The sequence below is a fragment of the Mesoplodon mirus genome, assembly GCF_964341445.2.
Source record: "Mesoplodon mirus genome assembly, chromosome: 2".
NCBI classification, from domain to species: domain Eukaryota; kingdom Metazoa; phylum Chordata; class Mammalia; order Artiodactyla; family Ziphiidae; genus Mesoplodon; species Mesoplodon mirus.
In genome coordinates, this window is record NC_138977.1 from 157807319 (window position 1) to 158095676 (window position 288358).

The window sequence follows — 288358 nt, forward strand, 5'->3', positions numbered from 1 at the left end:
CATTCCCATTAATCCTTACCACGTCCCTGTGAGGAATGTACTATTTTACGGACTTTTACAGATGAAGCTTAACTAGTAAAACTACTGCATCCAAAGCCAGGTGCTTTCTGCTGCACTTCTGCCGGTACTTCATCATGTTTCTTAAAGCTCAGTCAAGAGCTACCCATGAGAGAGGGGTTAGGGAACCAGGGGCATTTCAAGTTTCAAGCTACACCACCCAGATTTCTATTACTGTGACTATGCTGTGCAAGGAATATAAAGCAAGTGCTTGGTGAATATGCCTAGAAGTCCTTCATTCTGTGAATTTAAATGACCTGAATTCCTTCTTGTGGGGGTAGGGAAGAAGTGGAGTATCTCTCTGTAACTACTATTTTACTCATCACCTAAGGAGAAATCTCATTTCAGTTTGAATTAAGAATTGATTAGAGAGGAAAATGTCAATGTGAGTCGAGAAATTCCTTTTGAAAAAGCATAAAAGGAAGCCCCCAAAGAAAGCATACTCGTGCAGCGTGTGTGCAAGGAAAAGAGAGGCTCCTTTCAAGAGGGAATGAATGTTGTACCAGAGAAGCAAAGACATTTGTGAGAAATTGCCTGGTAAGAGAGAGGGAAATGCAGGCACGTGGCCTCAAAAATGTGGGAATAAAAGTATTTTTGTTCTTCGAAAACTTAGGAGTGCTGGTAAAACTGAAATAATCTATAATTACGGTTAATTCTCTTCTAGGCTTTTTTGCGAACGTTTTCTCACCACTTTAACAACTAGAGAGTGTTTCTCAGCGGAGAGAGGGAAGAAGGCAGGGAGGAAGTAACCTCGCCCCTTACCGCAAAGCCCAGTGACTGAAGTTAGTTAGCAAGTGTTTCATGTGGCTCGCACTCTCCCCCTGCATTGATTTGAAAGAAAAGATGCTCCCCAAACTTTCCTTTTTTTTTTTTTTTTTTTTTTTGCTGGACATTCACCTCCAGGTGGCCTTTAAACCAACAAAACCAAATAAAAATTCTCTGAAGCTTGAGGAGAAGCTTCCTTGATGAATAAGGTCTTTTCTCACTGAATCTGGTTCTTACATAGCTGATTTGGTACAGAGCAGAATCAGGCAGGAGTCGAAGAGAAGTTCGAATTACCCAAAGCGGGAGGGAGGGTTTTTAGGATAGATCAACTGAAGAGACCAAGGAAAGGAGCAAGTGGTACTGTGTGACAGGGCAGCTGTGTGCACGCCTGCTTGCATGAAAAGGTTCATTCTCGGCAATTATTTCCAGAGGAGGCAAGGGGTCAATAAAGCTTTGTGATGCTGGCTCATTTGTTATTGCCAGCTGTCTCCCCTCTCCACCTGCGGGCTTAGAAGCAGCAGGGCTGCCTGCACCTTCATTTACAGGGCACTGGCATCACCAGCCTCCACTAGTGGGATCTGGATGGGCCCTGGCAGGAAAAGTTTTTGTGTTCACAGAACCTTAAATTCCCCTTGCCCTGCACAGTGGAGACTAGCAAATGTGAAGAGTGGGAGGTTCCCAAGGTCCAACCAGAGGATGGATCATGAAATGAGTGTTGACAACACCCCCAGAGGGTTGAAATTAAAAAAAAAAAATTGGTGAACCACTGTTTTTTAATGATGATGTTGCTTCTCCTCTTAACATCCTGGCTTTGAGTAGAGTGCTGGAGAAATCACCCAGGCTATGAGTTCAAAGATTTCCTGGGCTCAGGCATGACTATTTGACCCAGGCTGAACAGAGAGAAAAGTATGGGAAAGGGAATTCCCTTACTTCAGGCATGATGTAAATGACTTCCCTAGCAATTTCGGAAGGGGTCAGCGTGAGGGTTGGAAGACTCAGTCTAAGTAGAACTAGTAACTGTGTTTGATATCTTGTGTTTCTAGAAAGTGTTTCGGCAGGAGTGCACTGGGGTTGTGTGAGGGGTGATTGACATGACAGGGGAAGGAGTAGAGAGGACAATCTAGCCTCCGGCTCCCTGAAGCCATGTGGGGTGGGTGAGGACATGCACATTTGTCTGGTGCCTCCCAGGCTACCTCTTCCCACTCCCATTGCCTAATATTGCCTGCCTTTCCGATAGACAGGAAGAGGAATTTTCCTTGAAGGGTGGACTTGAAGAGGGCAATGAGAATCTGAGAGCAGGGCTGGCCTTAGACCTATGAACTCAACCCTGGCGTCCCTGCTGTCACCGATAGCCCTCAGACTCTACACCAGGAGGGATGGTCAGCCTGTGGTCAGCAGAAGTGCTGTTACACCACTCCTGACTTACACTGGCTACACATGCAAAGTGAAGGGGCTAACAAGTAAGCTTGAAAACAAAGTTGAATAACTACAGAAATATTTTGGCCTTAATTATTTCGATGTCACCTTATAGTTCACTATTAAGAATCACCATCTACAAAGTATCTTTAAAAAGCAATTTCTTTTCATTCCCTTTTGCCTCACTGAGGTGGCAGTAATTCAGGCAGTAAATAGAAACTTCAACAATACTTAGAGTGCATTAAATAAATATAAATTTTATTAAAAACACTCACATAGCGTTATCAGGAATGATATAATAATAAACGCTTTCAAATAACCTGCATTCATAACATTACAATACTTACAGTATTTATAACCATCCTCAGATTTTTATAGACAACCAAACATCTCATGAAAATGAAACTGTTTTTTAAAAAAGCGTAGAAAAATGCACACAGAATTCATTATATTAGTGTCAAACTGCAAAAGTTTCCTACACAAGTTAACCACTAGCTTTAGAAGTGAACTGTACACCACTGTGCGTCAATCAAGATGAAAAATTCATTCAAGTAAAGTTGACACCACTCAGAAGCATTTTCAAGTATGGCTATATAGTCAACCTGATATTCCTATATAAGCAAATGGGAGATCTGCTTTCCATTCATTCTGAGGCAGGTTTGATATTTACAATTATAGATCTGATATTTACAATATGCCACTCAATTTCCTCTCTTCCTCCCTACCTAACCTCTCCTCAAACCCCCGAACTATACTTCCTGCTCTTGTTGGCCAGCAGTTTGACAAATGACAGTGGATGATACAGAAACCAAATATTCCCTCGTATTGGGATGGCTGACTCAAAACCAACAAATGTGCATGAAGTAATCAAATATTTGGGGTTAGATATATGGTATATGCAAAATATTAAAATCATGCAGTTTGACAAATACAAATGTTCTTGAAATGCCTGTAAATTGATTACAGCCAAAAACTGGAGAAATTTTTTAAAAGACAAAAGCCATGTTATAAAGATTTGACCAATAAAACTCAAAGGCCTCTGTTGATTAAGAATTTATTTGAAATGTTAGTAAGCAAAAATGTACACAGACTAAGACATAATTGTACAGTTGATTGCACACCATCCCCCTAAGTGTTTTGTTTGTGTAGAGAAGTCCTCATGGATCTGTGCCTGTATTGGTTACAGGATCAAAACATCTTTATTTAGAGAGTTAAGGACTCTAGCCAACAGTCACTTGCCAAACTCCTGCCTTACAATTTTCCCTTTATCAGCTCAGTGCATTCTATTTTCATGTAATTTTTTTCTGCTTGAAACAGTCAGAAGATTCTCCAAACTCTTAAAATGCTTTTCTTTACAATAAAAAGAGCCAACAGATTTACAAAATTAGTTTTAGTTACATCAGGACATATACAAGTAAAATAGGAGGGATTCAAAATAAAAGGGTTAAATCCCTGAAAAAGAATATATTTATTAACCTACAACAATTTTACATAAACACAGGTGACATGTTGGCATAAGGAGAACATGAGCTGAAATATCCCTGAATTTTTAGAACAAAAGGTTGAAGTTCAAGTTATACTTGCTAAGAAATCAAGTATTGAAAAAAGGTATGCTTTTTTTTTTTTTTATAAAAAAAAGACTTGGAAAAAAATGATGGTACACAATGCTATAAGCTTTCACTCTCAGTTCAATATCCTATTGCCAAACTAGTGTTGAGGTATATGACAAATAGGAACATCACTCAAACCTTTAATGAATTCTTAGCTCACATTATGATATATTTATAGCAGGCTGAGTAGCACCATCATGATGTGAATTCTGCTTCAAATCCATATATATATATATATATATATATATATATTTAATTTCTTTTTACAGTACTAAAATACTAAAGCATTGCGTTAAAAAAGTTTTGTTTACAATTTAATTTACTTACTATACATCTCTTTCACTTCTTTATACAAATTAATGATTTAAAACCACCACAGCAAACCAGCTGCCTGTTTTTTTTTTTCTTTTAATTAATAGATTCACATGGAACTAACCCTGTTTATTAATCTTATGCAGGCATCAGTCTGCTCAATCTTCCTGGTAAAGAGGACACTTAAGCTAAGAAATGACAACATCACAATGTACAATTATCAACACAAAGGCAGCACTGAAGAGCATACAGATCCATAAAATAGCATTGCTTAAGTGAACTAGCTTTGTTGAGTCTGTAGCATGCGGTTAATCACTACCTGCAGTTAACAGAAAATTCATAAAACTCTACATATTTGAGCAATGAACTTGTCATACAATTTTGTACAAAACTGTTTTACAGTATAGCATGTGAGATGAGCACCAGAAAACATGTATTTTGTGGACTAATGTATTCCCTTGAATCCAATAAGTCCCGTTTTGGATTTAACTGGCTATAATAAAAATGGACACATTGCTCATCAGCAGATGCATGGCTAAAAGCAAAAATATTTTAAAAGCTTTCTTTGTTTCCTTAAAAAAATCAACTTTGCATTCTAAAATGAAAGTAAACTTTTTTTTTTTTTTAACGTCTCAGTACCTTAGCATTGTTCAAGTTGTCAAAGCTTAGGTAGACAAAGTGCTTCTAAAACACCATTTAAAATATTTATAGATATACATGTTTGTGCACATATACATATTTGTGTGTATATATATATGTACATATATATGTTTATTGTCCTACAAGGACTTCACTGGATGAGCAAAATCCAGAGGCCTTTAAAATGTCCACACTTTAAAAACTAAGCTTGTGTAAGAATAGGTAATTACGATTAAAAACTTGAATGAAAAGGTACCCCCATGATTCAAGGGCACTGCAGTACACTGATAGCATCTTGATGATATAAAGGCATTAATTTTCAACTGTTAAAGACACCATTTTCTTAGCACCATTTCTTAGAACATCCAAACAAATTCAGTGTTTTGCTGTCTATTCATTTATGCTTCCTGTAGCTATTTTGATAAATAAAAGTTAATATTAAGATTACAGTAAAAACCGCATGTTAAAAAGCCATAATTCCAGTATTTCAGTACATTGTATATTCAGCACCAGATGGTATTTTAAGATTCCTGCCCCTGTAATACTACAGTACTTGTTTGATTTGTGTTCCACGACTATGCAAACTTGGTATTATTAAAAGTGGTCACAGATGTGTAGAGTTGTAAGGGGGAAAAATATCACATTTAAATATCATCTCATCCAATAATAGAACCAGTGTTTAAAAATGTAAATTGTGGAACACTTTCTTCTCCACCTTCTTTTTGCATAGAATGCTTTGGTCTTTTGCCTAGATTCCATCTGTGACCACTTAGGAGTCAGTGGAAATTAAGTGCTATGGTAAGATGACCTCTTTCTTTGCTGGTGAGCTGAGGTTCATCTCACCACATTTGTCAGGAATACTGTGTCCTTTCCCCACTGCCCACATCATGAGAACTACACTATGGACAGATTGGTTGTGGTCTTTTCAAATGAGGTAACCAACACAAGGGGCGACATCATATGTATCTGTTGTAAGGCCCCGTGACCCTAGTGAAGGCGTATGGAGATGTAGTTACTGTGGAGTCTGTGGTCACGGACATGGTCCTTTCGGCAAGGGACTTGATGAAGCGCAGGTAAGTGGGCTCGGCAGGTTCATGCGGCTCAGTGGGCTCCCGTTTCACTTTTTTGCCGTGGGTTTTCTGAGGCACATAGTCTGGGCCATACTTTTCACACTCCTCCTCTTTCTCGCGGGCTTTCTCGGCCATTTTGGCTTCCCAGAGCGCCAAGCCATGTTTTGGCTCATTCATGCTCTTGTGCTGGTAAAAGACGAGTGAGATCCTGGTGGGGTGATTCCTGTTGGGATTCTTTAAAGGGGTTGTGGCATGCAGCTCGCGCTTTGCACACTCGATGAGAATGGACCCGTGAGTCGGAGCCACAGCCACTCCCCCAATGTCAGGGTCCAGGAAGCTCTGCTCGCTATCAGACCAGACCTCGTCATTGTCCTCAGCAGCACAAGGCTGCTTTTCCTGACTGACAGCATCGTGTACTTTGTGGAAGCCTTCTTGGACAGAAGCAGTTTCATCATGGTTAAGACCTGGAAGCGTCTTAGATAACCCATTTGCTGTGTGGGAGAGCATGTCATTCTCCTTGTTTGGGAGATGCAGGGCATGAAGAGAGCTGTTGAACATGCTCGGAGCTGCACTGTAGTTATGGATTAAATGAGAAGATGGGTGATGCTCACCATTTTTATAGTCTGTGTTTGGATTGCTCAGATTGGGTGGTAATCGAGAGGCAGCCCCCATGAAGTGGCCATCCATCTCATGAGCGGAATAAGGAGGAAATGTACCTACATGGTGTACATTTGGTCTAAGAGTACAACTGCTGAAGGCATCTCCTTGCATATTTTGGTTTCCGTAACCTAAGTACTTAGAAGTAAAACTCTGGCTATTTCCGAACCTCGGCTGGTAAAGCGTATGGATGGGTGGTAGATTTAGCTTAGACAGAGGATCTTGGTTTGGATACCTGTATAGATCCATGGGCTGAGACTGGGGAGAATAGGAACCCAGATATTGGGAGCACTTGTCCATTGATATGTTTCCATTGCATTGATATGATGATGGATATTGGTTATTCTGATTCAAAAGCCCAGGGTAGGGGCTCATGGGATTAGAAGAATTCAAATATGAACCTGCAGCTTGGGATGAGGTGGAATAGAGGTTCATAGGGTTGGCGCCTCCATAAATATCTGAAGTGTGTGAAGAGCTTGGATAAGGACTAACTGGATTGGGCCTTCTCGTGTATAGACTGGTGGATCCAGAAGAAGTGTAAGAGCTGACAGACTCTGACTGAGGGTTATCAGTGAAGGGGTGATGTGGCTGCTGCAGCTGTGGTGGCTGCTTCTGTGGCTGTGGAAGCTGCTTCTGCAATTGGGGCTGGGGCTGCTGCATGACTGGTCCTGAAAGTCGCAGAAGTTCTGTGGACAGGATAAGAGAGAGCAAGGACAAACATGCTCGATCAGCACTTTATGAGAACTAGTGAGGATGTCTACATGTATGTGAGAACCATCACTAGAATTATGCAACACCCATCACACGAGGACAAGAGCAATGTCACAGCTCTCTAATCACTGTCTGGCACAATTTTTTGTGTCTAGAGCATTAGAAATAAAATGGCAGAGCACACAGCAGTACATTTTGGTAAATGGTGAAAAATGTAATAAAACATCCAAAAGCCATTCCATTGAGAGCATCGTGTTCTCTGGAGCTTCTGCGCATTTGATCAAGCCACACTCTCTACTTGAAGTGCCCTGCCCCCTCCTCCCCATCTCCCTGCCCTTCCTTGACATAGTTATCACTTCCTCAAGGAAGCCGTCTATAAACCCAACTTCTAGTGCTTTTGTAATACTTTGTCATAGCCACTGCAAACATCAGTCAGATAAAGCAACAGTCATAATGTACTGGAATTATCCATTTTTAGTCCCCTCCTCACCTCACTGCAAAGTAGTCCCTTGAGGGAAAGGACCATGTCTTATTTTACTTTATTTCTCCATTGCCTGGCATGCAATCAAATATGTTAAATAGGTAATGTAGCAAAAAATTTGTTATGGAAGATTCAGCAATGTTATGAGTAAAAGAATGACATTCATTTAAATACCCAAAGCACCTTATACAATTGGCAAACCCTATTTCATTAGCGTGCTTTCCAGGAAGGAAATTTACACAGTTGTAGATACAACTTTAAAGGAACTTACAGCTTTGTAAATGAAACTTTTAAAAGTCATACTTCTGTTTCATGACCACACTTAAAAGAAAGAGTAATATGAGATGAGAACAGATAAATGGAGCCGCAGTGGCAGTCCTGAGAACTGAAACAATCACTGCAGAGGCCAGTTAGAAGGAACTAGACACAAAGTTCTAACTGATTGTACTTTATAGCTAACTTAAAAGAGATATCAGGGAGTGGATAGGATTTACTTCTCTTAGTGTAAGTCAACCAATCAACAAATATCTATTAAACATCTTTGACATATTATTCTAAATTACTTAGTTTTATCCCTGAGCTTCAAAATCAATCAGTAGGGAGATTTGACCTTGTGAAGCAAAGACGGTTGGTTCTAAGCAGAGCATTACACTAATGCAAAAGATATGCATTTTTCTTTTGTTAATGGCTAGGCCAATACCATCTCTGAAATTTGGATATGGACATCACATTGTATGATTTCTCTTTTTAGAGTATTAACTGTAGATAAAGCAAGAAACAGAATATCCACTATCATTGATAAATAATGCTCTATTGCTACTACTACAGATGTGATCTATTTTGATGGGTAAAAGCTTTTTAAGAGCTATATGTGGATTCCCCTCGTAAACCTCAGACTCAACATGGCTAAAGAAAGGTATCTTATTCTCCTGCCCTTCCCTCATAAATCTTATTTTCAAACTTACCTCAATAAATAGTACTGTTTTAATTATCTAGGCTTATAACTTGGGAGTCATCCTTAAATATTTTTTCTCCTTCATTCTAATGGTTTGTCACTAACGTATTGATAATCATTTTGGAAGAATTTGCTTCTGTCATCTTATGCTATATCTTCATTGCTACCACCAAAACTCAAGCTCTTATTACTTCACTCTTGGTTTACTGCATCAATCTCCAAACTATTAGTTCCTCTACCTCTAATTTGGCTTGTCTGTCGTTGATGGATTAACACCAATTTCACCATATCACTTACCATAAAACTTTGCCATTTATTATAGAATAAAATCCAAACTTCTCCCTCACACTGGGGCTGATGCCACACCTCACTACCATCTCCAAGAACAAAGCCTGGGCCTTGCTACTTTAGAGAAAATTCCAGTACAGAACTAAGACCATGATTGAACATAATCTTCCAAAGTTAACAATGTTCATTTTTAAAATAAGTGTCACGTAACACATATATCTACAATGCTTCACATTAAATTTACCTGCCAACTGTTTCACCTGGCTTCCATTTTCGATCTGTTTTGTACGAGAGGAGGCTGACTTTTCCTTTTCGTTCTTATTTGTGCTGTTCTCCAAAGAGGAAAGCTTTTCAGCTGCAGCTTTCTTGGCTTCTAGTTTCCTCTGTCGGCATGTCTTGACTGGCTCTGCTAACATCCTGACTTTCCGTCGAAAAGAACTCAGTACCTGAATGGCACCATTTCGTTTTTTCTCCTCCTGAGCTTCTACACTCCCAAACTCATCCACATCAGAGACTTTGTAGAGAGGCAGAACATGGAGCTGCTCATCCTCAGGTTTTCCTCCAATTTCTCGATTGTCTTCTCTAGTGAGGGTGCATACCTGGTAGGGAAATAAGACAGCACAGACTCAGTTTCAGTCCAGATGACAGCTGGTATATGTGTGCATGTGTTTTCCCTTCACAGTATTTAGATTTGTGGTGCTGGCCTACTGGACCAGATTGGTTTGTTACCATAAAGCCATGATTGTCTGTTATTAATGAAAATTGCATCAAGATGTACATCAAGATAAACAAGTTCATGTTGACTTTTTTTTTTTTGGAATCTATCAGGAACTGTTACCTGCAGTGACCCTGTTCTTCACATACATTTCTGACTAAGGGAAGAAGCTTCAAAAAGAAGCTACAAGTTTCCTCTACCAAATGACTTCTTCTGCTTTTGTTAACATCACATTCGCCTCATCTCATACTTTGTACACAAAGAGATTTCACATCTTTCCTCACAGCTAACTCTCCTTAACTGTGTTTAAGAAATTTCCACAGGATACCAAAGTGAAATCTAAATAATGTAAAATTGAAGATTTGATTGATACAGGTAATATGTAAGTTAACACTGCTTCTACCTTTCTTTTCCCTCCTCTGTACTTTATGAAATCTAATTTATTGTTTCTCTTCTCAGTCATTTCTCTTCTGAAAAGAAAAAAAAAAGCTACTTCTGCTGCTTTGATAATTTGATAGTACTTTTTTTCTTTTGTTGGCCACAATCACATTGGCTTTGATGAAAGAGTGTTGGTTTTAAAATACTAGCTTTTAGTATTTAGTGTTTTTAATTAATGGAGAAAATGCGACCACAGTTATTTAAAACCCAAGGTAATACAAAATCATTGAAAGATACTCTTGAAAGGAATGTGATGATTATATTAGATTTACCTTTATAAATAAGTTTAACATGCAATGGTATTAAAATGAGCGTTTCACTTTGTACACATAAGTCTTCCCAAATCCTTGCCTCTGAGCACTTGTCATCTTTTCCCACAATTTATCCCTACTCGCTTCTACCTCTCTAGTGCTGCTTTCCATTTCACCTCACAGAACCTGTGACCTATCAGAGACAAATTCCCCTTCATTCAAAAACTTTCTCATCCTCTGCCCACTCTCCATCACCTTGCTGGAGAAAAACCTGGTTATCTTCAAGACCTACTATAGCTCCAGCTATCATTTATTTCTTCTACTTCCCAGAATCTAGCAGAGGCTCCAAATAATGAGCAGGTGTTCGATACCTGATGAGTGACGGTGTTAGATATTGTGGATGATAAGTCTCATGTTTGGTCTCCTGAATCAGAAATCAGCAAACTAGGGCCTGTGGCCAAACTGCCTTGCAGCCTGTTTCTGTATGGCCAGTGAACTAAGAATGTATTTTCTGCATTTTTTTTTTATTTATTTATTTTTTTCTTTTTGCGGTAAGCGGGCCTCTCACTGTTGTGGCCTCTCCCGCTGCGGAGCACAGGCTCCGGACGCGCAGGCCCAGCGGCCGTGGCTCACGGGCCCAGCCGCTCCGCGGCACATGGGATCCTCCCAGACCGGGGCACGAACCCGCATCCCCTGCATCGGCAGGCGGACTCTCAACCACTGCGCCACCAGGGAGGCCCCTATTTTTTGCATTTTTTAAAGAACTTTTTATTGAAAAAATCCCAAACAAAGAATATGACAGAGATCCTACGTGGCCTGCAAAGCTTTTAACAGAAAACTTTTCCAGCCCCTGCTCTAGACCATTAATCCAATACCTTCGTTTCTCAACAAAAATTTCACACCAGACTCCTCGAATTAATTCCACTACTGCCTACTATCTCTCTGAATTCTTTTCTACACTATAATTTAACTATAGTGCCTGCCTTCTATTTTCCATGTTAGGTCTCATTGGTCATCTTCCTCAATTACACCTGTATCCACGTTGATAACTCATTAGGTTGATTAATTTATAGTTTCTGTACTTGAGCTTTTTCATTCTTTTTTTTTTGTTTGTTTCTCATCAGACTTTATTATTTTTTTTTTACAAATTTAATCAGTTATACATATACATATGTTTCCATATCCCCTCCCTTTTGCGTCTCCCTCCCACCCTCCCTATCCCACCCCTCCAGGCAGTCACAAAGCACCAAGCTGATCTCCCTGTGCTATGCGGCTGCTTCCCACTAGCTATCTACCTTACGTTTGGTAGTGTATATATGTCCATGCCGCTCTTTCACTTTGTCACAGCTTACCCTTCCCCCTCCCCATATCCTCAAGTCCATTCTCTAGTACGTCTGTGTCTTTATTCCTGTCTTACCCCTATGTTCTTCATGACATTTTTTTTTCTTAAATTCCATATATATGTGTTAGCATACAGTATTTGTCTTTCTCTTTCTGACCTACTTCACTCTGTATGACAGACTCTAGGTCTATCCACCTCATTACAAATAGCTCAATTTCATTTCTTTTTATGGCTGAGTAATATTCCATTGTATATATGTGCCACATCTTCTTTATCCATTCATCCGATGATGGACACTTAGGTTGTTTCCATCTCCGGGCTATTGTAAATAGGGCTGCTATGAACATTTTGGTACATGTCTCTTTTTGAATTATGGTTTTCTCAGGGTATATGCCCAGTAGTGGGATTGCTGGGTCATATGGTAGTTCTATTTGTAGTTTTTTAAGGAACCTCCATACCGTTCTCCATAGTGGCTGTACCAATTCACATTCCCACCAGCAGTGCAAGAGTGTTCCCTTTTTTCCACACCCTCTCCAGCATTTATTGTTTCTAGATTTTTTGATGATGGCCATTCTGACTGGTGTGAGATGATATCTCATTGTAGTTTTGATTTGCATTTCTCTAATGAGTAAAGATGTTGAGCATCCTTTCATGTGTTTGTTGGCAGTCTGTATATCTTCTGTGGAGAAATGTCTATTTAGGTCTTCTGCCCATTTTTGGATTGGGTTGTTTGTTTTTTTGTTATTGAGCTGCATGAGCTGCTTATAAATTTTGGAGATTAATCCTTTGTCAGTTGCTTCATTTGCAAATATTTTCTCCCATTCTGAGGGTTGTCTTTTGGTCTTGTTTATGGTTTCCTTTGCTGTGCAAAAGCTTTGAAGTTTCATTAGGTCCCATGTGTTTATTTTTGTCTTTATTTCCATTTCTCTAGGAGGTGGGTCAAAAAGGATCTTGCTGTGATTCATGTCATAGAGTGTTCTGCCTATGTTTTCCTCTAAGAGTTTGATAGTGTCTGGCCTTACATTTAGGTCTTTAATCCATTTTTGTGTATGGTGTTAGGGAGTGATCTAATCTCATACTTTTACATGTCCCTGTCCAGTTTTCCCAGCACCACTTATTGAAGAGACTGTCCTTTCTCCACTGTACATTCCTGCCTCCTTTATCAAAGATAAGGTGACCATATGTCCGTGGGTTTAACTCTGGGCTTTCTATCCTGTTCCATTGATCTATCTTTCTGTTTTTGTGCCAGTACCATACTGTCTTGATTACTGTAGCTTTGTAGTATAGTCTGAAGTCAGGGAGCCTGATTCCTCCAGCTCCATTTTTCGTTCTCAAGATTGCTTTGGCTATTCGGGGTCTTTTGTGTTTCCATACAAATTGTGAATTTTTTTGTTCTAGTTCTGTGAAAAATGCCAGTGGTAGTTTGATAGGGATTGCATTGAATCTGTAGATTGCTTTGGGTAGTAGAGTCATTTTCACAATGTTGATTCTTCCAATCCAAGAACATGGTACATCTCTCCATCTATTTGTATCATCTTTAATTTCTTTCATCAGTGTCTTATAATTGTCTGCATACAGGTGTTTTGTCTCCTTAGGTAGGTTTATTCCTAGATATTTTATTCTTTTTGTTGCAATGGTAAATGGAAGTGTTTCCTTGATTTCACTTTCAGATTTTTCATCATTAGTATATAGAAATGCCAGAGATTTCTGTGCATTAATTTTGTATCCTGCAACTTGACCAAATTCATTGATTAACTTTAGTAGTTTTCTGGTAGCATCTTTAGGATTCTCTATGTATAGTATCATGTCATCTGCAAACAGTGACAGCTTTACTTCTTCTTTTCCGATTTGGATTCCTTTTATTTCCCTTTCTTCTCTGATTGCTGTGGCTAAAACTTCCAAAACTAGGTTGAATAAGAGTGGTGAGAGTGGGCAACCTTGTCTTGTTCCTGATCTTAGTGGAAATGGTTTCAGTTTTTCACCATTGAGGACGATGCTGGCTGTGGGTTTGTCCTATATGGCCTTTATTATGTTGAGGAAAGTTCCCTCTATGCCTACTTTCTGCAGGGTTTTTATCATAAATGGGTGTTGAATTTTGTCGAAAGCTTTCTCTGCATCTATTGAGATGATCATATGGTTTTTCTCCTTCAGTTTGTTAATATGGTGTATCACGTTGATTGATTTGCGTATATTGAAGAATCCTTGCATTCCTGGAATAAACCCCACTTGATCATGGTGTATGATCCTTTTAATGTGCTGTTGGATTCTGTTTGCTAGTATTTTGTTGAGGATTTTTGCATCTATGTTCATCAGTGATATTGGCCTGTAGTTTTCTTTCTTTGTGACATCCTTGCCTGGTTTTGGTATCAAGGTGATGGTGGCCTCGTAGAATGAGTTTGGGAGTGTTCCTCCCTCTGCTATATTTTGGAAGAGTTTCAGAAGGATAGGTGTTAGCTCTTCTCTAAATGCTTGATAGAATTCGCCTGTGAAGCCATCTGGTCCTGGGCTTTTGTTTGTTGGAAGATTTTTTATCACAGTTTCAATTTCAGTGCTTGTGATTGGTCTGTTCATATTTTCTATTTCTTCCTGATTCAGTCTTGGCAGGTTGTGCATTTCTAAGAATTTGTCCATTTCTTCCAGGTTGTCCATTTTATTGGCATAGAGTTGCTTATAGTAATCTCTCATGATCTTTTGTATTTCTGCAGTGTCAGTTGTTACTTCTCCTTTTTCATTTCTAATTGTATTGATTTGAGTCTTCTCCCTTCTTTTCTTGATGAGTCTGGCTAATGGTTTGTCAATTTTGTTTATCTTCTCAAAGAACCAGCTTTTAGTTTGGTTGCTCTTTGCTATCGTTTCCTTCATTTTTTTTTCATTTATTTCTGATCTGATCTTTATGATTTCTTTCCTTCTGCTAACTTTGGGGGTCTTTTGTTCTTCTTTCTCTAATTGCTTTAGGTGCAGGGTCAGGTTGTTTACTCGAGATGTTTCCTGTTTCTTAAGGTGGGATTGTATTGCTATAAACTTCCCCCTTAGAACTGCTTTTGCTGCATCCCATAGGTTTTGGGTCATCGTGTCTCCATTGTCATTTGTTTCTAGGTATTTTTTAATTTCCTCTTTGATTTCTTCAGTGATCACTTCGTTATTGAGTAGTGTATTGTTTAGCCTCCATGTGTTTGTATTTTTTACAGATCTTTTCCTGTAATTGATGTCTAGTCTCATAGCATTGTGGTCGGAAAAGATACTTGATACAATTTCAATTTTCTTAAATTTACCAAGGCTTGATTTGTGACCCAAGATATGATCTATCCTGGAGAATGTTCCATGAGCACTTGAGAAAAATGTGTATTCTGTTGTTTTTGGATGGAATGTCCTATAAATATCAACTAAGTCCATCTTGTTTAATGTATCATTTAAAGCTTGGGTTTCCTTATTTATTTTCATTTTGGATGATCTGTCCATTGGTGAAAGTGGGGTGTTAAAGTCCCCTACTATGATTGTGTTACTGTGGATTTCCCCTTTTATGGCTGTTAGTATTTGCCTTATGTATTGAGGTGCTCCTATGTTGGGTGCATAAATATTTACAATTGTTATATCTTCTTCTTGGATCGATCCCTTTATCATTATGTAGTGTCCTTCTTTGTCTCTTCTAATAGTCTTTATTTTAAAGTCTATTTTGTCTGATATAAGAATTGCTACTCCAGCTTTCTTTTGATTTCCATTTGCATGGAATATCTTTTTCCATCCCCTTATTACTTTCAATCTGTATGTGTCTCTAGGTCTGAAGTGGGTCTCTTGTAGACAGCATATATATGGGTCTTGTTTTTGTATCCATTCAGCCACTCTGTGTCTTTTGGTGGGAGCATTTAGTCCATTTACATTTAAGGTAATTATTGATATGTATGTTCCTATTCCCATTTCCTTAATTGCTTTGGGTTCGTTATTGTAGGTATATTCCTTCTGTTGTGTTTCTTGCCTAGAGAAGTTCCTTTAGCATTTGTTGTAAAGCTGGTTTGGTGGTGCTGAACTCTCTCAGCTTTTGCTTGTCTGTAAACGTTTTAATTTCTCCATCAAATCTGAATGAGATCCTTGCTGGGTAGAGTAATCTTGGTTGCAGGTTTTTCTCCTTCATCACTTTAATTATGTCCTGCCACTCCCTTCTGGCTTGTAGAGTTTCTGCTGAGAGATCAGCTGTTAACCTGATGGGGATTCCCTTGTGTGTTATTTGTTGTTTTTCCCTTGCTGCTTTTAATATGATTTCTTTGTGTTTAATTTTTGACAGTTTGATTAATATGTGTCTTGGCGTATTTCTCCTTGGATTTATTCTGTATGGGACTCTCTGTGCCTCCTGGACTTGATTAACTATTTCCTTTCCCATATTAGGGAAGTTTTCAACTATAATCTCTTCAAATATTTTCTCAGTCCCTTTCTTTTTCTCTTCTTCTTCTGGAACCCCTATAATTCGAATGTTGGTGCGTTTAATGTTGTCCCAGAGGTCTCTGAGACTGTCCTCTGTTCTTTTCATTCTTTTTTCTTTATTTTGCTCTGCAGCAGTTATTTCCACTATTTTATCTTCCACCTCACTTATCCGTTCTTCTGCCTCAGTTATTCTGCTATTGATCCCATCTAGAGTATTTTTTATTTCATGTATTGTGTTTTTAATCGATGCTTGATTCATCTTTAGTTCTTCTAGGTCCTTGTTAACTGTTTCTTGCATTTTGTCTATTCTATTTCCAAGATTTTGGATCTGGGAAATAGAATCTTGGATCATCTTTACCATCATTATTCTGAATTCTTTTTCAGGTAGACTGCCTATTACCTCTTCATTTGTTAGATCTGGTGGGTTTTTATCTTGCTCCTTCTCCTGCTGTGTGTTTTTCTGTCTTCTCATTTTGCTTATGTTACTGTGTTTGGGGTCTCCTTTTTGCAGGCTGCAGGTTCGTAGTTCCCGTTGTTTTTGGTGTCTGTCCCCAGTGGCTAAGGTTGGTTTAGTGGGTTGTGTAGGCTTCCTGGTGGAGGGAACCAGTGCCTGTGTTCTGGTGGATGAGGCTGGATCTTGTCTTTCTGGTGGGCAGGTCCATGTCTGGTGGTGTGTTTTGGGGTGTCTGCAGACTTTTTATGAGTTTAGGCCACCTCTCTGCTAATGGGTGGCGTTGTGTTCCTGTCTTGCTAGTTGTTTGGCTTAGGGTGTCCAGCACTGTAGCTTGCTGGTCGTTGAGTGAAGCTGGGTGCTGGTGTTGAGATGGAGATCTCTGGAAGATTTTTGCCGTTTGATATTATGTGGAGCTGGCAGGTCTCTTGTGGACCAGTGTCCTGAAGTTGGCTCTCCCACCTCAGAGGCACAGCACTGACTCCGGGCTCCTCAATTTGGGATGATGTGTTGTCTATTCATGTATTCCACAGATGCAGGGTACATCAAGTTGATTGTGGAGCTTTAATCCGCTGCTTCTGAGGCTGCTGGGAGAGGTTTCCCTTTCTCTTCTTTGTTCTCACAGCTCCTGGGTCTCAGCTTTGGATTTGGCCCCGCCTCTGCGTGTAGGTCGCCGGAGGGCGTCTGTTCTTCGCTCAGACAGGACAGGGTTAAAGGAGCAGCCTCTTCGGGGACTCTGGCTCACTCAGGCCGGGCGGGAGGGAGGGGCACGGAGTGCGGGGCGAGCCTGCAGCGGCAGAGGTCGGCGTGATGTTGCACCAGCCCGAGGCGCGCCGTGCGTTCTCCCAGGGAAGCCGCCCCTGGATCCCGGGACCCCGGCAGTGGCGGGCTGCACAGGCTCCCGGAAGGGCGGTGTGGGCAGTGACCTGCGCTCGCACACAGGCTTCTTGGCGGCGGCAGCAGCAGCCCCAGCGTCCCACGCCCGTCTCTGGGCTCCGCGCTTTCAGTCGCGACTCGCGCCCGTCTGTGGAGCCCCTTTAAACAGCGCTCTTAATCCCCTCTCCTCGCGCACCAGGAAACCAAGAGGGAAGAAAAAGTCTCTTGCCTCTTCGGCAGCTCCAGAGTTTTCCCGGACTCCCTGCCGGCTAGCTGTGGCACATTAGCCCCCTTCAGGCTGAGTTCTCGCCGCCAGCCCCAGTCCTCTCCCTGCGCTCCGACCGAAGCCCGAGCCTCAGCTTCCAGCGCTGCACGCCCGGCGGGCGAGCAGACAAGCCTCTCGGGCTGGTGAGTGCCGCTCGGCACCGATCCTCTGTGTGGGGATCTCTCCGCTTTGCTCTACCCAGGTATGTGGGGGGTTTCTTGCCTTTTGGGAGGTCTGGGGTCTTCTGCCAGCGTTCAGTAGGTGTTCTGTAGGAGTTGTTCCACGTGTAGCTGTATTTCTGGTGTATCCGTGGGGAGGAAGGTGATCTCTGCGTCTTACTCTTCCGCCATCTTACCCGGAAGTCTCTGAGCTTTTTCATTCTTTATCTCCACTCTGAGTCATCTCTTTAGGTGCAAGGCCACACCCTGGGTTTTGATGGTATGCAACATTGCTCCCCCCAAGACGGATCCATTTTCTCCCCTTACCTAAGCCTTCAAATACAAGGACCAATCCATTTTACCCACTGTAGTATGTAGTTACAATGGGTTCTTTTGCACTTTGAACCTTCTGTAGTAGTTGGTGTGACATCGATGATGCATTTTTCATTTATACTTTTCTCTGCAAGCTGGACTGGTACCTTAGCTCATATGTGGCTTTTTGCTTAACTGATTATAACCTACTAGATATCTGACAGTGAATTTTGAAAGAAGTTTTTTGGGCACCTGATTGTAGCTGGCGAGGCTTAGTCACTGGTTTAGATTAGCACCAAGAATTTCCATGATTTTCACATGCTTGTCAATACAGTTTTCCACTAATGTGACATGCCAACCTGTTATGAGAGTACTAGTTATGCAAAACAATGTCACCTTGCAATAGCAATCATTCATGAAAACACTGTTCTCTGCAGGGACACCGGCAGAAAACATATTACTCTAAATGCTGCTAACTTCCAGTCCTCTACTCTTCAACAGGACATGCTGCTAAGCTCTCCTCAGCACCACTTACCAATGTGCTGCCATTCTGCATGTTGTGCAAGTCTCTATGGGCATGAGCACAGAAGTCCAAACATGCAGTGACCCCTGAGAATGGACGGCCTTCCTTCAGACCCAGACGGCACTCTGGTGCTCTGTGTTCATATTCAATCTGAAAAATAGAAGCGAGTGTGTGACTGGGGAAGTACTTAGGCATTTCAAATTTTTAGGCACACATTTGACAAAAAAGTACAAGACCTGTGTACTGAGCAGGTCAAAAAGGTTCCTTAGTATTATATTTTATATCCCCAAATACAATGGAATGACACAAAATAGAGCAAATGCCTTTACACAGTAAAGTTATTTAATAGTGTTACTGAGACATAATTGACTTACACTTTAAATATATGCTGTTTATTGTACTATATGATTATATATATATATATACACACACATACATATACATACATGAAACCACTACCACAATCAAAATAATGTACATATCTATCATTCCCAAAAGTTTCCTCACGCCTCTTTATAATTCATGCTTCCCACTTTGTTCCCAGGCAACTACTGATCTGCTTTCTGTCACTAGAGATTATTGTAGTTTGCATTTTCTAGAATTTTACATAAATAAATCCATTTTGAGTTGATTTTAACATAGGGTGTGAGATTAAGAGTCAAAGAATTTTTTTCCATATGGATATCCAACTGTTTAAACACTGCTGGGTAAAAAGTTTACACTTATCTCATTGAACTGCCTTTGTTGAAAATCAATTGACCATACATGTTGAACCTATTTCCAGACTCTCTATTCTGATCTTTTGTTATGTAATGGTGTGCTGGTGTGTGTGTGTATGTATGTGTGTATATGCTAATAATCAACTGTCTTGATTACTAGTAAATGTGGATTTGTAGTAAATCTTGAAATCAGGGAGTATAGGTATTCAAATTGTTCTTTAAAAAAAAAGTTTGATTATTATAGGTTCTCTACATTTCAATTTATTTTAGAATCACCTTGTCAATTCCTTCAGAACACCTGGTGACATTTTGATAGGTCATGTACTGAATCCATTGATTAACTTGGGGAAAACTGAAATCTTAATAATACTTAGTCTTGTGATCCATGAACATGGTATATCATTCCAGTTATTTAGGTCTTTTATAATTTCTCTCAGAAATGTTTTGTAGCTTTCAGTGCACAGGTCTTGTACATTTTTGTCAGATATATATTAAGAATTTCATATTTTTGATGCTATTTTAATTGTTATTGGTTTTCATTTCAATTTTTAATGGTTTATTGCTAGTATACAGAAATACAATCGATTTTTGTATTTTGCAACTGTGCTAAACCATTTATTAGTTCTAGGAGGTTTTTTGGTAGACTCTTTGGGACTTTCCACACACATGTTGTCTGCAAATAAGGATAGTTTTATTTCTTCATATTCAATCTGTATCCTTTTTATTTTCTTTTTCTTGCCTATTGCATGGTCTAAAATTTCCAGTTAGATGTTAAATAGAATAAGATACAAGGATATATTATACAGCACAAGGAATATAGCCAACATTTTATAATAATTATAAATGGAGTATAATCTTTAACAATTGAGAATCATTATGTTGTACATGCAAAACATATAATATTGTAAATAAACTATACCTCAATTAAAAAAATTAGGTTGCCACAAAAAGCTTGCTGGCAAGATGAGAACTATTCTTGAAAACATCCCTTGAATTTTCTTAAGAAAACATTCATTTGATAAAGAGTAAAAAGTATTTATTTTTATTATTGTATGACAATTGTATATTAAATTTATGTTTATAAATATGGCACAGAGAATATCTTCAACAAATAGTAAAACCTACTTGAGAAGTTAAAAAAAAATGTTAACTAGAAGTGGTGAGAATGGACATGCTTTTCTTGTTCCCAATGTATAATGTGTTTTAAAAAATTTTTTAGCTTTCCATTTACTGAGTTTTCACAGATGGCAAAGCCTACCTTAGGTAATAGGCATGATCCCATCACAATAAAATAGCATTAAAAAGTTTCATGTCACAAAACGGAGCAAGGAAATTACAGTTCCACCTAGCTGAGCAAGTTAAGGAATGAAATGCTTCTTTAACTTGCTGCTTTACCATAAAAACACTAAACAGTTTAGTACTTTCACCATTATGTGTGATGTTAGTTTTAGGTTTTTCATCTATGCCCTTTATCAGGCTGAGAAAGTTTCCTTCTATAGATGTTAAATTTTGTCAAATGCTTTTTCTCTATCTATTGAGATAGTTTTCCCCATTATGTTGGTTAATACGGTGAATCACATTGATTGATCTTTGAGTGTTAAATGAACCAGCTGCTCCTGAAATAAACTCCATTTGATCATAATATATTATCCCTTTTACACATCGTTGGATGTATTTAGATGAAATTTTGTTAAGAATTTTCACATCAGTATTCATGAACATCATTGGACTTTATTTTTTCTTTAATGCCCTTGTCTGATTTTAGTACCAGGATATTTCCAGCCTCACAGAATGAGTTGGGAAGTATTTACTCCTTTGCTACTGTCTAGAAGAGTTTCCATTGAACTATTCTTCCTTTCTTAAATAATGAGTGAAATTTGGAAGGGAAATCATCTGGGCCTGGAGTTTTCTTTTTGGGAAAGTTTTTAATTACAAATTCAAATTTTTAATAGATATAGAACTATTCATGGTATTTTTTCTTTAGTAAGCTTCGGTAATTTGTGTCTTTCAAGGACTTTGCCCATTTCATCTAAGTCATTTAATTTATTTTCATAAAGTTTTAATAATGTTTTCATTATTATTCTTTTACTGTCTGTAGGATATGTAATGGTGTCTCATCTTTAATTCTTGATATTGACAATTTGTACCTTCTCATTTTTTCTTGAACAAATTGACTAAAAGTATTAGCTTTTGATTTCACTGATATATTCTGTTTTCTGTATTCTATTTCATTGATTTCTGTTCTTACCTTTAGTTTTTCCTTCCTTCTGCCTTTTATATGGCTAAAATCGCTCTTTTTCCAAGCTTCATAGGATATAAACATAGATCATTGATTTGAGACTTTATATAACATTTCTGATATAAATGTTCAATGCTATAAATCTTTCTCTAAGTAAGCTTCATAGCTGCATCCCATAAATTTCAATGTCACCTCTTCATTTCATTCAGTTTGAAATACTTTCTCCCTTGTGATTTATTCTTTGGCCCATAGGTCATTTAGAAATAAGTTGCTAAGTTTCCAGATATTTAGGGATTTTGTAGGTATCCTTCTGGTACAGATTTTCAATTTAATTTCATTGTGATCAGAGAACATATTTTGTGGCTTTTAAATTTATCAATACTTGTTTCATGACCCAGAATATAAACTATCTTGGTAAATCATCCTTGTATATTTGAAAATAATGTTAATTTTGTCATTGCATGGGGAGTTCTATACATAACATCAATTTCGTTAAAAGTGTTGTTCAAGTCTTCTGTCCCCTTACTAATTTTCTGTCTACTTGTTCTAATGGTTTGAGAGAGATATATTGAAAACTGACTGTATCTGTAGCTTTGTTTTTTTTAGTTGTATCAGTTTTTGTTTAATAAAATTTAAAACTATTATTAGATGCATAGTTAGGATTATCATATTCTCTTGCTAAACTGACCTTTTTATCATTATAAAATGATCCTCTTTATAATATTCTTTGCTATGAAATCTACTTTGCTATTAACATCACTCCAGCTTTCTCTTGGTTGACATTAGCATGGTATTTCTTGGTTCTTGCTTTTTTAAATATCACAATTGTTCTTTACCAATGTGATTATTCAATATAACAAGCTCTGCCTTTTAACTGGAAGTGTTAAAAAAATTTACATTTAATGTGGATTTTGATATGGCTGGGATTAAATATACCATTTGCTATTTGTTTTGTATTTGTTTTAGCTTTCTTTTAGTTCCATATTTTAAAATATGTTTTGGGATAAATTCCATTCTCATCTCTTTACTGGGGGATTAGTTATACATTTCTTGTTAGTGGCTGCCTGCTTTAAGGTTTACAGTGTAGTGTACAACCTATATTCAAGTAATATACCATTCCATCCATATATAACATAAGAATCTTACAACAGTATACTTCCAATCCCCAAGCCTCTGTGCTACTTTTACATGTTATAAACCTTAAATTACATTTTTAATGTATTTTAAAATAACTATCTTGTAAAGAAATTTTTTAAAGAAGGGGAAAAAGTCCTTTTACTTGCATATCTACTATTTATGATGTTTTCATTCCTTTTTGCCAATCCAGATTTCTATCATATCATTTTTCTTTCTATCAGAGGGCTTCCTTTAACATTTTTGAAGTTTTAGTCTGCCGGTGGTAGTAAATTATTTATTTCAGCTTTTGTATGCCTGAAAAAAAAAACCTTTATTTATTTATTTATTTTTTGGTACGTGGGCCTCTCACTGTTGTGGCCTCTCCCGTTGCGGAGCACAGGCTCCGGACGTGCAGGCTCAGCGGCCATGGCTCATGGGCCCAACCACTCCGCGGCATGTGGGATCTTCCCGGACCGGGACATGAACCTGTGTCCCCTGCATCGGCAGGCGGACTCTCAACCACTGCGCCACCAGGGAAGCCCCAAAAATCTTTATTTTTGCCTTCACTTTTGAGAGTTGTTTTTACTGGTTATGGATTTCTAGATTGATAGTCTTTTTTTTTTCTTTCTGTACTTTAAGGATGTTTTTCCTCTTTTTTCTTGCATCTTTCTCAGACTTTAAGTCTTATGTGTCTATTATCCATTTTTTCCCTATAAGTAATGTCTTTTTTCCCCCATCTACTTTTCACATTTTCTCTTAATCACTTTAAGCAAATTGATTTTAATGTGATTTTATATAGTTTCTTCATATCTCCCCCCCACCCCCCACCATTTGGGGCTTGCTGAGCTTCTGGGATCAATGGGTTTATAGTTTTGAACAAATTTGAAAAATAATTGGCCATTATATTTAAAAATATTTTTCTGTCCTCCTTTTGGGACTCTAATTACACATATATTAGTGTAATAATATTGTGCGATGCTGTGATCTAGTTAGCTTTATTCTGTTCCTTGAATAAAAATGTATACAAAATCTAGCTGGTCCTTAGACTCATGCCATCTCATAAGAAATACCATGCAGGGATTACTGGAAATTTATCTCTATGTCTGGAAGACAGTTCTAAGTGCATGGCTTTCTGATGGTGTAAATCTGTGCTGTTCAATACGGCAGCTACTAGCCACATGTAGCAATTTAAATTTAAATTAATTAAAATGAAAAGTTCATTAACTCAATTGCACTAACCACATATCAAGTGTTCAGTAACCACATGTGGCCAGTAACTACCGTTCTGAACAGTGTAGACAGAAAATATTTCCATTGTCAAAGAAAGTTTTCTTGGTTTAAAATGTCATCTCTACACATGATGAAAGCACATGATTTTGAGATTTGAGCCTGCTAATTCAGTCCTAAAGTTTAATGGTAAGATAACCATAGAAAAGATAGAGAAATATAACTCTACTGATAGACATAAAGGCTATTTAAGTTAAGAAAACCTATATTCTAATTCCATGGAGCTGACAGAAGAAATGCTGTGAAGACCCAATGAAGCTTAACTTCAGCAATAGGACTTTATGAAATCAAGGAACAAAGCAAAGAAGAACATTCATATATGAGAAATAAAGGTACTATATTCAGTTGGGGGAAGGAGGCAAATACTAAATAGTAGACTTCCACAGCACCTATAACCTTGATGTGTTATGTATACTGTAGGAAAAGATCACATGGCTGTTTTCTGGGGTCTCTAAACCATGTTAAAACATATGGATAAACTTTCCAGTAGTACCTACCATGCAATATAAAAAACACCTTATTCATTCTTCGCCATTAGTTGATTTAGTTTATATAGACATTACATTTATTTTTTAATGTATGAATGTATGTATTTAAATTTTATTTTATTGTGGTAAGAACACTTAACATGAGAGCTACACTTTTAACAAATTTTTAAATGTACGTTATCATTGAGTATAGGTACGATTGTACAGCAGATCTGTAGACCTTATTCATCTTGCTTAACTGAAACTTCATGCCAATTGTTTAGTATATCTATCTACACATTTACTCATATACAAATATTAAAACACATCTAAGGAATTATACCTAATCATCTTGTTATAACTTAAAAACTTGGGGGTACCTTCATATTTTAGATATTCCAGGTTCAGGAAATGCATAAAATACTCCAAACAAAAAGTAATAGTGTAGAATATAAATGCTTAGATAATCAAGTTTGTATGACAGTCTATAATAGGAATCAAAGGAGTAAGAACATCAATGCTTGTTCTTCTGTCCCTTTCCCCAGTTAAAGCCATTTGATTAATATCCCCTATAAAAAATTCACTCAACAGAAAATCGCCAAACTTGAAATCTAGCAACACAGACTCAATTTATTTTCTTTTTATAGCTTGATTTATTATTTTGCTCACCAGAATTATTTTACAACGGTAGCAAACCATTCCTTATACTTTTCTGTGACACTGATTAAAATAGGTAAGGTTGTAAAAATAACAGTATTAATCCCACTGTTATTAATAGCATTTAAAATAATTTTCATAGACATTAACATATATCTAAATATCTAGGTTGTGACATAGAACAACTTATAAAGAGACAGTCATTATTGAAGTTGCCTCCTTTGCTCCCACTTAAAAAGAAAAAAAAGAAGAATTGAGGTTTGGGGAAAACATTAAAGTCTACAATGGAAACAAGAATAGCTAAATTGTTGACTAGAATTGGTGCCCTGTCTCTGCTATGTAGACTAATCTAGTCCCCTTAGAGTCTTTAACATTATTAAGTAAATGACAATGTTTGCAAAATGTGTCACACTTCACGCTTTCCCGTATCCATGCTGCTGTGTACTCTGCTCTGAATACCTTCTCATCGCCTCAAGCTTTCCTCCATCTATCAAGCTTCCTCTTAAATCTTTAACCTCTCCTATTCCATTGCTCCTACCCCCAGTCCTTCCTTCACTGGTTTCCCTTCCCCCACTCACCCCTAAAATGTTAAATATTAAAATCATTAGCCCCTTCTCCTCTTTGTAATCTTCACTCTGAAAAATTGTATTTACTACTAACTACTTCCTGCATTTTGATAACTCCCAAATCACAGTGCTAACCTGGATTTTTCTCCCGATTTTTCTTTTAATTATCCTAGAAGTATGTCAAACCTAGCATGTCCAAAATGAAATTTGTCATCTTCTCCTTATCTCCTCCAAACTTACTTTTCCCCACTGATTCCTAATACTAATAGAACCACCTGTCCAAGCCAGAAATTTGGTGGACCCTCAAATTCTCTCTTTTGCTCATTCTCAAATCTGATTGGTCACTAAGTTTATAAGTTCCACCAAATATTTCACATACTTATTTCATTTTCTCTATCACTACTGCTATTTCATTAAATCAGGACCTTAACGTCTCTTGCCCAGTGATTGCAATAGCTTACTTCTCTAATTTAATCTTCTATAATCTAAGCTGTACTTCATTTATTTGGCTTGAGTGACCTTTTCAAGTTAAATCACTTCACCCTCACCGTCCCCAATATACACTTAGAACATCCCAGTGGTAGGCCTCTTACCTATATGATAAAGTTCAAAGATCTTTGTATGGCCTCCAAGGCCATTTGTGACCTTACATCTCTACTTTCAGGGAGAACCTTTTTGTTCCTTCAGAAATGTGCATACTTCCAGCACAGCTGTTATCATGTTTTTCTATAGCTGGCATTTTACGTATCTCTGTCTCCTCTAAGGAAGGAGTTCTGTAAAGACAGAGAATCTGCACTGCTCATCTTAATGTCCACAGTGACTAAACACAGCATCTGGTTCATAACAGGCTTTCACTTAGTGTTTTTGCTGTTGATGTTATTGAAACAGTGTAGACTTTACGGTCTTTTGCCTCCTTCACGAGCATTTCTGAACAAATCACCTGGCCTTCCATATAGGTATAACCGAGCACACACTTAGAAAATAGGAAAGGAAAAAGAAAAGGGAAAAATCTAGCAAAATCTGACATATCTCGACACATGTATATACACTTATAAAGTAGCTTTACATTTACATAGCTTTACATGTATAGGCTTGCTGTGGAAACACTTAACAGGTGGTTAGAACCTATAGTATGAGCCATATAATTGCAATTAATCACTAAAGTCTGCTTACAGAGATAAAATTATCCATATGAGGACAAGATTATTAGGTAAAACAGCTTGTGAGCCTTAAAAGCTCATTATCTTTACAGATTAAAAGACCAAAAATACACTTTTGGATGGTGTAATTTTCATATATCAAACATTCATATATCAAAAACAGAACACTGCAGTGGTTTCAACAATTAGGAAGAGAAAAAGTTAGAAAAATAAAGGAAAATCGTTGCTTCAAAAATATTTTTGGAAAGATAGGCCATCAATAATGAGTAAGTAAAGTGTTCTAATCATTGTCAATAACTGTTTAAACTTACCTGGTTATTATATGCATCAGGTGCAAGTTTCTTGTATGTTGGTGCCATAAGAGTGGACAGGTTTTGTAAATGAGACTCCAGTTTCTCTTCCTGTATAAAATGAATAATTCTACACATTAAATTCTAAATCCATTCTATTCATATATGAGAGAGGCTATCAATTAGATTTTTTCCCCTACATCTTAGATCCAAATCACAAATATATACCGTCTCATTAAATATCGGCTTGGCCAAAAAGTTTGTTTGGGGTTTTCCCATAACATTGGCCAACCCAATAACTAAATATCATCTTAACGTGACTATTTCTAAGTGAAAAGCATAGACCATATATGACCTATTTTTGTATGTGCTGTTAAATGTCTAGCTCTTTGGTATTTACATGAGAGTAATCAATTTTCTACTTTGCATGCAGATATTTGGCATTTTATTAATATAAGTCTATGCTGGTAGTAGGATTTGGAGAATGAAGCCATACAGTCTTTAAAGGGTCACATTCTCTATTCTTCTCCAATTAGTGGCCGAGGAAGATGAGCTATTGAAAGGATTTGTTTGGTTTAATCTATTTCTAATCTTTATATTTTAAATGTTTATAAAAAATAGCATTACAAAATTTGAAATGATCACTCCATAGAACTAAAAATTACTATGTGATTCAAATATGAATAAAACTCTAAGAACTATAATGTGGTATATATGAAAAACTTTGTAAAGTTTACTTGAGAGGAAAAATGTTCAGGTATATTCACACCCACCCCCAAGCAAAGAATGTGCTTTTTCAAATGGTAGGGGACAATACTCAGTTGCTCTATTCATACTTAGAAGTTCTCATTTCACATTGATATTTCTCTAAAAACCTTTGGAGATGTAAGCAGCTGGCAGAGGTATACTTGCTTGCATTTTAGAAGGTGAGGAGGTTTCTGACTGGAGCCCTCCTACCTAACAGAGGGAGGATGTCACTAGCCATCCCCTGCATTTGTTTACATGAAACACAGAGTGATAAACATTTATGAAGTAGTGGAGAAAATGCTCTTCAGTGTGAAAATTGAAAGTGTAAGACAGCAGGCAAAATTGCTATTCATTAGGTTTATTAAATATTTGTGTTTTCTTATGCAAAGAGGCTATCTAGCACATTAATACAGCTTATTAAAATGTTATGATTCTATGAAAAATTTATATCATGACTTGAAGAGCTTTTGCACTTATTAAACTTCCACTTACTATGATAGTCACAAATAATAAAGTCTAACAAATTTTTCAAAGGGACATATAAAAATTATTACATCAATAGTATAATTGCATATTTCAATTGCATTTAAAATTTGAAAGAAAATTATAACATGTATAGATTTACTAAAAATTTGATCATATATGAATGCTAAATATACTGAGGTTTTCTGATTATTCAATTAGCATACTCTAGAATACATGCTACACAAAAGTTGTTAAACGTGATACCAATCTATAAGTTATATTTTGAGAAATATATTTTCTAGAGAAGGACAAAAACCAGTGATGTCAATGAGAAATCAATGTTCATTTATTTCAACTACACCTTTATATTAAAATCTAAATATGTTTTAGTTACTTGAATGCATTTATTATAGTAACATTAAGCCATCAAATCTCATGGGTAGAAAATGTGACTAGAAATGGACTTTTATGAATGTGGCAGTCACAAACATCATTTCTATAATTCAGGTTCAAAAGATGAAAGTTCTAACACTGAAGTGGTAATATTTAGTTTTAATATGCAAATGACAACTGTGTGAAACTCTGGAGTTTACATAAAAGACAAAGAATAAGTGTAAAAGGCCATAAGTATAGTTTATGTTGATCAAACTTTATTACTTTAGTATCACATGGTTATTACGCTAATTTTATAAAATATTATTATGTGTGTCTACAGTTTAGCCAAAATTTTACTGATCTATCTCTGAGATGAAATTCTCTGTTAATGAGAGTTTGAATATATTATATTGTTCACTTCATCTGTGCTCATCAATTCTCCATGAAAAATAAACAGATTATACATCAGGAAGTAAACAAACCTCTTTTGGGTCATCCCCAAGCAGCTTAAATTTTCTTGGGATCTTGCTTCTGGCAAACTTACATCCATTGTAGTACATGCTCCATGAACAACCAAAAGAAAAGGAGGCACCACAGGTCTCTGGGTCCAGCCCCTGACAGGCACACGTTCTCCTGAGAAATCAAAGAACCAAGTTCATGACTATGGATAGCACTGTCCAGGCTATCAATCTCATATTCTGGGTGTCTACATTCCAAAATGAATGCAAATTAGTTTTGAAAGAAGTCTAACTCTACATTAAGCTGTGCCACAATCACATTAGAAAATAACTATTTCGATTGACTTTAAAAGACAACTTGAACAAACATTTTATTGTAGTATAATACACACAGAGAAAGTACACATAATTTTATAGCTTCTAATCACTCACAAATGAAACATACACAAGTGAGTGCCACTTAAACTAAGAAACAAAACATATACTTGCACCCCTAAATCCTATCTTATATTTCCTTCCAGGCATTGTCCTCCTAACAGTAACTTCTATCAGAAGAGATTAGCTCTGCCTACTTTTATCCTATATAAAATATACTATATTCCTACTGAATATAGTGTGTATGTATGTATGTGTGTGTATATATATGCCTATTTTTATACTATATATACCATAAACCTACTGAATTTCGTGTGTATGTGTGTATATAAATGTGTGTGTATATATATAGTTTTGCCCATTTTTATACAATGTATAGTATAGTACACACACATATATGTATAGTTTTGACTATTTTTATACTACATATAGTATGCTATATATTTCTATACTGTAGTATAAAAATAGGCAAAACTGTATGTGTGTGTGTATATATATGTACACATATACATACACACATACATAATATACACATGTATATGCAATTATCTAGTATAAGCTTATTTGTGTCTTGCTTCTTTTCTTCAACATTGTTTGGAATACCCATCCACAATGTTGCATGTAGTTATACTTTATATTGATGTATTTATTCACTTAGTACAGTTTCTATTATATGGATATGCCACAAATTAATCGTTCCATCATTGATGGGCATTTGAGTGCTTTCTAGTTTTTGGCTAAAATACAGTATTGTGACTTCACATCCTAAGTCAGTTATATCCTCAGGGCAATAAACAGACAAACAAGCAAAGAAACCAAAAATTAAAAACAGGATAAAACAACCCACTAGTTAAACTATATTCAGTAGGTATTTTTCCACAGCTGTATTGAGGTATAATTGACAAATAAAACTAAGATATTTAAAGTATACAACGTGATGATTTGATATAAGCATATATTATGAAAGGATTTTCCCATCAAGTTAATTAACACATCTATCACCTCACATATTTTTTTTTCTTGCAATGAACATTTAAGTTCAACTCTTTTAGCAAATTTCAGTTATGTAGTAAGGTGTTATCAACTATAGTCATTAGATCCTCAGACCTTACTCATTTTATAACTGAAAGATTATATATACCCTTTTACCAACCTCTCCCTATTTCCCTCATCCCCAAGCCTCTCACAACTTTTCTACTCTGTTTCTGTGAGTTTGACTTTTGTTTTTTGTTTTTGATTCCACATAAAAGTAATATCAGGTATCTGTCTTTCTCTGTCTGGCTTATTTCACTTAGTATAATCCCCTCCAGATTCATCCATGTTGTCGAAAATGGCAGGATTTCCTTTTTTAAAAGCTGAATAATATTCCTCTGTGTGTGTTCACAAACCACATCTTTATCCATTTATCCACTGATGGACACTTAGGTTGTCTCCACACCTTGGTTACTGTGAATAATGCTGCAACTGGAATGCAGATATCCCTTTGAGATAATGATTTCATTTCCTTTGGATACATGTTAAGAAGTGGATTGTTTGTTTATGTATGGCTCTCCTGACCTCATTGGACAGCAGTAGTCTTATTTGTAGTAATGATATTATTTTGAAATTACTTATGTATGTTGTGACATGAAGAAATCATTGTTAATGTCAAAAAATAAGAATTTCAGTGTAAGATGAAATAAGTCTAAAGATAAGTAAATACCCTGTAAAATCCTATGAACAGGAAATAGTATGAACTCACGATATGAATTAAAAAGCTCAAATTTTCTTTTTCAAAAAAAAATTACTTCCTATATCAGCCCACTGAAAATGCCTAAAGTAACAATATCTTTGTAGCAATGGGCACATCTGGACACATACTGTGACCTCTAAATATCATTTCTCATAGAAATGAATGTAGGTTAAAATCCATGAGGTTTTTTTTTTTTCAAATGAGTTAATAATGATACCAAAAAGAAAGAACAAACTAAGTGATCATTTTTGGATGGTTACAAAGGCACCAAATCACTATTTTGAAATTTCACAACTAAAAATACTTACCATGCATTATTCTGTCATTTGTTTACAAACTATATTTAATGGTAACCAAACAGTTGATAATGAAAAGTTCTTTAAAGAATTCCGTCTAATAAATGCAGAAGGAATGTTATAATTAGAAGTTATAATTTTACAGATGTCAGCAAAACGGCAGAATAAGGATCTCTGAAAATACCCTTCTCCACAAAAGCAAAAAGAAACCTGGTAAATATTGTCAGAATCAACTCTTCAGAAATATGGAAATTAACAAAAGACTTGCAACAGTCCAGGAAGCATTTCTTCAAGAAAGGCAATGAAATTTTGGTAAGAAGCTAAGCTTTACAGTGTTTTAACTTGCCTTATTTCCACTGTCCCCAGAACTCCACGACACCCTTGAAAACCAACAGCCCACATTTATGGTGAAAATCAGCAGGCTGGCAACCACTGGAGAGGGCAGAATTAGGCTGGATATCCTCCAAAGCCCCATTCCTAGAGAAATGTCATTATTTTACCTATTTGGTAGTTCTCTAGAAGACACCACTGGCAAGGCTTTCTTCATTTGATCTGACTTGGAGTTCACCTATTGTATATAGCCTTTTCCCCACTGGAGATATTTGTTGAAAATAGTCAGAGGCAATTGTTGAACATTGCAGCTGCCTGAGGTCTTGGTAGACAAAACTAGCTAGACTGACCAAGAAAAAGAGAGAAGACCCAAATTACTAAAAAATTAGAAATGAAACAGAGGATACTACCAATGACCTTATAAAAAGCATTATAAGGGAATACTATAAAAATGATCTATCAACAGGTTAGATAACTTGATGAAATGGACAAATTCCCAGAAAGCACAAACTACTGAAACTGACTCAAGAAGAAATAGAAAATCTGAATAGACCTATAACAAAAAGACTGAATTAGTAATCAAAAAACTTCCCACAAGGATAAGCCCAGGAGTACATGATTTTGCTGGTGAATTCCACTGAACATTTAAAAAATTAGCCCCAATCCTTTACAAATTCTTCCAAATAAATAAGAGGGAACCCTTTTCAATGTATTCTATGAATCCAGTATTACCCTGAAACCAAAAACAAAGACATCACAAGAAAACTATAGACCAATATCCTTTATCAATATAGATGAAAAAATCCTCAATAAGATACTAGCAAATGGAATCCAGCAACATATACAAAAAGTATACATTATGGTCAAGTAATATCTATCCCAGAAATGCAATGTTGGTCCAATGTATAAAAATCAATCAATATGAAATACCACATTAACAAAGTGAAATGCAGAAAAAGCATTTGAGAAAAGTACAACACCCTTTAATGATAAAAATACTCAACCTAAGAATAGAAAAAAAATCTTCCTCAATCTGACAAAGAACATTTATAAAAACCCTACATTTAGCATCATACCTAATGGTGAAAAGCTGAAAGAAATCAGAGACAAGCAATAGCTGCTTGCTGTTGCTAATTCTGTTCAATATCTACTGTAGGTTCTAGCCAGGGAAATTATGCAAAAGGATCAAAAAAAAAAAAAAGAAAAAAGTAGACAACTAGATTGGAAATGAAGAAATTAAGCTATCTCTATTTGTAGATGACATGATTTTGTATGTATAAATCCTAAGGAACCCACCAAAAAAATGTGGCACTAATAAACTAGTTAAATAAGCTTGTAGGATATAAGATTAATATATAAAACCCAATTGTGCAAGTGTATCCTGGCAATGAACAATCCCCCCCAAAATCAAAACAATTCTACTTAAAACAGCATCAAAAAGAATAAAATATTTAGAAATTTGACAAAAGATGTGTAGGACTTGTACACTGAAAACCATAAAACATCACTGAAAGAAATTAAAAACTTAAATAAATGTAAAGACATCCTGTGCTAATAAATAGGAAGACTTAATATTGTTAAGATGTCAACACTTCCCAATTAATTTCCTGATTCAACAGAACCTCTGTCAAAATCCCAGATGGGGAAATTATTAAGTTAATCCTAAAATTCATAGGGACATGAAAAGGACCCAGAGTATCCTGTAGGATACTGTAAGGATTCTGTAAAAGAAAAACAGTTGGAAGATTTATACATATCAATTTCAAAAGTTACTACAGCAACTACAGCAATCAACAACATGTAGTACTGGCATAAGGATAGATATGTAAATTAATGGAATAGAAGAATCCTGAAATGACACATACATCTTTGTCAATTAATTTTCAACTAGAATGAGAAGACCATTCAATATGGAAAAAAACAGTCTCTTCAACAAATGGTGTTGAGACAACTGGATAGTCACATGCAAAAAAATGAAGTTGAACTCTTATCTCACATCATAACAGTGATCAAAGACCTAAATGGAAGAGCTAAAACTATAATACTCTGGGAAGAAAACATTGGGGTAAATCTTTAATACCCTGGATTAGGCAATGATTTCTTAGATATGACACTGAAAGTACAAGCAGTTAATTTAAAAAAACTGACTTCATCGAAATTAAAAACTTTTGTGCTTCAAGGATATCATCAAATGAAGAGACAACCTACAGAATGAGAAAATATCTGCAAACCATATATCTGATGAGTTCTAGTATCCAGAATATATAAAGAACTCTTATAACTCAAAAACAATTAATTTAAAAAGGAGCAAAGATTTAAGAAAGGATTTCTTCAAAGAAGATATATGAATAGCCAATAGCAAATGAAATAATGACTAACATCATTACTCATTAGGGAAATGCAAATCAAAACCATGAGATACACATTATACCCACTGGAAGGGGTATAATAAAATAAATAAATAAATAAATAAATAAATAAAGGCAGCCAATAAGTAGTTTTGGTGAAAATGTGGAAACATCAGAACCTCCATATATTGTTGGTAGGCATGAAGAGTGGTGCAGCTGTTTTGGAAAACAGTTTGGCAGTTCCTCAAAAAGTTAAACGTAGTTACCATACGACCAAAATTGTCACTCCTAGGTATACACCCAAGAGAACTGAAGAAAATATGTCTATACAGAAACCTGTACAGAGATATTCATAGCAGCATTATTCATAATAGCCAATAAGTGGAAATAACTAAAATGTCCATGAACTGATGAACAAAGAAAATGTGGTACACATATATGCAATGGACTATTATTCAGCCATAAAAAGGAATAAAGTACTGGTTAATGTTATGACATGGACTAAACTTTAAAACATTATAAAGACCTAGGAATAAAATATGTAGGAATAAATTTACCTAAGGAGGCAAAAGACCTATACTCAGAAAACTATAAGATGCTGATGAAAGAAATCGAAGATGATACAAACAGATGGAGAGATATACCATGTTCTTGGATTGGAAGAATCAATATTGCGAAAATGACTATACTACCCAAGGCAATCAACAGATTCAATGCAATCCCTATCAAATTACCAATGGCATTTTCCACAGAACTAGAACAAAAAATTTTAAAATCTGTATGGAAACACAGAAGACCCTGAATAGCCAAAGCAACCCTGAGAAAGAAAAATGAAGCTAGAGGAATCAGACTCCCTGACTTCAGACTATATTACAAAGCTACAGTCATCAAAACAGTTTGGTACTGGCACAGAAACAGAAATATAGATCAATGGAATAGAAATAAACCCATGCACCTATGGCCAATTAATCTATGACAAAGGAGGCAAGAATATACAAAGGAGAAAAGACAGTCTCTTCAATAAGTGGTGCTGGGAAAACTGGAAAGCTACTTGTAAAAGAAGGAAATTAGAACATTCTCTAACACCATACACAGAAATAAACTCAAAATGGATCAAAGACCTAAATGTAAGGCTGGACACTATAAAACTGTTAGAGGAGAACATAGGCAGAACACTCTTTGACATAAATTGCAGCAACATCTTTTTTGATTCACCTCCTAGAGTAATGAAAATAAAAACAAAAATAAACAAATGGGACCTAATTAACTTAAAATCTTCTGCACAGTAAAGGAAGCCATAAACGAAACAAAAAGACAACCCACAGAATGGGAGAAAATACTGATATTTGCAAACAAAGCAAAGACAAGGAATTAACTTTCAAAATATACAAACAACTCATGAAGCTCTATGTCGAAAAAAAATTCAATCAAAAAATGGGCAGAAGATCTAAATAGACATTTCTCCACAGAAGACATACAGATGGCCAAAAAGCACATGAAAAGATGTTCAACATCACTAATTATCAGAGAAATGCAAATCAAAACTACAATGAGGTATCACCTCACACAGGTCAGAATGGCCATCATCAAAAAATCTACAAACAATAAATGCTGGAGAGGGTGGGGAGAAAAGGGAACCCTCATACACTGTTGGTGGGAATGTAAATTGGTATAGCCACTATGGAGAACAGTATGGAAGTTCCTTAAAAAACTAAAAATAGAACTACCATATGAGCCAGCGATCACACTCCTTGCATGTATCCAGAGGAAACCATAATTTGAAAAGATACATGCACCCCAGTGTTCACTGCAGCACAATTTACAATAGCCAAGACACAGAAGCAACCTAAATGTCCATCGACAGAGGAATGGATAAAGATGTGGTACATATATACAATGGAATATTACTCAGCCATAAAACAGAACAAAATAATGCCATTTGCAGCAACATGGGTGGACCTAGAGATTATCATGCTAAGTGAAGTAAGTCAGATAAATATCTATGATATCACTCATATGTGGAATATTTAAAAAATGATTTACAAAACAAACAAACTCACAGATTTTGAAAACAAACTTTTGGAGACCAAAGGGGAAACGTGGCAGGGGGGAGGGATCAATTAGGAGCTTGGGTTGAACATATACACACTACTATATACAAAATGGATAACCAACAAGCATCTACTGTATAGCACAGGAAACTCTATTCAATATGGGAAAAGAATCTGAAAAAGAATGAATAACCTATATGGGAAAAGAACCTGAGAAAGTATGAGTATATGTGTATGTATAACTGAATCACTATGCTGTACACCTGAAACTAACACAACATTGGAAATCAACTATACTCCAATAAAATTTAAAAAAATAAAAATAAAAAAATATTATGATAAGTGAAAGAGGCCAGACAGATTAAATATTTTATGATTCTATTAATATGAAAAGCCCAGAAAAGGCAAATCTATAGAGACAGAATGTTGATTAGTAGTTGCTATTTAGCGGGGGAGGAGAATGGGAAGTGATTGCCTAATGGCTTTGAGGTTTCCTTTTGGAAGCGATGAAAATGTTGTACAACTTTGTGAATATACTAATGCAGTGTATTGTATACTTTAAAAGGGTGAATTTTATGGTATGTGAATTATATAGAAATTGAAAAAACTCACACATAACAAAATGACTTCAAGGTGATTTCCTATATGAAGTGGCTTCTGAAAAGGCACCTTTATTTTTATAGGGGCCTTTCAAATATTGTTAGAATTTTTACATTGCAGCCTAATTTTAACATGGCTCAGAATTTGGCTAACGGTTAAATAACAAATCAGAGAAATTGTAATCAAAATATTTACCTATACAACAGATTTTTAAAAACACTCTCAACCTCTTTGGACTTCTAACTGTTAAAAAAAAAAAAAGGGACTTCCCTGGTGGCACAGTGGTTAAGAATCTGCCTGCCAATGCAGGAGACACAGGTTTGATCCCTGGTCCGGGAAGATCCCACATGCTGCGGAGCAACTAAGCCTGTGCGCCACAACTACTGAGCCTGAGTGCCACAACTACTGAAGCTGTGTGCCTAGAGCCCGTGCTCCGCAACAAGAGAAGCCACTGCAATAAGAAGCCCACGTACTGCAATGAAGAGTAGCCCCTGCTCACCTCAACTAGAGAAAGCCTGCACACAGCAATGAAGACCCAATGCAGCCAAAAATAATAAATAAGTAAATATTTAAAAAAATAAAATTTAAACTAAAAATTATATCAGCCATTTAAACTTATGCAAGAATAGAAAAACTAGCAAAATAAATTAAATGTACATAACAAATTTATACTTTAAAAAATAAGAAAATTATCAATTTGCAAACTAATGGAAACAGGTAATAATCATCGATGGATGTGCTAAACCATTAGGTACGTTTTCTAGTAAACTTTATGATGGGTGGATCAAGCTAACAACTCCTCAACTGAACGCTCATAACATCACTATAAATGGAACAAAGCAGATATTATGTCCCTCTTGATGGGTGTGGAGAACTAAGATTATTTCATCACCACTTATGAAGCATTTTGCTAATATATACATTCACGTATACACACATATTTAAGTCTCTAACTACCAGAGTACAGAAGATATTGGTGACAGAGTAACAAGTTAAGCAAGTGTGCACAGCCAAATCCAGAATGTGAGAAATGTTACAAAGCAAATCACACAGTCTCTTTAACAAATAAATTCATCAAAAAGAGAGGGGAAACTATAATAAAGTAAAAGAGACTTGTGAATCATATACTTTATCTTACAAACTGGGACACTGTTGAGAGTAAAAGGAAGTTCTATCAATAACTATACTAGACAATAGGCATGAACTGGGACCTACTCAAAACCCTCAATCAAATATAAGATATGGACTTTCTTTTTGTCAATATTTTTTTACTTTATATATATGTATATCTAATATGTATATGTGTATATATGTGTACATTGGAAACAGTATCCAATTAGGGAATTTGAACATGGTCTGAACATTAAATGATATTAAAGAATCACTCAATTTTGAGATGAATGATAACGACACTGTGACTAGGTTTTGTTTATAAAAATAAAAAAAATCCTTGGGCATATACCCTGAGAAAATCAGGATTCAAAAAGACACATGCACCCCAATGTTCACTGCAGCACTATTTACAATAGCCAGGTCATGGAAGCAACCTAAACGCCCATCAACAGAGAAATGGATGGAGAAGATGTGGTACATATATACAATGGAATATTAGCCATAAGAAGGAACAAAATTGTGCCATTTGCAGCAACATGGATGGACCTAGAGACTGTCATACAGAGTGAAGTAAGTCAGAAAGAGAAAAACAAATATCGTGTATTAATGTGTATAATGTATTAATCGTGCATATATGTGGAATATAGAAAAATGGTACAGATGAACCTCTTTGCAAGGCAGAAATAGAGACACTGACATAGAGAAAAAAAATATGGACACCAAGGTGGGGAAAGAAAGGGTGGGATGAATTGGGAGATTGGGATTGACTTAAATACACTAATATGTATAAAACAGATAACTAATGAGAACCTACTGTATAGCACAGGCAACTCTACTAAGTGCTCTGTGGTGACCCAAACGGGAAGTAAATCCAAAAAAGAGGGGCTATATGTATACATATAGCTGATTGACTTTGCTGTACAGTAGAAACTAACACAACACTGTAAAACAACAAAGTCCTTATCTGTTAGTGATACACACTGAAGTGAACATAGCTTAGATGATATGGCCTCTGTTTTGCTTTAAAACACTGGTGGGGATGGGGTTAGGAAGTGGGGGGGGCACAGAATATACGGAATAGTATTGGCAAAATGTTGATAAATATACTGCACTCCTCCATTTACGTATATTGGAAAATTTTTATAATATAAAGTTTCTTTAAAAGTTTAATATCACCCAGCATGGCAGAGACATTTCTGGCTTTGACTTCCTTATAATGACAGATACACTCCCATAACCCTTGCCAAAAAATTATTGGCTAGGCTTAGTCATAAAATAAAAATCTCAAAGGGAAATCTTTAAAGGAGAAACAGCTGGCCGGGCTCAAAGGAAATGTAAAAATCCGTTTTGATTTTCCCACTGGAAGATGCTCTCGGAGTTCTTTTCTGGACTCACAGTGGGTGGTTATGGTGCATGTGGGCACTGGGATTTATAAGAACTCAGTGATGAGGGTCCCACAGCTTTGAATATTAAAAATGAGTCAGCAGCCCCAATTTGAGATTACCCTCCATTCTTCACAAAAAAATCATAATTTTAACTTTTGCCAGCAATAAAACTTATTTTATAGGGTAGAAGAAACTTCAAAAGCTATATCTGAGTGAAGTCTCTATTGCCATTGGTTAAGTGTCTATTTGAATCATGTACCTCAAGTATATTTTTTGTTTTTGGAAACTTGCTCTAAGTATAGGTAGCTCAAAGCTAGAATGTCATCTAAATAACTACTCACTTTACCTTGAAATTATAGACGAAGTTAAGCAAAAGTATACAGATTGGCCTTTAAAATGTCAATATTTGAAGCACATCTTTTTTTTTTTTACGGTTCGTGGGCCTCTCACTGCTGTGGCCTCTCCCGTTGTGGAGCACAGGCTCCGGATGCGCAGGCTCAGCGGCCATGGCTCACGGGCCCAGCCGCTCTGTGGCATGTGGGATCTTCCCGGACCGGGGCACGAACCCGTGTCCCCTGCATCGGCAGGTGGACTCTCAACCACTGCACCACCAGGGAAGCCCTCCCAAGCACATCTTTTAATAGTTTTGTTCTTGTCCCTATTTAGACCAGTTAAACAAATGAATTTTTCTTAATTTTTCTTGGCCCAATCATCATTCATGGTTTTCAAATGCAAAATAACATAATTTAGGAAAGTTCTTAACATAGAATCTGATGTAAAGAAAGAAATTCTATTTCAGACAATGGCATTTATAGGAATCAAAGAAAAGCCTTTGGGGAAAAATAACAGAGATGTATAATATTAATAAAAATTAAATCAATTACAAAGAATGTGAAATATAGTTTGCAAGAAACTTCAAGAAATTTAAATAAAACAAATGTCATTTTCACAAGAAGTTCTTTGGTGGTTTATAAATTCCAGCTACGAAGTCTAAGAGGAAGTCTGCTTTACAAAAACAAGGCAGTGTCGCTGAATTCCTGAGAAAAATGCTATCACCAACATCAGCTCAAGATGCCTTAACTTTCATTTTCTTTCTGATTAAAGACACCTAAATACATTTTTTAAAGGAGAAACAAGGGATGTTAGGGTAAATGGAATATTACTCTATACCTAAAGCAGTCAATCACAAGTTTGAGTCATGTCTTATGAATCAGCAACTTCTACCTTCCAACCTATCATTTGTAAAAGTGGGTTGATGGCCTTGAGGTACACACCATGACATTTTGGGATCATAACTATCATAGAAAGCCAAGCCACACTTTCATATAGGAAAAGTAACTTTCCTAAATAGATTATTTATAGTTGATTTGCAACCCTCCCTACCCACCCACAATGACCCAGGGGGAGAACCTACGTTAATATACAGTAAAACCATACCAGTTAGAGTAATAGTCAGCAAAAGGACAAATTTGGTTAGCAATGGATTGTTGCAGTGAGCAGCACAATATTTCCATAAGCTCAGTAAACTCTTTTGTAGTTTGGTGGATGCAAAAGAAAGGTGACTAAAGGAAGAAGTGCAGGGACTTCCCTGGTGATCCAGTGGTAAAGAATCCGCCTTCCAATGTAGGGGACGCGGGTTCGATCCCTGGTCAGGGAACTAAGATCCCACGTGCCGCGGGGTGACTGAGCCCATGCGCTGCAACTAGAGAAGCCCGCGTGCTGTGACTACTGAGCTCGCGTGCCTCAGTGGGAGACCCTGCATGCCGCGAACTACAGAGCTCACGTGGCCTGGAGCCCGCGCACCACAACTAGAGAAGAGAAAACCTGCGCACCACAACTAGAGAAGAGAAAACCTGCACGCCACAACTAGAGGGAAGCCTGCACCACAACGAAAGATCCCGCATGCCTCAACTAAGACCCGATGCAGCCAAAAAAATTTAAAAAACTAAGAAAAAAGTGCAATATTAAAATTATTTTAGTACTGACTGTGAGTAAAATAGCTACATAGGATTTCAGTGCAGCACTGTGAATTTTCCTGTATTCTTTTAATGATATACAAGAATAGCATAGCAGAAGGAAAATAAAAAAAATTAAGTTTTCTACAAGTGAAGATGTAAACTTCCTGCAGGTAGATAAGGTTAAAAAACAAAAAACACAAACAAAACCATACCAGCACTTGGAGGCATTAAATATATTTAACTGCATACCTTGCTCTCCTATTCCAAATTTTTATATTCCTCGAAAATAATGCCCATCCATAGCCACTAACTTCTTGATTATTTAGTAGCAGTAAAAGTGGAAGTGATTTTGATTATTATTATGGAAATAATGGACTAGATTGCAATGAAGTCAAAATCAGTTTGTTTCTACAGAACTTCTATAAATAAGCCTTGTATTTTTATGTTTGTTACATATAAAGTCCTTGACCTGGGAATCCTAAAGTTTCTCACCAAACTGTCTCAGATACTGCTACACAGAAGTGGTGTCAATACTTACTAATGTGGTGGCTAGGCACACAAAACAGCTGTCACTTGCAGTAAGCAGACACATAAATATTTTCAGGTTTATGGTATGGTTGAGTTTGTGGGTACAGACACTCAGATTTCCAGCAAGCTGCTTCTAACTCACAGCTACACTGTCCGAAGGTACAGAATATTAGTAAATGAAATTGCTTCGAAGTATCCATGTTAGCATTAGCAAATACAAGTTCCTACTGCATGGCTGTGAAGCAGGCATTTTGATCCCTGTTTTGTAAATGTGAAAACGCAGTTTCAACTCTCTGCCCTCAAACCAACAATTAAGCTTTCCTAGCAGTGGAAAGAGAGGAGAGGCCTGGGATGCACTTACTCTTCATTCAGGGCACACCGACGATTGGTGAGCGTGCCATATTTCCTCAGTGTCTCGGTGAGCTCGGAGTACAGTTTGTCAGCCAGAGAGAGTGGGATTCCTTCCCACACCAGGATGAGAATCACAATCACCGCAGCCTCACAGGTGTGGCCAGCTCGCTCCCGCACCAAGCACAGTAGCTTCTCCTCGCTGCAGCTTCTGCGAACCACCTGTTCGGGTCACCATTCCACCCCAACACCCACCACCCCAACCAAAACAAAACAAGGGTCACTTGCAGCAGATGAGAGCATTGATTGATGTCCGTATATTTTCTCAAGTCTGGGTCACAATTAGGGCGACATTTACCAGCACCTGCAACTTGCCTCTTGGTGCCCATCTATAACGTGGGGGCTTACCCTGGGGTCAGAACTGGGAGAGATGCCAAAGCACTCAGGGTGTAGCAGACTCGACCCAGTACAGTGGGGACAATGCTCCCTGCACTAAAGCCAGAGCTAGATGGAAGACAAGCAAGACTTTAAAGTTCAAGGTCTTCAAAAATGACAAGATAAAGATTAACTGCAGGGCTTCTCTGGTGGCGCAGTGGTTGAGAGTCCACCTGCCGATGCAGGGGACACGGGTTCGTGCCCCGGTCCGGGAAGATCCCACATGCCACAGAGCGGCTGGGCCCGTGAGCCATGGCCGCTGAGCCTGCGCGTCTGGAGCCTGTGCTCCACAATGGAGAGGCCACAACAGTGAGAGGCCCGCGTAACGCAAAAAAAAAAAAAAAAAAAAAAAGATTAACTGCAGGTACTTAAAGGATGAAGGACGTCTTCCTCACATGCCGGGAAGAATTACACTTCTAGCAGGCACTTGAACAGACCTCCTCCTCACTATTAAATTTTTTCAATTAAATACAGTTTGTACATGATTTTATACTAATCTGCCTTTTTCTTAAGAGATGACACGTGATAAATATAAGCAATATTCCTTTCAACTGGCATAAATGATTCTCTGATCTGATAACCCAATTCCCAGGGTTAGATGAATAAATCAAAATGCCCAAGACTGAAGACCAAAGGCCTTGTCAAGTCACACTTACCCATTTGGCAATAGGACATCCCTGAGAACTTTTGCCTTCTTTACCAGTATAGATGACTCTTTCAATCCTAATAGCTTTACCCTTCTGTCCAAACCTTAAAGAAATCCACAGAAACACACACACATATAAAATTAGCAAATGAATCTAAGAGGCAACCAAAATATTGAACATTTGAGCATAATTTTACTCTATGGCCACATCCTGAGAAATGAATAGTTTATTTTTAAAAAACAGAACTAAGCCAAGCAAACTGGATAGTAGACTTTAAGCCTTGTATTTCTTCAGTATCAAAATATACTGAAAATTGTAATGAACTATTTTGAAATTATATGATGGGTAAAAATAATGGGAAAGCTTATTTTTATACATAATTTCACAAAGCACAAAACTTTTTAAAGTTTGTTAAATTCAGTCTTCTAAGATACGTACTATTTGTCCTTTACTAAATTTAGTTATTTTAAAACTTGGGGAATCGTAAGATTTTAGTTAGGAATGTTTCTCTAAGAATCTCTCATTTTTTAAAAGGCTGGCAAATAACCAGTATCCAGCAATTTTGAAAATATAGGATAATTCTAGAAATAGATTATATTTTCCCTTATGACCAAAGCACTACTTACTCCTTGCTAATAAAAGAGGGCACTTAGGGAAATTCACTATTTTTGCCAGGCTACTAGACGATTATTTAGTGAATTTCTATGTGCTAATTTAGAAATGAATAATTTGAATTTGAGGCAACAATGATATGGAATATGTCCTTGCTGCCCAGAATGTCTCCTAATGTATTTTAATGATAAAAATGCCTACCTCTTAAAGAAAAGGCACCCTAGCATAATAACAGCTCAGAGCTGTGGATACCTATATGAAAGTCTCTCTCTGCATTGATTATCTTGCTCATAACAGTCTTCAAGTCTGCAAGATGACATGCAGGAGTAACTGTGTAGATTCAGGTAAGTACTTGCATACCTATGACTGACAAGTTAAAAAAAATGCAGCTATAAATAGAATCTGTCTCTATTTCTATTCAGTATATCACTCTTGCCCTCTGCTCATACTAATGGACAACTTCCTTGGAGATAACTACTCATTTATAACTCTAGGTGAATTTAACTCAATGGTTCCTTTCTTATACCACCTTTCCCCCCTTTTCCTTTTTTATCATCAAGTGGGAAAACCAGAGTGGGCGCTCTCTTTGCAGCCTGTGCCAGCACCCTTGTGCCTGGCAGGCTAGCTGGCTGGTTCTTGTTCATGCCTGGGTTTTCTGGCATCCATCTCAAAGTGGGCAGCCTATGCCAGCTTGCAGACTATTAGTCCTGTCAAATATTGTGACTCTCTGGTGAATAGCAGTGTGTAGTGTTGGCAACCCTGGAATAGCTAAGCCTACTAATAATTACTCAATTTACAATTGTTTACTGCTTTGTATGTGAAAGCTGGAAAAATTCTGACATATACAAAAGGATAAACGTTAATCTGCCCTGTGCCTTTGCGTTAATTACCTTTCTTCCATGATTTCTCTAATAGCTGCCACATTAGGACCTGCTCCTAGATGGGTATAAAAAGGACCTTCATCTTTTTCAATAATTTGCTCTGTTGAGATAATAGAAGATTATTATTTTAGACCTCAATTATACTAAATATAAAGGCTACATCCACAAAGCTTATCCCCCACCTGTACATTAAGGGTCCTAAATGTGACTTTAAACATTTTTTTTCTTTAAAATGAGTAAACTGATGGACTAATCTGTTAGAAAATGTGCCAAATAATTAAGTATATGTCCATTCTGCCTGTTGGATAAAAATATATTAAATTGCATTTCAGATATGGGATAAGGAATTATTTTAAATCAAGTAAGTGGAACTAAATAGACAGTGAGGGAATTAGAATATATTATATGTAATATCAACTACAGTTCAATTTTTTAAACTGAAGAAAAAAAATTACAGCTTACTAGATGCCTGCCTGTTATTTGGATGTTAAAAGATTAAAAATAAAATTTCCTGTCCTATCTCACCCCCAGGATTTTGTTCAGTTTATTGTCAAGATACCTTTTTCTCCTCTCGTTTCCCCACAATATTCGATTACTCTGTTTTGAAAATAAGAACATTCAATCCAGACCCATATTGTATGTATTACTTTAGAACTTATGATGAGAGAACATATTGAAGAGAGGGTCAGATAAAAGGAAGAGGCTCTTGTAAACTATCAAAGATGAAAAGTGGGGAAAAAAGGTTTGTGTGATAGGAGAAGGGTGTGAAGATGAGTATAACTTACCCAATGTTGTCTATGACATGTGTGGCACATTAGGCCAGTGAGGCAATAATATTACCCACACACAAAGGGGCAGTATGGATCTTCCCTCCATCCTTCTATAAAATGTGGAGTGTCCCATTTTAAGAGGAATAACATAAAGTGGGTGGACCATTAGCCACATTAGTCGAATGCTGGTTTTTACAAATGTCTTCTACTGTATCCAAGCTGAGTAGCTATAATTAAGATCTTCATATATATATATATATATATATATATATAACTGCATCAATCAGCAAAAAGTTTCCCTATTCCAACAGACCTATCATGCATCTTGAATTTTAACAAAAAGATGCTTGTTTAAAAAAAGAAAGGGAAATACCATATTTTCTATCAAAAAGATGAAACTTTTAAAGAGAAAATATCAAATATAAATCACACAATGTTTCAAATGTATACACGGAGAAAGGGCAACTTTATGAATATTCAGAACTTTGGCATTAAAATTTCCCCTAAGTCACCAAGACAGAAGATGATAATGTCCCCTTATCTATTATAAAAGTTAATCTTGTAAAACTACTAATACATTCAATCTTGAATTAAAAAATATTAAAAGCTCCTACATTAGTTTGCATATGGCAGTTATTTTCTCATTTTAACAAGGTGTTTTTACTGCCTGGCTATCTCTCCAGGAGATGATATACAAAGAGTTAACTAGATTGATTAGGCTAAAACAGATACCTTTATATTTTAAATGGTTTGAAGGGAGGGACAAATGAGCATGCACAATTTTTTAATTTTTTTGAAAAATTGAATGTAAGTGAAGTTCTCTCTTGCACAGCACAAGCATCTGTAATTTAAAGACAAGAAATGTAAGCTTCAGGTTTTTATGAGCCTTCACAAATTGCTGCCAGACTCCAAATTTTTAAAAAGAAAGAAAAATCCCATATCTGAAGATAAATTTGCTAATTCTGGATAAACACCATGTGTCTCAGTACATTTCTGGCACTTACCTACACATCTGCATGATGGGAAATCATACTGAGTCTTGACAGGTGTATCCAATAAATTTTTTATAGGAGTATCTAGTAATTTGGAAGGTGACTCTAAAAAATTATTGAGAACAGAACCAGCTGTTCTTTTGGTTGGTGTCTTTTCTGAGGAAGGCATTGCTTGCTGCTCTAAAGCTGGGGTGTGGCTATCAAGTTCTGCAGCAGTGGTTTGTCTAGTTAAAACTGTGACTGGCCCTGACATTTCAACTTTTACTTGCTTCTGTGATTTTAGAGTAAGAGCCTTATGGTCAAATAATGATTTGACCTGAAATTGCTTCAGATGCTGCTCCATGGTCTCAAGGATGCTCCGCTGCTGCATGTTATCACAGCTCGGAGGTGGAATCTCTTGCTTGGGTATCTTTTTCCACATTTTGTTTTCTGGCTGTGCTGACATGAGGCGCATACAGGCGTGGGGCTTGGATCCAGGTTCGACCTTAATTGGCCTTTGCATCTGACCATGGCAAGACTCGGCTTGGAGTTGTTGTGTTTGCTGCTGTTCTTGCTTCTGCAAAAGGTGCCACCTTAGAGCAGCATGCTTTTGGATGTCCTTCTGGGGCAGGGTCTGAATGTGACTTCCTGCCTGATTGGGCAAAGGGAACGCATTTGCTTGGTTTTGCATCAGGTACCTTTGCTGAGCGAGCTGTGCAGCTTGTTGACTAGACATATCTTGGTTTCTATTTTTATATCCCTGTAGAACTGAAGCTTGTTGAGGCTTCTGTTCTAGTTCTTGAAAGCACCTGTGAAGAACATCTTGCTTTGGGGTCACATTATTTGGAAAATATTGCATGTGATGCAAGTTTGGGATCTTGTTTCCTGCAAAAAGTTCAGAATTTACAGTCTGTTCTTTATTTTCTGGAACTACGTGTATATTGTTTGAACAAGAAATCTGCACTTTGTTTGCATTTGACTTCAAGATCTGACCATAGGGGGAATTTATACTATTCATATTTTGTACTTGCTCCCGTCCCACTTGGGGATTATGAGTCTGGAACTCACTTGATTTTGAATGTTGATCTTCACCATGAAAGCATTCTTCTGTTTTAATCTGGCTAAAGAATGATCCTTCTCTTTGCTGATCACTGTTGCCTTGGGGATGAGAAAAGGTCTGGGGCATTTGTTCCTTATTCTTCATCTGTAGTTTTTGCTGCTGTTGCTGGTTTTGAGAGAGATATGAAGTCTGGGATGGTTGTGTTTGTGCTGCCTGCTTATGAGGCTTATGTTGTGAAAGGTGTGAATTTGAGAATGGGTCAGTCTCGGAAGCCTGTTGATTCAAGTGCCGTTTTAATGTTGGTGGCATGAGTTTCTCAGTTTGGGGATCTGGTCTTTGTTGGAAATGACACCTCAGGGCACAGACTGACTGTCTGTGAGCTTCGGGTGAAGGGTCTGTTTTGGAGAAGTGCACCTGGAGTGAGGGTTTTTGGAACTGGAGATGCTGGTCCACTGTACCTTGAGACTGCCCTTGGTTCATCTCAGCTTGGTACCTTGGTGGTCTCTGCTCCGGTTGCATTATTTTCTGGGTGTAAGCTTGCCCTGGGAGCCCCCCAGGCACTTTGGAATTTCCAGTGTATTGTTTGGAGGTCATTTGATGGGAGGGGTTGGACTGATACTGAAGAATTGACCGCAGGGTTGCCTCATTACATTTTAGATGGGATTCTGCTTGATGATAGTGAGGGGCCTTCAATTCAATCCATCCTGGTTTCAGATAGGGCTGTGTTGGGAGCACAGGGTCTCGTGTTTGTTCCTTGTCTTGACTCTTGAAGACCTCTTGCTCTTTGTGTCCCATCAACTGCTGGCAGTGGTCCTGTGCATCTCCACTGCTACCAAGAATTGGTGGGTTATGTTTGAGATGTTCTGATAGTTGTCTTGTTTCCTCAGAACACAATGGAACCGTCATTGTCCCTGGAGTCCGTATGTCATTCTTGTTAACACAATAATTCTGAGGCCTTTCTGGAAGCATCGGAGAGGGGTTGGATACTTGTGTAGAGGGAGTTGGACTCTGGGATGGTGGTGCCTCATGTTGACCCTCCATTTTCACTTCCCTTAAAAGAGTTGTGTTACTTTGGTTGGGGTAGTGATGGTGTTCTTCCAAAACTCCATCATTCAGAGTGCTTTTTCCTTCAGAAGGAAGCTGAGGAACCTGCGGAGGACGAGGAGGGGGAGGAAGAAGCAATTGTGATGGTGGTGGTGTGGTAGTGGCAGAAAAGGAATCCTTAGTGAACACTGAGCTTTGCTTGAAGTAAGCACCATTCATTTCATTTTGCTTTAAATACCGTTCAGAGCTGCCACCAGGAGCCTGCAAATTGCTGCTGGAACCTGAACAGAATTCTTCACCAGATACTAGTTTTGTGGTTCCTTGGATGTTACTGTTTTCTGCCGGAGATGGGCATATCTCAAAAACTGACTTTCGTTGTTCTGGTTTCTGAAAGGGACAGGTCCCTAGCGTTGCAGCTGGTTTACTGGCACTATCAGCATCACAGGCCTCAGTCACCACTGCAGCTGGCTCTGGAGGCAGCTCAGAGTTCGAGGTCTGTGGGAAATTGATCTGCCCTGAGGTATGCGATGGGTGAGTGATCTCACAGGACAACTCATTAGTAGCCTGACTGTTAATGGCATGTATGTGAGATGTGGTTTTCTGCACCGCAATGGAAACACAATCTGGATAATATTGAGACAGTGTTTTTTCCAGGAGTTCACCATGTGTGTTTTCCATGGAAGAGGCAGAAACTGTAGCACCATTAGGCATTAGCACTGCCTTATTTTTAAGAAGTAATACAATGTTCTTGTCATGGTAGTTAGCATTTTTCCCCTCCTGTTGGTTCAGAATCTGAAGCTCTGGATTTTCAGATCCACTGCAGTTATGTGATGAAAAACCAGTGAAATCTTTAACTTCATTTTCTTGGGCTGCAGAGCTAACAGATTCTCTCTTATCACTCATATCGGAGACATTTGGTTGACTGCTGCCTTTGCCTGGATTTCTTTCTTGGCTTTCCCCGAAGTTCTTTCTTTCTCCATTGGCCTTTTGGTCTTGTTTCAGTTTCTTGTTCTGATGGAGCCCAGAGAGAGAAGGTTCACTAACTGTGCGTTTTATCCCTCCATTTTGCAAACATCTGGAATACCCTCTACTTTCTTGTATAAAGTCCGGACTCACGCGACTATTCTGGCTTCCTTTCATGTGGGGTATTCCATAATAACTCTTGAAAGACTGCCACTTGGTGTCTCCATTTACTTCTGGATAAGGTCTCTTGGTTAATGGGCTTCCATTCTGGAGCTTTATAGCCAGAGGTTCTGTCTGGCAAATGGGAGAAGAAGATGGTATCAGGAATGGACTCAGTCTGTTGCCCTCAACATGGTTCGTTCTATCCTGTTCCATCAGGCTTGCTTCGGGGCCATCCACAAGGCTGCCCTCTGAATGAATTCTAAAGCGTATGGAAACAAAAATTAAAGTACATTAATATATATCTAACACAGTACACCTTAGAGAAGAATCATGGCATTAATAATACTGGAATTCCTAGACATAGCAAACTGTGATACTCATTTTCATGTCTCGGAGTGACAGCCAAGAGCTACTCAGGAAATGATTATTCTTGTCTTACCAGCAACTCTGAAATATTTATGGTCACAGTAAACAAAGATCAAAATCACCAGCTAATGTGGGAAGTTCATACTGTATTAGTAAATAGTATCAACTTCCTTCCCAAATAATTATTTTTGTCAAAATGCTAAAAACAATAGAGAAAGATGACCTCCTTTCTTTTTTCTCTAGCACCTTACATATCCAATCATTTGCTTAGTTCTATCAATTCCATTTCCTATGTATTCCTTGAATTATCTTCACTGCCACTTGGTAGCCAGATCTACATTATCTTGCTTCATTATCTACTGTAATAGCTTTTAAAAGATTTCTCCTGAGCCCAGCCTGTCCTCTCCCCAGTCCTTCAAGGATCCTTCAAACTGTTATCAAAGGGAATGTTCTAAAAGGCAAATCTGATGTCATACCCTTCTTAACACACTTTATTGACTCCATAGTGCCTGCATTAGTAGTTCTCAAACTCTTTACCCAAATACACCTGGAAGATAAGGCACAGTCTCTGCAGTGCTGACATTCCAGGGGAGGGGGTGGGGGTGAAAGTGTAGTTTATAAAATGCTTTTTCTAAGTGATTCTATATTTTCCTCTATAAGATCTGCTGCCTACTTCTTTTGAGAATTCCTGCCTAATATAAATGGTTTTTCATATGCAGGTTTCTATTTTTCTGTCCACCTACTTCTTCCCACAGATTATACTCCAACTATAACAACAGCTTATAAATACCCAAACATTGTAAGCTGTTTCAGACCTCCATGCTGTTGTTTTATCTGCCTAGAATGCTTTCTTAGTCCTCTTATTGTGCCCTGTGACTCCTGTGTCTGGTTACAACTGTCTCAGATCACCTCCCCTAGAATTTTTTCCTTGATTTTCCAAAAGAATTACTCACTCCCAGTTTTATCCTGCCTTTTGATCTTGTATATGGTCTACTGCTGAACATATCACATTCAACTGTATTTTGTTTACTCTCTCTTACTGGACTGTGAACTCCTTAAAAATATCCTACTCTGTTTATTTTTATGCTTAGAGTGAGCATCCAATCAGTTTCACTAGATTGATATAAATTTGCTCATCTTGTGATCATTTCTTTATTCAGTCATTCATTCAAACATTTCTGAGATCAATACTGATGGGGATTTCAAAGTCCAAATGATAGGGAAAGCAGGAAGAAATGGGCACTAAAAAAGAAAAAAATAATCCATTATATAAAGTGAATGCTGCCCCATTCATTATAGAGTCATGCTTTATTTTCCCACAGTTTTTCTCATTAAATTTATTTTAAGGCTATAAGTAGAAAAAAGAATCAAGACTATTTTCCCTTTGGGCTATAAAAAAGCTCTATTAAAATAGCCATTGCTTACTAACCAATACAAATGAAACAGAGGAAGAAACAAACACTGGGAAGCAACACTAAAGTTATCATTTGCAGAGAATAAGATTGTATACTGGCCAACTAAGATAATCAACCGGAAAACTGTTACAGATGACAGTAAAATAGCTAGAAAAAAAACCAACAGCCTTGGTACCTAAAAGCAACAACCAGTCAGAAGCTATGGTGGAATAAAAAACTGTAATAGAAAAAATATTTTTAAAATACTAAGAACAAACTTAAAAAGAAATGTGAAAGACCTAGCTGAATAAAACATTAAAACAATACTGAGGGATACACAAACACAAAAACAAAACAAGTAGAAAGATATAATATGTTCTTGTATAGTTGTCAAATTACTCTATTCATTTAATGTATTTTCATAAAAATACTAAAAGAATGGGTTGAGTTATTAAGAAGCTGACTCTAAAGTTCACGTGGAAAAATAAACAAACTGGATAACCAGGAATAATCTGAAAGAGAATCTAATGGGGCTTGGGCAGGGCAGGAGCCAAATGGAAAGATATTAAAAAGCAACAAAAGCTCTACTGTACTTAAAACAGCTTGTACTTGCACATAAATAGATAATAGAGTGTTTATAAGACCAATGGAATAGAATAGAATGTCCAGAAATAGATTCAAACACACATAGAAATATAGTATGAGGTAATGATGGCATTTCAAATAAATATATTAGAACAATGGAATAGTTTTCTGAAAAAATGATACAGTTGGACCGGTCCCTTACATCTTATACCAGAATGTATTCTAGATGGATTTAAATTCTGAATATGGAAAACAAAACCCTAAAAAATTAAAAACAGCCTGAGAAAACTTAAAAAAAATAATCTAATGACTGGACAAGTTCTTTGTGACACAAAATCTAGAAGCCATAAAAGATGAGGAAGTTCAATAAAATTTGTGCATGTAAAAATAAACCCATAGCAAAGTTAAAAGTTACATAATACTTAATATATAGGACTCATACAAACTGACAGGGAAAAGACCACCCATTGAACAGGAAAAATGAGCAAAGGACATGGACAGTTCACAGAAAATGAAATGCAAGTGGCTGTTAAATATTTTTAAAATGTCCATCAGAACTTATAAAAAGAAATGCAAATTAAGACTGCAACAAGATACAGTTTTTTTTTTTCAAATTGGCAACAAACAAAAACTTTAATAATACACTACGTTGGCAAGCATATGGGGAAACAGACATGCTGTCGCATAGTTCTCAGGAGCCAAAACTAATACAAATACCATACAGGAGGATTTAGCAATATCTACAGAATTTCGTAGAAACTTCCCTTGATCCTTCAGTTTTAAACTCTCATCTAACAAATATGCACATATTTGTTAAACTATGTATGCACAGTGTTTTGCACTAGCAAAGTTTGGAAACAACCTATATTTTCAGATGAAGTATTTCCAAGCAATTAAATGAAATAAAGAAAGCTGCAGAACAGTATGTATAAGAATGCCACAACCTGTACCTTTACAAAAATAAAAATAAAATCAGTTCTGGGAGAATATACAACAAACTGGTTATAATACTTTGCCTCCAGGAAAAGGAATGGAGAGGCTGGAGAATAGCACTGAGAGGGAGATTGTTTTTAACTGTGTCATTTTGGAACTTTTAGGCATGTATATTAATAAACAAAACTTAAATCAAAAGGTCATAATTCCTAATGACAAATAAAAATAACAGAACAAAGTGATATCTTTATTTCTGCTAGACCTACTTCCTTTCAAATGTTAAGAGATGGGTTAGATGTGCATAGTCACTAGTCACAAATGGCCACTGAGCCTTTGAAAAGTGGTTAGTCCAAATTGAGATGTTCTGTAAGTATATATACACACTGGATTTCAAAGACCTTAGTGTGGACCAAAAAACATAAAATAACTCAATTTTTAAAAATATTTATTACATGCTGAAACAGTGCTATATTGGATATAATAAGTAAAAAATATATCATTAAATTTCATGTGTTTCTTTTTACTTGTTTTAATGTGAATACTGGAAAATTTTAAATGTGGTATGTGGCTTATGTTGTATTTCTATTGGGTAGCTCTGAGCTAAACTAATACTCTTAATTATCAATAACCTTTCATAAAAAAAAACCTTTAGTTTCCAGAATCATGAAAATTGATTTGTAGTCTTTGATGTAAGGAGCTTCTCCAAAATCAGGGGCATTACCACTTTTGAAAAATTAAGAAGCATAGGAGAGCGGCCAAGATGGTGAAATAGAAGGACCCTAACATCACCTCCTCTTAAGAGCACATCAAAATCACAACAATCTACAGAAAAACCATCCTTGAAAAAAGACTGAAACCTACCAGAAAAGATCCTCTACAGCTAAAGACATAAAGACGGAGCCACAAAGAGACTGGTAGGAGAGGCGAACTCCCAATGTAATCAAATCCCATACCACCCCCCACCAAGGTGAATGACCCCAAACTGGAGAATAATTATATTGCAGAGGTGCTCACACAGGAGTGAGAGTTCTGAGCCCCCCACCCTGGGGGTCCAACACAGGGAAGAGGAGCCCCAAAGAGCATTTGGTTTTGAAGGCCAGCAGGGCTTGATTGCAGGAGCTCCCCAGGATTGGGGGAAATGGAGGCTTCACTCTTAAAGGGTGCACACAAAATCTCATGTGCACCGGGACCCAGGGCAAAAGCAGCAATTTGATAGGAGCCTGGGACAGACCTATCTGCTGGTCTTGGAGGGACTCCTGGGGACTGGTGGTGGATAGAGAGGGGGGAATTCATCTGCATGAGCTCTCCCAGAGACTGACATTTTGGCACCAAGACCCAGCCCCACTCAGTAGCCTGCAGGCTCCAGTGCTGGTACGCCTCAGACGAAACAACTAACTGGGTGGGAACACAGCCCCACCCATCAGCAGACAGGCTACCTAAACACTTCCTCCGCCACAGCCTAGAAAATGGGGGACAATATTTGCAAAGGATGCAACAAGGGTTTAATTTCCAAAATGTACGAACAGCTCATATAGCTTAAAAAAAAAAAAAAATCCCAAGCAACCCAATAAAAAAATGGGCAGAAGACCTAAACAGGCATTTCTCCAAAGAGGATATACAAATGGTCAATAGGTACATGAAAAAATGCTCAACATTGCTAATTATTAGAGAAATGCAAATCAAAACTACAATGAAGTTTCACCTCACACAGGTCAGAATGGCCATCATCAAAAAGTCTACAAATAATAAACGCTAGAGGGGGTGTGGAGAAAAGGGAACCCTCCTGCACTGTTGGTGGGAATGTAAATTGGTATAGCCACTATGGAGAACAGTATGGAGGGTCCTTAAAACACTAAAAATAGAACTACCACATGATACAGCAGTCTCACTCTTGGGCATATATCCAGAGAAAACTCTAATTCGAAAAGATACGTGCACCCCAATGTTAATAGCAGCACTATTTACAATAGCCAAGACATGGAAGCAATCTAAATGTCTGTCGACAGATGAATGGATAAAGAAGATGTGGTACATTTATACAATGGAATACTACTCAGGCATTAAAAAAGAATGAAATAATGTCAGCAACATGGATGGGACCTAGAGATTATCATACTAAGTGAAGTAAGTCAGACAGAGAAAGACAAATATCATATGGTGTTACTTATATGTGGAATCTTAAAAAATGATACAAATGAACTTATTTACAAAATAGAAATAGGCTCACAAACTTATGGCTACCAAAGGGAATAGCAGGGGGTGGGGGTGGAGGGGTGGAGTAGGGGAGATTGGGATGTACACACTACTATATATAAAATAGGTAACAAGGACCTAACATATAGTACGAGGAACTAGACTCACTATCCTAGAATAACCTATAGTGGAAAAGCATCTGAAAAAGAATATATATATGTGTGGTGTGTGTATAACTTAATCACTTTGCTGTACACCTGACACTAACACAACACTGTAAAATAACTATACTTCAATTAAAAAAATTAAGAAGCATAGACATAAGCTTAGATAATTCTTCATAGACTAGGTTAATTAGCTTTCTAAACACTACAGCAAAAAATGCTTCCCTTTGGCAACTGTAAAATTGATTTACACATATACCAAACAAAATGTATTTACATGTACATTATGTTGTTATATATTATATAAAAACTTGTAGTCTCTGTATACAATATATATTGTCCTTTATTTTTTAGATAAAAATATTTATATATAAAGTATTTAACACATTACTCTCTATTACAATCCATACCACATAATTTGGACATTCTTCAAAGTGTCAAGGGCAGAATTACAATGGATGGAGTTTGCAAATCTTTTATGAGCATAATAACAGCTTCTAAGAAGAATGAAGGTGACTTAAATTAAATTTTCTTCAATATGGAGTTTTAAACACAATAGCCATTTTTAAACACTAATTCTATTATTAGAACTATTCTGTCAATGAGAGCAATTCCTTTTCTGAATACAACCATCAGATGTAAAAAGTTAAATGGTTAACTTTTTCAGGGAGGACAGGAAAATTGTATATTATCTTTCCATTTTTGGATGAGGATAACTTGTTATTTGAGGATTATTTGTTATTGGTCTATGAATCTAATTCAGAATATTTAAACCAATAAAGTGCCATTTTAGAGGGAGAAAAAGGAAATATTTTCTTTGACTTCTGACTTCTTTCTGTGGCCAAACCACACTTTTTGTGTATACACCCCAGAATATTACACAATCCAGTAATCTTCTTGCAACAGCACTCTTATAATCACCTAGTGCTTTTATACTGATATTGGAAGCATTATTTATTTTTAATGAAAAAAGAAAGAAATGAGACCTGTTCATTTTGATCACTGTAGAAATACTGAAAAAGCTTTCATGCTGGGCTTCGCTGGTGGCGCAGTGGTTGAGAGTCCACCTGCCGATGCAGGGGACACGGGTTCGTACCCAGGTCCGGGAAGATCCCACATGCCGTGGAGCGGCTAGGCCTGTGAGCCATGGCCGCTGAGCCTGCGCATCCGGAGCCTGTGCTCCGGAATGGGAGAGGCCACAACAGTGAGAGGCCCGCGTACCGCAAACAAAAAAAAGTTTTCATGCTATAATTTTTACAGTGTATATAAATATACAGTTTTTTCAAGCTTATAAAAGTCAATAATTTATATATGACAAATCTTCCAAGATAATTTTTTGTAGATATCTACCTGCTAATCTGTGAAAATAGAGTTAACAGGTTATTTTTAAAAATTGAGGGGAATAAGGAAACTTTTTCCATAGTTTAGCTAAGTTTTTTTTTGAATGAATGAATGCAAATTTTTGCTATAGAGATAATTTTGTGTGGCATTCCTTTTGCTCCTCAGAGACTAAGAACAGAAATAGTTTTTATTCATTCAGATCTGCTCTTTTACATGACTGATATCAGAAATATTTTGAATTCTCATAATTGATTTGAGATTCAAATGAAATATCCTTCATTTTTTCCTACACTAGAGAACATATAATTAATATGATGTATAGTATTGATCAGGATACTATTCCATTGTGAAACTGAACGTTCAATTTTTTTTTTATTGGAGTATAATTACTTTAGAATGTTGTGTTGGTTTCTGCTGTACCACAAAGTGATTCAGCTATATGTATACATATATCCCCTCCCTCTTGGACCTCCCTCCCCCCCATCCCATCCATCTAGGTCACCACAGAGCACTGAGCTGAGCTCCCTGTGCTATACCCCTGTGCTATACAGCAGATTCCCACTAGCTACTTATTTTACACATGGTAGGGTATGTCAATCCTAATCTCCCAATTCGTCCTACCCTCCCCTTCCCCCCCATGTCCACATGTCAGTTCTCTACGTCTGTGTCTCTATTCCTGCCTTGCAAACAGGTTCATCTGTAGCATTTTTCTAGATTCCATATATATGCACTGATGTATATTTGTTTTTCTCTTTCTGACTTACTTCACTCTGCATGACAGACTCTAGGTCCATCCACATCTCTACAAATGACCCAATTTCCTTCTTTTTTATGGCTGAGTAATATTGCATTGTATATATGTACCATACCTTCTTTATCCATTCATCTGTCGTTGGACATTTAGGTTGTTTTCAACCTGGCTACAGTAAATAGTGCTGCAATGAACATTGTGGTACATGTGTCATTTTGAATTATGGTTTTCTCAGGGTATATGCCCAGTAGTGGGATTGCTGGGTCATATGGTAATTCTACTTTTAGTGTTTTAAGGAACCTCCATACTGTTAACAGTATTCAAATGTTTTTAAAGTAATGCCAGCTCTTGAGGTTTGTATATGGTAATTTATACCAGATAAAATTGTAATATAGTTAATGCCAAATAAATTTATATCTATAAAAATCAGGAGAGAGAATTTTCATTTTAGAACAAGACTCAATTTTTACAATAGGGACAATGACTCACCTACAAGGACATTGGCCAATTAAAACTAAGGCACTAATATATATATATATATTTTTTTTTTTTTTTTTGCGGTACACGGGCCTCTCACTGTTGTGGCCTCTCCCGTTGCAGAGCACAGGCTCCGGACGCGCAGGCTCAGCGGCCCTGGCTCATGGGCCCAGCCACTCCGCGGCACGCGGGATCCTCCTGGACCGGGGCACGAACCCGTGTCCCCTGCATCGGCAGGCGGACTCTCAACCACTGCGCCACCAGGGAAGCCCTAAGGCACTAATATTTTCTTAAAACTGTTATGAAGTTTATATGCAAGGGCATAGGCAGAAGAGCCTTTGGTAAACCTGGAAAGGATGATTGGTTAAGCTTACCCAGTGATGTTTTTCATGGTGTCAGCACTTGATGTTATAGCATTTAGTTACAGTTTCAAAATGAACAGCGAGCTTTTAACATATTCCTTAAGAGATGTTCTTACAGATGATGGCTGATTTCAAGCTATCAACCGCCAGCTCACAAAATTCCTGAAAACTTCACAATCTGCTCTTGCAAACTGTTAAGAGCTGGTTCTAGGTACACTACTGTTAGGGCTACCAAAATATTAACAAATCATATTTCTTTCTTTTCTTCTTTTTTGGAAATAGAATGAAAGTTCCCCAGGAACAAATACATGCCATATTATTTGGGTAGTCTTCCTTGTTTCCAGAATAGTAGTGGACAAAGCGCTCTTGCCCACAGAATTACTGAACAGCATTTTAAATTTTTGGGAGGCTAAGAAAGTTTAAAATTACTTATTCAAAATGAGTGATAAATGTGAAGTTCATGGTTGTAACAATGTACAAAACATTTCAGAGCATAAGAAAGAATCTAGTTTTACTCTCTCATTTTACTGATGTAAAAACTGAGCAATTTGCTCAAGTTAGGCATCAAAATAATTGCTCCCACAGGGTCTACACTGGCAGCTCCATAGAAGCTCTTCCTGCCACATAATATTAAGAAAAATGCATAATTCAAAGAGTAGGTTTTATTTTGTTAATAAATTCATACTTTGCCAACATTTTAGTTTTTTTCAGGCTTAGGATAAAAAGATAAAGTATTCTTTTTACATATCTGTAGGACTGTAATTATTAGCATGATTAAAGGCATTATGCATGTATTTCATCAAGGTATTGTTTCTTTGTGTGAGTTGGAATAGAACAAAAAAGAAGATGTAAACATTTAGTACATGGAATTTGAAGTTGCCACAGAGTTATTCTGATCCCTTCCTTGCTACCTTTCTAGATTACCTTTTTAATTGACGCTGGGATGCTGATGATTTTCCTCTAAAATATCCGAGCACAATTTATAAAATTTCCCTAGTAATGTCATTGAGAGAATTGGAGCTCAACTTGCATTAGTTCATTTGCGTATTCAGTCTAGCATCAGTTGAATCCCCACTCAGTGCAAGTGCTCTGGGGTGGAGCAAAGACAAAGAGGCACAGGTTCTGCACTGCCCCGGACTGTGGTTACGGTGACATATTGTGACTGCACAGGAGAGGGGAAAAGCACTTCCAGCTGTCAGGGTCTGCATGACATAAACCCAAATTTCTCTCATGAAATTTAACTTCATCTCCCTCTTACCATAATAAGAGAGAAATACATGTCCCACTAAGTTTTAAAAGAATGACCATGAGTGTTCGCAAAACATATCTATCAACATCAGTGAGGCAGAAGAACTAGTGTTCTAAGTAGAATGCATATATATCAGTAGTTACCAGGTACAGAGGAGACTATGTAAAAAAATGCATTTTTAAAGAAATTAGTAATGTTCAATAAATGACTTATGGAAACTTTTCTGGCTATTGAATCCCTAATTTAGGAAAAGACATGGCAGATATTCATCTGCTTTAACTGCTCTGTTATCTTCCCTAATCAAAATGTAATAAGTAACTCATTACTTAAATTGTATACACACACACATACACGCACAGTTTTTGATTATGTGGTAAAGCATGAAGTTTCTTCATAGGTTTACCAAAAAGGTTTAAACTTAAACTTTAAGAATGTGACTTAAACTTTAAGAATGGACTAAATATAACACTCAAATACTAAAACCAGCTTTGGCATTTTGTCAAAGCCTAAAGAGGCAGTTTTAGAAATCATCTACCTAAATGACAGGTGTTAATTAAATCACAGTTCAAAATGTCATAATTTAGATCTTACTAGTCATATTATTTATGTTTCTCCCTTTATTCTAACAGTCTAATATACCCCATGAAGTATGGCCTTCTAAGGAACCAAAAAGAGTAGTTTCGTCTGCTATAAATACCACCAATTTTTTTTCTTCTGGAAATTCTGAAGGTCAAATTATAACCAGGTAATAGAAATGTGCAAGAATATGTTATGGCCACTCTATGATTTCAGCTAATGCTCCAGAATAATGTTTCATAAGCTATTAGGGAGAGGGAGAGAAAGAAATATATTGAGATAGAGCTTGAGAACTTTAAGTAAAAATGCCAAGTATGTCAACCTGCATCCTCAGCGTCAGAGGTACACGTTTATGAAGTCTGTTTATCTCAGTTGAAAATACTAGCCTTTTGACTAGTAGCTAACATTTTGGTTTCCTAAGACCAAAACAGGTTTTAGCCACAGCAGTTTTCCTTTGGTATTTGATTTTGTTCCTTCTCCCGCCTCTCTGACAATAATTTATTATGAATTCAAGTCACATCGGCAGCATCTGTGAAACAATTACTGCATCTAGGACTGACTCTGCAGTCTAATCCATCATAATTATGACAGGCCTCTTTGAAGATGCTATGATGCATGACTTAAAAATAGCACATTAGTGTGCAAATGGATCAGCATCTCATTTCACCAATATGCATTTAGGGTTATAATTTAGCTCAACACCATTTGACTCCTTTTGAATCACTTGAGAATGGTGGCTGCATCTCTCACCACATAAAGCTGTAGATGATGCTCAAAATTTGTGAAGAGGGCTTTTACTTTTTGGTTTATTGATTTTGTTGGTGGTGCACTAAGAGAAAAAAAATACACATCATTTAAATCTCATGTCAGCTTTTTCCAAGGAGACAAAAGAGTCAATTTATAGATCTGTATAGCTGCCATAAGGCAATAATTTTTTTATAAAAAATCTTTGACTTCATGTTCTAATATTGAAAGTATATAAAATACTCTTCCATCATCAGATGAGTCCTGTTTACTGATAAATGCGCACTGCTGGGGATAACTTCTTAAGACTAGTTACTTGCGAGGACTGTATCTACTAAAGTACATGTGTCTCAACATCAACCTTAGGAGATTACTATATATGTCTCTATCACCTCCATGACAGACTTTGTCCCTATTGTAATTCTGGTGTTAGGAATTTATTAGTTCCTGACATGGAAAACATTGAGTAAAGATGATATATTTGACTACACTTCATGCATAGATGGCACTATTTTCCAAAACTACTATAGATTCTTCCTACCAAAATGGGAGATAATTTGCATCAACTACACATTTATTTCAAGATATGTGTAGGACAATGGGCCTGTTTTGTCTATTGAATGTCCCTGTGGGTAGTGCTCTAAAATCCCGACAAATTTCAATACTTATCTTCTGCATCTGTCAAATTCCCTCCACTTAGTTTGACTTTCTTTCTTAATATATAATATTAGTATGGTTAAGTCCCACTCTGGAAGTAAGCAAAGTGTTTTTTATAGGGCATAACTTATGAAGTTAAAAATTATTTAATATTAACATTAATTTAATATTAGAGCTAAAATTTTTAAGGAAAACAATCTATCCAAAACATATTTTCAACAGCTAACTTTATGTATCCAAACTACATGTTAAGCATGGAACATAATGCATTATGTATGCATTAAATATGGAGAATATAAGGTGAATTAATATTTTTACTGCAAAATTGACTTTTCTATTTCTCATCTTGTAAGAGCTTTCAATTTTACTATTAAGAAATCTCTTAAGATGTACTTATCTTGGAAGAAAAAAAAAACAGTGAACACACAAGCATGTCAAAATCTCAAAGAAATTCCTGCATTTCCAGAAGTGCATTAATAAGTAGCTACACACATGACAAGCACTTGCTTTGCTCCTGCTGTGTGTTATACATGGTTATAGGAGAGACCTTGTCCGGTTTTTCATAATCCTCAGTAGAAACTATATAATTCCAATGTTTGAAGTTTTAAAATTTGTTTCTTATCTTAAAATAACATTATAGACACAACTGAATAACATATAGATTATTTAAGGGAGGAAAGTCAGGAGAAATGTCACTGAAGATTAGAGAAGAGGCGTACAGACGGAAGTCTGCATGTAAGATGTGGACAACTGACAGTTTAGAAATAAATCTGCTTACAGTTTGCAACTCTAGTCAACTAGTTTCCCAACTGGTAAGATGGGCATGCTCTTTTGTCAGTTTTCAATTATCCATGTATCTGTTAATCCTGGGATTGTTTCTCGAACTGGGCTTATTCCTGGTCTCTCTCACCAAACTAATAGGTGCTGAGGGAAAAGATCATCAAACATAATTATAAATATCATTTGTCACAAGCGTTATTTGTTTCTCATAAATTATAAAAGTTATTCACATTTTTCAGTTTCAGTCCACTCATAATTAGAATGGTTAATTGTGAGCTGGTTATTCTTACTAGGACACTAGTGTACTCTTATTAGAATACACTCTATACAATGCTTGACATTTTCCATTAAAAAAATGTATTAGGGGCTTCCCTGGTGGCGCAGTGGTTGGGAGTCCGCCTGCCAATGCAGGGGACACGGGTTCGTGCCCCAGTCTGGGAGGATCCCACATGCCGCGGAGCGGCTGGGCCCGTGAGCCATGGCCGCTGAGCCTGCGCGTCTGGAGCCTGTGCTCCGCAGCGGGAGAGGCCACAGCGGTGAGAGGCCCGCGTACCGCCAAAAAAAATAAATAAATAAAATAAAAATGTATTACAGAAACTGTAGTTGTTTGTGTTTGATCCTGCTGATATCCTATCTGAGAATCTGTCTAGTGGACAAGCATACCCCAGCACAAAGAGGCTGTAGGGTGGACTCTGTAGGCAAAGCTGAAGTGGGTGTGGTGATAGAAGACACAAAGCCAAGACAGACTTCCTGGTCAGGGAGCAGTGCAGTAACAGCCCCTGCAGGCCCCTCTGAAGAACCCATGTGTGCCAAGAGAGAGCCAGTACTTTGATTCCTGCCCCATAGAGGGCATCCAATGGCTAGTCAATGTCAACTGCCAAAGTAGCAACATTCAAAGTCCTGCAGCCTTGTTCAGGTGAATAAGGAACCTTAAGCTTTTTTCATCCTTCCTCCTAGTGGCTGGTGTTTAAAAGAGAGGGGGCAGGGGCAGAGATATTCAGAGTGAGACTCTCCAAGTGTTGGAGCCAGAGGTTAAGACTGTGAATCAGGCTTCACTGGGGACTTTTAAGATGAATAGGGCTGAGTTTCAAAGACTAGAATAAAACTGTTCTAATTACCAGAAAATGCTGTACAAAGTACAGAGTCTAGTCAAGAAGACGCCATAGGGATAGTAGGGCAGGAGGGATAATATCATAGTATGTTTGGGTAAATTACAGGGAAAATGCTTTCATTTTTATACCCTGGGGTATGACTTTTCCAATAAAACTGTCACATAAATCCAACAAAACAATTTCTAGTAATATAAAAGAACTTTATGTAATTTCTGACAGGGTTCATAATCATGCAATGACAGAGGCAGAGTCATAAAAATAAAATGTCGACGTATTCATTCTTTTAGTCAATAAATATTTATTGAACATATCCTATGCCTATGTGCTACGCACTGTTGTAGCCAATAGCAGTACACCAATGAGCAAAAGAAACAAACAGCCCTGCCCTCTTGGATTTGATACTCTACTGGGGAGAGAAACAATAAACATAATAAGGAATAAACTGTATGGTACAGTAAGAAGATGTTGAGTGCTAAAGGAAAAATAAAGAAATAATAGGGCAGGGGATGGGGGATCAGGAGTACCAGGGAGGGTCTGCAGGTTGCTGTATTAAATACTATAGTCAGAGCACGTCTCATTGAGACAGTGAGATCTGAACATAGTCTTGGAGCCAAATTATACAAGAAACATCCAATTCACCAAGATGATCTTAACTAATCAATGTGTGAAACTGTATTATTGGATACACTAGCCCGTGTCTTGAGCCCTAAAATCAAGAATGGAAAAAGAAACAAAACTACCAAGATGTACAAGGTAACTATATTGAGTCACCTAAGTTGTCACAACCCCAGGGGACTTTAAAGTATTACTGTGAAACAAATTAATAACATACCTAACATTTATAGAAAAACTTCATACTAGGAATCTTTGCAACACAGGCATTTTGGCATTTGTGCACTGTGTTGTATTCATGAAATCTGCTCCTCCTCAAAGGTGTTTTGTTCCCTAACAGTGCCTCAGAAGGCATGCCATCTGTGTTTCTGAGAAGTTTTATACAACTTTGAACAGCTCCATCCTCATAGCAATCTAGTTCTAATCTGCTACAGTTACTATGACAACCTAGTCATTTGTTTTCTTTCTATTTTGAAACAATCAGTGATTATTTTGGTTCAGTTAACTTGTAGGGGGTTACAAAGTTATACTTGAGGGTAAAATGAATATTCTACAAAAAGATGAATAATGGAGATGCTATTAAACCCATTACCCATCAATGGCCTATCAATTTAAGATACTTCAGTAGTCCTAAAGAAAACCGCCAACATTATTTCATAATATAAGTAAAATAATTTTTGTCCATCCAGGAAAAAAAAGTAAAAGAGATTTTCTAGAGGGTAAAGCATTAGGAAAATGAGAAACATCAACTATTTGATGTTACTTTAAAAGATTATATAACCATGTGTTCACCAGAAACATGTTCCCATATGTTAAGAAGGTTACTCTCATCTTCTTTGATCTTCTGTGTTCTGTTAGAATCTCTGATGAACACTTTATATTGCCCAAAATTATAGTGTACATTTTAACTGGTATCAAAATAGAAATAAAAAGACTATAAATGTTTTTCCTCAAAAAGGTTCTTACTTCTGGAAACACAATCTAAGGGATCCAAAAGTAGTATTAAATATAGTCTCTATCATTAAGAATTTTTAATTACTAAATTGGCTGGAGAAGACCTACACATACAAGACCAGCTATTCAGATCTAGTCCTGGATATAGATGTTTGAGCAAGTCACAACCTCTGTGCATCACAATTAAAGAAAAAACAAAAACAAAACCCAAAACAACCTCAATTATAATCTGAGGAAAATGAACATGATTATGTCTAAGATCTTTCTGAGTGCTAAAATGATACGATTCTCTAAAATTGGCAATGATAAATATCTACTGGTGTCTCACTGAAAATAAGTCATCACAAAGCCTACTCTTGGCCTGGAAAGTATACTTTTCACCTCATTTTACCAATAAGTAAGTAGAAGCTAAGAGAGCAAAGAAGCCTGGCATAGCTAATACAGGGCAGATGTATGTATGAAACACAGACCTGTCAACCTCTGAGCCAAAGCGTGGCTAGATGGGGGTGGTAGTCCAGGGCAGAGAAGCAGGTTTAGCATCCTTATGGTTATATGAGCACTCCATACACTGGGAAGAGAAAGTCTGGATTGGCCAATATGAGTACTGTCACTAGGCGAGCAAATTCTTCTACAGGCAATGATGGCTAAGCTTTCTTCACTGAGGTCTAGACAAAAAATATTCCTTAAACTCTCCAAGTCCAAGAAACGGCACTCTGAATGCAAATATCAATACTTTGGACAATGCACGTAAATCATATTTTGATCACTAGAAATGTGAATTTCTGATTATGAATTGAGAAATACATAAATTTGTTTAAACATCAACCTCATGTGCATTTGATGAAAACAAATCACTTTCCCTCAATCCAATCAACTCTGAGAGAAAGATAAAATTGGTTTTCTGGATTTTCAAATTAAGGAGCAGAATCTGGGCAGTGGTGTCCATCCCAAAATGATACCTTCTTCACATCTCTATCAAGTCTCTTTATAAGTGCATTGCTAAATATGCTAGAGACTAGTCTGTACATATACGTGGAAGAAAACAAATAAATAACCACATTATAGGAACCAGGTCACATCATATGTGATATATAAAGCACTAGTTCTATTGACTATTAATATGTATTTTTTAAAAGGGAAAGACCAGGCTGAGAGAGAATAAGTAAGGAAAACTGGGTTACAAATAAATTTCAAACTTTAATGGAAGCCCTCAAAGCCTTTAATATGATTCTGGGATCCCTAAAAAGGAGATGTGTGTGTATGGCATTTCCCAGACATACCTTGAGTACAGAATCACAGTTTACAGAGTAACCTGTGAAACCAACATCCCATGGAACAGCACACACTGGAAAACCCTAATTCAGATATATATGATGATTTTATGCAGTTTTAATATGTACATGGATCTTGAGGCATTGATGAGAACTTGTGGTCTAGCAGAATATAAATTCATATCCACAACTTAGGTGTAAAGAGCTCTGAGTCCATCTCTGAAAGCCAAAGACATGCACATATGCAAGTCTTGCTTTAACTTCAAATTAAACACGTAAAAACTATTTTCCCTGTCTAATTTCTTCCAATAACATTACCATTCTAATATTTAAACTCTTCCTTAGAAAGGGCTCTTGGCTTTAGCTCAAAATCTCTTCTGTCCTGATGAAAATATTCAGAAATGGCTACAAAATCTCAAAACAAAATGTTTTGACACAGTGACTCAAAACTCTGTAACTAATGGTAACAAATCTTTCTTGGTAATTTTAAGAGTAGCGGTCATTTAATTAATGCCCAAAGTGATTTACATCATATATATATATTTTAAGAGACAAATACTTGGTTTTAAGATGAAATTTTATAAACATAGCCTTTGTGATATCTGTGTTCCCACCTGCCACATCAAGAAAGCCACTCCTAATTGTCCATCACATAAAAATGTAATGGAAGCATGCAGACTGACATAAAGTAAGTTTTTATGTACTAAGTTTAAATAATAGAAATAAAATCAGATCAGAGTTGAGAAACTACAGTAATATAAGTAATCCAATTAAGGGTAATATTGAATAAAATAGGAATAGGAAACTTAGCTTTTCATATTATTTTCTAAACATCAAAAGTGCCAATATGCTCATATATTAAAGAGAAATAATTCTCCTATCAAAGATTTCTTCAGCCTTGAAATGAACAATTAAACTTTTGATAACATGACCACAAAACTCCTGTTTCTTTCTAAATGCTTCCAAATATGCTGTGTATTAGAAAGAGCACAGTCTTTAGCACTAGTGTTGAATACAGTATAAAACAACCTTGAACATAATTTTAAAAATAAAATAGAGACAAACAGGAAAATTCAGATTCCCGGCAGAAATTTTACTTATATTAAACTATCCTACTTTGCTTTAATACTCAGAAATTGATAATTTTTTTGTGTGTGAGCTAAATAGACCATTTAAGTTATGTCTATAAAGTTAAGAGAAAGGCCGCTCTCAGGGTGTAATGTAGCATTGCACTGATGTAAATCTTCATAGGGCATGTGGGAAAGATAAGAAGAAAAAAATTAAAAAAAAAAACGGATTGTAAACTCACCAAATCTAAACATTGAGAAAAACTAAAAATATACTTCCACTATGTCTGTATCAAAAATGCTATTTGAATTCAAAATAAGACCTAATTACCTACAAAGTAATTTCCATACAACCAGAGCATTATTTAGGGGATATCACAAATTCACATGTCACACCAAAGGATGCATTAAAGGTTGATTTGGCTAATGATTTGCCCAATAAACGTAGTTATATCTGTTATCATGACTGTAACTAAATCTGCTAAAAGATGAATTAGCTTTTTGTTTGAAAATAATTTCAAATTAATAGATCAGTGAATAATCCAAGTTCATGGCATTTTCATAGAACAAAAGTAGAATTTTCTACAGAAAAAATCTAATAGAAAATATCATACATTTTCTGTCTTAACTTGTATCAAATTGTCATGTTTATACTTCAATTATATTTGAATATGGTATATGCAATATAAATCTGAAGCAATGTACATTTAAAATGTCACCAACCCTCTAAAAGTTGTAGCTTTTCCTTGTTCTCTTTCCATCTTTCAGTGGGAATAAGCACTCTGACTTTGTCATCTTATAAACATGGTACCATAAGTCTACCAGTTAAAATACACACTGAATTAGGATGAAGAAAAAGAACTTCTCAGATTAATTTATAAAGGTTACAGAATTGTAGTAACCAGAAGTACCAACATTTCAGTGAGAATTATAGAGAAATAAACACATTTTAAGTATCCATTTGTTTTAGTCTTTGGTTTTAAAAATATTGATTTCCACTCTACTTGTCCTCTTTCATCTCCCCCAGAAACTCTAACCAAACTCCAAGTCCATTAATTCTTATATTCAAAGTGTGGAAATGTTTTACACAGTCTTCTAAACCCATGGTTAGCAATAAGATCATAAAATACTCTGAAGCAAAATTAATTTTATTTGAGGGAAGAACAATGAGTAGAAAGAAACAATGGTTAGTCTCCTAATGGGAAAATTACTTTAGTCACATATGGAGAAAACAGAGCTCTGAATAGTCAGGCTTCTCTATTCAAAGGTATTGACTTATAGTTAAAATGTTCCTCAGGTCACCCATTTATGGCACTGCATAAAAATTCTACACTGTTCTGCTGAAAGAGGTTATGGGTTAGAATCCCAGAACTGAGTTGGCATTCTGGTCCCCTTTCAGTTTCTTACAATTCAAGGCAAACTCTTTCCCATGTTTAAATGTTCTCTTTGTGGCAAGAGGTAGCATGAAGAGATGGTGAAATCATTGCAGCCAAGAAAAAAAGAAAACTGGCTGATCTCATCTTAACTGCCGTTAATGCTTTGAGATGATGGTTAAAATGGCATTATTGAAGCAATGCTGGGAAAATGTTGTATTCCTTTCTGTTTCTTCATTCAGAATACTTTCAAAACTCTAAATCTTTCCTCAGAACCCACTCTGGCATTTCCACCTTTGGAAGACTGCCACAAAGCTACCAGTCAAAGATTTTAAGTACCTCCAAGCTAATTTAAGCTTTAAATAATTGAAATTAAAATGTGCTGCATAAGAATTCAGGCTTTTTGGTAATAAATGTTAAGTCAAGAGTCACGAAGTTTAAAAAGCTCTTTCATTAATTTTCTTGAACATATATTTCATGATCTGGCAAGTGACCACAAGATGTTACTATAGAGAGGAACTGAAATAACCCATTCTTTTCAGTTTAAATGCTACTTACTTGAAGAATATTAGACTTTATTAAAAGGTCTCATGTGGCATTTTCTGTAAAAGTAAGCATTATATCTATATTACTATACATGACAAACTTTTATGGTATACTTTTTGACACATACTTTCAAATTTGTAGTTCAACTCACCATTTATTGAGTCTGTGAGCTGAGTACGTGCTAGGTGCCATGAGAAACAAAATGACTGGTGACAGCGTTCTCAGGGAGCTTATACCTAATTTAGAGGTGGATCATAGATTTATAAGAAGATACATGCAGGAATTCCCCAGCAGTCCAATGGTTAGGACTTGGCACTTTCACTGCCAGGGGCCTGGGTTCAATCCCTCGTCAGGGAACTAAGATCCTGCAAGCCACATGGCACGGCCAAAAAATAAATAAATAAAAAAGAAGATAAATGTCATCAGGTTCATATGAACATGGAACTATGGAACACACATCAAAATGGAGATGATTTTCATAGAGGCCCTAAAGAATTTCTAGGATTTCTTCAGTTGCAGTGAAAGAAGCACATCCTAGGTGGAGGGAAATGCTTAAGAAAATTTCTAGAAAGAAGACCTGAAACAGAGGTCTTAAAATAACAAGAAATCTATTTTGGTCAAGCAAAGGTATATGCAAAACCTTAAAATGAGAAGGGTATAGATGTGATAGTAATTAGGGTGTCATTTTGAGTAAGGCTACTTGTGATTATCACTACAAGCTTTGATGCACAATCACTCAACTTGATTAAAATTGGCTAAAAAATTTAGTACGCTTCTTCTGACTTTACTTCTTCTGAGTATACCTGAAGAGCTGAGAATCTCCCTAAATTCTACCTTTATAACCTTATGATAACCAAGTAAGTATACTGTCAAATTTCAGCATAGATAATGAATTCTAGTCCTAAAAATAGTCACTGTAGGCTATTTCATACTTCAGCTGTACATTTCCATCTCAGAAGAAGGGTTGAGAAGTTGAGTCAAGAATTAAGCTCAGACTTGATGCAGTTAAAAAGAAAACAGAGAAGCAGATGCGTTTGCAAAATAAAACTTCCATGGAGTCTTTTGGTGGGGGAAGGGTGGAGTGGAGAATGAATACATTTTTTTTTAAATAATGGAAAGTTAAAAAATTGAGACTAACAACATGAATTCAATTTTCAATGTATTTAAGCTGAAAAGAACAGCACTAGAAAATATAGACAGCCTTCACAACTTCAGTTTCCAAAATTTTGGGTATCTTAACTTTCATTTAGTGTGCACAAAGTGAATAATTTGACTCTAGCTTAAAATATAGGTATACAAACTAAACTCAAAGCAGAAGGAAGGAAATAATAAAGATTAGAGCAGAAATAAATAAAATAGAGAACTGGAAAACAATAGAAAAGATTTACAAAACTAAGAGTTAGTTCTTTGAAAAGATAAACAAAATTGACAAACCTTTAGCTAGACTAACCATGAAAAAAGAGAGAGGACTCAAATTTTAAAAAGAGGAGACATTACAACTGATGCTGCAGAAATACAAAGGATCATAAGAGACTACTATGAACAACTATACACCAACAAACTTGGACACCCTAAAATAAATGTATAAATTCCTAGAAACATACAAACTACCAAGACTGAATCATGAAAGAACAGAACACCTGAACAGAACAATAATGAGTAAGGAGATTAAATCAATAATCAAAAATCTCCCAATAAGGAAAGGCCCAGGACAAGATGGCTTCACTGGTGTATTTTAATAAACATTTAAAGAAAAAGTAATGCCAATCCTTCTCTAACTTTTCCAGAGAATAGAAGAGAAGGGAACACTCCCAAATGAGGCTAGCATTACCCTGATACCAAAACCAGATAAGGGTACTACAAGAAAACTATAGGCCAATATCCCTAATGAATACAGATGCAAAAACTCTCAACAAAATACCAGCAAATCGAGTTCAACAACACATTAAAAGAATCATACACTATGATCAAGTGGATTCATCCCTGAAATGCAAACACAGTTCAAGATACCCAAATCAATAAATGTGACACATCACATTAATAGGATGAAAGATAAAAATCATATTATCATCTCAATAGATGCAGAAATAGCATTTGACAAAATTCAACATTCATGATTAAAAAAAAAAAGGACTCTCAACAAACTAAGTATAGAGTGAATGTACCTCAACATAATAAAGACCATATATGACAAGCCCACAACTTATATCACACTCAATGGTAAAAGGTTGAAAACTTTTTCTCTATGATCAGGAACAAGACAAGGGTGCCTACTCTCACCACCCCTATTCAACATAGTACTGGAAGTCCTAGCCAGAAGAGTCAGGCAAGAAAAAGAAATAAAAGGCATCAGAACCAGAAAGAAAGAAGTAAAATTTCTCTATTGGCAGATAACATGACTTTGTATATAGAAAATCTTAAAGACTCCACCAAAAAACAGCCCTAATCAACAACTTCAGTGAAGATGCAGGATACAAACTTAACATACAAAAACCAGTAGTGTTTCTACACACTAGCAATGAATTAGCTGAAAAGAAATAAAGAAAACGATTCCATTCACAACAGCATCAAAAACAATAAAATACTCAGGAATAAATTTAACCAAAGAAGATGAACAATTGCTACACTGAAAACTACAAAATATTGATGAAAGAAACCAAAGAAGACACAAAAAAATGGAAAGGTATCCCATGTTCATGGATTGGGAGAATTAAATATTGTTAAAATGCCCATACTCCCTGAAGTCATCTATAAATTCAATGCAATCTCTATTAAAATTCCAATGGCATTTTTTTTCAGAAAAAAAAATCTAAAATTTACATGGAACCATAAAAGTCCCCAAATATCCGAAGCAATTCTGAGAAAAAAGAACGAAGTGGGAGGCATCACACAGCCTGATTTCAAGCAATATTATAAAGCTATAGTAATCCATGCCAGTATGGTACTGGCATTAAAAACAAACACATAGACCCATGGAACAGAATCAACAGCCCAGAAGTAAACTGATGCATATATGGTCAACTAACATTTGACAAGGAAGCCAAGAATACTCAATGGAGAAAAGACAGTTTCTTCAATATATGGTGCTGGGAAACTGAATATTCACATGCAAAAGAATAAAACTAGATTCTTAACTTATACCATTCACAAAAATTAATTCAAAATGGATTAAAGACTTTTGTTTAAGACCTGAAACAATAAAACTCCTAGAAGAAAGCATAGGAAAAGAAGCTCGTTGACACAGGTCTTGCTAATGATTTTTTGGATACAACACCTAAAGCACAAGCAACAAAATAAAAAATAAACAAGTGGGTCTACATTAAACTAAAATGTTTCTGCACAGCAAAAGAAACATCAACAAAATGTAAAGACAACATATGGAATGTGAAAAAATATTTGCAAATCAAATATCTGAAATTAGGTTAACATCCAATGTATATAAAGAATTTATACAACTCAGTAGCAAAAACCTCAAATAATCCAATTTAAAAATGGACAAAGGACCTGAACAGACATTTTTCCAAAGAAGATATAGGAATGGTCAATGGGTACATCAAAGGTGCTCAATATCATTAATCATTAGGGAAATGCAAATTAAAACCACAATGAGATATCACCTCATGACTTTTAGAATAGCTATCATCAACAGGACAAGAGATAACAAATTCTGGTGAGGATGTGGAGAAAAGGGAACACTTGTACACTGTTCTTAGGATTGTAAGTTGGTGCAGCAACCATGGAAAACAGTATGGAGGATCCTCAAAAAATTAAAAATAGAACTACCATGTGATCCAGAAATTCCACTTCTGGGTTTATATCCAAAGAAAATAAAAGCACTATGTTGAAGAAGAATCTGCACCCCCATGTTCATAGCAGCATTATTTACATCAGCCAAGACATGGAAATAACCTAAGTGTCCCTTAATGAATGAACAGATAAAGAAATATGAGAATGTGAGAAATGTAAGGTAAAGAAATGTGTGTGTGTGTATGTATGTATATATATATATATATATATATATATATACACATACATACACACACACATACATATCTATATATGAATATTACTCGGCCATACAGAAGAAGGAAGGCCCACATGTGCAACAACATGGATGGACCTTGAGGGTATTATGCTAAATGACCTAAGTCAGACAGAGAAAGACAAATATCATATGATCTCAATTATATGGAATCTTAAACAAACCAAGACAAGCCCTAACCCCTACTTACAGAGAATAGACTGGTGGTTGCCAGAGGCAGGGGTGGGGACGGCAAAATGGGTGAGGGTGGTCAAAAGGTACAAACTTACAGTTAAAAATAAGTAAGCCACAGGAATATAATGTACAGAATGGTGACTATAGTTAACAGTACTGCCCTGTATATTTGAAAGTCGCTAAGAGAATAGGTCTTAAAAGTTCTCATCACAAGACAAAAATATTTTTAACTATATGAGGTGATGGATATTAACTGAACTAAGCGTGGTGATCATTTTGCAATAAATACATATATCAAATCATTATGTTGTGTACATTAAATTTATACAATGTTGTGTGCCAGTTATATCTCAAAACTGGAAAAATAAAAAACAAAATACAGAGGTGTGTGTGTGTGTGTATGTATACCTACAAATACAGGCACACATACATAAACAATCCACTATAAAATTCTAAGTTGCCAATCTTTAGAAGTAATTGATTTTGAATACACAAGAAAAATAATTCAATACTTGAAACTATCATAAGCTTATTCATTTAATAGTGTTTTGTGATTAAATATAACCTTTGGAAAGTCTGCTCTTCCTCAATCTGAGAGGGGCTTCAAGTGAACTGTACAGGTCATTTTGCAAAACAGAACAGTAGGGAATAAAGAAGAGGTTCTCTTCATTATGAGTAAACTGGACTTGTCAACCCTCTGACAAGATAGAAACTGCATGGTTCAAACACTTAAATTTTCTCCTATTTGGGGGACAGAAAAAGTGCTAAAATGAGAATAGTTAATTTTTTCCTCAGCCTCAGTTTCTCTTGAGGCTATAATGGGAATAATCAAAGTTAAGAGTATCTGTCTTCACTGCCACCTACTTGTTCACACCTTATTCCATCATTGGCATACTTCTATTTGCAGGGTAAATATGAGGTACCTGTAGAGAATCTCAATGACATAAGTTGGAATAAAAAAGTAGGCTTTGCAGTTAGGTAGATCTACATTTAAATCTTCATTCTTCCACTTACTGTGTGATTCTGATGGACCCTTTGTTTTTTAATCTAGTGACAACACTAACACTAAAAGGGTTACTAACTATTAAGTGAGATAGATATATGAAAGACTAATGGGATGACTTTCTGTTCCCCATCAAGGCATGTATATTCTGCTTCTCTGCCTTTGTGCCTCCATTACTTCCTTCTTACAAAATTTCCCTACCTATCTGCCAAGGTTCAATAAAAATTCACTTCCTCCATACAGCCTTTCCTGTTCCCTTCCAGCCAGAAGAGCTGCCCTTTTCTGAATTCTCTTTTTCTGAGACCTGTATTAGGACACTCTTACTTCAGTGACATCTCGCCTTAGTTACTGTCTATCTCTCATTGCTCCTTCTCACTGTCCTATCAAGCTCTTCTTCCTCTGCTTATTGCTTAAATGCTGGTGTCCTTGGAATTCTAGTCTAGAACTTCTTCAACATTCATTCATATATTTATTCATTCTATTTAACAGGTAGTTATATTCAAGGTATTGCTCTGAGTTCTAGGGATGTAGGGATGAACAAGATAGTCTAGATTCCTCATTAGTGAAGCTTATTTAGACAAGTAAACAAATAAAACAATTGCAGATTGCTAAATGTTAGGAAGGAAATAAATCTGAATGATGGGATAGAGAGGGATTAAAATGGAACTATTGAATAGAGAAGTTAGGGACTCTTGAGTTGCTGACATCTATCTGAGCTGAATGAAAAAGCCAGTGGTAGGAAAAGTTGGGGGAAGAATGTTCCAGTCAGAAGGAACAGAAAGTACAAAAGCACTGAAGCATAAATGAACTTGGCTTATCTGAGGAACAGAGAATCTGATCTGGTTGGTTCTAAGTAAGCAAGAGAAGAGAGAGAGAGAGAGAGAGAGAGAGAGAGAGAGAGAGAGAGAGAGAGAGAGAGAGAGAGAGAGAGGGAGGGAGGGAGGGAGGGAGAGGTTTTAAGATGAGGTTAGAGGTATGTAAAGGCCAGGTAGGGGTGAGGCACTTAGATTACTATTTAAGTCCAATGGGAAGCCATCTGAGCATTATATGAAGAATGGTTGCATACTCTGATTTGGACTTTTAAAAGATCATTCTGGTAGTTTGTGGAGAATGAACTGAAGGCATTAAGAGTAGATGCATCAAGCTGGGAGAATGCAGTAATCCGAGAGAAAGGATATGATATCCTGGACTAGGGTGACAGCAGTGGAAATACAGAGAAGTGAATGGATTCGGGATGCATTTTGGAGGCAGAAATGAAACTACCTGGTGATGGATTAGATGTGAGTGAATGAATAAAAGGGAAGAAGAAACCAGGATAAGCCTAGAGTGTTATTCTGAGCCACAAGGTTGATGATGGTGCCATTTGCTGAGACAGAGGTAAATGGGAGTAACAAGATTGATGGGAAAATTATGAGTTCGGTCTTGAACAAGCTAAGTTTGAAATGCATATTATCATTCAAATGGGTATACTAGGCAGGCAGTTGGGTATAAAAGTCAAGAAGTAAGAGGTCTAAGCTGGAGTTAACTTTGAGCTGTGTCAGCCTAACAGTGGTATTAAAGCCATAGGACTCCATGAGATTATCTTGAGAGTACAGTTAGAGAAGGTGGCCTAAGATGGGGGCTGAGAAATCTTTAGAATTTAGAGATCCCAATGAGAAAGAAAAGACAACAAGGTGACCCAAGAGATGGCCAGAAAGTTAGTGACATAACCATTTCCTGAGTGACCTATTTAACTCCCATTCTCTCAAGTTGCAGAGCGATCTCAGATCTCTACTTCTAGTCCTCAGCAGAGTTGCTAATTTAAATTTGCGATTGTCTCCTAGTCATCTACATACTCTAAACCGAATTCATTGTCGTTTGCTCCAAATTTGTCCTCTCTTTTATGTATTCCCTATCAGATTGAGTGGTAATATCTACCCAGTTACTTAAGAAGAAACCCTGATGTTCAATTCTTTCTTTCCTTTTACAAACATCCCAACAAATACGAAGAATTATTGTCTCTACCTTCTCATTGTCCCTGGAATCCATAAATTATCCACATCCTCATTCTTACTATCATGGTTCTTACTGTCACCATCTCATTCCTGGATTACTACAACAGGCCATTAAATGGCCTTCTTGCCTCTGGTCTTCCCCTTTTGCCTATTCTCTACACTAAAGCCCAATGCTGAACACCATTGCTTCTCCACTTACTCCCATCCTTCAGTAGATCCTCTTAGCCTTGATACTCCTTAATCCCCTTAATATGACCCTAAAGCTATCAGGATCTGGCTGTGACCTCTCTCTAAACTTTTCTCTCATGGCCATTTGCCCCAGCCTCTTATTGATGTATTTATAATTTCAGTTCCTTTAACCCAGCAGCTCCTCTCTGGCCCCTGTGCCTTTGCACATGTGGTCTTGTCCTTCTCACTATAACAAATCTTCCCCATCTCCTTCTTCTTCACCCTTCCCATTCTAAACAAATTAATTCTCATTTATTCCATTTAGATATTAGTGTAGACAGTACTTCCTCTAGGAAACTAAATGACTTTCTAAGGGAGTGTTAGATGCTCTCCAGGATGTTCCAAGAACACCTTGTATTTCTCCTCATCATAGCACTTAACACACTATGTATCTGCCTATTTCCTTCTCTGCATCCTCCACCAGGCTTAAGCTTCTTGCAGAGAAGAAGCTGTCTACTGGTTTCATAGTCATAATCATAATACTTAACCCAATATCTGGCAGAAAGTAGGCACTCAATATTTGTTGAATGAATGATTGTGTATACATATTCTCTCTCCTACTGGTTTATAGGAATCTTAATATTTTCATTTAGCAATTAGGTCTTTAAACACAGAAATTTATTTTAGTGACTAAATGCATTAAAAACTAGAACACACAGTACTCTATAAAGAGAAAAAGTACTGTCAGGTGTAGATAAGATACTACCTAGTTATTGAATTAGCAATTGAGGAAAAATAAGTTTAAAATCTCTTCCCATACATGTTTATTTCCAACCCAGGTCCCAACACACACACACACACACACACACACACACACACACACACACACACAATCCTCAAAAAAACTGTTTAGCTTTTAGCACATTAGATAAAAGTGCAAGGGCCTCATGTAGGGGATTGGAGTCCTTAATTCCCTTGGTGACTCCTCTGGTTATCACTAACAAGGTTTGTCCTTCTTTGACTCAGTTATTTTGGACTCCCTAGGGGCAAATTCCATGTCTTATCTATGTTCCCTCCCAACCTGAAAGCCTAGCACAGGTATGCAGAAGGCACTCAAAAACTGCCTGTTCACTGAATGAAAATAGAAGAGATATGATTATTCTTGATAGGCTCCACTATAAACAAACCAACCAAACTGAAGTATCAGTAAAATATCTGTAACTAAATATTTTATGTCACATGGGGAAAATATTAGCATTTTGGTGTTCCCAGATAATTAGAAATAAACTCTTTAGTTTTCTGCATCTGTTTAAAATAGTAATTTTATAGCTACACATTGAAGATTTCTCAATTTTCTTAAAGACATCTTTTATTAATAAAATATCTTCACTGTGTAAGAGTAAAATCACGTATTTAATTCCATTAAGAAATGCAAAAACATATGTGAGACATCTGCTGTCAGATTTCTATTCTGTTCCCATTGTGACAAACCAACCTGGCATGTATTCTATTTTAGTTAAAAGAAAGTTCAGTCATGAACCTGTATCAAAGGGCACAAAGGATTTAGACCTCTAAGTTTAAAAGTCAATTCAGCTGACTATTTAACGTAAAGATCTAAAGGCAATGAGTTCTGTGTCCAGGATCATTCAGAGCATCTCAGTTAGGGTAAGGAGAGATATTTCAAATTTCCTCCCAGATAAGGCTGAAGGCTTGTTTTGATTCAGAAACCTGTTATTACACTTGACTCATCCTAGAGCAAATTCAAACTTCAAATACTGCTACTCAGATTAATTTGGAGTTATATTGGTACAAACAATCACTCTTGTGGGATAACTCATAGTTGGAATGAATGCCAGAGGTGAATGCATAAACAATATTCACACAGACATTCATCCCAGTGTATTCAGTTCTGCTGAAAGCGGCCTCCGCCCAAACATATACACCATGCATCAGGCATCTATTTGTATTTCTGCTGTGCAAGTTGTAACGTATTAAATACCAAACTTAATTAAACTGGCACGCATTTTAATTGTTTTCCACTAGATGTTGAAATTTAATAGCTTTGTCCTTTTATTCTATTTCACCTAAAACACTTATCACTATTTGAATTTGAGATTACATTTGCTGACAGTTCAGTTCTTTGGTTTTAATTGGTACCAAGTTTCCTGCTGTTTCCTCTTCGTTATGACAGGTCACTATGTCAAAAAAACAGGAAGACACCAAAGAATAGAATTAATGCTAAATTAATCCCAAACATTGAGATTAATTGGAAACACTATCTACTCACCAATGTGCCTTTACACACTCCTGTTTTACTTTTCTTCATCCTATAAGCTAGTAAACAAAGTTGAGCTTGCTCAGCAAATTTTCTATGATTGGAAAAGATGCAAGAAATATAAAAGGGTTAAGTGGTTAAATAAAGATGCCCTAATTAGCTTTTTAAAATTGCTGCACATAAAAATAAATCAAGTCTCTCTGTATCCCTTATACTTAATGGCAAGAAAAATAATTAGATGATAAAAATAAATGAGAAAACCAGAGTTTCCTAATTTGGGAAGTTGATTCCTCAGAGGACTCAAAATGTAATTCAGAGGAAGATGCTGGAGAGTCCTGCTCAATGCTGGCCAGTTGGATTGTTCATAAATTGAACGATTTGTTTAATTTTTGCTGAAAATTGTTCTACAGGTTCCCACCAAACCAAAAAAGCATAGGAAAATATTCTGATATATTAGAAGAAGGAGCTTTACTCATTCTGCTAATGCCTAACAACATTACAAAGGTTGCCTTCCACAGCAGAAAAAAAAAAGCTGGGCTCTTTTGCCTTCAGAAACCATAGACATGCAGAATTGCTATCTTGACCAGCCATTTCAGTTCCCTCTTATGTTCCCTTAATATGGACACTGAAACTGAAGTCATGGCCAAAACAAACTGAATGTGCTCTCCACTTGTCTTTTAAAACTCCCTCCTCCTTCAGCATACCAAAGAACTATGCAATACAGGATCTTGTTTAAAATCTGTTGGCTATTCTGGATACACTTCAAATGGTAGCAAATCCAGTTTTCTGCACTCCAGTTACAGCTCTTCACTCTCCTTTTATGTAATAAAACTAGAAACTCATAAGATGGTAAATTTTTGCCTTAATTTTCTTATGTATTTAAGAAAATTAGTTCCAACATTAGTTCCTAAGCACTGAGGTCCTATTGAGGATCTTAAGAAAGCAACTTGGTTCCCTCTTTCTAGCAAAATTTATGGAAAACTTCCAGTGAGCTTATAGATTCTCATAAGTGAATGCTTAGGATCCTTATCAGTTAGAGTTTAGCTCTTTGGTTTCAACTGAAGAGTTCAACTTGAATTGCAAATGTTAAAAAAAAAATTACTCCAAAAATTTTGGCCTATTTTTATCCTTGTGAGACTGGCTGATAATTTATTCTCTCTTCTTGAAAGCTTGCTTTCTACTTTGAATTTCCTTGAAAGCAGCATCCAATGTTAAATTCATTTAAGGAACGAATTTTCATCATGTTCACGAACAAATTAGGCTGGAGGACTTGTAGAAATGGTAACATAAGAGCAGATATCCAAGCCCTCTTCCCATTAAATGACTGAAATAATTTTTTTTAATTTGGAAAATATCCTATATGAGCATTAAAGTCACTAGGGAATAGTGACAGCTGAGAGGCAGAAGTTTTGAGGAATTTCTGGCTAAAATGCAGACAAATCCACATTAAAGGATATCTCTAGGAATCTAATCACAGCCCCTCTTCCTAAGCCAGCTGTGGAATGTACAAAACCCCAGCCAACTGCCCCAACAACCCTTCCTTGGAGGCATGGGTTGTGGTAGTCAGGGCTAACAGGAGAGAGGGAGACTTTGCAATGGAAGCCCTCCACCCCTGTACCATAGCTGAGAAGGAACTGGAAACACAAACAGAAACCCAGCAGTGCTGTGGTATCTCTCCCAGTTACGTATTCAAGTGGCCAGCTCACCCTGATATAGGGAAGTTTCTTTTCATCCAAAGTTTCCCTCCTAATATATAGCAGGAAGAACTAAAGGTGAGGGAGGCTTTGGAGAAACAGGTATGTCTTCTTTAAACACAAAGCAGCCAAAGACAGCAGTGTTGAGGAAAGGAAATACGTACAAACTCACCAGACAGAGGCCACCTATGGGTGGCAGGACTCTTCTCTAACCCAGCCTCTCACTTAGAGTGGGCTTACCCTGGCAAGAGTGTTCAATTTCCTAAACTGGTAGGGTTTACTGGGGGAGGAAGGCCCCAAAGGGACAGAGCTTTTCTCCAAGTTGGCTAAAGTTGCAAAACAGAAAATCAGACAAACCCAAATTATGAACCTGGACTAGTGGCCATGACAAATGAAAGACAGATATAAAGGGGAGTAGGAGGGAGGGAGCTGATCTCTTAAGCAATATTTTCAACAAATAGAACTTTTACCATGATAATGTTCTAAATGTCCCACTAAAACAGTCTAAGAAGATTCTATTACACTTTTGTGGTAGTAGATGAATCAGCCCTGCTCATTCAGATGAATCATTCAGATGAATCAGCTAAATAGGGGAAACAAATCCAGAATGGTACCTATAAAAATATACTTCAACTAAAAGAAAAAATAAGCATATTACTCAACAGTAGAAGAAGAGCATGCTTAAAGAAATGATTTGCTAGAATCATCTGTGTTCTAGAAATTAATCTTAGACCTCACGTGCCTTGTGCTGCCAAAGGAAGTTTTCATAGGTACTCTTTGAAACAGATGAATGAGTAAATTAGAAAACAGGCTGAAATTAAGAAGGAAATTAAGAAGTCAAGAAAAATAATGCCAAGTAATGTAATTCCACAGCAAAATATAAAACAGAATTAAGCTCCAAGACTTCATACTATACTACAAAGCTACAATAATCAAAACAGTATGGTACTGGCACAAAAACAGACACAGATAAATGGAATAGGATACAAAGTCCAGAAACAAACCTACATATCTATGGTCAATTAATCTGTGACAAAAGAGGCAAGAATATACAATGGAGAAAAGTAAGTCTTTTCAATAAGTGGTGCTGTGGAAACTGGACAGCTACATGTAAAAGAATGAAATTAGAACATTCTCTAACACCATATACAAAAATAAACTCAAAATGGATTAATGACCTAAATGTAAGACCAGATACTATAAAACTTCTAGAGGAAAACAAAGGCAGAACACACTTTGTTATAAATCATAGCAATATTATTTTGGATCTGTCTCCTAGAGTAATGGAAACAAAAGCAAAAAGAAACAAATGGGATCAAATTAAACTTAAGAGCTTTTGCACAGCAAAGGAAATCATAAGCAAAATTAAAAGACAACTTAGGGAATGGGAGAAAATATTTGCAAATGATGTTACTGACAGGGATTAATTTCCTCCAAAAGATACAAACAGCTCATACAGCTCAGTATTTAAAAAACAAGCTGGGCAGAAGACCTAAACAGACATTTCTCCAAAGAAGACATACAGATGGCCAAGAGGCACATGAAAAGATGCTCAACATCACTAATTATCAGAGCAATGCAAATCAAAACTACAATGAGGTATCACATGACATCAGTCAGAATGGCCATCATTAAAAAGTCTACAAATAATAAATGCTGGAGAGGGTGTGGAAAAAAGGGAACTCTCCTATACAGTTGGTGGGAATGTAAATTGGTGTAGCCACTATGGAGAACAGTATGGAGCTTCCTTAAAAAGCTAAAATATGTTACCATATGAACCAGCAATCCCACTCCCGGGCATATATCCAGAGAAAACTAATTTGAAAAGATACATGCACCCCAATATTCATTGCAGCATTATTTACAATAGCCAAGATGTGGAAGCAACCTAAGTATCCATTGACAGACAAATGGATAAAGAAGATGTGGTACATATATACAATGGAATATTACTCAGCCATAAAAAGGAACGAAATTGGGTCATTTGTAGAGACGTGGATGGACCTAGAGACTGTCATACAGAGTGAAGTAAGTCAGAAAGAGCAAAAGAAATATCGTATATTAAGGCATATATGTGGAACCTAGAAAAATGGTACAGATGAACCGGTTACAGGGCAGAAATAGACACAGATGTAGAGAACAAACGTATGGACACCAAGAGGGGAAAGTGGCAGGGTGGGGGGGGGTGTGATGAATTGGGAGACTGGGACATATATACACTAATATACTAATACATACATACACGAATATATATAAAATGGATAACTAGGGCTTCCCTGGTGGCGCAGTGGTTGGGAGTCCGCCTGCCGATGCAGGGGACATGGGTTCGTGCCCCGGTCTGGGAGGATCCCGCGTGCCGTGGAGCGGCTGGGCCCGTGGGCCGTGGACACTGGGCCTGCGCGTCCAGAGCCTGTGCTCCGCAGCGGGAGAGGCCACAACAGTGAGAGGCCTGCGTACAGCAAAAAAAAAAAAAAAAAAGGATAACTAATAAGAACCTGCTGTATAAAAAAATAAATAAAATTCTAAAATTAAATAATAATAATAAATAAATAAATTTATCTCTACTAAAAAAAAAAAAAAAGATTCTTGTCCCTGAGGAAGAGAGTTTCTTTAAATATCCTAAGGAAATGGTGTGATTAGTTTTCTAATATGCAACATGCTTTGGAGACACAGAAAAGAAAGGGGCTAAGTTTACCTCAAGGAGTTGGGATGACTTTACAGAGGTTGTATATTCCTTATTATATCGAAAACTTAAATCTTGCCAAAGACATTTCCTCAACATCCTTAATCATGGTTCTGACTCTTTTTGGTATTACCTACTGCTCAGCAGCATCAGTACTGTAATTAAGAGCTAAGGTATATGTGCTTCCCGAAGCCAGGCACTCCCTTCTGTGTGATGCAAATGGCCTTTGTAGGACACAAGCACATTCAATTCCCAAGTGTTCACAGTGCTGTTCAGAATATTTTTAAAAACTGGAAATACAATTATTTTCCAGTAAATCCAAAGCCTAAAACCCTCTCCTACCACTCCTTTCTGGCCAATCATCTCTTAAACAAATCTGATATTTTGTGTATTCTGGTGAAATTATATAAGCCAAATAAGAATGTATATGGTCTACATAAGAATGGAAGTAGTTCTTAACGTAGTATAGCATAATCATATGGCACTATCTTTATCCCATAAACTTATATAAAATGTTTCAAAGTAACTAACTGGATATTGATAGATAGCACTTTTCCAACTCTCCTCATTGAATAAGTCAATGATAATAATTATTCATCCACCAAACATTTATTACCTAACATGTGCCAAGCACAGTGTTAGGAATCCTAATAGGATAGGAATAAGAGGGAAGTCCAAGTACTTTGTGGGCTCAAACTCCATTAGGTCATCTTCAGTTTACATGGATGACTATGAAATTCAAATGTTTTCACTTACATTTCTTAAGACATTGAAAAATATTTGGCCAGGTATCCCACAGTATTTGATACTTTTACTTACTCACTCATGTTCTGTTTTGTTTCAGAAAGTGTTTGTATTTACTATTTTCATTTTGCCTGCTATAGTTAACCATTCCATGTCTTCACAATAAAATCTTTATGGCGTTAACCTAGTATCTGCTACTTTGTTGACAGCAACCCTATTACAAAACTGTGGACCCTAAAGAGAAAGTACTCTTCAATAAATTATAAATGATAATAATAAAAACCCAGGCCTTGTTATAAAAAGTAAGAGAATATCGTTCAAAATAAGGGCTTAATGTGGCCATTCATTAAAGTTATGATGTTACTAGAAATACTAAATGTTATTTAGAAGAGGCAAAAAAACTACTGCCTTTGAGAAAACCAGAATTTCAGAGAAGAAAAATACTAAGGTAACTGAAAACTATGAGTAATTTAAAAATCTATCCTGTAATTTCTTTAAGAATAATAGAGTAGTATATGGGAAAGATTAAAAAAAATAAAGTACGAATTACAGATTTTTTTATAGAGGTAGTCTGTAGCAGTGGGGAGTGAACCACTATGTGTTCAGAGGACTTGAGAGGCAGCGGTGCCAAGTAATTCATCACTCCACGCTGAAGCAGTCACCTCACCTCTCAGAAGAGTCAAGCTGCTCAAAGGCAAGGGCTAGGAAAACAGAATTAAGCATTTGATTTTCATATTAGTTTCAGCATCATCTATCCATTAAGTAAGATTAATATATGTTATGTATCCACAGTTTTTGCAAGCTTTCTGCAAAAATGAAGTTTGGGGCTTCCCTGGTGGCGCAGTGGTTGAGAGTCCGCCTGCCGATGCAGGGGACACGGGTTCGTGCCCTGGTCCGGGAAGATCCCACATGCCACGGAGCGGCTGGGCCTGTGGGCCATGGCCGCTGGGCCTGCGTGTCTGGAGCCTGTGCTCTGCTATGGGAGAGGCCCGCGTACCGCAAAAAAAATGAAGTTTGAAGACATAGCTATGTAGGGACTTATTCATTTATATTTATGAGGCAGGGAACCAGTTCACTGGACATTTACCTACATTTACAAAAGGTCAAGGAAGAAAGAAGTTGGGGGTGGATGTTATCTCACAAAATATGCAGTAAGTTCTATGGTCACATAAATCTGGAGGGCAGGAGATGGTAATCTATAGATTCTGGATGAAGATGCCCTGTTAATGATACCATATTTAACTACATTGGCAGGAATTCAACTCTAGCCCCAACTTGGAGGTGACCTTCCATTGCTTTATAGTTTGCTTTGTAAAATCCATAAGTAGTTCTAAAACCCTCTCAGTGAAATGAAGTTTTTCTTAAAAAAAGCTCACAGATAAGAAATACCCCCACTTTAAGTACCTGGTTTAAATATTGTCAACTGATAATTTTATTTACTAAAAACTACTGAGCACTACAATGGGAACAAAAATAAGCATTGCACCAATGCACCCACAATTTATCATTTAAAAAACACCTTTTTGCCTCATATCTATTGTGTTGTTTACTGTCAATGAATGAAAATATAGTCTTAAGACTTTCCATAACATTTTTAGGAAATACTTTACATTAAACAATAGGGCAAACAAGACGTATAAGTGTGACCACTTCAATAGGAAAATATTTCTTCTCAATTACATATTTGAAGGGAAAACGGTGCCTTTTTTGAGGAAGAGATAATTTTATTTTCAAGGGCAGTTCATCCAACTTTTAAAAATATATCAAATATAATGTTCTAAATTAAACTCTTGATTTGCAAGTAGTTAAATGATTCAGCTAAATAATTGAATTTAAAGAAGAATTTAATTCTTCTCACTCTCCTGGGGTAGAAGGATTCAACAACAAAGATCTTAATCATAGCATTATCAAGTGTCTCAAGTCTTAATTATCTCATGAACATAAAACCTAGAGCCTGAACATAAAACATAAGCGGGCTTCCCTGGTGGTGCAGTGGTTGAGAGTCCGCCTGCCGATGCAGGGGACACGGGTTCGTGCCCCGGTCTGGGAAGATCCCACATGCCGTGGAGTGGCTAGGCCCATGAGCCATGGCCCCTGAGCCTGCACGTCCGGAGCCTGTGCTCCGCAACGGGAGAGGCCACAACAGTGAGAGGCCCGCGTACCGAGAAAAAAAAAAAAAAAAAAAAAAGCAACTGTGTAAAGTCAAACTTCTTTTTCATTTTGATGAAAAGTATGACCTAGGTATTATATATTTATATTCATATCAGACACATGGTTTCTGACCTACTGACCAGCAGGAAGCAGTGTGTCCAGACAGGGAGGAAAATGGAAAATGGTTAAAGAGTAGGAGGGAGGAAATGAGAATTAAGTGGAAAGGTAATTAGGGGTTGAATGAACATATAACAAGTAGAGACACAGCAGATCTTTTAAATTAATATACCTTTTCCTACATTCACAAAATAAAACTCTTGAAGGAATTTTCGAAATAGAAATAACTGATGAACTGAGGCTCAGAGAAACAACAATGGAAGTTTTAAGCTTACTTTGTTTTTTCCTGATGTCCTCTAAAAACAAATTCACAGTTTTTCATATCAATGTCCACTGTGCTATCATTCTAACCTTTGTATTCTAATGTGACTTAAACCAAACCAGCTTGGGTTTAAATGATCTATTATCAAGAGTATTATCTGCTATACCTGATAAACTAGCTAAATGGAAAATCAGTCTCTCAATGGGTCAAAGATGATAAATACATTATCTGCAGAACCAACAGGAAAGTGTTTTCTCTCTCCTTCAGTAAAGGCAAAAGTAACCACAAATTCAGGAGTGAGACAATTGCTTCTACATGTTCAAGCCTACCTTCTAATATGGGGTCCCCAATCCCTAGGCCACACAGCAGGAGGTGAGCGGTGGGCGAGTGAGCAAAGCTTCATCATCTGCAGCTCCCCATCGCTCCCCATCGCTCGCATTACCTCCTGAACCACCCCCCACCACCCCATCAGTGGAAAAATTGTCTTCCACGAAACTGGTCCCTGGTGCCAAAAAGGTTGGGGACCGCTGTTCTAATACACCCTTAAGTTCATGGTTCATCACTGTGTCCAACTCACTTAAAATGATTCCAGTAAGGCCTGCCAGTTCAGAGTTGCCCCCCCTTTTGGGGGAGGAGGGTAGAGTGAATCTTAATCTTCTTCAGCTGCCTATCTTGATGCAGAACCTCCAGTCCATGGGAACAATCTAATTATATTATACCACCAGTTGTAAATATAAAAAGCTAGCTTTTAAAGTTTTAAAAGTATGGTGCTATGTAATGAAAGTAGATTCTTTTCTCCTATCAAGTAAGATGTACAATGCCTCTACTTTCCAGAGGAGAAAGTTAAAAACAGAGAAAATAAAGGACAAATGAGAGTTGTTCTAAGTTTTAGGTAGGACTTAAAATATATATATAGGGGATTCCCTGGTGGCACAGTGGTTAAGAATCTGCCTGCCAATGTAGGGGACACAGGTTCGATCACTGGTCTGGGAAGATCCCACATGCCAAGAAGCAACTAAGCCCGTGCACCACAACTACTGAGCCTGCGTGCCACAACTACTGAAGCCCATTCGCCTAGAGCCCATGCTCCGCAACGAGAAGCCACCGCAATGAGAAGCCCATGTACCGCAATGAAGAGTAGCCCCCGTTCGCCCAACTAGAGAAAGTCTGCACGTAGCAATGAAGACCCAATGTGGCCCAAAATAAATAAAATAAATAAACTTATTAAAAATATATATATACACACACACACACATAAATATATATGACTTGTTCTCTCAATGATCATCCAATTTTTAAAAAGCAATTTTATCAACATTATAATCAGTAATATCAAAGAAAACACAGAGGTCATGCTTATAGAAGCTACAGAGAAAATGAAAGAGAGAAGAAAGCATAAACATAAATAGAATAAAAAATAAATAGAATGAAAAAAATTTTCATAAACTTGCCTAGGCTTAAAGGAGGGACTAAAAATAACAAGATGCAATTTACTAAATTAAATGTTAAAATTTTCAACATTGATTTAGAAAATCACAGTCCCAAAGTAAGGATGAAAGAGATTGGGCTTATCAGCTGCTTGTGTGAAAAAAAAGACAAGGAACCTTACACTGCAACTTTAATGTGTGGCCTTCTGGCAAGAAAGCCAAGTGTGCTTTGAGGCCACATTAATGGATGTGCAGTGTCCAGAAAACTAGGAGAGAGATGTATGATGACCTGATCACAAGTATTTAAAATACCGAACACCAAACTTTAATATTTAAAGGACCATTACATAACACAGGGATCCAACATTCTTCAATAAATGCTGATTTTATCCTAACAGGATACGAAACAGAACATTCCAAAAATGTACTCAATCACTGCATTCCCCATTATTAGAAAAATCTAATCTAGAATAGTCTTTTGTAGAAAGGTAGTAAAGAAGATTCCGGCACGGCATGAAAAGGGAATAATTTTTTTTTAAGTTTTAAAATATATAACTTTTCTTCAGTTATAGCAATTATCTAAACATTTATTTTCTCATAAAATATGGAAACTGCCCCTTTTAACTCCTGGCCACTTTTCTCCCCATATCTCCCCCTTCTGCCTTCATTACAGCCCTCATTAAACATTTGAAGTAGGCATTTTATGATATATTCCAGTTGTATGACACATATTAATGAAGAGAAGTACCTTCTACAGTATTGATAAAAATTAAACTAAGTTTTAAAAAATATTTTGATATTAAGTTATCTTCCTTTCTATAGGATGCCAACCCCTTCACTCAATCAAAACATATTATTTATTAAATACTTACTATGCACTAGGCATTCAGATGTGCTTTCCTCCCTTACTACTGCAGGAAAATTACTAATTGAATAATCATTATACTAATTTCTATTTTTAAAATGTCTTAAAAAGACTCATTTTGAGAAGGTAGAACTTTTGAAAAAATGGAAAGGGACAACTAAAATAAAAAATAAAAAAAATAAAACCCCACCTATCTCTTAACTTTAAAAAAGTATATAACAACAAAACAAAAAGACAACCTACAGAAGGGAGAAGATATTTGCAAATGATGCTACCGACAATGGACTAATTTCCAAAATATACAAACAGCTCATACAGCTTAATATATTTAAAAAAATCAAAGACAACTATGGAATGGGAGAAAATATTTGCAAACGATGTTAGCGACAGGGATTAATTTCCTCCAAAATATACAAATAGCTCATACAGCTCAGTATCAAAAATAAATAAATAAATAAATTTAAAACTGGGCAGAAGACTTAAATAGACATTTCTTCAAAGAAGACATACAGATGGCCAAGAGGCACATGAAAAGATGCTCAACATCACTAATTATCAGAGAAATGCAAATCAAAACTACAGTGAGGTATCACCTGATATCAGTCATAATGACCATCATTAAAAAGTCTACAAATAATAAATGCTGGAGAGGGTGTGGAGAAAAGGGAACCCTCCTACACTGTTCGTGGGAATATAAATTGGTGTAGCCACTATGAAGCACAGTATGGAGGTTCCTTAAAGCTAAAAATGGTTACCATATGAACTAGCAATCCCAATCCTGGGCATATATCCAGAGAAAACTCTACTTCCACAAGATACATGCATCCCAATGTTCTTTTTTTTTTAATGGGAAAACAATTGTTTTTTTTTAACATCTTTATTGCAGTATAATGGCTTTACAATGTAGTGTCAGTTTCTGCTGTATAACAAAGTGAACCAGCTATATGTATACATATATCACCATATCCCCTCCCTCTTGCGTCTCCCTCCCACCCTCCCTATCCCACCCCTCTAGGTGGTCACATAGCACCAAGCTGATCTCCCTGTGCTATGCAGCTGCTTCCCACTAGCTATCTATTTTACATTTGGTAGTGTATATATGTCAATGCTACTCTTTCACTTCGTCCCAGCTTACCCTTCCCCCTACCCATGTCCTCAAGTCCATTCTCTACCTGTGTCTTTATTTCTGTCCTGTCCCTAGGTTCATCAGAACCATTTTTTTTTTTTGGATTCCATATGTATGAGTAGAGTCTGTCATAGAGAGTGAAGTAAGTCAGAAAGAGAAAAACAAACACATCCTAATGTTCATTGCAGCACTATTTACAATAGCCAAGATGTGGAAGCAACCTAAGTATTCATCAACAGATGAATGGATAAAGAAAATGTGGTACATATTGGGTTGGCCAAAGAGTTCGTTTGGTTTTACGTAAAAATAAAAGACACATTTTTCATTTTCACCAAGAATTTTACTGAACACTGTATTCACTAACCCAACAAACTTTTTGGCTAACCCAATATATACAATGGAATACTACTTAGCTATAAAAAAAGGAATGAAATAATGCCATTTGCAGCAACATGGATGGACCTAGAGATTGAGGAAGACAAATATATATGATATCTTGTGGAATCTAAAAAAATGACACAAATGAACTTATTTACAAAACAGAAATAGACTCACAGACATAGAAAACAAACTTATGCTTACCAAAGGGGAAGGGGGGGTGATAAATTAGAAATTTGGGATTAACAGATATATACAACTATATATAAAATAAACAACAAGGACCTACTGTACAGCACAGGGGATTATATTCAATATCTTCTAATAACCTATAATGGAAAAGAATTTGAAAAATAATATATATGGTGTGTTTGCGTGTGTGTGTGTGTGTGTGTAACTGAATCACTTTGCTGTACACCTGAAACTAACACAACATTATCAATTAACTATACTTCAATTTTTTTTCTTTTTTCACGGTACGAGGGCCTCTCACTGTTGTGGCCTCCCCCGTTGCAGAGCACAGGCTCCAGACGCGCAGGCTCAGCGGCCATGGCTCAAGGGCCCAGCCACTCCGCGGCATGTGGGATCTTCCCGGACCAGGGCACGAACCCGTGTCCCCTGCATCGGCAGGCGGACTCTCAACCACTGCGCCACCAGGGAAGCCCAACTATATTTCAAATTTTAAAATGGTTTTTTAAATAGTATGAAACTGAATAAAGGAAAAAAATCTTTTTGAGACCATCTGGTTTTATACTTTAAAGAAATATATATATCAAAAGGCTAAACATTTTTTTGTTCTAAATGAAATATATTTACAATTATGAAGTATTCAATCCTGCATTTGATGTGGGAAGTTTATTTACCCTCCTCTGAAGCTATGGATTTTAATAATCACGTCACTGTTTGGTTAGGGAACCTGGAGCTCAGACGTCTTTCCTGAAATGCTCTCTAGAGATCCAGCATATTGATTTAGACCTGTAAGCTTGCATACACTCCCAGCTATGTCCTCATAACATCACAAGGCACCTAGACAGCACTGCCAAACATATGGCTTCCCACAAGGGCCTACATTCTAAAGTACACTGACCAATCTTTCTCCTTTCACCTGAGAGTGAAAAACAGAACAAAACAAAAAACTGCTAGGTCAGAAAATCTATCATCAACTAAACTTTCTGGGATTTTCAAAACATTTCCTGCATTCATGTCTCAACAAACAAGGTCTTGAGTGTATTTATTCATTAAAATTATCACCCAATAGACACCATATATTATCCAGAACAGCTTTCAAATTTCTCTTCCTATAGTGAAGCATTTACGTCCACCAATACTACTGGAATTAGAATATCCCTAAAGTCTCCCAAAACAGTCAACAAAAGCACAAATCCCAATTGTAATCAATTTATTTTCGGTAGGACACTTTAGGCAAAAAATGTATAAGCATCAAATATTACTTTTACAAATGTTAGTTACAACTGAGTATCTCTGAGATTCAAGCTCTGAAATAAGGTAATTTTGTATACAAGGTTACCGTGTCTAGACACTGTAAGTTTCAACTTCTTACCCTCTCAGTTCCTCCCACACCCCACCCCCACTTAATGGGCAGATGCTGAATCTATTTTAAGAAGGAGCCAGAGGGGACAAGGAAGAACAGAAGATATGATCAGAAAGTGAATTCCTTCTTCTGAAGTGTCTGATTAAGTGCCTACTATGTAACCAAACACTGTGCAAGATGTTAGGAATGGAAGATAAGATACAGCCTTTGTCCTAGGGATTTCAGAGAAGACTGGCACACAGGACTACAGTAAGTGTGATGTTTGAGGGACAATAAATGCCACAAATATGAGGTTTTGCTGATGAGAAACCTGAGCTGGGGCTGTACGGCAAAGGGACATTTAACCAGGAGAGGAACAAGTACAAAGACTTGAATGTGTGAAATATAATGTTATGTTCAAGACCTATAGTTAGGAAGAATTATACCACACAATCTGAGGGATAGTCAATATGGTGACAAGGAGGTTGAAGAGTAGTCAAGAGCCAGATCAGGAATATTAAATACAGAGTTTGATCTACTTCCTATAGGTCAATGGTTTTCCAAACTGAGTTCTTTAGATAGCAAGAGTTCACAGAGCTGTTCAGGGCCACACTGGCTGAAAAGGGGGTAGGTAGGTGGCCCTATGAGTCCCCACATTGTATCCATTTCTGCACTGACCAGATGAACTTCATTTTAATTGTAAAAACTTTGCAAGGAAGGTGGGGTAGGGGGTGGTGCTTCCACTGCTTTAACAAAGTTCAACAATAGGTATCCATCAAAGGGTATTAAGAAGGGAGTATACATGGTTATATTTGCATTTAAGAATGAGCACACTAGAGCACTTTAAATTGACCAGCAGGTCGAAAAAAGAATAAAAGAACAGAAGCAGAGGGAACAATTAGGAAATGATTAATTCATGGAGAAAGGAAATTAAGAGTGGTAAGAATGAGTAGAGGTGTGGACAAGCTGGATTTGGGGGTGTGGGTGGAAAGGCAAGTGGTAGAAGTTCCTGCCCAACAAGTTCAATGTTCTCAATGAAGTCAGAAGCAAGCTGACTGGAAGAATCTAAGGAAAGATAGGTGTGTACATGTGCAAGTGTGGCGGGGGGGGGGCGCATTCAAGATCTGGAAAAGATGGCCAAGGTTGTTTTTTGTTCGTTTATTTAATTTAGTTATTTATTTTTTTGGCTGCACTGCATGGCATGTGGGATCTTAGTTCCCTGACCAGGAATTGAACCCATGTCCCCTGCAGTGGAAGCACAGAATCTTAAGCACTGGACCGCCAGAGAAGTCCCTTGTTTTTGCTTTTTAAAGTCCCTTTAAAACCACCACTAAGGGCTTCCCTGGTGGCGCAGTGGTTGAGAGTCCGCCTGCCTATGCAGGGGACACGGGTTCGTGCCCCGGTCCAGGAAGATCCCACATGCCGCGGAGAGGCTGGGCCCGTGAGCCATGGCTGCTGATCCTGAGCGTCCGGAGCCTGTGCTCCGCAACGGGAGAGGCCACAGCAGTGAGAGGCCCGCGTACTGCAAAACAAAAAAAACAAAAAAAACAAAACACCACTAAGATTCAAGGACTGTATGTGTTCTTGGTTGAAAATTACAAAATTGTTATACACATATACAACATTAACTATAGATCATAGATTCTCCCAGAAACCCATTACTTGTTCTCTTAATCTTTTCAACATTAAAAAAGCCAAGAGAACAAATTAATTTCACACTTTGAGGAAAAGGTTTGGTTAGAGGAACATCTGTAATGATGGGTAAACATTTCTAGTGCCTTTAGTTGCACTGCAACTTTCTTTCAGAACACAAAGTGTTTTCACCAAGACTCTTTCATTTATGCTTAAAATATCCTATGAGATCAAGAGGCAACTGAGACTTCACCTTTTGATAGGGAAACTGAAACGCAAGAATGGTGAAAATAACTTTCATAGGGTGCAGTCTATTTTAGCATGGCTGACTCGTTCCAAACTCAAATATGTGTCATATGTGGACAGGCACTGATGCCGAAAGTAGTAATAGCGCTCTTTGTGAATTTAGGGACTGCCAAAGTTCTCAGCAGAATCCCATGAGAATGTCAATCGTCTTCTATAATTCACTCTCTTGGGACATAGAGACTATGAGACCAATCTGGGCCTTATATGCATATAAGACAAGATACCACAGGTAACAAAGATTTTGCTTTCATATGGTTCAGTCATGACTTGTATTATAATGAGGCATGTATAATGGCGAGAGTAAAGAAATGTATAAAGAAAGAATTGTAGCACTGTTGTTAATAGAAAATAAAATTTTCTCTTTTAAGTATACCTCTAATAATTTAGAAAATTACATTTTATTAAAAATAAGAAAATATTTAATAACAAATAGATGGGTAGAAAAAATAATAGTTTGAAGGGTGCAGTTTGAAGAGCACTGCCTTGGATGATCTCTAGGGTCTTTTTTTGTTTAAAGTCTTATGACTCAAAGGATAAATTGATCAGGCTTGTTAGAACAATGATGATGGATTTCAGTTTATAAGACTGGCCTATAAGGAAGGGATGATTGAAGTCTTAATTTTAAAATGTAGGTGGTGATTTAAATTTGAGATGGCAAAGGCAACTTTCTTCTGAAAAATAAACAGAAAATAGGTACAATGATAGAAATAACTGTTCCATCTCAAACTACTGAAGAGACAGAAAGATGACATTTAAAATCAGGAAACATCAATAATCACTGTAGGTGGGAGAATCTAAGCATATAGAACGACCCTCTTCCAGTTTTACCAATGCTTCTTTGACCCTTTCTAAACAACTTAGATCTGTTTCAATGAGAGAGGGTAAAAATGTCCACATTAATTAGAAAAATGGCTACAAGACAGTGTGAATGGGCAAATCCAAAACTTCTAACTCTATTCTCCCCACGCAATCTGGCTAAATACAAATCAGTAATATTTCCTACAGATGGCATGGGGAGCGGGGGATGGGGAGCTGTCAATATGGAGATGTGGAGCTAGTCCAGGTTCTGCCAATAACTAATGACATGAACTTAGGGAAGTCATGTATCATCTCTGGGTACCCTATTTCCTATAATTTCCTATAATGCCAACACTTCATTGGTCAATTTAAAACTTGAAAACTTTGACATTTCTTCTTAATCTCCTATGTGCTATTAGCAGTTAAATCATCATTTTTCTTCAAAATATATCAAATCTCTCTTCCCTTTTCTGCCTTATCTTTATTATCATAATCCATGTTCTCAACCTCACTCTGAAATTACTCCAGCAACTTCCACCATCTCCCTACTCTTCTCAACTTGTCAAAATAATAATATCACTAGAGACCCGAATTTACCTTGTTACTTACCTGCTCCAGTTGTTCCTCAATATGTGTACAATAGCATGTAATAATCTTTAGACTGGCCTTAGGGTTTTATAAAAATTGACCTCACCTATTTTTCCATCTCCTTTCCTACTACTTGCCAACTCTGTACAAGATTGCCTGCCCTTGCCCTTTTCCTAGTGCACCCCCTGCCCTTAAAGCCAACATCCTTATTTTATTCCATCTCATGCTGTTTCTCCTCCACTTCTGTCACTGGGATGTCATCCCTTATTGTTTATTTGTTTTATGGCTGATGGTGTGAGGCTACATGATTGTGAACTGTATAAAAATAACTTTAGAACTTTTTCTTTGGAGTTTTTTTTTTCTTTCAGCTTCATTGAGGTATAACGACAAATAAAACTAAAATATATAAGGTATACAATATGATGATTTGATATATACACTGTGAAAGAATTCCCCCCATCAAGTTAATTACTGCATCCATCACTTGACACATTTAGGGGTTTTTTTGTTTTGTTTTGTTTTTGTTTTTTGGTGAGAACATTTAGGTTGTGCTCTCTTAGCAAATTTTAATTATATAACACAGTATTATCAACTATAGTCATCATGTTATATATTAGATTTTCAGACTTTATTCATCTTGTAACTGAAGGTTTGTACCCTTTTACCAACTATCCAAATTCTTCCTCTCTTTCAAGATCCAGACCACAAGCTGCCACCTTCTTTCATGAGGTCTTCTCTACCTGTTTTAGTCTAGATGGGCCTTGCCATTCTTTGAACTTCCAAAGTTCTTATCTGTATCACTCACTTGGGTACCTGGGTAAATGTTTATTGGTGATACGTGATCAAACTGTACACGATGTTCTGATTCTCTTTGAATCACTCTGAAAAAACTACTCTAGGGCTTTGTAGTATATTTCTCATCTACCTGAAATGCTCTTCCCCCGTGTAACTTTATGGTATGCATGTATTTCCTTTTTCATGTTTTTACTTAAAAAATAATTTTAATTTCACCCTGAGGTCTTTTCTGACTACTCTATCTGCAATTACTAACTCACCATGCCTCCAATTTCCTTTTTCTGCCAAAAGTTTTATGCTTAGCACTTCTTGGTATTCTACATACTATGCATTTTTATTAATGTCTGTCTCCCACTCTATAAATAAGAGAGACTTTGTTTTACTCATTAATGCATCCCAGTTCCTAAAGAGTGCCTGGTGTTTGACAGGTGGTCAAGAAATACTTTTGGAATGAATTCATTATTAAAAAACTAAAAGCAAGATTAGTAACAGTGATTAATAATAATAAACAAATGCTAATATAAAATTGAGAACTTATTATGTGCTAGGCCCTGCACGCATTATCCATATAACATTACATAATTCCATTATTATTTAACTCTGACATATTTTCCTCCTTGCCAAATAAAACAAGGCTTAAAGAGGTTAAATAATGTTCCCAAGAACACACAGCTAATAGACATTATTAAAAATGAGCCCCTGGCTTATTTAGTACTGAAAAGAAGTCCTAGGCTGAGCTTATCCAACTGTAAAAAAACTAAACACAAAATTAGATTATTTTTTGGATATGAGGGAAGGACTCCTTCGGTAGTCACTTGAAAATTTTTTTTTTAATAACAGCTAATATTTTAATTTCCTGTCCTCTTTTTTGTTAGTAATTTATCTTATACTTTTCCCTAAACTTTTACTCTTCCTTACTTACTCACCCTTCACCACCAAGAAGAGAAAATCTTCTGACTAATGTTATGACTTCACTAAAGAGATAACAATTCTATTTTAAAAATGTGTCTCAGTTCTCATGTTAAGGCCAAATACAGAATGAGTAGCCACAGTCCCCACGGTGAGAGGTAAAGCAACCACTAAGGCAGGAGGGGAAAAGCAAAGAATGCTTTATTCATAATTACCTAAGATTTTCCAGCATGAGAGGGGAAAGAGGAAGTCTATTTTCAGTGACAATGATTACTCTAAAAACATTAACATGTAAGGGGAAAATTTTCATTCTGAGAGTTACTACTGTGCTGAGGTCTCTTTCCCTTACACAGTGACTTAAAATTCCCAGGGCAGAGAGGTAATCTAGGCAGATGCACTTGCCCTATGTCTTGAAAATGGCAACATCCAGGGATCATGGGAGTTTAACTGAGGACACACTGGAAAGGATTTCTCAGCACCAGGTCAGTCTCTAAGAAGTATCAAGTGGCAGACTGGATACTTATATCCTCAGGCATCTGGAGTGAGGGAAGAGATTACAGCTACACAGGCTTTTTAGAAGATTTGCTATGCTGAATGTATAAACAAGATTCAGTGAAACTAAAGCTAAATTACCTGCTAAAGAGTTATAGATGAAAAAAAAAAAACACAACCTCATTCTTCCTTTTCTCTAGCTAACCTGCATTTTCCTTTCTACAATGCATCCACAATTTAAACTGGTTTACAGTACAGGCAAAGGTATACATAGTAGAATTCATTCTAGTGTTCATCTTAAATATTCTGGGGAAAAAAGATACATCAGTTCTCTACTTCTATATGTCTATATAAATGATAGTGATGTGATAAAAAAAAAACAAAAACAAAAAAACCCTTAAAAAACAAAGAAACCCTTTAGGTTGGGACACTCATTAGCAAAACAAATTGATCTTTATTAAGATCAACTATAAGAACATAATGAAAAAAGTCTTTCTGTCGGTACTTCTATTTTCAGAAAAATCACGTGAAAAAAATCACATAGGCTCTCCTGAGATCTGTCGTTCTAAACTTTAGTTATCTGTTAGTTCTACAAAGCCAAACTGTCATGAAACCCAGCTGCCTAGGTTCAAGAGGTACTCACTTTCAGAGCAGCAAATAACCACAAAATAGCACTTTTTTTTGGTCCTCAACAAGATTGAGACAAAGTGGCCATAGGTGATGTAAGAAGGGAGAAGAGAAATACTGTGACAAGTGGTTAGAGATAGCACCTTCCTCCATGCTTATTATTATATGTGAATGGCTCTTATCTCTCTTTTATTAAAATAGCAAACATTAAGGATCTGATGAAAATCTACCTTTTCTTCAGAGGAAACAAAAAATGTATGTATCAGTACTTAAAAGCCAGCACACAACTTTAGGGGATTCATAGACCTTAAAATCTAAGCCATGCATCCTAAGCATAGATAATAGAGGTATTTGAGACAGTACAGAGTAACTTAGCGCTGGAGGTTGTAAGAGAGATTGACCATTAAATTGAGAATAAACTTACACTCGCAAACAAGCACCAACTGTCCCCAGTGTCTTACCAGCAGCTCTATCCCTCACTGCGCCTCCTGGGTCATGGCCTGTTGGCTGCTGCTGAGCCCATCTCCTGCTTCCACCCGTGGTAACTCAACAGGAGCAAGGGCAAGTAGACAATCTTGAGAGGGTCTGCTGCTGAATGGTGGCCAGCCTGGAAAAGATACAGTTTGAATATTTTTAAGTTAGCAAAAAGGAACACAGCATGTACATCTGGTATGAAAGCTATTGCGTAGCATTTAAAGGTTTCAGATGCCTATAATTGGATATTTCCACTATGCCATTGGCTGTGAAAAGTACGGGGTTGGAGAATCTTTCTCAAAGCAATGAAAGTCCCAACTGCACCATAATATTTGTCTAATATTTGTAGAGCAGTTTGCAATATCCAAAGCATCTCTGCTCACATCAGTTTGTGATCACATCTTGATTGTGATAATCAATTAGGTTTGAGACCCACTGGCTTATATTACTTCATCTGTTGAATATAATAGTTCTCAGCCTTGGTTATAGTTATCACCTTGGGTGTAAAGTTGAGGCCTCAAGCTCAGAGATTCTGATTTGTTGGCCTAAAATGAAGCCTTGCTCCCCAGGTGTTTCTAAGGTGTAGCCAGGATAAAGAATCATTAGCATAACTCCTACTTGTTGAGATGTAGCACTAACTTAACTCATAAATAGCAAATGTCTATTCCGAATATACCACATCAAGACAATGTGTTAAGTGCTGTGGAAAAGGTAAAGCATTATAACATGTGACCCTGTGTTCAGGGGCTTTAATTTACCTGGACACATACTTTCAAAAGATCACATAATGAGATAAATACTTTAAAAATATAACCAAAGTAAGCCTTCACTGGTCAAAGATGTAGTGAAAATCTTGAAATAAGAGAAAAAGTTTAATGAATGAGGAAAGACTTCTTCTGAGTTTTAAGGGCAGGATGAAATTCAGAGAAAGAGAGAGGAATAGAGAGAGAGCACTGTTTTCAAGAAAAGACACAGCTGCAAGAATATGCAAAGCAAACTGAAGGATACTAAAAAGCCCATTCTGATGGAAGGGTTACTATAAAGAGCATTAAGAGAATTTGAGAGGCAGTTTTGACCTGGAATGTAAAGAGTATTGGTAAAATGGCAAAAGAGTTGAGCCATTTTCCAAAATATCTGGAAATAGTATCTGAAATAGTACTGGAAGCTGTTGAAGGCTCATGTCCCAAGAGGTCTTAGTAAATTTACTGGGTTCTTAGTAAGTGCCAGACACCATGCTAAAGCACTACATATGTTAGCTCATTTAACACAAACATCTGGAGAGGTAATTAATACTATCCCTATCTTACAGAGTCAGAAGGGGGGGGGTCACTTAATTTTCTCAGTTACATAGCTAGAAATAGTAAGCTGAGACTGGGGCATGCCATTTTTTTTTTTTAGCAACATGGCATCATAAAAGTCATGTCTTAAGATTTAGGGTTTTTAAAAATTGAGATATAATCCACATACCATAGAATTCATCATTCTGAAGCATATAATTCTGTGGGTTCAGTATATTCAAAAAGTTGTGCCATTATTGCCACTATCAAATTCCAGAACAATTTCATCACTCCTGAAATAATTCCAGTACCCATTAGGAGTCAGTCCTCATTCATCGCTCCTCTACCTAACCGACCTTCTCTCTCTAGGAATTTGCCTATTCTGGATATTTCAGATATATTAAATCATGAAAAATTTGGCTTTTTGTTTCTGATTTCTTTCACTGAGCATAATGTTCCCAAAGTTCATCTATGTCTTAGTGTGTATCAGTACTTCCTTTTTATGTCTAATATCCCCCTGTATAGATGTACCACACTCTATCTATTCATGATAAATATTTGGGTTATTTCTACCTTTTGGGTATTATAAATAATGCTACTATGAACATTCATTTACAAGTCTTTTTCCATTGTGGTAAAATATATGTAGCATAAAATTTACTAATTTAACCATATTTTAAATGTATAACTCTGTGGCATTAGGCACATTCACATTGTTGTGCAACCATCACCACCAACTATCTCTAGAACTTTTTCATTTTCTGAAACAAAACTCCATACCCATTAAACAACTCCCCATTCTCCCCTCTCCCAAGCCCCTGGCAAACACAATTCTACTTTTGGTCTCTATGAATTTGACATGCGAGGTACCTCATACAGAACCATATTTGTTCTTTTGTGACTGGTTTATTTCACCTAGCATAATGTCTTAAAGATTCACCCATGTTGTAACATGTGTCAGAATTTCCTTCCTTTTTAAGGAAGAATAGTATTCCATTATATGTATATACCACATTTTGGTTTTCCATTTATCTGTTGATAGACATGGGTTGCTTCCACCTTAAGGCTACTGTGAATAATGCTGCTTTGAACATGTGTGTTCATTGTTTATAAGTTTTTGTATGGACATATGTTTTCAATTCTCTTGGGAGGAAAATTCCTAGGAGTAGAATTGCAAGGTCATATGATAATTCTATGTTTAACCTTTTGGAGACTGCCAAACTGTTTTTACAAAGTCTCTGTGCATTTTACATCCCCATCAGCAACTGTGTGAGAGTTCCAATTTTTCCACACCCTCATGAACACTTGTTATTGTCTCTTTTTTTAAAGCCATCCTAGTGGGTGTGGTATAGTAGAAGATTTAGGGGTTCTCATTACATATAAGATATTGGCTTGGGACATCCCTGGTGGTCCAGCGGTAAAGAATCCACCTTACAGGAGATTGGTTCAAGATGGTGGAGTAGAAGGATGTGCGCTCACTTCCTCTTGAGAGAACACTGGAATCAGAACTAACTGCTGAACAATCATGGACAGGAAGACACTGGAACTCACCAAAAAAGATACCCTACATCCAAAGACAAAGGAAAAGCCTCAATGAGATGGTAGGGGGGGCGCAATCACAATAAAATCAAATCCCATAACCACTGAGTGGGTGAATCACAAACTGGAGAACAATTATAGCACAGAAGTCCACCCATTGGAATGAAAGTGCTGAGCCCCACGTCAGGCTTCCCAACCTGGGGGTCCAGCAACAGGAGGAGGAATTCCCAGAGAATCAGACTTTGAAACCTAGCGGGATTTGATTGCAGGACTTCGGCAGGACTGGGAGAAACAGAGATTCCACTCTTGGAAGGCACACACAATGTAGTGTGTGCATGAGGACACGGGAAGGAACAGTGACCCCATGAGACTGAAAAAGGCCTACCTGCCAGTGTTAGAGGGTCTCCTGCACAGGCGGGGGCTGGCTGTGGCTCACCGTGGGGACAAGGACACTGGCAGCAGAAGTTCTGGGAAGTACTCCTTGGTATGAGCCCTCCCAGAGTCGCCATTAGCCACACCAAAGAGCCTGTAGTCTCCAGTGCTGCATTGCCTCAGGCCAAACAACCAACAGGGAGGGAACTCAGCCCCACCCATCAGCAGACAAGCAGATTAAAGTTTTACTGAGCTCTGCCCAATAGAGCAACACCCAGCTCTACCCACCACCACTCCTCCCATCAAGAAGCTTGCACAAGTCTCTTAAATAGCCTCATCCACCAGACAGCAGACAGAAGAGGAAGAACTACAATCCTGCAGCCTGTGGGATGAAAACCACATTCACAGAAGGATAGACAAAATGAAAAGACAGAGGACTATGTACCAATGTAAGAACAACATAAAACCCCAGAAAATCAATTACATCAAGTGGAGACAGGCAACCTATCAGACAAAGAATTCAGAATAATGAGAGAGAAGATGATCCAGGACCTCGGAAGAAGAATGGAGGCAAAGATTGAGAAGATGCAAGAAATGTTTAAGAAAGACCTAGAAGAATTAAAGAACAAACACCTAGAAGAATTAAAGAACAAACAAACAAACAGAGATGAACAATCCAATAACTGAAATGAAAAATACACTAGAAGGAATCAATAGCAGAATAACTGAGGCAGAAGAACAGATAAGTGACCTGGAAGACAGAATGGTGGGATTCACTGCTGCAGAACAGAATGAAGAAAAAAGAATGAAAAGAAATGAAGACAGCCTAAGAGACCTCTGGGACAACATTAAATGCACCAACATTTGCATTATAGGGGTCCCAGAAGGAGAAGAGAGAGACAAAGGACCCGAGAAAATATCTGAAGAGATTATAGTCGAAAACTTCCTCCACATGGGAAAGGAAATAGCCACCCAAGTCCAGGAGGCACAGAGAGTCCCAGGAAGGATAAACCAAAGGAGAAACATGCCAAGGCACATAGTAATCAAACTGACAAAAATTAAAGACAAAGAAAAATTATTAAAAGCAACAAGGGAAAAATGACAACATACAAGGGAACTCCCATAAGGTTAACAGCTGATTTCTCAGTAGAAACTCTACAAGCCACAAGGGAGTGGCATGACATATTTAAAGGGAAGATCCTACAACCAACATTACTCTACTTGGCAAGGATCTCATTCAGGTTAAAAAAAAATAATCAAAAGCTTTACAGACAAACAAAAGCTAAGAGAATTCAACACCAACAAACCAGCTTTACAACAAATGCTAAAGGAACTTCTCTAAGTGAGAAACACAAGAGAAGAAAAGGACCTACAAAAACAAACCCAAAACAATTAAGAAAACGGTAATAGGAATACACATACAAATGATAACCATAAATGTGAATGGGTTAAACACTCCAACCAAAAGACACAGACTGGCTGAACTGACACAAAAAGAAGACTCATATATACGCTGCCTACAAGAGAACCACTTCAGACCTAGGGACATAAACAGAGTGAAAGTGAGGGGATGGAAAAAGATATTCCATGTAAATGAAAATCAAAAGAAAGCTGGAGTAGCAATACTCATATCAGATAAAATAGACTTTAAAATAAAGAATGTTACAAGAGACAAGGAAGGACACTACACAATGATCAAGGGATTAATCCAAAAAGAAGATATGACAATTATAAATATATATATGTGCCCAACATAGGAGCACCTCAATACATAAGGCAACTGCTAACAGCTATAAAAGAGGAAATCGACAGCAACACAATAATAGTGGGGGAATTGACACTTCACTTACACCAACAGACAGATCATCCACACAGGAAATTAATAAGGAAACATGAGTTTTAAATGACACAACAGATCAGCCAGATTTAATTGATATTTATAGAACATTCCATCCAAAAACAGCAGATTACACTTTCTTCTCAAGTGCACATGGAACATTCTCCAGGATGGATCACATCTTGGGTCACAAACCAAGCCTCAGTAAATTTAAGAACATTGAAATCATATCAAGCATCTTTTCCGACCATAACACTATGAGATTAGAAATAAATTACAGGGAAAAAAACATAAAAAACAAATACATGGAGGCTAAACAATACATTACTAAATAAGCAGGAGATCACTGAAGAAATCAAAGAGGAAATCAAAAAAATACCTAGAGACAAATGACAATGAAAACACAAAGATCCAAAACCTATGGGATGCAAAAGCAGTTCTAAGAGGGAAGTTTATAGCAGTACAATCCTACCTCAAGAAAGACGAAAAATCTCAAATAAACAATCTAGCCTTAAACCTAAAGGAAGTAGAGAAAGAAGAACAAAACCCAAAGTTAGTAGAGGGAAAGAAATCATAAAGATCATAAAGATCAGAGCCGAAATAAATGAAATAGAAACAAAGAAAACAATAGCAAAGATCAATAAAATTAAAAGCTGGTTCGTTGAGAAGATAAACAAAATTCATAAACCTTTAGCCAGACTCATCAAGGAAAAGAGGGAGAGGACTCAAATCAATAAAATTAGAAATGAAAAAGGAGAAGTTACAACAGACATCACAGAAATACAAAGCATCATAAGAGACTACTACAAGCAACTTTATGCCAATAAAATGGACAACCTGGAAGAAATGGACAAATTCTTAGAAAGGTATAACCTTCCAAGACTGAACCAGGAAGAAATAAATTGAAACTGTGATTAAAAATCTTCCAACAAACAAAAGTCCATGGACCAGATGGCTTCACAGGTGAATTATATCAAACATTTCGAGAAGAGCTAACACCCATGCTTCTCAAACTCTTCCAAAAAATTGCAGAGGAAGGAACACTTCCAAACTCATTCCACAAGGCCACCATCACCCTGATACCAAAACCAGACAGATATACTACAAAAAAAGAAAATTACAGACCAGTATCACTGATGAATATAGATGCAAAAATCCTCAACAAAATACTAGCAAACAGAATCCAACAACCCATTAAAGGATCATATACCATGATCAAGTGGGATTTATCCCAGGGATGCAAAGATTCTTCAGTATATACAAATCAATTAATGTGATACACCATATTAACAAACTGAAGAAAAAAACAATGTGATCATCTCAATAGATGCAGCAAAGGCTTTAGACAAAATTCAACACCCATTTATGATAAAAACTCTCCAGAAAGTGGGCATAGAGGGAACCTACCTCAACATAATAAAGGCCATATATGACAAACCTACAGCAAACATCATTCTCAATGGTGAAAAACTGAAACCATTTCCTCTAAAATCAGGAACAAGACAAGGATGTCCACTCTCACCACTATCATTCAACATAATTTTGGAAGTCTTAGGCATGGCAATCAGAGAAGAAAAAGAAATAAAAGGAAAACAAATTGGAAAGGAAGTAAAACTGTCACTGTTTGCAGATGACATGACACTATACGTAGAACATCCTAAAGATGCTACCAGAAAACTACTAGAGCTCATCAATGAATTTGGTAAAGTAGCAGGATACAAAATTAATGCACAGAAATCTCTTGCATTCTTATACACTAACAATGAAAGATAAGAAAGAAATTAAGGAAACAATCCCATTCACCATTGCAACAAAAAGAATAAAATACCTAGGAATAAACCTACCTAAGGAGGTAAAACACCTGTACTCAGAAAACTGTAAGACACTGATGAAAGAAATCAAAGATGACATAAACAAATGGAGAGATATACCATGCTCTTGGAGTGGAAGAATCAATATTGCGAAAATGACTATACTACCCAAGGCAATCTACAGATTCAATGCAATCCCTATCAAACTACCAATGGCATTTTTTACAGAACTAGAACAAAAAATCTTAAAATTTGTATGGAGACACAAAAGACCCCAAATAGCCAAAGCAATCTTGAGGGAAAAAAACAGAGCTGGAGTAACCAGACTCCCTGACTTCAGACTATACTACAAAGTTACAGTAATCAAGACAGTATGGTACTGGTACAAAAACAGAAATATACATCAATGGAACCGGATAGAAAGTCCAGAGATAAACCCACACACCTATGGTCAACTAATCTATGACAAAGGAGGCAAGGATATACAATGGAGAAAAGACAGTCTTTTCAATAAGTGGTGCTGGGAAAACTGGACAGCTACATGTAAAAGAATGAAATCAGAACAGTCCCTAACACCATACACAAAAATAAACTCAAAATGGATTAAAGACCTAAATGTAAGGCCAAACATTATAAAACCCTTAGAGGAAAACATAGGAAGAACACTTTTGACATAAATCACAGCAAGATATTTTTTGACCCACCTCCTAGAGTAATGAAAATAAAAATAAAAATAAACAAATGGGACCTAATGAAACTTAAAAGCTTTTGCACAGTAAAGGAAACTATAAACAAGATGAAAAGACAACCCTCAGAATGGGAGAAAATATTTGCAAACTAATCAACGGACAAAGGATTAATCTCCAAAATATATAAACATCTCATGCAGCTCAATATTAAAACAAACAAACAACCCAATCAAAAAATGGGCGGGGCTTCCCTGGTGGCGCAGTGGTTGAGAGTCCACCTGTCGATGCAGGGGACACAGGTTTGTGCCCCGGTCCAGGAAGATCCCACACGCTGCAGAGTGGCTGGGCCCGTGAGCCATGGCCGCTGGGCCTGCGTGTCCAGAACCTGTGCTCTGCAATGGGAGAGGCCACAACAGTGAGAGGCCTGCATACCGCAAAAAAAAAAAAAAAAAAAATGGGCAGAAGACCTAAATACACATTTCTCCAAAGAAGACATACAGATAGCCAAGAGGCACATGAAAAGCTGCTCAACATCACTAATTATTAGAGAAATGTAAATCCAAACTACAATGAAGTATCACCTCACACCAGTTAGAATGGGCATCAGCAGAAAAATATACAAAAAACAAATGCTGGAGAGGGTGTGGAGAAAAGGGAACCCTCTTGCACTGCTGGTGGGAATGTAAATTGATACAGCCACTATGGAGAACAGTATGGAGGTTCCTTAAAAAACTAAAAATAGAATTACCATATGACCCAGCAATCCCACTACTGGGCATATACCCAGCGAAAACCATAGTTTAAAAAGACACATGCAGCCCAATGTTCACTGCAGCACTGTTTACAATAGCCAGGTCATGGAAGCAACCTAAATGCCCGTCGACAGATGAATGGATAAAGAAGATGTGGTACGTATATACAACGGAATATTACTCAGCAATAAAAAGGAACGAAATTGGGTCATTTGTAGAAACGTGGATGTACCTAGAGACTGTCATACAGAGTGAAGTAAGAAAGAGAAAAACAAATATTGTATATTAACGCATATGTGTGGAATCTAGAAAAATGGTACAGATGAACCGGTTTGCACGGCATAAATAGAGACACAGATGTAGAGAACAAACGTATGGACACCAAGGGGGGGAAGCGGGTGGTGGGGGGGTGCGTGTGTTGTGGTGGGATGGATTGGGATTGACATATATAGACTAATATGTATAAAATAGATAACTAATAAGAACATGCTGTATAAAAAAATTAAAAGAGAAGATCTAAAGACTTAAAAAAAAAAAGGAAAAGAATCTTTCTTACAATGCAACAGACGTGGGTTTGATCTCTGGTCAGGGATCTAAGATGCCACGTGTTGCGGGGTAACTAAACCCGCACCCCACAACCACTGAGCTTGAGTGCCTCAACTAGAGCCCGCACGTCGTGAACTACAGAGCCCATGCGCCACAACTAGAGAAAACCCACACACAGAACTAGAGAGAAGCCCACGTGCTGCAACAAAAGATCCTGCATGCCTCAGTGAAGATCCTGTGTGTGCAGCAACCAAGCCCTGATGCAGCCAAAAATAAATTCAATAAATAAATAATAAATCTTAAAAAAAAAAAAGATATTGGCTTGCCGCAGTTCAGATGTTAAATGATAAGTCTGAACAAGACGGTGGCAGAGGAAATGAAATAAAATGATCAAGCAAGAAATATTACTGATTGAGAAACGGGTGGATATTAGTAACACTCTAGATGTAGGGAGAAAAAGAAAGACTCAATTATAGTAATAAAGCTTTGAGCTTGGTTGCCTGGAAGAATGATGGTGTTAATCAGAGAAAACTCTGTAAAGGAATTTGAAATGATAAAATATATTTTTGACATCATGTATTTGAGGATTCCATGCATTCCAAATAAATAATTATCAGACAGGTAAAGTTCAGGGGGTTAGGGCTGGAGACAAAAAAAAAAAACCCTCACAAGATATTTCATTAACATCTTCATTGGAGTATAATTGCTTTTACCTTGTGATTTTAAAAAAGGTCAAAGAAGCATTGGTAAGACTAGAAGAGGGTCATTGTATATCCTTAGATTCCTAAGGCTGGGTTTAGCAACTTATGTACCAAACACTGAGGAAGAAAGGAAGCACTTGCCTTCCTGTTTTCTGTTTAAAATAGTAATATAAAACCTAAATGGTTAATGTATTCTTTACACTCAGAGTTTTATCAGAACTTGGTTGGTATGGGATTTTTATCTACACTGTGGGGCATTCAGGACAGCAGTGCCCTTGGCTCAGACTGGTGTGAGCAGGCTTAGTGCAACTGCCCTCTAAAGAAAGACACAAGATGGGGAGTCCTAGAGAAATGCGTGTCACTGCAGGCAGTTATCTGATTGGCTGGGAACCAAGCTGGCAAATTATCAAGGAGAACATGAAGTTCCAGTTTTCTATGCCCCAAAGAGCCCCCTTATAGAAAGAGGCCATCCCAACAAATAGAATGTACACCTGTAAGAGACCACAAGACTTTTGTTAGAACACAGTTCTTCAACGGCCAGCGATCTTGGCTTTGTTCAGTTTTGGAAAGTCTCCAACATGATAACATTCAGGAATCACTACAGTGATGACTCATACGCTTGGGTACCTGTTTTGAAAGAGAACGTTAATAATACTATTTAGGATGCTATGGTAAGTAGTCTCAAAGAAAATGTAAAACATTATCAGTCTGCTGATACACTGAGTTTTCCCTCTGACCTGATATACTGAGATTATAAAGGAAAAAACAAATCATTTAGAAGGCAAAACAGAATAAACATAAAGGGTAACTGCTGCCAAAGACAGAAGTTAAGGTAAGAGCCAGAAAAACAAACAAAAAAAAAGCAAAAGCAAAAACAAAAACAAAAAAAGAGAGAAATTTAAGAATGAAAGCCTATGAGCACATTGAGAAGTTTTCACTCCCACACACATATCTACATTTTTAATTGAACGAAATAAACCTCACGGTTAATATCACCATCTTTCTGAGGATAATGTGGTTTGAAAACAGATTTTTCTTTTGTTTCCCTAAATTGAAGCTTATTCTGGTATTTTATCTTCATCAACTATTCACTGTTTTAAAAGGATAATATCTTTCTGCAATACTTTCTAGAATGTAGATGGAAAAATAACAGTGACAATAAAAATAGCTAAGATATACTGAATGCACTCTTAGTCATTTAATCTTCAAAATACTTTCAATCATGTTCCTTAGCACACACTTTGTAGGTGGCAGGCCCTCAGAGCCTGTGCTCTTAACTGCCATGCTTCATGGCCTCCAACAGCGTGTAGGAGATTCAATGAAGAATACATTTCATTTTGGTGATAGATAAATTATTCTGTATTTCAAATCCTAGTAGCAGACAGTTTCCTTGAAAAATGTAACAAAACTTTTCTTTACAAACCAGTCACTCTACCTGTAAACATGTATACATCAATGCACGCTATGTATCATGTATAGAAATCTTTTGGGGGGGGTCTTAAATACATTCTCCTTTCAATAAATGGATATTTCCCTGATCAAGACATTAAATAAATACTTCCATCGTGAACAGGGCACTATGTTTATCCTGCTGGATCTAGGCCGTCCTTTCCCCTTTGTGCTAATCATCTACCATCACTGCACGTCTCTTCAAAGCTTCCCAGCAATAGGTGCTTCCTTCCTGTTGTCATGCCCCCTCAGCTGCTCCCCTGCTTGATGTGATCCTCCTCCAGGTCTAAATGGGGTCAGACTGGAAGTTCACTGAATAGCAGGTTACTGGCCTCAGCAGGATATACCCACAACTCAGTTCTCCTCCCTCTTTCCTCTCCCCACCCCACCGCGCTCCAATAAGCGTGCACTCATGCTTACTCTCTCTCTCTGCAAGTAAATGATCCCAACTGTAAGGTGCCCAAAGGGAAATGCTATTTCAGAATGTCAGCTACTTGGCAGCAATGGCTGTTCTATTAATGCTTAAAAAAAAAACCAAAAAACAAAAAACAGGGACTTCCTTGGTGGCACAGTGGTTAAGAATCCACCTGCCAATGCAGGGGACACTGGTTCGAGCCCTGGTCTGGGGAGATCCCACATGCTGTAGAGCAACTAAGCCCATGTGCCACAACTACCAAGCCCGTGTGCCACAACTACTGAAGCCCACGTGCCTAGAGCCACTGCAATGAGAAGCCCACGCACTGCAATGAAGTGTAGCCCCCGCTCGCCACAACTAGAGAAAGCCCGTGCACAGCAAAGAAGACCCAACACAGCCAAAAATAAAATAAATAAATAAAATTAATTAATTAAAAAGAAAAAAGCAAAACAAAAAAAGAAAACCAAAAACACTACAGAAGTTAAAGTTCTAAGAAGAAAACTAAAGCAAATCCTCATGCATATTTACTCCCTGCTCTTCCTAACACAGAGAAAGTGGTGACCCCAAGGAAAAATTCAGTGAGCATTTACAGAACAAATTCCACTAAGATAAAAATATATACACCAAACAAGATTGTTTCTAATGAAGTCTTTATAGAACTAAAATTGCCAAACAAAGCTGAAATATTAGACAGTTATAAACTGTTTGACATAGTATTTCTATTGCACAAAGAAATTAAGAACCAAACAGAAATGTAGAGGTACAGGTATAAATTCACTTGGCATTGTGTATAGATTATCAACTTATATACCTTCCAGAAACAAACAAGCAAACAAAAGTTATGAGGGAATAGATATTTTGAAAAAACAAGATGGAAATTCCACATTAGAAGAAAATATTGAGTAAAAATCAAGCAGAACAAGCATATATAATTTCTTGCATCTGAAATGCAAACATTTCTATGACACTCTGACACTTGCTAATACTTGACCTCTTTGGTCAGAAACTGGGCTACAATTAACCAATGGAGGTGTGTCCAATGTCTTAACTCTGAAAAACCAATAAAGGATATAGTTTATCTTTTATCCACTAAAATAGGAAACAATTCTTTATAACAGAACTGCCATTCCCAATGTTTAAGCATTTTAGGGATCCCTTCCAGAAATTCTGTGTAGTGGAGGAAAGAAAAGGGGCAGAGAAGAAGAAAGGTGAAGAAAAATGTGTACACTGATTCTATGGTTCATCTGTTCCTTTTTCTCCACACAAGGAACTTTAGGTTTTGGCGATGGAATTTCTATAGTTGACTGCAGGACAATATTTCTATTAGGAGCTAGGCTTTGAGCTGAATCTCAGAAGAAACTTCTCACCCATCACTCTCATAAACCCACAAGCAAACTAAGGAAATCAGAAGGTAGAAGAGATAACCAATGCACAAATCCACCTCAGGTTCTAATTCTGCCACTAATCCTCCATAACTTCATGATCTTGAGCCAACCAATCACTTAAGGAAACTGAGGTTTGAGAAGTCTATAAAATGTTGAATTGTATTATCTCTGTTTCAAACCAGGTTTAAGGCGTTATGATTCTATGACTGAGATCTATCGTCTAGTTTGATACAGATAGAACAAATACATGTATAAAAAAAGAGGTATTACACAATTAATAAGGTATAAAAACATGAGCAAAATTACATTGGTAGGATTATCCCAATTTAAATATCCTCATATAGGATTATAAAACTTTATAATGGGGACTTCCCTGCTGGCACAGTGGTTAAGACTCCAAGTTCCCAATGCAGAGAGCCCGGGTTCGATCCCTGGTCAGGGAACTAGATCCCACATGCATGCCACAACTAAGGAGCCCGAGAGCCACAACTAAGGAGCCTGCCTGCCGCAATTCAGACACAGCACAACCAAATAAATAAAATAAATTTTACAAAGAACAACTTTAAAATGAATAATCCTCAAATTGTAATAGACAATTGTAAACTCATAATCACAATGTTTACTGATCCCCCCCCAAAATTATTTTACAATGTATATTCTACTCCTTTAGATTTGGTAATTTCATATTATAAACTGATGTAACAGACTTTTCAGAGTAATGAGGCTACTACTACCATGGTTCATTGAGACTGAATTGCTAATTATATCCATTTATAATAGCCATAGATTGAGGATTGATAACTTGGTAGACTGTGAAAGCTTTATTAAAAAAAAAAAACTGCTTCAAATCTATAACCTTAACCCAGATATTTAAAAAATGAGTTCATTTTCTTTACATTTTAGGAAAAGTACTCGGTGTATATTAACCCCACCTTCCCATTTCTTTAAGACAGATGGGAAGTAAAAGAACAAATTTTTAATGATTAATTATTATATAAATTATTCATAGCCCAAAGAATATCTTCACGCACGGATGCTATTAGTCATATGAGCAAAGGCTTAATGCCATTACGTTAATAACATTAATACAAACACCAAAGGATCAGTGAGAAAATTTCTAATGCTTGATGAGACAGCAAACTGTACAAAATGAAATTTTATACTATATTATAAAACTGCCAACATTTGCTATATCACTGTTTTCAAAAAGCAAGAGGGAGACGCAAGAGGGAGGAGATATGGGGACATATGTATAAAAAAAAAAAAAAAAAAAAGCAACACTACTTCACTTATAATACTGTCTACGTTTTTCATCCTAAAAATGTTAACAAGTAAATTTCATTAAACCTTATTTCCAATAAAAAGGCAAAGGAAAGTGACTAGAAAACTCCACAAATTTCCCAAAGTTTCTAATTTTATTGTTTTCCTTAAAATAGAAAAGTATATGAAAAAGATTTCAGAATACGTAGGAAAACTCCAGTTCTATTTACCTAGATTGTTAAAAGCAAGTTATGCATTTTACAAAATTGGAAGTGTCATTAACATGACAGAAAATACTTCTATCTAAGGTACTCTTAAAAACAATTTAGTAAACATCATTAAGACAAACAGATGATTCGCTGGCTATACAGATGAATGATAATCAAAATATTTAACAGCTGGCATGTCAAAGCATGGGTAATAGTGCTGGAGGAGGGTCGAAGAGGCCACCTATTTTAGCTGCAGGACTGTGGGGAGGTTCAGGGAGTCATGGCAAGGGAGCCAGGGAGTCTTAGGGCAGCAGAATTCCCCCGCTAACTTGGAAATATTTCAGTAAACTTCAGCAGAGCCACACTCATGTATACCTCCTCTGTATAAGCTCTGGCTATTCACATGATTCTTAAATAAGGGATTTTTTTTTTAAGGCTTTAAGCAATTGTTAAAAGTCTGCAAATCACAACAGTGTAAACCAACTATACTTCAATAAAATAAATTTTTAAAAAAATCTTTGCAAATCTGCTACTTGCTACTGAAGAAAATGTAACTATTAACTTTGGCAGTAGCTAGAAAGAAACATCATGGGGGAAATTTTTTTTTTTTTGCGGTACGAGGGCCTCTCACTGTTGTGACCTCTCCCGTTGCGGAGCACAGGCTCCGGACGCGCAGGCCCAGAGGCCATGGCTCACGGGCCCAGCTGCTCCACGGCATGTGGGATCTTCCCGGACTGGGGCACAAACCCTCGTCCCGGCAGGCGGACTCTCAACCACTGCGCCACCAGGGAAGCCCTCATGGGGGAAATTTGATGGAAGAAAGTGAAAGATGAAAGGGTCTTTTTTTAATTATCAAAACTTTATGTGAAAATTATATAAAATATTTTTGTGACATTGAAGTTATTTAAAAATTAAAGTATGAGGTTCAACTTTCAAGTAATGACCACGATGACAGAATGTAAATACCTTTCTCCCCTAAATAAATAAAACATTTAGTATAAATAGCTGTATATCTAATCACACTTAAGACTGGAGAGTCATATAAATAAATGAGAAAGCCAAATAGATATTTTAATAACAAAATTTTGATATAATATTTTCATAAAATTATTATTTTCAAATTAAACTGGATTTTCAAATATTTCCTGGAGATAGCAAACACCTATTGCTGCTTATAAGTTAATTTCTTAAGAACAAGCATATCATAATGTTGAAGAAATGGCTGCATTATTAAAAAATATTTGATGCCATGTTTCAGAGATGTAAAAGGTGGTCTAGTCTACATAGAACTGCATATTAAAAAAATGTTTAAAATCATTTTTTATTTGCTAGATCTTCTAGATGGAATATACAAATCTAAAGAGAGCAGGAATTTGTTGTTGTTCTTGACTGTCCTCTTGTTGAAGGGATTAAAGTTACTTAGCAACCCCTGTGTTTCAGAAAGCAAAATAAAAAAGGAGTCAGTTGTCAACTACCAGTTCTTCTAAAACAGAAGAGTGCAAGCAGGTAAGCATTATTTTGCTATAATGTTTGGTCATACATTTTTAATCACATGACAAAGTAAAAATCATCAAAAAAAAACTCCCAGGGAAAAAACTCCTCTAAAAGCATATTAATTGTGACTAAATTGAGAATTTATAAAATCACCATTATCACCATTTTAAAATCATCATTGAGCAAAGTGGAGTTTGGAAAAAAAGGAGCCACAGACCCTGCCTTTAGAGAAGAATGTTTGAGAAAAGCCCTTGGTGCCAAGCTGACTCAGCTTCATAGGCCATGGAAATCAACACTGAATGTCTTGATTCTTCATTGACTCTGAGTGGATGAAAAGCTAAATGAAAACTGGAGCATTAACTTCTTATACTTGGAGACGTGAAAGTGTCATTTCTAAGAAAGCTCAATTGTCAATTGACCAGAAAGGCATAATTACTCCAACCTCCAAGAATAAGTCAGTAGAAGAGAAGGGAAACAAACAAATGAGCAGCCATTAGTATATGCATATTATTTCAGCTCAGTAGCCATTACAAGCCAGATACTCTACATGCTAGAAAAACCTCTTTCCTTTTGAGAAAGATGAGTAATACTGAAGAAACTAATAGTGGGATAAACTTAACCAGGCCTCACTAGGAATGCAGCTGCTTTACGGAACCTCACTGTAGACAGACTTATAGTGGGAGGTCAATCTTCTCTCCAACAACTGTCACTAAAATGACTTAACACTCCCGGTTTATGCCAGGTCAGTGTACACAGGTCATCTCCAGAGCCATGAATGAAGTCATGCTTTATCAGAAAGCAGGTCAGAGGTGACATAAATCATCTAACTGTAACAGCTGACTAAAAATAACTTTCTATTATAAGCACTCATTTCCTAAATGAGAGGATAGATATCCTTCATTTTCTGAGGAGGGATGAGGGGGGAAATCCTCACATAAAACCAAACAAGACTTTTCCATCTTCAGTACTCACAGAAAGGGCATGGAGTCTGTAGGTACCTGAATTTGGCTTGTAGCCTTTGATCTATCATGGGCACTGAATGAAGGCAAATGAATCTCACCCACCGATCGCCTTCTGAACAACTACTATCCCCTCCCTCACCTTTTTTATGAAGGACTGGTGCTACCTGTTCAGTGCATATAAGGTTGTGATTCAATTAAGAAGGAGATTAGGTTATTTTCTCAACCTCAGGTTGGAAAACCCAGTGTCAGTAGAGGACTTGAATAGAAACACTGTAGGTACCCGTAAGAAAAACAAAAAATATTTTTACTGCCTAGTTTATTTTCTTTTTATAAATTTAAGGGTTTTTTTTTTTAGGTTGCTTTTCATTTTTTAAATTAAACTTTTTTTTTTTTAGAGCAGATTTTGGCTCACTCTAAAATTTAGCAGAAAGAACAGTGAGTTGTCATCTACTTCCGTCCACACACATGTATAACTTCTCCCACTATGAACATCCCTTTCTCGGGTGGTGCATTTGTTTACAGCTGATGAACCTATACTGACTGACACATCGTTATCACCAAGTCCACAGCTGACATTAGCGTTCACCCTTGATGTTGTACATTCTGTGTTTTGGCAGATGTACTACAATGACATGTATCCACCATTGTAGTATATTAGAGAATAGTTTCACTACCCTAAAAACCCTCTGCATTCTGCCTATTCATCCTTCCTATCCCCTAATCCCTAGAAAAACTAATCTTTTTACTGTCTGCATAGTTTCACCTTTTCCAGAATGTCATACAATTGGAATTAATGAGTACAGACCCTTACAGGATAGATTATTTCTCTTAGCAATACGCATTTAAGGTTCCTTTATGTCTTTTCATGGCTTGATACCTTATTTCTTTTTAGTGTTAAATAATATTCCATTGCATGCCACAGTTTATTTACCCATTTACCTACTGAAGGGCATCTTGGTTGCTACCAAGTTTTGGCAATTATGAAGAAAGCTACTATAAACATTGTGTGCAGGTTTTTGTGTGAACATAAGTTTTCAACTCCTTTGGGTAAATACCCAAGAGTGCAATCACTGGATTGTATGGTAAGAGTACATTTAGCTTTGTAACTGCCAAACTATCTTCCAAAGTGGCTGTACCTTTTTGCATTCCACCATCAATGAATGAAGAATTTCTGTTGCTCCACAACCTCACCAGCATTTGATGTTGTCAGCATTCGAGATTTTGGCCATTCTAATAGGTGTGTAGGGTAATCTCATTAATTAATTTGCAATTCCCTAATGACACGATTTTGAACATCTTTTCATATGCTACTCATCATCTGTGTATCTTTGATGATGTGTCAGTTCAGGTCTTTTGCCCAATTTTTAAACAGGCTGTTCATTTTTTTTATTGTTTTAACAGTTTGAAGAGTTCTTTGTATATTTTGGATAATAGTCCTTTATCAAATGTGTCCTTTTCAAATATTTTCTCCCAGTCTGTGGCTTGTATTCTCATTCTCTTGACATAGGCTTTAGCAGAACAGAAGTTTTCAATTTTTTTTTTTTTTTTTTTTTTTGGCCACACTGCTCAGCTTGTGGAGTCTTAGTTCCCCAACCAGGGATCAAACCCAGGCCTTCGGCAATGAAAGCACAGAGTCCTAACCACCAGACTGTCAGGGAATTCTCAGGAATTTTTAATTTTAATGAAGTACAGCTTAAAAATTATTTCTTTCATGAATCATGTCTTTGGTGTTATATCTAAAGAGTCACCATAAATAAATAAATAAATAAATAAATAAATAAATAAATAGTCACCACCATACCCAATGTCATCTAGGTTTTCTTCTATGTTATCTTCCATGAGTTCTATAGTTTTGCATTTTACATTTAGGTCTATGATCCATTTTCAGTTAATTTTTGTAAAAAGTGTAAGGTCTATGTCTAGATCTGTTTTGTTGCATATAGATGTCCAGTTGTTCCAGCACCATTTGTTGAAAAGATTGTCTTTGCTCCATTGTATTGCCTTTAGCCTTTGTCAATTGACTATATTTGTATGGGTCTATTTCTGGGCTCTCTATTCTGTTCTATTGATCTATCTGTCTAACCTTTCAACAATCCCACATTGTTGTAGCTTTACAGTAAGATTTGAAGTCAGGTGTGTCAATCCTCCAACTCTGTTCTTCTCCAAATATTGTGTTTGAATATTGGGTCTTCTATCTCTCCATATAAATTTTAGAATCCATTTGTTGATATTCACAAAATCACTTGCTCAGATTTTGACTTTGTGTTGGATCTATAGATCGAATTGGGAAGAACTGACTTGACAATACTGAGTTCTCCTATCCATGAACATGAGCTATCTCTCCATTTACTTAAGTTATATTTTGATGTCCTTCATCAGAGTTTTATAGTTTTCCTCATATATCTTTTACATACTTACATAGTTTGTAAACTTTTTCTGTATACTGTACGTATTTTATTAGATTTATACCCAAGTATCTCATTTTGAGGGGTACTAGTGTAAATGGTGATGTGTTTTCAATTTCAGATTCCACTTGTTAATTGCTGTTATATAGGAAAGTGACTGACTTTTTTTCTACCACTTTTATTGAGATATAACTGACATACAGTACTGTGTAAGTTTAAGGTGTACAGTATGATTTGATTTACATACATCATGAAGTGGTAATCACAATAAATTTAGTGAACATCAATCATCTGATATAGATACAAAATTAAAGAAATAGAAAAAATAATTAGCAATACTCAACATTACTAATTATTAGAGAAATGCAAATCAAAACCACAATGAGTTATCACCTCACGCTGGTCAAAATGGCTATCATCTAAAAGTCTACAAAAATAAAAAAAAGTCTACAAATAATAAATGCTGCTGTGAGTGTGGGGAAAAGGGAACCCTCCTACACTCTTGGTAGAATGTAAATTGGTGCAGCCACTATGGAAAACAGTATTGAGTTTCCTTACAAAACTAAAAATAGAGCTACCATATGATCCAGCAACCCCACTACTGAGCATATATCCTGAAAGCATGAGAACTCAAATTCGAAAGGACACATGCACCCCAATGTTCATAGCAGCACTATTTACAATAGCCAAGACATAGAAACTACCCAAGTGCCCATCAACAGACGTTTGGTTTAAGAAGATGTGGTATGAGTGTGTGTGTGTGTGTGTGTGTGTGTGTGTGTATTCCACACATAATGGAATATCACTCTGCCATAAAGGTGAAAGAAAGAGAGGGATAAATTAGTAGTATGGGATTAACAGATACAAACTACTATACATAAAATAGATAAGCAACAAGGATTTACTGTATAGCACAGGGAACAATACTCAATCTTATAATAACCTACAATGGAAAATAATCTAATATATATATATATATATATATATATATATATATATATGGATTTCCTTGTGGTGCGGTGGTTGGGAATCTGCCTGCCAATGCAGGGGACACAGGTTCGAGCCCTGGTCCGGGAAGATCCCACATGTCACAGAGCAACTAAGCCTGTGCACCACAACTACTGAGCCTGTGCTCTAGAGCCCGTGAGCCACAACTACTGAGCCCACGTGCCACAACTACTGAAGCCTGTGCGCCTAGAGCCCGTGCCCTGTGAATAGAGAAACCACTGCAACAAGCCCACACACTACAACGAAGAGTAGCCCCCACTCACCGCAACGAAGAGTAGCCCCTGTTCACCGCAACTAGAGAAAGCCCACGCGCAGCAACAAAGACCCAACACAGTCAAAAATAAATAAATAAATATTAAAAAAAGAAAGAATGTTAAAAAAATATATAGATATATATATATAGATAGATGAATCACTTAGCTATATATCTGAAACTAACACATTATTGCAAATCAACTACATTTCAATTTAAAAAAAATTTTTCTTGTGATGAGAATCCTTAGGATTTGCTCTCCTAACAACTTTCATATATATCATATGGCAGTGTTAATTATATTTACCACATTGTACATTACATCCCTAGTACTTATTTATTTTATAACTGGAAGTTTGTACCTTTTGACTGCTTCATCCAACTTCCCTCCCCCCATCTCCTACCACTGGTAACCACAAATCTGATTTTTTTCTGTGTTTGTTGTTTGTTTGTTTTTGAAGTATAACTGACCTACAACACTATGTTAGTTCCTATTCCACAACACAGTGATTTGATAGTTCTGTGCCTTTCAAACTGATCACCACAATAAGTCTAGTTACAATATATCATCATACAATGACATTACATAGTTACTGACTATATTCCCCACACTGTACATTTCATACCCATGATTCATTTTGCAACTGAAGTTTGTACCTCTTAATCTCCCTCATGTATTTCAGAAAGTGATTGACCTTTGTACATTAACCTTGTACCCTGCAACCTTGCTACAACTGCTTATTAGTTGCAGGAGATTTTTGTTTGTTTTGTTTTTTTGGTCCATTATTTCAGATTTTCTGAAGAAGATCATGGAATTTCATGCCTTCTGAGAACAAAGTTTTATTTCTTCCTTTTCAATCAGGATATGTTTTATTTCCTTTCCCTGACTTATTGCATTAGCCAGAACTTCCAGTACTATGTTGTAAAGCAGTAGAGATGACATCCTTGCCTTATTCCTGATCTGAGTGAGAAAACTTTGTGTCTCTCACCATTACATGTTGATATTAGCTGTAAGGTTTTTTTACATGTTGTCTAGCAAGTTGAATAAGTTCCCCTCCATTCCTATTTTGCTAAATTTTTATCACAAATGGATGTTGGATTTTGTCAAATGCTTTTCTGCATCTATTGATACGATGATGTGGTGTTTCTTCTTTAGCCTGTTAATGTGATCAATTACATTAATTGATTTTTGAATGTTGAACCAGCCTTGCATACCTGGCATAAATCCCATTTGGTTGTGATGTATAATTCTTTTTAGACATTGTGGGATATGATTTGCTAATATTTTGTTGAGGATTTCTGGATCAATATTCATGAGAGATCTTGGTCTGTGGTTTTCATTTCTTGTTATATCTTTGTCTAGTTTTGCTACTAGAGTAATGCTGACTTCAAAGAATGAGTTGGAAAGTTTTCTCTCTGCTTCTGTTCTCTGACAGAGATTGTAGAGAATTGATATAATTTCTTCCTTAAATGTTTGGTAGAATTCATCAGTGAACCCATAAGAAAGGCCTGGTGTTTTCTGTTTTGGAAAATTATTAATTATTGATTCAATTTATTTAATGAATTAGGCCTATTCCGATTATTTAATACTTCTTGTGTGAATTTTGGCAGATTGTGTCTTTCAAGGAATTGGTTGTTTTCATCTAGGTTACCAAATTTGTGGGCACAGAATTGTTTACAGTATTCTTTTGCTATCTTTTTAATGTCCCTGACATCTGTAGTGCTGTCTCCGCTCTTGATTTCCTGTTTTCAATTTCATTGATTTCCCCTCTAATTTTTATTTATTTTCTTCTGCTTACTTTGGATTTAATTTGCTCTTCACTGCCTAGTTTCCGGAGATGAAAGCTTAGCTTATTGATTTTAGATTTTTCATTTCCAATTTATGTATTCAATGCTATAAATTTCCCTCTAAGCATTGTATTCACTGATTTTCCACAGATTCTTATAAGTTGTATTTTCATTTACTTCAAAATATTTTTATATTTCCCTTGAGATATCTTCCTTGACCTATGTGTCATTTAGAAGTATGTTAAATTAAATCTCCAAGTGTTTGGGGGATTTTTCAATGGTCTTTCTGTTACTGATTTCTAGTTTAATTCCCTTGTGTTCTGAGAGCAGATATTGTATGATTTCTACTATTTTAAACTTGCTAAGGTATTTTTTATGGTCCAGAATATGGTCTATCTTGGTGAATGTTCCATGAGAGCTTGAAAAGAACATGTAATCTGCTACTGTGGGATGAAATAGTCTATAGATGTCAATTATATCTAGTTGATTGATGGTACTGTTGAGTTCAACTATGCTCTTACTGATTTTCTGCCTGCTGGAGCTGTCCATTTTTGATAGAGGATTGTGAAATTCTCCAACTATAATAGTAGATTCATCTTTTTTTTTTTTTTGCAGTTCTACTAGTCTTTGCCTCACTTATTTTGACACTTGTTAGATGTATGCACATTAATGATTATATATCCTCTTGGAGTGTTGACCTCTTTACCATTATGCAATGCCCTTTTTAAGTCTGATAGATTTCTTTGCTCTGCAGTCAGCTCTGTTTGAAATTATTATAGTTACTCCAACTTTTCTTTTTCTTTTTTTAACAAGTATATTTTATTTTATTTTTTATTTTATTTTATTTTTGGCTGCATCAGGTCTTAGTTGCAGCATGTGGGGTCTTTGTTCCAGCAGGCAGGATCTTTCGTTGCGGTGTGTGAGCTCTTCATTGCAGTGCGCAGACTCTTCATTGCAGTGCGCAACCTCTCTCTAGTTGTGGCGCATGGGCCCCAGGGCACGTGGACTCTGTAGTTTGTGGCACGTGGGCTCTCCAGTTGAGGCGTGTGGGCTCAGTAGTTGTGGCGTGTGGGCATAGTCACCCTGCAGCATGTGGGATCTTAGTTCACCAACCAGGGATCAAACCCGCGTCCCCTCCATTGGAAGGTGGACTCTTAACCACTGGACAACTAAGGAAATCCCTCCAGCTTTTCTTTTGATTAGTGTTAGAATGACAAATCTTTTTCTATCCCTTTACTTTTAATCACTATGAGTTTTTATATATATTTAAAGTGGGTATCTTGTAGACAATATAGAGTTGGATCTTGTTTTTTGATCCACTCTGATGATCTGTTTTTTAATTGGTAAATTTAGACCATTGGTATTTAAGGTGATTATTGATACAGGTGAATTAATATCTGCCATATTTATTATTGTTTTCTAATTGTAGACTTTGCTTTTTCTTCCTATTTTTGTCTTCCACACTTTTTCTTTCTTTTGTGGTTTTCATTGAGCTTTTTATGTTTCCCTTTTCTCTCCTTTCTTAACATATGAGTTATACTTCTTTTTAAACATTTTTTAGTGGTTGCCCTAAAGTTTGCAATATACATTTACAACTAATTCAAATCCACTTTCAAATAAAACTATACTGGTTCATGGGTAATGCAAGTACCTTATAATAAAATATTCCTAATTTCACTCTCCTGTCCTTGTATCATTGCTGTCACTTATTTCACTTATACATGAGACTATACATTATATATTTATATATGTAATTACAACATATATACATTATATATATGCACATATTATGTATATCCATATATATGTGTATATATACATAGTCTTGTTATTATTTTGAACAAACTGTTATATGTTAGACCAACTAAGAATAATAAAAATAAAAGCTTTTATTTTATCTTCAATTATTTATTCTCCATTGCTCTTCCTTTTTTTATGTAGATCCTGGTTTCTTATCTATGTGTCATTTTCCTTCTCCGTGAAGAACTTCTTTTAGCATTTCTTATATGGAAGACTACTTGCAACAAATTCCTTCAATTTTTGTTCGTCTGAGAAAGGCTTTATTTCTCCTTCACTTTTGCAGGATAATTTCACAGGGTACAGAATTCTAGGTTGGTGGGTTTTTTCTCTCAATATTTAAAATATCTCCCTCCACTTTATTCTTGCTTGCATGGTGTCTCAGGAGAAGTTGCATGTAATTTTTATATTTGCTTCTCAATAAGAAACATATTTTTTTCTTCTGGTTTCTTTCAAGACTTTTTCTTTTTCTTTGATTTTCTGAAGTTTGAATATGATATGTCTATGTGTAGTTTTTTGTTTTTGTTTTGTTTTTTGGCATTTATCCTGCTTGGTGTCCCTGAACTTCCTGGATATGAGGTGTGGTGTCTGACAGTAACTTGGGGAAATTCTCAGTCACTGCTGCTTCAAATACTGCTTTTGTTTCTCTCTCTCTCTTCCTCCTAGTATTCCCATTTTGCCTACATTACATCATTTATTATTGTTCCAAAGTTCTTGGATATTCTGTGTTTTTGTTGTTGTTTGGTTTTTTTGTTTTATTCTCCTGTGTTTTCTTCTCTTTACTTTTCCATTTTGGAAGTTTCTAATATCATATTCTCAAGTTCTGAGATTCTTTCTTCAGTCATATATAGCCTACTCAGGAGTCTCTCAAAGGTACTCTTCATTTCTGTTAGTGTTTTTGACCTGTAGCATTTATTTTTCTTTCTAAAAATTTCCATCTAGGACTTCCCTGTGGCACAGTGGTTAGGAGTCCACCTGCCAATGCAGGGGACATGGGTTTGAGCCCCAGTCCGGGAAGATCCCACATGCCGCGGAGCAACTAGGCCTGTTGCTTAGTTGAACCACAACTACTGAGCCTGCGCTCTAGAGCCTGCGAGCCACAACTACTGAGCCCATGTGCCACAACTACTGAAGCCCGCATGCCTAGAGTCTGTGCCCCACAACAAGAGAAGCCACCGCAATGAGAAGCCCACACACCACAATGAAAAAGTAGCCCCCACTTGTCATAACTAGAGAAAGCACATGCACAGCAATGAAGTGCGTGCACAGCAACGAAGATCCAACACAGCCAAAAAGTAAATTAATTAATTAATTAGAACCTTGAGGATATTTTAAAAATTAAAAATAAATTAAAATTTCCATATCTTTGCTAACATTATTCATCTGTTCTTACATGTTGCGTACTTTTTCCATTAAAAATCCTTAGGTACTAGTTTTAAAAAATTCTTGGTCTGGTAACTCCAACATTCCTGCCATATCTGACTCTGGTTCTGATGCTTGTTTGGTTTCTTCAAATTGTGTTATGCCTTTTAGTATGCCTGGTAATTTTTTGTGGTAAAGTGGACATGATATACTGAGGAAAAGGAACTGCAGTCAATAGGCCTTTAGTTAGTAATATAGTGGCACAGTGTGGAGGAGTGGGAAGTATTCTATAATCCTATGATTAGGTCTCATCTCAGTCTTTTGGTGAGTCTGTGCCCCTGGACTGTGAATTTCACTAGTGCTTGTCAGCCCCTTTTTCCCCCTCTTAAATAGGATAGAATAGCTGGAGGAGTCTGGAGATGCATATATCCCTTCGCCCACATGGGAGGTTGGCGGGATCTGGAGTTGGGCATTTCTCTTACCTAGATATTTTGGGCTCTGGTAAAATAGTTTCCCCTGAGGGCAGGCCTTGTCAAGAAGAACAGAATCCTCTGGCATATTAAAATTGTTCCTTTTTCCCTGCTCCTGCCAGAAGCACAAGGGAATTTTCCTCTAATATTTACTTTGAGGACCTGGTAGAACTCCTGGAGGTAAAACTCACAGAAGTGTACAGGCCCCCCTATGGCTGGGTTCCCCTGGAGTTTTCTACACTATGACTTTTATCTACATTGAAGCTCCAGCAATTTGTTACTTACAGTTCAGGTTTTTCCACCATGTACTGTTTCCTGTGGACATTACTACTCACAGGTTTCTGCTCCAACAAGTTGATGATTCTCTGGATCTGCCTGTTTCTCCGTCCAATTTTGGGAGCAGTAGTTTGCCCTGTGACCTCACTTCTCGGATGGAGCTAAGAATAGTTGTTGATTTTTTAGTTTGTTCAGCTTTTTACTTAGTTGGATGGCAAGCTCCTTACATGCTGGACTAGAAATTGAAAATCTCAGTGTTTTTCTTTTCAGATTTTTAAAAAACTTTTTACCATATGTCATTCTAGTAACATATCAAGTCTTCCCTTCCAAATATGTATTAGAAAATACTAGTGACTAAAAATTCTGTGATCACAGTGAGTTGCTTCTCAAAAAGGGTTTTACAATGTACAAATAAAGCTTTTAGAAAAAGACACTGGTGAAATATCTTTTAAGACCTATCAAATAAGGTGTAGGCTTACTAAGGTTATATATATATAAACACTTGCCTTTTTCTAACTCTCTTTGATACCCCTAAGATTTTATCCACGTATGTAATATAGTTATAAAACAAATTGAGTTTCTGGATGAAAATAGCATTAGCATATTAAGTTCATGTTTATAATAATTTTGTCAGTGTGTATGTTTACAGAATGACCTATGGTCTTTTGAAGTCATTGCTACCTACTATTAAGTAATGACTTACATTATTTTTATTGGCATGGTACAATGTTTTATATTATTATTATTATTATATTTTCATGTATACATCTACCCGCAGTCAATATTTTATAAATTGAAATCCTGAAGAAGTTTCAAGATTTTTCCTAACCAGTACTAATCTCTGTTAAATTATATCCTGTCCATACATCAGTGTGTTAAGAGGCGTTCTCCTAAGGATATTAGCCTGATTTCAAAGATGTTTTAATTTACCATGTAATTACTATCTCAATAAATAGACTTTTGTATTCACTGAGTAGAGAAAATAAATTAGCAAATTTCTTTGAATTTCCTAGACTCATCAACTTTGCATTCTTGCAGCCAATCTGTCATTTTCAAAACTAGACCTTATTTTCTTTACTTACTAAAATGACTCACTGCTATCTCAAGTTTTTCAATAAGCTTGAAATTTTCTTAAAAGAGTAATCCAGGAACTTATCACTTTAGTAAACTGTACACAGTAAATAGCAATTTTATGAACATTTTCCTTCAGGGATTAAAGATAGGTAAACTTTTTATCCTTTGTATTGGTGTGCAGAAGTGAACTTCATCTTAAGAACAAAATCTACATTCTTAAGAGGTTTGAAAAGCAGAATTCTTTTTTACAACATCTATTCCCTCAAGGAATATTTAAAGTTTGGTTTATGGAATTAAGACCAAAGTAACTTTGCTCTCTGCTGTTTCATTTTATGATAAACATTGCAGAAAGTAGAAAAACAATCTGTAAGAAACCCTGAATTCAACCTTCAGAGTTCTGAAATATTTCTCATAAACATACAGGCATCTGAATGCAATACTATTGTTTTTTCCTTGAAAGGAAATAACAAGGTCGCTTACAAAATGCAATGAAACAAATCTTTATTTAATATCTGTGATATGTTGCAAGTAGTCTCACTCACACACACACACACACACACAAACACACACACACACACAAAGTTCAGTGAAATTTCAGAAAATGTTATCTTGTCCAAGGTTTTCATGTTACAGATAAGGAGACAGTAATAAACTTCCTGCCCAGCATCACAGGAAAAGCTGAAGAACTCATTTAAAGCCAATAATGCATTTTTGCAATACCAAATATGTACTAATCCTGTTTGGCCTGTCTGAGAAATGCATGCTATGAACATATGAAGAAGATGATAAGCCTTGGAAGAAGATTAGAAAACAGACTTCCAAAACAGGTGAAGATATGCATATGAAAATGAATAATGCAATCCAGAAGAAAGAAGCTAACCTACTTCTGTAGGTCATTGTAAATGGGCGAATGTAACACGGGCAGCAAGGACTAGCATCATTTCTCAAGAAACAGCTGTAGCTCAGGAGTTGTACCTTGGTGGCACCAGTACATAATTTAAGGATTTCAGTGCCTCAGTAAGTTACACTGTGAGGGATTACTGGTTTCTGTTACCTGGCTATATGGTCACATATCATTATGTCAAAAAAAGATATTAAGTCTTAAATCAACTCTTCTCTGATTTCAGAAAGTTCTCTATTTGGAAGAAAAGTAAAGAAAGAACTACTCTATCAATCTGTATCTCATTTCACTAGCATCAAATAGAATATTAATCATTATGGGATTTTATGCTACTAAATCTTTTTTTTGTTTGTTTGTTTTTGGCGGTACGCGGGCTTCTCACCGTTGTGGCCTCTCCTGTTGTGGAGCACAGGCTCCGATGCGCAGGCTCAGCAGCCATGGCTCACGGGCCCAGCCACTCTGCGGCATGTGGGATCTTCCCGGACCGGGGCACGAACCCGTGTCCCCTGCATCGGCAGGCGGACTCTCAACCACTGCACCACCAGGGAAGCCCCTATGCTACTAAATCTTTGGAATTAGAATTATCTAAAAGTATTGGTCTACATTCAACAAATAGCTATTGTGGGCTTACAATGTTCCAGGTACTGTGCTAGACAAGGGCGGTAACCCGTTAAACAAAACAGAAATAGAACTCCCACCATGAAATTTACAAATCACACTCAAATTCTACTGGATTTTGAGCCTTTAGTAATAAAAACAATAATGAAAGAAAAATGCACTCAAAACACTATGGATTTACATAAGTTTCCCTCCCCCTTTAATGAAAAAAGAAGGTATTTCAAAACCTTTGGAAAACTTGAGTTGGAGAATCATCGATCTATAACTATTTTCCACTATGAAATAAATGTCAAGGACACTTGAACTCAGAAGTAATATTCTGAAGGATATTATCTCATCATGATAGTAGAAGTTAAGAGATATTGAAAACAGTGCCATTTCTCCTAGCTAGAAGGAAGTTGGTAACCACACAACTGAGAGAAAGGAAGCAGAAAGAAGAACATAAGCATTGCTCATCTTTTAGGAGGTTTGAGCTCCAAAATCTATTTATAAATTAGTTGTTTAAAACTTAAGATGGCTTTTCAAATCATGTTTATAATTTAAAGTAGCCTTTTAAACACCTAATGTAACTTAAATACTATCCAATTATAATAACATCAGAAAAGAGTACAGTTGCCGATATGCATGATATTTGAGCTCCAAATGTTTCCTTGGTCCTAGAAACTCCTGGGAGATTGTCTCAGCTGTGCTGTGTGGATCCAAAAGCCTAATTTCACCTATGTGTGCTAAATATATACTTTTATCTATCTTTAATTTCTGACGGGGAGAAAAACACAACACTGGTAGCCTTAAAGGGAAAAGTAGTAAAAAAAAATAAAATTATATCATGACCCCCCTTTTTTCACCATTTCATTCACTCAGACATTCATCAAATATTTATTCAATGCCTACCATGTGCCAGCCACTGTTCTAGGTGCTGAGGCTATATGTGACCCAAACAATGCCTTTGTTCTCAGAACTCACGTCTACTGGAGGGAACAGAAAATAATTTTTTTTTTGGCCATGCCTCACAGTATGTGGGACCTTAGTTCCTGGACCAGGGGTGGAACCTGTGCCCCCTGCAGTGGAAGCTCGGAGTCCTAACCACTGGACCACCAGGGAATTCCCACAAATTGTTTTTTTTTTTTTTAAAGCAGCAACAAATACTCTAGTAAGTGATGATAAACCTAATCAAAGAAAATGAGGCAAGGTAAAGTGTGGCAGTTCTGTTAAATGGTTATGGATTTTATTTCTGAAAAACTAACACTCAAAGAGAGATGAGAAGGAAGGGAAGAAGCAACACATTGGATATCTAAACAAAGGCTTTTCCCAGAAGAGGAAACAGCAAGTGCAAAAACCTGGAGGAAAGAGGACTCTCATTTTGTTGTTTGGACAGCAAGAAAGCCATGGAGATTGGAGTGAGGGAAGAGAACTGGCAAGAAATGGAATCAGAAATGTAAACATTGGCCTGAGACCTTGTAGGCCACAGAAAGAACTTTGCCTTTTATTATTGAGTTAAATGGGGATTCATCGATGGCTTTAAGCAGAGGAGAGGCATGATCTGACTTAATTTTTAAATGACTTTATTTTTAAATGATCACTTGAATTTCTGGGTTTGGGTAAAAGACCTCGGTGAGGTAAGAAAGGGAGGGCAAAGCCAGAAGCAGGGAGACCCATTAGGATAACACTGCAATGTTCAAAGTTAGACATGATAGAGGCTTGGAAGAGTGTGGAAATGGTGAAATGATGGGAAATGGTCAGATTCTGGATATATATCAAAGCTAGAGTCAACAGACTTTGTTGAGGGATTGAATATTTTTACCTGTCTCTTCTTTCCCTAAAGTTAGGGAAGTGGGGCTCTTAGGAAAAGATTATGCCCTTATGGATACTGCACTTATTTTAAAAGATTACTAGACAGTGCAAAATAGTGAAATTTGTTTCACCTCCTTTTCTTACTTACCTGTTACTGAGCAGCAAAATAGGGAAAAAATATGAAGATGAGCAAAGTATCTTCAAGGGCCCAGAAATTATTCAGTCACACCTTAGATCTGCACTGGATGAATCTCTACTGCTAGGAATAATAAGCACAATCACTCACTATGCCTGGGGATTATAATACTGAAGCATGAGGGGGATACTGAGGGCTTACTAAGCAACCACACACACCAAGTTTTGAAAATTAGTCAGTAATGGACTCTAGCACTACTATTATTTTTAAAAGGATTATAAATAAAGTACCAGTAAAACTATAAATATATGTATATATTATCTATGTACATATAACATATAGTGTTTACGCACACATTTTTAAAAGTTGGTTGCACTGTTTCATAGAGATAGAATAGAATGTAATTCTTTCTTTATTTCTGTAATTTTTCTACAAAATTTAACTCATTCCATAGAATTTGAACCACAAGGAGACTGCCATTAAAAAGAATCAATCAGAGGGTATAAGACCTTTTGGAAATTAAAATTCAATTAATATTAAAAAAATCAAAAGAGTTGGGAAAATAAAATATACAGAGAAAACAGGTAGAAAATATGAAAAGAAATACAATAAACAAGAAAAATAAATTGAGGAGGTCCAATGTACAATTTGTGTGAGTTCCATAAAGATAGAGAAGAAAGAAAGAGAGGGGAAGAAATAATCAGAGGTATAATAGAAGAAAAGCTCCTAAAGCTGAACAAAGGGACTTTTTTCCCAGATTGTACAGGATCATTTAGTGCTGAGAAGGATAAATTTTAAAAGAGTCATTCCTAGATACATTTGGATTTAGATATTCCTGTGACCCTTTAATTTTCTGGTGGGACTTCAGAGCGGAAAAGATAAAGATCGAAATAAGCACTTAAATTTTTTAAAAAGCTATCTAAGAAAGATGAACCACATTTATTTCAGATATCTCATAACCAACAATGGATGAAAGACAGCAATGCACCAATGTCTCCCAAGTTCTGAGGAAAAATTACTTTGAACCTGGAATCCTGTCATTATTTTATCAATTAACTCTGAGGAAAAATTCAAGGCATTTTGGACATGCAAGGGCTCAGTTTTCCTCCTACACACCATTTCTGGGAGAAAAAAAAATGGGGGATGTACATCAGTGAAAAGACAAAAAAAAAAAGAATCAAATACCGGGAAAGACATGGGACTAAGGCAATAGAGGACCTAACCAGGAGAATAATGAACAGAAACTAAATCAGAATAGAATAATCAGACAGCATAGAGAAGAATGACTTTAAGAAGAAGGTATATTTCATTCACTAAGTGGTATAATTAAGAAATTTGAAAAATCATTGTGATATATATATTGTGACATTTTTTAGCTGTTCCCATTTTACAGATGGGGAAGCTGATTCAGAGAGGCTAAAGCTGCTGTGTTGAGTAAGAACATACACAGTTTATAAGAAGGCAAGTCAGGATTCAAAACTAGATCTTCCTAACTCCAAAAACCAGATTGTTTGATGGCATCCAGCTGTTTAGAGTTGATTGATTCATTAGAAATAATGAGGCAATGTAGATTCCAGGGAAAACAATATGGGAAAAGCAGAAAAAGCTGGAAGAGGGTGGGAGAGAAAGCTCATACAGGCAAGAACACCAAGGAGGAAGAAATTAGTCACAAAGGAACAGAGTGAAAAAAAGAATAGGGTGAGGGAAACAGAAATGGAAAGGGGCAAGACAAATGGCCATAGTAAAATATTCTATAGGGTTTAGTGAGAAATTTGCAAATGGGGAGATGTTAAAGATAATAGGGACTTCCCTGGTGGTCAAGTGGTTAACAATCTGCCTTCCAATGCAGGGGATGCCAGTTCGATCCTGGTGGGGAACTAAGATCCCACATGCTGCAGGGCAACTATGCCTGCACCACAACTACTAAACCCAAGCACCACAACTAGAGAGCCCACGAGCCACAACCAGAGAGCCCACGCTGCAACGAAAGATCCCACATGCCACAACTAAGACCCGACGCAGCCAAAAATAAATAAATATTAAAAAAAAAAGAACAGTGTAGCTAAGGACACATTTTAAAAAAAATTCAAAATGTATAGGGAATTTAGTTAATCCTATGTCCTGGTTTCTTCCTTAGTAAAATGGGGATAATAACAGCACCAACAAACATAGAGGTGATGGGGGAATTTCTCTGGTGGTCCAGTGGGTCAGATTCCAAGCTCCCAATGCAGGGAGCCCGGGTTCAAGCCCTGGTCGGGGAACTAGATCCCGAATGCATGCCGCAACTATGAGTTCAAATGCCTCGACCAAGAAGTCTGCATTCCGCAACTGAAGATCTTGCATGCTGCACCTGGGACCCGCTGCAGCCAAAATAAATAAATATTTTAAAAATTAGAGGTGATGTGAGAATTGAATAAGATAATCTCTAGAAATGCCTAGTATGGTCCTAGACACAATGTGAATAATTAGTCAGTATTGGCTATTATTAGAATGATAAATATCCTGTTATTCAATTTGAGGTAACTGACTTTACCTTCTGGTGCCTCCGTTTTTTTCTTATTTGTTAATGCAACAGAGAGTCTCTAAAGTTTTTGTTTTTTGCCAGTAACAGTCTATGATTCTGTTTGAAAATGAACTACATTTTTGCAAATCTGACAAATGCTTTATTGAAATGTTGAAGCAAAGGTGGTGGAAATCCAGGTGGCAATATCTTACAAGTAGCTGGAGATGCCTCTAGTTTACATAGCTAGATCTAAAATATGAAAACATATTCAAAAACACACATACATGCACACAGAATCTCTAACCCACAGTCCAGAAAAATCTGTTAAAAGTTCAAAGAGAGATGGATAAAAAAAAGTCCTGGGTAATTCGTTACAAGTAGCAAAGAGTTTGAAACAAATCTTTTAAATGTTCATAGCTTGTAATAGAGAACTTATTTACTGAAACCTCTATATTCTCCTTATTTATAATATGTTTTCCCCTCACCCTTTTAGGCCCTTTTCCATGTTTAAATATACTAGCTTGGTATTTAGTTGTATAGATACCATCACCTTACCATTATTACATATTTTCCAAAATTACCCCTCACATCCCCCCCCCTTTATCATGATTCTACCAGATAAGAAGGGGGTTTTCCCCTGTACTGTTGTAGATATAAAGCTCTTAAACAAAGTCATTCGATATAAACATATTCAGTGATTTTGAAAAGCATTTTTATATGTGGTAGATAAATAAAACAAATAAAACAGAAGGTTTTATTTGTTTTATTTATCTACCACATATAAAAATGTGGTACCACATTTTTACATAGGTAAAACGTTTACATAGGTAAAACATACCACACATTTACATAGGTAAAACAAATAAAACAGAAATAATGGGTGAGAAACAATTTTAAAACCAGAGAAAATGGCAGCTCTAGCTCCAATTGTCTGTTCCCATGCAGGTATGTAGTAATACTATTAGAGCTGGTTGAGTTGCCATAAAAGCTTCCAAAAGAGTCTGAGTCAGCTTGGTTACCAAAGAGAGTGACACTCTTTAAGAGCTTTGTCACCTCCAGTCCTTGGTTAGTAAAGCACTTACTCACTTGTCTGAGTTAAAAGCTCCTATTTTAAGTTCAAAGTAGAAAATTCCCTTTGGGTGGTAATGATAGTTTAAAATAAACAATTTGGGGGTTGGAGGGAAAGCCTGCTTTAAGCATCTACTCTATTTCCCCTCCAGACAAGTTTTACTACAATCAGGGCTTTCTTATTCTCTATCAGTATTCATGACCTAGGTCGTCAAACAGTTTCTAAGATACAGACCACCCCTTCCCCCACTGTTACATCACTGGTGTTCAGAATTCTGGAACTGTGTGTGTAAACATTAAAGCCATGTGTGCTTGACCACATGGGAAGGCATCAGGATGACCTAGGACTCCTACGCAAGAGGGAACACCCTGGCGCCAATCTTAACATCACCAAGCCAGCTGTTTGTTTTTATGTGTGAGCGTCTATGCGACTCCTCAACAGTCTTCTAAAGGGATCATATAAAAACAGTTTACATAAAAGACCCTGGGAATTTTGTGCACCTTCATGATATTTGGAAAAATGCATGGCATCAGTATTTTTAAATTTTATATTCATAGACAGAGAGTTTTATTATGGTTTGTTTAATTAACCATTTCCAGCAATGAGGACTTAACTCACATATCAAAAGTCCAAAACTTTTTGAGTGAGGGCACACACACATGCTCTCAATAGTAGCTGGAAAGAGAAAACAACCTAAAATTCCTACATTGCATCTTGATACATATCTTTCACATTCAATCTACCATTTTGGTATTTTACAATACAGAGACAGTTATCAGTCAGTCTCATCTTTATGAAGGAAGCCCATCTTTTGAACAAATCAATGTTTATTGAATGCTTGCCACTTCAGGTAAAACAAAAATACAGTCAAATAAAGTTATATTTAATCCCTTTCCTAGCAAAAATGCATTAATTTACGGCCTTTATCAAATTCTGAGCTCTTTCAGCTTATAACCATATATAATTTTCTGTCCAGTAAAGGCATAAGAAGAGGGGAAAATATTAATGTTCTAATACAGGGTAAGATCACCCTTGTGAAAGCTCAACAGTGTTCGGACATGGTACTGCTCTTAGTAAGAAAGTATATTCATAAGTAATTTCACACAAACTTTCACTGTTTGGGCCAGGGGTAATTAAGATAAATACACCATCTTCAGGCCAAAACAATGAAAAGCATGCAACTAAAACAATTTTTAATGCTTATAATCTAAATTCACCGTATCTTAATTCAATGTATTAGAAAAGTACAATAACTTATAACGTATTTAGTGGTTATAAGTTATATCTTTTCAAATCCAGAAGGAACCTGTACTAAGAAAAGATGAAAAATGTCTATCCTCAGATTTCATTGTGTTGGTTAAATGAGTCACTCTTTTGATAATTTCTTCTAAAAGTGAGCAGATACAGATGTTAAACATCTGAAACTTAAATTTCTAAATCTCATATGTAAATAATAGATTTGGAGAGATAACCTCTAAATTATTCCAGATCTAAACTTCTCTTATACCAAACATTACTTGGTACTTCGTTTATCTCTTGGAGAAAAAAAAAAAAATCCTTTATTTTTAAAAGTTAAGAAAATTCCTTCCATTTACAGTACCACATTTCAAAGATTCTGATCTTTCCTCTTTTTAGAAAGATAGTGTAATTAGAAAAAATATATATTCTATGAAAGAAGAGTTCAAAGAGCCCAACTTTTAAAGTAACTACAAGTTCATTTTTTGATTTAATTTCAATTCTATGTTAGGCTAGAAGGTTTCTATTTTTGGATAATCAATGATGACATCCATCTAAAATGATCCTAAGATGCAATACAAAAAGAACTCAAAATTTACTCATATTTTAAATATTCCAACCAGTCAATTTGCAATTTACAATGAAACAAAGCATCAGGAAACATATACCAGATACATAGGAGTAGACATAAATTCTTGGTGCTTTAATTTATTAACTTGAGACTTTTTTAAAAATTGATATATATATATATAATTCTTAAAATCAATATGGAAAAGGAAGGACAATTCCCTAAGTATAGAAATCTAATTTGTTTTTTAAACACCATGTCTTGATATGTAATTTAAAATGGAGAAGGGCTGAGGGAGGTGTGGTGATGAGGAGTTGAAAAGGGAGCTGAGAAGGGATGGGGATGGGTAATGCGGGACTGGATATGGAGGATGATCAAACAATCGTTTTCTTGAGTATTCTGCGGTCAGAGTGTCTAGTTGGGCAAGTCAGTTTATGAATTCTCTTGCATCTGAAGGTGCTTACACATGAGAAAATAAACTTAAAAAAAAAAAAGCATTTGTGAGACTGGGTGGCAGGCATGTGCCCTTCAGTCACAAGTGGCACTGTAAATTACAACCAAAACCAAGGCACAAATTGCCCACATTTTGCAAAAATCACACAAAAAAAGTTTGTCATAACTGGTTCTGTTTGTTGCAGGAGGAAAAAAAAAGAGTAATTCTATATTAAGGCACAGCCTTTGAGACTTTGGTAGGAAAACTGCATATTGGGTGGATCCTGACCTAGACACCTTGATCCTTGATTCATGACCCCATCAGAGCCACACAAGGGCTCTCTGACTATGAATTAAACTGTTTGATTCCTCTGCGCCCAGGAACACACAAAGCCTGTACTCTCAGCTGTTACATAAGAGGCTCTGGAATCCCTGGATGATGTTTGTAAATAGCGCTGCCATGCGCATGGAACCCACGTGTCCCACGTGTCAAATGTTGACGTGACTGTGTGAAGTGTCAACAAGCTCTGAAGAGAAACCTCCTATTTCTTTTGCCCTAAAAAAAGAGCATGTGGGTGTCAAGGAATTATTTCCAGGGGAGATTTTTTTCTCTCCCCCCATCTCCAGCAAAAAAAAAAAAAAAAAAAAAAGTGGGAAGAAGAACTGGAGGAAATGACCAATCTCCATCACTTTTCTTCTTATGTAACTCCTGACCTGAGGACATGATCAAAATTAACTGTCTAACTAAATTTAGGGTAAGTTTTGTAATCTCAACAATGCATTCTGAATGCACTTTCTACTTCCTCTCATCCGACTTCTTGTTTTTCTTATTATGAGAGATAGTATTACAACCACTAGAACGACACTAAGCAGTCAAATAGTTTGCAAAGTAACAAATCTCCATCCAAATAAAATTACAATATGACCCTTTCAGAGGAAAGTATCCAATAGCTTTGTTTGGGTGAACAGAAACACAATTTAGTATTCTACCCTCTTATTTTAAATTTCATCCTCATGGACACTAATTGTATCTTTTATCATGGATTTGTGAACAGAAAACAAACTCCATTCCTTAAGGAGTCTAAATTCTTACCAATATTAGAGAAAACTGACAATGTCAACAACTAAGCTTTTTATCCCTAAATATGAAAAGTTGCCCATAATCTTCAGGATTACTTAAAGCACAACAAGTTATAACAATGTAAAAAAACTGATACAAACTGTCAGTAATAAATTAAACTGTGTTTTAAAAAATACACTGCCTTCAAAAAAAATCTCAAGCATTTTTTTAGTCATTTTAAAATGCCATATTCTATATCTTTTATATAATTGATACAAAATGTTTTTAAATTACATATTAAATATGAGTTGCTGTCTATAAAATGTCCTACTTGAAAAGTATCACATTTAAGAGTAAGCAGGTTAAGTTTCAAAATATTGAAAATTTAGTTCCCAAAGTTAACCAAATGTCCTTTCTAATTTTGATTTCCAGTAGACACACATAATTCATAGTCATTTAAAAAGGTAAGTTATTAGTAAAATGTCTACTAGCTTCATTTTCTGCCAATGTTTTTCTCCAAGCTATAATGTGGTAGACAATTCCAAAATTAAAAACCATTTAGGTGATTGGATTGGAATAAAGATAGATGAAATCTAGAATGAAAAGTTTAAAATATGTGCTTTCTTGCTGAAATGTACCTGCTTCTCTTTTTACAAAAACAAATAATGTATGTGTTGAGTATTTTTAGATTGGAAGATTTGTTCTTCCCTCATTTTAAAAATATTTTTCCAGTTTTACTGAGAAATAATTGACATACATCACTGTATGTTCTTCCTTCATGTTTGAAAAGTATCCATTTATGGTATTTTTTCCTCTTATCAATTATGTTTGATACATGAAAGTATGAATATAAAGTGAATTAATGTTTTAATAACTGAATTCACTTTTTGAGATGCTCACTCCAATTTTATGAACTATCAGACACTTTATTTGCACTAATAATTTCTTGTTCTGTTATGATGTATGCAGTAAGACAAACAAAAAGCTAATAATCATCCAAACTAATTAGTGGGTGTCCAAAAGTAATCCTTTTAATGCAAAAACCATGAAAGGTTATAAAAGAGCTGACAGAACTTTATAGCCAATGGCAAATGTGAAAATTCTATAACTTCAAACAAAAATGGAAAAAGTAGTGAAAGAACAAACAGTTTAAAAACTAAATTAATAGAGACAAGACAGTAGGTTACAGATGGAATCTGGGTATAGTATCATTGTATTATTTTTAGATTCTGGTGCTTTACTTTAGAATAAGCACAACTAATAAGTAAGGTATTTTTAAATGGGTGTCCTTGTTTCTCAATGCAGGCAGGAAAGAAAAACAGGAGAAATAACTCAGAGATAGACCATGTTATATCCTCTGGGCTTCACTATCATTATTTAAGCCCTTTTTTCCTTTTATACTGCAAGACAAAAAAAAATCAATTTGAGGAGAAATATATAATAAAAACCCACCTTGAGAGTTGGGTGAATAGTTTCCATTAAAGTATAATCTGAACATAGAAACCAGATTTAATACTCTATCAAGAAAAAGACATGACTTGGTAAGGCAGGTTTTAGTAATAGCTAATAAAGCATGACAATAGCAATTAAAATTATCATTACTTTGTGACATCCACAAAATTGTGACAAATCTCAAAATAGCAAAAGTAGCAAATGAAAAACATCAATACTATGTATGGCATACATTCATGGGAGACCTACTGTCTATGCCTGACATGGGCAAGTCTGCTCTCTCTGAAGAGAGAAGTCCATTAGCAAAAATCCACAGCCCACTGTTTTTCTTTTGAATACAGTGTATTTTTCAATAATAATTACTTATTAAAAGGTAAGCTAAAAATATTTTTTAAAAAATCAAAATATCCCTAATTTGAAAAGGTGTACAATTTTTGGAACCACATTAAATAAAGCAAAGATGGAGTACTACACTCAAATTCAGTGAGCAGCTTTCTGAATATTATAGAGATACTAGTATGAAAATCTATTATCAGCTGAGTTGGTTCAAAAAGTGTTGCAAGAAACAAGAGATGGTAAAAGCAAATAAAACTACTCATTTCTCCCATAAGGAAGACCAGACCTATATTCTACTTTATTGCTTTCCATAATAATCACTACATCAACTTCCTGATGGGTCAAAGGTTCTAACATGAGTGTCTAACTTGGGCCTGTCACAAATACACAACAAACATACAAGTAAATGCTACAATCATACTCTTAAAAGGTATATCTGGGTCATTTCTACAGCTGTTCCTTGAAAAAGTAACGATTACAGCAATTACATAAAGCCAAGACATGTCCCCATTGAGTACAATAACGTGTACATTATTAAAGCTGAATGCTTCAAGATCATTGGCTTTCCCCCACACTGTTATCAGTCATGGCACCAAGCTATGAGATCCAATTGGCAGCATTCTAATCAGAATAAAAGGGAAAGGAGTATTGCTTAACAAAAAGAATGTTTGGTATCTAGAATTACATAAAGTTAGAAATTCAAATAACGCCAACCCCAAGTAATTCACTGTGTGTGTTCAAAATTATGTCCTAATTTCATAGGGTCTAGACTTAAAAATCTGCACTCATTTTACCATTAACAGTCTGTAAAATTCTGTTGGTGTTAGTAAAGACTGTGGCTATTTACCATTAGCAGTCTGTAAAATTTTGTTGGTGTTTGTAAAGACTGTGGCTATATGTGGCGAAACATGGAGAGCCATCAACATTCTGATCCTCTTTCCCACTTTGTCTTGGCATCACAAAGACGGCTGCAGACCAGTTTCTTTTCTTAACCCTATTTTACGTGTATATTGTTAATAATGCTGCTATGAATATTCAGGTACAAGTTTTTGTGTAGACAGGTGCATGCATTTTAAGTCTCCTTTTATGACTTTCCCTATATAGCCCAAATTATAGCTACATTTTCATCATTAGTGGTAAAGAGGCGGTATAGCATAATGGTCAAAAGACTGGCTCTAGAGACTGACTGGCTAAATTCATATCCTAGCTAAGCCACGTACTGGCTGTAGGAACTTGGGCGAGTTATTTAATCTCACTGTGTATTAGTTTCTTCTCCAGAGATAGGGATAACAACAACACCTACCTCTAGAGTTGTGATGAGAATTAAATGATATAACTTGCAGTGTCATAAAACATTAAAACAACTTAAAATATTTTTAATGCAAAAGTATTTTAAGCAAAAAAAAACCTTTTGAGTAAACAAAAACCTATATTCTGATGCACATTTTGATAAGCCATGGTAGTATGATCACAAGATTGATGAAACAGAACTGTGTTAAACTTTTTTGTTTTGGGGGAAAAAAAGGTTTAAAATTATCTAATCATGTGATAAAATGGTAATAGAACTAAATATATATATATACACAAGTATACAAGTCAAATGGGAAATCTGAGTAAGATTGGTAGACTGTATCAATGTCAGTCTCCTGACTGTGATATTATACTGTAGTCTTGCAAAATGTTACCACTGGGGAAAATTGGGCAGAATGTTCATGTTCAATTATTATTATTTCATACAACTGCATATGAATCTACAATTAGCTCAATAAAAATTTCAATTAAAAATATGTGGGGCTTCCCTGGTGGCGCAGTGATTGAGAGTCCGCCTGCCGATGCAGGGGACACGGGTTCGTGCCCCGGTCCGGGAAGATCCCACATGCCGCGGAGCGGCTGGGCCGGTAAGCCATGGCCGCTGAGCCTGCGCGTCCGGAACCTGTGCTCCGCAACGGGAGAGGCCACAACAGTGAGAAGCCCGCCTACCGCAAAAAAAAAAAAAAAAAAAAGTGATCCCTAGGACTTCCCTGGTGGCGCAGTGGTTAAGAATCCGCCTGCCAATGCAGGGGACACAGGTTGGAGCCCTGGTCTGGGAAGATCCCATATGCCGTGAAGCAACTAAGCCCATGCGCCGCAACTACTGAGCCTGCACCCTAGAGCCTGTGAGCCACACTACTGAAGCCCGCGCGCCTAGAGCCTGTGCTCCGCAACAAGAGAAGCCACGGCAATGAGAAGCCTGAGCACCGCAACAAAGAGCAGGCCCTGCTCACCGCAACTAGAGAAAGCTCGCACACAGCAACAAAGACCCAACACAGACAAAAATAAATAAATAAATGAATGAATGAATGAATTATTTTTTTAAAAAATAAAAGTATGTGATCCCAGTATAAATTTACTAAACATCAATCAACCGTATGCTTATAATGACTGGCTTTTATAGGACAACTGCCATAACCTGTAGAAGTTACATTTAAGGAGAAAGCACCATCATTACTACCATCATCAGCAACACCAACGCCTTTTACATTATTTTTCTTATGCACTTAGAATAGATTACACATTTTCTAATTAAATGACTTTTTGCTACTTCTACATCATTTATTAAAACTTTTTTCCCCTCAGCTTTTATTGAGAGTAACTGACATATAACATGATGTAAATTTAAAGTATACAATGCAATGATTTGTAATAGGTATATATTGGAAAATGATTACCACAATAAGGTTACTTAACACATCCATGACTTCATATCGTTATGATTTTTTGTGTGTGTGATGAAAACTTTTAAGATATACTCTCTTAGCAACTTTTAGGTATACAATACAGTAATGCTAACTACAGTCACCATACTATGCATTACAACCCAGAACTTATTCATTTTATAACTGGAAATTGGTACCCTTTGACCACCTTCACCCCCTACCCCCGACCCCCAACTCATTAAATCTTGATTTAGTAGTATACCACTAGATTCTATTACAGAATAAAAAGACATGGAAATCAGTGCCTCCCTTCCAACAGACATAAATCTAACTTAAAAAAAAGTTTACAGTATTTTTAGTGAAGCAACCAGTTATTTTATGTCCTAAATTGTCCTCCAAAAATGCTTCATTCCAATTCATTCATCTTTTTATGTATCCTCAGATTATTTGGAGCTTGATTTCAAGTCAGTTTGAGGAACAACCCTTAGTGAGTATAAGATATCGATCTCAAAATTCTTAAAACTGCAGGTAGGTTGACATTATCACTGAATTTAATTTTACACAAAATATTAAAAATCCACCTACCATCAATTTATACTTCTTGAAGCCTGGCACATTTAACTGCATTTCATGACAAGTGGAGAAAGCATAAATTGAAGCTGATAGAATTTACTATTTTGGAATGGGCAACCAAAATCCATTTTATTGAGAAAAGATTTTATATCTATCTTAGGTATTTTCTGCAATGTACAACCCAGAATAAGAATAACGCTGGAAATAAGCAGATACATACAATCCTTTTTGGCTTGCAGTTACAATGATTCAAGGTGTCTTGCTTTGCACTCTTCCCTCCAGGAACTCTTCTCTCCCACTACACACCAATCCAACATATGAACTATATAACCTCCTTAAATAATGGCACAGTATTTATAAAGTTTTGGCAGTGAGTCAAAATAGAAATTGGAGATCTAGACCAAGTAAATACTGTATATTTGGCAAAATCATTTGTGGTTGTGTTCTTCAGCACAGTTTCCAAGATAACCACCAACTCTACTTGGCAACCTGACTCTCCCACAGTTAAGGCTCCAACTGTAAAGCTGTCTTGAGAGATATTTTCCTGCTACTGGATTTGGTGCCATTGCTACTCTTAAGAACTACTGTGCAATGATGGCATGATAGTTGAGAAAATGTTATTTTGATGAACCAAAACTGACAGCTAGCTGGTCCAAAGTCTTAACCTGTCCCCATGACAGGAAACAATTAGAGTAAAACAGTCTACATGGTTGTTTACAAAACAAAGAAGACTCCCTCTAGTAACTGAAGATTGCTAAGACTATTAAAGTCTATTAAACAATGATAACATCAACAACAAAGACAACAATTAAACTTGTAGAGGCAATTAGGGCATTAAAAAAAAGCAGATTTAACATTTTCGAAGTATTAAACATTCTAAAATGTCAAACATCCATAGCTTTTGAGAACATTTTATTTCAAACTAATTTCTTAAGAATTCATATGAATTTACTAACTTGGATTCGGTGCAGTATGAAAAATAAAGTTTCTGCCAGATGTGTCTGTGAATCATAGGAAGAACTTCTTAATGAGATACACAAATAAGGAAAGATTGGGCTGGCCAAAAAGTTCATACAGGTTTTTCAGTAACATCTTAACAAAAACCCAAACGAACTTTTTGGCCAACCCAATACATTTCAGTAGTGACATTTGGCTTACAACACTGTGTATGGGTGGAGCCTTGGAGAAACTGATAGAGAAATTCTAACTGCAACAAGTGAAACCAAAACATTAACTCCACTCTTTGTTACCTAATACAAGTCTAGTGCCCAAACAGAACTTTGGAAGTCTGTCATAACAACTCTCAGGCAGGTGCATTTCACTTGTTCTGGAAGTGATGTTGACCTGCCAAGTCTAGGTCCATGCACAATTGAATCAGAATCCTATCAATCCCTCTGGCTCCTGGCATGGACCAACACAATACCAGATCTAATTAGAGCCATAAGAAGAGTTTGGTAAATGTGTGAATTTAAACAAGGCAAGAGACTTCCCTCATTCCAAGTTAATTTCTCATTAACCATTAGTTCAATTTAAAAAATAAGCAGGGGACTTCCCTGGTGGAACAGTGGTTAAGATTCCGTCTGCCAGCACAGGGTACACAGGTTCAAGCCCTGGTTTGGGAAGATCCCACAAGCCGTGGAGCAACTAAGCTCGTGTGCCACAACTACTGAGCCTGTGCTCTACAGCCCACGAACCACAACTACTGAGCCTGCATGCCACAGCTACTGAAGCCCACGTGCCTAGAGCCCGTGCTCCGCAACAAGGGAAGCCACCGCAATGAGAAAAGCCTGTGCACCACAACGAAGAGTAGCCCCCACTCACCACAATTAAGAGAAAAGCCCGCGTGCAGCAACAAAGACCCAATGCAGCCAAAAATAAATAAATAAATGAATAAATTTATAAAAAATAAGGAGGGCTTCCCTGGTGGCACAGTGGTTAAGAATTCGCCTGCCAATGCAGTGGACACGGGTTTGAGTCCTGGTTCAGGAAGATCCCATATGCCGCCGAGCAACTAAGCCAGTGCGCCACAACTACTGAGCCTGCACTCTAGAGCCCGCGAGCCACAACTACTGAAGCCTGTGCACCTAGAGCCTGTGCTCTGCAACAAGAGAAACCACTGCACTGAGAAGCGTGCGCACCACAAGGAAGAGCAGCCCCCACTTGCCGCAACTAGAGAAAGCCCACGCGCAGCAACCAAGACCTATCACAGACAGACAGACATACATACATAAATGAATGAATGAAATTTTTGGAGAATCCAGGTAGTACTGACTCTCACAAATATGGTACATGAAAAGCTGAGGTTATGTCTTTCACTGTAAAGTATCCCATGCTAATTAAAATAATTTTTCTAGGGCTTCCCTCGTGGAGCAGTGGTTAAGAGTCCGCCTGCCAACGTAGGGGACACAGGTTCGTGCGCCGGTCCGGGAAGATCCCACATGCCACGGAGCGGCTGGGCCCGTGAGCCATGGCCGCTAAGCCTGCGCGTCCGGAGCCTGTGGTCCGCAACAGTGAGAGGCCCGCGTACCGCAAAAAAAAAAAAAAAGAAAAAAAAATTTTTTTTTTCTAGTAAAGGAAAAAGTAATATTTTCTTGTTTTGGTGAATAATATGCACATCTCCTCCTTATAATCATTGAAGCCCCTCATACAATATTAATTAGCAGCTATTTTCAGAAAAGAGTCTAAATTGGATGCTGGGAAAGAACAAGCTTTCATGGTCACAATCAAAATTATTAATCAATGTAGATATCCTTATTTATCAATGTGATATATCTATTAGTTGAATAGCCTTAAGACAGTATATACAACATCTGAAAAGTCCCCCAAAAGTAGTTACATACCACTGTTAGCAAAAGAAATTATTTATTTTAAATTCTGAATTGCTGGAATAATTAACCAGTTTTCTCAACAAATAGTAAGCATTTATGCTAAATTCCTAAGTGTCTTCTTTATTATTTAGGACAAATAAGAACTAACCAAATGAGCTGTTTCTATTCCACAGAGATGAGTAATATGTCTCCCTTGTAATCATGCCTCCAATATCAATGATTAAAGTAAACTTAACTGCTTTTCCAGAGATCAAAATACAAGGAGTTACAAAGTGAACTACTGAAGACAAATAGTTTTGGAAATCCGATTTATGGAGTAATGTCCATTACTGTGCTTTTCCCTCTGTCCATCTTTTAACCATGTCCATGCCTTCTAAACTTGTTTGACTTTCCAATCTTTCACTAACACTTCTCTGCTTGATAACATTTTAAAAATCAGTATTTATTGTGTTGAAATTTATATTCTACTTCAAACCTATTACAAGACACACATGCAAACATGGAAAAGAATATAACTCCCCTCCAGTATTTCAACTTTTCATTAAAATGCAAATATAATGATTTTCATTAGCCAGGCAACAATACCCACAGTCTTAAATCAAACCCAACCCAACCCAACCATCTTTTCTATGTACATTCCAACTGTCCCTAAGATATACTCTTCCTCTTATGTTGGATCATTTGTTGATGAATATTTTTAGATTTGTATTTGCCATTATTATCCCTGATTGGAGAGGGAAAAGCACAATGTGTGACTCGAGATTTTAAATTTTGGATATATCCTACCCCCTAGACAGACAAATATAAAAATACTTCACTAAATTTTCAACAACCGGAAAATGATCCTTTTTCAATTCCTAAACACTACAAGAAGGAAGAAAACTCACTCAATGCAATTAAAAGTATGTCATGAGGGTAATAGCCAGTAAATTTCACTTATATTTCACATGCGACCTTCTCAGCAGTCTATCCAGCCCACGCCTTATTTGCCATAGGTAGAAAAGTCTCCATAGAAACTTAGCTTAATATCGCTAGATGAGCAGCCCCAATGAAAGAGAGTCAGCAACATTCATGTGTGTAAAAAGGAGGAGGAAGAGGAGAAAGAGGAGAAAAGGAAGAGGAAGAAGGGGAAGAAAGGGGAAGAGGAAGAAGAAGGAGTAGAAGAGGAAAGAGGATGAGGAGAAAAGAGACAGAGAGAAAAGCAGAGAGATAAAAGACCAAAGAAAAGAGAGCAGCCAAGAGGGAAAGAGAAATTTGGATGGGACTGTTAGAAATCTGCTCTCTACGTCTCTGTTTCTTTACTGGGATTGGGTTTCATTTCTTTCGGCGCCCCTGACCTTGCAGTCTTCCAACTCTCCACACTCCCCCCCCCCCGCCCGCCCGTCCCCTCCCCCGGCCTGCGCCTGCCTTTGTGTCTGCCTGTCACTTACCGGGGAACCCGACGAAGCTGATTCGGGAGAAGCACAAAGCCAGGACACAGATTTGCCCACAAATTCTCTCACACACATTCCCCAGGCTGGAAGGTACAGCCCATCGCAGAGCTGATGTACCTCGAGAAAAGTGGTTTCGGGTCTTATTGGGGGAACCAGAGAAACTATTCTTTCCTCTCTCGCTCGGCACCGCTAACAAAACGCGCGGACTTCAGGAAAAAACAAAACCCCACTGAGTGGACTCCTGTTCCACTCGCCTGACACTCGCTGAGCGCAGCCCCCGAAAAGGGGGACACGGGGCAGAAGGGGGCGGACGCAAACGCACACCCAGACCCAGAGCCCCAGCGGAGAAAAGGGTCGAAGACCACTCCGTCTGTGTTCTCCCCAGGGCGGGCGAGGATAAACCCGAGGCTCGTCTGCCTTCCACGAAGGGAGGGGGTGGGGAAGCTTCAAGGGGAAGGTCGTGCCCCCCACAGCTGAACTATTTTAGAAAGGAAAGCAGAGAAAAATCACTTTCCGGAGGATAAAAGGCCGGGAAAGCAGCCGGCCGGACTCACAAAGGTAAGTTTTCTGGGCGAGGAGGACACGAGCACTAGCAGGAGAGAGAGGAGGACACAGAACTACAGGTTTAAAGGGGGGTGGGGGGGAATTAAAACTATATTTGTCAGCCATGTTGAAGAGGCTCCAGTAATTTGTGAAGCTTCCCTCTTCCCTCTTGGTATTTGTGGGTGACACTGAAGGCTTTGCTCCCCAGTCCCCACAAGCCCGAGAGAAAGCGCAGGGGAGAGGAAAGGGAGAGTTTCGCGGCACAAGAGAAGCGCTCTGACCTCGTTCTCGTCCCTCAGCCTTGCAGCAATCCAGCAGTGGCAGTCGGGTCTCCTTTCTAACAAATCCTAAAGGGCAGCCATCTTGCTTCCTTCTGCTTCTCTACGAAAGCAGCCTAGCCTCCGCATCAATATTCATAAGGCAGTTTGACGTCTGTTCTCATCACTCGGCGGGGCCGGCGTCTCGGGGCGGCCGCGGCGAGGGGGCGGACGTGACTCGCATGCGAGCCGGGCCTGGGCGCGCGGCGCTCGCGAGGAGGCGGCGGGGCCGCCCGAGCTCTCGCCGCAGCCGCCGCTCTCCTCCTCCTCCGCCTTCTCCGCCCCGCTTCCTCCTCCTCCTCCTCCGCCTCCTCCCCCTCCACCCGGCCGCCGCCTCCTCGTCCCGGTCTCTGCCGCCGCCCCGGGGCCCTCGGCCCCGGCTCCCCGGGAATCGGCTCCCCGCCCCGGGGCTCCCCGCACAAAAGCCGGCGGCCCCTGGGGCCGAACGAGGGGGCGCGCGGTCGAGGCCGGGGCTGGGGAGCCAGCGGGGGGAGCCGTGGGCCCGGAGGAGCGCGGGGCGGGGGCGCGCGGGGGAAGGTCCGGCCCCCGGGACCCTCGGATGGGTTTCCACTCCGGTGAAGGCGCGGGGCGGGCGCGAAGGGGTAGGTGGCGTGCGTCCCTGGCAGGAGGCTGAGAGACCCCAGCTTAACCTTTGAAACTTTTTGCTGGTACCGCACCCCACCGCCTCCTTAGAGTAGGAGGGCACGCCCCGCCGCCCCCGCCCCGACTCCCACCTCCTGGCAGGTATCCCCGCACACGCCCCCTCGCGCACCCACCCCCTGGTAGGTCCACCCGCCCCGCCTCGTTCCCGCTTTGGCATCCTCTCCACACAGTCGCTTTCATCTCGCTCAGCAGAAGCACTCCCCAGTTTCGCGGAGGGCATGCCCTTAGTGCTTTAGGGGCCTGTAGTTTTAAAGACTCGACAAATTAGGAATTTGACCCAGGCCCGCTTCTCCCCGCCCCGGTCCACCTTCTGTTTACTTTGGCCACGTGGGCTGGGAAGAAGGATTCACGCAGATCCGAGAGGGCTTTCGCACCGGTGACTCTCTACTTCGCGCTGGATTCGGTTGCAAGAAATAAATCTGCACTTTCAAATGCTTAAATTTACCCCCATAAGAGCCTCTATTTTGAAAAAATGTCCAGCCTTATAATTAAGTAATGAAGAAATCGACCCATAAAGAACTAAACGCCGAATGACGGACGCTCGATTTTCCCTGAAGTTCGGAATTCTATATAACCGCTCGCATCCACTGACAGATTTTCTTTTCCATTGCCGAGTAGTTTTACTTCTCTTTTTAATGCTATTTTTTCTAATCATAAATATTTTATGTGAAGATGAGATAAAGAACAAAGCCCATGTGAATTGGAATATCAGATGGTTTTTGAGATTTGCCCTCTATTAGAAGTTCTCACGTTACTGGCATTCAAATATTAGATAGACGTTTTGGACACATCTTTTACGGGATCACTACATTGTGATCACGATACTCTTAAGTAAACACAAGATATTTTGTGTAGCTCACGGTTTTTTGTCCGCATATTTCTTTAGAAGTCTTTACCTAATTTTATGAAATCGGAATATTTTCTCTTTGAAAAGGGTTAAAAAAGGAACTCTTTGTATGTGTCACATTGTTACTAAGAAGAGCGTTTGAAGTGAAACACTGTTTATTCATACACTTTGAGACAAAGTTGACTTCGATTTCTGGTTTTGCACTAGACTAAGTAAAATCGTTCGTTTCCCTAAGCCTTCATGTAAAATGAATTTCCATCTTTTCTAATTGTACACTAATGTGTCATTGAAGTCTTGGCAATTGCTAATGGACTTTAAGCTGTTAAAAAGGTGCCTTGTGATTTGTTTCTCAAGTCCAAAAAGTAAAGTTTTCCGAAGGCTGTGACGTACAGTTGTGCAGCGCACAGAACAGCAGAATTGTGGAAAGCATGAGCTTTGGAGTCCACAGAGGCAGATGAATCTTGACTCCACCCTAACTAAATGTGTGACCTTGAGCATGGTACTTAACCCTTTGTGTATATCAGTTTCCTCACCTGTCCAACACCATCTAAAACAGTGTGGCTGTGAGGATTAAATATGATACTAAGCGCCCAGGTGGTTATTACTACTGGTTATTACTATTACCAATCATAAGCCATCTATTTTCAAGAGTTTTTCTTGTTTAACTAGAAGTATAGAAGTAATTATATGTCTTCCTACATTGAATAACATGGCAGATATTGTATTGGCATGTGTCTGATATAAACACCCAAATATGCCCTTCTGTATATGATAATTGGGGAAATGGTCTGTAGGGTCACCTCCTCCTCATCTTTTAAACCTCTCTCTTTGTTGTAGCAGGTGGTTCTCGTCTACCTGGAATCATAGATGGCTTGCAGTTGGTTTTGCAACAGGCCCTGAACCTTTTCTTGCCAACTTCTTCCTTTGCACCTCCACCCCACCCTTAACCACCATGACATTTGTTAATTGAAAAGAAAATGCCTTACTCCTCTTGGCTGTTATGACTTTTCAACAGCAAAAGGAAGTAAAATTCTAAAGGTCTCCAGGTGTAAAGTATCTTAGTGAAATTTTGTATTGTTGATTTTTTAAAAACCTCTTTCTTACTTGCTATTTCTGGGAAAGATAAGCTATAGTGAAGATAATCAGTTGTTGACTGGATATTAGTGCACATTTGTATGGGTAATTCGGAGCAAGCTTTTATTAATTGTGTGCATTCTTAAGATTTCTCCTCTTACAGATGTGGTTAATCTATTTTTAAAAGATAATTTGCTGTTTTAACAGCAGTCAATTGCTATCAAACTCCTTACCATTTTCTTTCTTTTTCTCCAACTAGAAAGACCAGCACTACTTCCACACAGAAAAATACTTGCTTCCTTACCAGAGGAAAAAAACTAATAGAACAAGTCCCATGACGTGCTATTCTGTGTTAGAAAATTGACTTGATTGGGCTGGGCACCTGCTGTCTAACTCAATTGCTCGGTCTCTAAGCCTCGTAGGGTGGAGGCAGCTTCCTGTCTGCTCTGTCCTTTAAAGAGCTGACAACAGGGCTTTCCTCGTGGCGCAGTGGTTAAGAATCCGCCTGCCAATGCTGGGGACACGGGTTCGAGTCCTGGTCCAGGAAGATCCCACATGCCGCGGAGCAACTAAGCGTGTGCGCCACAACTACCGATCCTGCGTTCTAGAGCCAGCGAGCCACAACTACTGAAACCCGTGCTCCGCAACAAGAGAAGCCACCGCAATAAGAAGCCCGCACACCGCAAAGAAGAGTAGCCCCCGCTCTCCGCAACTAGAGAAACCCTGCGCGCAGCAACGAAGACCCAACGCAGCCAAAAATAAATAAATAAATTTATATTAAAAAGAAAAAGAGCTGACAACAGCAGCTTGCTTTACAATGCAAATTTCTTGTACTAACAAAAAAATAATAGATGATTCTTAATTTCCTCCCCACCTGCAGAAAGGAAATTTTCTTTAAGGACTTGATTTTCTCTTTAACTGAGAGGGAGTTGTGGTGCATACTCCTTTGAAAGAGTTACAGTGGTTTAACAAAAACATTAAATCATGGCGTGTTATTTCCCATTTCCAAAAACATATTTCTGAAGTATGACATGATAAAGATTCTCTCCATGCTTAAAAGACAATTGACCTTCAAACAGCACAGCAGTCATTGCTGGGAAGGGACTTGCTTGTTTCTTTTGTCTAGTGACATTACTGCACACCATACAAAGGTACATATTTAATATAAGTAGAATGCCAAGTTAAAAAAATCCCCAAGAGATTAAACATTTAGACATAACACTTTAAATTATTGATATACATTATTATTATTATTAATACAAACCATTATTGTCTAAAGCCGAGGATCATAATATTATGAGATTCTTGATAGAGTCTCTTGTTAATATGATTTCTACTTTTTTCCTGACCTTGTTTCATATGGTTAATTTCTCTTTCTATCATTTGGAAATAGACACAAATGATATAATCCTAACACTCAAATCAGGAGCTTTCCAATGTGTGTACTAACTTAATGGGGGTTAAAATGAAATGTCAGATGAAACTCAAAAGCTTAATCCTGTTAAAATATTGTCAAAGGCGTTATAAGAAGAATATAAGGGGGACTTCCCTGGCGGACCAGTGGTTAAGACTCCAAGCTTCCCCTGCAGGGAGCATGGGTTCAATCCCTGGTCAGGGAACTAAGATCCCACATGCCACGAGGTGTGGACAAAGAATATTAGGCTCATTAGTGAGACAAATCTCATGGAAGTGCCTCCAGAAGTATTGTAAATGTGTTGCTAATATCAATCTCTTTTCTTCTCATAAATTCTGAATTCACAATCCAGTAACTACTCTTCTTATTCTCATCCAACTTTGGTAATGCATTTAATATCCCACTTTCTTCTTTTATTTTAAATTAATTAATTAATTTATATTTTATGTTTGGCTGCGTTGGGTCTTTGTTGCTCTGCGTGGGCTTTCTCTAGTTGCGGTGAGCGGGGGCTACTCTTTGTTGCGGTGCGCGGGCTTCTCATGGCGGTGGCTTCTCTTGTTGTGGAGCACGGGCTCTAGGCACGCAGGCTTCAGTAGTTGTGGCACGTGGCTCAGTAGTTGTGGCTCGCAGGCTCTAGAGCACAGGCTCAGTAGTTGTGGAGCACGGGCTTAGTTGTTCCACGGCATGTGGGAGCTTCCTGGACCAGGGCTCGAACCCGTGTCCCCCGCATTGGCAGGTGGTTTTTTAACCACTGTGCCACCAGGGAAGTCCCCCACTTTCTTCTGAGAGAATAATTTTTCAGTTTCAATGATAAACTTCAATAATGAAGTTTATTATGTAGGATTTTATAGTTTTAAAAGCATTTTTGTACACTAACATTTTTGTGGTAAGGTGTACACTAACAGTTTAATATTCAAAATCATATGCCACATTAAAATGGCATTTAATTCCTGTCTTATAAAAATGAAAAGTGAGGTTAAGTGACTTTTCCTGCAATAGAGGATCACCTCTCAAACCCAAGTTTTGTGAATCCAAGATCAGGCAGTTTTCATTATACCTAAACTATACTCATATCGTTTCCTGCTCATTTCCCTCTAAATTTTTCTCACCATTATTAGAACTAACTAGTATAAGAATCTTCCCTTCAAAACTCAAAATAATTTTCCATTATTCTGTTACTTAAAAAAAACAACTCAACATCTGCATTTACATATACTGCATTTACTCGTTACATACTGGCTATGTACCAAGCATTGTAATAATTCTTGTACATTTATTATCTTTTAATTTAATGCTTAGCATAACCAAATAAGGTAGGTAAAAGCTTGTTGAGAATTAACAGTTGAGTGATTTGGTTGGGATTAAAGAGCTGGAACCAAGGTCTAAATCTAAATCTAGGTTTGTCTGATTCTAAAGCTCATGTCCTTGCAAGCTACACTGTTCTGTCTCCCCAGTTTAGCAGATACAGATATCTATGTTTAATGCCATGATAAGTTTTTCACACAATTAGGGTGTGTGTGGGGGGGTTGTGTTTTGGGGTTTTGTTTCTGTTTTTTTTACAATAACATTAGTGTTCCCTATCTCTTCCTCATAAAACAAAAGCAGAAACAAAAACTCTTGTCTAAACCTTTACTTGTTTTTGTTTGTTTGTTTGTTTTTGTTTTTTAATCATTTGCTTTCTACGCTGTTTCTTTTGTTTCTAATTGTATGCTAGAAGTTGGCATGCTTGAACTTTTTGGAATAATGATTACATTTGTGTAATAAACAAATGTGGTATCACACTCCTGCCCACTCCCCCATCCCTATAACATATGTCTTAACCCCACTAACAAATTGTTTACAGATAAGTTCTGCTACCTGTTTTCAGTATTAGTGTGGTGAAAGGATGTTGCACCCTTGATCTACTCCTGATTTCCTTGAATGACTTAGGGTTCATTCCCGCCAAACAAGGAAGCCGACAGGTGGAAAGAGTGCCACCTACTGAAATTGTTCATAGGACATGGATCTTTGGGGATAAAATACTCAGAATGGGATGGCACCAAATCTTTCCATTGGGAAAATGAATGAGACTCACCTCTGGAGCTTTTGAAAAATACAAATAACTAGCTTGCACTTCTCTACCCCCAGCAGTGTCTTGGTTTGATTAATGAGGTCTGGGATGGGGCTACAGTAACAGTATTTTTCAAAAGATTCACGGATAATCAGATGTACAGCTCTGCTGAAAAATCACGGGTATAGCTTAATGTGTAAAAATACGATGAAAACAATTAATGCTTACACATAATATTAATAGTTAATGGGCACAAAATGTTGTCATTCATGGAGCATCCCATGACAAAAAGCAAAGAGTGGGTATCTCGCTACAGTCTGGTGAAGCCCTCACACCTTTGCAAAGATGGAGCAAATTTGCCTGTGACTCCCTTTCTGTATTTCAGGTTGGTTAAATCCTTCTAAGTTCTCTTGTGGCCGGTTAAAAACAAACAAACAAACAACTCTCCTTTGAGGAAGAGATAAATAATTAGCAGCCAAGAATGACCCAGATTATTACTAGTAAAAAATGAAAGAGCAGGGGAAAATGCAAGTGATAGGACTGATTGCCTGATGCAGTGGGGAGAAAGAAGTGTTGAAAGTTGCCTGAGTTCAACTTGTGAAGAATACTTAGGGATTTTTGTTCTAATAAAAAAAAATTCTATTGGTTGAGTTTTGTCACATTTTTCTAAAAACATTTAAACCATTCTTTAATCCAGGCAGTTAGACAAATTGATTCTGATTTCTTTCTTTTTCCAAAATAATGGTCATGCAATAGTTTATGAATGTATTACAAAGCAGCTATTAGTGCAGTTCTTCCTGGAAGAAAGAGCTTTACAGATTAAACTAATTTTAGGTCCCCTAAAATTAGAGTTAAATTCTTCCCTTTCTTATGATATTCTATATGGAAAAGAAGGGGAAAAAAAGGAAGTAGGGTAGTTACTATTTGACATCCAATTTTCTTCAAATATTCTAAAGTGTGTTTTCATACTTTCTAGAGATGTGTGAGAAAAATCTAATGAGATCTGAATCAGTGCCAACTCAGAGCCTGTGGGAAGGCAGGGTAGTTTCCTGCAAAGATCTACACCACCAACCTCTGTTTAATTTGTTTTCTTATTTTATATCTTAGAGTACAATACTATTACTATTTGGCAGAAAATCTCCTTGATCTGTCAGTAATTAGGCACGCCTCTAAGTTGAACATAGGTTGATTGCCAAGCAATTGTTCTGCATTTCACAATGACTTTAATCCCCAAGAGAATAAAGTACATTTAAGCAGTGACTACAAAATAAGGGTTCCTGAAAGAGAAGTTGGAGTAGAAGGTGAAAAGAAACCCCCCCCCACACACACACACATTAAATCAGAACATCAAAAACACATGCTAAAGAAGCATTTCTTTGGGGGTCCCTAACATTTATTTCTCTGAAATCTTATGATCACTGACCCTAGTTAGACTGGGTAGAGAGAGATAAGGAAGTGAGAACTATTGAAGAATGGTGTGCTTAGCACAGGGTTGGGAGATGTCAGGTGAGTGTGATCCTAGTGGTAATACTGATATACTTTAATAAAGGAGAGCTTCCTGATTCTCCTTAAATCTTAAAACATTAATAGCAGGCTTCCCTGGTGGCGCAGTGGTTGAGAGTCCACCTGCCGATGCAGGGGACACGGGTTCGTGACCCGGTCTGGGAAGATACCACGTGCCGCGGAGTGGCTGGTCACGTGAGCCATGGCCACTGAGCCTGCGCGTCCGGAGCCTGTGCTCTGTGACGGGAGAGGCCACAACAGTGAGAGGCCCGCGTACCGCAAAAACAAACAAAAAAACCCATTAATAGCTATCGTCTACTAGTGAACAAGAACCAAAAGAGTCTCTCTCTAAATTTAAAATCCAAAAAAGGCTAAAGTCATAATTTTGGTGGGTGAGGGTCACTATTAAAGGTAAAAGTAGTATCAACTCACAAAACAGATATTCAAAAAATTTTAGAAAGAGAAACTAGTAAAAGCATACTTATTGGAATGTTAAACTCAGTCTGATATGAGTAAATGACATGGTTTAGGATTGTAGTCTAGACTCTGCTACTAAAAATCTTACCCAAGGGCTTCCCTGGTGGCGCAGTGGTTGAGAGTCCACCTGCCGATGCAGGGGACACTGGTTCATGCCCCTGTCCGGGAAGATCCCACATGCCGCCAAGCGGCTGGGCCCGTGAGCCATGGTCGCTGAGCCTACGCGTCCGGAGCCTGTGCTCCGCAACGGGAGAGGCCACAACAGTGAGAGGCCCACATACCACAAAAACAAAAACAAAAACAAAACAAAAAACAAACCTACCCAAAATCTTTAACATGCATTATCTCATTTAGTATTTACAATAATCTTTAAAATAGGTGAGACAGTTATGAATCCCATTTTATTTTATCTTATTTTTTAACACTAGGGAACATGTATTTAACACATGAGGGGACATGTCAGAGAGATTAAGTAACTTGCCCAGGGTTACACAGCAGGTGATACATTCTTAGACTTAAGTCTTCTTCAGTATTCTTTCCACAAACCAAAGGGAAACAAATAAACCAACTTTAATTCCTCCCTGGGGGCAGAAAAGAAGCTCTGATCAACCTGTGACATTGTACCTTAAGCTGATACATTTGTATTCCTTGCCTATGCTCACACAGGCAGATCAGAATGCTACAGTAATGGAAACATTTAGGAAAAGTGTGTTTACTGTTTTTCATTTATTTACTTGTTTATGTTTTAATGTAGGCCATCCACTGTGGTAGGAATTCTGTTCATTCCAAATGTGAGGGGAAAGTTAATCTATTCCCTAAAAAACATTTCTAAGGGGAAGAATAACAAGTCAAGACACTTTCTCAGAAATTAAAAAAAAAAAAAAAAACTTTAGAAATGAAGGCTTGTTAGTCTCATTTTCCATTGCAAAATGGTTCATCTGAAGTTTCTAAACTGTCATAGGTTATGGTGATGCTTGAGATACTGATGTGTCATTTGTGTTTCAATTTCACATTCTTGAGAGGCAGCTTAATCAGCACATGACCATAACCAGAGTCAAATGGCATCGTTACAAGGGTTTGCTCAGGAAATCCTCAAATCACAGAAGGATCAGAAACGGATGGAAATACCATCGCAAAAACATCCCTTAAAAGGTGTAATAATAATGACATATCTATCTGGTCATTCTTGTTTCACATTAGTGGTAATATTTCCCAGGCTCTGCTTTCTCAGCCTTTAAGAAAGGCTATATTTAAAATTAAATTTAAATTAATTTTATATTTAAAATTCAACTTACATAGTGATGGCTCATTGCATTATTCTCACTTCAATATACTTCTTATTTTTTCTCTCATTCAGTGATATAACAGTGAACAAGATGTGTCCCCTGCCCTCCAAGAATTTATAGTCAAGTGGGAAAACAGACATGTAAATGGGCTATGATAAAAAACTCTGTGTTGTGTGCTGGGGTGCAGTCAGAAGGGTGCTTACCTCATGCTTGAAAGCTCAGAGCAAACCTCCCATGAAAGTAATATTTAAGCTAAGATCTTAAGGATGAATAGGAATTATTCAGGCCAAGTAGAAAGTCAGAGAAGAGTGCTCGGTGGAGATAAAAGAGTAAAAAGAGTATATGAAGAATGGGGGCAGGAGAGAGCACGACATGTTTGAGGAGGGAGAAAAAAAAAAAAAAAGCACGTTCCAAATGATTTGTATAGGAAGTGAAGAGGGAGAGAGTGACCACTCAGGCTGTGGTCATGTGCAGGGACCAGATCATGGGGGTTAGTGACAGTCATGGTAAGGGGTTTGGGTTGTGGCCTAAGTGCAGTAGAAAGTCAATCATGGGTTTTAAGAGAGAAGAAAATGATCAGATTTGGATGTTGGAAATATCTCTCTAGTAGCACTAGGGAGAGTGGATTGAGAGAACACAGTAGCAGGGGCTAGAACACCAGTGGGGAGACAGGGGTAGTGAATTAGGAAAAATTAGAGTGGTCTTGTATTAGAGATTAGGCAGTAGGAAGGAGATAAATGGACAGGTACATGGGCGCCACAGAGGTAGAAGAAATGGAGCCTAGTAACTGCTTGGAAGCTCGGAGAAGCAGAGGCGGGGCTCCAGAATGTCACCAAGGTTTCTGACCTGGCTGGGGCAGTTGGTGGTGACTTTCACTGGAGATAGAAATGACAGGAAGAGAAGAGGACCTGGAAGGGGGACTTTGAGAGCTGTGGGAGAAAAAAAGAAATCAGTGATCAAAACATTAAGTTTGAGGGCTTCCCTGGTGGCGCAGTAGTTGAGAGTCCACCTGCCTATGCAGGGGACACGGGTTCGTGCCCCGATCCGGGAAGATCCCACATGCCGCGGAGCGGCTGGGCCCGTGAGCAATGGCCGCTGAGCCTGCGCATCCGGAGCCTGTGCTCCGCAACGGGAGAGGCCACAACAGTGAGAGGCCCACATACTGAAAAAACAAAACAAACAAACAAACAAAAAACATTAAGTTCGAGGCACCTGAGGGACATCCATGGGGAGATGTGCAGTAAGCAGTTGGATGGCTGAGCCTGAAACCTAGGAAAAAGATTCAGACTGGAGTTAGAAATTTGTGAATCATCTGCAGACAGATGGCAGTTGAGGGAGATACCCTTACACTCTGAGAGAGAAGAAAAGTGGAGTTCTAAGACAGGACCCTCAGAGGGACACCCCCTGTGAGGTTTGAGAGAAAGAAGAGGAGCCCCAAAGGAGGAAACCAGAGGTGTGTGCTGTTGTGAGAACCAAGTTAAGGACTAGCCTCATGAACGAGGTCTGAGCTGGTGAGCAGGGCCACATACTAATGAGCCGTCACCTGAGATGAGTAACGAGAAGTGCCTTGGGTATAACAGTGGGGCATTCCTTGCAATCCTTGGCCAAGTGAGCTTCAGGAGAAGAGTCCTGGTGACAGAAGCCAGATTGCATGAGGTTGAAGGATAAACAGGAAGTGAGGATGTGGAGATAGGGAGAGCTGATGTTTAAAGAAGGTTGGCTACAGAGAGAAGGAAGCAGATAGCAAAGAAGCTCCAGGGCGCTGTCGGATGGAGGAAAGAATGTCTTAAGATGGGAAAGACTCCAGCACGTTTACTGATGGGAGAGAGCAGATTGAGGTGGGTGGTTAAAGATACAGGAAAGAAAAGAAAACTTACTGAACAAGGCCCCTGAAAGGTAGGGTCTTTTAAAAGAGTATTCTGCTGACAAGCTGAGGAGGAGCATAGGCCTTACAAAGGAGGGGAGGACAATTGGTTTAGTGAGTTCATTTCATCGTGCCCTCCCTCCATCTCTCTCCCTCCCTAGTGGGCTCTGTAGATTTTCTTCACAAGTTTCATCATGGCTTTGGAGACAAAGAGGAATGGGGTCTGTGAAATGTATTATGAATTAAAAGCTGGTGGTTGGACAAGGCTGAGGTGGTGTCTATCATATAACATAAATTTCTAGAAATCGGACCTTTCTTCAAAACACAAGGGTGTATTATAAAACACTGCAGCTAATAAATACATACTAAAGGGATCCTTCCTACTGTGAAGGGAGAATCTCCATCCGGGTGATGTGCAGTGATGGCTAAGGTTTCTAATCCATGCTTCGTACTATAATGACAGCTCTGTGATCCAAGAATAATCATAAGAATATACACCAAATATGGATTGTCTACTGAGTGCTGAGCACAAGGTACATATTATTTTTATACTACAAGGATCCTGCAAGGTAGATATTTATTTTCAGTTTACAGGTAAGTAAAGGCTCAGAGAGAATAAATAAGTTTCTACAATCAAAGAGCTGGTTAATGGCTCAACTAGCACCAGAACGAAGTTTATCTATTTCAGATTGTGAGCACTTTGCACTAAGTAACGTGATGTATCTTTCAGAAATATCTTATTGAAAATTATTTTTGCTCCCGATTTCCCTCATAGTTATGTATTATTATGCAACGAAAATATCTTCTCTTTTAGATAATTGTGACCAACCAACCTAGGAAAAAATTGGTATTGGTGTGCAAGGGAGAGGGAGTTGGGAAAAAACTAGATCCAGACATATAGAGATTAATGAGAGACAAAGAATTATCTCCAGCATCACATATTCCTTCAGCTTGCCTATTTCCTGCATGCCGCAACTAAAGATCCCACGTGCGGCAACTAAGACCCAGTGCAGCTAAATAAATAAATAAATATTTTAAAAGTACAGAGATATTTTGTCTGCCTAGAGCTGAAAGTAATTACACAACTAAACACTTAAATTGCAATTATGACAGGCACTACAAAGGAAAGGTTCGGAGGCTGTGGGGAAAGATACAAGGAAAGATGCAACCCAGTTTAGAAGTCAACTTAAGCTTTCCTTGAGGAAGTGATAATTGGGCTGACTTTTGAAAAATAACTAGAAATGAACCAATCAAATGGGGTGTGGGGAGAGGAGTCTTGTTTCGGGCAGAGGGAATTGCACATGGGAAAGGCCCAAAGCAGAAATGGATGTGTCGTAAGGCCAGTGTGGCTGCAGCCCAGTGAATAAGTAGGAGAATACAATCAATGAGGCTGAAGATAGGCAGGGACCAGGACATACAAGGCCTTGTAGGCCACACTGAATCTGTTTTTGTCATTATATATTGATTTAAACTGCTCAGGATCCATCCTCACTTTCGTCAGAGAATGATACTATGATTTATCCTTGGGAAACTATAAGCAGATAGGGTAGGGGAAAAAAAGAACCAGGCATGGCTTTCTTGACAGTAGAGAGGCCATCTTTGGTCTAATCCATTTTGTGAACTAAGCCTGGCCACAATGCTTGCCCTTGAATAGGTCTCAGTAGTAATTATCTTAAGAGAGCACAAGGACAAACTTCTCAGACAAAAGAAGTAACCATAACAAAGAGAATATATCAGTTGTAAAGACTCCCAGTTCTATTTCAATGGTAAAGATTAGCCTGAAGCTCTCAACCACCAGATCACCCTGAACCCAAGGGATGATGATGTTAACCTTTTCAGACCCTCATGACTTCAATCAACTAAAGCTTGGACTCTGTCAACTGCCCATGTCTCTGTCAACTGCCAGTGGTACATGAATATGCATGTACCATTAGCTTAAAACTTCCCCAGTTTTGCTGTCTGGGGAGACGCTGCTTTGGAAAGATCGCCGGTGTTCTCCTTACTTGCTGCAAGAGATAATAAATCCTTCCTTCTCCCAATCTTTGGCTTGGTTGTGTCTTTTGGCTCAACATCCTTCAAGAGGCGAACTCAGTTTTTTGGGTAACAGAGCCAGTCTTCAAACCATGAGGTTTAGGAAGAGCCAGTCTACCTTCAGCTTCAAATGTGGGCCCGTGTTGAAGTAGCCATGGCCAAACAGAGAATAACCTCCTGCTCTCCCCACAGGAATTGTTAAGAGAGGGAAACATGCAACCCAAGCCTGGCCAATCAGAACCAATAGGGCCAACTCTGGGCCTTTTGCTGGTGGTGTTGGCTATTGCAACCAGAGGGAAAAGCTCAGTTCTCTCAAAGGAAATGTCTCTCTGTAGCCAACACAGAGGAGAGTAGTGCTGAGAGATTATGTCCAGTTAACATCACTGAATAGATCTGCTCCATAACTTTTCAGGTTTGTGAACCAGTAAATTCCTCTTACCAGGCAAGCCTGTTTGAGATATATTTTATTAACTTAGAACTGGAGGAGTCTTGATTTATTATTATTTTTTTAAGTGGTACAAGAATCAAAGTGTGGTGACAGCTAAAGTGTGGAATTAGCTGGGTGTAGGTAGGAAAGAGGCAATGAGGACCTCTTTCTGTTACCTGAAAACTGGGTTCACCTTGTTATCGAACCAAACTTGGGTCCCCTCACCCATGCACAATAAAGCCAATCTACTGACACTGGATTGTGGTGAAGGAAAGTGCAGCTTTATTGTAAAGGCACCAATACAAGGAGGATGGGTGGCTAAAACCCCAAACTCCTTGGTGGTTTTCAGGGAGAAGTTTTTATAGGGAAAATTTGGGGTGAAGGCTGCAGGGTGTGTGGCTTTCTTCTGATTGATTGGTACAGGGCTGTGTTCCAGGAATCTTGTACTCAGCCTGAAATTACCATCCTCCACCTGAGTGGGGGCCTTAGTTCCTGCAGAAGATATTGTTATATATACTCCTTGAGGAGGAACCAGGACCCTGCCCCAAGACTGCACTATTGTTTCTTGACTGCTCCTCCCTTGTTTCTGCATTCCCTCCCTTCTGTGATTGGTAACTGTTTGACTCTACACTTTGGAACTCAGGGAAGGTGAAGGAGGCTAAATGAAGCCTATTTCCTGCAAATAAGAAATGGGAGACACGGAAAGGACTTGTACCTGGGAGGACCCCACAGGGTCCCACTCCATTTCAGCCTCTTGGTGGATGTCAAGCCAAAAGCCACAACCAAGCAAAAGATCAGGGGAAGGAAGGATTTATTACTTGCAGCCAGTAAGGAGAACACCGACAATCTTTTCCAAAGCAGTCTCTCCCCAAACAGCAAAATTGGGACAGAATCCAACTTCAGTTGATCAAAGTCATGAGAGTCAGAAAAGGTCAACATCATCACTCCTTAGGTTCCAATTGATCTGGGGGTTGAGCACCTGAGTTGGGGGTGGGGGGTGGATTTAAATTCTGTTAAACAGCTCAAGACAGTTGTTGATGCTAGTCTTTACCATCAAAATAGAACCTGGAGTCTTTACAACTGATTTGTTATCTTTGTTATTGTTACTTCTCTTGCCTGATATGTTTGTCCTTCTGTTCTCTTAAGATCGTTATTACTGAGACCCTTTCAAGGGCAAGCATTGTGGCCAAGCTTAGATCAAAAAAATGGCATAGGCCAAAATGGCTTCTCTTCTGTCAAGAAAGCCATGCCTGGTTCTCTTTCTCCAAGGATCCCCTACCCTATCTGCTTACATTTCTTTAGCTGAGAAGTGAAACACAACAGTTGATTAACTTGTTATCTGTGGTATCTTGGGACTCAGAGTATGGGCCTACTGAGACTGGAGATTAGCAGATGTGTTCTTTTATTTTTTTTCTTTAGATAGTAATGTACTGGTTCTTTATTTATTTTTAAACTTTTAATTTTATATTGGAGTATAACCAATTAACAATGTTGTAATAATTTCAGATGCACAGCAAAGGGGCTCTGCCACACATATGCCTGTATCCATTCTCCCCCAAACTCCCCTCCCATCCAGGCTGCCACATAACATTGAGCAGAGTTCCCTGTGCTATACAGTAGGTTCTTGTTGGTTATCCATTTTAAATATAGCAGTGTTGTACTGGTTCTTTTTTTGTGAGGTTTAGTGAGGTCGTTTAAGAAAGGGACAAGCTGCAGTTAAAGCTGGTTTGTCTGGAAGTAGTGAAAACATTAAGAGCAGCCCTTTAGCCCTTGTCCTGAAATCCCAAACAACTAGGAGTCAGAAACTTTATAACTGTTTGGAGTTTGAAAATTAAAGTCCTCTGTTCCAGTCTAAATTTAGTGTTAGCAAAAGTGGGGAGGGTAGAATGAAATCAGAAGATAAGATTGAAATCAGGAGCTCCACCCACCTCTGTTGACAAAACATCAAGGTTAATTGTTAGAAGACAGAAACCACCCGCTTTGGGATCTAGAATCAAGGATTAGGCCTCACTACCAATGCTGGCTTTTGTTGCTAACTCCCTGAATTTACAGGAAACAAATAGATTGTAGAGTTTACTAAACTTTTAAGGAACTTGGGTTTCCAGAGAAACTCAAACACCCATAAACTCAGGGCTGTGATTGCTCAACCCCCAAAGCAGTACTCAGGATCCTAAACCCACACTAACAGAAATAGCACCAGTAGTAGAGTGTGATGACCAGAAAGTAAAAGTTCCCCAGCGCCTTTCTCACCGATGGCCATAGAGGACGTATTACACGGGAGATCATCCCCGAAGACAGATTCCAGAGTAGACAAAAGGGGCCCTCAAGAAATTCACTTCAAAGCCAAGGCAAGGGGTCCCTCTACTCCTGTCCTGCAAATAGTCCATTGCATGCCACCCCTCCTCCCATTTCCCCTTTTTCAAATAGAAGTTTTTATGGTAGTTATTTTGTTTCCTCCTCACAAATATACATTGTTTGTTGGAGATGATTAAATGTATCATTTTACAATAGGTTTCTGAACCAGGAGGGATGCACATTAACAAGAGTCTAGACTCAGTCTGGTTGCAGTAACTGGGTAACATTTGAATGGTGCTGGTACATATGCTTTTGATTCCATATGATATTATTGCTTAATGTAGGCTTGGGGAATTTTGAATTTTTAGGTGTAAGAAAAAGATGTGTGGATGTTGTGCAGCCAGGAGGTGAACTATAGTAAACATCTGTGTTTTGACCTATCAGGAATCCATTTCTTCTAGGTCCACTCCCTAATTTTCTCAGAGGAACTACTCTTAACGTTCATTACATGTGACCAGGTGAATCTGATTTCACTTTCAGCTTCAGACATGGCCAATCAGAACATTGTAAACCTCTGACTTTAGTGATTGGTTCTGGACATCCGAACCACATGTTGGTATCTAGGCCAGTTAAATCAAAAGCAACAAAACAGTTCTGGGGCTGGGGAAGAGGCTTTGTTTTTTTGTTTTTTTTTTTTCTGTTGGGATTGTTGTTAATGTAGAATATAGGCCTGGGTTTTCTATCACCTATTGTAAATGAAGAACCTGCCTGACAATAAAGCTAAAATAGACCAAATAAGAGCATTTGACTTATTTGAGTCACCTCATCTAGCTGAACCTAAAAATAATCTATCCTTGAATTTTTCATTATGTGAGTCAATCCCCCCACCCCACTTCCCACTTTCTTGGGGGTAATCTAGTATATGTTGGGTTTATTTCCTTACTAATTGAATGAACCTTTAACCCAAGAGCAAAGGGAAGTCATGACTGGATTTAATCAGGGATATGATCATATTTGAGATTTTTGAAGAGCAAGTTTTGTTTGAGTAACTCTTCTTGAAGGAACACCAATAAAATGTTTCCCATTTCATTCCCAAAAAGTAATAAGGGGAAAGAATCAGTCGGCTAACTGTTGTACCTATATTTGTACCCAGTGTGTGTTGTGAGACCAAATCTAACTGTGGTTAGGGGTCACTGGGGACAAGGTAGATGAGTATTGTACACACATTCTTACATTACTCTTCTTTAGTGTCTACTATTTGATCTCTCTTCATTTGGCATAGAATTGTATCCATGTATATTTTTGTACATTCACCAAGCCAGTTAGCATTTCATAGATGAAATGACTAAGGTTCTGGCTCATCCTCTGTTTGTGAACTGAAAATTTGAAAAGATAGTTGGTAGGACTCCTATTTCTTTTCAAGATAGAAATATAGTAAGCATTTGTCATGAAAAGTTGGACGAGAATAGGCCCACCAATTGCTATAATTACCTATAGCAAGATGAAGAATGATTTATTAGCATTAATTATGTCACATGTACATATATTAATTAAGACTAAGAAGAAATGCTGGAAATTTTCTAATGAAGTTAGAAGTGTTCTGGCTGTCTTCCATCACTTAAACTAATTTTTTTTTTATTCTTTTAACCTTAGCCAATGGGTAAAAGTAAAATATACAACTTGTAGATCACATTTTAAATGTTACTGCTCTCCACTTCATCTCCTTTCCCTACTGTAGCCTGGATTGTGGACATGATGGTAAGAGCCAGTGTTGACCGTGGGCCATGCAGATGATGACAACCCTCTAGAAGAGGCAGTGCAATGAGGCAGAAGTAACCTGGATCCCTTAATGACCACCTGGATTGGAGCCACCTACCTACCCAAGACCACCCATGAGAAGTAAATAAATTCTGTTGTATCTAAAGCATTGTATTTTGGTGGCTCTTTATTACATCAATTTAGCATGTACACCCATAAAATACAATGGATTATTTCCAAATAATGTGTGTGTGTTTGTAGCAGATAAGGTGACCAAAAAGTAAACAAAAATCCAACTTTTCCTTTATTCTCATGACTTAGAGGGAGTGTCCTCTATGGCAATGGTTGTCAAACTTTAGAATGCATAAAGGTTTCCTGGGAAGCTTATTTAAAGAGATGATTCTGGATTCTATTCCCAGAGATTCTCATCTACTAGGGCTGGAGTATGGTCCAGGAGTCTGCATTTTTTCCTTTTTTTTTTTTTTTTTTTTTGCAGTACGCGGGCCTCTCACTGTTGTGGCCTCTCCCATTGTGGAGCACAGGCTCCGGACGCGCCGGCTCAGCGGCCATGGCTCACGGGCCCAGCCGCTCCGCGGCATATGGGATCCTCCTGGACCGGGGCGTGAACCCGTGTCCCCTGCATCGGCAGGCGGACTCTCAACCACTGTGCCACCAGGGAAGCCCCCAGGAGTTTGCATTTTAAACAAGCATCCCAGATAACTCTGATACAAGGGGTCTGAGAACTTTATGTGTAGAAGATCTGTCAACACTATCCATGATAAACTGTGTGTGGTTTATGAAAAGTAGGGATATGTAACAGAATAACAAATGTAATTCTAAATTCATAATTTTGGGTGCACAAAAATTTAATTTGATTAATCAGTTTATGTAAAAGTAATGATCTTATAAACTCTTACTCTTTTAAAATTAGTTTGAATTTAATTCTATCTAAGATATAGACAGAACTTGAAACATTTAATTCTGCATCTTCTAAAAATGGACTTGAATTATGCTAAAATTATAAATAATGATTCAATTATAGGAAGTGACTGAAAATCTGAAATTTATATCAGAAAGATATAAAGCAAGAGATAGACTTTTTGCTGCAATATTCAGTTCTGTAAGGATGAAGTAGAAGTTCTAAACCTTCACTTAAACAAATTTAAGGATATAATGACAAGCTTAATATTCAATTCTTAGATGTTTCTATAACTTTCTGAAGCAGAAAGTTATAAGAAAACAGGTGAGAAAAATGAAAGGATGTGCTAAACTAGGCCCCTCTCACTTCAAATCCTCAAGTCTAAAAAAAGGTTTAAGAAAAAATTTTAATCTAATTATGCCTTGGTGGAAAACAAGAGCCAGCCAGGGGGGATGGGGGTAGGGTGGGGGAAGCCCCCAGACTCTACACTAGTAAACTCTTTCCTTCATTTTTGTTGAATTATGTATCTTTTACCTCTAATATATATTTGTTGTGAAGAAAAGAGAGCCTAATTTTCAGCTGTGGACTTATTCCACTTCCTCAGAATGCAAGAAAAATACAAAAAGAGGAAAATTATGACTTAATGCAAAATTTCCTTCAAGGCATCTATGTTCATTTCATGGTGGGAAGGAGCTGACACAAGGAGACCTGAGCTGCAGGAGAGAAACATATTTCTCTTCCAGCCACGTGGCTTTAAATGCCTCTCCTCAAAGGAGGAACCAGTTGGACCTTACATCTATGCAACTTAAAGAGGTGAAACTTCTCACACATTCAGTGTTTTCAGTGGCTTTTTCTAATGATTAAGTAATTTGCCTTTAATGAACATTTTAACATCCTCTTGTTAACTGTTTTCATTCCAGAGGAAAGAATGTACTTTACACTCTGATATTAACATTATTCCTGAGTATACACCCTTCTCCCCAAGAGATTCAAGCATTACTTTGTATAAACAGATTTCTAGAACATGAAGTCTTATTTAGTATAAAAATAAATTTAAAAAGTAATTACCAATTAATATGGAATTTCTTGACAACCTGTTGTGTATCTGAATTTGGGCAAAATACTATTATCTACTTTTTATTGCAAAATAAAAAATTTAAATTAGATATTTACACAACGATACTCAGGGTGTCACACCACTGTGAAGAATAATTGTGTAACATCATGCCAGTAATAAGCTCTTTAGTGAAGACTTTTAGGAAAGACAGTTTTGAGAATAGTGAGTCAGCTTTTTAAAATGGCTTTCTGTATGATTTTAAACTCTATTGGTATATTTTTCAAAGTTTAACAGTAAGTAGCATTTTTCCCCATTTTATGTTACCACGACCTTACCATCTTCTAGTTGTGAAATCTCGTGATTCATTATCATTAGAAAAGTTTAGAAAGTTCTGATGGTATAATGCCTGAATTGTCTTCCCATTGTAATATTCCAGTGACAAGATACCAACCTATACATATATTTTACACAATGCTTCTGAGACACAAGATTTCCTTCTTTATAACAGTGTTCTTTCCCTCTATAATTCTCAACATATTTTACTGAGGAAGAGTGACCTAAAAATCCAGATCACTGAATTTTGCTGGTGAATTTTGCTTAGTGATTGGCTAAGAGATATTTGCATTGATAAGTTTGAGAGTATTGGGGTAATTCACTGGGCCCATTCCCAGAAAAGAAAATACTCTTTTTGAGACTTTTATTCAACAAGTTAACCTGTTAACATTCTAAACTAATGTTTCCTTTTGAACAGAAGCACAAGATGGTAAGCAGGAAGTCTAATTTACTGTTTGACAGAGTTTGTTATTCAAAACTAGGCTTCTGTGGCCAACTCTAAGTGGTGGAGGTTTGGAGTAAACCCTCTTGTGGTTTTACAAGTGATTGTCCTTAAAATCTGAGTTTCTTCAGATGAATCCACTTATGCATCAGTGAAGCCCACAGCTAAGAGTAACCTTCTCACTCCCCATTCTATTTTAACCAAGAGCTAAGAGTAGGTTTAGCCACAGGAAAATTGGCTGCACCCATAATGTCATGGTGTTAGGGACATCTGCCAACTATTTCAAAACCTCGAGGGCATTGGCTGGCATCAGTTAAACAAATGGAGTTTAGTTTTGAAAACTGATTTTGTAAGGGCTTCTGTTTCTACTATGCCTCCTGAATCTCATTCAAATACGTTTTGCAATAAGGTGGTTACTGCCTTATTGATCTCTGAAAAAAGAAAAGCACTTTACCTTTTAGAGGAGAAAATGTTCTCATCATATTAGGTTAAGGTCAATTTATGAACCCCAAGTACTTTTCATTTCAGCATAGATTTTTTCCATCTGTCCCTCGAGCAAGTTCTTTGGCCAAGAAGCACATCTACAAAAGCAGATATTTTGTCTGGATTTCCCTAGAGAATAATAAATAATTGAAATTTCTGTGTTTCAAAAATATTTGAAATTATGATCATAGTTTGTGATAAAATAGACATGAATTTCCTTAGGTCCAAAAGTGTTTAGAAAATATTCTCAAACAGCTTATGTGAGGGATTACATTAGTACTCAATTGGATAGACTTCTTCCATGAAGGGTCACAGAATGAGTTTTCTTATTAAAAACATGTGTCAAAGATTTTTTTTCTACAATCTATATATTATTTACCACTTAGAAAGATATTTATGTATAATTTCCTTCTTGGAACTGGATAACAGTCCTTGTCAATCAAGATAAATCTTAGGATTCAATAATATAAAGCTAATAAAATCAAAATCTGTGTTAAAGTGGATTTTTTATTTCATTTGTTTCTCACATTCTTTTTGAAAGAGGATATTTTGATCCATAAAATATAAGACTTGTCAGGACTTCCAGAATTTTTATTCTTGCTAGAATACTCTGTAACAGAAGTCCTGGAACATGGGAAAATACTGACATTTAAAGTTGCTAGATTGTTTCAACTTTTACAAACCCAGCAACTTATCTATGATGCTAATTTTTTATTGAAAAATAGTTATTGAATCTAGAAGGTATGCTCCTGTTAGGCACCTTTATAATTACATTAACCAAATTTTAGTTTATCAGTTTCCAATGAATTCTACTTATTAGTGTACTTTTTTAGGTACACCACCCTATCATTTGACAGGTACATACTTAGAATTGATCATTCCTAAAATAATACTTTCAGGGACATAACGCTTAAACCTTTCAGAAAAATGCCAGTAAGAGCTGAGTCATAAAGGGTCCCAGCAGGAAACAGAGTGCATACTCAAACAAGAATACTTTGGGAAGGGTTTAATAAAGAGATATTACAGGTGTTTGCAGAAGGTTTATAAAAACACAAAGGAGAGCACTGCTATCATCTCTAAGCCTGGAGGGGCAAGTTGAAGAAATGGTTACCAGAACCTGGAAGAGAAGCTATGTGTGGAGTAAGCCAACTTGAGAGGAGCTATGAAGGACAAAACCAGTCTGAGGTGACCCCACAGGGAAGGAGTCAGGGAAGAAATATATCAAATTTATTCTTACCCACTCTGTGATCCATTACCATGTCTTCCATGGGCTAAACTGCACTGTTTAATATGGTAGCCTAGTCACTGATGGCTGCTGAGTAATTGAAATGTTGTAAGTGTAAAACATATACCAAATTTTGAAAACATAGTATAAAAAGAGAATGTAAAATACATTACTAATTTTACATTAATCAAAAATAGGAAGGATAATATTTTGGATATCTCACTCCTGGGCATATGTCCAGAGAAAACCATAATTCGAAAAGATACATGCACCCCAATGTTCATTGCAACACTATTTACAATAGCCAAGACATGGAAGCAACCTAACTGTCCATTGACAGAAGAAAGGATAAAGAAGATGTGCTACATATATACATTGGAATATTACTTAGCCATAAAAAAGAATGAAAAAATGCCATTTGCAGCCATATGGATGGACCTAGAGATTATCATACTAAATGAAGTAAGTCAGACAGAGCAAGACAAATATATATGACATCACTCATATGTGGAATCTAATTTTTAAAAAATGTTATAAATGAACTTATTTTTAAAACAGAAACAGACAGATTTCAGAAACAAACTTACAGTTATCAAAGGGGAAACGTGGTGGGGGGAGGGATAAATCAGGAGTTTGGGATGAACATACACACACTACTATGTATAAGATAGATAACCAACAAGGACCTACTGTATAGCACAGGGAACTCTATTCAATATTCTGTGATAACCTATATGAGAAGATAATCTGAAAAAGAATGAATATATGTATGTGTATAACGGAATCACTTTGCTGTACACCTGAAACTAACACAACATTGTAAATCAACTATACTCCAATAAAATTTTTTTAAAAAGTGAGAGACTGTAAAATATCACATTACTAATTTTACATTAATCAAAAATAAGAAGGATCATATTTTGGACATATGTATTCAATGTATGTATTATTAAATATTAACATATATTATTAAATACATATTTATCAATATATGTAATGTTTAATATAGTAATATATAGGATATATTGTTAAAACTGATTTCACCTGTTTCTTGCTATTTTTAAAAATGTGCTACTAGAAAATTTTAAATGTTTGGAAAATTATTAAATTTAAAATATATTTATATCATATCATATATCATATCATTTCTCTTGGAGAGCGCCAGGATAAACCCACCAGCAGTTAGAGAATGTAGGCGTCTGCTGATTCAGTTAGTGACAGGCCAGCCTTCTATAGTAGAAAGTAGGATGGAGAAGGATGGAGAGTGGACCTCCATCCTGGCTGAGGCTGTAAATAAAGAAAATTAACATCAAAAGATGTACCATAAGTAAGAGGCTGTATGTGTGTGTTGTATGTGTGCGTGTGCATGAGATTTCTATTGTTGACCAGAGGAATAATTTGTTAGCAAACTTGTTAGGACATTTCACATCATTGAAGACTAGCATTTTTTTAAAAAAAAAACAGCATTGGGAGTGGGCCAAATAATAGCTGTGCCGTTTAGAATTGTTTTGAACTTATGCACATTCCATCTTCTAAAGTGTAAATACAAACTGAAATTCATATTATGGAAATACCTTTAGCACCTGACAAGTGGAAGACATAATTTAAAATGGTTTTCTTGTATGGTGTTTTGATAAAAATATTTGATGAAAAATCGGATTAAAATTTTTTGATAAAAAATATTTGTTTAAAAAAAATCTTCCGTTGAAAAACTTCTGCTTAATTTGAGACAATTATCTACTTATTCAACAGATATTAAGTTGGAGCACCTTCTCTAGTCACCCATTGAGCTTTTCAGTTTAATATTAGGAGATATTTAGCAAGTAAGCAAGCAAACAAATAAATAATATTAATTTCATAGAGTTTTTTATATCAAGAAGGAAGAAAAACAGGCTAATGGATAATGACTGAAGATTCTTTTTTAGAGTAGGGTGGTGCATTTGTTTTCTACTGCTGTTTAACAGATTAGTATAAGCAGAGCAGTTTAAACATTATCGTATGGCTAGGTAGGTCAGAAGTCTGGCACAGTGTGACTGGGTTCTCTGCTCAGGATCTCCCAGGCTAAATCAAGGTGCTGGTTGGGATTCATTCTCATCTGGAGGCTCTGTGAGAAAATATGCTTCCAAACTCATTGCTGTTATTGGCAGAATTCAGTTCCTTGTAGTTGTGGGACTGAGGCACTTGTTTCCCTGCAGGCTGTCCTCCAGGGGCTAATCTTCCCTCCCATAGTTTGCCCACATTCTTTGACTTCCTCCATCTTCAAGTCAGCAATGGCATGTGAAATCCTTCTCATGCTTTGAATCTCTGACTTCTACTAAAGGCCAGAGAAAATTACCTATTTTTTAAAAGGCTCATATGATGAAGTCAGATCCACCCTGTTAAGCTCCCTATTTTAAGGTCAACAGATTTGGGACCTTGATTCCCTCTCCAAAATATCTTCACAGTGAGAGCTAGATTAGAGTTTGATTTAATAACTGGGAGAAGGCATGTGTGTACACCAGGGCTGGGAATCTTGAGGGACCAACTTTGCATTCTGCCTACCACAGATGGTTAGGGGAAAAAAGCCTCTCTGAGGAGTTTCCATTTGAATTAAGGCTTGGATATTGAGACAGAACCAGTCATAGGAAGATCTAGGGGGAAAGCATTAGAGCCAGAGAGAATAGCAAAAATCAAGACGGTGAGGCAAGGCAGAGATTTACTTACTCAAGGAACAGAAAAAAGCCACCAGGATGAAACAGTGGTGTGGGAAAATGAAAAGAGATGAGGTCAGAAAAGCAGACTTCGGCGCTTCCCTGGTGGCGCAGTGGTTAAGAATCCGCCTGCCAACCCAAGGGACATGGGTCCGGGAAGAACCCACATGCCGTGGAGTAACTAAGCCCGTGCACCACAACTACTGAGCCTGTGCTCTAGAGCCTGTGCTCCACAACAAGAGAAGCCACGACAATAAGAAGCCCGCGCACCACGACGAAGAGTAGCCCCCGCTTGCCACAACTAGAGAAAGCCCGCGCGCAGCAACGAAGACCCAACACAGCCAAAAAAAACCCCAAAACAAACAGACAAATAAATAAATAAATAAAAAGGAAAGCAGACTTCAGGTCAAGGGAAGGAATTTCGAATTTACCCTAATCGCAATGGTTTAACCTATTGAAGGGTTTGAGTGAGGGATGTTTTCAAATGACTAAAGAAGATCTCTTTTCTGGAGTACCCTCACCAAAATGCACACTTGGTAAAAAAGAATGAAATAATGCCATTTGCAGCAACATGGATGGACCTAGAGATTATCATACTAAGTGAAATAAGTCAGACAGAAAAAGACAAATACCATATGATATCATTTATATGTGGAATCTAAAAGAAACGATACAGGGACTTCCCTGGTGGTCCAGTGTTTAAGACTCTGCCCTTCCACTGCAGAGGGTGAGGCTTTGATCTCTGGTTAGAAAACTAAGATCCCGATCAAAAAACGATACATATGACCTTATTTACAAAACAGAAACAGACTCATAGACTTCAAAAACAAACTTACGGTTACCAAAGGGGAAACGTGAGGAGGAGGGATAAATTAAGAGGTTGGGATTAGCATATATACACTACTATATATAAAATAGTTGACAAGGACCTACTGTATAGCACAGGGAACTCTACTCAGTACTGTAATAACCTATATGGGAAAAGAATCTGAAAATAATAGATATATGTATGTGTGTAACTAAATCACTTTGCTGTACAACTGAAACTAACACAACATTGTAAATTAACTATACTCCAGTATAAAACAAAAATTTTTTTTAAATGCACACTTGGCCAAATTCTGGTGTACAGATTCTTTCCTCATGTTCCATACTTTTTCTGGTGATTTATCATACAAATATCAGATTCTTGTGTTCTTGTCTTAATGAGTACAATACTTACATTTGAAATCCATTTCACTGAATTTGTTTTTATAGTTTTGAGTGCTATGATATAGTACTGATTATAGTTTTATAAAGTGGATACAAATAAACAAATATTGTAGAGAGAACTTTAAAAATTAAAGTCTTTAATTTCCTCTTTGTGACCACCTAGAGGGGTGGGATAGGGAGGGTGGGAGGGAGGGAGACGCAAGAGGGAAGAGATATGGGAACATATGTATATGTATAACTGATTCACTTTGTTATAAAGCAGAAACTAACACACCATTGTAAAGCAATTATACTCCAATAAAGATGTTAAAAAAAAAGTCTTTAATTTCCTGATTGCATAGTCTTTGACTAAAATGCAGTTCAGTCCAATTAATACCAGAAAGATTATTATTTAAAATCTTATAAGTTTGAGGGAACAATTGAGATTTTCTTTTGCATGAGAAATGCATACGCTTCATCTAGATTTTGAAATCTGTTGATGCGAGAGGCTACTTTTTTTACTTTTGCCACTTGGGTAATTTTGTCTTTTCTGCACCCAACATGCTGGATCATCTGCATAGTATACCAACAGCCCAGATTTTGAGATGATGTACATTTAAAATTGGGGATTCCTCAAAAAATTATAAAGGGAATATCATTTTAAAAACTCTGAAAGCCTCTGTAAGCATACAGACCATCAAATTCTAGGAGTCAATAAGGGCTGTATACATATGTCTATTGTGCAAATGCTGATTTTAAGTATTAGCATTTACCAGAGAAGAATAGACAGTGAACAACATCTTTAGGGTGTTACATTTTCTATACTTCCCAAAATTTCTATTCTCTTCCTCTTTTTCTAGGCTCCAACCTCTTGTTTATATTCCTCAAGTATCTTCTTGTTCCATCTTCTTCTTCCTTTACTGTCACATAGTCTTAATCACCATATTATGCCTTTGCATTACCTTTTAAGTGGTCCCAAATATCTAGAAAAATCCTATCTTTTGTCAACAGTCTACCATTAAGCCAAAGGCCTGCTTTAGGCAAAGCTAGAAAAAATTATACTTCACAATCTTTTAATCTTTCCTTTAAGTTCTTGTTGACTTTTTAACACCTTTACTCTTCCAAGTATCCACAGATATCAGGCCTTCTCTTCCTTTTCCAACATTAAAGCTCAGGTTCAGCTAGATCATATTAGAAAACTCTCATATATTTATTGAAGTTTAAACAATTGATGAGTAGTTTCATGTGTGCAAGGAGTGTCTGTATTTTAGCATGGGATAATTGGTTAATTGAAAGCACTGAAGATTTAATCATGAAATGTTTAGAACAATCAAATTAGGTGCCAGTCATCCCCAATGTCCCTATGAACTGCCCTGCTCAGGAAAGCAGCACCAGTCTCTATGTGCCAAGTCAGAACTAATTTGACCCAAGTGGGCCCCTGGACAACTAAGGCCTAAACATAAAAATGCCAATAACCTATAAGAATGACCGGTACAAAAAGTTCTGTCCAATAAGGGTGAGATAATTCACTAAGCCAATCATTCTATCTCCTTTGGAGTTTTGTATGAAGATTTAAGGAAGAATTTCCCAGTAAGGGTAAAAGAGCAGAATGAGCAGCCCAGTCAGGAAAAACAGAGATGAAAACAGGAGAAAAACCATATGGTAACAAAAGAGAAAATAATTGACCCCCAAGTGTTTTGGCTATCCATTGCTGTATAACAAATTACCCCCAAACTTAGTGCTTTCAACAAGAGTTTTGTTTGCTCATCTTTCTTTCCCTTCCTCCCTTCCTCCCTCCCTTCCTCCCTTCCTCCCTTCCCCCCTTCCCCCCTTCCTCCCTTCTTTCCTTGCTGCATTGGGTCTTCATTGCTGCATGCAGGCTTTCTCTAGTTGCAGCAAGCGGGGGCTACTCTTTGCTGTGGTGCACGGGCTTCTCATTGTGGTGGCTTCTCTTGTTGCTGAGCACAGACTCTAGGCATGCGGGCTTCAGTAGTTGTAGCACGCAGGCTCCATAGTTGTGGCTTGAGGGCTCTAGAGCACAGGCTCAGTAGTTGTGGTGCACGGGCTTAGCTGTTCCGCGGCATGTGGGATCTTCCTGGACCAGGGCTGGAACCCATGTTCCATGCATTGGCAGGCAGATTCTTAACCACTGTGCCACCAGGGAAGTCTTGCTCATGATTCTTTGGGTCAGGAATTGAGAAAGAGATCGGTTGGGCAGTTTTTCTCCTCCACTTGGCATGCGCTGTCTCATTCACTCATTTGCACTCACCTGGTGGTTGAGCTGGACTGGAAGTTCCAAGCAAGCTTTACTCACATGTATTGCACTTTGGTGCTTCTCCACATGGGTTCTCACCCTCCACAGGGTTAACTCCAGCTTCCTCACACGGTGGTCTCTGGCTAGTTGTACTTCTTACATAGTGGCTGGTTTCTAAGGAGCATTTCAGGAGAGGCAAAAGGAGAATACACAGATCTTTGAAGACCAGCCTTGAAAGTTATACATCCACTTCTGCCACATTCTGTTTGTCAAAGTGTGTGATGGGGCTAGTTTAGATTCAAGGGGAATCACCTCGTGATGAGAGGTGTAAGAATTTGATGATATCTTTAAGTCACCATATCAGGGTTACTTTAGAGCTAGATGGTTTTCCAGTTCTGAGTCTTTGTACTATGCAAATAGAAGGTCCCAACAGACAGCTCATTTGGGGTGGTGGTGGTGAGAATGAGGTGTGTTCAGAGCCACTTGTCATAACTTGCTGATAATCACTACGCTTATTAGTAATGTTTTGTTTAAATCATGCCACATATACAATATATCTCCAGTCTGGGGATATAAATAAGAACTTTTAACTTTCTTGAATGCTCTGCAGGCAGTTATTTTCTTTGGGATCCCCTTTAAATGTACTAAAAAACTTTTATTAAGTTAATAGAACAATACAAATATAAAACTAAAAAATACAAAACAGATCTTTATGGAAGATTCCTTTTTCTTTTTTCTTCTCTTTTCTTTTTTTTTGGCTGCATTGCGTGGCTTGCAGGAACCCAGACCACTGCAGTGAAAGCATGGAATCCTAACCACTAGGCCACCAGGGAACTCCCTGGAAGATTTCTTTTAAAATTTGTGCAGAGGAGAAAAAAAAGGCATCTGGCCTCAGAGTATGAGGTATAATAGGAGTGAATCTGTGTGGAAGAGGGGCTATTACAAGGATTAGACATTTATTTTAGTGTGTCCCATTAATCAAGTGAGTGTACATGTAACACATATACACAAATGAGTAAATGAAATGACAAGGGCTTTTCAGAATAAATGTTGTTTTTACTGTTCATGGGATAGAAGTGTATTCAGAATGCATATAGCATGTGTCTTAGGCTCCTGGCAGAGTGGTGGAGAGGGCAGGAGGGCAGGAGGTGGGCAGGAGGCACATGCAGTGGCTAAACTAGAGTGACCTAGGGTGAAAGAGATACCCCTTTTAATTTCTGGGAAATAAAACCCAAGGCACTTGAGGACAAGAGAAAAGTTACATTAGGGTTAGAAGACTTCTACTTTGGCCTTTTCTTTTTTTTACAAATAATTCTAAGACAGGTTAAGAAACTTACCCAAAGTTTCATAATTCCTTGGATACAGCCATTTGACTTCACGTATCTACCACACTATAGCTTCAAGTAACAGTTTCCACTTTCCAAAGATCACCTCTGATCCTGTCACCATTTATGAGATCTACTTCCCTTGTGTTTTCTTTTAAGGCAGGCCTTGATGTTGATTTTAGAACTATTGCACCTGTTTTAAATCAGATTTTCTCAACCTTTCATGTGAAGATGGTGATTCATTAGGTCTGAGATAATGTAGGTCTCACAGGCTCCCAAGTGATGTTGATGATGCTTGTCTATGGGCCAAACTTTTAATCTCAAGGAGTTAGGTCATTAGGGCATCAAAACTTGTCCCTAAAATACCAGTGGAAATTACCAGGAAGTTAATAGTAGGTATAAATGCCAAATGAATTCTACTTTCCTAGGCTAGTCAAAAATTTATTCATTTATTCAAGAGATATCTATCAAGAACTTAAAACAGGTTAGACATTGTTCTAGGAAGAAAAAAGATAAACTTTTTACTGTCATTCCTATTATCATAATAAAGTGCCAAGTTTGTGCTTACTTAGAAGTCACTTTTGACATGTCCAAGCAGATTTGCTTTCTAATGCACTTTGGCCATAGATTATACATATATATTATACATACATATAGACATATATTTTCCAGAAATAGACTCTCTTACTCTACCAGTATATTGTTCAAGTTTCTAGAATTTAGAATTTAGAAATACTTTTGGAGACTACTTTCAGTAAAATTTTGCTCCAAAATAAAATATTTTACCAATCAAATAAGTGGAAAAACATTTTCACTTTTAGTCCATAAAGGAAAGCCAGCTTACATTGTATGTTACTTGACCTTGTTAAATGTGCACAGAATGCTTTTTTTGACACTTATGCTACAATTGCTTGATTTGCTTCCGCAGCTGCTCCATGTGGTCTTTTGTGACATAACCCAGGTCAGGTTGACCTGCCAAATAACTAACATTGCCAAGTGCCAACCAGAAAGAGTGAACTGAATTATTTGGTACTGCCTTATCTCATCACACGGGCAGCAACCTCAGCATTTATTAATCCAATGAGATGCTCACTTTATAATTAACCTGGGAGCTCCATCAAATGTCTAATTGTACCTCTGACAGCAAGAGAGTGAGCTTTGCTGAGCCTTGAAACTCTCTCAACATATCCTTAGGAGGTGCAGCTTTGTAGCTACCAGTTGGTGGCTGCAAGTTTAAAAAAAAAAAAAATTGCAGTCACGCTATTGCAACAGTGATTGCCCCAGCCTCTCCTTTCAGTTAATGAGGTGTTGAAAGTTCAAGACCTAAGTTATTTGTGGAACTAACAAGAACCAAAAGAATACTACTTGCTGAAATGAAGACTTTAGGATTTAAAGCTTATTCACAATCATTCTATCAGGACTGTATTTTGGATGCATTTACTAGATCACTATGATTTATTTATTTGTGCATATCTTTTGATCACATAAAGTGTAAGCTACTTGCGAGCAAAAATAGTGCCACCTGTTTCTATACAGTCTCACTGTGTGTTTCGGCACAGTGCCACTGTGCTGATATACAGCCTTGTTCATTTTAAGTGCCCAGAACTGCTTGGTGAGTAATAACAGGATGCAATCTGCATGCTTATCTTCTTCTATTATTTACATATTTTATTAGCATCAAATTTTCTGCTGATTCCAAAGAGAAATTCTTGGCCCACTTCTCGCCTTCTTGATTATGGCTGAATTAGACAATTAAAGCAGTCTCTCAAAGAACTTTGGATGAATTCCCATGATTCCATAATTGACTTTTCTAGAGGAACAAAGGGATGCAGATTATCTAAAATGTCTCAGTGTCTTCTGGGGGATTTCAACCCTGAATGTTGGTATTGTGAATACAGCAAGAGGCATTAGGGATGTGACCTCTTCCAGCATTGGTTCCAGGAGGACCAAAATTTACTCTCCAGTTTCCCCTCAATCACATATATTCTGTAGGACTCAAGGACTAACATGTCTGGATATAACTTTGTAAAGTTTTTCCTGTAAAATCTCCCACAACTCTATTATTATATTATTGAATATTATATCTTAGATGGTGACAGAATTAGGACATTAAAGATGTCTTCGAGGACTATTACCCATTAATATTCTGGCTATATTATTAATGAGTCCAAATACAGAACCAAGACCTATAATGTTAAAAGATGTTCCTTATTCTGACCACCCCTAGACCCAACAGCTTGTTGTGTAAAAGTGGCAGATTAAAAAGAACAGCAGGAATCCCTGATGTTCACCTAGCATTGCTGTATGCCAGGCACTGTGCTAACAATCTTATATGCAGCAACTCATTTAATCTTCATGATAACCCTATAAAGTAGGTACAATTTTACCCACTTTACAGATGGGGAAACAAAGGTGCAGAAAGATATTAACAAATATTCCCAAGGATTTTCAACTAGTACACACAAAACAGATTCAAGCCCAGATTTACCTCACTCTAGAGCCCTTACTCTAACCTCTGGTATACTATGTGGCCCTTCTAAACTGAGCTTCCTCTAAACGACAAATAGAAATAGAAGTTTACCAGTACCAGAATCACATTGTAAAGTTGAAAACCTAAAATAAATGTTCTCATCAAATTGGCATTAGTTTTTCTAATCTTGTAAATATTGTTCTCCTGTCTTGAGATGTTCTTATATCAAAATAGGCTGAGGAGTAATGGGGATTTAATAAAATTTCATATGGATAGTCTGCAGCAGAAGTGGAGGGAGAATTTATATTTATTGACATCCCCAAAGTTATATTCAATTTAGTAGGCTTTGCTGCATGCGTGCCCTAAACTATTCAAACTATTCAGAGAGCAATTAAACTTAAGTCTACTCTCATAACAAGAGCAACAAGGTTTTGAAAGGATAAATCCTACACTCATCCTGGTTATAATCCAACAGATCAGCAACTCCTTGTGCTTCATGACTTTACATAGTTGAATCAAAATATAGATGTAATTGTTAATTCTATGTACCTGGCACTGCAAGCATTTTTACTTCTTTCTGTATAGTCTTAGGATTTGCAAAATATTTTATGTACTTAATGTTGATGTGCATCATGCAAACATGTCATAATTGTTGAGCATTTTCTTTCTTTTTCCTCTTTCTCTCTCTCTCTCTCTCTTTGTTAGTGTAAGTATCTGCAATGACAATCTTGTTATACATAGCTCACCTTTCCTTCCTTCCTCCCTTCTTTCTTTCTCTCTCTCCTTTCCTTCCTTCTTCCCTCACCTCCTTTTCCCATACTTCTCTCTCTCTTTCATTAAGTTACATTGTGAAAAGTGATCACAGGAAAATAATATTTTTGCATCTCTTGAAACCTCTTGCCAAATTATTTACCAAAAATGCTGTACCAATTTATGCTGAAGTCAGCAATTTATGGGAGCATCATTTCTTCTTCTCTTTGCCAGAATTGTTCATTATAATTTTAAACTTAAAGTAGTGATAGAATGCTTCATCATTAGGAAAAATTCCAACTTTTTGGAGGGTTCCCTTTAAAGTTTTTCAACTTTTATATTGTTGGAGAGGTTAATTTTTTGATAATTAAAAAATGCTCAATAGGGACTTCCCTGGTTATCCAGTGGTTAAGACTCCATGCCCCCAATGCAGGGGGTCCAGGTTTGAACCCTGTTCAGGGAACTACATCCCACATGACACAACTAAAAGAGCCTGCGTGCCACAGCTAAAGATCCAACGTGCCGCAATTAAGAGCCGGTGCAGCCAAATAAATAAAATAAATAAATAAATAAATATTTTTTAAAAATGCTCAGTAAACAACCAAAATCAGTTTATTCTCCACCATCCATACCTTCCCAAGAGATATGAGCTATATGGCTCTATATGTCAAATTATCCCTCCTGGTTTGTCCACTCAAGACTTTTCCCTGCTACCTCAGTCCAGGAGAAGAAATTCCCCTAGCTAGCTTTATTCTCACCACAGGCTGAATTTGCATCTAGAGGTTCCCATTTTCTTTCTCTCGATGTTACCCAATAGATACCACAAAATAACTGGCAGTAGAGAACTCGTGGCTCTAATTACAAGGAGAGCACTAACCTCCAAAGAACCTGGTGTTCTGATGTGTGATCTAATCAGTAACTACTGATTCAGTTTCACACATTCCTCCTTTGATAAAGTTCTAGGGGAGGAGGAGGAGGGTGGACAAGGGTCAAACATGGCTGAAAACTCCTTTTTTGGTAAGCAATATTACAACTTATTTATTCAAATGTTATGTGTAAATAATGACTTTTTAAATTTTTGAGAATCTTTTTTTTATTTTGAAAAATGTCAAACCTACAGTCAAATTACAAGAATAATACAATGAATACTTGAAGACTCTTCACCTACATTCACGGATTGCCAACATTTTGCCGCATTTATTCTGTCTCCTTTTTGCTATATAACATTTTCCCCCTGAACCAGTTGAGAGTAAGCTGTATCTTATCATTTTACTTACCCCTAAATACTTGAGGATATATCTCCTAATAATGAGACATTCTCCTACATAACCACAATCTTATCACCATTCAGCGAATTTATCACTGACACAATACTGTTGTCTAACATACAGTCTATACCCAAGTTTCCCCTATTGTGACAATTGCTTTATAACTTAAAAAAATAGAGTTTTATTAAGAATCATATATTTTCTTTAGTCTCCTTTAATCTAGAACAGTTTCTCAGTCTTTTTTTTTTTTTTTTAATCTTTCATGACATTGACACTTTTGATGACTCTAGGCCTCTCTCCACCCTATTTTTTATGTTTTGGAATATGCAAGCTGTCTTTCTGACTGTCATATGAATCTGCTTTTGACATTACTTCTCTGTTTTCTTTTTTTTTCTGGCTGAGCCATGCAGCCTGTGGGATCTTAGTTCCCCAACCAGGGATTGAACTGAGCCCTAGGAATGAAAGCACAGTGTCCTAACCACTGGACCGCCAGGGAATCCCCATCTGTGTGTCTTTCTTTTATGTCTTCCTCCTGACCACCATGTCTCTGTATTATCCCTTTATTTATATGGAAAGTCCCTTTCTTCTTTTTCATCAGTTTTTTTTTCTTAACCAACTTTTCCCCTTCCCTGTAGGCACTCATCTGTTTCCTTGAGATAATACTATTTTTAAAAATTTAATTGGCTTGGTATTTGTCTTCTTTCTGACTCTTTAGCACCTCCCTTCAAGATTATGTTCTCCCTGCCAAGACAACTCTGTTTTACAAATATTTTCTAAAAGTGTAATTTAAATTCTCCTTTAAGAGTTACACTTGCTTTCTCTTATCTCTCCAGCTGTCTTTCCTTTATGTAGTTCTTAACTGAAGTCCTTATTTTCCAAGTTGCTCTAAATTAGAAGTTTATGTTTATTAAAATTATGCTCATTTAGATAGAGTATAATATGCTATCCTTGATTCTTTGGTAGAAAAACACATTTTGTCATATTTCTGGTTCAAAACTCACGAGATTCTATGTTAGTTAACACAAACCTTGATTTAAAGTTTAAAAGAAGGAAAATCAGCTTAACATACCTAAGCAAACATACCTATCGAAAAATGGCTGTTAAAAAATTGCATCCCGATTGTTTCAAGATAATCAAATACAGACTCATTTGTAAGACCTGGAGGGACCTTAGAGATTAAGAATTTACTCCCCTCAGTCTTCAGATAAGGAAATTAAGAACCCAAATCTTTTAAGGTCATGATCAATTGGTGGCAGAGACAACCATCATAACCTGATTCTCAGTTCAGAATGATTTCTTTTGCTCTCATTGTGTTCAGTTTAATATTTTCCTAGAACTAGGATTCAGATGTACAACAGAATCACTGTAAAACACTTGGAAATGGGTGACAGTGAAATGTTAAGAGGGCCCGTCCCAACCTCATTAGCTGTAGCCACTGGTTGCTTTAAAAATATAGTCTTTTTTTTTTTTTTTTTGGTGGAAAGGAAAGTTTGCTTTATTTTGGGTGGTGGGTGGGGTGGGAGTGGGGGGAGGGTGGACTGACAACCAGGGGGCAAGAGCTTTTATAGACAGAGGGAGGGGGCTACATGCAGAAGCAGCACAGTCAGCTCTGACAGTCGTCTTGAAATTGGTCACTCGGTGGTCTGATCGGCGTCATCTTGATTGTTTTAAGTACAGTTAATCTTCAGTTCCAGGGTCAGTTTGTTCCCATTTCCTTGAGGCCAATTCTTGGAATTGTGGCAGCTTATGTCATGGCTACAGGCTGGTCATCACGTAGTTAACTTCTTCCACCTGGTGGGGATTTCAGTATCTACAAGACAGCTCCCAGGATATGGCTCAGAATATGATCTATAGCCCTTAAGATGGAACTAAAGGTCCTTAACTATGCTTAACGACTAAACTATTATTATTGAGTCTTGTTGGACTGTTTTCCTTTGTTTCTGTATTTTCTCACTTCTCTGATTAAACTTATTCTTTGGTTAAATTTTTTTTTCACAGACAAAAGGCAGGCAGAGGACATGAGGAGGAAGGACCATAGGGTCCTGCTCCATTTCATTTGTATATATCTTCTTAAAGGATAGAACAGTTTCATACTATTTTATTTTAATTTTAAATATTTATTTATTTATTTGGCTGTGCCACGTGGCTTGCAGGATCTTGGTTCTCCAACCTGGGATCAAACCCGGGCCCTCGGTGGTGAGAGTGTGAAGTCCTAACCACTGGACCGTCAGGGAAATCCCTTCATATTATTTTACATGTTGCCTTTTAAATATGTCTTGGGAAGTGTCCCTTATTGGTACATCTAGAGCTTCCTCGTCATTTTGGATAGCTGTATACTATTTCATTATATAGATGTACCATATTTCTTTTTTTAAAAAAATATTTATTTATTTAGGCTGTGCCGGGTATTAGTTGCAGCATGCAGGATCTGTGTTGCTGCATGTTTAGTTGTAGCATGTGGATCTTTAGTTGCGGCATGCAGACTGATTGCTTTAAAAATATAGTCTTGCTTTCACGGCTATAGCTACAGACTTAACATTTATTGAATTATTGCTTTGTACCAGGCACTGGTCTAGGTATTTACACACATTCATTCATTTAATCTTTAAATACCTGTAAAAGTTGGCTTATTATTATCCCCATTTTACAAATGCAAAAACTGAGGCACAGAGAGCTTGAGTAACTTGTCTAAGGTTATTTGTTGATTATGTAGAATGGGCTGCAAACTCATTCAGTATGTTTTTGGGGTTATGCACCTAATCATTATGATACCGCCTCTCTTAGTCTTAAGAGTTTCAAACACAAATGCCAGTCGTATTTTCCCACTGAAATGGAAACTGAGGCATACATATGTTTAAATGCTTTACTATTTTTATCCAGTCAATGAAATGCCAAACTACCTTTGCCTCAAGCTGAGATTTCCCCGATATCACAAATGTGCCGTATTCTTCATTCTAAGAAGATTGAGGGTGAAATCCTGGTAAAAAACAGGAATTTTATCTACAGTTCCATTGATTTGCTTTATTGTTTCTTCTTGCCAATGTGAATTAGCAGGATTGCTGTCTGCAGTTTGTGTTCTATCATTCCTGATGATGGGATTGTTTTTTGTCCTTATGCAGAACCAAGTCACTTGAATCTGCTAGAGACCAGATATTTATAACTAATTAACACTCTCCTTTTAAAAGTAGAAAATAATACTAAGCTAAACGCTGCATTTATGATTAATTTAATCATCTTCATTAAAGCGGTAACAACATCAGTATGGCTATTACTTAAAAGAATTTTTTAAAAGGCTATTAAGACTAGAAATAAAGTCAATGACTAAGTAGATAATAGAAAATTGAATTTTTGGCTAAGAGTATGATATATGAACTAAATTATCAATTGGAGTTGACCTAACAACAGAATAAATTTTGAACTGATGACTTAAGTCTTGAATGTTTCAGACACCTCTGGAAAGACAAAGTGTAGTATATCATACTTGCTGAATAATGTATGACACCATAGTGACCCGCTGTTAAATTTAAGGCAAACAGGAAGTGATACTTAAAAAGTTGGAAGAACTGGTCTAAATTTCATGAGGTTGTGCTTCTGTCTGCCTCCTTCTCAGCTACATGTTGACTAACAGATGAAGAATACCTCAAGAGAGAAGAGGCACAGGGCCTCCTGAGACTGGCTAGGGACTTGAAGGCTTACCTTGAGCTAGGTTTGACATTAACACATAATTTTTCCTGGCAATCTGGGGAATGAGAATGGTCACTAACAACTTAGAATGACTACTTGTACAAAACCCACTGGCGTCTCTAATAAAATTCTCCCTACTGTTTTGGGGGATAGACTACACAGCACTTAATTACAGCTGCTGGGCCAGAATGTAAGTCAGCCAAGACCTTATCTCAATAGCATGTCTTGCTTGAAAAATGAAGTGTAAGAGTCAAGCTCAGGAAGAGTGCATGGCTGAGCAAGTTTCTGGAAAAAAGACTTGAATAGAGACAGGAAAAGAGAGTAATAGGAGAGGAGAATGCCAAATATAACCTTCTTTTATGGTCTAGACATTATTAAAATTCCAGAAGCATACCTCATGTCCATCATAAATTCAATAGGGAAACTTATGTGTGATTCTAAACATGTAAGGTAGGACCACATTTGGTTGAGAAGATTTATTGTTGAAGAGTATCGAATTGTGAGTTTGTTGTCCGTGGCAAAGGCCGGGGATATACCCTAACACAAGCATTAAGCAGTTCACTAAATTCAAATGAGCAGGAGTTTCAAGTTGGCAGGAACTGTTTCTCAATGGACAGGTGATAAAGAAGACAGCAATAAAAACCTCTGTGAGGAAGTGGTAGACAAAGGCTAATGGTTTCTTTTGTTTAAAGGGTGACCGGTGTTATATGAGGGGTCTTATCAGGGGGTCCCTGGAACACGGAGGAAAACTACTGCCAGAATAAAAGCTCCATATTTTCATTTTAGAAAGGAAAATACAGATCAAGATAGAAAAAGTGAATGAAAACTCTGAACGTGAAGCAGTTTTATTTAAAATAGGATGAAAAACGTTTTTTTATTTGTAAATGAAATTGAAAAAACTTAGGTTGATATATGTTAACTTGGGATTTGGATAGCATGAATACTCTGCTATACATCTTGATGATTCTTGACTTATGAGTGCACATATATAAATGTTTGTTGCCATGGGAACTATCTTCCTGGGCTACTATAAAAGCTGCTCTTCCTCTGGTCCCCAACTTTGGTGTTCACTGCAGCTTAAGACTCAAAGAACCTGGGTCATTGTACTCATCATTTGAATGGTCCCGATTTTCAACTGTATGGTTTTAAGTAGAATTTTTCAAATTCTTCTGAGAACCTGAACTATGGATTTAGTGTGAAAAATATGTTTTAACTTCAACTGATTTACTAATGCATTTTGGAACACATTTTGTTTCTGACCTGCATATTTGTAAAATTCTCCTCTGTGTGTTTATGAAAGACAGGTAACATGTTGTTCTCTATCAAACATCTCATCTCTATAGATGTTTTGGGAACTCAATTGCTGTGTCTGTTTGAGCCTGTTGGGGGGTGTTTATTTGGAAGCACAAGGCTTGTGCTCCTTACTCTTAGTTCATGGCTAAGGAATTATATATCTCACTCCTGGCATTTGACTTAGTATCTTCCTTTGGATCAAGTGAGACAATTTTCATATTTATGGATTTGCTTAAAGTAGATTTTCCAACTACTTATAATTTAATGAAGAGATTTATGACTTTAATTTTTTTTAATTCCCAGAGAAAGTTCCAAAAGCTCTCTTAGCCCTTCAGAACTCCCTAGACATTTCTTAACCTGTCACTACTGTCCAGCCCTGCTGGCGCCAGCACTGATTTTCTCACTGTACTTCCAGGAATAGGAATCAACCCTCTGCTGGCATCCTGATGGTAAGATGGCATAGGATTTATTCCCTAACATTGGTGACTTCATTTCCTGGTGTACCTCAATTTTTTTTTTTTTAGATCTAGCAATTTTATGTCCTTGTCCCTTCTTTCCTTTTATTCATTAGTTAGTTAGCACCAGGTACTGTATCATTTTCCCAGTGGCCAGCCCGTGAAGAGAAGGAGATGGAGTTAGCCTCTGGTGAGGTTTCAGGCAGCATCAAAAAGTCCATACTCAACATCAACCATTATTACATTATTTGGTGTTTCAAGTGTGAATAAAGATTAGGAAACACAAATTACATGTAACACCCGGTAGAACAGGCCTACAACAGAAAATAACTCCTTGTTCCTTACATTTTACAAGATGTTTTCTTTCTTTTTTCTTTTTTTAATAAATTTATTTATTTTATTTATTTGTTTTTGGCTGTGTTGGGTCTTCGTTGCTGCCGGCTTTCTCTAGTTGCAGAGAGTGGGGGCTATTCTTCATTGTGGCGCGTGGGCTTCTCATTGCGGTGGTTTCTCTTGTTGTGGAGCATGGGCTCTGGCCGGGTTGGCTAAGTAGTTGTGGCACATGGGCTCACTAGTTGTGGCTCGCAGGCCCTAGAGCGCAGGCTCAGTAGTTGTGGCACACGTGCTTAGTTGCTCCGTGGCATGTGGGATCTTCCCAGACCAGGGCTTGAACCCGTGTCCCCTGCATTGGCAGGTGGATTCTTAACCACTGTGCCACGAGGGAAGCCCAAGATGTTTTCATAAAATTTCTAAAACAGAGAACTAGTATGATTTCCCTGATTACATAAACTCACCTACTAGGACAAATGAAGGACAGTTGTGTCATTTGGGGTATTCAGAAAATAAATTCCAGCTTACGCTTGAAACATGCTTTCTGGATGACTACACATGATACACAGACAGCTGCTGTCATGGGAACCATCTTCCTAGGCTACTATAAAAGCTGTTCTTCCTCTGGTTTCCCACCTTCAGAGTTCTCAGTAACTTAAGATTCAAATATACCTGGGACTTAAAATTCAACTCTTGTATAGTAAGATTTTAGCTGCATTATGGGTTGGTTAGAATTTCTGTGATGCACAGAACCTAACCATAGATATTGTGAAAATGTATATGCCAAGCTCCAAATAGTTGTATCCACAGATTTAGCCATAGGAATTGTGCCTGGTTTGGTGGTTCCAGGGCAAGTGATGGTGCATATAGTTGCTAATGTTTCTAATTCAAGAATGTCGGAAACAGAGAATTTGTTTTGCTGTTTAGGGCTTGGATTATGAGGCAAACTAAAAGAAACAAAAGGAATGGAAGGACCAAAGTAGAAGCTGGTGTGGGTAGACAGTATGGCAAAAACTCAAGTGGGGCAATTTATAAAGATATACAGCCAGCAAGATATGATGAGGTCTTGGAACACTCAAGTCAAAATAGAGGTTAGATCAAACTCCGATAAATAAGAGAAGAAAGGGGAGTAAGAGGAACTGTACTGAAAAGGACAAACCATAGAGATGTGTCCTCAGGAAATGACTAACTGAACCAAAAGCCCTATGACTGTGGCAATCTGGTCTTAAAAGAAGCTCATTGGATAGAAGGGACTTGTGGGGACTTTAGCAATATTCACGTAGCATCTAACATTGAGTATTTTCACAGTATCTGTTTTATTATTGCACATGAAAAAATATGTCAATCTATGCTGAGTAGTCACTTCTACATTCTTCATGGAGTTTTGTAGCATAGACTTGGATGCAGGGTAACAAACCCCTTTGCCTTATTATTAAAGACTCAAGAATCTGGCACAAGCCAAATTATCATCTTCTCACATTTATTAAATATTATTGGACTATGTATTATATAATGTGATTAAACTTAGACATAGGCCTTAAAACTCAGGAATTTAAAATTTGAGTCAGAATATTAAAGCATTCTAGGTCCGTTGAAGATACAGAGTCATAAAATACACACACACACACACACACACACACACACACAATACATTCCTGTGACACGGGCTTAAAAGAGGTTTCTTTTTTTATTCTACCAAGAGAATATTAGAGAAAAATTATATGAACCGACCTAAATCCGGATCTTATGAGCTGAAAATTTTAGAAGCTCTTATTGAAAGAAAATATGAGTATTCCAACAAGAGGATTGTGCCACAATAAAACCTTAAATACAAAGGTGGTGGAATGAGATGAGTTATAGGAATAAAGGGTGACAATACTATATTCATTCATTTTCTCATTCATGCATTTAGAGATTATTAAGTGCCACAGTGGATTGTTTTATTTTGTTTTCAGAGATGGCTGCAACAATATTCATCACCTTAAATGCTCTTCTGCAATATAATCTTGCTACTTATCCATCAAGAGATGGAATCTGTTTTTCTTCCCCTTGAATCTTGGTTGGCCTGTGACAGTTTTGTTCAATGATATTGACAGAAGTGATGCTGTATAACTTGTGAAGCTGAGCTTTAAAATATCTTCAGCTGCTACTATTTACAATAGTGAAGACATGGAAGCAACCTAAATGTCCATCAACAGATGAATGGATAAAGATGATGTGGTATGTATGTGTGTATATACACATACGTGTGTGTGTGTGTGCATATACACACACAATAAAAAAAAGAATGAAACATTGCCATTTGCAGCAACATGGATATACCTAGAGATTATCATACTAAGTAAAGTAAATCAGGCAGAGAAAGACAAATATTATATGATATCACTTATACTTGGAATCTAAAAAAAATACGAATCAACTTATTTGCAAAACAGAAACAGACTCAAAGACATAGAAAACAAACTTATGGTTACCAAGGGGGAAAGGGGAAGGGGAGAGATAAATTAGAAGTATGGAATTAATAGACACACCACTATATATAAAACAGATAAACAACAAAGATTTACTGTATAGAATATGATATTCAATATCTTATAACAATCTATAAGGGAAAAGAATCTGAAGCTGTACACCTGAAACTAACAGAATATTATAAATCAACTATAGCTTAATAAATAAATTAAAAAAAATATCTTCAGCTGCTGCTTTTGTTACTTGGAACACAGCCACCATGCTATGAGGAAGCCCAAGTAGCCCCATGGAGAGGACCCTGTGAAGGAGAACCAAGTGCTCTGGCTGACAACCCCAGATGAGTTCCTGGTTGTAAACTGACAGTCATGTGAAAGAAGCCATTTGGTATCTTCCACTTGTCCTTGTGCCCCACTTAACACTACATGAAACAGAAGAACTATCCAGTAAAGCCACAGAATAAAGAGAAAATATAAATCTTTGTTGCTTTAAACCACTGAGTTTGGGGAAGTTTTGCTATGCAGCAATATATAAATGCAAGTGTTTGCTATGTGCCTGTCATTGGGCTGGTTGAAAAAAAAACCTCTTTCAAGAAACAAATAGAATTAATAGTCTAGTGGGAGAGACCTACACATTAACTATGCATATAATATATGGGGACAAATTCAATAGTAGCATATTCATGTACAGAGAGAGCACAGTGAACGAGGTGAAGACCACATGCTGGATAATTAGGAAAAACTGCCAAGAGAAGATAACATTTAACCAAGGTATTTAAATAAGGCATTTTATGTTGAGGAAACTACATGCACAAGTGTACAGACATGTGAAACAGTATATATGTATCAGTTAGGACACATTTAATGGCCCAAAACAGAAAATCTGAATCTTAAGCTAAAAATGGAAGGCCCTGGTTCATACACATGAACAACCTAGAGTAGATCTGGCTTCTGTTTGGGCTGTACACAGGGTCTCAGATGAGGTAATCAGTATCCAATTATTTTCTCTCCATTATTCACTTTGCTTCCTCTGTGTTGGCTTCATTCTTATGGCTATCCCCTGTGGTGTCCAGATGGCTGCCAGTAGATCCACAGGTTACATAATTCCTGGGTTTGTGTTTAATAGGAAAGTTTTCTTTCCCAGGATTCCTGAAAAAATAAATCTCATCATGATTCACTGGCTCTGATTGGGCAGTGCCTATTCCTGGGACAATAACTATGGTCCAATTGCAAGCACTTAATTTGGGAAAGGGGGAGATGCTGGTCCCCTGGAGATAACCTAGAATATGGTTTCCAGAAGGGAGAATGGATAGTAATTGCTTACTACAGGGTGTCTGGAAGTTTAAGCTACTTGGTATTTCTAGAGAGTGAAATGGCTTAGGGGTAAAAAAATGACAGGAAACAAGGCTAGAGAAGTAAGCAAAGAAAGACCTTCCAGGGTCTTAGATACCTGGCTAAGGAGCTTAGTCCTTAACTTGTAGTTGACCTGAAGCCGTTGAAAGATTTAAAGAGCAGAGACATAACTTGCCTTTCAAAAGCCTGTCTTGGCAGTAGAGAAGAAGGTATGGAATTTGTAAGGCTTCAGTCATGGGGACCAGTTGAGATACAGTCCAAATGATAGATTCAACAGATTCTTGGGAAGTAGAATCACCTAGGTGTAGGAATTCCTTGGATGAGTGGAGGTGAAGGAAGCCTCCAGAGTTGTGAACTGCACCACAGTTCTGTCAGCCACGGGACTTCCTGTTGTGTTAGAGAAGGCACTGAGATGGAAGGCAGGAAGACGCTCAGGTGAATTAGTAATACAAGCGACAGTCTCTGTTTCAGTGGTCCTCAGACTGTAATTGGTTTTAATCTTCTGCCTCTTCTACCTCTGGTACTAGGTTTTTATAACCCTCAGTCAACACTTAAGCTGGTCTAGGTTGCTTGCCTGGTTGGGTTGAGGGGCCTGAGTCCTTGTTTACTTTGCCCTTGTGAGGCTCTGATTCCCTCAATTGCCAGTTAGCTGTTACCACCAAGCATGGAAGCACTATAATAGACTATGGTGAGCCTCCAAGCTGCAGATACAAGCCTCTTTATCTCTATTTTGTATCAACTATAACTCCTCAAGAGAATCAAGCTTGAGTGTTCTCCTCAGTAGAGTATTTTATTTTTTGCCAGTTGGTCCATTGACATGAGGAACTATAGTTTCAGGTTCAGTGGAATACTTACAATGTTGCCTGGTGGAGGAATTCCCTAATATCACCCATCATCCCTTTTGGAGTTAAGACCTCTAATCCAACAAAGCCTAAGACCACAGGGTACGAGAGCACAAATTTTGCAAGCACATTATTGGCAGTGATGGTGAGTGGTCAACCCTATTATTACTTCTTAGTAATTGTAATCCACTGCCAATCCTACTATTAGCTCTCAGTAATAGTAATCTACTGCACAGGAGTCTCTATATACCCCTGCTCAGGCCACTTGTCCCTCCATAAAAAGTGAGCAACTAAATATTCTGATCAAAGCTCTGCCAAACAGCATTTCCCTTCCTTATTGTCCCTTAGGGACAACCTTGTTCATGAGTGGAGCTGCAGTGTAGTGCAGGCCTTTTTGTCTCACACCAACATATTGGGCTGACTGTGAACAGGTCTAATATTTCTCTTTGTCTATGATGAGGAGGACTCAGTTAGAACATAGTTGTTTGTTGACGGAGAGTCATTGATGCACTTGTCCGATAGGGTTAACTGATAGAGGGATCATGGCCTCACAGTCACGTAATTTACTTATATACTCTAGACCTGTTGACGCCTTACTCCCAGTGTACTATATACAATATGATTGATTGGAGATGTGCAATTAACATCCACCTTACAAAATTTGGTGGCTCTCACATTATCCAGCTCAAGTTGGAAAGATCTGGTTGCATAAGCACTTGATGTGCCATGGTGAGTGATTCAGTCTCTATTGCAGAAGGTATGGCTGCATAAGGACTTAGGAAGGAAGTCTAGGCTAGAGATACCAACATGAAAATTATGCAGAGGTGATATTGAAAATATAAGAAAAAAATGAGATCATCAAAGAAGAGGTGGAGAACACAAAAGAATACCTATTTTTAAGAGGATGGGGAAGAGGATTCAGGAAAGAACTCTAAGAATTGATCTCATTTAAAAATTAAAAGTGTTTTCTTAACTCTATACTTGAAGAATATTATATAATTTTATAATAGCTTCCTTAAAAAGAAAAAAGAATTGATCTGAGATGTAAGAGAATCAGGAGAGAAAGCATGGTATCATGGAAAAGAAAAGAAGAGATATTTCTCAAAGGAGAAGTTGGTCAGCATGTAGAACTACCAGAGAGAAATCTAATAAGGTAAGTACTCAAAAACATTCCCTGTGTCAATAAGATTCAGTAAGGTTGTAAGGGCAGAAGCCTGATTACAGTGGGTTAATAAATCAGGTGGGAGGGAGTAGAGAAAATAAACATGGCAACACTTTCAAGATATTCACTGAGAAGTAAAGAAGAGGTGCAATATTCAGGATTAACAGGAAAGGGAGAGATTCTTTCTTAGGTGGGTATTCAGTTTTCAACGCTGTAAACTAGCCAGCTCAAAGATTTCTTTTCCTTCTTAAACTAGTTCAGTTGACTAATTTTTGTTGAGGAGTTAGTTCTTCAGCCAGCTAATAGGAGATGCAGCTGCTTTAAGGAAATGCCATCCTTTTATTTATCTCACCACTTCCTCTTACAAAAGGAAAGACTTGGGTTACAACATGGGTTGTGTTCTACTCTAACCACCAGAATTCAAGTAAGGGCTGGGGGTTGTCCAGAGCCTGGAAACAGGAGGAAAAAGTGATTAAAATAAACACAAAGCTTGTTTACATATTCACAGGAAACTTCCCACGACCTATTAAAATGGAAACAAAGAGATCAAATTCAAGAAAGGGATGCAAATGCTGAATTTCTCTTAGTCCATAGAGGCCAATGTTCTTTACAGTAAAAAGCCCTGCAAAAGACTATTAGCCAAATTCACTACTGTTTTCTCTGGCTGCCAGCTTTTCAGCATCCGGTCACATTGTTGCACTGATTTTCCCCCTTATTACAGGCAGGCGGGAGCTTGCAATTCCCTGCTGAAGCAGAGGGCATCTGTGCAGATGCATATCGTAGGCAATTGCACTGTGACTCACACAGTGAGCCTGGGAATCTTGGGAGTTGAACTGAGGACAAAGTGGGAGGGATTTCCCTTCCCAGGGCTGGTCTCCCGGTCTCTTTACACACCCTGTTCTTCACGGAAGCTTACTGCTTGGCTGCGGAGTGCCTCCTGGAGAAAGATTATGAGGCCTATAGGGAGAGTTAGTGCTTGCTGCTTTTTTTCTGTCTTAACCAACTCCCTTGACTTTGTGCTTTACTGTGCTTTTACTGTTGTTTTCCTTCTGAAGTTCCCCAACTTTATATATGAGTTTATGAGAAATTTTATAGCTAAGATTGGTGATGATTATACGACTACTTAGAAATTGTACAGCAATTATTATCAGGGATTTCAAAGAACTTTGTAGGTCTTAATCTCTGGAACATTTGTTAGGAGATATAAGGAGATATTATTAGGATTAAGACCGATATCCAATTTCAGGAAGAGCTGGGAGGCAGCTTTCTCCCCTCCTTCCCTCCTTTTTCCTTCCTCTCCTTTCTCCCTTTCTGCCCTTCCTTTCTTTTCCATTCTTCCTGTTCTTAACACTACCGTATTCGCCCTGATAGCCTGCTTTTTCCACAGAGCTATCATGAGATGGAAAAACACATAGGAAACTATTTTAAATTTCATAAAGCCCTATGATATTGTTTTGTGATTATGGTGATCCCTCCTGTGCTATTTTTGGAATGAAGAGCAAAGACGATATCACGCATAGAAACAGCAATTTACATATGAGTACTTCTTTCTTTTACCTTGCGCATGAAGCTGAAGCAGTAGTAGTGACCTTCTCATATATATATATATATTTTTTTTTTTTTTTTTCTGTACGCGGGCCTCTCACTGTTGTGGCCTATCCCGTTGCGGAGCACAGGCTCCGGACACGCAGGCTCAGCGGCCATGGCTCACGGGCCCAGCCGCTCTGCGGCATGTGGGATCTTCCCGGACCGGGGCACAAACCCTTGTCCCCTGCATCGGCAGGCGGACTCTCAACCACTGCGCCACCAGGGAAGCCCTATATATATATTTTTTTTTTAATTTTTTTTAACTGATTGCTGATAACAGTAGTCAGACTTTTGTCTCAGTTCTGCCTGTATCAGGCCTTGGGTGCCTGTGTGTATATATATATCTATCCATATCTATATCTATATTTATATTTATATCTATTACAGCCTTTTAGGGTTATTAATCATAAATTACATTGGATTCCTCAAACTGCCACAAATATTTATAGAGTGACTGTGACCTTCCTTCTTGGTCTTATCTTCTTTCCCTAACATTTCTCAGTGTACTTACAAAAAGATTAGCTCCTGTCCTATTGCTTACAGAATGAATGGGCTGGTCTATTTCTCTCAAGTTCAGAACTATGAAGTTTCCCTCAGTTTCTGAGATCATAGTAGCTACATTTCTTCTATTTCTGAGTGTTCAATGGGGAAGGCATTAGTGCTTTAGTATATGATACAATATACTTTCAGGATATTAGGTACCATCAGATATTACATACATAACTGATTTAGTTAATACCCAGTAGGGCTTCTGGAACTTGCTGGAATTACTCGTATGGATATCTGGGCCTTCCATGGTAGCTCACGTCTCAGGACCATTTGGAAGGTTGGCCCACTCTTGTCAGGTGAACACTGACTGTTGGCCTGTTGTTCTTGGCTCAAGGTCTACCCTGAGCTGAGATGCTTGCATCTTGCTTCTAGGACATTAGTGAGTTGGGTAAACCTTTAAATGTGAAAGAAAAATAAAATGAAACAGAACCTTCTTCTGTTGAGGCCTCTTTGACTCCTCTAGATAGTTCTGTCTTCCTTAGGTTGACAGGGTGGGATTTTCCTTCCTCCAGATCTCCTTTTATTCTCTCCCACCCCCCAAGAGCATAATAACACACCAAAAGCATCATATTCTAGGCTCAATCTTAGAAGAAGAGTCTGCAGGATGTACAGTCTTCTTTGGGGACCAAGCACTACAAGAACCTGTTGGCTCTCCAATGGGACAATGCCTATAGACTGAAACGGAAAAGAAGGTCTGCACGATCTCTAGGGCTTTGCAGATTTGTGATTATCTAATAGCAAGATTACTCCTCCCAACTATTCCTTTCCACTGCATGACAAACTACCTGTAGGTACTGCTAGATGTCACAGGTGTAATAAAGAAGTTAATTTGTTAGTCATGGATGTCATTTTGGATAGCTCCCTAGCACACATGCTTCTGGCTCTGTGATCTCACTGGCTATTGAATTTCTCAGTGGAACGTGTTTTCTTTGGGACAGAAATTTAAAAACCTCTTTGGGACAGAAGAGTTACTTCTTGTTTGATGTTAGAGAGGAAAAGAGAAAAGAGTCTCTCCCTCTCCCCGCAACTGGAGCAAGAACATAACACTTCCCATGGGACTCTATCATCCCCATTCCCCTACAGATCAGCTCAAAGTTTTATTGTTAATCACTTTATCCTCAGTACTACAGTCAAATCATTCCTTACTTTTGCAATTTCATATGTTTCCTTCCCTTTTCTCTAGTCAAGCATAGGTTTCCTACTGATGAAAGGACACTGTTTAATACATTAGGAGACCAATAGTGAGTATTCTGTCTTGTAAAAGTCTGGTTTAAGACCAGTGATGTGCTGGAGAGGGAGGAGATCAAGATGGCAGAGTAAGGGGACATGGAGCTCACCTCCCCCCATGAACACATCAAAAATACCTCTACATGTGGAACAATTCTCAGAGAAAACTAACTGGAAATGGAGAGAGGGACTCCTTTATAACCAAGGCTTATGTGAAAGATATACACATAATCAGGTAGGATGGGAAGAAAGATATCAGGTTGGGACCTGTACCCCTGAGAGGGATGGAGAAGAAAAGGGGGATTGCATGGGTGGACACTTTCCCTGGGGAGTGAGTGGATCGAGTCACAAACTGGGCGTCCCAGTCTTGGGGTCCTATGGGTAGGAGACAAGCCCCCTTGGCTGCTTGGAGGACTTTGGAGACAGATATAAAGGCTGGAGAAGCCTAGACCCACACTTATGAGGAGTGCACGAGTGCTGACGTGACCCCAGGAAGGGTGGAGAGAGGTCTGCCCTAGCTGCTGCCACCTTGCTGCACTCCTCAGTTAGAGGTGAGTGAACACCCTGGCACTGCTCACTCCACACCACAGCTTAGCACTGGATCTAGGGCATCCAGGACCTGGAAGAAGACCTGATATAGGAATGCAGAGGCAACCCAAGGCCCTAGGGTGTAGCTCAGGTGGAGTGGCGGTGGCTGATATCAATGCTTACTCAAATGGCATCCCAGAAGCAGCCTAGAGTTCTGATGGCAGTGCAGCTTCCAGAATTCCCATGACAGCCTCACTGTGTGCCCTAGCCCAAGCTGAGCAAACACTCAGGCCCTGCTCACTCCACAAGACAGCCTAGCACTAGATCTGGGGTGGCCATGACAGGGGAAAGATGCAACCATGGCCTGTATCTGAGTACAGCCACGGATGCCTACACAGGCAGAGCATCTGACCTCTGTAACACATGAACCCCACTTGCTTCAGCACTCTCCCTCCTTTGGGACAAATGTCCCAGAGTAGGGAGAAGAAAAAACACACACTTAAAGGGAATAGAGCCACCTTGAGCCCAGTCCTTAGTGCTTCTGATCCAGCAACTTGGGTGCAGACTCTTCTTTAACAGCGTGGTAACGACCACTGAGCAGAGGAAGTCCCACCTCACACCCTGTGCAAGTTCTAGCTCCTCAATCACCAGCCATACGCCCTACCAAGGTGATAGCTGACAGCACACCCTGAGGAAAGATGTGACTGGCAACCTCATCAAATCCAGCTTTCCCACCAAATGCATTGGGCATATGCAGCTTGTATAAGGGTGCTCCCACATAAGAATATCTCTTTAAGACTACAATAGGAAATTGTTTCACCTAAATTCATAGAGACAGAGAAAGTTAAGTAAAATGAAAAGGCAGAGGAAGTACTTTCCACTGAAAGAGCAATAGAAAGTTTTTGAAGAAAACAAATAATGAAACAGAAATAAACAATTCACCAAGGAATTCAAGATATTGGCAATAGAAATGTTACCTGACTTAAGGAAGAGAATTGATCTCAACACAGATCATTTTAACAAGGAACTAGAAAATATAAAGAAGACCAAATCAAAAACATATAATTCAAAATCTGAGATTAAAAAATATGCTAGAAGCAATGAATAGCAAATAAATGATACAGAAAAACACATAAGTGATCTGGAAGATAGAATAATGGAAATCACCCAATCAGAACAACAGACAGAAAGACAAATTAAAAACAAAAACAAAAACAAAAGTGAGTGTAACATATGAGATCTCTGGGATAACATAAAAAATGCTAACATTCGCATTACAGGGGTTCTAGAAAGAGAAGAGAGAGAGAAGAGTATCAAAAAAGTATTTGAAGAAATTATGGCTGAAAACATCCCAAATCTAAAGAAGGAAACAGATGTCCAGGTACAGGAAATACAGAGGGTCCCAAACAAGTTGAACCAAAACAGAACCACACCAAGACATATCATAATTCAAATGACAAAATTTCGAGATAAAGAGAGAATTCTAAAGGCAGCAAGAGAAAAACAAAGATACAAGGGAATTCCCATAAGGCTATCAGCTGAATTCTCTGCAGAAATTTTGCAGGCCAGAAAGGAGTGACATGATATATTCAAAGTGCTGAAAAGTAAAAACCTGTAACCTAGGATGCTCTACCCAGCAAGACTATCATTTAGAATAGAAGAAGAGGTATAGAACTTCTCAGACAAGCAAAAAATGAAAGAATTCAGCAATAATAAACCTACCCCAAAAGAAACGTTGAAGGGTTGTCTCCACATGGAAAACAAGTAAGAATCTATAGAAAAGAATCTATAGAATGCCAATAGGAGAGGTAAATGTAGAGTAAGGACTGGCAGTCACTCAAATAAGCCAGTACAAAGATTAAAAGACAAAAAAAATTTTTAAAGCAATTATAACTACAATAAACAGTAAAGGGAGAAGACTGACGATGCAAAATATGACAGCAAAAACACAAAATGTGGTAGAGGGAAGTAAAAAATGTAGATCTTTTAAAATGTATTTGAATGTAAATGACTATTAGTTTAAATCAAGTAGACATAATTATGGGTCAACATATATGAACCCAATGGTAGCCGCAAATCAAAACCTACAATAGGTACACAAAAACCAAAAAGAAAGGAACCCAAGAATACCACTAAAGAAAATCCTGAAACTGCAATGGGAGAAACAAAAAGGAAAAGAACTGAACAGTGAAGAACTACAAAACCAATCGGAAAACCAGTAATATAATGGCAATAAGTACATACCTATTAATAATTACTTTAAATGTTAATGGACTAAATGCTCTGATCAAAAAGCATTATCTGATTGGATTAAAAAACAAGACCCTTCAATATGCTGCCTACAAGAAACTCACTTCAGGGCTAAAAACACAAACAGATTGAAAGTGAGGGAGTGGAAAAAGATATTCCCAACAGAAATTACAAGAAAGTGGGGTTAGCAATACTCATATCAACAAAGTATATTTTAAAACAAAAGCAATAACAAAAGACAAAGAAGGGCATAATCTAATGATAAAGTGACTCATGCAAGAAGAGGATGTTACACTCGTTAACATATGCACACCCAGTATAGGAGCACCTAAATATATAAGGCAAATACCAACAGACATAAAGAGAGAAACTGACAATAATACAATCATAGTAGGGAACTTTAGCACTCCACTGACATCAATGGACAGATCATCCAGACAGAAAATCAGTAAGACAACAGTGGTCAGACAATATGAACAGACTGATCACTAGAAGTGAAATTGAATTTGTAATAAAAAAACTCCCGCAAACAAAAATCCAAGACTGGATGGCTTTACATGAGAATTCTACCAAACATATAAAACAGAACTTATACCTATTCTTCTCAAATTATTACAGAAAATTGAAGAGAAGGGAATGCTCCCAAATTCATTCTACAAGGCCACCATTACCCTGATACCAAAACCAGACAAAGACACCACACACACACACAAAATTACAGCCAACATCTTTAATGAATATAGATGTAAAAATTCTCAAAAAAATATTAGCAAACCGAATCCAACAGTGTATAAAAGGATCATACACCATGAACATTTTGGATTTATTCCAGGGTCACAAGAATGGTTTAATAGTTGCAAATCAATCCATGTAATAAACCACATTAACAAAAGGAAGGATAAAAATCACATGATCATCTCAATAGACTCAGAAAAAGCATCTGACAAAATTCAACCCCCACTCATGATAAACACTCTAATCAAAGTGGGTATAGAGAGACACATCTCAACATAATAAAGGCCATTTACGGCAAACTCACAGTCAACATAATACTCAACCATGAAAAGCTGAAAGCCTTCCTGCTAAATTCAGGAATAAGACAAGGATGCCCACTCTAACCACTTCTATTTAAGATAGTATTGGATGTCCCAGCCACAGCAATCAGACAAGAAAAAGATAAAATGTATCCAAATTGGAAGGGAAGAGGTAAAATTGTCACTATTTGCAGATGACATGATACTTTATACAGAATACCCTAAAGTCTCCACCCAAAAACTATTAGAACTAATAAATGAATTCAACAAGGTTTCAGGATACAAGATTAAGTTACATAAATCTGTTGCATTTCTATACATTAAGAGAAAGTAAAAAAACATCTTGTTTAAAATCACATGAAAAAAAAAGATAAAATACCAGAAATAAACTTAACCAAGGAGGTGAAGGACCTATACTCTGAAAATTATAAAACACTGATGAAGGAAATTGAAGATGATGCAATGGAAAATAATCCCATGCTCTTGGATTGGAAAAATTAGTATTATTAAATTAACCATACTACCCAAAGCAATCTACAGATTTAATGCAATCCCTATCAAAATGCCCCATGATAATTTTTTTGTTCATTTTTTTAAAACTTATTTATTTATTTATTTTTTGGGTGTGTTGTGTCTTCATTGCTGTGCACGGGCTTTCTCTAGTTGTGGTGAGTGGGGGCTACTCTTCGTTGTGGTGTGCAGACTTATTGCAGTGGCTTCTCTTGTGGAACACGGGCTCTAGGGCACCTGGGCTTCAGTAGTTGTGGCTTGTGAGCTCTAGAGCGCAGGCTCAGTAGTTGTGGTGCATGGGCTTAGTTGCTCCACGGCATGTGGGATCTTCCCAGACTGGGCTTGAACCCCTGTCCCCTGCATTGGCAGGTGGATTCTTAACCAATGCACCACCTGGGAAGACCCGTCATGACATTTTTCACAGAACTAGAACAAATAAACCTAAATTGATATGGAACCACAGAAGACCCAGAATTGCCAAAGCAATCTTGAGAAAATAGAACAAAGCTGGAGGTATGACTCTCCCAGACTTCAGCCTATACTACAAAGCTAAAGTAATCACAACAGCATGGTATTGGCACAAAAACAGACATATGGATCAATGGAACAGAATAGATAACCCAGAAATAAACCCACACACCTATGGTCAGTTAATCTACAACAAAGAAGTGAGAATATGCAATGGAAAAAGGACAGTCTCTTCAACAAGTGGTGGTGGGAAAACTGGACAGCCATATGTAAAGCAATGCGATTAGAACATTCCTTCACAGCATATACAAAAATAAGCTCAAAATGGTTTAAAGAACTAAATGTAGGAATGGAGGCCACAAAACTCCTAGAACACTCTTTGACGTAAATCACAGCAATATTTTTTTGGATCTGTCTTCTAATGCAAAAGAAATAAAAGCAAAAATAAACAAATGGAACCTAATTAAACTTAAAAGCTTTTACACAGAAAAGGAAACCATCAACAAAATGAAAAGACAACCTATGGAATGGGAGAAAATTTTTGCAAATGACGTGGTCAACAAGGGGTTAATATTCAAAATATACAAACAGTTCATACAACTCAGTATCAAAAACAGGAACAACCTAATCAAAACATGAGCAGAAGAGCTGAATAAATATGTTTTTCCAAAGAAGAGGTACAGATGGCTAACAGGCACATGTAAAGATGTTTAACGTGGATAATTACTAGGGAAATGCAAATCAAAACAACGTTGAGATATCACCTCACACCTTTCAGAAAGACTATTATCAAAAAGTCTACAAATAACAAATATTGGAGAGGATATGGAGAAAAGGGGACCCTTGTATACCATTGGTGGGAATGTAAATTGGTACAGCCACTATAGACAGTATGGAGTTTCCTCAGAAAACTAAAAATAGAACTACCATGTAATCCAGCAATTCCACTCCTGGGTATATACCTGGAAAAAACAAAAACACTAATTCAAAAAGATACACATGTCCCAATGTTCATAGCAGCACTATTTACAATAACCAAGACAAGGAAGCAACCCAGGGCCCATCAATAAATGATTGGATTAAGAAGAAATGGTATATATTGAGATATATACATACACACACACACACACACATATATACCATTGTATAAATTATATATACATATGTACAATGAAATATAAAAAAGAATGAAATTCTGCATTTGCATCAATGTGGACAGACCTAGAGAATATTATGCTTAGTGAAATAAGCCAGGCAGAGAAAGACATATTATATGATATTACTTATACGTGGAATCTAAAAAATAATACAAATAAAGGTATATGCAAAGCAGAAACAGAGTCACAGATATAGAAAACAAACTTGCAGTCACCAAGGGGGAGAGGGAAAAGGGGAGGGACAAATTAGGGATACAGGGTTAACAGATAAAAAGTACTACGTATAAAATAGATAAGCAACAGGGATATACTGTATAGCACAGGGAATTATAGCCGTTATCTTGTAATAACTTATGATGGAATATAATCTGCAAAAAAATCTGAATCACTATGCTGTACACTCAAAACTAATATAATATTGTACATCAACTATTCTTCAGTTTAAAAAAAAGGGACCAGTGTTGTGTTGGTAAAAATTTAAAGACTGCCTCTCTGGGTAAAAAGCCCTGATTTATAGTACTGGCTTATTTCCATGGTGTAAGTACTCCCACCATGAAGTCACTGAATACAGAGCTGGGAAGCAACACCCATAATCAGATTCTGCAAGCAGGTACCAGGCAGCTCCAGCATACCACTGAATATATGTGAAGTGCTTAGGACATGGTTTGGAACATAATAAATTCTAAGCTAATGTGTCTTTTTATCAATTATTATTAATTACTATTGTTATTATCATTGTCCTCTCTCTTCCTCTTTTATGAATGTATGTATGCATCCAGTGATGTGCTGAGAAACTCTTTAAAAAAGACTTGATTTGCATCATTTGCCAATTTCCATGTAAGTATGTACACAATGGGTGATTTTATGTTATCAAGGAGTTAACACTTAGATTGTGGAATTACTGACTATTTAACAATCTGCCCTTTCAAACTGATAGGAAATTGCCCCAGCACTCAAATGTTTTAAGAGATTATTTCCAGAGATGTCTGTATTGACCTCAGGATTTTGTTCACAAACATTGAAAGGAGAAGTTGTAATTTTTAGCTTCTGTGTAAGTGAACTTTTTCTCTTTTGAGTAAAAACCTATGAGTAAGTGTTTTCTATTTCTTTTTCCCAACTCTTCTATTTGAATAATTTTACCTCTCAGTTTACAAAAAAATTAGAACAAAATTTTATATTTTTAGTGCCATAGAATTTGAATGAAGGAAGAGATCATTAAGCTCAGGACAGCTTGGAGAGAAGCTGAGGCTAGACAAAATAGTTTGGATAGATAGAAAAGAATGGAGAGGGCATCCTAGGTAGAAGAAGTGTATAATTAAAGTAACAGAAGGGGAAATAAAATCAGTGGTATTCATGGGGAACATTCACTCAATATACACTCCCTGATCACCATATGCTTGACACTGTGCTTGGTGCTAGAGCTATAAGGCAATGAAACAAAATTCCTATATTCATAGGCTCTGAAATGACGAGAAGAAACACTAGATTGGAAAAGATGGTTTGGGAAAAGTGCAAATTAAATTTTGTTGGGTAAATTGAGGTAATTTCGTGGAAGAATGTGAGTTTATAATCATCAGATACATAAAAGAAGTCACTGTAGAATTGTGAATGACAATTAAAATGGTATTTTGCAACAATCAATTTAGTCGAGATATGTAGAACAGATTAGGAGGTTGGAGACAGGGAGAGATAAAAGAATATTGAAATAACTAGAAATAAAGAGAGTCTGAATTGAGATTGATAACACTTCTTCCCTGATTGTACATGAGGAAGAAAAAGAATCAGATATTTAGAAAAGGAGTTGACAAATTTTCCCATAAAAAGCCAGATAGTAAATGTTTTAAACTTTGCAGGTCACATGGTCTCTGTTGCAGCTACTCAGTTCTGTCCTTGTACTGTGAAAGCAGCCACAGATGGTACAAAAATAAACAAGCATGAATGTGTTCCAATATAACCAGCAGTGGTGGATTGGTCCACTGGCTGTAGTTATTCGACCCCGGTTCAGAGTATAGAGAAAATGACAATGGTCATTGTCTAGGAGAGAGGATTATAACTTAAATTTTGGATATGCCAGATTTAGGTGATGAAGAGGAAATCTAGGTGGAAATACGGAAGTTTAAGATTGGATTTTGGATGAGAGATCAAGCTTGGATTCAGATTTGAGCTATTCACTGTTAAAGTAAGAAAGGTGATGCACATTTAGGATCAAACAAGGAACACAGAAACCAGAAGCAATCTGATACAATCGATTAAACAGATGATGAAGGAGCTAAGGAGACAAATAGGGGACAACACAGAGATTAGGAATAGCATGTGGCTAGGATCCTAAGCTGTGGCTAGGATAGGGGTGGTGTTCCTGGAGGGACAGGATGAAGTATATCATTACAATAATGGCCCCTAGGGGATGTCATTCCCTTGTGTCCAGGCCCTTTACAATATATTATTGCTGCTCTTCTCTTCAAGAAGTAAAGTTTATTTAAATCAAGAAGTAAAGTTTATTTACATCAAGAAGTAAAATCTATCCCTTTGAATAAGGTCTAGCCTTGTAACTCTCTTTGACCAATAGAACGTGGTGGATGTGACATTGTATGAATTCTGGAACTCATAGGCCTTAAGATGTCTTGCAGTTCCAGTCTTGCCCTCTCAAAAACTTCAGATTGCCACGCTGTGAAAAAACCCAGTCTTGTCTGCTGAGAGATGAGCCATTTCATGGAGGAGAACCTAGTTAGCAGCCAAAATAAATTGCCAGACATGTGAGTGATGCCATCTTGTACCATCCAGCTCCAGTGAAGACATCAGAGATGGCATCCAAGGCAGAAAGAGAGAGGGAGAGAAATATCCTGGCTTCTCCCATCCTTTACCCTCCTGTCTTCCTCAGTGCCTCTGCCTGGACCTCCTTTTTCCCTCCAGTGCCCCCATTTGGTCTAACCAAATGAAGCCAGCTGATAAGGGACCCCTGGGAAACACGGTCTGCAAAATGAAGTAGAACTGGGGAAACAAGCCCAGGATCAGCACAGCAGATGAAGCAAAGGAAATCAAGCATGAAGTGGGGGAGAGAAGCAGAGGGTTTAGCCCTGTTTCGGCCAAGAGAAGGAAGAGGAACTGGTAAAGAAGCAGAGATAGACCAGCCAGGTAGGTTGGAGAAACATAATACAATGCTGGCCTTAATTAAAAAGTGAGAGGATTATAAGGCAGAAGGAGAGGTGTAATAAATGGTGTATAATAATGCAGAGACTTCAAAGAGTGTGACTGGCTAAAGAGACAATTTTACTTGGTGACATGCAGTAATTAGTGACCCATAAGTGGCCTGTAACTGTTGATTAATTTTTACTTCCCAAATTGTGGTTTGAAAATCCTCAAAGGTTTGTAAAAGTGTCACAGGGGACTCATCATTAGAAATGGTAATGACATCTATTTTGGCTTCTAGTATGTACAAAAAATTTGTTATTTATTTGGTAAGTTTATAAAAGATTCTTGAATATAATGAATCTCCCTTAAAAAATCCATACAGGGATACATAAAAAATTAAGTTAATGGCCTCCAATTTCTTTTTCAAAATACCTAAATGATGATGTGATTATTTTTTTCTTTCAAAACTGAACACTTTGAGAGTCTGGTAGAGTGTATTGAGTGGCCAGGCACAGCAGTCATTGGATATAAGATAATTATACTTGTGATTTGGTCACCCAGTTGAATGCCTCTAGCCATTATGCTGATTTTGATTACAGTAGAGCTAAAACTTTTTTTTTATTCTTAAATACCTTTTAAATTTAATTTATACCCATGATGGGACTTTTGATAAAGATAAAAAAACAAAATGAATATTCAAGTTAAATACATGTTAATTAAGAGTATACAAATGATAATAATTCTCTAATTTGCTTCAAGACATTCCTGTACAGAATTCTGGTTTCATTAATTTCATCACATTTTTTTAAATATAGCACACCAAAATCTCTCTAGTACTTCTGAAACCAGTGTAAAAAGAAAAAAGCAGAGTGACAAATATATCTAATTTAACTTTTTTACTTATTACAAATAAAGATAACCCATATCTATAATGTGACATTTTGAAATAAATGCTGTTCTAGATAATTTTGTCTTGTTATTTAAAAACAAGTGTAAAAACTGTATGATACCATTATATACAATTGTAAAAAGTCAAATCTAAACTGTAATGACAGAAAGCATATCAGTGGTTTCCTAAGACCAGAGGTGGGGACATATAACAACAAAGGAGCATGAGAGAATTTTTTGGGATGATGGAAATATCTGTATCTCAATTGTGGAGGTAGTTACATTGTTAAATTCAACAAACTATACATTTACAAAGGGTGCACTATATTGAATATAAATTAGATCACCACATAGTAAATTTGAAAAACATATATAAACTTCATAAAAATAACTCAGTTCACTTTTTTAAATGTTCAATTAGAGAATTCCAAATATTAGATCACAAAAGCAGATTTTTATCTATGAGGGCCAGGACAGGGGTAAGGTAAATGAGACACCCAGGGCACGAAGTTGAAGGAGGAGCTCACCACCAGAGTTTTGAAAGGGTCAGCCCTGCCCTTGTATGTCTCTAAATTATTCCTCCTTAAATCTTGTGCCCTGAGGGCCTCACTTGCCTTGCCCTTTTTGACAACTTAATAGAAGTTAAAATTTTATTCCATCTTTTAATATTTTGGTACCTAAATCTAATGTTTTAAAATATGCTGCCATTAAACTTTATGTGCTGCCAAATTAAAAAAAAAAAAATACCCGTGTGACTTGTTGAGTTTGAGTGTAAGGATTGCTGCCTTTCACTTCTGGAAAACTCTCAACCATTATCTCTTGGAATATTGCCCCTTTCTCTCTCGTTTTCTCCTTCTGAAACACTGAATGTGTATGTGTTAGAGCCTGTTCCTCATGTCCTGTTGTCTCTTGTTCATATTCTCCATCCCTTTGTCTCTTTGTCCTATATTCTGGATAAAAGCTTGAGTTCTCTCTTTGGTTGTTTTTAACCTATGTCTTATCCTGTCCATTGAGCTTCTAAATTCCAAGATCATTATTTTTCTTTCTTTAATTTCTATTTATTTATCAAAACTGCCTGTAATTTTGACACCCTCTAGTATTTCTTTAAAAAGTTTAAAGAGACATTCCTTACATTTTAAACATTGATAATAAATATCAATTGGCAAGAAATATCAAATATCAAAATGCCAGGAATTCAATCTGGCTCACTGATATGCCTGATCCCAGGCACCGAGGACAGTCTGGCACAAAGTATGATACTGATAAATATGTGTTTATAAATTCATTATTTACAATCTTTGCAGGTCAGATTCTGTTTTTTGTTTTTTCTGCTGATTCTTGCTAATGGCAACTTGTTTCCTTGGGTGTTTGCAATTTTTTTCCCCCTTATTGTGAGCTCATGTTTCTTGGAACTTTATTTGGGAAAACTTTGTGTCCTGGGTCTAAGGTGCTTTCCTCTGGAAAGTTTCTATATTTGCTCTTCCCAGATGTAACCGAGGCACTAACAACCAAGGGCCACTTTAAAGTCTTAGCTTAAGATTTTTATGGCTTAAGTAGGTGGAGTGCATGAGTCCCCAATCTACCTGAAGACTAGCTTACGATTAAGAATTCTCATGGGAGACTTCCGGGTAAGATGGCGGAAGAGTAAGACGCGGAGATCACCTTCCTCCCCACGGATACACCAGAAATACAGCTACACGTGGAACAACTCCTACAGAACACCTACTGAACGCTGGCAGAAGACCCCAGACCTCCCAAAAGGCAAGAAACTCCCCACATACCTGGGTAGGGCAAAGCGGAGAGATCCGCACACAGAGGATCGGTGCCGAGCGGCACTCACCAGCCCGAGAGGCTTGTCTGCTCGCCCGCCGGGGCACGCAGCGCTGGAAGCTGAGGCTCGGGCTTCGGTCAGAGCGCAGGGAGAGGACTGGGGCTGGCGGCGAGAACTCAGCCTGAAGGGGGCTAATGTGCCACAGCTAGCCGGCAGGGAGTCCGGGAAAACTCTGGAGCTGCCGAAGAGGCAAGAGACTTTTTCTTCCCTCTTGGTTTCCTGGTGCGCGAGGAGAGGGGATTAAGAGCGCTGCTTAAAGGGGCTCCACGGACGGGCGCGAGTCGCGACTGAAAGCGCGGAGCCCAGTGACAGGCGTGGGACGCTGGGGCTGCTGCTGCCGCCGCCAAGAAGCCTGTGTGCGAGCGCAGGTCACTGCCCACACCGCCCTTCCGGGAGCCTGTGCAGCTCGCCACTGCCGGGGTCCCGGGATCCAGGGGCGGCTTCCCTGGGAGAACGCACGGCGCGCCTCGGGCTGGTGCAACGTCACGCCGACCTCTGCCACTGCAGGCTCGCCCCACATTCCGTGCCCCTCCCTCCCTCCCGGCCTGAGTGAGCCAGAGTCCCCGAAGAGGCTGCTCCTTTAACCCTGTCCTGTCTGAGCGAAGAACAGACGCCCTCCGGCGACCTACACGCAGAGGCGGGGCCAAACCCAAAGCTGAGACCTAGGAGCTGTGAGAACAAAGAAGAGAAAGGGAAACCTCTCCCAGCAGCCTCAGAAGCAGCGGATTAAAGCTCCACAATCAACTTGATGTACCCTGCATCTGTGGAATACATGAATAGACAACACATCATCCCAAATTGAGGAGCCAGGAGTCAGTGCTGTGCCTCTGAGGTGGGAGAGCCAACTTCAGGACACTGGTCCACAAGAGACCTCCCAGCTCCACATAATATCAAACGGCGAAAATCTTCCAGAGATCTCCATCTCAACACCAGCACCCAGCTTCACTCAACGACCAGCAGGCTACAGTGCTGGACACCCTAAGCCAAACAACTAGCAAGACAGGAACACAACGCCACCCATTAGCAGAGAGGTGGCCTAAAATCATAAAAAGTCCACAGAAACCCCAAAACACACCACCAGACGTGGACCTGCCCACCAGAAAGACAAGATCCAGCCTCATCCACCAGAACACAGGCACTAGTCCCCTCCACCAGGAAGCCTACACAACCCACTAAACCAACCTTAGCCACTGGGGACAGACACCAAAAACAACGGGAACTACGAACCTGCAGCCTGCAAAAAGGAGACCCCAAACACAGTAACATAAGCAAAATGAGAAGACAGAAAAACACACAGCAGGAGAAGGAGCAAGATAAAAACCCACGAGACCTAACAAATGAAGAGGTAATAGGCACTCTACCTGAAAAAGAATTCAGAATAATGATGGTAAAGATGATCCAAGATTCTATTTCCCAGATCCAAAATCTTGGAAATAGAATAGACAAAATGCAAGAAACAGTTAACAAGGACCTAGAAGAACTAAAGATGAATCAAGCATCAATTAAAAACACAATACATGAAATAAAAAATACTCTAGATGGGATCAATAGCAGAATAACTGAGGCAGAAGAACGGATAAGTGAGGTGGAAGATAAAATAGTGGAAATAACTGCTGCAGAGCAAAATAAAGAAAAAAGAATGAAAAGAACAGAGGACAGTCTCAGAGACCTCTGGGACAACATTAAACGCACCAACATTCGAATTATAGGGGTTCCAGAAGAAGAAGAGAAAAAGAAAGGGACTGAGAAAATATTTGAAGAGATTATAGTTGAAAACTTCCCTAATATGGGAAAGGAAATAGTTAATCAAGTCCAGGAGGCACAGAGAGTCCCATACAGAATAAATCCAAGGAGAAATACGCCAAGACACATATTAATCAAACTGTCAAAAATTAAACACAAAGAAATCATATTAAAAGCAGCAAGGCAAAAACAACAAATAACACACAAGGGAATCCCCATCAGGATAACAGCTGATCTCTCAGCAGAAACTCTACAAGCCAGAAGGGAGTGGCAGGACATACTTAAAGTGATGAAGGAGAAAAACCTGCAACCAAGATTACTCTACCCAGCAAGGATCTCATTCAGATTTGATGGAGAAATTAAAACGTTTACAGACAAGCAAAAGCTGAGAGAGTTCAGCACCACCAAACCAGCTTTACAACAAATGCTAAAGGAACTTCTCTAGGCAAGAAACACAACAGAAGTAAAAGACCTACAATAATGAACCCAAAACAATTAAGAAAATGGGAATAGGAACATACATATCGATAATTACCTTAAATGTAAATGGACTAAATGCTCCCACCAAAAGACACAGAGTGGCTGAATGGATACAAAAACAAGACCCATCTATATGCTGTCTACAAGAGACCCACTTCAGACCTAGAGACACATACAGACTGAAAGTAAGGGGATGGAAAAAGATATTCCATGCAAATGGAAACCAAAAGAAAGCTGGAGTAGCAATTCTCATATCAGACAAAATAGACTTTAAAATAAGGACTACTAGAAGAGACAAAGAAGGACACTACATAATGATCAAGGGATCGATCCAAGAAGAAGATATAACAATTGTAAATATTTATGTACCCAACATAGGAGCACCTCAATATATAAGGCAAATACTAACAGCCATAAAAGGGGAAATCGACAGTAACACACTCATAGTAGGGGACTTTAACACCCCACTTTCACCAATGGACAGATCATCCAAAATGAAAATAAATAAGGAAACACAAGCTTTAAATGATACATTAAACAAGATGGACTTAATTGATATTTATAGGACATTCCATCCAAAAACAACAGAATACACATTTTTCTCAAGTGCTCATGGAACATTCTCCAGGATACATCATATCTTGGGTCACAAATCAAGTCTTGGTAAATTTAAGAAAATTGAAATTGTATCAAGTATCTTTTCCGACCACAGTGCTATGAGACTAGATATCAATTACAGGAAAAGAGCTGTAAAAAATACAAACACATGGAGGCTAAACAATACACTACTTAATAACGAAGTGATCACTGAAGAAATCAAAGAGGAAATTAAAAAATACCTAGAAACAAATGACAATGGAGACACGACGACCCAAAACCTATGGGATGCAGCAAAAGCAGTTCTAAGAGGGAAGTTTATAGCAATACAATCCCACCTTAAGAAACAGGAAACATCTCGAATAAACAACCTAACCTTGCACCTAAAGCAATTAGAGAAAGAAGAACAAAAACATCCCAAAGTTAGCAGAAGGAAAGAAATCATAAAAATCAGATCAGAAATAAATGAAAAAGAAATGAAGGAAACGATAGCAAAGATCAATAAAACTAAAAGCTGGTTCTTTGAGAAGATAAACAAAATTGATAAACCATTAGCCAGACTCATCAAGAAAAAAAGGGAGAAGACTCAAATCAATAGAATTAGAAATGAAAAAGGAGAAGTAACAACTGACACTACAGAAATACAAAAGATCATGAGAGATTACTATAAGCAACTCTATGCCAATAAAATGGACAACCTGGAAGAAATGGACAAATTCTTAGAAATGCACAACCTGTCAAGACTGAATCAGGAAGAAATAGAAAATATGAACAGACCAATCACAAGCACTGAAATTGAAACTGTGATAAAAAATCTTCCAACAAACAAAAGCCCAGGACCAGATGGCTTCACAGGCGAATTCTATCAAGCATTTAGAGAAGAGCTAACACCTATCCTTCTGAAACTCTTCCAAAATATAGCAGAGGGAGGAACACTCCCAAACTCATTCTACGAGGCCACCATCACCTTGATACCAAAACCAGGCAAGGATGTCACAAAGAAAGAAAACTACAGGCCAATATCACTGATGAACATAGATGCAAAAATCCTCAACAAAATACTAGCAAACAGAATCCAACAGCACATTAAAAGGATCATACACCATGATCAAGTGGGGTTTATTCCAGGAATGCAAGGATTCTTCAATATACGCAAATCAATCAACGTGATACACCATATTAACAAACTGAAGGAGAAAAACCATATGATCATCTCAGTAGATGCAGAGAAAGCTTTCGACAAAATTCAACACCCATTTATGATAAAAACCCTGCAGAAAGTAGGCATAGAGGGAACTTTCCTCAACATAATAAAGGCCATATATGACAAACCCACAGCCAGCATCGTCCTCAATGGTGAAAAACTGAAACCATTTCCACTAAGATCAGGAACTAGACAAGGTTGCCCACTTTCACCACTCTTATTCAACCTAGTTTTGGAAGTTTTAGCCACAGCAATCAGAGAAGAAAAGGAAATAAAAGGAATCCAAATTGGAAAAGAAGAAGTAAAGCTGTCACTGTTTGCAGATGACATGATACTATACATAGAGAATCCTAAAGATGCTACCAGAAAACTACTAGAGTTAATCAATGAATTTGGTAAAGTTGCAGGATACAAAATTAATGCACAGAAATCTCTGGCATTCCTATATACTGATGATGAAAAATCTGAAAGTGAAATCAAGGAAACACTCCCATTTACCATTGCAACAAAAAGAATAAAATATCTAGGAATAAACCTACCTAAGGAGACAAAAGACCTGTATGCAGAAAATTATAAGACACTGATGAAAGAAATTAAAGATGATACAAATAGATGGAGAGATGTACCATGTTCTTGGATTGGAAGAATCAACATTGTGAAAATGACTCTACTACCCAAAGCAATCTACAGATTCAATGCAATCCCTATCAAACTACCACTGGCATTTTTCACAGAACTAGAACAAAAAATTTCACAATTTGTATGGAAACACAAAAGACCCCGAATAGCCAAAGCAATCTTGAGAACGAAAAATGGAGCTGGAGGAATCAGGCTCCCTGACTTCAGACTATACTACAAAGCTACAGTAATCAAGACAGTATGGTACTGGCACAAAAACAGAAAGATAGATCAATGGAACAGGATAGAAAGCCCAGAGTTAAACCCACGGACATATGGTCACCTTATCTTTGATAAAGGAGGCAGGAATGTACAGTGGAGAAAGGACAGTCTCTTCAATAAGTGGTGCTGGGAAAACTGGATAGGGACATGTAAAAGTATGAGATTAGATCATTCCCTAACACCATACACAAAAATAAGCTCAAAATGGATTAAAGACCTAAATGTAAGGCCAGACACTATCAAATTCTTAGAGGAAAACATAGGCAGAACACTCTATGACATAAATCACAGCAAGATCCTTTTTGACCCACCTCCTAGAGAAATGGAAATAAAGACAAAAATAAACACATGGGACCTAATGAAACTTAAAAGCTTTTGCACAGCAAAGGAAACCATAAACAAGACCAAAAGACAACCCTCAGAATGGGAGAAAATATTTGCAAATGAAGTAACTGACAAAGGATTAATCTCCAAAATTTATAAGCAGCTCATGCAGCTCAATATCAAAAAAACAAACAACCCAATCCAAAAATGGGCAGAAGACCTAAATAGACATTTCTCCACAGAAGATATACAGACTGCCAACAAACACATGAAAGGATGCTCAACATCTTTACTCATTAGAGAAATGCAAATCAAAACTACAATGAGATATCATCTCACACCAGTCAGAATGGCCATCATCAAAAAATCTAGAAACAATAAATGCTGGAGAGGGTGTGGAAAAAAGGGAACACTCTTGCACTGCTGGTGGGAATGTGAATTGGTACAGCCACTATGGAGAACAGTATGGAGGTTCCTTAAAAAACTACAAATAGAACTACCATATAACCCAGCAATCCCACTACTGGGCATATACCCTGAGAAAACCATAATTCAAAAAGAGACATGTACCAAAATGTTCATAGCAGCCCTATTTACAATAGCCCGGAGATGGAAACAACCTAAGTGTCCATCATCGGATGAATGGATAAAGAAGATGTGGCACATATATACAATGGAATATTACTCAGCCATAAAAAGAAATGAAATTGAGCTATTTGTAATGAGGTGGATAGACCTAGAGTCTGTCATACAGAGTGAAGTAAGTCAGAAAGAGAAAGACAAATACTGTATGCTAACACATATATATGGAATTTAAGAAAAAAAAATGTCATGAAGAACATAGGGGTAAGACAGGAATAAAGACACAGACCTACTAGAGAATGGACTTGAGGATATGGGGAGGGGGAAGGGTAAGCTGTGACAAAGTGAAAGAGCGGCATGGACATATATACACTACCAAACGTGAGGTAGATAGCTAGTGGGAAGCAGCCGCATAGCACAGGGAGATCAGCTCGGTACTTTGTGACCGCCTGGAGGGGTGGGATAGGGAGGGTGGGAGGGAGACGCAAAAGGGAGGGGATATGGAAACATATGTATATGTATAACTGATTAAATTTGTTATAAAGCAAAAAAATAAAATAAAATAAAATTAAAAAAAAAAAAAAAAAGAATTGTCATGGGAAAACTTTTTGCTTTCTTCACACAAGACCAAGGCAAGATTTCTTACTATTTCACCTGAAGGTAGAAATGGAGGCTTAAGAAAATTAAGGTAATAAGGTAAGCTGAAAAAGGAGTTAAGATGAGTACGAAGATTTGAAGGACTTGGAAGCCCATGCTTTTTTCTAATACCAAACGTCTTTAAATGACTTGAATTGTGTTGATATATGAACCTGACTTAACCCAGCTCTCAAGTGGGTAAACGAGTTAGAGCTTGCAGGAAGCAAGTCATGTCCAGCTACTAGAGTGGAGTCAGAAACAGCAGTGAGATAGGAGTCTGCAGAAGGTTTCTGGTTCTTCGTGGCTAACGCCTCTGTGAATTCACCACAAAGGGTCTGCTGGTAGACTGGGGCTGCTATTGGTCAGCAGAGCAGGCAGTCAGGTAGGAAGCTGGACATAGATCAGGGAGAGCCATACAACCTGAACCTCTTTGTTCTTCTATGACTTGAGCAACCACCGTCTTTTGAGCATAATGGCCGCTGCTTTACTTGACCTCCCAAATCTCATGCAAACATCTCCATGGGTGGCACTAACCCAGGACTATACAGAGAAGAAGATTCTGGGAAATGTGGTTCCAGCTTATCTAAACAACCAGCAAAGGAGGGGAAAAACTTGGCAACCTACATATGCTAAACACATCTTTCGCCATCTCTGAGCAAAGGAACTGTAATGCTTACACTCCGCATAAGTGACCACCGGCTGCCTTACCTTGTTACCACAAAACTTATCACCTCGAGAGTGAGTGTGGGAAGTTGTATACACAGTGCATGTAGTGTTAAACGTGTATTTATTTTCCTGGGGTGTTTGTTTCAGAAGCAAAAATACACAGTCGTTTTCGATCTATAATTCCTGCAACTTTTTCAAGATGCTGCTTAAAAATCTTTAGTTCCTGGACTTCTCTGGTGGCTCAGAGGTTAAGAATCTGCCTGCCAATGCAGGGGACACGGGTTCGATCCCTGGTCAGGGAAGATCCCACATGGCACGGAGCAACGAAGCCTGTGCACCACAACTACTGAGCCTGCACTCTAGAGCCCACAAGCCACAACTACTGAGCCCGAGTACTGCAACTACTGAAGCCCACGTGCCTAGAGCCCATGCTACACAACGAGAAGCCACAAGCAATGAGAACCTGAGCACCTCAAGGAAGAGTAGCCCCTGCTCGCTGCAACTAGAGAAAGCCCGCACTCAAAAACAAAGACCCAACACAGCCAAAAAAAAAAAAAATCTTTAATTTCTGTAGCAATGGAAAACTGTGAATGTTGGAGCAGAGATAACGGTAATGAATGCTTGCCATTGACTGGCACCTTCACGTAAGGCTACACACAAACACATGGGCAACTGATTTATTGAGAGAGAAATGTGACATTGACAAGTTAATGTGACCCCCCCCATTCAGTGGGTCAAAGTCATTTGAAACCCTGCAAGCTCTCTGAAGAATAGGATTCTCAACCAGCCCACCTTTTGCTTTTGAAAAAGACTCTCAGAAAGATGTGACTTTAATTCATGGTCCACAGAGTTTCTCTCAAAGAATATGTGTTAATGCATCTGGAGTCCACTTCAGTCAGAACAGACTCATATATTATGAGGCTTGTGTGTCTCCTTTCTTCCAGCCCCGAGCATAAGAACGACATAGTCTGAGCTGTACCAGCTACCAATTTTCAGCACTTCTGGGCAAGATTTACTATTTTTAATAATAATAATTGTCCTTATAATATTTAATAATATTATAACTGTTTTTATAATTGTTATTATTGTCACGATTATCATTCCTCTAGCTCCTTTTCTTTGTGATGCTCTTTAAGTATTTTACCATTTGCAAATCTCTTCACAAACATTTTCCCATTTCCTATTCACAATTAGAGAAACGTTTGATCATTTCCACGTCATAGATGAAGAAATGGAAGCTTAGATGCATTAAGAGATCTGCCTGGGTCTCACCATTAATGTCAGAGCTGGGCTCAACTCAAGGTATTGTTCTATTCCTTTATATTTTTATCATTTTTTCAATTTTTAATAAGGCTGATTATTCCTATTTCTGGTGTTCTGTCACCTACACAAGGTGAGCTTCTTTCCAGTAGGGATTATAGTAATGCCACCAATTTACTCAACATTACCTGTTTAAACAGTGAACACGTGACAATGACTTCCTGGACAAATTGATGAATTTGTGCCATTTGTTTATCCTCCCTTAAAAGTGATGTTTCAGGATCAATCTTCTAGGTAAATTGCATCTTCTCAAGAAACTGATTAAATATGGGAACATTTTGATTTCTTAAAATGTCCAGACTACAGAGATGGGTAGGGGATATTTCCTTTTGCCTACATGGAAAAGAATAAAAAAATGATTCGTCATGCACTGATAATTGCAGTACAAAAGAAATGTGACTATTTTTAAAGTGCTATTTTCTCCCTAAGACCCAAAGCTTCCCAACCTCTTAAAAAAAAATCCATTCACCTGATATTAAAAGCTCCATTCCCTGACCTGAAACATAATGGCAAGTTCCCAGCAAATGATGCAGCTGCTGCCACAGTCAAAGCCTTTGTTGTTTGCACTTATCCTCACACGCAGACATCTCTGAATAGAGAGGCAGGTGCTGTTTGATAAAAAAACTGGTCCCCACAGTCAATGTGAACAGCAGTCAGAGCACATTTACATTTTCTTATTTTCTGAAGGAAATGTTAGATGAGTTTGGAATCTTGCAATATCCTTCTGTAGTTTAACGCCCACCTCCCGCCATCATTGACCAGTTTCAGTATTTTAAAACTGTGTTAGTTATAAATGTACACGTATAGTTCAGAGGCAGGCATCCCAGTAGATGACAAAACAATGACAAAGAGAAAAATCATTGTATATTTCAACGAACACCCTGGATTTAGAATTAAAGACTCTGCTGGCATATTTCCATTTCTTATTATTGAGAAAGGTTCTTTGGAGTTGCTCTTTGCAGACACAGCAAATTCATTGACAGGATTAAAAAATTTGGAGCTGGATTTTAGATGAAAGTGTCACTGTCTGCATATCAATGCCAGCTACAAATCAGCACAAACAATTGTTCTGTCATTAGCAAAAGCCTGTGAACAGGAGCAGTCCTAATATTAAGACTTCTGGCGCTCTCATTGGGTTTGTTTGACTTGATTGCATCCCGTTACATTTACAATCTGTTTTGTGTTATCGGCACATAGACTGACAGACTTTTAAATTCACATTTAGAAAATTTGAGAGCAGTTTTCCAAAAACAAACACTCCCCGAAAGAGTAATACATCAGCAGCCTTGACTTACACTGCCAATAAATAATATTTAGCCACTGGAAACAGATAGTCTGATCCAATTAAAGAGGAATATTGGAAGATGAGAGACCTAGATTCTGCTAAGGGTTTACTTGATTTTTCTTTGTGCGTGTGGTGTTAGTTCTCTGTACTACAGTTCTTTTCAATAACTAGGCCATTGTATGTGCTCTCGCCTTTACTAGTATAAATAAAGTAGATAAGAATTAATATTTTCCAGGGCTTTGGTTCTCTGAGATGAAAGATGTGATAGAAATGCAAAGACCTACTAAAATTGTGAGTTCCAAGTGCCGTTATCATTCGGCTCGGACGGGCGACTTGCTGGTTACATGCATAGGAAAAATAAGAATGAGTAGCAGTGATTATTTAACGAGTATTTCTCATGTGCTGGCCACATGCTAAATGCTTTGCACTTGCTCTTCCTCTTCATTCTCACAGTAACACTATTAGCGTCTCTGTTTTATACACAAAGAAACTGTGGTTAGAGAGGTTCAGCAACTGGTCCAAGGTCACACAGCTCGGTGCCACACACAGGATTCAAACTAAAGCTGGTCTGTCTCTAAAGCCTGTGCTCTTCACCATGATGTGAACTCAGAAAGCCACTGCCAACGCCTATTTTCTAAAATCGCCTTTCATGATCTGTTCCCCAAATCCCATGTGCCCTTTACTTTCATGCATCCCATTGGTCATCTCTCCACATGTGGGGAAATTTGGGGTGAGTTTCTGGGATGAAGACCCCCTGTTGATTCCCATAACCCACATCTATCTTTTAGCCAAGAAAATACATAGTTAAACAACTTTGGGCTCTCAGCAAATAGAATAGTTTTAAGGTTTCTGAGAGGGTCCTTCCATGTTGATGTAGGTCTCATAGAGTAAAGAGAATGTGTTTTCTTCTCTAATATCCTAATTTGTTATATCAAAATAACTGAAAAATTAGCGGAAAAATTAACTGCATTTTTTGAGATTTCCTATTTGGCTCAGCATACACAAATTAAGTATGTAGAAAATTTAGGCCTTCTTCTATTTGGTAGGGATGAGATGAATTAGACATGATAACTGCCCTCAAGGAATTTAAATTTAAGTGAGAGAAATAGATCTATGAACAACTAACTGCTTAAAATAGTGTGGTATTAACTGGGGTAGGGACAAAAATCATTACAGATTTTAAAATATAGGGAAAATTCATTTCTATATTGGAAAGAAAATTATTTAAACTAAAAAAATTTTTATAAATCTTGCATAAATTCCACTTTATAGATAAAGTTTCTAAAAGATGAAATATACAGGGTTCTGGAGTCAATGACTGATCATTTCTGATAATTAACTGAGTTACTATGGACCAGTGACTTAACCTCTATAAACCTCAATTATCTTTCCTTTTTTTTACAATTAATTAATTAATTAATTAATTTTGGCTGTGTTGGGTCTTCATTGTTATGCGCGGGCTTTCTCTAGTCGCAGCGAGCGGGGGCTACTCTTTGTTGCGGTGCGTGGGCTTCTCATAACAGTGGCTTCTCTTGTTGCAGAGCACAGGCTCTAGGCACACGGGTGTCAGTGGTTGCGGCATGCGGGCTCAGTAGTTGTGGCTTGTGGGCTCTAGAGCACAGGCTCAGTAGCTGTGGTGCATGGGCTTAGTTGTTCTGCGACATGTGGGATCTTCCCGGACCAGGGATCAAACCCATGTCCCTTGCATTGGCAGGGGGATTCTTAACCACTGTGCCACCAGGGAAGTCCTCAAGTTTCATGTAAGATGTGGGTAATAATTCGTGCTCCAGAGTGCTGTTGTAAGGATGAAGTCAGAAGCCATTTACAAAGGGTCTAAAGTAGTGCCTGGCATCAACCAGCACTCAGTATTTGTTTACCTTGTCTTACCTCCTGTCACAAGCCCTATTTTTCTCTTTCTGATTAAAAAATAGGAGAGATGCATTTTAGTTAGTAATAATGGCTGTAAGACAGAACACATTTTGAGGTCATGTCTAAAGGAGATAAGCGCATCCTGTTTTCTTCCTTGTGCTAAAGATAAAGTGCTTAACATTGACTTTGGTGAGAAGTAGGCATTGTTGTAAATGCAGAGAGAGGCAGCCTCTCCATGGCTACCTGTTTGCACATGGAATTAAGGGCACTGTATTTCTTTGAAGGACACTCAGGGGTTCTGCCTATTATTCCCCTGTTTTTTTGTTTTGTTTTTTTTTGCAGTGAACACATAACTTAACAGTTGTTAAGGACCCTCTCTGTATGGATGCTGAGCTAGGCCTTTCCATGTACACCTACGTTCAGTTCTTCTAACAAATTTGTGAGCAGAAGGTGCAGAAATCGGAGAGTTATAGAGTTAGAGATCATCTGATCCAGGATGACAAACTTACTGTTTCTCTTTTTACAGAGAAAAACCTCATGGTGCTCTGAAGGCTCTCTCCACTCCTGCCCCCTCCCCCTTTATCATTCACAGGAGTTTTTCCTAATATATATCTTACATGTGTAATCTTATCTTGATGTTGCTTCTGGGTTCACCTGCATTGATACAATTGATACTAAAAATGTTCTGAGAAATCAGGTGGTAAAATGGGTTTGGGGCTTGGCTCACTCATTGCTCAGCAAGCAAGGAGAACTCCATCCTGAGAGGAATGCAAAACACAGATGGTCCGTGGCACAAGATGGCAGTCCCATAGCTGAACATTTCACCAGTGGGGACATGCAGAAACATCACAATGGAGAACACCCCTGTGGGTGTGATGATTCAGGGATTTGAAAGATGTGGGGATGGGGTGTGCAAGGACAGCAGAGTTGGCTGGTTATTACTAAGCTGTACTGACACTCTACAGTGGGATGATGAGAAACTGAGGGCCACTAACAAAGAACAAATACTAAGCGTGAGAGTCAGAGAGCCTCATTGGTACCTTATGAAGAGGCCCCTATCTCCTGCAGTGGAACGGTGAACAGCTGAAGAGCAGACTCAGAACTTGATGGAGTCTAGAAGCTGCAGAGATATTTTGATGCTCAGCAAAGGCAGGCCTCTGATGGGCCCTGACTGGGAAAACCTGGGATCTTGAAACGTGGGATGGAGACATCTGGATAGATGCTCCGAGAGGATTTTAGTTCTGTAGACCTCCCTGAATGTTCAAGGTTTACAGAGATAGTCTACTCCTCTACAATAAGAGTTGGCAATCCCTGAGTGTGGGAGATGATGTTTCAGGGACCTGCCACTTCAGTGAAGTTTATAGATACCCAGTGATCAGAGACATGGTGGAAGATGCTCTCCTACGCAAAAGTCAAATTACTGCATTTTGCATCCCCATCACAAGGAGGGCAACAGTGCTCCCAGTAGGTTCTTCTCGGTTCTAGAGGCAATGCTTTCTACAGTTGGAAATGCTGCTCTAGCCCATATGCTTGGTTACACAGAAGGCTGTCAGCTTTGAGGGGGCACCAGAGCTGGAAAGGGCTCTGCATCAGGGCTAACCTGCAATGGGGTCTCTGTCCTTAGGCTATGTGATCCATCAGACCCTACAGTGCTGGAGGTGTCAGTGGTGGGAAAAGATGTTGTTTGGAGCTTATGGCAACCTCTAGTGGTGGACGCTCAAGGCAGGCCTTTGTGAGTTTGGAGCAGGGTCATGCCACCTGCAGTGGAGAATTATGTACTTTTTGAAAAACAGTTCCTGGAGTGGTATTGGATCTTGGCAAAGATGGAACTTTTGCCCATAGGACGCCAACTGAGCTGCCCACTATGAGCTAATTTCTGTTGGACTAGCCAAGTCATGAATGTGGATGGGCCCAGCGGCAGTCTATCATTAGATAGAAAGGTATATCCAGAAATATCACAGGCAATGACAGAGAACCCAAGTAAGCTGCATGGGCAGGTAGCCCAGACCCTCATGTCATTCACCACAGTCAAATCTGTGATATTCCCTTAGTTTGCATCTATGCCCCTAGGGAGAAGGGAATACTGTACATTCAACTAAAGGAGAGTGAAAACACCTGTGCTTGGTTTATAAACAAATTAGCTCAGTATGTGAAAATGGAAAGCGCTGTATTATATTTAGTATAGTTACAAATTATGGATAAAAATTTGACTGTAAAAGTAGATACTTTAAAAACTTAAACATGTCAAAACTTATAAATGCATTTATTTTTTCTCTTTTGAAGTTTTTCCTCCTGAAAGAATTTTTTAAAATTCAGGAAACTTACAAATTATTTGGGATGCAGTTCTGTTCTCTTACTTTCTCTCTCTGACCACCTAATTTAGGATAATAAAGTTTTTAGTTTTTTACTTACAGGTTTCCATCTGCCCAGCAACTGGAGTCCATCTGGAACAATGTATTTTCATCAAATTGTATGGGGAACTCAGACCAGGATTACTCATCTGAAGAGAAAATGGTTGTTATTTCATAGGTTTCACACATGAGCAAATTGATCTATAGCTGTGAAATGAATAATAACATTATTTGACTATACAGTTAAATGAAAGTCTTGAAAATTATATAGTTGAATATTTTGCATTATTATTGCTATTTTCTCTGGATTTCTCTTTGGGAGGGCTTTTACACTTGGAAATTTTCTTCACTTTTCATCTTTCTATTAAACAATAAAGAGGACTGTTTAGTTAGTCCAGTGTTGGTGAGCAGCTCTGGAATGCATTGTGGATGGGGCTAGAACTATGACAAGCATATCAATACTTAAGGCAGATTCAGGAGTTTAAAGTCAATGCAGGGGCTTCCCAATTAGGATTGATTCCATCTCTAAATGGAATCATTTCACAATATGGGATAGAGGATAACTGGATAATTCTAGGAGCAGTTTTATTTCCTCTTCCTGTCCACACAGAGACATGAAACAAGCTCTGGTATCTAGGTGACTTGGATTGGGCTTGGCTTCTTCCCTGTATCAATGCTGTGACCTCTAGAAATCAATTTGTTTGTGCCTCAGTTTCCTTATCTGTGAGATAAGAGGGTTAATTTCTTTTTTTTTAACCATTAAAAATTTTTTTATTAGAGTATAGTTGATTTACAATGTTGTGTTAGTTTCAGGTGTACAGCATAGTGATTCAGTTATACATATACATATATATTAATTCTTTTTCCATATAGGTTATTACAGAATATGGAATAGAATTCCCTGTGCTATACAGTAAGTCCTTGTTGGTAATCTATTTTATATATAGTAGACTGTGTATGTCAATCCCAAGTCCCCAATTTATCCCTCCCCTCCACGTTTCCCCTTCAGATTTATTTTCTTTCAGCTTTGATTTTTAAATGTCTAGAAACCAGATTTTTGAATACAATTAAGGATGACTGAAATGAATATCTCCAAAGTACTTCCTCTTAAAACAGTCTCTTAAAATGGTGTTTGAAGGTTAAATGGATTAATATATGCATTGTGATTTAATCTTCTAACTAACAAGCACTTTTGTGCTAAGTCCTCACTATTAATTCTTTATTCTCCCTCCAACAAGAAGACATTAAAATGTTCCATTGTAATCTTTTAAATTATTTTCAGGCAGAGGTAGACCTTGAGAGATATTGATCATACTTTAAAAAAGAGTCAGTTATCTGAATAGATGGCACATGATCTCGTTTACATAGCATATTTTATATAGAAATTCTCAAAAAATGGATGAACAAGATTTACCATATAAGTGGTCCATTCTCTGTCCTTCCCCTATTCTACTGCCAGCAGCGGTCCTGCCTCAAAATTTATCCAAATACTTTTAAAGTCCATTTATATTTCTAAAGGTTATAAAGTAATAAATTTCATAAACTCATAACATACCTAGTGAAGTAGTAATTCTGATATTTGTCTAAAGGTTGCCTCGTTCATTTCATTCTAATATTTGCCTGTGTTCCTCATATCCACTGATTTGAGGATATCTTTCATTCTTTCCACTGGTGTTAAAAATCCTTCATTTTGAGAATTCACCATAGGAGAATAATATCACAGGAGGACCGATGCTTGGCAACTTTGAAGAATTACAAGAAAAGTCTTGGTGCAAAGACTTGTAAGCAAGAAGAGAATATCCTATGACCTCCACAATCCTGTCCTAGAGTAAGAACTCAAGAGATATTTGCCAAATAAATGAAGGGGTTAAATTAGAACAGCAAGGTTTTTTTTATTTTTCTTTAAGATCAGTGCAGATAGTGATCATCAGACAAAAAATATTATCTCAAATATTTCCTAGCCAGCAAATGTCATCACACCCCTCACCTAATTTTGGAGATTTTATCTGTCTAGCAACAATACTGTGGATTAAGATCTGCAACCGTTTTGTTGGTTATAAGGTCCTGAAAATAAGATAATTAGAGCATTCTGGGTGCTCACTCTTCCTGTTGGAATTATATCGATATTATCATGTCATTTTTTGTTTGTTTGTTCCTCATAATAGCATTCCCACCTTGGCACTTAAGCAGAAACTTCACTTGTTATGGTTGTTTCACAGTTGATTCCATCCTTTGACTTCCTGTTTGCACAATTTTCCAGCCAATCAAAGATATGTGCGGTTTGAAAGCATGTGTCAACTGAACAGATATCAAGAATAAAATGCACATATACATCCCAAAAGACTTGTGTCAAAATCAGTAAGATTGCACAAGGCAGGAACCTCAGATAGTGTGTTAACAGAAGAAAATTGTCAGAAATTAGTTCATTCAGTCTAGTATCTGGGCTTTAATAAACCACGTCTTATCTCCTTTGGCCAGTGGACAGCTTCTAATTGGTAAGTGTCCAAGGTAAGACAAACAAATGCAGGGAAACCTTTCTGCCTGGCTTTATACATCAGCAAGATAGCCCTATCGTACATCAACGGACAGGCTTCAAGTCGACAACAGGAAAAATGTGACTCAGCTTATACAAAAGGGGAAGTCCCGGCATTGGGCTCAAACAATGGGCCTGTCATTTTATTGCTCTGCTGGTCTCTCTTACCGTTTTGGAAGATATGCAGGGCAGAGGACTCAGTACTCTTCCCTAGATGCTAGACAGGGGCACTGAATTTAGCACTGAGGGAGAGGTATTATTCAAGGGTGAGAGCAGAACAGAGGAAACAACGCAGAACTTGTGGTTAGGCTGGTAAAATGACACCTTAGATTCCAGGAATACTTCATTTGGGTATGGAAACAGGATAGGCCCAGCAACAAAACAGAAGCAGTACAAAATTCTCCCTAGAATGACGAAACTCCAGAAAGAATAAAACAAAGAAAGCAGTCTGTGAGGGCTATGATTATTTTCTCCTCCCTTCCTTATATGTCTGCAATTCCCCCTGCAGAAGAGAAATCCCATTTCAAGTCAGCAGCTACCTGCTCATCAATGCAAAAACATTTCTGTGATATGACGCCAAACACCACGTACATGTGGTTTATATGTTTTGTTATTTAAATTTGGGGGGATTCTTAAGACTTATAAGGCTGAAGAAAACTTTATTTCTCAGATAACTGCGCTCTATATTATGTAAATCACACCACCACCACCCAGTGGGCAGACCTCACTATAGAGTCATGTTCTCTGACAACTGGACCACCATTACCCTCTGTGTTCATAGGTTGTCCACAATCCCTGTCTTAAAGCTTCCCCTAACTTCACTGTTTCCAGTTCTTCTATAGTGGCTTTTGTGAAGCTTCCATTCTCTTCCTTTGTTGTGGTATAGTGATAAACTGGTAAATGTGGGCGATGCAGGCCTTTTGGTGAAACACAGACTCATTAACAGGAACCAGGAGAAGAGGCTAAATGTTGCTGAGGTTTCAGACTTTTATGGGGAAGAAAATGGCAGTAATAAAATAATCATTGGTAGGAACATGAGTTTTCTTAAGTTTCAGCTCTTTGGAAGTCATTGGAAAAAATGTTTATTATTTTTGACGGAATTATTTTTAGAGTATGACAAAAGTATTTTATTGCTTTCTTGTGATTTATGGTCATTGTGTTCTGGCCTGAGATATAGTAACACTGCAACAGGTTATTAAGGATGGCTTCTCACTACTGATAGAATCACATCTTCCTCATCTTTGTGTCCTTGGAATATAGTCAGGATCTGTCAAGCATTTAATAAACATATTTAGTTGAATGAATGAATTTTCAGCAACATTTTGACTAGCTTGAAGAAGCCCCAAGGAACAGAGAGATATAATGTGATAAGACTGATAGAGAGCAAGGATTAAAACCATAAAACTGGAATTCCCTCTCCTGGGCCAGAAATTATAGTTTTGATTGCTCTCCTTTGGTTGCCACAGAAATACAGAATGAAGGGAAAAAGCCAGCTAAAGCAGTCTTTATTGGCAGCAAAAAGATCCTGTGAGTTTTAAGTGTCATATTTAGACAATTTAAACTTACTACAGGGAAGAACATTTGGGAAATAGGAAAGGTTTTGACTTCATACCACCCACAAGATTTCCAGAACCTTCCTTGAGCTCAGATTAACATGGAGCTCCCTCTCCTCCTCACCCCATTCTTGAGTCCTATGCTGCTTCTCCTTTCTCTGTTCTTGTTCTCAGTCTCCCACGTCACACAACAGTAACAAAATGACTAAAACCTTACTCACTGAATTTACCGTGTGAGCCAAAAGCAAGTGCTTCGGCAGCTCAGCAAACTAACCACATCATCTGAGTTTCAAAGCCACCACCGGCTGCCTTATGGAGTTCTTTATGGAGTTGGAGAAGAAAGCATGATACACTTTTTTTCTCAAATATCCACTTGGTTAACCCCATCACCTCCTTCAAGTCTTGTCAAACCATACCTTCTCAATGAGATATACCCTGACTCTTCTATTTAGTGCTGCAAACGGCCCATCCTCCAAACCTGATCCTGGCACTCCCGATCTTTCCTATTCTACATTTTCTCTTTTCTATGGCATTTATCATCTTCAGTATTAGCATGTCTACTTATTATAGTTATTTTCTGTTCCTGCTTCCCACTTGAATGTAAGCTTCACAAAGGCAGGGATCTTAGCTTGTTTACTGGTATATCCCAAGCCCCAAGAACTGTGTGTAGCACACAGCAGATAATCAATAAAGATTTGTAGAATGAATGAATGAGTGAATATCAGTCTACTGCCCCTCTTTTAGCTAAGTTTTTGAGTAGGGCAGCTAGAATCTCAGTGGAATTTCATGGAGTTCTTGAGGAGAATTATAACCAAAGTCCTATTATGTACTAACAGGACGGCAGGCTACAAATGAAATACCAAGGGGAAGTTCAGTTAAATTCAAAACATTAAGATTTTTAAAAATTGAAGTGTAGTTGATTTACAATGTGTAAATTTCTGCTTTACAGCAAAGTGATTCAGTTATACATATACGTACATTCTTTTTTGTATTCTTTTCCATTATGGTTTATCACAGGATATTGAATATATTTCTCTGTGCTATACAGTAGGACCTTATTATAATATTAAGATTTTAAAAATGCCTATTCTGATCCAGCAATTTTTCTGGGTACTAGAGAGACAGAGATGAATAAGCTATTGCTTCTGCTCTCAAAGAGTTTACCATCTATTAGAGAGACAGATGTACAGACAGTGCCTCATAATACAATGTGATTGGTGCTAAAATTGCAATATAAACCAAGAGCAACGAAATGAGAAGTTCAATTGAACATATCACAATTCCACTGAATGGTTCTCTGTGCTAGTGAGGTAGCCAAAGTTGATCATAGGAGAGGCCTGAAAGGTATCAAGGCACAAAGAAGAGACCATATGTGTTATCAGCTTCCCTCTTCTCATTGGAATGGAGTGTTCTTATTAGGACATTTTCTTGCCTCTGGCATTGCAAATTGAGCCAGCAAGTAGAGTTGGAAGAATGAATTGGTAAACTGAAACTCACCTATTGAGTGTCTTGGCTTCCAGTTCTCTGGTTAGGGTATAGGCCTCCTTCCCTTCTCATGTCACTTACTGCAGGTTTTAGGTCTCATCATATCTATATCTGCCCAGCCTGCTTAATGAGGTTCTGAATAAATCAGTCTCCTTGTGATAGCTTCTCATACACTTCATCTTTCCTTCTATCATTCTAGAAAAAGAGTCCATTTTGCATTTTCTTGGTATTGCTTTACTCTTGGTTATTTGTATCTTGACTTATCTTTTCTGAATGAGAAGCAGATGGCAGATGACTCATCAGTACAATCATTATGACTTTCTTAGCTGCTCATAATTTCAGATTCCTGGCCTAAATGTTTCTTACCACTTCTGCCTCAGATGAGTCATATGACTTCAGGTGGCAGATTAGAATCACTGCTTTCTCTGCTCTAACCAGTTTCAAGTACCTGCTTTTTAGGTGGTCTCATGAATGTTTAGAAGTTGTGCTGCTAAGCAGACCCTTCCCAGTGAGAAGAATGGAGAGAAGTTCTGCTTTTGTGGTATCTTATTTCTATTGATTAGCAAAAGATTGTCATATTGATCATTACCCTAAATATTTAAAAGCCATCCAAAGACTTCATGAGTGGACTTAAAGTATATCTTAGGCATCCACTCCTATTTAGTGTGTTCTCTGTGGCTTTGGAAAGTGAGAAACCAATAAGTTACATTTCTTCTTTGTGAAGCTGTTACTGATTTCTTAAGACAGAGGCTGGGAAACACAAGGGAAAGTACCTAACCATCTGCCAACAATGTGCTAGTAAGCTTCTTTGGGTCAAATTTGTTTTTGCATAGCCAGCTCCTAACACAGAGCCACATGCACAGTAGATATCTAGTAGGTGTTGTGAACTCGTGAATAAAAGAAGGTATGGGTTGGCCTGCTTAATGATATGAGAAACAACATGGAACCTGGCAATCCAATTTCTATGTCTGTGGGAAGGAAGAATTATGCCAGTCAATTATCTACTAATGAGAGATATGTTAGGGCAAATTGAACGGCTGAGATCTTTAACAAAATGTGCAAACATTACACTTTTCCAAGTTTACAAGAAGGGAAAATTGCCTTAGGAGTATCCTGAGTAAGTACCACCTACAAAGTACAATTTGAGGGGCTCTAAATCAGAATCTCTTGGATACCTCTCATGATACTGCCTTCCTTTTATAGCTGATCAGTAATCCCCATCAATAGGGCTGGTCTTCAAAGTCAAGGAACATGATCTTCACAGAGAGCACACATCCATTAGAGTGAAGAGTGTTAAGTTTTTCTCAAGCCTTTTCCTTTTGAAGGCCTTTTTTCACCTTCGCTAGCACATGGGTATAAATCTAAGGCAGAATCTCCCAAATTATATTCTGTGGATTTCTGTACCACCTATACTCCAAGCTCAGCTGTCATTGTTTATCTCCAAATCCTGCTTAATTTTTCTTCATGGTGCTTATTACTGCCTGAAATCACATATTATTTTAGTTTTTACTAAATGTTTCCATCACTAATAGTATAAACTGCTAGAGGACAGGGACTTGTTCATGACTTTTTAAACGTGAAAATAGTGTTTGGAGTATACTAGGTACTCTATAAATATTTGAATAAATGAAGGAGTGTCATGATGTGAAAAGAGACTTCTGTGGACAAATTCATTTTGAAAATGCTGGATAAACAAAGATAAACAGGTTTACCTACAGCAGGGCTCATTGGGTGTTTTAATAAACTAATTGTATTATGAATCTCAAGCAGAGGAAAAACATGCTGTGTTTCCTTAACTTCTTTTATCACAGAACATTTTTTCAGCAGTATTGTCCTAATGTAATGAGTTAAGTGCATTCCAGTGAAGAGACCAAATAGGGGAGGTCTGAGAGGCTCATTCTCGTAGGAGATGACACCAAATTAAATTTTGTTTATCATTTATTTATTGAAAACAAGTGCTAGGAAGTATTTAAAAATGCTTTATATATCCATTCATTTATTAAACATTTATTGAGCACCTACTAAGTGCACAATACTTTTTAAGCACATGGGCTACATCAGTGAGATTAAAGATAAACAATAAATATTATCTATCTTCATTTACAGATGATAAAACCCAGATAGAGATCTTTTGACTTGCCCAGGGTCAAATACTTAATGAGTGATAAAGCCAGAGTTTGCACTCATATAATTCTCTCTGAAGCCCTATACTATTCTATATAAAGAATATTTATACTTATTTGACCTTTCCCAAGAGTGAGAACTTGGCTATTTATATATTTTGAAAATCTTGGAAGAACTGTCTATATAGACTCAAGGTATTATTCATAAAATAGGAATTCTCTTTTATGAAGAGTTTTATAGATAAGTGTCTGTTCTGTGAAGATTACTTTAAATAAACCTATTCTGCTTTCAAAACCAAAAATTGAGATGGGCACATGTTTTTGTAAGGGAGTGGGCCTCAGTTTGCAGTACTTATCCTCGTTGCTTTTTAGATACCTGAGCTAACTCATTATTTCTGACTCTCATTTTCCCTGATTCTCAAGTGACACCATAGCCCCCTTGTAGTCACTGATGAGTGGCATGGTTGTACTTCTCTGCTTGACTCTTAATATACCCCTTATGACATAACTTAGGTTTTTGCCTTTTAGCTCCATGTACCACAAGTGAAGGTAGTAAGACCAACTCTACGCAGCCTTCCCACCATTATGGCTGAATAGCATTAGGTTGATATTTAAATATTTCAGTTGCTCACTTAGTCTATAAGTCTTTGCACTTGAGTTCCCTCTGGCTCTCTAGATACATAGAGTAAATTGTGTTTTAATCTGGCATTTATTTTCACTTGACTCATTTTTAAAGTCTTCTCCATTTTTTTCCTGTTCATTTATAACTCTATTAGCTTAGAGACACCATTCATTTTGTAAGCAGTGCTTTAAACACATTTCGTCTATCAGGATTAATTTTGCTGAATGAACCACCAAATAAATACGTTAAAAACAACTATAACACTTCATTAATCAAAATATCAACTCTGCAGATATGAAATGTCCCCCACCTTCAAAATTCTCTTCCTTAGCTTGTGAGTGCTTGTCTGTTTGACTAAAATATAAAAAGTGATATAAAACACTGTCATTCTATTAGAATATGCATGCAGGATTTGAAGGTGCAATCCATTATACTTAAGGCTAATTAATTATTATATGGTCAAATGAGCAACAAATGCACACGCAAAATCTAAAAATTTATTTGAAAATTGGTTAATCAATTGAGTATTCAAATGCACATTTGTTTTAGCATGCAGACACTTTGCACTTTTATAAGGGATTAGCCTAGATAAAAAACCATTAAAGTAAAACATTTTTGAAATATCTCTGCTCTGTGGGGAAAGAAAATACATTAAGATCAAATGGATTGGAGTCTTAAAAATCATAACTGTTTTTCTAATAAACAATCTTCAAAGGAAAGAAAAAAATGTTAGCATGAACACTCATTTATAATGACAAAAAGAAATCAGTCCAGAATACCTACTTTGTGGGAGGCATTCAAAATGAACATAATTAAAAGGAAATCTCCACCAGGTTAAATGGCCTGCCACCTGCATAAAGTCCCCCCAAAGGCCAAAATCCAGATGGAATTGCTCTCTTTCAAAAACAAACTAGGACCATGTAAGGATGTACAAATCCCCAGTCAGCTAAGCGGTTTCAAGTAAGCCCTTTTCATCTTCGAATTTCACAAACTGCAAAACTTAAAAAAAAAGGGTGGGGAGGAGAGCACAAGAGATAGTCACAGTGGCAGCAATAACAAAAACCCTAAGAAACTACAGGAAAGACACGAGAAGAATGGTTGTTAAAAAAGAACCCATGATGCAAGTTATCTATTTTTTTTTCACATTCATCAGGGAGTCAAATCTATTTGAAGCAGAGCAAATGTTTTATTGGCTATTGAATATCAGAAATAAGCATCTCTTGTTTAATTGAGGTAATTTCCAGAAGTCCTCTGTGGGAGAAGCAGAAGCAAAATTGATAAATTGGGAGAGGGAGGATGGTGGCATGGTAGAGTAAAAGCACAGAGGTGAAAATGAACTTGTCCTACTATAACAAACATTCATTTTGGGGAAATAGACAATTAACTTGGATACATCATGGGTATCAGATTAGAGTTGGCTCAGAAAGGCAGTCTCACGAATCTGGATTTTATGTGATGGATAGGGGAGAGTCACTGAAGCTTTCTGGCTCAGAATCATGATTTCATTAAAGCTAAATTTACAAAAGATTAATCTGTTTAAAAAAGATTAGAGAAAAGAGGCAATTGGGACAGGGAGAATTGTTAAAGCTTATTTAGTTAATTGAAGTAAATATGTCTGAACTTTGAAGGAGGAGGAAAAATGATGCAATGGATATTAGAGACATTTCAAAGATTGAATCAACATGACAGGAACAGTTAGAGAAGCCTCAAATATTTAATGCTTTAACACTGGAAAAGTGATGGCACCACCAGAAGAAAGAGGAAAACTGGAATAAATAATATATTTGGACTTAAGATGGTAAGTTTAGTTTGGGAAACTTTGAGCCTGAAATAGCAACAAGGCAATATGTACGGGTACAGGAATTAGTAGAACTATTCTCATTACTTTGGGGAGTCATCTAAATCAGAATGGATCTGCTCAAAGAAAAAGGTTGAGGAGGGAAAAAAAAAGGTCTAAATAAGAACTCTCAGGAGACAGAGAAAAAAAGCATCAGAGCAGTAAGAAAAAAATAGGAATCAGCAAAAGATGCAGGAAAAAGAGAGAAACAGAGGAGGATAACTAGAATAGCATGGAATCGTGTAAGACAACAGTAGAGATGGTAACCAATAACAAATTATCACAATAATAAGGGGTGAGGAAGAACAGGGTTTTTTTTTTAATTAATTGATTTAATTTTTTGTCTTAGAAAAATATGTTTTATTTATTTATTTTTTTGAGTTGAATATTCTTTTTTTTAAACATCTTTATTGGGGGTATAATTGCTTTACAATGGTGTGTTAGTTTCTGCTTTATAACAAAGTGACTCAGCTATACATATACATATATCCCCATATCTCCTCACTCTTGCGTCTCCCTCCCACCCTCCCTATCCCACCCCTCTAGGTGGTCACAAAGCACCGAGCTGATCTCCCTGTACTATGCGGCTGCTTCCCACTAGCTATGTATTTTACATTTGGTAGTGTATATATGTCCATGCCACTCTCTCACTTCATCCCAGCTTCCCCTTCCCCTTCCCCGTGTCCTCAAGTCCATTCTCTACATCTGTGTCTTTATTCCTGTCCTGCCCATAGGTTCTTCAGAACCATTTATTTTAATTTTTTTAGATTCCATATATATATGTTAGCATACTGTATTAGCATTTGTTTTTCTCTTTCTGACTTACTTCATTCTGTATGACAGACCTCACTACAAATAATTTCGTTTCTTTTTATAGCTCAGTAATATTCCATTGTATATATGTGCCACATCTTCTTTATCCCTTCATCCAATGATGGACACGTAGGTTGTTTCCATCTCTGGGCTATTGTAAATAGAGCTGCAATGAACATTGTGGTACATGACTATTTTTGAATTATGGTTTTCTCAGGGTATATGCCCGGTAGTGGGATTGCTGGGTCATGTGGTAGTTCTATTTTTAGTTTTTTAAGGAACCTCCATACTGTTCTCCATAGTGGCTGTATCAATTTACATTCCCACCAACAGTGCAAGAGGGTTCCCTTTTCTCCACACCCTCTCCAGCATTTATTGTTTCTAGATATTTTGATGATGGCCATTCTGACTGGTGTGAGGTGATACCTCATTGTAGCTTTGATTTGCATTTCTCTAATGATTAGTGATGGTGAGCATCCTTTCATGTGTTTGTTGGCAATCTGTATATCTTCTTTGGAGAAATGTCTGTTTAGGTCTTCTGCCCATGTTTGGATTGGGTTGTTTGTTTTTTTGATATTGAGCTGCATGAGCTGCTTGTAAATTTTGGAGATTAATCCTTTGTCAGTTGCTTCATTTGCAAATATTTTCTCCCATTCTGGAATAGGATAGAAAGCCCATAGATAAACCCATGCACATATGGTCACCTTATCTTTGATAAAGAAGGCAAGAATATAGAGTGGAGAAAGACAGCCTCTTAAATAAGTGGTGCTGGGAAAACTGGACAGCTACATGTAAAAGGATGAAATTAGAACACTCCCTAACACCATACACAAAAATAAACTCAAAATGGATTAAAGACCTAAATGTAAGACCAGACACTATAAAACACTTAGAGGAAAACAGGCAGAACATTCAATGACATACATCACAGCAAGATCCTTTTTTACCCACCTCTTAGAGAAATGAAAATAAAAACAAAAATAAATAAATGGGACCTAATGAAACCTAAAAGCTTTTGTACAGCAAAGGAAAACATAAACAAGATGAAAAGAACAGAGTTTTGATGTGAGGACAGTTAGAGTTTAAAAACAGAGATCAATAGGATTATAGTATAAAATAGGGTCATGCAATTAGAGTTTAGGATGTGCTGAAGATGTGATGTCATTAAGCAGAAAGGATATGGAGAACATAAGTCATGAGACAATCAATCAGTTCTTTAGGAAACAATTACCATTGACTGATTGAGCATGTTCAAGGTACTAGGCTCGGTGACATGAGACACAATGCATACTCTCAAGGAGTTTATAATCTGGATTAGGAGGTGGAAAGAATAACACAATGTAGCAAGTTGATAGTTGGAAAGAGAGCAAGCCCTGTGGACAGAGGATGATGCCAAAGTCCTTAACAAAAGGTAGCCCTAAGCTTGGGCTTAAAGGACATGAAGTCATGTAAATGGATGAAGGGAGAAGTCATTCTAGGTAAGAAGGGCTAGATGCTGAGAAAGCCTTAGGTGTTTCAGCAGATATAACCTAATGCATACCCAATGTTCATTCTACAACTCCCTATTTTCTGTTCACAGAATCCACATTTATTCAGGTAGCAATGGAGAACTCCTGATCTAAAGGGGAGAAGGACCCTATCCTAGTTTCAGGGAACGGGTTGTGATTGGTCTAAATAGAAATGCTCTTCTCATGTATCTTTGCTGTTGATTGGTCCGAGGTGGCCATTAATTCAGTTCTGCCAATGAAAAATAAGAGAAAGTTTATTTTATTTCTCAATAAAAAAGGGCAAACAGTTGGCTCTGCCTTTTGTCCTTTTGGCTTTTCCTCTTTGTTCCACTTGAAAAATGGACTAAGTCCTCAAGAAACAGTAGCTAACTTATAACCATGTCGACAAGCAATGAAGATAAAATGTCAAAATACTAAATTTCACTGAGCAGAGGTAGAAAGAGCCTGAGCCTTTGTCATTGTCACTGTCATGGCCATTGAACAGCTAGCTGCACTGTAATGCAATACAGACCTCCAGACTCCTTGTTTTGTTTTAAAAGAAAAAACAATTATTTGTAGCAACTCTTTAATCTGTTTTGTTGTTGCTGTTACTTGTAGCCAAATAATTCATAACAGACTTAAATTTTGAGCAGTTATGACAAGGGGACATTGACAAGTTGAGCAGAAAAAGAGATTTCTGGAGAAAAGGATGATTAGATCTCTAGGCTGGTCCTGGGTAAAATATAGACAAACACTGTTTAATTGCATTCATTAGGAAAGAAATAAGGAATATGCAGGCCAGAGACTGGGGTGTACCTGGGTACCTAGATAAGTAAATTAACCACACTGACTACTTAAGTATTGGTTTTTGTGAGACTGTAAAATTCAAGGAAGGGAAAAAGCATTCTGGAAGCCACCTAAATTGAGAGTCTAATAAGAAATCCCTTACATAAACCTGGGGTCACAAAGGACTCTATAGCCAGAGTATGTATTGACTATGAATAAATCTTCTTTCTCTTTGGGATACTATAAGAAAAATTGTCAGTCTCAAAACTTGGTATTCAGTCAAAAAATTTTAGAAATTATCCTTTGATATTTGTAACCATAGCTCAGTTTTGTAACCAAATTCATGTAACCCACCAAGCCAAAAATCTGAGTTGTGAATTCAGTTTAAAGTGCCCCAGATATGTGAATGGAATGGACAAATTCTGGAAAACCTACTTTAATATTAGGCATTAACACACTTCCACAGATAAAATTCCAGGGCTTATGAGCAGTGTATAATAAAAAATATTACTAAATACAAGGAAATAAGCTATCCTATGTGAGAAAGGAAGCAGAAACAGATACTTAAACTTCATATTTTGGAATTATAAGACACACAATATAAAAGTATACAAATATATTTCAATAAATAAAATTTGAAAAAGCACAAAACAGAACTACTATCAATGAAAACTATAATTACTAAAAATCTCAGTGGACTGGTTGAATAACAGATTATACACATCTAAGAAAAGAATTAGTAAGTCAGAAAAAAAAACAATTGAAGAGATGACCTTAGTAGCTCAGAGAGATGAAAAATATCAAAGATGGGTCAAAATATAGCACAGATAGACAGAAACACATATGTGTGAATATATATGCTTAGTTGAAGTTTCAGTTTAAGAGAGAGAATGAAGCAGAGGAAATATTTGGTGATATTATGGCTGAGAACTTTTCAGAAATGACAAAAGATACCAATATCATTCAACAAATCCAATAAATTCCAAGCAAGGAAATTAAAAAAGAATTCACACCTAGGTGCATCATAGTAAAATTGAAGAACATCAAAATAATCCAGAGAATTATATGCCTTTTAAAAACAATAGTATAAATGGAATGCATAACTGCAGTCTGGAACTGCCCAGCATGAGCTAGGGTCTCTCAGACTCTTTGAGGGGTACAGTTGGGTGGCCCCAGCAACAATCCATTGTAAAATGGAAATAGTACATCTGGAATTGAGGATGAGCAAAGAGCAAAGGCAAGCTGACTGCCATTTCATCTTTCATTATTATGCCAGTGACCACTTAGCTCACAATTTTAGTTGTAATTTAGTTACAGTAAGATGATTGAGGAAAACAAAGCCCAAGCTTGGTTTATGAATGGGTCAGCTTGGTATGTTGGTACCTGCCCCAAATGGACAGCAACTTCAATAAAGCCATATTCAGTGGCTTTGAAAGACAGCGGTGAGAAAAAATCCCTGCAATAGGCAAAATTTTGAGTGATGCATCTGGTCATATACATTGGATAAAGGAGTATATGGACCTATGGACCGTCAGTCTGTAAGGAGAAAGACTGGATGGTAAGAGACCAAAAGGTATGGGTTAGAGGCACATGGATGGATATATATGAATAGGCACAAAATTTATAGACCTTAATATTACTTATTACTCCCTGCCAGAGAGCAGTTATCACAGAAAAGACACTAAAAAAACCAAAGTAGTTCAAATAAATTGGCTGATTGATGTCAACAGTGTCATCAGCTACCCTAGTGCTAGAACAATAGCCTTATGAGCCAAGTGGCCATGGTGACAGGGGTGTGGGCTCTGCAAGAAGGATTCCCATTTAGTAAGCCTAATCTCTCTACTACCACCATCAAACTTCCAATCTGTCAGCAACATATACCAACATTGAGCCTCCAATATGGTACCATTCCTTGGGGAGACCAACTGGTCACATGGTGGCTAGAGGGGGTCAGATGGGTACCCTGTAGGCTTTCATTGAAGGTTAAGGTATTGGTCATCTTAGCCCTGGGCTTGCTGAACCACAGTATTTTCAATGGGCAACTCTGTTGAAGCCTCTCACCTACCCCTCATCAAGGTACCAACTGTTTCTTTTGGGGTTGTCCATCTGCCATGGGTTGGGTGGTAGCCCTGTGGGAAGGGGAGATTGACTACCCTGCCCTGAATGGGCTTGCATTTTTCATTTTGTACTAAGCGTTGCAAATTATGAAACTGGTCCTGCTGGTAAGAACTGATAGGAGCAGGCTCCCACACACCACTGATAAGTGATCAAGTAAGATTACTAGGAATTCAAGTAAAGCTCGGACCTCAGTGCTTGACAGAGAGTAAGTGACCCAAAACTTTAGCTGTTAACACAACTATTAAAGAGGAAAAAATAATGCTAACTACTTTGGAGGAACAGGCAGATTAAATATACTATGTAAGTAGATTAAACAGGTACTGACTTTTATCTAGGCATAATACAATCAAATCAGTGGCAGCCAATTTCTTTTCTATGTAAATGAGGGCATATAAGAGCATTATTTATTATTACATATTTTTAATTATTTGATTTATTTGAAGTTTTACATGCTCTAGAAAAAACCCTGTAACACACACACACACAATCTATCAAAACCTTCTACAAAATGAAAACAGCAGCCCACAAAGAGAAAATTAGATGTGAAAGCATAAGGTCAAGTGTCACAAAGTTTAACCTTGTTAAACCAGAAGGGGGGAAAGGAATCCAAAAATTACTTCCTTTTGAGGAAAAAAATATAGCAATTATATAAGGTTAGTTCAAGAAAAATTGTAATTGGGTAGTGTGAAGTGTTGATTAAAATGGACATGATAAGGCTGCATACTTTTATCCTTTTTAACAATCATTCAGCAAATATTTATTGAGGGTCTACTGTGTGCCAGGCACTGGAGACAAAAGAGTCTGTGGACCAAAGAGTCAAAATCTTGCTGTTATGGAGATTACTTTAAAAGAGAATCAATAGAATTATTATATTTGGACAAAGAAAAATCAGTTAAATAGTAGATGTTAATACATTTTATTTATTAAAATACACAGATCATAAGTGTCCAGCTCGATAAATGTTTACATATATATATATCTATGTAACACAATCTAGATCAAGTTTTAAAACAGTTCAATTTTTGTTTTTTTAAGAAAGTTCTCTCATGGTGTTTCCAGTGAATAGTCATCAATCAAAACTGCTATTCTGACTTCTTATGAATTATTTTTGCCCAATAATGAATTCTTTATAAATTAAATCATATAGTATATAGTCTTATGGGTCTGATTTCTTTTGCTAAACAAAACATCAATGAGATTCATCCATTTTGTTGCATAGATGTTTGCCTTATTTTTATTTTTTATTGCTGAATAGTATTCCCTTATCTGAATTTACCTCAATTGCTTTATCTGCTCTCATGTTGCTAGATATTTGGATTGTTACTTGTTTTTTTTTAATTTTTAAAACAAGTATAGTTGATTTACAATATTATATTGGTCTCAGGCATACAACACAGTGATTCCATATTTTTATAGATTATACTCTATTTAAATTTACTGCAAAATTATGGCTATATTTCTCTGTTCTGTATAATATATCCTTGCTGCTGTTTCCTGTTTCTTGATCAGTACTGCTAGGCTTTTATTAACTTTATTAATTTTTTTCAAAGATCCACTGTGGCTTTGTTGATTTTCTGAATTGTTCCTATCCTCTTTTTTTAATTGATTTCTACTTAAATTATGTTCTTCATTCTACTCTCTTTTGTTTTGATATTTTTCTAGTTTCTTGAGGTGGAAACTTAGATTTTTTATTTTAAAACTTCTTCTAATTTAAATTTTATAAATTTCCTATTAGGTACTAGTTTGGTTGCATTCCCTAAATTTTATTATGTTTTATTTTTATTCAAGTTAATTATTTTGTAATTTCCCTATGATTTCCTATTCAGCTTATAAGTTCTTTAAAATGTGATGCTTACTTTCCAAACAGTTAGGAATTTTCTAGTTTCCTTTCTGTTATTATTTATTAGGAAAATTTCACCATGGTAAGAGAGCATATTCTGCATAATTTCAGTGCATTGAATAATTTCACTTGCTTTATTTACCAGCATATGCTCTATTTCAGTAAATGTCCTTTGTGTACTTAAACACTATATATTTTTCACATATTGAATATAGTGTTGTATAAATGCAAATGTTGGTTAATAGTGTTGTGTAACTTTTCTATATCCTTACTATTTATTTTGCTTAAGCTATCAGTTATTGGAAGAGTTATGTGATGATCTCCAGCTATGGAACTTCCCTAGTGGTGCAGTGGTTAAGAACCCGCCTGCCAATGCAGGGGACACGAGTTTGATCCCTGGTCCGGGAAGATTCCACATGCCATGGAGCAACTAAGCCCCTGAGCCACAACTACTGAGCCTGCACTCTGGAGCCTGCGAGTCACAACTACTGAGCCCACGTGCCACAACTACTGAAGTTTGTGAACCTAGAGCCCGTGATCGGCAACAAGAGAAGCCGCCACAATGAGAAGCCTGCACACCTCAATGAAGAATAGCCCCTGCTTGACACAACTAGAGAAAACCCAGGTGCAGCAACAAAGACCCAGTGCAGCCAAAAATAAATAAATAAATAAATACTTTAAAAAAATGATGAAAAACATCTCCAGCTATCATTGCAGGATTGTCTGTTTTTTAAATTCTATTTAATTTTTGCTTCATAAGTTTCGAAAGTATGTTACTAGATACATATACTGGTGCATACACATAATTCTCATATTTAGGTCTTTCAGATGAATTGACTTTTCATCATTGTGAAATATCCCTCTTTATATCTGGTAAGATCCTTTATTTTGGAGCCTACTTTATTTGACATTAATATAACCAAAGTAGCATATTTTTCCCCTAATTAGGGTTTGCATGGCCTATCTCTTTCCATTCTGTTTTCTCTTATCCATGAAATTCCATTTAAACTGTGTCTTTTGTAAATAGCATTTGATTGGGTATTGATTCATTATGCACTTTGACAATATCTTAATTGTAATGTTTAGTCCATTCATATTTAATGCACTTACTACACATATGGGTTTAAGTATATCACCTTGCTACTTTGTTTTCTATTTGTTCCACCTGTTTTTTTTTAATTTGTGTGTGTGTGTATGCCTTTGTTCCTCTTTCCTTCCCATTTTGGATCAAGTAGATTTTTATTATTGTACTCCAGTTTTTCTACTGGATTTTCTTTGCATTATTTTTAGAGGTTAGTATAAGGCCATTTGCAATATACTTTGTTTTCTATTTGTTCCACCTGTTTTTTTTTAATTTGTGTGTGTGTGTATGCCTTTGTTCCTCTTTCCTTCCCATTTTGGATCAAGTAGATTTTTATTATTGTACTCCAGTTTTTCTACTGGATTTTCTTTGCATTATTTTTAGAGGTTAGTATAAGGCCATTTGCAATATATATCATTAATTTATCACAGTCAACATTAGATTAATATTAATCATTTCACCAATAATGTAAGAACCTTATATGGAATAATGCCATTTATCCCAACTCCTATTCTTTGTGCTTTTTTGTCACTATTTTTGATTCTCTATGTTTAAAAGCCAAAATTACATCATCATCATTATTATTTTACTTTAAACAACCATCTTCTACATAAATTTCAACAAATAATTTTATATTAATTCACATATTTGCTCTTTTCTGTGTTTTTCATTCCTTCCTGAATATTCAGTCTTCCATCTAGGATAATTTCCCTTCAATCCAAATAACTTCCTTGAGGGTTTCTTATAGTGTTGATCTGCTGCTAACAGATTTTATTAGCTTCAGTTTGTCTGAAAATGTCTTTAATTTTTACCTTCATTTTTTAGAAAAGTTTCACTGTGTATACAATTTTAGATTGAGAGGGTTTTTTCCTCAATAGTTGAGTTGGGCTAATAGTCTTTATCTATCACATTGATTAGATTTCTAGTTGCTGTCTCACTTCTTAGAAAGTCTTTTGATAGTTCAGGTTATTTTAAAAAGCTGCCTTGAAGAAATTTGCCTAATGAAATTCTATTTTTCTCTTACGTGGGTCTGTAATAAGCAAAGGGAATAAAAATCATCACATTATCCTTAAAGATGGATTCAAAATCGGTAAATACACCTAAAATGTATTCTGTTCATTGCTGTAGTTCATAGTGACAACATGATTATTTGTAAGTGACAACATGATTATATGTAACTCTCGTGGACATTAAAAATTTTTTTTTGGCTACTCAGTGTATAATTTTCCTTCCTGTTTAAGGGAATTGTCCACTGTATAGATTGGGGGGATACACAGTTTACTTCTCTTTACCCTTCCTATCACCACTACCTATAAGTTGGGGTGTAGGTTCATGAACTAGGCTCAACCATCTAGATGCTTGCACTCAGAATTTTGAATGTGGGGGTAGTGAAACGGAAACTGGAAATCATTTAAAAGTATTGAGAGTCCAGTGGTGGCAGCACCACATGTTCACAACAGTGATGTCCAGTAAGGATGGAGGCACATACCAGTGGTAGCAAGGTAACTAGACTATTCTTGTGGCATGACTTTAGTCTTGGTTCTGCTGCCCTGAATCCATTGGTTCCTGCCCATTGTCTGAGCCTATTTCTCTATCTTGCCTTCTCCTTAATTCTATAATCCACCCAATATATATATATATATATATATATTTTTTGCGGTACGCGGGCCCCTCACCGCTGCGGCCTCTCCCGCTGCGGAGCACAGGCTCCGGACGCGCAGGCTCAGCGGCCATGGCCCACAGGCCCAGCCGCTCCACGGCACGTGGGATCCTCCCGGACCGGGGCACGAACCCACGCCCCCTGCATCGGCAGGCGGACTCCCAACCGCTGCGCCACCAGGGAAGCCCCACCCAATATTTTTATTAATGCATTTCTTTTCTAACTTAGCCATAGTTGGTCTTAGTGACCTACAAGCAAGAAATCTCACTGACACAGGCACCTTCTAAATGGTAGGTACTCATTCTAGATGCTGAAGTCATAGAAGTAAAAAGGTATGGTATCCGATTTCAGAAAAGTATAATGAGGAGCTGGATATACTAAACAAAAATTGCACAATAGTATGTATAAATGTATAATGATAGATATATATACACACATACATAGACTCTAATGGAGGTACACGTGAGGACAAGAGGAGTAGAGAAAGTAGTACCTGTGCCTGCCCCGGGGTCAGGCACTTTCACAGAGTGGAGACTCTGGAGCTGAGGAGAGACAGCTGGCAGAGGAAAGTAGTCACGCAGCAGAGTGGGGAAGGGATTCTAGACAGAGTGGGTAGCAAGGTCTATAATAGAGAATTATAGCAGGGAATACTAAGGTAATGGGATAGATACCTAGTGGGAGCATGGCAGGAGGGAGGGAAGACTAAATGTGTAGATGGTTGCCACACCAAGGGATCTAGACTTTGGAGAAGAGATTACAATAATATTAGAAAGATTTTTCTAAAATGAAGAGGTGGATGAGACTGGTTCAAGAGGTGAAGAAATCAGTTAAGACTGTGGTGTTTCTCCTAGTAAATTTCATATTTTAAAGGGCTGAAACAACATTTCTTTTCACAACAGCTACGTTCTTTTTGCAGAATCACAAGAATAATGTCTCAATAGCAGACTTGACTTTTTGGACTTCTGAGTATTAAGAACTAACACATAAATCTCCTTTATCTTTCATGGTCCTAGGTTTATTTGTCACACTATTCCCATTCTATCTCACCTCTTCATGTGTTATTGGAAAGCAATTAAAAAATTCACCTCATTAGTAGGAATGTTAGAACTTTGTAGTATCTTTCAACAAATTGAAGGGTCAGCATCTTGATTGTGCATGTTTCTATTGCATTGCCAAAGGCATGGGTGAAAGCAGAAGTGAGCTAAGGGTAACAATTAGACAGATGCACATAACTAAAGAGGTAAAATGTGCATAGGGACAAGGGTTCTAGATAATGAGATAGTGATGGTATAACTGAAAGCAACAGGATATCTCAAAAAATTTAATAGAAGATAATGATCAAAGCGAAGAGGTTACTGTACTCAGAAGGCAACACACACAGGCCTAAGTTCTGCAAGTGAAAGATTTTCTTCCCCTTCCAGTTACTGTGCTCCCTTGTTCTGCGCTAGGCTGTAGCCAGGATCCTGAGGGACAATTGTGCTCATGATCTTTTCTTGCTAAAGCCTATAGGAGAAGCCATGGTATACAACGTGTTTTAGTTCCCAGAGAGATCCTGAAGTTCTGTTTTAACACATATTGCAGATGAAACGTTAAGAAACGAGAAAGTAGGGTGGGTGGTGATAGGATGGGCAGGAATGGTAGGAAGGGAAATAAAAGGAGAGGAAGGGAGTGAGAGGGAGGACGAAGCCATGGACAAAGAAGAGGAGGAAGGGGGAAGTAAGGAGAGTCTCACAAAGTGGGGAACGAAGACAGATCAATTCAAAAGAAAATAATAAATCGAACTAATTCCGCCTACTGACTGGCTTAAATGGACATTGTGGGTCAGCCAGGCATCTAAACACTTTATAGCAATTGTTCTAACATTGCTTAAATGTTTGGGGAATTAAAACTATTTAAATAAACTGTTGGTTTTTAAGAGAAAGGGGAAGGGGCAGGCTGCCGAATATGAAAAAGAGCTGCTGTAAGAAAAGTTGATGGAAATTATGAAACATTATTGGTCTAAAATAGGAAGCAAATCATTTATAGTACATGAGGTGAAAACCAGGAAGTTTGGAAGAAAGTGGTTAAGGCTCAGAGAAGCTTGAATGCCTGTGTTGTCTGTGACATTTGACATGTTGCAAAAGAAGCATAGAAATTAAACTCTTCTCTGTAGAAAGCAGAGCTGCACAATACCACTGCAGTTGATTTCAGTTTTTTTGGAAATTGTAGACTTGGGAAGTGTAATTTTTTTTGGCGCTGTTTACTTTGTATCTTATTATGAGATTTAAAAACTAATGTTTAACTGCATCTTGGTTTAGTAAAAGCAGAGCAGGTCATGGCTTCAAAGCTTCTCCATTTTGGAAAGGATACATACCAAATTGTTACAGTGGCAACTTTGGCGAGTGGGAGTGGGGCTGGGTCTGAGCCATGCTTTCACCTTTTACTCCACGCACGTTTGTGATTTATGATAAAGTTAGTTTTTAAAGTGAACATTTTAAACAATTTTTATCTTCCTTCCCTCTCCCACCCAACCATACTTTAATTGTTGTTTTGAGATTACAAAATGGGTCCATGCCTGTTGTAAAAATTTATGGTGATTTATTTAATCAGTTCCTATAGACAAATTTTGGGGCTGTCTTTATTTTTTGTTTGCTATGACAACCACTGTTAAGGTATCATGCTTGTATATCTCATGTTTTTATATTACTGTAGGATAAATTCATAGAAGAATTCCTGAGTCAGAGCAACTGTGCACTTTAATTTTGTGAAATACGCTAAATAGCTTGTCGAAATGTTGTAGCAATTTATACTTCCACAAAAGTGCATGATTATTCTAATTTCACTAAGACTAGATATTAGTATTCTTTTTAATCTTGGCCTATCTAATAAGTAAAATTGATTTCTTCTTGTTTAAGTTGAATTGATTATTAGTGGAGTTGGGAATAGTTTCATATGCTTAATGGAGGTCATGTTATTTTAAAAGAAATTGGTTTGTTAAGAGTTTTCTGTATAAAGTGGTATTTACCCTTTACCATACATATTGAAAATATTTTCTCCTTTGTTTGTAGTGTCTCTTTATATAACAGTATTGTGGTTTTATGAAGTCAAATGTGTCAATTTTTTTTCTCCTTAGAGCTTCTGGGTTTCATATAATCATTAGAAAGAATTATAGGAATATTCTTATCTACATCACTGCCATTTTATTGGTGAATAGTGGGGACTCAAAAACTGGGTCTAAAATCCATAGGACTATGGATTCACAGAGCTATGGGTAATCAAGTTGATAGAAACATTAACCCCCTTAAAATTATTAAAAATACCTCTCCTATCTTTTGTGTGCATTATTTCATCCTTATTTTTCTAAAACTATAGTCCTTAGCAATTATTACATGCTACTCAGAATGTTAAGTGTAAAAATTAAAAGCTATTTCTATGATTAAAAAAATGAAAAAAAGAATAAATTCTCATTTTGCAATCCCTAACGTTACTAAAATAAAAAGTGCAGTTTCTTTCTGGAAAAGAGGTCATGCTGTGCAGATCATTTATGGTATATCAGTTGGTTCCCATCTCATGAGTTAGTCAAGAAGGAGATGTGTATTTTGTGTCACTAATGCTGTGAGAAACAGTTCCTGATAGTCCATTCCTGCATGTACCATCGCCATAAAGGGACTGCTGGATATCAAGCTCACTGTAGAATAAGCCACACCATGCTTTCCCAAATGAGTATGAGATCACTGAGTCTTAAAGAAAGAGGAGAAATACAAATTTCTATCAGTTACTAAATTTGGTCATCCATACAGTTATGTACCATTTTCCTACCCCAGCATATATAAACAATACCTGTCCTTAAAGGCTCAGCACAAATGCACTTTTCTCTGTGATGCCTACTTTAATCTCTCTATCCAGGATTCATTATTTCTGTTTTCTAAATTCTCATAGTCCTTTTTGTATACTACTCTTCCCCAAGTATCTCTGTTTGTTTTCTAGTTATTTAAGTAGCCATGATTTATTCTTATTAGAATGTAAACTCACTGGGGGAAAAGATGTTTGTTTAAATCAACTTGGCATTTCCTCACGGTGCTTATTATGATGACATTACTCATCTGAATGGGTAAAAACAGAATTAAACTAGGTTGGAGAGAAATACAGAAATTCGAAATTAGAAATCAAGAAAATAGAAAGTTTTACAATAAGAAAAGAGAACCAATAAAACTATTGAAAAGCTGATAACTAGCCCAGGTAATTCAGTTGTAATGGCTAACAAACAAAAAAGAAAAACAATGCAAATCTTAGGCTTCTTTACTTTTGCTGTGTAACTATTAAAAAAAAATCATCTCAGATAATTATGACTTATAGTGGCCTGTTCTGCTCTTTGAGGGACTATTCAATACCCGCCCCCCCCACCCCGGCTTGTTTATTTATTTATTCATTTTGGCTGCTGCAAGGCATGAGGGATCTTGGTTCCCTGACCAGGAATCAAACTTGTACACCCTGCAGCGGAAGCATGGAGTCCTAACCACTAGGCCACCAGGGAATTCCCCAAACCCAGTTTGTTTTACATATTAAAATTTTTTTCAAGTTACAGCAAATAAGAACACACAAAATAGCTCTAGGAACTAGGAAGAAGAGAAAATTAACATGTCTAACAACTGATTTGTATTTTAAAATTTATGACTATTCTTTCCATCTGGATGATATTTGTCATTCTTCACATTGGTATGATTCAGGCAAGTCTATACTTCATATAAATACAATTAATTTTTATTGATTTTTTGACATGAGAGTTCAGTCTAATATAGCAATTATACAGCCAAAAAATGTTTTTATTAAAACAGAATTTAATCTTCTCAATAAAGGCTAAAATTATGTTTTATATTGTTATTTTATTTGAACCAGAGGGACTGGCTTTGGGATTCTTTGAAATCTACAGACTTGTAGATTTGTAGCCACAGACTTCCTGGATAGCTTGTCTGGGTGTGTTTAAATCAAAGCAATGTGATTTTCTTCAAGGAAAAATAGCTAATTAAGGTGCTATCATTCCTTAGTCATCAACAGAGAATAGCCAATAATTGCCTTGGGAAAGGAGAAAGAACCTTACATAAGCTGGCACTGATTTTTTATTTTTTATTTTATTGAATCTGTCTCCTGATGATTAACACAGAAATTCCTCTAGCAATTATGGACTCTCTTATAAATGACTCTCATAATTTACAGCCTGGCAGGAGCAGCTTCAACTCAAACATGTGTGTAATTCACTCTTCTGGCTCATTTCCATCACATTTCCCCCCAGTCCTGATCCTTTCCCATGTGTGAAATGTTTCACACTGAGATTATATGGTCCCCTTTGCCAGAAAAATTGACCTACCACACAGAGAATACTATAACTGATTTCCCAGGGTGCATTCCAATGGAAAATAAGGATATTCTTGATAAAGGAATTCCATAGTCAGTTCTCACGCTTCATTTCTAATCACTGATTTCAGTCTCCTACCCCTTCTGCCAGTTTTTACCTCCCCCACTTTTTTTTAAACTATCAGATTTATGGGCATATAACCCAGTTAATACATTTTAATTTTAGTTCCTTTTCTATTTATATTTCTTTTCCTCTAGTAGGTATGCTAATGATCTGTGAAATGTCCAAAATGTGGGTATTAACAGATAAAAAAATGATTGAGATCATATAAACCCCAAATCCCTCCCTGAATGGAGAAACATATTAAAATTTCCCAGTCCTGTAAAAGATACGTAACTTGGCTCTAATGTAACTCTTATCTTTATTAGTAGTAACATTTACATTATTATTAAATGGCCTTATTTATTTCCTATCGTGTGTGGTAATGGTGGGCTGTGAAAAAGTAGATAACCATGTTAATAGCACTGGCCAGTAAGGTGGTAGGTTACATTCCTGGGAAGAAATTTTTTGCTACAAATGTATTACATGTCTACATTTTTCAATGCATCATACCTTGCCAGGCTTCCCAACATGAATTTAGGAAAAGGATATGGAATGAAGGTAGGGAAAGAGTATAATCAGTAGACAAAGATATTGCAGAAGACATACCACAAGGGGCTAGCCAGGGAGCCATAAAGATGGAGCCAAAGGGACCAGTCTGGGACGAATGCTCAGTTGCTATTTATTCAGTTAACATTTGCCAGTCACCTACGATGGGCTAGGCTGTGGAACAAGGTTCTGGGGATAGAGCAGTTAACTATTGAGTTGGCCGAAAAGTTCGTTTGGTTTTTTCCATAAAATCTTATGGAAAAACCCAAACGAACTTTTTGGCCAACCCAATGCAAGGGAATCACTTTATTTCCCACCCAGAGTTTACAGTCTAACATACAGCTAGAAAGAAGTAGTAGCAGAAGATGAGGCAGTCATAAGGACAGAATGAAGCATGGTAAGAATTGGGAAAATATGCTTCATGTCCAAAGCTGTAAGTGTAAATGTTTCTTTTACACTGCCCTAATGTGGCTTATCAAGCTGAGGACACAGAGTCAATTGGCTGAAAGATACGGCGATAACTTAAGACATAGTCCTTGAATGTAGGCATTTAGATCTAGAGAATATCACATGTAATGTATTCAAGGATTACTATATTTTAAGGCAGTATTTGATCCATGCCATTAGGGACAAAATGATCAGAAATCGACTGAATACCACTATACTGGCTTCAGCACGCAGTCTTTAATCCTAGTGTTCCTTCTTTGATAAAGGTGCCTCTCCCTCAGCTGTCAACTTAGAGAAACAATAATTGGTTATTTTACATATATGTGGCCAGGGTATACCTGAACCAAATCATCCCAGTCAGTTCATAGCCTGGTAGATAATATATGATGAAGCCTGGCCTGAAACTATGAATGGACCAACTGGATTATTTTTCATTGGAATTGAACTTAAAGCCACTAAGAGAACAAAGCAATCAGCATGGGGAGGTGATTCAGAGAGTTGAGAAGAACTGTGCTGTCCGTGAAATAAACAGGAACAGTGGAATGGGGTTCATGAAGAAGCTGTGGTTTCAGTGCAGTCCTGGAGGTCAGGGAGAGCCCTGAGCTCCCACCCTCCCTCTGCCTTATGAGAAGATGACTTATCGTCACAGAATGGTACATGGATGACAAGAGCAGATTGGGAAGAGTAGTGCTGGTAGAAACCTGAATTCTTTCCTGAATTGGTTCAGGAAAGAATCAAAGGAGAAAAATTCAAAGCAGCAAATACATACAAGTATTCTGAGGAGTTTTTGGGTGAAGGGGAGGAGAGAAATAGGGCAGTGATGGAGGAAAAAGTAGGGTCAGGAGATGAAGTCTTTTAAGATGGGGAAAGTAATAGCATATTTTCCTATTGGTAGGAAACCTTCAGTAGAGAGGGGAAGAATGATGATACAAGAGAAAAGGGATAGAGTTGCTAGAGTGATGTCCTTGAGCAAGTGAGAGGGGTTGGAACCTGCTGAGAGAGGTTGGAAGAATTTATCATCCTTCATAATGGCAAGAAGACAGAGTTCTTGGGGCCAGGTGTCTGTATGTACGTAGCTGTGGCGGTGAGAGCTTGAGGAAGTTCTGATTGTTTTTATTTTTTCAGTGACATTGGAAACAGCCCAATCAACTTCCAGGGGTAGGAGGTACAGGAAATGTGAGGAGAGAGGGTGAGGTATGAAACTGTTGAGTGAGGGAATGAAGGGACTGCAACTATGATGGCACCATTCAGGCTCACTTGATGGTTAATGACCATGAATTTAAAGTGAAACCATCAAAGCCAGCTGTGTTGTGAGTCTGGAGTAGATGCAGACTTGGATTTAGTGGTGCTGTGACTGGACAAGAGAGGCCTGCACAGGGAGATAGATATGGGAGTATGGTGGGTTTGAGAGGGAATGATTATAGAAATTGAGGAATCTAACCTCATCAGGGGAAATGTGGGGTTGTGAAGGGGTGAAAGTGAAAAGGTGGTAGGTGGGGACCCTGGCTGTGGGAGTGAATAGCTAAGGTAGGGCAGAGGACAAGATTCCTACCAGAGAGGAAGCTGGCAAACAGCTTTCACATTCTATTGAAATTATCTGTTTGTGTCTGTATCTCAGTAGGTAGGGCTTCTCAGCCTTGGCACTACTGACATTTTAGACTGCATAATTCTTTATTGGGATGGGGAGAGCTGTCCCATTTATACTGTAGGATGTTTAGCAACTTCACTGGCTTCTACCCAGTAGATGCCAGTAGCACTGTCCCAGTGGTGACAATCAAAAAATGTCTCTGGACTTACCAAATGTCCCCCGTGAGACAAAACCAACCTTGGATGAAAACCACAACACTGGCCCACAGGCCTCTTAATAGGGGATGCACCTTATTCATTATTACATTCCCAATATTTTAAAAATACTTGGGTACATAGTGAAAACTCAATGGATGTGTGATAAACTGAAGATTTTTAGTAATAGTGAGTAAGATGCTATGTTGAAGGTCCCCAAGATCACCCCCAGGTTTGGTGATTTGCTAGGAGAACTCACAAGACTCAGTATAACAGTCATACTTATAGCTATGATATATTACAGCAAAAGGCTACAAAGTTCAATGAGCAAAGGGAAAAGGCACATGGGATGAAGTCTAGGGAAAATTGGATATAAGTTTTGAAGGGTCCTCTCCCAGAGGAGTAATGCAAGATTCACTTAATTCACCCTGGTAATGAGTTGTGATAAGTCCTTTCTAGCTGTTGCCAACCAGGGAAGCTTGTTAAAAACTCAGTGCCCAGGGTTTTTATTGGAGGCTGGTCATATAGGTACCCTCTGACTGACATCCAAATTCCAAAATCCCAGAAGGAAAGCAGGTGTTCAGGAAAAACAATATTGTCTGCACACTTTAGGCACAATGGGCCACTCTCATCAGTTCTGAGAATGGTTCCCCATGCTTCCCTGAAATCCAACTTCCCAGATACCAACCAAGGGTCAACCTTGCAAGCAGGACTTTCAAAGCATGGAAATTGGGTCTGCTTTGTTAACTCTTTTCTGCACAGGGGATTTATATTACACATCACATGGAGAAATGGTTCAATTTCCTCTTAATCCCTGCTTTCAAAATTCTTAATACCCTGACCAAATACCTCATTTTCCATGTCTTTTTTTCTATACCAACTGGCAAAAAAGAAATGTCTCTAGTCCAGCATCACACAGCTCTGCATATCCTATTTCTCTAAATGGCAGTTCAGGGACTATTTATTATTAATAAGCAATGCTGCCAGGAGATCTGAAACTTTACCTTTACTCCAACCTGCCAAGAAAACAAAACATTCTCCATGCTAGTTCATATAGGAAACAAAAGAGGGGCTTGGTTTTTTTTTTTTTTTTTTTGCGGTATGTGGGCCTCTCACTGTTGTGGCCTCTCCCGTTGTGGAGCACAGTCTCCGGACGCGCAGGCTCAGCGGCCATGGCTCACGGACCCAGCCACTCCGTGACATGTGAGATCCTCCTGGACCGGGGCACGAACCTGTGTCCCCTGCATCAGCAGGCAGATGCTCAACCACTGCGCCACCAGGGAAGCCCAAATATTTAAGAACATTTTGGATACCATGTCATAACTGCTTCAACCTTAGAGCAAATATACTTAATAGAATACACTATACATAATATACATATTAGAATGAAAATATATATAACAGATGAAAATAGAGTTTACTGGAGTAAACATATTAACACTAGTTGCTTGAGCTGCCAACTAGATTTAAAAAATTCCCATTATTTAAAACCCTGTCTCAAAAAAAGAAATAATTCATATAAACTAAAATCCTAACTATGAAGAATTTATCAGTAAATGTTACTCCCTATTGGCCACAGCCAAGAACAGAGAGGCTGCAGGAATGAGAAATGCTGAGTTGATCTCTGTAATTCCACTCCTTCCTTGATCAGTTAAAATGCCCTAGTAAAGATGCTGTAATAAAATGCAAGTGAATGACAATGTATATTTTAGGAAAATGTTGAAATATGCTCAAACTTTTAAAAAGGTAATTCATTTGTTAGCTCCACAGTTATTAAGAGCATGGAATCAGACCATGATTAAGTCCTGAATCCTTTACCTAGTAGTCATGACTTCTGGGCAAGTGACAATTTATCTAAGGTTCAATTCCCTCAATGATAAAATGAACTAGTAACAGTACTGACTTCCTAGGTTTTGAGTAGTGAACGAGATAATGCATGTAAGCACGTAGCCTGTCCTCATAGCACTGGCCCATAGTACATTCTCAATAAATGTCAGCTCTTGTTTTAGTGACACATTATTTGCTATTGTTCTTTGTATTCATTCGAAACACTTTTGACACTAGACCCTGCTCTAGGTATTAAGAGCATATCAGTAAACAAGATAGTCATGGCCTCTATCCTCAGAATGCTAAGACCCTAACAGGTAATTAAGTATGTGTTATAACAAGTGATAACTACTCTGATATGCAAGGGTAACAAAATAATTGAAACATAACCCATAAATTACGGAGAGCCATCAGTGTGTTAGATACTGGCTTAAGGAACCTTTAAATTAGCATACAGGGCATATGGATAGATCCTATTTTATAAAAACAGCAGTAAAAATAATCTTATAAATGACTAATTATGTTTGTTGTTGACCAAGTGAAAGATGGGTATCAGTTTATTCAGCTGGCATAAGGAAGAGGTGGTATTTTGTACAACTTTCCCTAGATTCATAGATTGAGGTTAACATGTTACTTCTGAGATTTGAGAAAGTTTTAATTAAAACAGTTTTAAGAAAAATATTTCTATACAGGGACATAATTTCGAAGAAGACTGCCAAAGTCCGAGTAAGAGGTGATGCACGTCTGACCGAGGTGTTGGAGGAAGAGAAGAAACAGAAAGACAATTCTAAGATAGCACTGCTGAACCTTGCAACTGGTAAGATGTTGCAAGGAACAACATCAAAGAAGCGAGGAAGAGGAGCAGTCGGGACAACTCTCAGATTTCCAGTCAAGATAAATGGATACAATTAAGCTAACCCGAGAGCATAAGAGAGGGATGGGGTGCTCAAAACTGAGGGATTAGGGCTTCCCTGGTGGCACAGTGGTTAGGAATCTGCCTGCCAATGCAGGGGACACGGGTTCGAGCCCTGGTCCAGGAAGATCCCACATGTCGCGGAGCAACTAAGCCCGTGCACCAGGACTACTGAGCCTGCGCCCTAGAGCCCATGAGCCACAACTACTGAAGCCAGTGCACCTAGAGCCCGAGCTCCGCAACAAGAGAAGCCACCGCAATCAGAAGCCCGCTCACCAAAACGAAGAGTAGACCCCGCTCACTGCAACTAGAGAAAGCCCGCGTACTGCAACGAAGACCCAATGTAGCCAAAAATAAAAATAAATAAATTTATAAAAAAACAAACAAAAACTGAGGGATTATGATTTGATCCTGAGCACGCTGGCACTAGGCACCTACAGGACATCGGGGAGGAGAAAGTTGTTTGACAAAAGGGTCTCCATCTCAGGAGAGACATCAAGATTACAGATGAATATTGACTGGGAAGTCAGTCAATATTCATTTTTCCAGTGTCTGCTCTGTGGCAGGTACTTGCTTGGCCTGTAAAAGCTGTTAAGTCAGTGGTGTCTCCTGGTTTGTTTCCTTCCCTCTATTTACTCTTCCACTTAGTCCCTGACTCCTATGTCCTTATCTTATACCTTGTTAATACAAGTAACTTCAACTAACTCCACAATCTCAAGTTCAAACTTTCTAACTCTCTTCTCATCATGTCCTCTCATTCCAGTTTCCTCCTCTGGTACCCTGACTCGCTGGAATCTACAATTCTACAACCTTTTCATTGTCAGTTCACAACCCTCTCCTGTTCTCACTCTGCTTCTTATCTAGCTTAAATTCCAACCCCTTCTCCCCTGATGACTCCTACAGAGCCTTACTTTCTCAGTCATCTCCCCAGCAGCTAGAGGTTTTTATGTGACTCATTTCTGACCCATAAACTGTTAGTAGAAACTGGTGAGGTTTGTGTGTGTGTGTGTGTGGGTGGTTTTGGGAAAGCTTTGGTGTGTCTCCTTCCTTCCCCCTTTGTCCTGTCTTAACTGAAGTCATGATGGCTAAAGTCTTGGCAACCGTGTTGCAACCACAAATGAAAAGCCATGAGGACAAACAAGATGTTGGCTGGTCCTGACACACTGGAGCAGCTGAACCAAAGGCAGCAACTGCATTCCTCTAGATATCTTTTTATGTAAAATGGAATCTCCATTTGAGGCAGAAAGCATTCCTAAGTAATGTGCCCCACAAAAATAAGGGGTGTTTTGCTGCATCTGTGTCCTTTAGAGAGTTTTGTGTTATTGTGAATGTTTTTCACCAATATTCTGCTATAGGCATTGGGGAAATTTGATGATGTTTAAACAAAGGAAAAACAAATTTAGATCTCTATTTTAGAAAGAGCGCTCAGTTGAATGTATGGACAATTACAAAGGACAACATTTACCTTCCTTTAGATAACCCTTCCTTACTCTGTGATCTTGGTGGTGGTCACACAGCCCCTGACTCCATGGACCTGGTGATTACCCCAAGGAATGAAATGTGAACCAAATAGGGCCAATCAGAATCCATCCTTAGGGTTGTTCTAACCAGAGCTAGAGGGGGAAAGCTGAGCCCTGATCCTGGCATCATGGAGCTGGGATTCTGGAAATCCCAGTCATTTAGGCCATGAAACCCACAGTTATAGGCTGGGTGCTCTGGAGGCAGACAGAGATGGAGTTTGGGGCACAGGGGTTTATTAGGGGTCAACCCAATGGAAAAGATACATTGTTGAGCAGAGGGAGAAGAGGAATTGTGATGCAGGTTTGACAAAGCCCCAGCCCAACTGGCAGGGAGCTCTGGAGTAAGAAAAGCCCATCAGCATCCTGCATGGACCTCAAATGGCTGGCCAGACTAACTTTGTCCCCAGATGCATGCCACCGTGGGAAAGGTGTGACCTACAGTGAGGTGGATCTCCACAGCTGAGACAGACCTGAAAGGAGCTGGCAGCTGGAGGCTGTTGCCTCACTGCGTTCCCCACAGCTGGCAGCAAGTCCCTTCTGGAAGGGACATGCTCGTGCATCTCCATGTCCACCACACTCAGCAGGTGGAGAAAGTCTGTCTGCAAAAGGTGAGACTGGAGCCAATCTATTGACAAACCCAGAGCTGAGGGACAGAAAAAGAAACCTAATAAGCTGCTTAAGTCTACAGACCCAGTTGCAACTGAAGCCAGAAACACTTTTACCATTCTTAGTTACTCGAGTCATTAAGTTCCCTTTTTGTCTTAGTCACTTTAGCCATGTCAGTCAGGGTTAATACAGTAGTGTTTAAGGTGATAATTGATTTGAAAGAAAAATAAGTGACAGAAAGACCTTTACAGAAGTTGGGGAGTGTTGATGAGGGACTTAAGACAGTAGCCATGGTGATGTACATGTGTTACACAGAAGAGGTGATGGGCTGCAATGACTAAGAGTAAAGCAAGAACCAAGGAGAGCAAGAATTCTCAGAAAAATTCCCAGCATTTAGCCTAGGTGATAGCCTCACTCTCCTCCCCTATTTATACAGAGAGGGAATAAAGGAACAGCAGGAAAGGGGGAGGAATTTATGGGTTTAGGTTTATAACATACTACATTTTGAGTGCATCCAAAGGACTTATTTAAATTGCTAGCTCATAAATTTTCAGTGAAAAAATATCACTACTGACTGGCGGGAAAACTTAAAACAACTGATCATCTGGGGAGTTTTTTTGGTCAGAAGAGCCTATTTGCAAAGCTAAATTTAAAGCAGAAATTTGCTTGAGTCAGGATAAAATAAGTTAAATGATGCTTTTTAATTATCATGAAGCTAAGATACTCATCTTCATTACGAGGATAGCTCTGCGAAGAAAACTTGAACACTTTGTCAGTTGGCCAGGGTACCTGTGCCCTTGGACAGTAGTAGCAAAAACTTGGAAAATACTTACTCATCACCTCTCTTTTTATCACCCAAGACTTAATGCAGATTTCTTTGTCTGTTTACTATTATGTTATTATCTCATGACATACAAGTTCCAAGCTTCTACTCTATGTGTTTTAAGAAAATTACTTTCTGACAACATCTAGGGGGTAGATATTGCCTCATTTTGCCTCCTAAATTATATGAAATTACGTTATGAGATGGATACTATGGAAACAAATTTTATTTACATGAATCTTCATTTGCAGGAAGTTGCACTGATTGACCATTTCCCTACATTTTGGGGTTCATCTTCCTCCAGTGTCAATTACCCTCATTTTACATTCCTACAGGTACATGAGCAGTGAAGATGAGAGGAAGGCAAAAACCAGGGAGAAGCTCATGATGGGGTAGTGCTTGGTTTATTAAATTCCAACACCTGGAAATGAAGCTATCACATGATATATATTTTTTTAACTTCCTCATTTCATTCCAAATTATAGAATTGGCATCTGTATGGGAGGAATTAGTGATATACACAGCACCTCTTAAAACTGTGTTGGATAATTGTGGGCACTAGTCTTAATTCTTTATGCCCTGCATGAGATCTTCATTATAGTACTTCTACCTCCTCTTCAACTTACCCCTTTCCCACTTAACTCATAACCCCTTATTTGTTATTAGTTCACACTGTCTGAAGTCACCTTCTATCCTCACTAGGACCTCTAATCACTTAATTCTTCCCAATTCTCATAACCCATGAATTCTCAATGGGAATAATATCACCCTCAAAGGGACAATCTATTAAGTAGACTCTGGGCAAGAACATCTCAGATATTAGAATGGTTTGTGGTCCCCTCCAAAGGTCCATGGTATATAAGCAGATATACTGTACAGTATATCTTTTGTGGTCAAATTTCATGGCGAGAGCGACTAGGAAAAAATTGTCTAAAAAGGTACCTTAAGGAATGATAATGGGGGAAAAAAAAGTCCTGGAAACACTGACCTAGAACAACAACCTACCTGAATGCTCAATTAAATCTATACTGACTTTACTTCCACCCTCCATTCCCCGTCCCTGTGATCTGCAGTATCTGGTCCAATGTTGTCTAGTGGAAATAAAATGTGAACCTCATATATATTTTAAGTTTTCTAGTTGATTGCATTAAGTGAAAAGAAATAGGTGAAATTGATTTGAAGAGTATATTTGACTTAACCCAATATATCCAAAATATTCAACATATAATCAATATAATAATTATTAAATATCTTACATTGTGTTTTGTGTGGGCTAAATCTTTAAAATCCAGTGTATATTTTATACTTATAGCATATTTGAATTTGAAAGTTAATTTTCATTGAAATTACTTGATCCATTTTTAGATTTCATAACATGGCTAAAAAGTGGAATCACATACCCAAGTTATTCTAAACATATTTAAACATTTTCAAAAACCAAATATAGTATATAGCATTTTAATTTAAATTACTTAAGATTAAGTAAAATAGGGCTTCCCTGGTGGCGCAACGGTTGAGAGTCCGCCTGCCGATGCAGGGGACACGGGTTCGTGCCCTGGTCTGGGAAGATCCCACATGCCGCCGAGCGGCTAGGCCCGTGAGCCATGGCAGCTGAGCCTGCACATCCAGAGCCTGTGCTCCGCAACGGGAGAGGCCACAACAGTGAGAGGCCCGCGTACCGCAAAAAAAAAAAAAAAAAAAAATATTAAGTAAAATAAAAATTTCAGTTTCTCAGTCACACCAGCCAGACTTTAAGTGCTTGAAAGCCACATGTGGCTAATGGTTACCATATTAGAAAATGCTGGTTTGGCCTATTATTCCCTCACAGTTCTCTTTTGCCTTTTCTAGATTGCCGGATACACAGGCATTGAAAATTGTAGAAGTTTAAGGTGCTAGCTCAGGACAGATATAGGATATTAAAATTCATTTATATCCTCACTGTTATTAGGCAATTGTATATGGCTGTGTCTTGTGGACTTCCTTGCACACAGATAGGTACTAACACAGTTCAGTATCACAACTTCTCTATTCTGACTTCAGGGAAGACATCACAAATTAAAGGTGGCCTTCTTTCACACTGAGTTCAAGTGCAGCCTCAAAATACTTTTTATAGGTTATTTCAACTACTATCACTTCTCTTAAGACAGAGTTTCAGTTAGCTACAATAAATTAACTGGAGTTACCATAAAAGTTGAAAGCATTCTGCCATTCTTGTCTTTGTTCATCCCACCGTATTCTTTCCCAGAACATATTTTAAGTGAACATAATGGGTTTTAGATTAGAATATAAAATGATTCATGGGCATTAGAAGGCAAGCACCATAGCATATGAGTAAAAAGCAAAACCCCTGAGGGAAAACAGACTAGGGATTGAATCCACTTTTACCACTTACCTTCTGTACAATTTTGGACAAGTCATCTAACTTCCTTGCGTCTTATTTCCTTATTTTAAGAATTGGAATAATAACACCTGCTTTGCATGATTATTATAATAATGAAAAAGTATAGGACATGTCATGCATTAGGCACAGAGCTTGGCACACAGTAAGCATTCAAATTAAATTGATATCTATCATTTTGAGATAACTAAATATCTTACAAAATTAGCTAAATGTTCAGTGTTCATATTCTTTGGCTTCCAAGCTGGCTTGTTAACTTCTTGGAAGGCAGAATTATGCACCATTCAACAGTTTTTATCCTTTTCAGAGGTTAGCTAAATTCTAACCATAGGACCTGACTTTCGATGAATACTGAATGAAGGAATCAATGTACCTGTAAGCTTATAATTGCTCTCGTAATATTTAAGAGATGAATTTGCCTATTCTGGTCAAAATAGCTATTAAATTCAGACTGAGAAAATTTCTATGACACCAGACTTCAGTCTCAGGATTGGGGTAGGTTCAAAATTCTAAGATCTGTGTCAATGCCTATTAGAGTCCATGCTTTTGCTAACGTATTAATTGGAGCTTAGGTCATAGGGAGAGTAGGGGAACATGGTAAAGACTTGGGGAGCAGATAGTTTCACAGAGGAATGACAGCAAATCGAAGGGTCTTAGCATCAGAAAATAGGAAGTAGTTAAGTAGGAGTTATTTAGAGAAAGATCTGCAGTAGGCAAGAAGTACAGGTCCCAGTATTTCTTGAGACCCTAGCATGGCCAGGTTGGGGAATACACCATTGAGCAATCAGCAGAGGGACAGCTTGGCAATAAGTTACTTTCAAGTATATTTGGTATCATGTAGTAGAAATTCAGCTAGTGAGATGAATTTGTAATAGGACTTCAACATCTAGAAAGGGCTATGAGGGGTAAGTCAGGAAACAAACAAAGGTGTTCAATAAATAAAACACAGTAGTAGTCAGTAAATCCAGAGAAAGACTCACTGACATAGATTAAACTACCATGATTTTTTTAATCAATACTTGAGTTATGGTGATAATCTTCTATATGGCACATCCTCTTCCTCCTCCCATCTTTTTCTCCTTCCTTTCCTTTCTCCATGTGGTAGCCAGAATGAAATTTCCAAAATACAAAATTGATCCTACTGTCCTCCTAGTTTATACCCTTCAAAGGCTCCACACTGCTCTTAAAGTTCAAATTCTCTAATATGGCCTCTACCATTTCCTGTAATATCTATTCCTTGTTAATTCTCTGCCCTCACCTATTATATTGCTCAGCACTAATGTAAAATCCAGCCATGTTAAATTCTTTCCAATTCCTCCAAAATAACATCTGCCATGGTCTCTCTTGCTTCTGGGTTTCCCCAAAGCTGTTCATTCTGTCAGGATTATTTTACCTCTTTTCTGTGCCAAAATAATTTTCTTAGCATCTTTTAGGTCTTAATTAGAAGACATTTCTTCTGGGAAACTCAAATCTGTCAAGTTTGGATTAGTTGCCCCTGTACTTCCTTTCATGGATATACCACTTCCTCTTAGTTCTTCTGCCTCCTGCCCACCCCCCTCCTTCTCCCAGCTCTATAAGGACAGGAATCATTTAAGTCCTCTTCAGTTATATCTCCAGGGCCCAACATACATAAGTTATTCAATAATTTTTTTTGAATGATAAATGTATGCTGAAGCTTATTTACAAAGAGTAAGGCTGGACTCTGCTTCTGGGCAATAACACCATAGGGTAAGCAGCTAGACTGGCCAGCTGCTGAGCTTTGAACTACTGGGCAGAGTTTACAAGAGATCTCCTTGATTATATTCAAAGGTTGGAAACAGGTAAATTAAAAGGCCTATCTCTGAAGGTTAAAGAGATATAAAGAACCAAGCAGATTTTTATAAACATTTTATATGTTCTAGTTGTGGTTAGGGTGGAGTGTTATGGTTGTCCATCCATGATTTTTTCTTTTTCCAAGCTGTTAATAGAATATTAATTAATTGTTATTAACTATATTAACATTAGCATTAATAGTGAAAGAAAATGAACACATAATTACATCTTATACTTTTCAGACAGCTAGTACACAACCCAACAGTGAATGTTGATGGTCTTTCTCTAATCCAGTTTATAAAACATAAAATGAATAAGCATGTTAGCCATTGACTGACAAATGGAATTAACATGTGGGAAGACTATAAACACCATCTTTTCTTGAACAGAATTGTCTACTCTGCTTTACTTGATTCTTCTCGATGGATATTACTTTAAAATTCTAATAGTTACATATATTGAAGTTGTATTTATAGTCAATTGGTTTTTTAAAATTTCACTGATATCCCAAATCCTTGAGTGATATAGATAATATGAAATATTTTGTCCTACTACATAAGAACAAAGTAGGGTTTCTTGCCTCTGGAAGATATTTATTGTGACCTTGACATATTGTGACCCCTGTGGTGATATATCATTACAACTCAGAGGCATTAAAGACATCTAATTAGCCATACCTTCTATGAATTCTGCCAAATTTCTTTTGACTAGTAATATAGCATTGAGTTACTCTTGATTTTCTAATTTGATGACTGTGGTAGGAGTCTACCCACCCCAGCTTTTATTTTACTTCTCTTGAAAAAAGTCCTCTCTCACAACACCCTACAGTTTTTCTTTAAAGTACTCTTCAGAATTTATTATGTTTTACAATGTGTTTCTCACTGAGATTATTACAAGTGAGCACAATGAAGCCAGAAGTTTATCTAGTGGGCCTGTCAAATTGTATTCTCTAGCATCTAGCACAGAACCTGACATACATCAGGCAATGAAAAATATTTTTTGAATTACTGAATAAGTGCACTGACTGAACTTTTTAATCCTGTGTTCAGGTTTTGTCAGAAAATTAGTATTTGTGTCAGAATAAAATTAACCCAGAACATTGGAATTGCTGTGGGAGAGAAAGTCTAGAAGATGATTATTTAGCAAATTTGAAAGTACAGGATTGCTGGAGAGCCATTATCAGTGATCCTAGCTGCATGGAGTAGTGAAGTGGGTTATTCTCAGGAGGATGGCTGGAGCCACTGGAAGCTTCTGTTGATGATCTCAGCTGCTTGCTTATAGCAGGTGATTCCTGGGAGAAGCACTGAAAACCAAGGAGTGCTGCCAAAAATGATCTCATCTGCCTGCAAACAGCTGCTACTGAGAAAAATGATTCTTCTCTTTAAAACTTTGTGAAAGTCTCATTGGCAGGATCTAACATTGAATGGTACCAGGAAAGGATTCTGGGACATGTAGTTCCACAGTGTAGACAGGGATGAGAGTTAAATTGACAAAAGGCAATTCAGCACACTGAGCCATTAGGAGGAGCTTCTAATTAAAGATAAACTAGACTACAAGCTTCATGATGAGAAGGATTCACTTTTTTTAAAATTGATCTGTCCCCAGCAATTGGGTGTTTATGGCACTGATGGCTACCTGAGCAATACAGAATCACACTCTCTTTCCATAGTATAGACTTATTTCTGGGGACTGACTACCTGTCTACTTTTCCCAGCTTCCTGTGCATCTAAGTGAGACCATGTAACTAGTTTTTTTTTTAAATTTATTTATTTAGTTATTTAATTAAATTTTTTTGGCTGCTTTGGGTCTTCGTTGCTGCACGCGGGCTTTCTCTAGTTGTAGCGAGAGGGGGCTACTCTTCGTTGCAGTGCATGGGCTTCTCATTGTGCTGGCTTCTCTTGTTGTGGAGCATGGGCTTTAGGTGCGTGGGCTTCAGTAGTTGTGGCACGCAGGCTCAGTAGTTGTGGCTCACGGGCTTAGTTGCTCCATGGCATGTGGGATCTTCCCAGACCAGGTCTTGAACCCGTGTTCCCTGAATTGGCAGGCAGATTCTTTTTTTTTTTAATTATTATTATTTTTTTGTCTGCATTAGGTCTTCATTGCTGTGCGCGGGCTTTCTCTAGTTGCCGTGAGCAGGGGCTACTCATAGTTGTGTTGCGTGGGCTTCTCATTGCGGTGGCTTCTCTTGTTGCAGAGCAGGGGCTCTAGGCATGCGGGCTTCAGTAGTTGTGGCTCATGGGCTCTAGAGAGCAGGCTCAGTAGCTGTGGTGCACAGGCTTAGTTGCTCCGCGGCATGTGGCATCTTCCCGGACCAGGGCTCGAACCCATGTCCCCTGCATTGGCAGGCGGGTTCTTAACCACTGTGCCACCAGGAAGTCCCGGCAGGCAGATTATTAACCACTGTGCTACCAGGGGAGTCCAATGTAATTAGTTCTTACCAATGCACTGTGGGAAGTGATGTGTATCTATTCTGAGCTGAGGTGGATGGGTGCCAGGGTCTCAACTTTCTGAGGTCTCTTTCTTTTTGCCTTTTGCTTTTATGGCTGAGCATAAAGCATTGGGCAGAGGACTCTGAAAAGACCCTAAGACATGGCAGAATCACTAATGGGAATATCTGGGATTTTGTCACTACTTGGATGAAAGCTGCTGATCAGGAATGTCTGATTTGACTTTGTGTATAAGAACTAAATCAGGTAGTGTAAAACCAATGAAATTTTGGGGTTGCTTGTTATGACAGTTGGTCACTCCTAAATGCTTAAGAAATATTCAGTGAATAAGCAAATAAAATGGAAAGGTTTACCATGCCCTTTGCAAAGTCTGCTGTGGTCATTGCTTAAGGATGAGTGCCCCAACAGGCAAACTGCATTCTAGCATACTATTCTGCATGCTTCTTCCCCTTAGCTTCTCACACACTCCCTGAATGTTGTTCAGACATATGACAAGGAGAGGTTGGTAACTAATTAGAAAGGATTTCCCATTGTTAGAAATTGAAAAGTCTTTGTAACACAGCTTTCTGATCAAAACTTTGTAGAAAAAACAATAACAGGTGATAAGAGATGTCATCCCTTAACATAACTAGCTTGCTTGATTAAAACCCAGAACTCCTGTTAAGTACTTTAAATTTAGATTTCCTACTGAACAAACTAAGGATAACTAAGGATGCCAGGAGCCTGTAATATACCTGATAGTTCACTTTAATCTTATGGCAGGATCAGGTAGTGAAAATTAGCTAGGTCATTATTCTCTGATAAGTCTTCAAATCCTGCTACTAAATTATTTTAATCCCAGCAGCAGAGACAAAAATAATAGACAACAACAAAGTGAAAAGCACTATATTAAGTGCTTTCCATGCACCACTGACTATTAATTCCACACACATAGCAAGAGAGTCTCGATAATATTATCCCAAATTTACTGAAGAGAAAACTAATGCTCAGAGAGGAACATCGGGGGCGGGGGGGGGAGGGATAAATCAGGAGCTTGGAATGAATATACACACACTACTATATATAAGATAGATAACCAACAAGGACCTACTGTATAGCACATGGGACTCTACTCAATATTCTGTGATAACTTATATGACAAAAGAATCTGGAAAAGAATGAATATATGTATCTGTAAAAATGAATCACTTTGCTGTACACCTGAAACTAACACAACTTTGTAAACCAACTACACTCCAATAAAATTAAAAAGAAAAACTGATGTTCAGAGAGATTAAGAAACATTCCTAAGGCTACACAGCTATTTAATACTTTTCTCTGATCTAGAAAGTAATCTGTGTATTTGTTGATAATTTGTCCGATACACTCACCATCCATAGGAGGAAGTTTTCATACACCTTTTTGCCAGGTTGCATTTGGTCATTCTTTTCTTTACTCATTCTGCTAAAGAATGAGTTACATCTTCATATATATGGCAAGATGTTTCTCTTGACTTCATATTCTTTCATTTTATACTCATTTCTCCACTTCTGTACACTGTATTCATTATAGAGTTGATCTCTTTTTTTCTCATTGCTTTAAAAACTAGAGACCATTTGGCTAGTGTGGTCTCACTGATTGAGGGACTGAAAGTGTTGTCTTAAGCCTTCTCATATCATTCCAGTACCTTAAAACTAGAAATTAAAAGGGCTTCCTTAAAGGAATTTTGTTTATAACTGTAAGCTTCAGTTCCATACCTATGAATATTACTCATGTCAAACTTTTACAAAATAAAAACCTAAAACCTGAATAAAATAAAGTGAGAGCTTTCAGTTGGTATATAAGCTAACTATTTTTCTGTCAATATGAATCAATAACAACTGCTGCTGTGAGTACAATTGCTATGGTTATTTTCCTTGTTGCCACAGTTATTTGTAGAATGCCCTTCCTTTTCACTCACGATACTAGGTACTTACATACAAAAACGCTAATCTTTAAAACAACCCTGTGAAGTAGATTTTATTATTTCTGTTTTACAGGTGAGTAAGCTGAGGCTAAGGGAGGTTAAAAAACTTCCCTCAAGGACAAAGATAGGGCTAGTGAGTGACACATCAGGTTTGACCCTGACTTCAAGTCCTGGTATCTTTCATTACACCATGCTGCCTCTCTGAACTCACTTATAAAGAAACACCTGAAACAGTGTCCAATTTGCTTACCTGGAATCAAAGAGAAATGGTTAGCCATATAGTTGAGTAGTTCTAGTGTAATATTACGAGCTTCCCAACTTTAAGGATTCCTGCCTCTGTGTTTTCTCTTCCCGATGAACTGCCTTCCTCTTTCCTGCTATCCAGGCCCTAGCCAGCTGATAACACCTTAGCAATTCTATCGAGCTGGAATAGTTAAATGATAGCCAGGCAAGTGCTTCTCTTATAAAGCCTTGCAAGATTTCTTCCCTGCAGGTCATCCTTTAGGTGAGCCTTGATTGGACTGCTGGTCTGGGGGAGTGGAAAAAGGACCAATGCACCAGGCAACGAGTTTAGCAGACATATGAAGGGAGCAAACATAGTTTTTTTTTTTTTTTTTTTTTCCAGCTTCACGCCTTCACTGAAGACTGTTAAGAAAAGGTATGACATCTACCTCTAATGATGTTCAGTATTGATCCCATTAGCATTATTGCTTTAGCTCAATAATTTTATAGAACAGAAAAGGAGAAAAAAATCTTGAAGAGAAGCAAAGGTTGACTCAATAAAATTAGAGGGTTTATTTTTAAACTAAAGCATGAGTTTATTTATTCCTTACTGAATGGCTGCTTAAGTTTAATTTTTACATTGCTGCCAAAGAACTGCCCTCTCTAATACTCATCTGGTTCCCACCCAGAAAGCTTATCCCCCAGCTGATCAGCCTTAGAGTCTGGGAGAGGAACTAACATATAGCTTGTTAGAGCAGTGATTCTACACAATGAATCACCTGGGAAGCCTTAACAATCCTGCTGTCTGGGTCTCATACTCAGAGATCCTGATTTAATTGATCTGGGCATGAGGAATTTTAAAATTTCCCCAAGCATTTCTAAGGTGGGGCCCAGACTGAGAACTAGTGAGCAACGAGGCTGGCCCTGGGAGCCTGGGTCTCTGCACTGAAGACCCTTGGAATTCATAGGAAGGATGGCATTAGCCAGCCACTCCTGTGACTTTCCTCATATAATTTCTTCACAATTCCTATTTCTTTCTTTTCTTCTCTCTTTCTCTTTGGAAACCCAAGACTGTCCAATGAGAAAGCAAGTGGGTCTCAAGGAGTTCTGAGAAATCAGGCTTTTGGAGACTGGCTAAACTAGGTAAGCATTCATTCCTTGGCTTAGCTAGACTGGCTGGGAAATGAATAGAGGTGGTGGAGATGAATTAGTGACGAAATATGGTACCGTGGAAAAAATTAACTTGGAATTACAACATTTGGATTTACTTCTGGCTTTGCCTCTTATTGTGTGTGACTGATTTGTTTCCCTTTTTCGTTAAATAAGAAAATCTGGCTTTTTGATTTCTGAAGTATTTTCTGGTTTAATAAGTATGATTATGTACTAGAGGGGGATGTACTTAAAGTTAAGGAAGCCATGCCTGGGTAGGCTCCAGCATTTTTGACTTACATTGGTTTGCAGAAAACCGGCGGAAAGCCTGCTTCTCCCAACACCCTCCTAGTCTCAGAAGGCATCGTGGAACCTCATGAGGAAGGGACTCTGATTCCAGGTAGCAGCTGGGGGGCTTTCTCATTACTTAGTTTCCACTTCCTTGACTCTGACTTTGTCCTGGCTCACATAGCATTTGCCTTGTGTCTACTTGGTGGCTCCCTATTTTTTTTCTGCTTTCGGACACCTACAGTTACGTGCTCAACCACTGCTGGGGCTCAGCTAGGTCTAGCTTACCCCAGAGGGATGTTTTGCCCTGGATCCAGGGAATGGTGAGTTCTGCTCCTTTGCCTGAAGCTAAGGGTATGCATCATGGTGGAGAGGGCAGTGGTGTTGTCTTTGTGAGACAGTGACCTTAGCCACCTTCTCTGTCTCCATCTCTCATGGGGGTAAGTTGGGCATGAATCAGCAAAGGGATGAACCTCCCTTCTTCTTGAACTTCCTGCACTTGATAGAAGGGGTTGCTCTGGGGTACTTGAAACCCCAGGATCTTAATGCAGAATGAGGACAGCAGAAGTGTTTCAGAGACTTAGCCTCCCTTTGAAGTTGACAGATGAGAGAGGACTGGAGAGGTGTAATGGACCCACTGGGCCCCCAGTCCCCGATGTTCCGTATTGAGGAAGGTGCCCAAGGGGAGGTGGCAGCAGAGGTTTTCTTTACCTGTGGAGATGGGCAATGATCACCATCTACCTAGTGGTTCTGAAACCTTATACCATGGAATCACCTGGGAGTCTGCAAAAGCTATTTAGTTGCCTTACTCCAGCACAACTGATGGATAGATTAAGTGAGTGCATAATGAAGAGAAGATTGAGGGAAACAGACCTTGTCCTAGAAGATGGAATGGGCACAGAGAGGAAGTAAAGTGCCCACAGTTACTTCTTGCCAATGAAGTCTGCTGAGAGTCTGGAAGGAGGAAGATGGGAAGGGACAAGAAGCTAAGGTAGAGCTTAGAGCAGTGTGATTCCTGCACCAGCATGTCAGCATCACCTGGGAGCTTGTTAGAAATGCAAATTCTGGGGCCCCACCCAGATCTACTTTATTGGAAACTCCTGGGGTGGGCTCTGCAGTCAGCCTTAACAAGCTCCCCAGGTGATGCTGATGCCTGCTAATGGCTGAGAACTACTGGCTTAGAAGAACCGCAGTTCTTTCCTGCCCTGCTCCAGGCCTGGGTGCAGATACACAAGGAGACGAGTGCTGCTGTGTGGGCTCAGTAACAGGAGCTCGAGGAACAGGACAAGGGGCTGCACAACCTTGGCAAGGCATGGAAGGAGGTAGGGGAACAAGCCTTAGCTTCAGGGAGCAGGGGAGGACGACACACCTCCCATAACTTGTTCTCCACACTTGTGTGGAGAAGGGACGGTTCTTTTTCTCCACTTGTGTAGGCTCTGACTTATTTCCCCTGGCTGGTGACTCTGGGAGTCTTGCGTGTGTCATTCTTGTTTAATGTTTCCCTGCACTAAAGTGGCTGCAACGGTTGCTGCTGGTTTGCAACCTGGCCACTCTACATGGAGGACAAGTAGCGAGGGAAGAAAGAGGCAGCCGCTCAGATTCCTAGGTGGCAGTTACAATAAGCAAGGAAACTTACTTATCAGACTTGTCTTGGAGGCTGCAAGACAACTAGATTTCTGCACCTGTGCATCAGAATCTTGAGTTCGTATAGTGTCCTTAACCTGGTTCGGCCCCACATACAATCCAGATGGTCTCAACAACACACTGCTGTCTTAAGATTGTGTCCTTGAAATGGCTCTGGCTGTGGGAACTGTGGGCAGAATGTACATTTCAAGGATGGGGAGCAGGCAGGAGCCTCCAATTGTCCGGGTCCTGCTCACAGGTCAACCTGTGGTCACGTCCTGTCCATAACATCCTCCAATAGTTGCTAATCACCTGGAAGGTGTAGTATGACTAGGAGATGAAGAAGAAGAAGCAGGAGCTGGGGTAGCCATGGGAGCAGGTGCAGTAGATGTAGGGGGGAAAGGTGGAATTGTGAGGGGAAAGGTGGAATTGCTGGGGGGAAGGTGGAATTGCTGGGGGAAGCTAGTCTTTGGAGGTGATGGGAAGCATTCCCGAGAAAAACCATACTTTCCATGGCACCCACACCCCCTCCTTCTTCTCTTTTCCCACCCAGAGACTGACATTCTCAACAACCCGAAGCAGTCAGATGGGAAGAAAAACACCACAGGGAAAATTGGTGAAGACAACAGCAGGTAAGAATGGAGGGGCGTTTGCGGGGAGACTAAGGTGTAAAGCCTTGGAAGAAGCGTGCTGGAATACCTTGAGTTTTGAGCTGTTTGTTCCTCTTTCTTGTACTTGTCCTGTTCCATCTTGTAGAAAGGAGGAAGTGTTGTTCCCGACAGTGGTGAGAAACCTCTAGAAGCAGGAGACAGCAGTTCCCAGGGAAAATGAGGAACTCAAGCAGTTGCTGACCATGCTAGACAGAGGTGTGGCTGAACTCCTGGACTGCCCTTGGGACAGTCCCACTGTGAATTTTCATGTTGTTGAAAGAAAGAGGAATAAATCTTGGGTCAGGCTCCTGGTGGATACAGATGTTTTTCATGTGCTTAATGAGGTGGGGAAGGGTAGTGGTGTTTTCTTAGGAAACTGCTTAACAGGAGCCAGCTGTGGAACAGTCCACTTGCTAGGAGGCTTCTGCTAGGGGTCGTCCAAAACTGAGGATTGATGGATCAAATTCATTGAATGCCCAATTTTCCCTGACTTTCCCACTCCATACCACCTTGCCCTCCCTTGAAAGCTCAGGTGACCAGAGCCGTGGACTCTGGTGGCTTGTGGAAATGCTAGAGGTAGAAAAGTGTTAGCTTTCCTTTATCTTTCAGTGTTGCAGAAAGCCCTGTTCTTTTCATTGTTCTGGCCTCAGTAAAGAATAAACGTTTTACTGACATGGTTATGAGCATTAGGGCTGAGTGCATTGGTTTTCAGGGGAGGATGAGTCATGGCAGAAAATCTGTTGGGAGTGGAGAGAGAATTGAAAGGAGTATGAAGAAGCCCTCTTCCCCTCAAAAAATAGGATGTAATGTCTTACGTTGGGCAAAGACTGAGAAATAATGGATACAGTTTTTATGGATAATGGATACATGACTTTTCTCTTTACTCCTATTCTCTTCCTTTGTTAACACCTTATCTTGATTGAAGTTTAGAGGAGAGAATTGATATTCCACAGTAGAAAGGGGACCCTTGTGGGAATGGGGGTGGGGAGGGTGGGACGGGATGCAGGACCTAGACAATTGAGTCAGGATCATGGATTTAAGAGTCTCCAATATCTCCTATCAGTTTTCACAGTGGGGAGTGAGCACTAGAGAAGGGGTTTTCGGTAGGTGAGAATGGGCCAGATGGATAAGCTCAATATCTGAATTTCTTAAAGAAGTGGTAATTTAATTTTGGTATAGCCCGAGGAAGGAGTGAGAGTGGGGAGTCAGGGAAATGCTGAACTTACAGGATGGTGCTTGTCATACTGTCTAGATAAATCTATATAACTGTTCCTATCTCTTGACCATTTCCAAGAGCAAGGATTACACCTTTTGGTATGTATAAGTCTCCCTATCAACACAGGAAAGAGATTCAGGAGAGGAGGAGGGACTATTTTACCTGTAACATTTGGAGCACTTACCATGACCTCTATACACTCTTTCCTACCCCCTCAACCCCTTTTGATTTTTGTTGGTATATTCTAAGTTTTGTCTAGATGTAATATGTCAAAAAATGTCTTAATCTTTCCAGAAATAACATACAAATGTTTTGCAAAACTTTACAATAATTATAATTATGTTTATATGCTGGTGGACACTACACACTTGGTTGACAGTCATTCACTTCCCCTCTTTCCAACTCTCAGAGACCATCTGTCTATGACAGAGCCTGAAAGTGACAAACACTTTCCTAGCTTTCCTATGTGTCATAGTTTTGGCCACTTACATATAAGGAGATATTGTTGGAAAACTCCTGGGAAATACTTTTTGATTAAAAAGAGATTTGTGTATTAGAAAGCTTTCTTTTTCACCCTCTCGTCCCTCATGGATGTGTGGGGAGTGATGTCTGTCTTGGAAGGAGCTATGTATTCATGAAGATGAAAGCTAACCTGCTTAGGACAAGGATCAGATGGGTGAAAAATACCTTGGTCTTTAAGGAAATTGTTGGACGAGTCCACTGGGGAAAAAACTGATGATTGTATACCCCTGTACTTATTATATGAGGCAACCAAAGCTCCATTTTTTTATAGTTAGTTTTGGATAGTGTTCTGTGACTTGCCACCTGACAGTCTTTTATGTCATAGCTTCCTATTTTTGAAATCTATATCTTGCTGTGTTTGTTGGTTGACTGAAATATTCAAGTACCTGTTGGTGGGATTTTCTTTCTTTCTTTCTTTTTTTCAGGAAGATTGCAAGAGTGGTATACAAAAATTTGAGTAAATATATCTGAGAATGTTTTTGCCTTCACATGTGAACTCATTTCATTATAGAATTCTTGGCTTATAATTTTTTCCCTGAAGTTTCCGTACAAATTGCCCTATTGTTTTCTGTCATTAAAGAACTCATTAAAGAGCTCAACCCTAGACTTATTTTTCCTTTTCTTCTCCTCCCACCTTCCCCCACCCCCAGTATTTTACCATGATGTAACAAAGGTCTGGCTATTTTTCTTAGTATATCATGAGCCCTTTTATCTGTTTGAATTTTTTCTCACATTAGGAAAGTTATCTTATAATATCTTTGTACTTCTGTGTTTTGTTTTAAGCCAATCACAAAGATGTCCAAAACAATTTACTAAATGAATACCCATTATTCATATATTAGATATCTGATCTGTTTTTCATATTTTATCTACTTCATTTGCTGTTACTTTTTAGTCTAATTCTGATTCTCTGCAGTTTATTTTCTGTAGTTGAATCTAATCTTTGCTGCTTGTAGTGCCACTTAAAATGCTGCTGTTGCATTATTTGTTTTCTCTCCCCACCTCACTTAATGTTAATGTTCTTCTCATCTGTGGTCTTGTATATTCTGTCCCTATCTCTTGTCTGATTAGTGTTCTTCAATTTCCCTGTGGGTGATGTGAATGGGAGCTGACATTATTATTTTTTGCCTCCTATTCCCACTAAGTAGTGACTATTTACATGGCTATTGTTGGCCTCATCCTTTTAGAACTTAAGGTATCCATCTGAATGAATTCAGTTAAATTATCAGTCATTTATCAGTCTGAGGGGACTGGGGAGGAAGATAAATATATCCACAGAAGAACCTGGTCTCTACAATTTGGTTGTTGGAAACTACTGTCCTAGGGCCATATTTCTTTTACTCCAGGCATATGCTGGTACTAGGGCCAGCCCAACCTTGTCGGTAGAAATATACAGTGCTCTTGCTTTAGGGGAATAACTTTCCAGTTGGGAAAAGTCTGCTACATTAGTGATAAGCCAGTTCAGAAAACATTGTACTGCATGTTTTTATTTGGTATGGCCAGAATTCCTTTCCCAATGAGGTAGCGTAGCCCTGGTATGTGCTGGTGATGGGGCACCAAACTGAGTGATGCTAACCTCACCTCTAGCCATGTCCCCTCTGATTTAAAAGTACTTATGTTTTTCCCTAGGATTTCCTTAGTTTTTTCCTGTGTCTCATTACTACTCCTGGAGAAGGGGAATCATGAGTATGTTCCTGATGAGCCCTTCAAGCTAATCTCATCTTCATTATATCTAGCAAAAAATCCTTAGTGCTTTTGCCATGACTTATTGAAGAGGCTGAAAAACAGTACATTTTCTAGACACTCTTAGCTAGGATTCTAAACAGGATTTAGGTTTAATCATTTGGATGTCCTTGTATGAGATTTGGAAGAGAGAAGTGAGGCACAAGCTATTCTTCCAGCTTCTTATAGCAAATGCCATCCTGGGGTATCTGTTTTTGTTGTGGCTTCCTGATTATCAGGTGGCAGCTTCTGAGTTTTACAGGCAGGTGTCTGATTATAGAACTACCATTTTTCTTCGTAGCTTGGTTCTGTATTGATTCTCAGTCATTTCTGAAAAGTTAACTAGGAGTTTGTTTATTAAGTTTTCTCATGATTCTGATAGCCATCTAAAATCATGTAAAATGTTCTGCTTATGTTAACTAGAATAGACTCATTATCTGCCACTGGAATTTGACCATTGTGAACTCAGATGCAGATTTTCTCCTATTCTTGTTTTTCTTTTGTGATTTGACTGAGTTTCTAGGAAGGACTTTGGATATCTGCTACCATACCACCATCTTTTCCAAAACTCTGTTTCTGATGTATTTCAGATCAGTGATAACATTTCAGATATTTATATAATCAAAGCTGTCCCTGCTTTTCCTCTCAATTTTATCTTTGGGAATTTGCTTAGGAAGTAAGATAATATTTTTATGGAGATTTCATATACACCCTACATCTTCAAATCTTTGTTGGTAGTATAAATCCCAGTCATTTGACTATAAACCAGATAACATCTTTGTGAATCATTTCCTGGTGGTTTATTTTGTGAAAGGAAGTTTAATTTTATAACCGTTCTGAGTTCTTGATGCCATGTGTTTCTTTTCTTCTAGTTTCACTTTGGTCATTGTTCATTTTATTACTGTTCATTATCCTGCCCTCATGGAGCTTAGTGTAATAGGAGAGGCTGAAGTAAAGAGACTGATAAAGCAGATGGGCTTTCTCTGTATTACCCACATATACCTCTGTAAGATTCAGGGACATGGATTAGATTGCTGGGGCATGAATGGTTCACATGTCCATTAGCTGTCCTTTATCTGTTAATTCTTTTGGATTTTTGGTAGGCACTGCTGTGGAGTAGGATGGATATTATTTTGGTCTGGAAGGATTTTAAAGCAGATGTTTTAAAATTGACTTTTGACATAGAAAAACAAATCTCGATGGGATGACTGGAGAAGCCTGATTCTAAGTGTCATGCTGTCAAGACATGCTTATGTCATAGTATGCATTTTGAGGTAACTGGTTTACTACATGGTATGATTTCAGAGTGAGCAGTTGAATTTTAAGAGTTTGCCAATGGCAATGATTTAGGGTGTATTGACCCTTTCTTTCCTGTAGCTGGTCAAGGTATCCTCCTGGCTTGTGAAGGAATGCTCAGTAAACCATAATGTAAAGACATCCTTTAAGGGCTGGCATCCGGTGGACAGGTGTGTGGATTAAACAAGACGTGGGAAGGACCTGTACCTGTTCAACATAATAAATATGAATTCCTTTTTCCTTCTCAACAAGGTGTTAGCTACCATACAACATGTTGTCATTACATCTGATTGCCACAATGAACATAAAAGGGTGAATACATCTAACTCACCAGTGCAACCTCTTTACCACTTTCCTTTCTCATTGTCTGTGTTTTTGTGATTCTACTAAGATTGAGAAAAATGAGCTTGATGGTTGGAAAGGTCTTATGGAAGATGTGATACTTAAAGAAAGGACAGTTTTAGGGAAGTAAAGGAGTAATCAGGTCAAATAGAGAAACATGAACAAAAGCTGAGAGATGCGTCATGATAGCATTCCTATGAGAAGAGGGAGCTCGGCTTTAGTGGGTAAAAGAAGACACTCAACTGAATTAAATTCATCAGACCCACCCTTTTCTGAAAGATCACTGGGGATACACAAACTCCCAATCTATGTAGTGTAAAGTAAGGGTGGACAGTTGGATGACAAAACTTAGTGATTCAGAAAACAATTTCGTGTTTCACATTTATTCATTAGGCTGAAAATTTTGTCTATTTTTATACCCCAATTCTATAACAGTTCCCCTTTTTGCTATAATACAACGTTGAAATGTACTTATTTTTAACCTCTAGGTTAACGTTTAGTATCAATTAATCAGAAAATCCTTTGGTTTTACACATGGAGGGAATGTTTCAAAAGTATAAAAAGGAGAAATTTTCAAAAAAATATAGTTTTGATATAAGAAAATAGAATGCTTCATTGTTTAGGTCTCATTTGAAAGTAGGAATATTCTAAAAGCAGTTTCATTTGCATCTTAGACTTGCAAGTAGAAAAGCTTGATCTAGAATTCATATTAAGTGTTTCTTTCTAAACCACTTAAATTTAAATATCATCAGCCACGTGGCAACAAAGGTATAATTTCCTGAAAAATTATATTTTTAGTGGGAATATTTTCATGCAAAGCATCTTATTTTTCTCCGAAAGTCATGCTTTTCCCAGAAACCAGTGGTTTCATTTCTGTATTTTAATTAGTATTTTTATTTTCCACAATCCGTTGATAGTGATGGGAAACTTGAACTTGAGACTTTGTTTAGCTGTATAGATCTTGAAATTAGTGGGTCTTTCTCAATGGGGACATCATTTGAATAGGGAATCAGTGTTGATTCATTATGGAGATACTGAAGAAGCTTTCCACTGTGACTTCATAAAAAAATCAAAATGAAAACTATAAGGAAGTTGCAAGGGGAGGAAGCTGTCTTAAAGTTCAACCACTCCAGAAAAATTCAGTAAAACTAGAGAGGTAATTTTCCACAGGTCTAGCAATGACTCTGTTGAGTATAGCTTTAAACTGAAAGGAAAGCATTACTGTTTTTTAAAAATTCTACTTGCAAAGTTAGAAAAAAATCAACTATAAAAGAAATCAAATTTAAAAATTAAACAAATTTTAAAGTTTTCCAGATGATTCTAATGTGCTGCCAAGGCTGACAAATCCTGCTTTCTTCTTGATAGATGACTTTCTCTTCAGCTCACTTAGCCAAGATTCCTCAAAGTAAAGCATTTCTTAACTTTATATTAATCCAGTATTAAACATGAGAAAGTAATCTGTGTATTAAAAATTCTTCTAGGAAACGGGAGTTCTTGGCTACAGTACCGTGATTGTTGTATTCACAGCAATTTTCTGTGAATTGTTCCACCTCTTTTGTAAATCATCCTTTTATTCTTCTTACTTCCAATTCCTTCTTGACTCTGTAACTTTATCATTTTGACAACTATTATTTTTCTCACCTCAATTTGCTACTTCTTCTTCTTACTTTTTTTTTTTTTTTTTTTTTGGCCTCTGGTTCAACTTTGATCATCCTCATTCTCTCCATTAAGCAACTTTGCACCATCACAATCTCACAGGCTTCATTCTGCCCACTCATTCAGTTTGAGCTGCTGTTTGAGATCATGAAGGCTTGGAGCCTGCTTGAAGAAACTTCCAAGTTTCTTTATCCTGCCAAATCCCTGTCTACATGTAAAATGTGGTGTGAATTTTGCCTTCTGATGACATGATAAAAATACCAGTTACCCTCCACCAATCAAATGAAATCTAGCCTTTATAATAAAGGACACATTTCTAGAGAATATGCCTTGGTTTTATACATTGTGCAAGTGTACCCTATGATGACTTTAGAAATCCTCTATGGAGACAAAAGAAGCATTTGAAAGAATTTCTTTGGTATTACAATAATCATATAAACTTTCTGAAATCTTCATATAGGATGAACACTAAGGCTGAAGTGTTTGACAACTGTATTTTCTTCAGTGAATTTTGTGTAGAGTTCAGTTCCATGTGCTTTTCTCTTGGCATGTCTAGGCTACTCTGATGGTGAGTTAAAAAGGACTTTGAAGCTATCTAACACCTTGTGAAAAGAAACAAGCAATTAATGAGCATAAGAGTGAGCTATGGAGCTTGGTCTCAGCACCCGTGAGAAAGACTTGAGGTTAGTCATAGAACATCAGCAAAAAAACAGGGACTTGGACTTAAGTAGGAAAAGTTCAAATAGGAAATAAGCATTGAGAGAGAGAATATCAAAAATGAAGCAGGCAATATTTCATTCCACCTCAGTTTTGTTTGAACTTTACTTGAAATATGTTTACTTCTGCAGAGCACAGAGTTCAGAAAAAGATGTAGACATCCTCAGGAGCTCATCTCTCTGCAAAAGAGAGATGTTACCAGGGGACCTAATCACTGTTTTCAAATATTTGAAGGGCTCTTATGTGGAACATGCACACAACTTGTTATGCAGACACTAGTAGGGGAGAAGCTAGGGACACAGGGTGTATTTAAAACGGTGTGAAGAAGAAAACAAATTCATGATACAAAAATCTTGATTCTTCCTCCCTGCCCCAAACTTCTGATATTCTAGGATTCACACTTTTCTACATTTGTGTGTGTGTGTGTGTGTGTGAATTGTCTCCCAGTTAATTTAGAATTTAATAATGTGCTAAGGAAGCAACAAATAGACCAAGTTATATAATCTTAGGATACTTAAATTTTCCTGGACTCATTTTCTTTACCTTATTATATAGTAAGCCCTATGTAAATGTAAGACATTATCATTGTTGTGTAGCAAAAATATAAAGTGTTAAATACTTAACATGATTTACTGAGTTTTAGTTAAAATCATTCTTGTTTTCCATCTGGGATAAGTTCTGAAAAGTGGGATTGGGTTAATTTTCCGATATCATAGCCTTATCTGTACATATGATAATTTCAATGGATTGCATCTACCCATTTGAATTCACATCTGAAAAAATATTTCAGATGAAAATTTTGTATCATTACTCAGGGCACCTGGAGGAACCAAGGAATAGTTATTCCCCTCCATGGCACAACTGAATGTAGGATGAACATCTTCTCTCAGTAGTTTATTCATTTCCTATCCAATGTGAAGTAACATTAAATCTTAAATCTGAAAGATTGTTTAAAATTTTTCATTAGTTTTTTTTACATTTGATTTTAAAAGCTTTGCAAATAATGAGTAAATACTGATTCCCTAAGTTAAGACTATCTTTGAAAACATTACATGTGGACAACATCCAAATTGGTGTGAAGACAACAAAGAAATGGAAAAAAAGATGAAGTCTCTTACTAGACTGTGAAATTTTAGAGGCATTCACAATAGGGAAAAAGAGAACTTATAAATACCCTTTTTTTAATATGAAAAATGATTGTCCAGACTAAATGCCCTGAAAGACCTTCCCAAGTGAAACAACTAAAATGCAGAACAAAATGAAAAAAAAAAAAGAAGGTAAAAAAATGCAAATTTCAGAAAACAAATACCAGAAATCTTACACAGATAAAATCACTATTAGTATATGCATGTATTGGGTTGGCCAAAAAGTGCCTTCAGTTTTTAAGTAAAAATAAAAGACACATTTTTCATTTTCACCAAGAACTTTATTGAACAACGTATTCACCCTTTTGTTCCACTACCTTCTGCCATTTTTCAGGCAACTTCATAATTTCATCTTCCCAAAACTTTTTACCTTTTTTGAGCAGAGAACTGTTCCAGGTGCCTTTTACAGACTTCCAGGGAATTGAATTTTTTTCCACCAAGAGAATTTTGTAAAGACTGAAATAAATGGAAATCCAAAGGTGCAGTGTCTGGTGAATATGGTGGATGAAATCAGAAATTCCCAGCCAAGCTGTAACAGTTTTTGCCGGGTCACCAAAGAAACACGTGGTCTTGCGTTATCCTGATGGGAGATTATACGTTTTCTGTTGACTAATTCTGGATGCTTTTCGTCGGGTGCTGCTTTCACTTGGTATAATTGGGAGCAGTACTTGTTGGAATAAACCGTTTGGTTTTCTGGGAGGAGCTCATAATAGAGGACTCCCTTCCAATCCCACCATATACACAACATCACCTTCTTTGGATGAAGACTGGCCTTTGGTATGGTTGGTGGTGGTTCATTTCGCTTGCCCCATGATCTCTTTCATTCCACATTATTGTACAGTATCCATTTTTCATCACCTGTCACAATTTGTTTTAAAAACAGAACATTTTCATTACGTTTCAGCAGAAAATCGCATGTGGAAATACAGTCAAGAAAGTTTTTTTCGCTTAACTTATGTGGAAACCAAACATCAAAGTGATTCACATAACCAGGCTAGTGCAAATGATTTTCAACGCTTGATTTGGATATTTTGAGTATATCAGTGACCTCCTGCGTGGTATAACATTGATTGTTCTCAATTATTGCTTCGATTTGATCGCTATCAACTTCAACTGGTCTACCCAACAGTGGAGCATCATCCGTCGAGAAATCTCCAGCACAAAACTTCACAAACCACTTTTGACACATTCAGTCAGTCACAGCACCTTCTCCATACACTGCACATATAATTTTTGGGGTTCAGTTGCATTTTTATCTTTCTTAAAATAATAAAGCATAATATGCTGAAAATGTTGCTTTTATTCTTTCATCTTCAATATTAAAATGGCTACACAAAAATTCACCAGTTTCGATAAGTCTTTTTTTAAATGCGCACTGATATGACAGCTGTCACAATCTAACAAAAATTGTTTCAAATGAAGTTAAAGACAACTAAGTTCTACTAGAGCCATCTTACGGAAAAAAATGAATGAAACTTTTAGCCCACCCAATACTTTATTCCATTTATCATCATCTCTATGTTGCAAATGCTAGAAAATTGGGTTGCTTCTCAAAGTGCAGCATTAAGAGGTCTGGCTTAAAGTTTTTTTTTTTTTTAACATTTTTATTGGAGTATAATTGCTTTACAATGGTTTGTTAGTTTCTGCTTTATAACAAAGTGAATCAGTTATACATATACATATGTTCCCATATCTCTTCCCTCTTGTGTCTCCCTCCCTCTCACCCTCCCTATCCCACCCCTCCAGGCGGTCACAAAGCACCGAACTGATCTCCCTGTGCTATGCGGCTTCTTCCCACTAGCTATCTACCTTACCTTTGGTAGTGTATATATGTCCATGCCTCTCTCTCGCTTTGTCACAGCTTACCCTTCGCCCTCTCCATATCCTCAAGTCCATTCTCTAGTAGGCCTGTGTCTTTATTCCTGTCTTACCCCTAGGTTCTTCATAACATTTTTTCCCCTTAAATTCCATATATATGTGTTAGCATATGGTATTTGTCTTTCTCTTTCTGACTTACTTCACTCTGTATGACAGACTCTAGGTCTATCCACCTCATCACAAATAGCTCAATTTCGTTTCTTTTTATGGCTGAGTAATATTCCATTGTATATATGTGCCACATCTTCTTTATCCATTCATCTGATGATGGACACTTAGGTTGTTTCCATCTCCGGGCTATTGTAAATAGAGCTGCAATGAACATTTTGGTACATGACGCTTTCTGAATTATGGTTTTCTCAGGGTATATGCCCAGTAGTGGGATTGCTGAGTCATATGGTAGTTCTATTTGTAGTTTTTTAAGGAACCTCCATACTGTTCTCCATAGTGGCTGTACCAATTCACATCCCCCCAGCAATGCAAGAGTGTTCCCTTTTCTCCACACCCTTTCCAGCATTTATTATTTCTAGATTTTTTGATGATGGCCATTCTGACTGGTGTGAGATGATATCTCATTGTAGTTTTGATTTGCATTTCTGTAAGGATTAATGATGTTGAGCATTCTTTCATGTGTTTGTTGGCAGTCTGTATATCTTCTTTGGAGAAATATCTATTTAGGTCTTCTGCCCATGGCTTAAAGTTTTTAAATATGTCTAGAATTGTCCATACTTCTGAAAATCTTAATTTGGTAATGATATTAATGTCATGGTCCTAGGGAGCCACATTTAATTGGTTTGGGGTGGGGCTCAGACACTGGTAATCTTTAAAGTTCCCCAATATTTCCGATGTCCTGCCAAGTCGAGAAACCTGCTCTAGAGTAGATTTTTGTTGTTGCTGGTAAATGTCCTTTTTCTCGGCTCATTCAGCCTGGATTCCTGAATAGAACTGTAACTTGGCTCTTCTTACTTTTTATTTTGGGGTGCATGTCCATTCCGTGAACTTAGCTGTCAAATCTCTGCTGATGACTCCCAAATCGTGATAGGCCCATCCTCTCATCCAGCTCTTGAACCACATCACTGAAAGTTGATTGGACATTTTCACTTGAATGTCCACTCTCAAACTCACCATGTCATCTGCCAGTGACATTAGCGGTCACTCATGTGAAAATCTGCCATCATCTTTGACTTTGTCTCCTCCTTCAACTTCCTTTTCCTCTGCCTTCAGGTTCCTGTCAATTTTTTCTACTACGGTAGAGCTCTTCATTCTTTTCCCCTGTCATATTAGTCTATCATAATAGTCCAGGCTCTCACTATCTCAGCATGGCTATTATTTGTATTAGACCTCTGGCCTTCTCAAATCTAGGCCTTCCTATCTCCAATGTATCCTATTTATACCTAGCAGATGAATTTCTTTTAAGCATTACTTTAACTTCACTCCCCACCTTTCACTGCATTTTCTTTTTTTTTTTTTTTTGGCCATATCAAGTTCTGAATAATTTGGCCCAAGCACTTCCACCTCACATTATTTAATACCATTTGTCCTTTTTTTCTGGCGAGTCTGTCATGTATGCTCCACAGTATGCTTTAATTTGATTAGTTCAGTGTTTCCCAAAGTCGAGGCTTCCCATGGATGCCACTTGAGATGATTCTTGGTGGTATATGAATAAACTTCAAAATGTTTAGTTATATATCTAAATATAATGTAAGCTAGAAAAATAGACATGTACTTCAAATTCATGATTTGACAGATTTTTATTGCTTAGACTGAGACAAGGTAAATACTAAAGTTTTTTAAGTTATCAATTAAAATAGTAAACAGGTAATATGGAAAAACTGTGAAGATATATGAACAGATGATATCTGTAAAAAGTGATTTATACTATTTTCACCTCCTGGCATAATGTGAGGCAGATTCATCCTTTCAGTCCTAATTTAACTTCAAAATTCTCCATTAAGTCAACCATGCCAAATCTGCTGGAGAGATGTAGGAAGGTTAAGAAAGACAACAAAAACACTGGTTTTGAACAAGAACACCAGTCATGTGTGAATGCAAGATTTTGTTAAATGGTGAGAGTGGGTGGTATTGAGGCAGCTCCAGTTATGGGCTACTCTTTTGAATGTTAAAAGGGAAAAAGAGGGACTTCCCTGGCAGTCCTGTGGTTGAAAATTGACCTTCCAAGGCAGGGGGTGTGGGTTTGATCCCTGGTTGGGGGAGCTGAGATCCCACATGCCTCGTTGTCAAAAAACCAAAACATGGAAACAATACTGTAACAATTCAATTAAGACTTTAAAAATGGTCCACATCCAAAAAAAAAAAAAAGAAAAGAAAAGAAAGAAAAAGAAAACCTAAAAAAAAAAAAAAAAAAGTGGGGGGGAAGAAAGCTAGAATGAAAATTAAGGGATGACCCAGGTGATCAGACAGATTGCTCTCAACTGCCATGTAGGCAGGCAGATTCCTCTAAAAGTTAGCCAAGAATAGACGGAGAAACACCAGATCTAAAGTCCTGCAGTCCTCTCTGTCTTCTGATGCTGCCACTACTTCTTCTTTTGCTGACACTCTACCCTGGTCTGCACTCTCTAAATGGGGACCAGGGACCAGGCGCTAGTCTGGGGTGAGAAGCGAGTGAGATACAGATGTGGGAGACATTGAAGAGAACATGCTGTGAGCTGTTGTAGCTTGTCTGGGCCCTTTTTTTGTGCTTGAAAAACCAGTCCTAGAGTACTTAGGGGAAGAAGCCCAAATTAATATTATTCGGCCTCTCCCACTCCGTAAGTAGAGGCTTTTCCCATGGTGAAATCATAGGATGTTTTGTTTTTTTCCCCTGTACTTTCTCCCTCAGGGATTGCCGACACTTCCACGTCCTCCCCACCCCCCACCCCGTGAATGTCCCTGACTAGGGGGTTACTCCAGTCATCTGATGCCTTTGAGGCATCCTGCCCTTGCCCTCTGGAATTAAAACAGTCAAGTGTGAAAACAGTTTTTTCACAACAATTTTTAGTGGTTTCACTCTTTATCAAACAAGAGGAAGAAATTCAAGTGAAATCAAGGTGTGTGTGTGCATATGTGTGTGTTAGTAAAAACTGAACTAGGGCTTAGGTGTCAGGTTTTATTTTCGGCTCTGACTTTAACAAGCTGGGTGATGGGGTACAGCTCAGTTCACCCGTCAGCATCGTGAAGGGTGGAACCATAACACCTCTGGTTTCCTCCCAGCTCAATGGAAGTGAACCTTTCTCAAGTTTTATTAGAGTGTTTCCCAGAATTTCCTTCAGCCCCCTGTGGACCCACTGCCAGATACATGGGCAGCAATCATGGCAACTGATTTAAGGTTCACTTAAGAGGCAGATGGTTAGGCTTAATCCAACTGCTTATAACATTCTGGATAGTGAGGGGAGAAAAATGACTGGTTATCAGTTCCTGGTTTGAATAGGAAGTGGTGAGTATTTGGAGGAGTTGTGACTAGAAGGGGGTAAAAAGATGTTTTGAAAAGTGAAGGTGGGCTACTTGCTTTACCAAAGCAAGGGCATCAAACTTAGCTAATAAGAATAGTCATCCACAGAGTGGCTTTGCGAAAATCTAAACGCAACCAAGTGGACATTTCAAGTTGAGATCTGAAGAAATCTGGCAGTTTATTCTGCCTCAGACAAACTTCATATTTTAACATCTAAAAATCCTCCTGCTCCTCTTACTTCCGGTGTTGGCTCACTGTGTTGTATTTCTGATTGTTCCATCTGCAAACAGTGCTGCTACTCTTTACTTGCGTATAGTGTTTTCCAGGGAGTCGGAAAACAGTCTGATTATGTACTATTGGAGTGCGCGTGGATGTGTGTGTGTGTGTGTGTGTGTGTGTGAGAGAGAGAGAGAGATGGGAGAAGTTCGCAAGTCTCCATTTTCTTAGGGAAAGCTTAGCATGTAACAGAAAGATACTCTGGGTTGTCATCCTGCTTGTGCATGTGACAGGGTAGAATTATGCTATGAGATTTTAATATGTCGCTTTTAATTTTTTCCTATATTTTCAATCTTGACATGAGATCATTCATGATAAATCCTTGTTTTCAGGAACCTAAAGACTTCAAGAGCTCTAAGAATGGTCATTCCTAACAGATCTCTTTACCACAAGCTATTCGTGCATTGATGCTCAGACCGTGCATAATTTTCCCGGAGAACATGACTCAAAAGGGTTCATTTTGAGAATAAGTAACACTGTCTGACATCCTAACTGGAATAAAGGGTTTTATTCTCCTATACCATGTCCTCTACTTCCAAGGAAAATTTTTAATGAAGACTGTTCCAGAAGAATAATAATGTAATCCGAAGTCCAGGAATATGATTGTTCTCTTCAAGGTGTTCAGTGCTTCCTCAGTATAAAAACAAATCAACTTCACAAGACATTTATTTTATCTCTATGTAGAAGAAAAGCAGCAATAACAGTGGATACCACTTATTGGGCAGCCACTGAACCCTAGGAGTTTGACATATTAACCCATGTGGTCCTTCCAACAAATCCACAGGATTGTGATTCTTGTTTAGCAAATGATGAAACTGAGATTTTGAGAAATTAAGCATCCTGCCCAAGGTCGTATAGTTAAGAAGTGCCGATCTCCCTCGTTACAAAGGTTCTACACCTTTCCTTATACTACATGGGTTAAAAAAAATGTTCTTTGTTCCATTTATAATTTTACAATTGTTTAAAGAACCAAATCTGCTTTTAAGTTCTCATTAGAAATAACTTTTTGAAATTAATTTGGACCATAATTAGAATAAGTCACACAGTACATCCATGATTTGAAAAATAGTGGAAAAGTTTGGAGTAGTAACTTAGGTTCTACTGTGATCACATTTTTGGTGTTGGAAGGGCCTTTTGAAATCTCATCAAAACATCTGCTTTGGGGATTCCCTCTGCCATCACCCTTAGGGGAAACTACTTGAGCTCATGTAGTGATAGGACATGCAGAACTTTTCAGTCAGAAATTTCCATTTTTAGCCAGTTCAAATGATTAGTAATAATACTTCACCTTTATATACTCTCTGCAGTTGACATGTTACTCACCTCTTTTACACATCTTATTTCATTTATGGAAGCTTGTTCTTATTTTGAGTCCAAGTCTGTTCTCCCATTTACTTCAACTCACAGGAGGGATGGAAACTTCTTCTGTATAGAATGTAAATGAGGTAGGGGATAGTGTTGGGGTGAATAACTTCCCATTTAATATTCATGATGTGGTATCTCTTTGCTAAGGTGTTTTGGTGAACATATTCCTCATAGATTTGACAAAAATGAGTATGTGCTTTCCTCTTTTATGAACCCCTTTTAAAGCTACAAAACCAAGAGCTCTGCTGATGCAGATCTGTGTTTTCCCCTTCCTTCCCCCACATGCATGAAAAAACAGCAACATGGAAGAAAAGAATAGTTCTGACCAATAGCAATAACTTGCCACCTCCGCAACAATAGGTCTGTGGATAGAGAATTACAAAGTAAATCCTTGGTAGCTAAGAATGTTGCTTTGCTTTTAGAAATTGAAACTTTTTTTTTGTTTTTGCCATTTAATAACAGCTTATTGAGATGTAATTTACACACCATAAAACCCACCCATTTAAAGTGTACAATGCAATACATTTTAGTGTATTCACAGAATTGTACAACTGTCACCATCATTTTAGAATATTTCCTCACCTAAAGAAACCCCTTCCCCATCCACAATCCCTCCCCATTCCTTCCACCATCACCACCCTCAGCCCTGAGCAAGCACTGATCTATTGTCTCTACCCATCTGCCTGTTCTGGGCATTTCATATAAATGGAATCATGCGATACACAACCCTTGTGTCTGGCTTCCTTGTTGTAGATGTGTCGGTAGCATGTATTCTTTTCAATGGCTGGATAACATTCCATTGTATGCCACACTGCTTGGTGTTTGTCTGAAACTTTTGACTTTTGATTTAGTTGTTAACGTGGGTAAAACAAAAGAACTTTATATTACATACACTTAATTGAACTTTTTGTGCCCTTTAAAAAACACATTCTGAGGGCCTGGAAAGATGCCATACATTTTTAACTTGGGACCTCTGTGTATAGATGAGATGTATATTTGTTTTATCTACTTTCCTCATTCTTGTGTGTAACGTGTAAGTGTGCAAAAGGGAGCGTGCAATCGGATATAGTTCAAAAAGTGCATATGCAAGGTTCATGTGGATAAAATCATGCAATTTCACTAGGCCCAGTTCTAATTCCTTCATGACTTGAGTCTATGGATCATGGTGTGTGCTCCTCAGTGTAGACAGAATCAACCACACTGTTGGTGTAGCTTTCCAGTCAGGCTTACATCCCCATAATTATTGTTTGATAGGTAAATTTCACCTTGTGATATGTGGGTAAGTATTCTCCATGATCAGAATTTAAAGGCATGCTCATCCCTAATTTTACCTGATCTTTCACTTTGTCGGATGTTAGAATAGTCTGACGGGACTTTATTCAACAGTGTTGTTTTCTTCTAAGGATCTCCTGAAAGGGTTTGCAAATTGATATTTTCCTGATTATTTTTCTCATTTAGAAATATCAGTTATTTAATACCAATGGAGATATATATATATATATATATATATATATATATGGAAAAGGGAAGTGTGGTGAGGTGGATAGGTAGAAGTTAATGTCAGGGGCAATGAGAAGCATTGACCATGTTCAATCTGAATTGTTTTGAGTCAGAGACATCTTATTTATCTTCAAATAACTGAATATCTATTGAGGACAAGGCTTATAGTCATTCTTGTATAGTGCCAAAAGGAAGAAAAATGGTGAGGTATATTTTTTGCTTAAACATAATGATATGGAGAAAACATGCTTTTAGGAAGCAGAATTCTATCAATACTTTCCTCCTTACCCACCCATAAAACACCTGTACATCTGAGTTACCTGAAGAAGGATTTATCAATTAGAATTGTTATAAAATGGATGGATGGAACAACTTCAAATACTTTCTCCCTAAAAGTGTTCAAATAGACACAAAACCAATAGTCAGTGATGTTATAGGCTTTCTTCCTGGTGGGCACTATGGATACCACAAAGAACAAGACAGGCACAGCCCTTCCTTTTTCAGAACTGGTATTGAGAGCAACATTTGGAAGAGCTAGAAAGCAGGAAAGGTAGAAAAGGAAAAAGTCATTAAGAAAGCAGCTCAGAAAAAGGACGAGGTGAGAGGGGAAGAGATAGGATGCTTCAGAACTGTGGCTGGCAAGTGATAGCTTCATCCAGGTTGTGTTGGGTACACAGTGATGAACATATGCCATCCCAGCTCACAAGGAACTTCCAACCTAGGTGGGTGACCCACACTGTAGAGAGAAAAAAGGAGTGTTGATTGACTCCACCTGGGATTCATCCTTTGGGCACGAGCTTGTGTTTCTCTGTGGTGGTCTCACTGCATGTGGATTGTGGGTTCTCTTGGTCTGTCCTTCTAGGGATGGGGCCCTTGAGCATGGGACACATACACTGTGGCACATCTTAGGTCTGCACTTCATTAATCCCGGGATTTTCTGTGAAAATGATAAACCACAGTCCTTTTTTTCTTTAAGTTGTTTTACAGTGTTGTGTTAATTCTGCTATACAGCAAAGTGATTCAGTTATACACATATACACATTCTTTTAATATTCTTTTCCATTATGGTTTATCATAGGATATTGAATATACAGTGCTATACAGTAGGGCCTTTTGTTTAATAAACCACAGTCCTTGAGGAAATTCATACCAAAGTATAACAAATGTGTAGGAGTCTCAATATTCACATTATTATTCAGCAGAGACAATAAATGCATGGAATAAATATGGCACTGATTGAGTTCATATATTTGCATTAAGATGAACCTATTTTTAAAAATTAGGACCCGAATGTTAACTGATTTCTCCTAAACATTCTCTACCTTTTAACTTACATACTAACTTAATTAAATATATCCAATTTTCATTTCCAATGCTCTGGAATGTGTGGCAAATGTCCATTGGAATGCAAAAGCAGTAAATTTCCCTTTATTGTTGTTATTTATTGTGAAGACATGCTTCATTAAACAGTCCCTGCCTTGTTACTGAAACAACTTAATATGGTTTTGCACAACTAATGGTTTTCATCAGCGTTCATCATTGAGTTGTTTCCTACCTAAGAAACAGGGTTGGTATTCTAAATATTGTCTATGCTAGGATAGAGAAATCTCATTACCAAAAAGGTAGTAAGTTTTAGGAGAAAGCTAATTTAAATCAATCAACAGAATGGTCTCTGTCGAGAGTTACGTGACACTTATAATAATGTACTGCTTATGCTTTTATTTAGGGGGTTAAATATCTCTGTTACTGGCCAAGCAGAAAGAAATAACACTTGAGTTTTGGCTTGCAGTGGTTAGGATGGGCATTTCTGAGTAGGAAAGAGAACTGAGTTTAGATGCAGGAGCAGTGTAGTCTGGCTGGGCTGTGCCATCTCTCCGGCCCTCAGGTGCCTCATCAGTAAAATGAAAGCAGAGCTGTTTGTTTTCTCTAATTTTGCTTCGAATTTTGATATTTTATATTTATCACACCTACTTGCTATCACCAAACATCGTTCATATATTAATGAAGGAATGAAGACACATATAGAATTAGGTCACCAAAAGAGCACTAGAAGGAAGTCTAATAGCACGGAAAGAGAACCCCACTGGGAACTGGAAGACTTGGGTTTAGCTTTAGCTTTGTCAGTGACTAGCTTTGTGACCTTGGGCAAGATACTTCTCAGTAGTCCCTATAATTATTTTCAGTTCTAAGATTTTTTGAGTTCAACAATGAAGCAAAAATCAGAATGGAGGCATACAACTGTACCTAATATTATCAGGACGTGAAATTTCAACTCAGGGAGACCTAGCGAAACTAGGATTTGATTTTTTTTTTTTTTAAGTACAAGATAGGTGTTAAACATTTTATAGCTTTTTTTTTTAATTAACCATTTTAAAGTATACAATTCAGTAGAGTTTAGTACATTCACGTGTTGTGCAACCACCACCTGTCTCTAGTTCCAAAACATTTTTATTATCTCAAAAGGAAACCCTGTACCCATTAAGCAGTCACTGTTTCTTCCCCGTGCTCACCTTAGCTCCTGGCAACCACCAATCTGCTTTTTGTCTCTAGGGATTTGCCTATTCTGGATAATTCATATGAGTGGAATCATATAATACTTGGCCCTTATAGTCTGGCTTCTTTCACTTAGCATAATGTTTTTGAGGTTCATCCATGTTGTGGCATGGATCAGCACTCCATTCCTCTTTATGGCTGAACAATATTCCATTGTATAGATGCATCACATTTTGTTTACCCATTCATCCTTTGATGGGTATTTGGGTTGCCTTTACTTTTTTTTTTTGAATTTTAGTTTATTTATTATACAACAGGTCCTTATTAGTCATCAATTTTATGCACATCAGTGTATACATGTCAATCCCAATTGCCCAATTCATCACACCACCACCGCCCCCACTGCTTTCCCCCGTTGGTGTCCATACGTTTGTTCTCTACATCTGTGACTCAATTTCTGCCCCACAAACCGGTTCATCTGTACCATTTTTCTAGGTTCCACATATATGTATTAATATAGGATATTTGTTTTTCTCTCTCTGACTTACTTCACTCTGTATGACAGTCTCTAGATCCAACCACGTCTCTACAAATGACCCAATTTCCTTCCTTGTTATGGCTGAGTAATATTCCATTGTATATATGTACCACATCTTCTTTATCCATTCATCTGTCAATGGGCATTTAGGTTGCTTCTGTGACCTGGCTATTGTAAATAGTGCTGCAGTGAACGTTGGGGTGCATGTGTCTTTTTGAATTATGGTTTTCTCTGGATATATGCCCAGTAGTGGGATTGCTGGATCATATGATAATTCTATTTTTAGTTTTTTAAGGAACCTCCATACTGTTCTCCATAGTGGCTGTATCAGTTTACATTCCCACCAACAGTGCAAGAGGGTTCCCTTTTCTCCACACCCTCTCCAGAATTTGTTGTTTATAGATTTTCTGCTGATGCCCATTCTAACTGGTGTGAAGTGACACATCATTGTAGTTCTGATTTGCATTTCTCTAATAATTAGTGATGTTGAGCAGCTTTTCATGTGCTTCTTGGCCATCTGTATGTCTTCTTTGGAGAAATGTCTATTTAGGTCTTCTGCCCATTTTTGGATTGGGTTGCTTTTTTTAATATTGAGCTGCATGAGATTTTTATATATTTGGAGATTAATCCTTTGTCAGTAGATTCATTTGCAAATATTTTCTCCATTCTGAAGGTTGTCTTTTCGTCTTGTTTATGGTTTCCTTTGCTGTGCAAAAGCTTTTAAGTTTCATTAGGTCCCATGTGTTTATTTTTGTCTTTATTTCCATTTCTCTAGGAGGTGGGTCAAAAAGGATCTTGCTGTGATTTATGTCAAAGAGTGTTCTTCCT

The 288358-nt window shown here is 37.7% G+C and overlaps 1 protein-coding gene across 2 annotated transcripts; it reads right to left on the reverse strand.

Moving 5' to 3' along the window:
- Positions 1-2475: 2475 nt before the first annotated feature.
- Positions 2476-146448, reverse strand: TET2 (tet methylcytosine dioxygenase 2). Of its 2 annotated transcripts, XM_082606896.1 has the most exons (11): positions 146213-146448; positions 98613-98758; positions 46668-50122; positions 44903-44993; positions 43410-43503; positions 42332-42540; positions 29279-29429; positions 27231-27320; positions 18721-18858; positions 9206-9560; positions 2476-7212 (listed from the first exon to the last, which is right to left on the reverse strand). In XM_082606896.1, exons 3-11 carry the CDS (start codon positions 50074-50076, stop codon positions 5756-5758), a joined length of 5994 nt encoding a protein of 1997 aa, XP_082463022.1. In that variant the 5' UTR covers positions 50077-50122; positions 98613-98758; positions 146213-146448; the 3' UTR covers positions 2476-5755. The 2 variants fall into 2 exon arrangements, with proteins under 2 accessions (XP_082463022.1, XP_082463023.1); XM_082606897.1 differs by lacking the exons at positions 2476-7212; positions 9206-9560; positions 18721-18858; positions 27231-27320 and adding an exon at positions 32158-32332 and having other exon boundaries at positions 29352-29429.
- Positions 146449-288358: the final 141910 nt, after the last annotated feature.

Coding starts and splice junctions, on each gene's coding strand:
- TET2 (XM_082606896.1), bottom strand. CDS start 50,076: ATGGAACAGGATAGAACGAACCATGTTGAGGGCAACAGACTGAGTCCA. Junction 44,994..46,667: donor CCCATCATGCAGATGTGTAG/GTAAGTGCCAGA, acceptor TTATCTCAACAG/AGCAAATTATTGAAAAAGAT. Junction 7,213..9,205: donor CCAGGTGAAACAGTTGGCAG/GTAAATTTAATG, acceptor TCCTGTCCACAG/AACTTCTGCGACTTTCAGGA.